This window comes from Aspergillus affinis, assembly GCF_023601865.1.
Source record: "Aspergillus affinis strain CMG 70 chromosome Unknown NODE_40_length_256409_cov_85_802654, whole genome shotgun sequence".
Classification (NCBI taxonomy): Eukaryota; Fungi; Ascomycota; class Eurotiomycetes; order Eurotiales; family Aspergillaceae; genus Aspergillus; species Aspergillus affinis.
The window spans coordinates 1-256,409 of record NW_026515821.1 but is presented as its reverse complement, the minus strand read 5'-3'; the positions used below and the strand labels follow the sequence as shown (position 1 = coordinate 256,409).

Here is a 256,409-nt window from a genome sequence, read left to right as displayed (position 1 = left end):
TATATCTCCTACTTAGTTGGGTTTTTTTTTTTTTTATAAAATGTTTTTCCGGGTTCAGTTCGTTTTATCTTTTAACTATCGTTTTTTTATCTCCCCCCCCCCCCCCCCCCCCCCCCCCGCCATTCTCTATTGCTCATTTTTGCTTCTCTGCGATCAATTTTTATTTATTATTATTCTTCTGGAATTTTGCTTAAGAGGCATCCCTTGCCGGCAGACATTCAGCCCTCCATAATTCATCTGTCACAGGTTCCCCGCTGTCCACGCTGTCCAACCACTCCACCCTATCCCTTGCGGTTTCGCCCCTGAAATCGTGTCGTGAGTCGTGTTCAAGGGGATTTTTGGGTGTCTGTATATATTTCGATCTACGCAACCCACCAGATCTTCTGCGCGATCCTCTTATCCTCGCCTCTTGGCTCTGTCGTGATTAATTTTCGTTTCTCCCCTTATCTTTCGCGCCATGACTCAACGAGACCCTATCGCTTCTTCCTCCCGCCGCCGTCCCTCTCTTTCGCTCAGATCTCGACCACGTACCTCCGCCTCGTCGACCGTTCAGTCTTCCGGACTTGAAAATGAGGCCTGGAACAGATTGTCCGTGTTAGACGCATCGGACGACGGTGAAGGACAGGTTGTGGAAGAAATGAACCACTTCCCGGAACCGGTCCTGAGGCGTCGTGGAGCTAAGAGTTTCTCCAGCCTCCGTCATCCCGTGGACGGTCTCCGCGCTCTCGGCCGTCGTCTGTCTGTCAACATTCGGAACAAATCGTCCAGGCATGCCTCTCACTCCCATTCTGAGGGCCACGCTCTGTGTCAGGATGATGAACATACCCCAAACAGAGATGCCATCTTGTCGAGGCATAGTTGGTGCAGAGGCTCCAACATCAACCGTCGTGCATCGCTGAACGGCGTTCCCGGTCTGCACGGGTTTTACGCTCCTACTGCCGGCGCCAATGGTCCGATTCCTGGAAATGGCCTGGAGCCACCATTTCTTCCAAACGATATCTACGCGGGATCAGCTGCCCGAGCTGCGGCTGCAGCTCAAAATGAGATGGCTCGAGTCGAGCGCGACTGTGCCAAACTGTCCGATGCGAGGTTGCCGCAGGATTCGGAAAGCGGCATCGGAATTGACCTGCGTGATCATTCGGATGAGCTCTCCGACGTTGATCTCGAGGATATCGTGCGCCTCGACCCGGTTGATTATCTCCCAACGGAGATCATGTCCCAGGTCTTTAGTTATCTTGACCCCAAGTCGTTGATGCAATCTGAATCGGTTTCTCACGCTTGGAATGGGCAGGCTTCCTCTCGGCATATCTGGAGACAGGTATTCCGTCGTGTCTACGGACATAGTCGACCTCATGCTGTTTCGTCTAAGAAGAAACAGTCCGCAGGTTTGGGAAAGACCATTCCCAATCAAGACTGGAAGAGAATGTTCTTCGTTCGACGCGCTCTAGACAGTCGTTGGAAGGAAGGCAAGGCCGCCGCCATCTATCTTCACGGACACACGGACAGTGTATACTGTGCGCAGTTTGATGAGTATGTATTACCTTGAATTCTGTTTCCGGCCAATTTATCATACTGACAATAGCTCGCAGGGACAAAATCATCACCGGTTCTCGTGACCGGACCGTTCGCATCTGGGATGCTCATTATCCTTGGCCGTGTCGGAAAATCATCGGACCTCCCCCGGGAGATGTTCCGAGGATTGGGCCGGTGAACAACCCAAGCCAGCAGTCTTCAGGCAAACCTCCTTTCCTGACCATCTGCCCCCCTCCCACCGTCGCTGACGGGATTGTGACACCGGTGGACCAGTCTTCGGACTACCACAGCGCTTCGATCCTGTGTCTTCAGTTCGACGAGAGGATCATGGTCACTGGCTCTTCGGATTTCTCGTGCATTGTGTGGGATATTCACAATGACTACAAACCGATCCGTCGCCTTGAAGGCCACCGAGCCGGTGTGCTGGACGTTTGCTTTGACGAGCGGTACATTGTCTCGTGCTCCAAGGATACTACCATTTGTGTTTGGGATCGCCAGACCGGAGCGCTCGTGAAGAGGCTCGTTGGACACCGCGGACCGGTCAATGCCGTCCAGCTGCGGGGCGATCTGATCGTTTCTGCCAGTGGAGACGGGGTGGCCAAGCTGTGGAATATCACGTCGGGCCTCTGCATCAAGGAGTTCCCCAGCAAGGACCGTGGTTTGGCGTGCGTCGAATTCAGCGACGATGCGCGGACCATCCTCACGGGCGGAAATGATCAGGTGATCTATCAGTTTGATGCCAACACTGGCGAGCTCGTGAATGAGCTCAAAGGCCACGTGGGCCTGGTCCGGTCTCTGCATCTCGATAGCATGAGTCAGCGGATTGTCAGCGGAAGCTACGACGTCAGCGTCAAGGTCTTTGACGCGCAGACGGGAGAATTGTCGATTGACCTCCCGGGATGGACCACTAGCTGGATGCTGAGTGTGAAATCCGACTACCGGCGTATCGTGGCCACCAGCCAAGACTCTCGTGCCGTCATCATGGACTTCGGATATGGTCTTGACGGCATTGAGCTGCTGGAAGAATAATTATATGAAGAGGGCATTTGGTTAGCCATATATTGAAATTTGCTGGACATTTTTAACAAGGAAAAAGCCTTTGGTCACGGAGTTCTTCAGGGTATTTCACGGAGGAGTTTTCTTGCTTATCTTGCATATCTTGCTTTTTTTTCTTATCTTCTTGGGATACACAGTTTTGGCAAGCGATAGATGTTTTTTTCTTCTTCTGTCTCCCTTTTTGTTGTGGTGATTTTCACCTGTGACTGATTCATCTAGACTTGCTAGAAGGTAACTACATAGATGGCCGTCAGAAATCCACCCGTTGCTTCTCATGCATTGCATCATTGTAGTGTTTGCCTGGTTTGCCTGGTTTGCCCGGTTTGCCGGGAAATCTCCCCCCGTTGGCAGCCTGAGGCAGGTGTACCTTAAAAGCCGACCGACCGCCCGGCTCTGATTGGCTGAAGAGGCCCCCTAGCGGCCAGCGGATCCCGTGGGTTTTGTCGACAGCAACAAAACAATCCTCTTCTTTTGGGTCTTTCCCTCTTCCTCGTCATAAACAAATCCCCCAACGCTGCCTGGAAAAGGGGTCGTCTCTTCTATTCCTCCCGCTCCATTTCCCCTATCTCTCCATTGCATCCCCGCCGTATCGGTACCGTCAAATCTCCCTCTCCTCGATTCTAAACTCTACCACCGATTTACGCCATCTACCCCACCATGGGCGAATCCAGGTTCGTCGGGCATCCCCTCCCCTTCAGGGACCTGAAAACCTCCATACGTGCAGAATGCGAACAATTAACCATGTGTAATCGACCAGACAAGAGCTGTTGGGATGGCTCAACAACCTGCTGCAGCTGAACCTAACCAAGATTGAGCAGTGCGGAACTGGGTATGAACAACGCTCCTATTCCTCCGCATGCAGTGCAATTCCTCCCGCTTCCGCGATGGATTTGCCATCCCGGATACCTTGAGACGACGGGTGGCAGAGCCATTTGCAATGAAGGATTTCCCCCAATACTCGAGTATGAACAGGACACGCTGATGTGGTGAATCTTGCACAGTGCTGCCTTGTGTCAGGTTTTCGATTCGATATTCAGTGAGTGCAAAACCCGGGGGTTTATTCGTGCGTTTCCATTATAAGATCAGCCTGCTAATGTGTCATCTCTCTAGTGGATGTTCCCATGTCTCGCGTGAAGTTTAACGTCAACACCGAATACGCCTACCTCCAGAACTTCAAGGTCCTCCAGAGTATGTCTCCCTGTTCTGCTTATCATTGCAAATCGCCTCTTGTGAAAGAAATGAAGAATTCTTCTCTCTCTCTCTCTCTCTCTCTCTCTCTCTCTCTCTTTATTTCATGCGCTGACATGATCCCATGGCAGACGTTTTCGCGCGCCACCATGTCGACAAGCCCGTCCCCGTCGAGCATCTCACGAAATGCCGTATGCAGGATAACCTGGAGTTCCTCCAGTGGGTGAAGAGATACTGGGACCAGCACTACCCGGGAGGTGACTATGATGCCGTCAGCCGTCGGAAGGCGTCCGGCGGTGCTCCCACCTCGGCCGGCAGCTCTCGTGCGGGCGCCAGCTCCGCCGGAGCCACGCGACGCGGCACCACGCCCACCGTCGGAGGAAGTCGCGCTCGGGCTGCCCCCGGTGCTGGCTCGGCCAACGTGTCCGCGCTGCAACAGGAGATCGCTACCCAGAAAGAGGCTATTGGCGGACTGGAGAAGGAGCGAGACTTTTACTTCGCCAAGCTCCGCGATATCGAGCTGCTGCTGCAGAGCGCTATCGAGGCGGACCCTGAGTTGGACAAGGAGGAGGACTCGTTAGTCAAGCACATTCAAGGCATTTTGTACTCGACGGAGGTATGTCTCCCCTACCCCCCACTCTCCCTTTCCGGAGAAGTGTCGCATCACCCTTTATTTTATCTATTTTTTAATTTTTCTTCTACTAACGATAGGGACAGGAAGGATTCGAGATCCCCGCAGAGGCCGAGGGTGCCGCCGATGAACTGGAGACCTTTTAGATCCATGGCTAGGAACGTCTGTTCGTTATTAATACCCCCTCGTCGTAGTGTCGCTAGCGTTGAGTACGTGGTCTTCCGACCCGTGTATTTGAATTGCTTTTAATACGTTGAATTGGACCTTGGAGATGGTGAGAGAAGAGAGCAGAGAAAGAGTGTGTGTGAGAAAAGAAACCAAGGGGGTGTGTCGTTGAATTCCTTACTTGACTTTTGTGTGTATACTTTGGAGAGTCAGAAATCTGGTTGTCTTTTCCCGAGCCCGGGGAAGAAAAATCATAATAGATTTCTTTGCATTATCTTTCTTACGTTTCTTTTATCCTCTTTTTTCTTCTGTGCTTGTTGAATCTCAATTCAATCCCGTTCAGGTATCAACCGGTCCAGCCCGGTCAATAACTATGAACAAAAACAAGACCTATGCCGCAAGTATCACCCATGTCTTCCCCTCTTACACCTCAATCACAGGCCCATGATAATACTTTCTCGCCCAACCCAGATAATACACCACCGCTAGGATAGTAACCCCGCCGAAGATAACGATACTATAATTCATATCCGCCGGCTTGGGATTTGTCATGGGCGGCCAGCACCCGAAGAACATCATTATGACCGTGAAGATAATGGCAAAGATATTGTTTGCGACTCCGATCCAGCCGTCTACTCGGAAGGGTCCCCATAAGAAAGGTTTCGGGCTGGGACGGCTGCTGTCGCCGCCGGCGTCGTCGCGCGGCAAGGCGATGTCGTTCCGTAGTCGGCGGTATAGGAGCAGGGAGAGGGAGATGAGGTAGGAGGCGAAGAAGCCCTCCAGGACGAGGGAGAGGATGATGTTGAGGACGATAGAGGAGCCGATGTTGATCAGGCTAAGGAGGCCGACGGCGATGACGATGATGCAGGTGCTGTGGAAGGGGACGGAGGTTCGGGAGTTGACCTATTTCGTTTTACGTATTTGCACTTGCGTGTTAGCTGGGATTTGGGCAGCTTTCCTGGAGAAGAGGAACCATGAAGATATGAGGTGATGATCTACTGACTTGACGGATCCATCGCCAGCCTGGAATGGCGCGCTCGCGCGAGAAAGACCACAGCATGCGACTACCGGACGAGATGGCGCCGACTCCTGCGCAAGCCTGGAGGATGGCCATCATGCTGGAGAGAACGATTGCAGCGCCTTTGCTTTTGGTCGAGTTGGCTAGGATGTCCATGAATGGGTACGCGGCGTTGGATTGGATGAGCGCGGATAGATCTCCCGCGGTGAAGAGAAATGCGATCAGAATGCCGAACCCGAGGAGGCCGTTGATCAAGATCGATAGGACCATGGATTGTGGTACGACCATACTGCTGTTCGCGACTTCTTCGGCCATCTAATACCATATGGAGGTTAGGGATAGTGTGGTGCATGGCGGGTCTTAATGATCACTCACATGAACGGCGCCGTCCGTGCCTAGAAACAGAATGATGTCAGGTACGAATTCAGATGGGGTGTAGCAGGTGAGAATGTCTTACCTAGGAAGGCAGCAACTGTTCCCTTGAGACCGATGAACGTTGCGAGAGTAATGTCATGCCAACCACCATAATTGAATGACAGGGTGAAGACAGAGCGTGGATCAGCCCGCGGACCGAGATAGACGAGCGGGATCAAGACGGCGAAGAAACCAAGCACATGAACGATGAGAATGAACACTTCAATGACCGGCAAGATCATGCCCAACCATGTATTCAAAACCGTGCAGATGAGCAAGACCCCCCACATTATGAATGTGACATGCCAGCCTTTAGGGTCATACTCGGGGATATTCATTGCGACAGCGTTTTGCAGAACACTGCCCGCCAGAAAGATAGTTGCTGTTGGACCTGCAGTCCATGCTAGTATACAGATGGAGCCTTTTGTCTTCTCGTTAGCATCTTAAAGGGCATGGGAAAAGACAGGCAAATTGCAGTGCAAATACCGGTAACGTGACTTAAGAATCGCCGGGATGACCTGGGAGCAAGAAGAAATGCCCAATGATATTGTCCTCCGGCCTGGACGCGAGATCAGGTACATGACCAACATGACGGTTCTTGTGGACACCTACCGAAGGGAACATGCTTGCCAATTCTCCCATTGCGACGAAAATGCTCACAAAGCCAATCCAGACACCAATATATCCATATACCAGTCCGGCAGGGCCGCCGCTAAGAGTGAAGTCAACATCGGGGGTCTATGGCTGAAGATCTTTCAATTGGGTATGTCATACTTCATTAGGCCCAATTGGATGTTCCTGGGCCCGAGTCAGAGGATTCCATTGCGGAAATGGGATGAGGGCGAATAACTAACATGATCATTGCTTCCCATGTCAACATGAGACTACAAGCGAACCCAACGGTGCTTGTCAAGCCAAATCTTCGCTTGTGAATGCGAACAATATTTGTGAGCCGAGAAAAGCAAACCTTCGGGGGATCCTGGAAAGACTTCTCTACCGACCTTTAAAACCTCTTTTTTTCCGATTCTGGCAAGTTCAATGGCATCTTTGTTGGATGAAGATACGTTGCTCTTGTCACAAACGGTGTGTTCCTTAGCAATTGCCGAGCTCAACTCGAAGTGACTGTCTGACGCATGATATCGAGCCATGGTGAATGACATTCAATGCAGTGATTGGATGTATGTGCAGAAGGAGGACTGAGGGTCTGATAGACAGTGTTGGAAGTGTGAAAGTTGATCGCTCAGGCCGGAACAGGCAGGCAACTCGTGACATCCAGTGACTTTCTACTCACCCAGCTGAAACTTGCTCCTCCCTCCCTCGACAAAGAACTTCGGCACCCCCAAATACGACCTCACCTGCAACACTGTTACACAGGGGATGACGTGAGCATTAATAATGTGATTATAATGTGACGCAACGATGAATTATGCAGAGTTCGGAGTAATGCAACTGTTTTCACCGAATCACACGGACAGTATGTATGTCGGAGACTGGACTCCAGGATGTGTGCGAGTGTCGGCTAATATGGAACCCGGACTGGATAGAGAATTCTGGAGACCGGACAGATTTGAAAGGCATCTGTCGACCTCCAGGTTTCTGGCCAACGAGAGTCGACGCGTTTAGTGGCACGGCGTCGATCAATCCGTCTTTTCCCATAATCGCGTGTGGTGATAAACCATGCTATAAGGGTCGTACAGAGATGGGCATGTATCGACGGACCACCTCTTTCCACATTTTTTTGGGTTAAGGCTAGATATGATCGAGCCTAGAAGTGTCCGTGCAGAAGCCAATATACTGTGGCATAATCCTGATTTTTCATGATTGATGACCGGCCTCTTAGACTCGACGCTGGCATCTTGATCGTTTAGGATCATCTTATTGTCTTTGACTTATTCAAACATGGACCATAGCGCGGCAATCAAGATTATCAGCTGCTTTTTGCTGATTACATCGTCTGGCGTTGTGGCAGCCTGTCTCATCGCAAGTTGGCAGGCACTTAGGAGAAAGCTCCTCATCGTGACTCTTCTCATCGCAACTTTGGTAAATATTCGTTTGTTTTGTTGAAGAGCGTGCCTTGGAAAGTTGAAAGACTAACAAGCCACCGTACCCCTAGATTTCGTCTATACTTGCTGGAGTAGCTGCATCTATAGCCGCAGAGAATGGCCTGGGGAGGTCTCCTGGCGAGTACTCTGATGCGCAATTTAAGGCCATACAAAAGGCCATCTATGTCACCGAGATTTTCCATGTCTTGACTGTAGGCCTTGGAAAGCTATCTTTTACCGCTCTCTTCTACGTTCTTCTATCGTCGACCCGTTGGTCCAGGGCCGTTGTTGCGGCTGCTGTCTTTTTGGTCCTTTGGACGGTGACGATGATCATTTCAGCCTCGCTGGAATGCGATCCTCCTGAGGTCTGGAATCTAGCAGAAGGCAACTGCCGCAATCCGGTGAGCTTCTCAACATGTTTTTGAATGAGTACACCTTGTGTTAACACAGAGAAAGACTGCGCTGTGGATATATTTCGGAGTTTCCAATATTCTTATTGAGGTTTTGCTTATTGCACTACCATCACTGCTGGTTTACAGCATACAGATGAGCCTGCACAAGCGTGTCATAGTTATTGGCTGCTTTAGCATCAGAATTTTGTAAGTTATACCCGCACATCTAGAGAGCTATCCGAACTGACAGAATCTTCTCTGCTAGGGACATTGTGGTAACGGCTGTTCAAATCCGCTATACCTACGCATTCGGAGCTCGGTCTTCCATCTCTCTTGAACTCTGGCCATGGGTCATGTGTAGCCAGGTCCTGCAGACAGTGACTATCATCTCAGCCTGCGTGCCATATCTTCGCGAATTTCTCCGGTCTTTCCCAAGTGGAATGTTTCAGCCCATCGAAAACCAAAGTACGGGACTACGGTACGCATACGGATCAACAGGCAATACGGGCAGTGATGCAACACTCAAGCAAAATTATGCATTACATAATTTCAGTCATATATCTTGAGATCCCGAGAGGCAGAATATATCATGTAATCCAAGCGCAAATCCACATCCCCAGGCCTGTCGTTGTCATCATTTAGCAATCGAAGCGACCTCGAATTCATCCGGGCTCGTCTCAGGATTGGCGGACTTCTTCTCGATTGAAAAGTCGCCGCCATCGAGATCTCGGATCGGGCGGCCCATGATGGCCGTAGCCAAGGCAAGACTGAGAAGAACGGAAAGCCGCATGTCTGGTCGGTCAATGATGCTCGTCTCGTTATATATCCGCGGAGGCAAGAGTTCGTTCTGCGAAATTTAGCCCATCTTCTAGATTTTGGAGGTCACGGTGGTGTCAATACCTTTCAAGCGTCTGTGGTATTGATCATAGACTGAAGATAGAAAGGCGAATGTCCAGAGAATGGGATCGGGACCAGACGGTGAATTTGTATGGATCGTATCTCAATGTGACCTTACCTCACAAGGCCAAAAGATTGCGTTTATAGCCTTTTCGGAACGTATATGATTCGTCCTGTGTTACGATACAGATGCTACCGTATTACGAAAAATCACATTCTTTGGCTACGAGGGACTTGAAGAGCTCACATGCCTGTTCTTGGTACATCATGCAGTGCGACCGGACAGCAAGCAACGAAGGACCCAAGCTCGGAGAAGTCCGATCGAATGAGGCTGAAAGAGGATTGTCATCGCCCATTCTCGAAAAACTCAACATCTTGTCAACCCCATACTCTGCAAGCTGTGTATAATGTATGCAAACGAGAGTGGTAAACGGGTCGATGAGGCCGACCAGCCCTTGATCCAGGGGTCGGAAGGCATGGTAAGTCTTGACCGTGGGACCTCGTCGCTCTCCAGATTACAACCATGGAAGACAACCTTCCTAGCCATGGCACTTATATTCTCATTACTGTTGAACGCATGGTGGCTTTTGCTTGAGCGGAAAGGTGATGGCTCACACGAAAAATCGATGCCATCCAAGATACTTTCGGCCCAGCACTCTCCCTACAGTATGTCTTCAGAAATCTTAATAAAACAGATGAGACGATCTCAAAATGGCTGCTGATAGATACATGTTACCAGCTGGACTCGGTTTTGATATGCAAATTCCTTACGCTCATGATACTGAGTACACAAGCTCCAACGAAACCCATGCAGACTATATGTGGGAAAACTTGAACATCGACCCAATGATTATTGCACCTACTCTGGAATGGGCTGAAAGTATGAATCTCCCGGGCTCTTGGGCATTCCCATGGGACTCGAACCGACGGATCTATTTTGTGAAGGTGTTCCATCAGCTGCACTGTCTGGTATGTACTCAAACGACCGCCCGCTCATTGTTGTAGATAAGATTACTCACACTAGGCGCTGCATTTATAGAAAGTCATGCGTAAATCATTCCATGACCTCCGGGCCGATGGAGAGAGTCCGATTCCAGCGGGTCATGTCGAGCACTGTCTCGACAGCCTACGTCAAGACTTGATGTGCGCCGCGGACGACACCCCCATGCCGTCTCTGGAACTTTTGAACGGCAGTGGCGAAGGTCAGATGATGCAATGCAAAGACTTTGACAAACTCGTTGCCTGGACGCAAGCCCCAGAGCGCAATGCTTGCTATAAACGATTGGTCACCAGTGACTACAGGCCGATCGTGCATAGTATCGAGCGATATGCCTTTTGTCCAGCTGACAGCCAGCCTTTTGCCGCCATGAGCCGGTATTTCGAAGAGCATGGGCACTATGCAGATCCATTTGCGGAATAGTTAGCTTGATAGTCGTAGTATAGTCTGGTTTGTTGGTAAATCCATGGATGATCACATCTTTGTTTGTCCCTCGATGTTTGGGTCCTTGTGTAACCTCAGCTTCCCCCAAATGAGGGGGTCAATGCAACCTGATCAGGCTGTGACTCTCTTGCTCGTCACATCTCATCGTTTGGAATGACTGAATTGATGGAGATGGAGCAGAATACCAAGCAGGGGAAAGACACAGAAATCGCCGTCAATCCAACAACGCACATTGTGGAATTTACCGAGGACGATGTAGCGAACCCGCGGAACTGGCGCCCACCGTACAAATGGTCGATCGTGGTTCTCGTGGCCAGCTTTTCTGCGGTGGTGTACGTGCATGTTCAATGATGCGATGGCATTATAATTATAAGACCAGATTCTGACTCTGAATCAAACGCAGGCAATTATCGACCATCATCGCCGCGCCCGTCTCTCCTGCCATCCTGGTCGGCTTCCACTCCAACAACGTCCTCTACCGCACTCTCATCGTGTCCATCTGGGAACTGGGCGAAATCGTGGCCCCTCTCATCTGGGGGCCTCTTTCCGAGCTCTACGGACGACGGTGGGTGCTCAACATCGCCAATGTTCTCTTCATCGCCTTCCATGCCGGCACCGCTCTCAGCACCAACATCCACATGCTCATCGCCTTTCGGTTTCTCAGCGGCGCCGCCACGGCCTCCTTACCAATTGGCCCGGGGGTCGTGAGGGATCTGTTCGAAAAAGAGCGCCGCGGTCGCGCCATGTCCATTATGTCTCTGACGACCACGTTAGGGGTCGTGGCGGGTCCCATCGTGGGATCTTATCTGGGCGAAAGGGAGGGATGGCGGTGGGCGTTTTGGCTGCCGACCATCGTGGCCGGGGTCCTCGCGCTGCTGCTGTTAGCAGTCTATCGTGAAACGTACCAGGTTACCATCCTGATGCGAAAGGCGAAACAACGGCGTCGTGAAACGGGCAACTTAGATCTGCGGTCGAAGTACGAAACAGGAGAGACGGATGCCAGCGCAGCATCCAAGCTCTTCGATGCCTTCATTCGGCCGTTGCGTCTGCTAATTCGATCCCCTATCCTCATCCTGATCACGGTGTACATCAGCGTCGTCTACGGATACGTCTACCTCATGATGACCACCATCGCGCCCGTCTTCCAGGAGATCTACAGCTTTTCGACGGGAGCGTCGGGCCTCTGCTTCCTGGGACTCTGTCTGGGACTTGCCCTGGGCGCTTTCATCTGCAGTTTCCTGCTCGATCGGTACATCCGCATGGCGAAAGCCAGAGCTAGCGCAGCGGCAGCGGCAGCGGCACAGCAGATCGGGTCCGACGACCCATCTCCTATCACCCCCGAGCACCGTCTCCCGCCCGTCCTCTTCTCCTGCATCTTCATGTCCAGCGGCTTCTTTCTCTTCGGCTGGACGGTGCACGTACACGTGCACTTCATCGTGCCCATCATTGGTACCGCCATCATCGGCCTCGGTCTCGTCGCCACCACCATCTCCCTGCAGACCTACATCGTCGACGTCTTCGGTATCTACGCTGTCAGCGCTACCAGCGCGATGCTGGTACCGCGGAACGCCAGCGCCGCGTTCCTGCCACTGGCCGGGCCGCCGCTCTTCCAGAGACTAGGGTATCATTGGGGCGGGACGTTGTTGGGGTTAGTAGTGTTGGCGTTCGCGGTCATGCCGATGGGGTTTATGCGATGGGGAGGAAAATTGAGAGGCAGATATGGCAGTGGCTATTCGGAGGATTGAATTTTCTGTCTCTAGTTGGATTTGGATCGGATTGGATACCTAGTAATCCTCTCGTACTCCGTAAGTTGGGGGGGATTGCACCACTGTTATCATCAAATCTAGTTACGGAGTACTCCGTCGATAGGATTGATCGGCGGACACGGCAGGCAGAATACTAGTGCAAGGTCAGAAATGATCTCAGGCCGAGACCAACTGGAAAAGGTCCAGAAGCCAAGAACGGCCGAAAAAAAAAAAACAACAACAACAAAATAACAAGGATGGAAGCGGGCAGAGGCAACGTCAACATTATATTCCGTATTCTGTAATCTGTAACCTGTTACACCGGACGAACTGATGCCGTATATAAATAGTACGGAGGGTGGTGGGGATGTGAAACTAACACGCACTTATTAGGACGTTGTTGCTTATTGGACGTTGCTGCAGTCTGCACGCCGTAGAATCTTCTTGGTGTAATCTACGGAGTTGAAGATATGAAGATGTTCAGCGCATGAAGCGATCATTTTAGCCGAATACACCCAGCAAAGAGAGAGAGAGAGAGAGAGAGAGATTTGATTAATTTCGTTGGTGTCGTACCTTGCAGAAAGAAAGCAGTCTGACCGGGCGGAGAAAGTAAGCGAGAAAATAACGGTGGTCCCCCTTGCGCCATCGGAATGCCGTTGGGCCCCGCTGATAATCTATTATTATTATTATTCGCATATTAGAAATTTAGAATAAGCAACAACAATAAAAATCCGAATAAATAATATCCCAAGACGGGAAATCGACGGTACCTGCAGCTTCGGCCTCGTCGCTGTCAGTCCTGATTGGATACTTGTCCACGCCAGGTGGGTCTGGGATCCCGACTCGGTTAGTTGAGATTACATCTGTACGGAGTATACACTGTGTCCTGTGTGTTCAGTCTTTGTACAGATTAATCTCGATGGAATAGATGACTATTGCTATAGTTCTGAAGGGAGATACTCAGACCGAGTCCTTCATTCTCTGTTCAATCAAGCGGATCAAATATAAATCCATTGTATGCCCAGTCCCTACTGAGTAAGTACTGCAGAGGATCACATTAGTCTGGGATGGTGAAACTTTGCAGCGGCGTTTCATTAAACTCAGTCTTGGCTTCCCCTTTCAGGCCAATGACACCCCGCTGCCGGCGTCATCTGCCGCCCGAAGTGGCATGGCGGTATCTTATGTCTTGATGCTCTTATTGCAATGTCTTACATCCCGTGACCGCTAGTGGCCACTGCAGGTCGAACAGTCCGCCCGTCGTGGTTATTCTTAGGCCTGGCCTGATCGATCGCTCGTCTCTCGTCTCCTCTCCTCTTCTCCCTCATCTCATCTCTCTCTCCTCTCTCTCTCTCTCTCTCTATCTTCCCTCCTCGTCCGTTCATCCTCCCCTCCTTCTCCTCCTCTTCCTCCCCTACTCTTCCTCCCCTCCTCTCCCCCTCCCCCTCCGTCTACCCTCTCGACCTGGTCAATTCTCTCCCGTCTCTCATTTTCAATTCCATTGTTTGAATTCTTCTCCGGAGATCTAAGGGCGATAAGATAGACGACTATCGACGGGTACTCCCCTCTGAATCGACTACCACGACACGGCCTTCGACCGAGCAACACAGTCCAAACCCCAAATCAATTAATTAACAAACCGTCCAAACGTCTCGGGTCCAGACTCCAGAACCTACTCCGTAGGTGTCAGCGTGGATCCTTGGTCCGTCGGGAAGAAGTTGTCGGATCGGAAATAATCTCGACGATCACCTCGCTACGGAGTCCCTCGTCCGTTCGGAGCTTCGAGCTGTCCGCACCTCGACTCCCCTGCACCTTTCTCTCTCTGACGAGAATGGATTAAATCAGGGTTTCAATTGTTCAAAATTCCAGTGATTAATAGGAGGATACAGGGAAGGTTTTCGGGACCACTTTCTTTTACTCGTGTTTCTTTTTCTTTCCGGTTGGAATTAATTAAAAAAGAAAAGAGAGAAGTGGAACTGATCTATTTCCTCGTCCTCTACTCCGTACGGGTAGGTCCAGACAATCTTCCCTTCGCAATGGATCCCGAGTGGACTGGTTTCAATGTCTCACCTCACCCGATGCTAATGACTCGCTCCCACTGCCAGTTGTCCATGCCTCTCGATCATTGATTTTCGTTTTTCCTATCTCGATCTTTCAATTGTCGGCTGCTCTCAGTTGACGTCCGCTCCTTGCTTTTTCACTTTATTATCTATTCATTACATTATCGACTTTTCTAGTGTTTAATCGCTCCTTTGACAACCTCGAATATCGATATCTCCTTCTTTTGCATACTCTTTGTCTTCATTCTTTCGACATCGAATTCTATCGTTTAATTCTCTACGTTCCTTCGACTTCTGGCCTTTTGAGCTTCCGATTGCTCCGAACTGCTCTCGACAGACTGGACTGCCTACTCTTTCTCGTCCTCGTTTTCGTGCTTCCGAACTGGAATTGAAACCGCTATCGCTAGTCGGCTCGCCTGATTGATACTAGTGGAGACTTGTTACGGATCGATCTTTTGTGAAACGGACCATTTCCCGATTCGGTCAATTATTGAGTGACGGTAGCTGGGAAGGAATTGCTTTTTGTACGACGGACACGTGGGGCACGTCAGGATGTCCCATCATGGCAGCTCCAGACACACCCGGTATACCAGACTGATGAGGAGGAGAACTCGTTCGACTGACGGTCAGGAACAAGGCGTGGACCAAGATTTCGATCGGAATGGCGATTCTTCGACGCAATCAAACATGCTCCGCGACGTGGAAGATGGAACGGACGGCACGCCTGGTCGTAGTGACGGGGGTTCGACCCCGGAGAAACGTCGCCAGACCGCTGACTCGGAGGACCAAACCACGGTACTAGCGAGGGTGATTAGCACGGTCGATCAAGATCCCCAAACGTCGCTTTCAGACACCACCGCCACGGCTCGACCGACCAAAACTTCAGACGTCGAATCGGATCGCTCCACAACATCGCACACTTCCTCCGACCCGACGTCTGTCACGCATTCCCATCGTTCCACCGCAGACAATACTTCTTCATCTGAGACAAGTACAGTAACAAATGCGTCCTCGTCCTCGTCCTCGTCTTCGTCGGACGAAGGTCTTCCCACCGCCTCGCCAGCCTACTCATCCCCCACTGCGGACACCCCGACGATGACAACCGGCCATGACGCCTCCACCACCGGAACGTCTGTCACTTCCGGAAATTCCACCGTCCAGCTTTCTACCCAGACCTCGCATCACATTATCAGTCCGACTACGATTAGCGCTTCTTCGAGTCACCGGGTGTCGTCAAGTTCGGCGGTTTCCACGGGCTCGATGTCGACGTCCAGTACCTCCTCGAATTCCACTATTACGACATCGTCAACGACAAACTCCGTCGCAATCGTGTGGACAACTTCGGAGAGCGCCCCGACGTCTTGGTCATCCACGGGTGACGGCTGGGGAGGCGGCGAATCCTCGGCGACTAGCACCACGACAAGCGCAGCTCCTACGGCTACCGATGTGGCTTCCGGGGGCTCCGGCTCGCTCGACAGCCAGACCAAGGGAAAGATTGCTGGCGGTGTCGTCGGCGGCGTGGCGGGAGCGCTCATCCTGCTTCTTGTCGCCTTCCTGCTGTTCCGACGACGAAAGGCGGCGGCGCGCAACCCGGTTCAAGAAGCCCTTCCTGCCGGACCAGAGACCGGCACGGCGCTCGGGGCCGAATCGGTGTCGCGGTCTGCCGAAATGACTTCGCGGCGGTCGAGTCACGATCCCCTGTTCACCGCCTCGTACTTTGCACCGGCATTCATGAAACGCTGGAGACAGTCCAACCAGACTACTCGGACCGATAGCACGATAACCTCCAGCACCAGCGAGCGAGGATTCCAGAAGATCTCGGGAAGGAAAATCCCTTCGGTACTGCAGTCTGGTGGAGACGGTTATGGGGGTGGCTTCGAGGCCGGTTCCCCGACGACGTCCGAGCCGAGTACGATCATTCAGCCGCCGTCACCGGTGTACCCGCGGTCGCCCACCCAGCCGCCTCCGTCGGTGCCGTACGGTATGCCCCTGGATACCAGCTATACGCGGGAGGCGGAGGAGTCGGACGCCAGAGTCATCTTCCGACCGTCCCCAGCGCGGACACCCGTCGCGGGCTCGGCGAGTGCCAGTCTCTCCAACGAACCCACGGGCTCGCGGGCTGTTCCTCAACTATCGGGGGCTCTTTCCCCTACAATTCCCAAACGACCCGACGTGTTGGGTCGGAGTCACCCGAGCTTCGATGGGAGTCGAGGCAGCCGATTTTCCGAGAACCTATGAGCCTTTGTCTTGCACTTTCCACGGTGGTTTTTATTTCGATTTCCCGTTGTGGATCGTGTGCACATACTATAAAAACCCTCCCCCTTCCCCCCTTCCATATTCTCAGGGTATATAAGTTTAGAGCTTTTGCTCTGTACATACGCTGACGGTTGGCGCGCTCGCGACCGGCATCTCCAAGGGGAAGATGAGAGAGGACTTTCTCTCTCTCATCCTCCCGACGAAGACCGCTTCGATGGTAACTCGTTGAGGCCGAGCCGCTTGGCCGCTGCCATTGCGCGCACCTCCTTCGGCGCGCCATGTCGATGACGTCTTGATATTCAGTACTAGCCTTCTCTGCCTATTTCTTCTATGGATACCCCGAATTGTATTCGATGTTTTCCTGTCGGCCTGTGATTCTTGTATTTTCCTTGTTTGTCTGTATGTACATTCCTTTGCATGGTGGTTTGCTTGGAGATTGGATCTGAGTGGAACCATCAGGACTCGTATAGCCTTGTTCTCTATCTAATCATGCATGAAGTTTCGAACGATAAAGACCGAATCCAGCATCAACTCTTCACTCCTGGACTGTAGAGACCGCTGACATAACACGGGCCAACCAGCCAACCAGCATCACGGGATTGGCATTAGTCAGGGTTGCATTATCTACTTCTGCCTCGTTTCTGCTCCTCTCTTCCCCTTCTCCAGTCCTGTTTCTTTCGCAAGAGTGGCAGCCGGCCCTCATCTCGTATTTGACGGCTTCATTCGTACTCTCTTGCTCTAGTTTCTCACCGCATCTTAATATTTGGCCCAGGATAGTATCTCCATCATGAAGGAAGCTCAACCTCCCGTGGCCAACATCAACAACAAGCCCTCTCCCTTAAACACCACCAAACCCCTTCGGTTTCTTGTCATCGGGGCCGGATCGCGGGGAACGGCCTATGCCCGTGCCGTGACGACCACCACCGTCGGGGTGATCCACGCCATCGCCGAGCCCCACGCTTTCAAACGCCAGGAGTTCGGCCGCAACTTCATCTGGGGCGATAAAGGTGGCAGCAGCCCGCACGAGGGCCAGGAATTCACCGACTGGCAGGAATGGCTGCAGTGGGAGCTGAAGCGTCGTCAACAGACTCCACACGCTACCCAACCCCCAGGCGTGGACGGCGTCTTCATCTGTACCCTCGATGAGACCCATATCGAGATTCTTCGCGCCATTGCCTCGCTCCAACTACATATCCTCTGCGAGAAGCCGCTGGCCCTGTCGCTGGCCGACTGTCTCACGGCCTATCGCGTGCTGGGCGGCCAGTCGCCATCGACGATCTTCTCCATCGGTCATGTCCTGCGATATAGTCCGCATAATATCCTGCTAAGGAAACTCCTGCTCGTCGACCGCGTCATCGGCGATATCGTCTCCCTCGAGCACTGCGAGCCCGTGGGATGGTGGCATTTCTCTCACAGCTACGTCCGCGGCAATTGGCGCCGTCAGACCCCCGCCGGAGACGGCTCTCTTCTCACTAAATCGTGTCATGATATCGATTTTATCCTCTGGTTGCTGTGCTCTCCGCCACCGGTCCCTTCCTCGGACGCCAACGCAGACGTAGATGCCACGACGGAAGATTCTCAACCACCCCATCTCCCCCGCTCTATCTCCTCCACCGGCACTCTCACTCAATTCCGACCCGCCCGGAAACCACTCGCCGCTGGCTCCGCCACAAACTGTCTCTCCTGTCCAGCCGAGCCGGAATGCAATTACAGCGCGCTGAAAATCTACCGTGACATGCACGTGAAGCAGTCGATCTTCGACTGGCCCGTGAATATCGTCTGCCCGGACATTGAAGACGTAATTCGTCCTTGCACATCCTCCTCCACCGAGAACTCCTCCCCAACGGAGAACCCATCATCCCCCGCCGCCATCGCGGCAGCAGAAATCCACCTCCTCAAACGCCTAGGAGAAGATTACTCCCGAGAGAGCATGACCGATACCGAAATCGCCTCGCGGCCATGGTACGGCCGGTGCGTGTACGACGGCGACAATACCGTCTGCGACGACCAAATCGTCACCATCACCTGGGACGACGAACAGCTTTCCCCTCCCCTCGCTTCTTCTTCAAAAACACCCCTCCGCCTCGCCAAAACAGCAACCTTCCATATGATCGCCCCCACGGAAAAACAATGCGAACGACGGGGTCGTGTCTACGGCACAAGGGGCGAAATCAGCTACGACTCGCGCAATATCAGCATATACTCGTTCGCGACGCGGTCGACCACCCACATCGCCGTGCCTAAGCAAGCGCCCGAGGAAGAGAAGTCCCACGGCGGTGGGGACTATGGATTGGCGCGCAGTTTCGTGAAGGCGGTTGATGCGGTGGTGAGTCGGGGGATGGGGGTTGAGGAGGCGCAGAGACGGTTTGTGGGGTGTACGTTGGAGGAAGCGGTTAGGAGTCATGCGGTGGTGTTTGCGGCAGAAGAGGCGAGGAGGGAGGAGAAGGTTGTGAAGTGGGGAGAATGGTGGGGGGAGAAAGTCTCTGGACTTGAGGGTTGAGCTATACAGCTCTTCTTCATGTCTGATGGGTGATGTACTAATGGGTAGTCGAGATCTGGAGTGAGGGAGGTTAGAGGATATGGGCGACGGACTCATGGATTTACGAAATAATGACTTTCTTTCCTTACATATACTAGTTTTTGACTATCAAGGTATGATATGATATGATATAATTAAAATATTTACTGATCAACGCTACGATGCTGCTGCTGCTGCTCACTCTATCTGTCCATGAGGGAGGGCTGGAGAAAAAACACTGTACGAATTGCTCACGTAACCTCGTTAACACGGACGAAAACGAATCTGGGCGTTTTTAAGTCCGCACGTCAGGCTCCTCCCGGCCGATGTACTCCTTGAACTTGAGCAGCGACAGGGCCAGCGAGACGTTGTCCTGCAAGTACTCCTGCGCGCTAAGGCCGAACTTGCTGGCGTCCTTCTCGAACTTCTCGATGTACAGACGGATGGTGGCGCCGCTGCTGCCCGTGCCGGACAGACGGACCACGATGCGGCTGCCGTCGTCGAAGGTGGCGTACAGGCCCTGGTTCTTGGACACGCTGCCGTCCAGGTCAGTGTAGGCGAAGTTGCCGATGTCGGTGACACGGCGACCGGAGACGCTGGAGCCGACAAAGGTGTCGCGCTCGGCCAGCTTCTCCGACAGGGTGGCAATCACCTTGTTGGCGCCGTCGCTGTCGACGTTCTCGTAGTCGTAGCGCGTAAAGAAGGTGCGGCCGTAGGTCTGCCAGAAATCGTTCTGGATCGAGGCGATGCTGGGCGTCTCGGAGCCCTTCTGCTTGGCCACGCCGGCGATGACGTTCAACCAGGCCACGATGGCCCACAGACCGTCCTTCTCCCGGATGTGGTTGCTACCCGTGCCGAAGCTCTCCTCACCGCAGATGGAGATCTTCTTGTTATCGAACAGGTTGCAGAAGAACTTCCAGCCCGTGGGCACCTCGTAGCTCTGCAGACCCTGGGCCTCGGCCACACGGTCCACAGCCCCGGAGGTGGGCATGGAACGAGCCAGACCGTAAACGCCCTGGTCGCGGAAGTAAGGGATCAGCTTGGCGTGGTGGGCGATGATGGCCAGACTGTCTCCGGGGGAGACGAAAGTGTTAGCGCCGTAGATCATGTTACGGTCGCCGTCACCGTCACTGGCGGCACCGAAGTGGATTCCGTTCTTGTCGACGGCCTCGACCAGTTCGTGCGCATAGACCAGGTTGGGGTCAGGGTGGCCACCGCCGAAATCGGGGCTGGGCTGGCAGTTCATGGTGCTGCTGCTGGGCAGGCCCAGCTCCTTGACGAAGATGTCGACACCGTAGGGGCCGGTAACACCGTGCATGCCGTCGAACAGCACCTTGAAGTCCTTGTGCGTGTTCAGGAACTCACGGATGAGGTCGAAGTCGAAGATCTGCTTCATCATGGTAACGTAGTCGGCGGTCGAGTGGACCACCTCGACCTCCAAGGGGCCGTACGTCTGGGTGCCGACAGCGGAGATGTCCACCTGAGGAATCTCGGCGATTTTGTAGGAAGTAAGGGACTTGGAGGTTTCGTAGATCTTGTTGGTGACGGTTTCGGGGGCAGGAGCACCGTTGGCCAGGTTGTACTTAATACCAAAGTCGGCATTGGGACCTAATCGTGGCACGCATGACGGTCAGTTGTCATGATCATCACGAACGAGGAAAAGAGAAGAACTTACCACCAGGGTTGTGGCTAGCGGTTAACAAGATGCCACCGGTGGCCTTGCGCACGCGGATCAGGTTGCTGGCGGCGGGGGTACTGAGAATGCCATTCTGACCGACCAGCAGCTTCTTGACTCCGTAGGCAGCGCTGATCTGGGCAATCTTCTGGACGACTTCGGGATTGTAGTAGCGGCCATCGCCACCGATGACCAGGAAGGCACCGTCGGCACCTTCAGGGATGGAGAGGAGGATGGATGTGATGAAGGACTCGGAGTAGTTGGGCTGCTGGAAGACCTTGACTTTTTTCCGCAGACCGGAGCTGGACGCAAGCTGTTAGTCATTTATCCGAGACCACTCCAATCGAGTGATAAGGTGCAACATACGTTCCGGGCTTCTGGTCGGTAAAGGGCTGCAGCGAGACGGTCTGGACAGACATGGTGGATCGAGTGGGGTGGGGAGGGAGGGAAGAAAGGGAGTGTGTTGTTGGCAACGGGGGGATGGAGAGGAAGGAAAGGAAGGAGGGGGGGCAGCAAGGGATGATATATAAAAAGACGGTCCAATCTGTCCGGCTCACCGACACTTGAAATGCAGGCTAGACGTAAGGCGAGAGGAAGCCGAAGATGAAGGGAGCAGGAGAAAGCAGACGAAGTGGGGGAGGGAAAGAAAGGAAGGAAAGAAACAAAACAACGGAGGGGCAGCACGGGATCGTCATGTGCGCGTCACCTCCTTTTCCTTTACAGATTGTTACTGTCGTTATGTACTCCGTACATCTCACTCTGTCGTTCTCGAGGTCAATTCCCCCTTAATTTGTGCCAATTCCATAGGATATCACATCACCACCTCACGCAGTTTTCCCCCCTCATCCACTCCGTCCGGCCCCACTAAACAGCTGTTGCCGGTAGAATCGCATCTCCTCGATGCTTTCCAAAATATCGTCCTTTGCCAGATGCACCTCACGCTTCGGAGGTACCGATTCCAGTAGATCGTCCGATCCCCATCGTCGGGCTGCCTCTTTGATGGTACTCACGTCCACAATGCGATAGTGTAACCACTCCAGGACCGCCGCGTACGGGCCCCGCGCTAAGAAGGCCTTGTCTGCATGGACGCTGTTGCCCGCCAACAAACCGGTTCGAGGCCTGGGCACAAATCGTTGGATGTACGCCAGCAGTTCGGCCGCCGCCGTCTCCGCCGTCACCGACGAGGCCAGCACGGCCGCCGTGAGCCCGGTGCGACCGTGGGTGTCGATGCACCAGGCGTTCATCTGGTCCATAGTCGACTTCGGCTGGTGGATCACCGTCTCAAACCCCGTAGAGTCCAGTAGCTGTAGGTCGGCGTCGGTGATAAAGCAGCAGATTTGCAGGATGTGGTCACTCTCGGCATCCAGTCCGGTCATCTATGGAAGATCATGAGCTTTTGAGGATGGTGGATCGCGGGGGAAAAGACGAAGGATTCCCTACCTCGCAGTCGATCCACACCAGGGGATCGGATGAGCGTGCTAACGGCATGGCGGGAACTATTCTGTGCCTGTTGAGATTTCGTCTTGAATCTCGGAAGTGGCAACGAAGCTGACGAGGGGAGATCGATGGAGGTTGGTAAGTTTGGGTGCCTGGCGGAGAAAAAGAACTAAAAGAAGTGGATCTGGAGGTAACATGGCAACTTGCGTAACTTCATTGATTCTATACCAATTAATTCTCTCGCTGTATTCCGGGACACACTGGAGATAGATAGAATAAGAATGCTCGAAAAGAAAAGGAGAAGAAAATAAATAAATCTCTAGGTAAATGCCTCCAACAGATCTTGCCATCCACAGACCAACTGGAGTGAGATCCAGTAAAATCCTCCCCAAAAAAGATTCAAGAGAAAGATTAAAGTCGACTGTTCCAAATACGCCAGCCCATCGCAGTCGTCACAAGGGAATTTTTGAAAGAGATCCCCACATAGAAAAGGAGAAGAAGAAAAGAGGAGATTCCATGGGGCTTCCAAGGAAAGACGAGGGCTGATTTACAGCTCTTCCTCGTCCTGCTGCTTCGTTGGTTGAGGTTGAGGTTGCTGGAGACTCTCTCCGAAAGCTTTAGCATCTGTTCCAGGGGCAGGCGGATTTTCGGTTCCGGCACTGTTGAGGACGCCGCTGACCTGTTGAGAGAGCCCGGACTCGATACGCCGACGTATGGCATGCTCGTCCGCTTGCGAGACGCTGGCTCGCTGCTTCTTCAAGGGGCTTCCGACGAATCCGCCTTCCAACGTGTTGACCGTGGGCTTAGGAGCTTCAAGGGTCGCACTGGGGGCTGCTGCAGTAGTCGTCGGGGGCGTTGTCGAGACGTTAGACGGTGTCTCTCCGGAGGGCTGGGGACTGGCCGCGTCGCTCTTCGGGGTGTTGACCCCGAGCGACGCCGACGAATGTTGGCGTTTCAACTGGACCATATTGTTAGCCGCTGGCACTCGGTGATATCGTTGAGCCGGGCTTGGGTCAACACGTACCTTGATTTGGCGAAGCCCCTCGGCGAGTTCACCCTGGCGCCTCAGGTCGTCAGGGGACAGCGGTCGGTCCTGATCCTTGGCCTCTTCGTCGTCGGCTTTACCCAGAATCGAATCGTCATCGTCATCGTCACTGTCCATCTCGTCGTCGGCAGCTCCCTTCTTGTCTTTTCTGCCTTTGTTCTCTGCACTATCCCGGAAGTTTAGGAAACCGACTGTTCCGCCGGGTTTCAAAGGCCCAAGGTTGGCAAAGTCAGGCTGTAGGGATCTGCGCTTCGTTGGGCCGGGTGTCTCTTGGGCTTTGGGGTCCTTCATGATCTTCATCTTCTGTAGTTGTCCTACGAAAGAGTTAAAAGTCAGTAAAAGATCTATCCAATTCGAACCGAAGAAGCCAGGTCTGTAGAAACTCACGTTCGCCTCGATACATAAAGGTAAAGATCGCGTAGGGCTTGTCCGAAGGATCAATCCCCGTCACCGTCTGCGTGCTGATCGATTTGGGATCAAGCGACTTTGGTTTAGCAAAGCTCGTAGTATGGTCGATGTCCGCGTCGGCCCCGCCATTACTGTTTTGTCCGTTCTGGCCTTCGTCGTCGTCGTCATGGGCGTCAAATTGCGGCGAGTACTCCCCGCGCTTAATCTCGCCCGAGGCCAATACGCGAAACAAGGCCACTTTAATCTGGCCTGCCGATTCGGGAATCGGGTCGTCGTCGGAATCGGAGAAGGACATGTCCTCGTCGGAGATGTCCTCCAGCGGGGATTTATCGTCGTTGCCATACCGCATGATCCCCTTGTCACGTTTGGAATCCATTTCCAGATCACCGTTCTGCTCTGCCAGTCGCTTTAAGCGGCGCTTCTCGATCTTCTGTCGTCGCCTTTCGATTTTGGCGGCCGCATCTTTGCCCTCCAGGTCTAGTCCGTTGAGCCATCGCTCTAGTCCGACTTCACGGAAGAGAAATTCCCGCTCGGCCAGACCCCCTCCCTCCGAATCGGGAACACTGACCCATCGAGAGTTGACCCAGGTCTCCTCTCCTCTTCGGAGGAGCGTGGCCACCTCCTCCTTTTGTCGTCCGTCAAAGTATATGTAAGCAGCGACCGTCTCGTTGGGTGAGTTGGTCAGCGCCTGATACGGAGCAACCATGCTTGAGTATTGTCCCCGCTCTTCCGTTTGGCCCGGTAACCCTCCGACAATCTTGGGTTTCGGCATCGGGTTATCGAGAGTCGACTTCGGGGCGGAGTAGGGTACATCTTGGCCGGGGTTCAGTAGTGTGATCGAAATGGCAAAGGTCGATTGCTCGGGCTTGCTAGTAGCGGTGTCGGGGAGTTTGGGAGGCGGTACGGGAATGAAGCAAGCTATGCGAGAGGCCCGAGACTGGCGTTGGATCGAATACTCGGAAATCGGGCCATCCGGAGTGTGTATACTCACGGCGAGACCCTTGAAGCATGGCATGACGCGTGGAGGCAAGGAGAGAACGAAAGTCCCTTTATGTGATGACAGTCCAAACAGACGTAAGAGCAGTCGGACGAGGGGCAGGGAGGGGGACCGTCGAGGAAGGTGAAAATGGTCGTGGGGAGAGGAGCGTAGTCAAGCGTTGTGGAGGCGGTCAGGATAGTGTGTTGAGATTGCTACCGACGATCCCCAAGACTAGGAACTACTCGATGCGAGAGCGCGGGTCGGTCGTAGCCACGGCGGCTGCAGGCCGCGGGGGGGGGAATGGAAACGAGAATCGTGGGAGATGCGATGCGCCTTCGGGTTGAATACACGCAGCCGAAGCGAGGAGGGGATGTGGGAGAGGGAAAAATTGGTTCAGATTCTGGGAAGGCCCCGCGAAATGTTAGCCAATTTACTAGCGGTGCGGAGGGGTGAAAGGAGGGAGCGAGAGGGAGTGATGGGTTGTTAGTGTTGGCGTTAGTTTAGTGTCAGTAGTAGGCGGGACAACCGACCAGGAGTGAATAATAATAACAAGCGGATAGAGATTAGGGATCGATGACGAAACCGAGAAAGGGGATGAAGAGATTCTGTAAGGCTAGAAGATCTGACACTGATGATGATTGACGTAGGAGACGACGTGGGATAAGAATAGCAGTCATGAATGAATGAATGACTGAATGGGGAATGGCAAGGAAGGGGGGGAAGAAGAGGAAGATCGACGGGCCTCCGCCTGATTGCGATCCCTGGGTCCTGAGCCTTGGTGCCTTGGAACTGGGGAGGTCCGCTGCCAAGCTTCTTTCTCTCTCTTTCTCTCTCTTTCTCTCTCTTTCTCTCTCCGTCGCTATTTATTCTCCCAACTTCATATACGGACAGGTGTAATTGGGTTCCCAAAGATGATAGATAGATTCCATATCAGATTCCCCCGTCCGCTAAACAAAAATACAAGATTATTCAGACTGGATCCCCCGTCGTCGCGCCTCCTCGCGAGCCAGATCGGCTAAATGAGGGAAATCTCGACTGAGATTGTTGAACAACACTTCCGCCTTTGCGCGCTTCCGTTGTTTGATTTCACTTTCCAACTGGCGAATGGTCTCCATGACCTCTGCGTGAGAATCTGTCAGAGTCAAATCCATGAGGACATCGGCCGACTGCCGGAGATTGTCTAGCTTCCTTTCGAGCGCTGCGATACTTTCTCCACTCCCTGACGACGGGAATTCCGAGTGACGGCGATCATTCCGGGGTCCGCTGGGGTCGCGAGATGTACCATTCTGCGGCACCGAGGATGCCGATGACATCGGCTGATGCATTATACCGCTGCGAGGGGTCGACGTGGCTTCGACGGGTGAATTTTGATCTTCGACAAGGTCGCTAATGCGCAGCTGTCCCTTTGGCCCAAGAGATCCGTTGCAACTTGGGGCGTTAAAAGATGTCCCATTAGACGGAGTAATGTCGACAACCTCTGGTCTTGCACTTGGAAGGTGCGCATGACCATTTTGCAGCCATACTTTGACCTGTTCGTCTTCGCTTGACCCCCGGGACCGTTTCTGCCCACGGGGGGTTATGTCGCCATGTGGAGAGACGCCGTGTAAGGGCAAGTTGGCCTTTTTACCTCTCTTTTGGTCAAAAACGTTATCCACAAAACCATAAATGCGCCCTCGGGGGTCAACGGGTTTGATGCGCGCCCGGACTGGTTTATCTCTGCTTTGGTATGGGTGGGCAGAATGGCAACATCGGCAATTACATATGCGCACGCATTTAGGGCAACTCCATGCTTCATCCTTGCGGAGAAACGTGAGAAGATCAACATCGAAATGCCTGTAAAGACCACGGAAGCAGAAAAAGGCGTCACATATAGGGCACGTAATACCCTTCCACACAGGGTGGCTATCTCGACACAAGTGGCACAGCCGCTCCTAGATAGAGTTAATTTTTTTTTGTCCTCGCTGGTCACGTAGAGAGCTTTTTCAAGCTCGAACACCTTACCACTTGTTGCCTCCGTGCGTCCGCCGCCGCCATAGCGAGCGTACCCAACGACCTTTTCCTAGTGGGCATGTTAGCTAACGAGTCTCGAGAAATCTGTTCCGACCGAAGAGAACAGGCCGAAGGTCTCAAAAGCCCCTTGGTGACCATACCTGGAATCTCTTATCTTCGAAAGCGAATTATCTTGCAATACCTCTGTGGATGCTCTTATGATTTCCTGACAATGCCGACTGGGCAATAATTCCGCCCAAGCATAGCTAGCGGTATGCTTGCAACTGCGGCCGGAAACGAAGCATGTTAGGCAAAGGTCAAAATCTCCGCACTGTTCACAGTGCAAGTGCCGATTCCAGATCGTTAGTCCACAAAAGTTACACTCCACAACTGCTCCTTGCGTATCAACAAGCTTGACCGAAACATTTGGATCGTTTCCGATATCTTCGTCATCGACCAGTCGCTGGAAGATCTCCAAAAGAAGTCGAGTCTCTGGCACTCTAAGGCTACTGTTCAGAGCATGAAATGGTATCAGAGGGACTCGTCCCGTGTCTGCATGACACTGCATTTGATAAACTGGCTGCACGTAGTCGAAGAAAGACTCGAGTGAAGAAGCGTGCATGATGTTCCATACTACCTTCGTGACCAGAGAGCTGGTGTTCCATATTTGATGGGAAGTCGCCGACGGGAACACCACCAAGTCCCCAGGTTCCTGATACGTTATGTATATGGGAAATTTGGCTAATTTGAGCTTTTCGATAGGAACATTGGCCCAGTCGGTGTGAGATGACTTTCCGAGTTCCTCCATGAATGCGTCGTATTGAGTTCGTGAGCTCGTGTCTGTACCAAAGCATAATGTTCCCGGACCTTGACCTTCAGCAAATATTAGTAGATGCCAAAAGAATTTGTAGTTTGCCCCCAGAGTGTTATGGTAAAATCCGCCCCAGACAAGTCCGACGCACCTTCCGATCCAATTAGAAGATTAAGAGCAACAGTTGCACTGAAGCATCTGTGAAATCCGGAGCTAGACGTTGAAGGTACGATTTAACAAATGGATGTAACGACAGTTTTCGGGGCTCTCGTTGTACTCACAATGACTTTCGTGTCCCAACATAAGCCATCAAAACTTCCGGGACAATCTCCTTCGGCAGCACTCGGAACAAGTCGAGCGAACCTAGATGCCTCAGTGACGATGGTAAGACGGTTTCCAACGCACGAATCCACTCAGAAGGGCATTGAAGGTCTTTCGCATATAATCTAGCAAGACGGTTAGTCAAGCAGAGCAAGGTTTATGTACAGAAACCTGGGTTACTGCATACAATTCTTTGATGATATTGGTGCGATCATATCCTGCTGTCGACAACAGATCCCGCAGTCGCATTCTTACATCTCGGCCTGATTGACAGTTCCTAATGGGAATAGCTACCCAACGGTATCGAGTGTATCGTCAGCCCGGTCCATCGAACTATTCTTATGTTTCACACGATCCGGCGTACCTTCCGAGGACGATAAAACAGCCAAGCTATCCTTATTGAAGATAGACGCATTCCAGCTCTCCAGGCGGTTGAATCCGCGAAGGACGAAGGGACGGCCTTCTTTTAGCCTGTCCTGCACCCAGTTACTGCCATCTCTGCTCAGCAAGTCGCGGGAGGTCTCAATCGAGAACTCGGAAAAAGGGACAAACGGGTCCCCGGACTGGAGAAGGCTATGGAATGACGGAACGTTTGCATCAGAGAAGTCCATAGCAGGCGGAGTAATTTGATGCTAAATATAATCAAATATCACGAACCAGCGGTGGTATGTTGTGTTTGTAGGGGTCTTGCAATGTCATGCGATATCAGAGCGCATCTCGGAAACGATGATCACTCGATGATGATGCCTCGGGCATCTGCACGTGACACTGATATCGCCTAACTGGATTTGGCAAGTCATTTCACGGTACTGATTTACTCCATCAATATGCATCTGAATTGGTTGATGCATAACTCAACTTCGATGTGAGTGTTCTCTTTATCTTACTATACAGGCAAAGACTGACTTCATATGTTGCTATCAAATTACACGCCGTGAATGGAGTCACAGGCTCACAGCATCCACGAGCCAAACAAGTCCCGGTCCCACCCTGAGATCTTTCCGTCGATCGGACAAACACTAAACAGACAGATTGAAATGATCACAACTCGCTTCGTCAAACCCAATCTCTGGCGAGGAAGCCTGTACAATACTACACCCAGATATCTTCACATATCCAGGTCAACCATGTCGCCAATAATTCATTTTGTGCGCCATGCTCAAGTATGTTGCTAGCATCACAAACCCCGCAGCTCACATCTCAAGCAAGCACGGTACTTATCAAAGCCACGGTGCCCTCTGCAGGGCAAGCACAATATCTCTCTCGAGTACAGCCACATCCCAGATCCAACTATCACTGAGAAAGGCATCGAACAATGCCAGGAGCTCCAGAGAGACTTCCCCCGCCACGCGCACATCGATCTTGTGGTGTCGTCTCCTTTCCGACGGACTCTCTACACTGCGCTGAAGGGCTTCGAACCTGTGTTTACTGCACACCCGGATAAAACGATCCTCTTGCATCCTGATCTTCAGGAGGTTTCTGATTTTCCTTGCGACGTTGGGAGTGAGCGCGGCGCTCTTGAGTCCGAGATCCGGAACAACAAGGTCCCTGCCGACATGAGCTTGGTTTCTGACGGTTGGCAACTCAAGGTAAGAAGGTCACTAGACGATCTATTTAGAGCTCTAAACTCGGCGAGCCCGTTATATCGCCTTCGCACTTTCTCCCCTTCAAACTGACATCAAACAGCGTGGGAAACATGCCCCAAACCGCGAAGCCATCACCCTGCGTGCTCGCGACATGCGCTGCTGGCTAAGAGATAGACCCGAAAAAGAGATAGTGGTCGTCACACATGGAGGACTTCTTCATTACATGACCGAGGACTGGGAAGACAACTGTAGAAACACAGGTCAGTGCAATTTCCTTCATCGGTTATCCAACCCCGGATGGGCCTACTAAGATCCTCCCAGGCACTGGCTGGATGAACACTGAATATAGAACCTACCGATTTACCGATGAGGTCTTTGATGATCTGGGCGGCATAGATCTTCAAGGACGCAATGCTAATTTGGTCGAGACGGAAGAGTCTCGCGTTCGTCGTGGAAAGCCTCGAAATCCTCCCACGCGAGACGATCAACGGACGCTTTATAAACTGGGGCTCGAGGGCTGGGCTGCGCAGGGGCTCGTTATGAATGTAGCCGAACTGGAGGAGCGGGAAAGGAATCGCGCGGCTATAGATGAAGACAAGATCTAGAAGGATAGAGTGGGCTCGATGATTAAGATGGTCTTTACAATCTATTGTTGGTTATCTTTAGCACCTAGTTAAACGTTGTTGCCGGCTGACTTGCTTTGTATATATGACCCCATTTTTTTATATTGCTCATAACTATACACAGCTTTAGGCATAAGTGTTAGCTTAGGCACCGCTCGTCATCGCCAGCGAGAAAGATAAAAATAAAAATAAAAACAGCCTCTACAAGAAAGACGGTACAATGTCACACCAGATGCTAGGCACTGGTATTAGAGCCCCTCGCCGGAAATTTCTTTGGTTGAGGACTACTAGTCTGGTCGTACCGGGATTTTGAATCAATCGTGTGTTACGCAACACATAGACGCGGGTCACCTCACCAGAGGCTGTGTCAGGAAAATTCGCAACAGGTCACTTCACTTGTTACTGTAACTGCGATTCTGATGAACAGGGGTCTATGGACGCGTTGGATACTATGTATAGAGCTACATAAATATACTGTGAAGATTTGGTGGCACCACCAAGCGAATGGCGATCAGCACAATAAATTAACTCAACTACATGTTCAAGCTCACATGCGGCGCGAATACGAGCGGAAAAAGAAAATAGATAATATAGTGTCGGGCAATGGCGACCGGAACTGAAAAGTGTTTTGCGCCGCCACCTGTTCTAATTAAAATGCGTCGAACCATTTCAACCAAAACAAGCGTGGAGATAGTTACAGAGTACAGTACATATGGTTTCGAAGCGGACGAATGTTAGACAGGAGTTGGAATTGTACATAGGTCTGCATGTACTGGGGCTAGAACCCAAGAAGACCCTGTTAGTATTTTGCTGCGGGATTATCCTGGCGATGGCGAAACCGACCGGGTTCACTTAGTATACCTGTTGCTATACACAGTTACGGTGTGAATCGAATAATCTTCAGGCAGACTAACCCGGGCCAGTTAAGCTCAGCCCCGGCCAGACCGAGAAAATTCCCCACTCGGCGTTGCAACCCCGGACGCTCGAGCCGTCATTGGCGTGGAGAGGACGGCGCCATCCCCCGTTGGTCAGGAGGGCAAGATGCGCGGTTTGTTCGACGGGCGCTTTTCGCTCAGCCCATCGTGACTTTTCTCTTTTTTCTTTTTTCTTCTTATTCTCTCGCTCTTTGAGGTCATGGTTTTTGCCTCCTCAACCGTTCAGCCTAGAATATTTTTGAGCAATCATAATACCGCCTTTGTTGAACTCTATTCATCTTTCTTGTGTGCATCACGTCAGGTTGGTTTTCTTTGTTGCGGCGGAAGGGGGTGGTAAGGCATGTTCGAGCGTTGCTGATATCCGACCTAGAAGAACGCGGTCAGTCCGACAGACGACGCACAATCAGAAACATATTGCATTTACGACTTACCTAAGATAGATCCCTGAGGTTACCCTGAATGGTTACACCAAAATCCAATATGACAGCCACGGCTTGAGCCCCCCTAGCTAGTAGTCAATCGTTTCAGTCCGGAGTCTCTGGCTGTAGTTTAGTGGGTATTGGAAACCAGCGTTGACGTTCCTTCGTGTTTATGGGTTTCAGCCATGTGAGCACCAGCCAAGACCCAAAGGACAGCCTCCCACGACGAAAACGTCCAGGGAAGCAGAACGCCGTCTCACTCAGCCACCGCGCGAAGAGGTGGACGCTATACACCGTGGTATCTGAGTAGTAGAGGCCGATTCCCGCGCTCAGTCGCCGCTTCGGGCTTAGTGGCGCCGAGCTAATCATCTTCCCAGCCAAGAGTAGCCAATGATTTCTTGACTCTTCGTGGCATCGCAATGGGAGCGTGGCGTTTTTAGTATCACCTTCGCTTCGATGGTCTGGGCGCAAGCGAATCATCACTAGGAGCAAAGAATCCTCAAAAGAAAACGAAGGGGAAAGAAAAATAGAGAAGGAACGATGTCACTTAGGAGTGGATTCTGGTTGGAAAAAGGGGCCAAATAACCCTAAAACGATTAGACTTCGATTCCCTGAGCTGGTCTATCGCCGTTTCACTGTCTAAGGCAGCCTTTTCTACAACATTAGCAAATGCCCCGTTCTGTTCGTGGCGTATGGGATGATCATGACCTGCAAGCCTGTCAACAGCCTTCGGTTTCGAGAAGCAAAATTCTGACCACACACAAAGGAACGCGGCAAAGTTCATTGCCCGACACGTGTGTGCGTTGACCCTGATGCCTTGACCAACTTCAACAAAGAGAGTTTTCTTCAGTGTCAGCGGACCCAGAGGAACCGCACTACCCCGTAAGAAACTGCCAAGCATCCTGGACTGGCGCGAGGAACAAGTATCACACAGAATATTCCTAGCGGCATTGTTAGTATTGGTCTGTTCCCCCCTAAGTTGCTCAGAAGGTCGGTCGGAGAGGGAACAAAGAAATAAAAGAAATCCAGAAGAGGTCGAGAAGAAAACAACACGGGGGGCGGACTGGAACCCACCGGTGGAACGAGTAGAAAGAGTCAAAGAAGCCAATTCCCGTTCCAGGAGAACAGAAGCGGGAGGTATAGTCTGCCTGAGGAACACATCACGCTACTTCACCCATGGGTTGTGTCCTCCACATAAAGGAGAACTCCGCATTAGTTACCAGAAAAAGGCTCCGTCAAAGGTCATACATGCGTAAACTGTGGTAAAAGGAACCAATCGACGCCACTCAAATCGGAGGTAACAAGAGGAGTTGGGCCCCAATCCACAGTCGAAAATCCCGGAGTTCCCCAGAAAGTGACAGCAGGTACGAGGGAAGTCACCTGCTATTTTATCAGCCCTATTGCCCTTTTTACTCTCCTTCACTTCCCTCTTTCTTTTTCTTCCTCTGCTCACCCCCGCACTTCCTCTCTCTCTCTCTTGTTTCCCCGCGTCGCGTCTTATTCACTGTGTCTTCACTCTGTCCTATCGCGTCTCACCTTCCTTCCTTGCCTTGATTCATTTCATCGTTTGTCATCGTTCTTCATCGTTCTCCATCGTTCACTCTCTTTATTCATCAACACCCTGCAGTCGCCATGGCTGCAAATATGGGGAAGGCTGAAATCGATGATTCCCAGATCGTAGCTCCCAATGTCACTGTCCAGAAGCGGTTGGTTGCATCTCCAATCTTCCTTTGAGTTCCCGTGGCTGACGTCTGTGTAGCGTCAGTGACGACCAGGAGACCGCCGAAAAGGGTCACTTTGAGCATATCAATCTCAACCAGAATACCTCTGCAAAGTAAGCTTGCCCACCTTTTTCATCACCCTATAGATGTTTGTTCTCGGTTGCTAATTCTTTCCTAGGATTAAGAACCCTCTCGCTGACTTGAGTATTGAAGAGGTTCTTCACGATGTTGAGGACTTCGCTCATGAGCATCAACTGAACGACATTCTTCCTGATCTGAAGAAGGGTGCTCTTGTCGCTCGTGATCCCAACAACTATGAGTCAGTCCCTGACATGTCGGCGGCTGACATTGCCGCAATTGAAAACGAGGTCACTCATAAGTGGCGCCAGCCCGTGGCCTTGTATTTTACCATCATCCTTTGTTCCATCGGGGCTGCAGTCCAGTAAGTGTTCCTTGGTATTCCTGGTGGAATCTGCAACTGTGAATGTGGACTAATCCCCGTGATAGAGGATGGGATCAGACTGGAAGTAACGGTAAATAACACAATTGGCCCTTGTGAAAAGATGATGGATTACTCATGGTTTTTTTTAGGAGCCAACCTTTCCTTTCCTGATGCGCTTGGAATTCCCGAGAAGGATAATCCTAATGCCGAGAGAAACCAGTGGCTTGTTGGTGTTGTGAATGCGTGAGTCGCGCCTGTCACATGCTCTATTGAATGGATATAGTAGCTAACCCATACCATAGAGGACCATACATGGCCAGCGCTGTCATTGGTTGCTGGCTGTCGGACCCCCTCAACAAAATCATGGGCCGCCGAGGTGTTATTTTCATTTCCGCTATTTTCTGCTTGCTGACTCCCATCGGCTCTGCCGTCTGTCAGACCTGGCCTCAGTTGCTTGTCACCCGTCTTCTTCTTGGCCTTGGAATGGGATTGAAAGCGTCTACCATCCCTGTCTTCTGTGCAGAGAATTGCCCAGCCATAATCCGTGGAGGTTTGGTGATGAGCTGGCAACTGTGGACAGCTTTCGGCATCTTCCTCGGTACCAGCGCAAATTTGGCTGTCAAAGATACTGGAGACATTTCGTGGCGCCTTCAGCTTGGCTCAGCCTTCATTCCCGCCGTTCCTCTTCTCATTGGCGTGTACTTCTGTCCCGAATCGCCCCGTTGGTTTATCAAGAATGGTAAGATGAGGCAGGCGTATCAGTCTCTCTGCCGCTTGCGCAACACGAAGTTGCAGGCTGCACGCGACCTGTATTACATCAACGCCCAGATCAAGATTGAGCAAGAGATTGCAGGCCAGGGTACTTATATCAAACGTTTCATCGAACTGTTTACTATTCCCCGGGTCCGACGTGCCACTCTTGCCTCATTCGTGGTAATGATTGCGCAACAGATGTGTGGTATTAACATTGTGGCGTTTTATTCTTCCACCATCTTTCAAGAGGCTGGTGCTAGCGTCACGGGGGCTCTCTTTGCTTCGTGGGGGTTTGGGTTGGTCAACTTCCTATTTGCCTTCCCGGCCATATTCACCATCGACACGTATGGTCGCAGAACCTTGCTACTGTTTACCTTCCCGCAGATGGCCTGGACTCTGTTGGCTGCCGGCTTCTGCTTCTACATTCCGAGGGACTCTACAGCACACATTGCCTGCATTGCTCTGTTCGTCTTTTTGTTCGCTGCATTCTACTCGCCCGGTGAAGGTCCCGTGCCTTACGCCTATTCCGCAGAGGTTTTCCCTTTGTCTCATCGCGGTAGGTTACTTCTCTCCTGACTCGGGGTATCTATAGTTACTGACATATCATGCAGAGGTTGGAATGTCTTGGGCTGTTGCAGTTTGCCTCAGCTGGGCTGCAGTGCTTTCTATTACCTTCCCTCGTATGTTGCATGCTATGACGCCAACTGGAGCATTTGGCTTCTACGCGTGAGTTTTGATCTTTGGTTTCCTCTGTCCACCTGCGATCTTGAATCTAACTTAACCAGTGCATTGAATATGACCGCCTTGGTCATGATCTTCCTTTGGGTGCCTGAGACCAAGCAGCGTACTCTCGAGGAGTTAGACTACATCTTTGCGGTCCCAACCCGCGTTCATATTCACTATCAGGTCTTCAAGGTTCTTCCCTGGTGGATCCAGCGATTCATCTTCCGTCGCAAAGTCGAGCTGGAGCCCCTTTACAAGTTCGACCACATTGCCACTCGCACCACTTAGACGGCGGACTCTGGTGAAAACTTCATCGTCATCCATGTTGCATGGTTGGTGGTTACAGCGAACCAGGTGATCTTTTCCTTTTCCCAACTTCAATTGATAATGATATCTTCGGTCCCTTGGATGTCTTCACGTCGGTTTATTAGTTCGCGAGATGAGGGATATCTTCGGAGGTCTGTTTTCCATATCCTCGTAATATCTAATCAGGAAATAACATGTATTACTAGTTGCGTGTGATATACTCGGGGACTGAATAATAATACATTTTCGAATGCATCGATTCTTGTTTAGCGCGTATTCTGTAGATTCGTGTAGATTCCGAGAGTGGAGCGGCTCCACGTGCCTCTCGGAGATCATGTGGAGGCATCCTGATCCGGCATAGCCTGTCCTCCCTTTTAATAGCTTCGCTTCAAGGGGGCCACAGTTGCGCAGTCTTTCTCATCCAACGTTTTCATCATGACTTCTCGATACCCCGCGCGCACTTGCTCATCTTCTCGGCCTTGCCACGTCAAACTATGCCGCAGCCAGCCCGCGTCGTTTCTTTCCGGGAAATCCTCTCGAGCGTGGCTCCCACGACTTTCCGTCCTCTGCACAGCTGCATGCGCGGTCTGCGCCGCACAGGTCAGCAAATTGCGCAACTCAAGCGTCTCTACAAGGTCCGAGTTCCATATTAAGCTACGATCCCTCGTAGCCAATCGCGTCGAGAAATCGTGCTGCACTTGTTGTACTTTAGACGTGCCTTCGATGAGAGACGACTCGGTCCGAAATACAGCAATGTCTGACTGCATAGCTCGCTGGAGCTGCTCCCGAATATGTGCCGTCAACATATCGCCATCCGCGGTCCGGACGCGGTGCATGTCTCGGATCGAGTCCAGCCCAATGGTTGCGTTCCCCGAGCAAGACGAGTATAGCGGCATGTTAGGCTCGTTGTTCTCGGCGATATCAATGGCACATGCACGTCCAAATACCACGATATCCAGTAGAGAGTTGGCGCCAAGCCGATTGGCCCCATGGACGCTAACGCAGGCCGCTTCACCCGCAGCATAGAGTCCAGGGGCGGGAGACTCGGCGCCCTCCGTGGAAACCCTTAGGACCTGACCCTTGAAGTTTGTGGGGATCCCACCCATACAGTAATGGACCGTTGGCACCACGGGGATAGGGTCTCGGGTGACATCGATGCCGGCGAATATAGACGCCGTCTCCAGGATGCCAGGTAGCCGATTATGAATAAGATCGCGCGGTAGATGCGACAGTTGCAGATGAATGTGGTCACGGTGTGGTCCGCATCCACGGCCCTCCCGAATTTCCAGATTCATGGCGCGGGCTACCACATCCCGACTCGCAAGATCCTTGGCGGTAGGAGCATATCGTTCCATGAACCGCTCGCCCTGGGAATTAAGCAGGTATCCTCCCTCGCCGCGTGCTCCTTCAGTGATCAGCACTCCAGCGCCATATATGCCGGATGGATGAAACTGAATAAACTCCATGTCCTGATTTGGAAGGCCGGCACGCGCGACCATAGCACTGCCATCACCAGTGGAGGTATGAGCAGATGTGCAGGAGAAGTAAGCCCTGCCATAGCCCCCCGTGGCGAGCACTGTATTACGAGCGAAAAATCGATGAAGACTGCCATCTTCTAGAGACAAGCAGATGACCCCAACACAGGCTCCGTCCACCATAAGCAGGTCGAGCGCGAAAAATTCGACAAAGAATTCAGTGTCGTGCTACATCGATTAGCGCGTGTTCAGCCTCCCAAGACGAATGAGTTTCGACCTGCTAGTCTCCCAACTTACCTTTAATGCCTGTCCATATAACGCATGCAGCATGGCATGTCCCGTCCGGTCCGCGGCGCAGGCCGTCCGATATGCCTGCCCTCCGCGTCCATACTCCAAACTCTGTCCACCCAGAGCCCGCTGATAGATTCTGCCGTCCTTGGTTCGTGAGAAAGCCATCCCATATCCTTCCAGCTCATAAATCGCTTGCGGAGCTTCTCGCGTCATGTAATGGATAGCATCCTGATCCCCAAGCCAGTCGGATCCTTTGACTGTATCAAACATGTGCCACCGATAGTCGTCCCGGGTCATATTGCCCAGGGCAGCATTGATACCGCCCTGTGCGGCGACCGTATGAGATCGCGTCGGAAACTAAGTTGGCTATTAGCAACAGATTTGGCCTATTTATCTCACGATTGTATACGCACGAGTTTCGTGATACAGGCTGTTTTGAGTCCGGACTCGGTCAGCCCGACGGCGGCGCGAAGACCGGCTCCTCCGGCTCCCACGACGAGGGCACTACAGTGGCCTTAGATTCAGTCTCTGACCAAATGTTCAATTATAATTGTCTGACGATATCTGGGGTACCTACTCGTAATGATGGTCGAACAGAGGGGTGTCTGAGTGAGGTAACGGCTGTGTGGAAACCGATGACAGCCGTCGATTGGTCGGTCCCAGCACCTTGTTATGGCACCGGGCCAGACGAGAGATACGAGGTAGACGATACATTGGAGGATCCTAATGAGCACAGTGGGTTTGAAGACTAAATGGCCAGCTGCGTTCGAACAACGGCGACGTCTCGGAAAGCAGATTACGAGAGAGATAACCGAGGTTCTCCACACCGTCTCGGAACCTTCGGCCAAGAAATAAGACAAATCAGACGGTTTTCATTCGCCGGCGATGGAGAAGGCGTCTCGTCTAATATACCACTAGAACAGTGCACAATCCACTCTGATCTACAGGAGCATCCGACCTGGTCGATAACTGCGCCACACCTCGAACCCGAGCTGTTCATACCAGCCATCCAAAGCCACCCAGTCCACGAAAACCCCCTCAATGCCTCTCTGCTTCATGTTTTCGATCGCATGGCTGACAAGAGCGAGACCGACTCCACCGTTGCGATGGTCTTTGTCCACGCCTACGCAGCCGATCAGCCCCGTTTTGGGGCCACAGATGGGAGGGAAGGCCCAATTCTCCCGGAGGATGTCGCATTCCGGCCCCAGCATGAGCGCCCAGCCAACCTGGTTGCCTTTATCATCCCACGCAGTCATGATGCTGGAGGGGTACACAGTTGGATCAAGGTCCATGAATTTTTGAACCCAGGCCTGCCGAGGACAATTAGTTCTGAGCATTTACAAAGGCTCTACGCCTCTCACCTCGTTATCAGAGAAGTTTCTCTTCTGTCCTACCAAGCCTTTCAGAAAGCCTTCTGGTTTTAAAGGTTCAAACTTATAGCCTCGGTCCCGAGCTCTAGCGACGTATTTTTCCGGGGCCTGGAAGTCCCGGATGTCCTGGTACAGGTCAACAGACCGGGCCGACGCGGGATTGAGCTGGAAGCCCCGATGGACGAAAAATTGTAGGACTTCGGAAGGCAGATCAGTGGGAACTCCGGGCCAGAATCGAGGAAATGAGCTTCCCAGCTCCAAACGAGCGTTCTTAAACTCTTTCTTGAGCCACGACCGGCATGCTGCAACTAGAGCGGTTCCCAAGCCCAGCCCCTGCTTGCTCGGATCAACCGCCAACGCCGCCAGATGACCGCAAGTAACGTTCTGTCGTTCCTCGGTGAACAAAAGGCAGAACCCAATGAGATTTTTTCCATGTCCCACGACAAAATGGTGTCCATTTTTTGGTTCCATTAGCGGTGATGTTTCAAGTAGCGGGTAAGTGGGCAGGGCTTTTCTCCAAAGCGCCAGCACAGGGTAAAAGTCTCTCGCCGCCTGGTAGTTATCTACCTTGATCCATTGTGGTGTTGGCTTTAGTGATCCAACTGGCAGTTGACCCTTCTGAAGATCTCCTTCACCTTTCATGCGCTTAACGGCTGCTGAAAAAGCTTCGATCGTTGGTTCATATGTAGTGACGTATGTTCTAATGCTCACATCATCTAGGAAGTCGTAAGGGCTGCAAGCGGCAATAGCAACGAGATTCCGAGCACGCTGTGGCAGTTCAAGGCCTAGGTTTCTTTGATATTGCGATTCTCGCGCATTGATGGATGTGAATACAACGACATCGGCGGCCTCGACGCGACTCCACTCCTCCGATGAAAGACCTGGTTCCCCATAGCGAATCTCGGTAGCATTTGCTGATTCCCTTTTGAGTATTTCAAGATACTCAGTGGCGTTGTAAGATCCCTTTCTTCCCAGTCCTTCCCCGTCTACTGCACCACCAGCAGGGGTCTTCTCGCCGGGGAAAAGGAATACCACGGTAGAGGATTCGTCGAAGAGCTTGGAAAAGACACCTGGCTTCTCGCGAACAATAGTAGCGGACTTCGAATAGACCTTGGTAGCCAGTTCAAGCGCCTTGTCATTGATGGAGACAAGGCCATCGAGGCCCTGGGGTTTCAACGCTGCGTCCCAACTTAAGAAATCTTGCTTCACCTTGGTGACCCGGCGATGGGCTTCCTTCAAGCGCGCCATTGGGATTTTCCCGGACTCGACAGCCTCTATAACTTGATCGATAGACGCCACCTGCACACTATAGGTATGGCAGATCATGATGCTGTCGCTGCCAGCCCCAAGAGCAAGGACTGCCCCTTGCTCAGTACCGTAGGTTGCACGGATTCCGTCCATCTCCAGGCAGTCTGTAACCACCATGCCATCATACTGCATGTCCTCGCGCAGGATGTTCAAGGCATCGGTAGAAAGCGTGGCGGGGAGGGTAGAACCCCTAAGAGCAGGCAGGGAGATATGTGCGGTCATCACGGCCTCTATGCCTTCGGCGACTGCTCGGCGAAAGGGTCTCAATTCACATTGCTCTAGTTGATCCCTCGTCTTCTGTATCACCGGGAGTCCGTAATGCGAGTCCACCGCAGTATCTCCGTGACCGGGGAAATGCTTGACGGTAGGGACAACTTTCTGCTCTCTGAGACCTCGCGCAGTAGCACCCGCAAACCGCCCCACGAAACCGGGGTCATCCCCGAAACTACGTACACCAATGACGGGGTTCAGGGGCTCCGAGTTAATATCACAGACGGGTGCATAGTTCATATTGATCCCAAACAGTCTCAACGTTTCCCCAGTGGCAGTTCCCACTTTGTAGGCAAGCTCGGGGTCATATGTAGCCCCTAGAGCCATCGCGCCTGGAAGTTGAGGGGCGATTGGCGGCGATATCCTTGTGACAAATCCATTCTCTTGGTCGATTCCAATGAACAGCGGATGCTCATGTCCAGCAGCCTTCGCTTCCTCTTGAAGGGCCAATATTAAAGCCTAGCCGCACAAGTCAGTCATCCTGGCCTGTTCGGTCGGGGAGGGTATCTTTGTCCTACCTGCAATTGGGCGGCGTCCTGAACATTTCGTTTAAAGAGAACAATCCCGCCAAGGCCGTGATCATGGATCAAGGTTTTAATTTCTGGACTCGGAGTGAGGCCATGAAAGCCAACTGCAAAAAGCTATGTCCAGCCGATCAGATTTTTATTCGCCAGGAATTCCTGGGCTGCTTTGAAGGAGCTCATACCTGACCAACTTCTTTCCTTAGCTCCGAGGGCTGCATTTTGATGGTCCCGCTCGATGAATTTTAGGCTTGTGCTGTGCTAAATTGTAAATTCACCGGAACACAAGGACGGTCGGGGCTAGCCAGACACTTCCGGGGTAGTAAGTAGATCACTGGGAACCACAGCAGACTACTGACAGGTGGGATCGGATTCAGGGGGAGGCAAATGGAAAAACGAGAGGGTGATAAACGGAAATGTGAAGAAACAAAGATGTGGGGAAAAAGCGGAGCGGAGACAAGAGCGAAAGTCCGCACTAAGTGAACTAGGGTGAACACCTGAATGCCTGAGGTTGCAACCTCCCAATCAACTGATATTGAAATCAATATAATTACATGTACGGTAAGTCAGAGGAAGCCAAGAGGAAGATCTCCCCGGGGGATGGTCGCCTGCCACAAATGGAAGTCACGGTCACATGCGGGGTAACCTTCCGCCGTCCTTCTTATCAGTAGTGCCTTCCTCTTTGCTCTTCCACGCCTTCTCTCTCCATCTCTTTTGGCACCATTGTTGTTGATTTTCGCACGTTTCTTTGTTTTAGTGTCTGATTAAAAACAGTTCTAGAGAAACATCGCATGAGTGAGCGACATTCCTACTTCTAACAAGGGGTGTCCCGTACTACACTCCTTTCTGATAGACCCTCGCCATGTCGGACGATCATTTTAAACAAGTCCAGGAGACCACATTGGCGGACACGAGCAAGCCGATCGACAACCCCAATGAAAAAGTTGATTCTAATCCAGCAGCTACAACCGCTATGAATCAAAGAAAATCGCATCAGACAGCTCCCAGTCAATTGGCCTATACAGACTTTGAGCGTTTGTTCCGGGCAGAGGAGGCGTACGAGCAGCCGACAACCTCTCGGAGAGAGCTCTGGTCCTACTACCTCTATTACAACGGTATTATCTCGCGTCGGCTCTTTGCTCCAGAGGTCAGGCTGACTTGAATGTCGGTCACATCTAGGCGACAACGGGGTTGGTCCGGGTTCCTACACACAGGCACTGTAGGTCTACCTAGGACTTGCAGACTTTCTAGAGCGTTGGGTTGACTTTGTCCATTCCTCCAGTTTTCAGTGGGCCCTGAATGGAGCAGGATGGCAACCCGGAACCAATCCTCCCAAACCGTGCAGCGATTCGTCTCCATGCGTCGTCCCCTGGGCCGGCGGGACACGATCGGTCTCTTCTGTTGTTCTGATAGCCAATGGTCTATGCTTCGCTTTCATGACTGTAATATTTGTCTGGCTGGGAAGTGCCGCAGACTATGGCTCTTTCGGAAGCTGGTTACTCCTTGTCCTGACAGTGGTCTGCTGGTGTTTGCAGTACGGTATGATGGCCATTAGACATCCTAGTCAATGGCCGGCTGCGATGGGCATGTACATAGTCGCATATGTGGCCTACGGTGCGACGTTGGTGTTTTATGCGGCCGTTTTCCCTCGACTGGCTCGCTATATGCCGCACGTCCGTAAGGCTCGCGAGGAGGATCTGAGAGAGGGCAAAATAAGCCAGGAAGAGTACGACGCCATCGAGTCATTGGAGAGAAACCACATCAGGTATACGTTCTATCTCATCTTACATATGGCTTTCAACTAATGAAGGGATCTCACGCTGTCAGCAACATCTCCACCGCACACAGTAACATAGGCTACTTTCTGACGCTACTCATCAATCTGAGTGTGTTGATACCACTTCAGAACAACAATTACTCCAACAATCTCGCGCTTTGTTTGACAAACTCATGTATGTATCCCCCAATATTCTAATTGACACGATTCTCTAATGCTGGATTCGCAGACTGGGTTGTCCTAGGAGTATGGTGGTTCATGTTCCAGCAGAAACGACCGGGGCCCAAGGTTCCCAAAGGGTCAAACTACGCTACGATTGGGCTCAAGCAACTCTGGCTCGCACTGAAAGAAGTCCGGTCTCTACCACAAACCTTCTTATACTTTGTAGCCTACTTCTTGCTAGCGGATGGGCTGAACACCACAGGTAAGCAGTGAATAAACTTCATCCATCTGCAAAGGGGTAAGAAGAGCTAACAGAAGTTTTTCCTCTTTTCCCCTAGGAACGCTGGTGTCTATCATCCAGAATGACTATGTGTCTTTTTCATTTTTACAAATAACATACCTAGGAATCACACAGGCTCTGTGTTCGATAGCCTCGACCTTTGGGTTCTGGTATATCCAGAATTACTTCAAAATCCGCACCAAGCGAATGTTCCTTGTCACGAATTTCTTCAGTGTACTGATCCCATTATGGGGCATGCTAGGCTTGTGGACAAATCGCATTGGCTATCATCATCGGGCGAGTTCTCAAATAGGTATACAGCCCTAGGAGCTTTGCTGACTTGAAGATAGTGGGAGTTTTACTTCTATAACGCCATCTTCGGACTGTTCCAGGCTCCTTACTATGCCGTGCGTCAGAGTCCAAAACCAATCCACCTGACATTTTTACTAATTATTTCTAAATTAGTATGCGCAAACAATGATCAGTGAACTCATGCCACAGGGCTATGATAACATGTTCTTCGCCCTTTTCGGAATCACTAATCGTGCTGTGAGTTCAACCTTGTTAGGAAACGTCCATGTTCCCTACATCTGACAACTCCTCTACAGTCGTCGATCATCGGTCCCAACGTTATCCAAGCGATTATCAACAATACACAAAACAACTGGATGGGGTTCCCTTTCCTTTTCGCTATCTGCGCTGCCGCCATGATAGCGATTGGGTTTGTGGATGTGGAAAAGGGCCGCGAGGACAGTCGAAAATTCGTCCTAGCGCGCACCATCGTTCAACCTGCGGACGAGCCTCGTGTAGATCTTGGGAAAGATGGCGTGCGGACGACAGTCGGAGAAGGAAACTTGTCTGGCGTAGGTGGAGAAAGTAGTGGAAGATCTCACCAACACTAAAAGAAGGGGGTGGGAGGGCGGTTTAGCTGCGTGTTCATGCCCAAAGGGCAAAGACCCAAAGACAGTGGAGCATCTTCATTCTCAGGGGCTGGTCATCAGGCCCAATAAGATCCGAGATTAATGTCATGTGTCCCTATAGTGCGCTTGAGTAACTAAATTTCTTTTACTCAGTAGACGCTACGAGTCCGAATTAAGTCCGGAAGCATATCCACAATGTGCAACACCAATAGGTTCCAAAAGTACTTTTAGGATTTTTTTCTAGCCACTTTTAAGCCACCCTTTTTCTTTTTGTGGATCCTCGTGTTCCTCCCAGTGGTATCTATCTAGCTAATTACAATATGAGATGTACATATATACAGTAGACATAACGAATGATGTGACAGAGCAATAAAACAACGAAATGGAAACCGAACGTATGAAGAAAGACAGGAAACAAAAACGGAGCAAAAGGAATAGAAACACAGAGTGTGTAAGGTAGAGAGAGAGAGAGAGAGAAGACTCAAGCCAGACCCTTCCGTCTGGCCACCTTCTCCTCACATTTCAAATCGACATTTTCTCGCCAGCGCGGTCCAAACTCCGCCGTCAACCAGACCATCGCACCGGCCAGCACCAAAAACAACCCGGAGAGGGTATTGAACCAACCGACGCCCATCTCCTGGATAGCAGGGAGGGCTACACCCGTGCCCAACGCCGCGAACACGTATCGGAAGAGGTAGCTCCCCGCAACGACCTCAGCACCACGTCCCTTCAAGACTTCGAGACAGTAGGTGTTCAGACTAGGTTGACAGAAGAGTTGAAAGACGCCCTGCAGGAACATGAAGGCGACAGGGACCGGGATGCCGCCGACATCCTGATCCAGACTCCATCCGTAGATGAGGATAGAGCCGGGAGTCAGGACACAGATGAAGATGAGACACGAGCGGAGGCGGTCTTCGGGGATACGCAGGCCGTTACGTCGCGCGATGTATTTCTGCACGACGTAGTCGGCCCAGCGACCGCCGACGAAGGTTCCTGCTAAGAAACCCGCGCCGGGAGCGAGGTAGAATAGACCCGCTTGCACGGGGCTGGTGAGGTTGAATCGAGGGTTGAGGACAGGTCGGATGGGTGTGAGCAGGGCGTATTGGTTCCAGACTAGGGCGCCGGCGGCAAGTCCGGTCCAGAAGAGGTTGGGGTAGGAGGCGTAGAGGGAGAAGACGCGGATAGGGTTGATTCGGTGCCAGAGGAGTTTGGCTTGTCGAGGGACGGATTGGCCGGCGAAGTCAGTGTTGGACTTGGAGGGAATGGTCTCGGGGAAGAAGAGGATGATGACGGCGGCGGCGAGGCCGTTCATTGCCGTGAGAAGCCAGAAGATGGCGGTCCAGGGTCGAAAGGTAATCACAGCACCCTGAAGTTGACATATGTGTTAGTGGTGATGATGCTGGAGAGCTAGAAGATGGGATGTTTAACTTACGCCGAGGAAGGGGCCTACGGCAGGGCCTACCAAACTGCCAGACGTGACCCATCCTAGAGCCGTTGCTCGGGATTTAGGCTCGTAGATATCGCCCACTGCAGAGCTGCCGACGACCAGAAATGATGTTCCTTGGAAGGCAGTAAGGACACGAAGGATGAAATAAGAGGTTAGGTTGGGAGAGAGCGTGGTGCCAATAGTGAAAAGGAAAAAAAGAACGCTGCTGGCAATAAGAATCTAAGGCACGTCATTAGAGAAGGATCGAGTATGCGGAATGTTCTTCAGGAACTTACTGGACGACGACCGCAGACCTGACTTAAGGGTCCCCAGAACAAAGCCGAGAGGCCCATGAAAGCTAAATAAAGAGCCGTACTGGCATTTATGATCTCTTCGGTGGTCTGGTATGTCTTGGCTATCTCCGGCACGGCAGACAGCATGGCCGTGGAGGAGATGGGAGCGAGGAAAGCACAATACGACAGGATACAAAGAATGAGGACTTTGCGCGCGGGTGAGAACTGTTCATACTGCTTGGCCTCGGACTCCTCGTAGTGGTCGTCTGCTACGTCGAATCCACGACGCGAGGAATGACTTTGGACTGGAACCAGTGTGTTTGGTGTACCAGGGGGTGAGCCAAAGTCTGATTTTGACTCCTGACCATACTCTGAAGCAACATGTGTTGCTGAGGAATTGACAGATGACCCGCCTGACATGGGGTACACCTTAGAAGGAGCCTTCAACAACATGGTTCACGTCAATTGAGAGGACGGTGTCATAAAGTTCTAGATTGAAAAAGAATGGTCTGCTTTCGGGCTCTAAGAGAAAGGAACTATTTCGACCGATGCTCATGCGACAGGGCCAACAGTTTTTTAAGAAAATGAATGGACGAAAAAAAAAAAGACCCGAAAGAAAAGCTTGCGCAATGGGTCAAGTTCGGAAGAAAAGAACGGATAGAAGTGAAAGCTAACAAGAGCACATGCGGGAAAAGAGAGTGACGAAGAGGACGCAAAGAAATCCGGTTTGGGTAAGACGACGCAATATTATAAAGATACTTTGCACGCACATCCATCTTAAATGAGCAGGGCCCCAAGAAAGGAGAGCTGACCCTGGTGGCCAGCATTGCGCGTTGCGCAGAATAGCCCCCCCAGTTTTTCCACGCCTATCATCACATCATCTGTCCGCGGAGACCAGTAGGTTGCCGTGGTTGGTGCCGCCCAAAGCTCTCAAGGCTTAAATTGGAAACATCGTAAGAGCATTTTTTGCGCGCACATGGTCTAGATCTTCGTAAGCAGAAGTTAGAGGGGTGTAGAGCCAATGAGATTCTCGAACGGTGGACACACCCTTGGCAACTATAAGCTCGGGGGAGGAACCGGGTCCTATAGCTTGGTTGAGGTGTGGGAACATGATCGACAAGGCCGAGCATATGGGCCCCTGACGACTAACGGCGGGTTCTACTAAACCTTGAGAGAACGCATCATCCGATGGTGTAATGGCTGTCTTTTCCTCACATTCCGAGGCGTGGCGCGCGGTGACAAGCTCCTTTTCCATCCGGTAGCTCCCGTTGCCCAACCAGCTCTTGGCTCAGGGACGACCCGCAGCCAGGTGCAAGCTCCAGGCCAGGAGGATCTTCACGGAGACCTGCACATGATGCCCAGACTGGGTCTGGTTTCACATTCTGTGAGAATCATCGATCCTAGCCTTTTCTTTGAGAGGAAATATTTGTACGCCTAGAGGACCCATTGATCATCGTTGCCCTGATCGATCCCATGTGTTCGCGCCAAAGCACTGTTGGAAGTGCATTCCCCTTATGTAAAGGCCATGAGCGAAGGACCCTTTTCTTCGAGCCGGTGCCTTGTAGTGTTATGCCTGACAGTGATCGGTCATTCTGAAATGATCTCCTGAGCAGCAGCCCCGTGTAATTTCGCGAGGAAAAGTGGTTCAGTCCGTTATTCCACGTTCTGGCTGCAGAGACACATTTCCTTCCGTCACTCATCGAATGTTCAGCCAAAATTCCTCCCTGGCGTTCTATTTTTGATCATTCTTGGCGTCATCATCTTGCCGTCGATGATGAAGAAGTTATGCAATGATGGAGCCGGCGATGAAATTGACTGGCGGAGGGCGTGCGACAAAGTTGAGAGATCCGACCGGAGAACAAGCCTGGAAAGGGGTGGAATGTTGTTGGGAACGATGAAGGACCAAAATTTGGGAGCCGAGAGAGTTCCGAAGGTGAAGGTGAAGGGCAGAGGGCAGACAGAAAGGAAGCGAAGATAATCCGAGGACCGAGTCATCTGATAAGGTACTTGCAATTAAGCTGGCGTCGAGGTACCCTTGTACCAGTAACTTCGCTCACGGCATTTCCTGGGCAGATGGCCTAAGTCAAGGGTACAAGTGCCAAGAGGCGGGGACCATGACGTCGGCGGTGACGAGAGCCGCCTGGCACTTACGCACTTTCTGCCTGAGGTCCCGCCGTTCTCGTCTCTCTCTCCCTTTCTTCCTTCTCTCCCTCTCCATGACATCTTCCCCCCTCCCCTCGCTTCTCCTTCACTCCTCACCCTTTCTTCTCTGACAACCACCCCTTTCCTCGGTTTCCCATTATTGGGTCTTCCTCTGTTCATACCCACCCTTATAACATTCCATCTTTAATCGAGAATTTTCTAAAAGTACACCTGTAATCTTATCCCCGGGGAAAATGAGTTCCAGCAAGGATCCACAATCTCAAATCCCCGCCAACAGCAAAGGCTCTTGGTCGAGTTTCCTCAAGGTAAGCCCGCACTACTCAATTGGCGTCCGTTAGTTTAGTCAGAAATCTGGTCTGACATCAAATGGTTCTTCCTTAGTCTATTGCATCTTTCAACGGCGACCTGTCCTCCTTGACCGCTCCACCCTTCATCCTCTCCTCTACCTCCCTGGTCGAATATTCCGCCTACTGGGCTGAACATCCGAGTCTGTTCGTGGCCCCGGCCCAGGAAACGGACCCGGAGAAGAGAGCTCTGGCTGTTTTGAAATGGTTCCTCAGCACCCTGCACCAACAGTACTGCAGCCGCAGTGAAAAGCTCGGCAGCGAGAAGAAGCCCCTGAACCCTTTCCTGGGTGAGCTCTTCATCGGAAAGTGGAACGGCGACGAGAACGTCGGCGATACCTCGTTGATTAGTGAGCAAGTCAGGTAGGTTGTTGATTCACGTGCTCGCCGGGGGAGATCATGACAAGCTGACCGGAATGCCAGCCACCACCCTCCCGCCACCGCCTATGCGATTACGAACGATAAGCATGGTGTCGAGGTGAGTGCCGAATTACCATCCAATGATCAGGCAATCGTACGTCGAATTCTAACTCTATTGTAGCTGCAAGGATACAACGCCCAGAAGGCGTCGTTCTCTAGCACCATCCAAATCAAGCAGATCGGCCACGCACTCCTGACTATCACTCCGCCCGGCGCGGACAAGAACGACCCTGCCCAGCAAGAACAGTATCTCATCACCCTCCCGCATCTGCACATTGAATCCCTGATCTACGGCACGCCCTTTGTCGAACTGGAGAAGACGACGAAGATTGTCAGCAGCACAGGCTACGTGGCCAAGATCGACTATTCCGGCAAGGGCTGGCTGAGCGGGAAGAAGAACACGTTCACCGCGAGCTTGTTCAAGGAAAGTGAGGGCGAGAAGAAGCCCCTTTACACTGCCGAAGGCCAATGGTCGGAGAAATTCACCATTCGCAATGCCCGCACCAAGGAGGAGGTCGACAAGCATGTGGTGAAGGAAGCCCAGACCACTCCCCTACAGCTGGCCCCTCTTGAGCAACAGGACCTCTTCGAAAGTCGACGCGCCTGGAGCGATGTGGCCTCGTCGATTGAGCGCGGTGACATGGACTCCGTGTCCGCACACAAGGGCCGCATCGAAAATGCTCAGCGAGAGCTGCGCAAGATTGAGAAGTCTGAGGGTCGGGAATGGCCTCGACGATTCTTCAAGCGCCTCGAAGAGGGTGAGGATGATGACCGGTTCAAGAGCCTCGCCCAGACTATCGGCCTGACAACCCTGGAAGCCGACAAGACCGGTGGAGTCTGGCGCTTCGACCGCGAGCGCGCCACCGGTGCCCAGCCGCCTTACCACCCCGTCGGCCCCGAAGGTCTCGGCCTTAGCAGCAACTAAATAGAATACATATGGGTATCTCCCTAATACACAGTGGAGAAAGGGAGGTTTTATATAGGTTTCATTAATCCACAGGGTGACTTGTCATTGGGTAGAGCGTCCGCAGTCCAACTAGCTGCGGCTATAGAGGGAAAGTCTCGTGATCAGGAATGGGACGGGATGGGTGATTTAGGATCTTGTTTTTTTCTCGTCGCAAATCTTGCTTCCTGTATATAGAATCTTTCAAAATAGTGTCTCCGAATTGGATATTTCTAGTGTTCCAGTGTCCACCAGCCGATCATCTCCTGCCGTCTTTGACTAGTTCGTAGAGCGGGACCATGATCGACTTCCGGACGACTTTTCTGAACCATCCAGCATGTCGCACCCTCGATGGTCAGGGGATGTGAAAATGGTGATTACGAACGCGTCAGTAGTTCGGGTCCACCTTTGTTCTAGTTGTTTTCTATTTTATAGTTCTTGGGTGTCCTTCGATCTTGAAAAGCTTGAGTCGAGACTCGTGAGTTCAGACAGGCATGTGACATTGTCGTCTGGACTATTGCATCCTAGTTCAATAACTTGTAGCTATGAGGTGCTTTGATCTTCTGTTGCCCTTCTTCTTTGCTAGTACTTTTGTTCGTATTAATTATTTAAGAGGCACTCCATAATCTCTTTTCTTCTGTCCTCATTCTACAAGGAACAGCATTTCACTTTCTCTATTTGTTTTCAAATCATTGTACAAGTGTACATTCCTTCAGCTCGCTTTTGATTTGCATCACTGCATATAAATCATCTATAATCAAACAGCCAGCTAGCTCCAGTTATTGAAACATTCATCCCAGGAGATAAGGATCATCAAGGGCCATAATAACCATCGCTACTTCTTTTTGAGAGAACGGTGCTCAAACAGGGTGCCCAATATCCACATCCATCCAGCCCTGTCTATCTAATGAGCGAACCGGAAGTCCAAGCGCTTGTTCCCCTGATCCTTCGTCGTTCGGAGGTAGGTGTCTTTCTGCTCCAGGCTCATGGCGTTCCAGGTACGTTCACGGGCCTGGTTGCGCCGGATGTAGTAGACTTTGATGAAGACGGTCATGACCACGTTCCAGGCCACGATGGCCAGGAGGACCTTGTTACCTCGTCGATAGTAGGGGGAGTCGTCGGCACGGTAGATCTAGGTGTCGATCGAGGGTTGATTAGAAAAGAGAAACATGTGAAAGTGAAACCGCTTGCATAGGAGCAGATTATGTGAGAAATGGGGGTGCGGATAGCTTACATTAGAGGAAATAATCGAGCTTGCTTGGCAGATCATATTGTATAGTGCGCTACCCACTGTCCTCGTTCGCACGGTGCCGGCGTTTCGAGAAGTAAGGCTAACTATTGTAGGGTAGTGTGGTTAGACGGTTCTGTGTGTATACGTAGGTCTAGACTTAGGGTGGAGATATAAGGATCGTCGTACCATTAATGGAATGGATGTATGGGAATCCAATCAGCATGATTGTCACAGTGTACCAGCTCCACGGACTAGCGGTTGACGGCAACAGCTCCAAGGCAAGCAGGAGTGGAAGACACCAGACTGAGTAGAACATGACAATCGCCATTCGGTTGTTGATCTTCTCCGAGAGCCAGGACCAGAAAACCAACTGGATCAGAAACAAGACATATGCAGGGATAGTCAGAAGGTTCGTCTCGAATGTGTCGAACCCAAGCGCCTTCAAATTTAGTGTGAGATATGCCGAGACAGGGTTGGTGGGAATAAGCATCGTAAAGCTGATTGCGTATAACGGCCACAGGTCATAGTCCATGAGTGAAGCCCAGAGCAGCTTCAGAGTCAGACCTTGACGGTTGTGCATACCACCCTGAGTGTCCACGTCAGCATTGTCCGTTAGCTTTTGTTCAGATAACCGCGCATTCACCTTGCCTGGGTCGTCTCGTAACACTCGGTTGACCATGATAACCTCCTCCCTCTCCGAGAACCAACCATCCCGCCCACGAAACCAGCTTGCGGTTTGCGTCGGACTTGGAGGCAAGTAGAACCAGGAAAGTATGCCAATGATGGCCGTCAAAGCGCCCTCCAGGGCAAACAACCACCGCCAGCCTTCCCAGCCTCCAATAACTCTCATGTGCAGAATTCCATAGGCCAGGAAAGCGGCAATGATAAAGGTAAAGTGCGAAGCGCAGTAAAAATAGCCCACCCGGATCGGGAGCTCTTTATTAGTGTAGAAGTATGAGAGGTATAAAAGAGCATCTGGAATGAACCCACCCTCTACTAGGCCAAGAAGAGCACGGGTGGCATAGAAGCTTTTCTCGCCAACTATCAAAGCTTGACAGATGCCAATAACGCTCCAAGTGACCATTTGAATCGGGATCCAAACATCGGGGCCTAGCTTCTTTGAGATCATCTGCGACGGCACTTCGGCGCATAAGAAGCAGAGATAGAAGATCATCATGCCATAATTGTATTGGTTTGTTGATAGCCCAAGATCGTTCAACAACCCGTCACTAAGGGCCTGGGATATATTTCCGCGATCGAGTTGTAGGGCGAAAAACATTAGACAAACCCAGGAACAGATCCGATAATCGAGCTGAATACAGTAGAGTAGACGTCAGCGACATCATAACACATTTGATAGACGGTTGTTGACATACCTTTCGCACCAGCTTTTTCTCCTCTTTCTCCGACCAATCAGCCGTCGGATCATATCGATGTCTGCCCTCGTACTCTGGAATTGGTTCGTACAGCTCGGTGGCCCCGCCATCAGCGAACGCGTTGCCATTTCCTTGGTACCTTTTAGTTGCTCCTTCTTCCACAATCAACTCCTGGGGCGCAAATTTCGTATCTTCCCATTTCTTAGGTTCTGAGTTGCCCGACATCTTCGATAGACGCTAAGCCCGGTGATAGGACATTCTGACAGCGATGATCGAAACCATTTCGCCATCTTATGTACTTCCTAACGTGCAATACGTGCACAGGGTCGAGTATGGTGCAATATCAATCTTGGACTCTGAAGTATGTCTCTTGAGTGAAAACTTGATGATACTCAGTGGCGCGCGTTGGGCTAAAATTGTGCCATATGGATGTTCTGCATATCTCCGCGGAGCGAGGGAGGGAAAACTGGGGAAAGCCCAGAATCAACAACACAGCTTCCACTGTGTGCGTCTTCACCGTGACAAGCCAAGAAGTTTAGTCGTGCTGTTGGTGCTTTTGTCATTGCAATAATCCTTATACCAAAGTCTTTGTCGAGGCAGAAGGGCTATGCTGCCATGGGCTATAATAAGACCGTGCCTCTAGAAAGCACAAGCGGAGAAGGTAAAGCGTCGTCGCCTTGTTGATTCACGAAGAGATGGTCTTTCCAGAAAAATTTCCAGGGTCTTGCACGCCATGTGTAGCACGACGTCAGACAAGAACAATAGGTGGATTTTCTTACTCCGTATGAAAAGATATTCATCTTAGAAGATGGCACCATTGGCATGCTTCCGAGCTTTTCGCTCAGGGTTTCCAAGGGAGTGATTTGAGGGGAACAACATTAGCTTCTATGCACGATTCAAGTCCCGTTATGAGTCAAATAGGCCAGAATGTTGTACCATATCGTGCCAATGACCGCGCTCGATCGTGATTGAACCGCAAGTTTCCCGCGGCATAATGCCGAGATTTGCTCCGCTTCACGGCTGCTAACCGAGCTAACTAAGGATCTTGGCGACGCTATTAGCACTCTTTAACAAGTGAGCTCGCTTATTTCTAGGTCCAAGTAGCCTGTAGCAGCTAATACTAAGGAAACGAGACTGGTCAGCGAGTGGTCTTTGAGCGAAGGGGCGAAGATCAATACAACTTTGGGGAAGAGAGACCGGCCGAGGGAATTTATTATCGAGAATAGATAAAAAAGCCAAGTCCAGTTGACATTGACATGTTTCTAGGTGGTTCACTGGCAGAGGAGACGGGCGAGTCGGTTGCAAGAAAGATTACTTACTGGTAGTCCAACGAACGATAGCGCGTGGTCAGGCTGTAATCCCAGTTGGTCGCTTCGTAGAGAGTATGGAAACCTAGATGATCAGCATTTAGAAAATGCTCTAGATTCACGAGAAGACTTTGGGGGTCATAGGTGGTAAATAGAACGATGATTTACTCGGATGAAAAACATGCTCGGAAGGAGGAGACAGAGTACTCTGCTGGCACTGGGTCGAATCCGGAGTATGTGGAGAAGGTCCGGTTCGGGTGGACCCACCCGGTATAAATATATAAAGCTATACTTCTCGGGAACAACACGATGTCCCCGAGATCCATGTCGGCTTGCTAGCCCCCCTCCCCCCAACGCGTCGATTCGAACAGAAAGAACTTAAAGTCATGCCTTGAAGCGCCTCAGGCATCCTCTGCGCTCTGCGGGCGGCAACTCGTGGCAGAGCCCCAGCCACCTTCCTAATTGGGAACGCACTGGTAGCCATATGGGCCATCGTTAGGAAGGTCCAACAACGAACCCGGGGCGACTTTGGCGCAGTGGTTAACCGCTGCAGAGGTTACCACTGTAGCGAGGACAGAGAGAACCCGGGTTCGAGCCTGGACCACCTCGCTGTCCGGGATGTCTGAAAACATGCCTGCTTCCCATGGGGATGGGATGAAGTGGCGGTTTCGTAGCCTGGTGGATTGGTCCAGACCCATCAAGGATCAGTCCGTAGGTGAGCTTTTTTTTGTATCTACACAGTCGAATTGAGGATCTATCCACTTGATCCACTTTCTGCATAGTCCAGCTATCCGCGTCCTCTTCTCGCAGTCACCTTCTATCGGTACCTACCTAGTAGAACCTCTCCAGCCCTTATTACCCTACAAGCTGAAACAGTTACGAGACAGTCCAGCCATATGAGAAAATCATGCATTGCACTAAGACTTAATATACCTAAATTAACTTCTGTCTCAGCAGAACCCCAACCACCTTCCTAATTGGGACGACACTCGTAACATTTAGGCCGTCGTTAGGAAAGACCAGTACCGATCCCGAGGTGACTTTGGCGCAACGGTTAATCGCACCGCTGCAGCGAGGTCCTTCAAAATACCGGGTTCGAGACCGGACCACCTCGCTGACCCGATTTCTCTGAAAACCTACCCCCGGGGAGATGAGATGAACGACGTCGCACCCTGATGGATCTGGTCCCCTGAGACCGGGAATCGCAGGAGGGCCTTTTTTTTGCACTTCTCATTATTCTCTTGGTCTTCCTTCCCACACGCTCCTTTTGTCTCACAAGGAGCACCTGAAGATTTAATGTCCCATCCAAACGACACACTATTCATTCATCATGGCTCTGTCTATACTTTATTTAGGATCTCATCTACACAGAATATACTATCAAGTTGAGTACCTATCCACATTGTGGAGCTAGCCATCATCCTTTTCCTCCCCGCGCGGTCGCCTTGTCCAGTACCTAGTAAAACTTCTCTAGCTCTCATTACCCTACGAATTGAAATACGACACAGTCCAGCTATACGATAAAGTCACCCATGGATGCATTGCACTCAGGTACCTAAGATGACTAAAGGAACTTCCGTCTCATTGGGAGGCCTCCCGATCTTGACGTGACCTAACTTCTTCCCTTTGTTTCCCTGGCGTTGTGTTCTTCGCTCTCTGTCTATCATTTACTCTTTGTTTCTCCAAGGTATAGACAATGAAGCGAAGCTTTTGTTGGCTCATCAGCTAAACAGCTGGGTCGCCTCACTGCTTTTTAAAGCTTGCCTACCTTAATGCTCCTTCCCGATAATGGTACGGCTAATAGTTACTAGCCGTAGACGCCGTGATCTCCTGTTACCTTAATTACCCTATCCGGAAGAAGGGGGACGGAAGGAACAAGAGACTTGGAGCATCTCACCGTCGAAACAATCAATTTGAAGAGGATCCCCTTATAATAACCTAAAAACATCACCCGTCAGCCCTATCTACAGAAAGCAACCCTGTTACTGCATTTTGCATACCCAATCAAGGCACCCGAACAACCCTAACGCCAACTCCACTCCCCGCGCAAATGCAGAGATTCAAGACGCAACAACAACGATCGGTCCAAGAGCACACCCAGCCCTCTCTATAAGACAAGAGGATTAAACAGGAGTCGACACAGGAACAGGTCGGATCGAAAAGACCACTGATGACGCTAACCGGATCAGATCTAGCGAGGCTCATTGGTCTCGTGCTCCACCTCCACTGGACCAGATCCGATCCGATCAAATGAGATCCGATCAGATAACAACTGGCAGGGTTGCGAAACGTACTGTACGGATTGACCCAGGTAAGGTAGGTACTTACTTCTAATGTATTGTACTCGGGACTACAAGCGAGACGGGTCGATGAACAAAAACGCCACCCAAGTAGGGTCGTTGCATTCTTTATGCCCTTCTTCCTCCGATCCTAATCCAGTCAAATTGCATAGATGAAATCCCAATTGACCCCAGATATGTAGTACAGGCAGCGGAAAATATGCGACGTAAAGAGCAAGGAGATGGTTTTTGTAGAACATTAATCAAGGAAATCATGAGTGGAAAACAAGACTCGTTGGTCGATGTCATAAACCCGTATAAAGTAATAAAGCAACAACAGAAAAGAAAAAGGAGTAACATTTTTTTCAGTTCCATACAACAAGGGAAACGCAAACCGGCGGAGAAAAGAAAATGCCCAACGGAAACCCAGCCAAGCTCCCCTTGAGAGTAGAGATTACACATTTCAAAGCGTCAAGGTAGAAATAGAAAACAGAAAGGAAAAGAGCAAATATAGAACGGTTTTTGATCCAGGCTCACCGGCCCTGAGCAAGAGAAGTCCGCAATCCATCGCCCATAAAACACACACACAAAAAAAAAAAAAAAAAAAAAAAAAAAAGAGGAAAGAAAAGGTAATTAGAGCAGCTTGAGATGGAGAGATGATGTGTCATGATCATTTAGTGACCGTAGTTGCCGCCCCAGCCTCCACGACCAGTGTTGCCGTAGTAGTTGGTGAATCCTGCACCGCCGTAGTTACCGTAGCCGGTCGCCTGATGGTGGCTCTGGGTAGCGGCTGCTTGGTGGCCACCAAGTCCACCCAAGCCTCCATACTGGGGGTTCAGGTGGGGATAAGCACCAAATCCCTGCTGGCCCTGCTGGCCCTGCAAAGGAGGAAGTCCGGTTTGAGCTTGAGACTGGCCGGGAACGCTGTTGGTCGCAGATCCGGGACGGTTGGCCTGTGCCAACGAAGGGCTGGGACCGCCGGCCTTGGGTGTGTCGAAAGCCTTCGTTTCCTCCGAGGTCACCGGGGGTTGCTGGGAGATGGGCTGGCTCTGGCCAAAGCCCGCCTGGGAACGTCCAAAAACATCAGACATGCCCGTGCCGAACGCATTGGCCCCGGCCGCAGTCTGCTGGCTCTCCGAGGGCTGGGCGGAGCCGGTACGTCCGTAAACGGATTCCCGGCCTGGCATAGCTTGGTTGAAGGTGCCGGCCGCCGCAGGCGACGAAGAGTGGTCATAGGAAAAGCCGTGGGGCTGTCCGTACATTCCAGTCTTGCCGTACGGTCCGTACTGATTGCCGTAGGCATATTGGGCGGCGCTGTGGGGCATGTAGTGATCATCATAGCGGCGAGCGTCATCATACATCGGACGGTTTCGGCTGTATTGGTTCATCTGGCTCATGTACGTCGCATAGTGGGGGTTGGAGAAGTAGGGGTACTGGTATTGGTAGGCGGCATGACCAGGCATGTGCGCCGCAGTCGGGGTTTGAGCAGTCGCGGGAAGAGTGGGATTAGGCGTGTTGTGACCACTGTTGGGGGCATCGACGTGACCGTAACGGCTGGGGGGCTGGGTGGTGGGAATGTGCGGCTGTACTTCGGCACCGGAAACACCGAATCCAGCACCCGCTCTCTGGGCAGCGGTGGCATCCTGAGACTGGCCGTAGGTGCCGTAATAGTTGTAGGGGAGCCGCTGGTCGACAGCGTAGAAAGGCGAGTACTCGCTGCTGCTGGTGACGGCGGGTTGAACGGGAGCCTGGTTAGCGAATGGCTCCTGGATTTGAGGCTGAGGCTGCGAAACCTGCTGGCTGAATGGGTCGTAGGGCTTCTGGGCGTCAGTGTAGCGAGAGAAGTCGGTGAAGGAAGATTCGCCGGCGGAGACCTGAGGAACAGGAGGAAGTCCAGGGGCTGGGCGCGAGACAGCGGGGCTGCCGGTCGAAGCATGCGGCTGGGTAGAAGGAGGCAAGGAGGCACGGGGGGCTACCGGGGAGTGTTGAGGGGGCTGAGCCCGGGTCTCAGCGTCCTCGCGGTTCTCGTCGATGTCGACGTCGGCAGAGTCGCCGTTCAGACCCATGCTGCCGAACTGCACGGCGGCCCGGTCAACAGCGTGGTTTCCAGGCATAACCACTGCTTCCTGCTGTTCCATAACGCGACGCTGGGCGCCCGGGCCCCGAACGCTGTGTCTCAATGAGCTGCCAGGGTAGGCACCAGGGGCGCCACGGCCAGGAGTTCCGGTAGAGCCGACATTGTGGACATCAAAGGCGCTACCAACAGTGCTGGCTGCAGTGGCGGTAGGAGCAGGGAGAGAAACATCGGGAATCTGCGCGAGGTTCGTCCTGGTCAAATCATCCTTGGGAGGAGTGACCTCGGTCGAAGGAGGGGCTGCAGCTGGCGCCTCAGGCTGTTTGGGAATGACCGGTTCGGGTGCCTTTTCGACGGGGACGGGAACTGGTGCAGGGACCGGGGCAGGAATAGGTGCAGGTTCGGGAGCTTTTTGCTCTGCTACTGGTTCAGCAGCGGCAGGTTTTTCGGGAGCGGATGTAGGGGCAGGTTCGGGAGCAGGAGCGGCCGGAGCAGCAGGAGCAGGAGCGGAAGCGGGGGCGGGAGCTGGAGCAGCAGGTTTCTTCTGGGTGGGAGGAGTAGCAGCAGTGGTAGCGGTAGGAGGAGCGGGTTTGGCAAATAAACTGGCCCAGCCTTTCTTGGTGCCTTCGGGGATGACGCTGCTCTTGGGCGTGTCCTTGACATCCTCCTTCGAAGTGTCGGTCGATTCAACAGTTGTAAATTCAGCGTCCGCCACCTTGTCGGTTTTCTGCGCCTCGGGAATAGTTGTCGCGGCCGACTCAGCAGTGGATGCAATAGGAGCGGCAATAGCTGGCTTCTCCAATCGGCTTCCATTGGTATGAGCACCTGCACGGCCACCCCGACCGCCCCGACCGCGATCTCCGCGAGCGCGACCACGGCCTTCGAATCCACCACGTCCACGGGCTGCTCGGACAGAAACAGGAGTTGTCTCGGTCGGGGTGCTCTGTACCTCCTTTGGCTTGGGTCGACTCCGATCTGTGGTCTTCTTCTTTACCTCACCCCACTGGGAGACGTTGCCTGATGAGACCGGAAGACACAATGTTAGCCAGGCCGTAATAATGACGGAAGTGAATAAGCTAGTGAGGAGGATGTGGTAAGGGTCGCACCTTCGGTTATGCGATCAATTGCAGCCTCGAGGTCACCATCAGCATCCTCCAAGGCGAAGACTAGGTCCTCGTTCGTCCAGTCGGGGAACAGCTCATTCAGCATAGGCAGAGTGTCGGAATATTTCTTCTTCATCTGACCGATTTCGCCCTCATCTTCGAATGCGGACAGCGTATCCTCTGAGCTGTCTGCCTTTGCAGATCTGCTGCTGCCACCTCGACCACCTCTGGAGCTATAGCCGCCTCGACCACCGCGAGTAGACACCCTGCCACGAGAAGCAGCGGGTCGTGATTGAACGTCAGACATATCGTTCTAATGGGAATTTGTGTGGATTCTCCCAGGACAGCAGAGGAGAGAAAGAGGGGAGGAAGGGAAAAAGGGAAAGGAAAGGAGGAAAGAGGACGACGGGAGAAAACAAGGTGTGGCTAGTGGAAAAGAAAAAGCGGGTAAAACGAGGTTTAGTTGGTTCAAGAGGTAGAAAGATTTGGTGTGAATTTCAAGAAGAAGGGAAGGGAGAGGTGGAAAGGTTTGGTTGGTTTGGTTTAGGTTTAGGTCAGCTTTTTGGCGCCTGAGGCTGCAGGCTGCTTCGGGGCGGTACCGTCACTTACGGAGTATGTATGTTGGATGTATGTATGTACCTGCCACTTCGTAGGAGTACATACACTAGGTCGAGGTGAGGTGAGATTGATTCTATGACTGTCATCAATTCCTCATGTGAGATATCAACTCTCAATCAACCCAATAATTATGAATTCCTCCCCATCCACCGATCATCGTCGTGTTCACCCGCCACCTATTAGGTACTGTGTATGCAAAAATACCCACACCCCCGTCCGTAACGAACCCGTTCAGCGTTGCCTCACGCTGGAGGCGGAGTACCCGTAGCTAAAGGGCACCCTGAATATTCAGGCAGGTCTTTTAGCGAGTAACGCTAAAGTCCGAGAGAGTTGGCCCATTCGTCATCCATTGACGATGATCATGGATTCAATACTTACGGAGTAGACAATAGTATATCCCTTGATATACTCCCCCTTCCTTCTCAGCTCCTTTCATACCTCAGACCATTTTCACCTCGAACAGAGAAATATTTACGCCGTAGTTTGTCAATGAGCAGTTAATTAACCACCTACAAATAGTCATCGTCGTTGACTATTCGCATTAACTACTCCTCCGTGTAGATAACTAGTTACGTAGTTAACCAAGTCTGGGGAAGTGACTAAGCCCGATTTCTCACCGCCTTCCCGTCCTCAGGCCGAAGTCGAAGTTTGCCGGGTCAGTCAACCCGTCAAAAATCACCCCATGATTATCTTCCGCGGTGACTAACCACCCTTTTGACATCCCTTCTCGTCTTCCCCTCCTAATTGATCGGTACTCAACCCTGTCAGCACCATGAAGGGCACGTCGGTCTTGCGCTTTGCGTCTTGGCCGAAAATCCACCAGCCATTACCCCGTACCCCTCGCCAATCTCAGCAGCTGCTCAACGCCCTTACATCCTCCTTTCGTCGTCAGTTGGACCAGGAACACCCATCTTCCATTTCACCGTCAGAGCAGCCTCACAATGGTGATAGCCCGCCGGAAAACCCGAACTCGTCCATACTTGCGACCGACAAGCATGTGCAGAGAATTCTGAGAAACCCCCTCTTCCGCAAGACACCTAACAACTCTCCTGTTCAGCTCGACGAACACAAGTTGCGCACGGAACCAATGGCGCTCTTTGATGATCTAGTCGCATCTGGCTCGGTTACCACCTCGACTCTTCGGCGTTGTCTGCAATCGCAGCTATGGCTTGCAAGCCGTCATACGGGAGATGGTTACCTCAAAGCCATGAGAGAGTCGCGGGCCGGGTCGAGGTTCGTGGACTGGTGGTTTGCGTCCGGCACCCGTGCGTTACGAATTCTCTTCAAGTCCCAAGCATCGACTCGGACTCTAGTGAAGTTCATGATGGCCGAGGGACTACGACCTACCGCCATGGGTTGGCTGGACCTACTGGCGAAAAAAGACCTCGGAGAACGCGAACGGCTTCCGAGGGACGCTGCTATTGAGCTTTACCGTGTATTTCTACTTGAAATGGTTATGTGGGAGCTTTTTGATGGTGGGGGCGGTTGTGGAGGCGTGCTCGCTGCCTTACAATGTTTTGTACAGTCTGCCGGGAGCTTGCTTGCAATTGCCAAAAAAGACCGGGAATTTCACTCCGCCGCGCTTCTTGATGCGGCTGTCAAACTGCACATGGCTTTAAAGACAGTGTCCCCTGAAATCCCCGTTGCTTCATTCGAAGATCTTGTCAAGATTCAAGAACAAGTGTGGCCCGTGGCGCGCAGGACTGCCGTGCTGCATCTCTACCACCCTACACAAGCAAACCCTACCCCATTTCTCCAATACGCGGGGCGACAGTCTCCTGATCATGTTGAATCATGGACCCGAAGGGATCAAGCGTCCTTTATGCGGGGTGGATTCAAGGCACTTCAGGTTATGCTGGACCAGGGCCGGTCTGAGGATGCCTCTGATCTGGCACAGATTATGCAACGGTCGTTGCCTGCTCTAAAAGACCAAAAAGCGGTGCAGAATGGATTCGGGTGGCATGTGGAGGAGAACTTTCTCGCCCGCGTGAACCTTGCGACCACGTGACCTTGAGCAAGGCGTACACCATAGATGCCTTCGTTTTCTCCCGACCATCGCCTCCCAGACTCAGACTCCCAGACCGTCAACGTCATGGATCTTCCCCGACCGGAGAATGGGACTGATTCGTCAGTGCGATCCGCGAATGGCGGACCGGCCATTGTCTCATACGATCACGCCAACCCACGCTACTCCGCATCCTGCTCCACCCAGCCAGCCACACAAATGGGGCGATTCTCCTCTCCTTGGCATGCTTACTACTCCGTTACTCTAGTACACACTCATCCCCCCTTCCCATGAGCCCCGTCTAGCGCAGCTTATGTACTCCGCTACTGACTGTACCTCGCGAGCTGAGCTTCGGAGCATTAGTTTCTGAAGCTTCTGGTCGCTAATTTGCCCTCCGCCCCGAAATGATTTCCAGACTGAGTTCCGCATAAATCGGGTTTAGCGCCCTACGACGTCCTTAGTAAACGTCACCGCGCAACCTCACCTCTCCTTCTGCTCTGACCTACTCTCATCAACTGAACACTCTTCCTCTGGATTTTAGTATTAGTAGGCATCAATTCTAGCCAATTCGCGGTCGCTACCTATCAGCGACGCTTCTTCACTTAAAATTATTCCAACCTAAGCACCCAAAATCGTTTGGGACTACTCCTACCTTGCCACCATGTCTACGGAGCCTACCGTCAACACCAGCACAACTGCAGTTCTGGGTACGTTCAGCCATCCTGCGCCTTTTTCCCATGCGCCCTGTCTAAGAGATCCCGGGCGATTCATCAACCGATACTAACGTTCCGCATCTTAGAACCTCCCAACACCACTGGCGCTGACGTCACCAAGACGGTCCCGGACGATGCACCAAAACAGACCAATGGTAACAACCATTCGGCCAAATCAGACGGGGCTGGCCATGCGCCTGTAGAAAGCAACTCTAAAGATGCAGTTGGACTGGCGGATACAGCCAAACCGGCGGAGGAGCCACTATCCGGCGGTCCGGCTCTCGCTCCGGGCGTCGATTCTCAGAAGCCTGCTGGGGAGGCCAAGCTCGACGCGCCCAGCACAGGCGACAAACGGGAACTTGAGTCGACCTCTGTCCCCACGGATACAGATAAACCTGCCACTGAGTCCGACTCGCCCACCGTCGCGCCAACCGCCAAAAAACAAAAGACTGACGAGAAGGCTACTACCGCAAATGGCACGCAAGCAAATGGAGAGAACAAGAAGGCAGGTCGCTCGAAGAAGGTGAAAGAAGCTGTGAAGAAGGTGATACCTACGGATGGTATTGGTAGTCGGACTCGCAGCCGGACCAAGGCCGTGTCTTGAGGTGGTGGCATTGTCAACGGATACTCATATATGCATCGATGAGCTGGACGACATTTCCGTTGTTTCTTCTATGGGTGCCATGCAGTATGGTCGCAATAGGAGGTAGGCTCAACGCATGTCAGCGTATTGTTTTGTTCGTGGAGCCGTAGTTCGGACATGTCATCTCTTCAGATAGTGGTTTACGAATAATCAAGGACTATGAGCCATCGTGTTCTGTTACTGCTCGTGATGAGGAGACCCAATTATTTCGCTGCGTACGGTAGTCGTAATCAATATGCAATTGCGTTAATTTGCCGATATCGGCCGGGATCTGGCTGAGTCATGGCTCCGGAACGGAACAACTCCGAATTCCCCCCACTATTACCAGAAGGGCAAGTCTGTGTCATAGAGGGGAACCGACCTAAAGTATTAATCGCTGGGTGATTATCGTCGGTCTTCGAAATTTCTCTTTTGACCCTACTCCGTTAGAATCACCAATTGTCTCTCACTCGCGGAAATCATGTCTTCTCATATCTGGCTTCGCGCAGAAACAAAGCCCGCCGAGGCGCGGTCTGCTCGTGAGTATTTCCTTCGTCAATGCCATTGCTAACCCAGCCAATGGTTGTCATTCCATTCCATTCCATCCCATTTCTACGTTCACAGTTGGATCTATAGCAAGATCATGAAGAGCTCAGAAAAAGTTAATTGGATGTCCAGTGACCCCGACTACTACTAAGGCGCTCCTTGATGCTGGTTACAAGGTGACAGTCGAACGCTCTACCCAGCGTATCTTTGACGGTATGTTGGAATTCGAACCCCCCTCCGGTCCTTTATGTCGAACAATTGCTGACCCTGGCTTCCAATAATAGATGAGGAATTCGCTAAGGTTTGCCTACCGTTTGCCCGCTTCCCAACACAATGGAATACTCATTATCCGACTGAATAGGTTGGGGCTCCCTTGGTCGAAGAAGGTTCCTGGGTGAAGGATGCTCCTAAGGATGCCTACGTTCTGGGCCTCAAGGAGCTCCCTGAAGAGGACTTCCCTCTTAAACATGTTCACATCTCGTTCGCGCATTGCTACAAACAACAGGGTGGCTGGGAGAAGGTCCTCAGCCGATGGCCCCGTGGAGGCGGTACCCTCTTGGATCTGGAGTTCCTCACGGATGATGTCGGACGCAGAGTGGCTGGTAAGCAGGCTATACTCTGAAATACTTTGAGTCTCGGTACCTAACCATGTAATTTTTTTCTCTTCCGCAGCTTTCGGCTACTCGGCTGGCTATGCAGGTATGCAATGCTTTCGAGGTCATATATCTTTGAAATTGTAACTTACACATAATAGGCTCGGCTTTGGCCGTGAAGAACTGGGCTTGGCAATTGACGCACCAAGGCGAGCCTCTGCCGGGCGAGGTCCCTTACGCCAACCAGCAGCTTTTGATTGAGTCGGTGAAGGAGTCCGTAGAGGCCGGCAAGAAGCAATCTAGCCGGTCTCCCAAGGTCCTGGTGATTGGAGCTGTGAGTACAATTTCTATTGAGATTAGAGAGGCTCATTACTAACTTCTACTAGCTTGGACGCTGCGGTAAGGGTGCCGTACAGCTCGCCAAGGATGTCGGTATTCCGGAATCCGACATCTTGCAGTGGGATATTGAAGAGACCAAGAAGGGTATGGAATCTTATGCTGTCCATTGACTTTCGTTTTCCATGCTAACATACGCTGTAGGCGGGCCCTTCAAGGAGATCGTTGAGGACGTCGACATTTTTGTCAACTGCATTTACCTTTCTGCTAAGATTCCTCCGTTCGTGAACGTGGAATCTCTTGCTTCGCCTAACCGCCGTCTGTCTGTCATCTGCGACGTTAGCGCTGACACGTAAGTCCCAATCAGCTCTTCTCCATGTGCTTGAATATGCACCGCTGACTCTTTCGCTCCTTACAGCACCAACCCTCACAACCCCATCCCCGTGTATGATATCACCACCACATTCGACAAGCCCACCGTGCCCGTCACTTTGCCGGCAGACACCCAGGGCCCTCCCCTGAGCGTCATCAGTATCGACCACCTGCCCTCGCTTCTTCCCCGCGAAAGTTCCGAGATGTTCAGCGAAGCCCTGCTTCCCAGTCTTTTGCAACTGAAGGACCGATCTAATGCCCGTGTCTGGCAGCAGGCGGAGGATCTGTTTAAGGAGAAGGTTGCCACTTTGCCATGATTGATATCCCATAGATTCTGTTGTCTCTTGGCCTGAAAATTGTGCATATAAAATTCAGTTTATTTCGACATTTGTTCCCTGATAAGCTACTAGAAGAATTCAGGAACTAGGAAGCATTTCTTGATGATATCTCCCTCCTATTTAATATCTGTATTACTTCCTCTGCCTACCATAAAATATCAACGTGGGACTTGATCGTGGAAGCCGGTGATTGAAAATGTTGACAACCACCACGGGAATAGTTTTTGGAAGTAATGCGTTTCTCAATGAATTCCCGTCCAGCCATACGCCACCACCAGATACAGTCTAATTAATAGTGATACATCCATCATTCATGATAAGCGCCGTCAGATAAGCTCTGCGCTCCATTTTCCTCGCTTCCCGTTGAAAGAAAAATTCGTCAAGTCGTATCGCATCATATCCATAGCTGAACAATCCCATCATCTGCGGAACACACCAATAACTTCTCATCGTCCATGAACTTGACTGCCTTGACCCAGCCAGAATGTCCCCTCAGAATCTTGCGTACGGAACCAGTACTCACATCCCACAGCCTAACCGTCATATCATCCGAAGCAGAGGCAAGTCGTGTCCCATCCGGAGAAAAGGTCACGGCTCTGACCCAGGACGAATGCCCAGTGATAACTCTCTGCAAGGAGGCCGTGGCCGTATTCCAAACCCGAATTGTCGTATCTTTGGAAGCCGACGCGATAAGGCTGCTGTCTGGAGAGAAAGCCACAGCCCTCGTAAACCCCGTATGGCCCTCCAGCGTTCTGCATAGGGCTCCGGTATTTGCATCCCATACTTTAACAGTCATGTCATCTGACGCCGACGCAATCACCCGATTATCTGGCGAGAAGGCAACGGCTCTGACCCAGCCTGCGTGTCCACGAAGAATTCTGTGCGCGTAACCAGAGCTGATATCCCACAGGCGAACCGTCATGTCATCCGACGCGGAAGCGATTACCTTGCTGTCAGGCGAGAAGGCGACGCTCCTGACGCAGCCCGAATGGCCCGTAAAAGATCGTTCAGCGCGTCCTGAAACCACATTCCACAGTCGAACCGTCGTATCGTCGGACCCCGAGGCAACCCGTCGGCTGTCCGATGAAACGGCCACGGCCCGGACCCATCCAGTATGACCTTGGAAGCTCCTCGCCTGATAACCGGACGCTGTGTTCCAGACCTTCACGGTGGTGTCGTTCGAGACGGATGCGATCTTATCTCCGTCAGGGAATGGAGTCGCGGCCCAAACCCAGCCGGAGTGGCCATCTAGTTTCCGTAAGGATGTCAAATGGTCGTTTGCGGGGCTGGTAGTGTGGGAGGTCTGTGTATGTGGCGGCATTGGTTTCTCTCCCTCTGTATGTGTGTGGCTCTCTCTCTATTGTCACTTCTTTTTGAAATAATATTGATGATGATGAAGCTATGGTCAAGAAAGTAAGTGGTAATGCAAGAGGAGAAAGTGGCAGCCTGGGCGTTTGGATGCACGTGCGGCCGTTGGTTCTTTGTTCCTTCTGTTTTTGCATCCTTTTTGCATCGTCTCCCTGTCACTCCCACTCCCACTCTGACTGCCTCAGATACGACATAACACCGCCTCGGTCTCATGCACATTCATTAAATTCGTCTTCGGCCTAGGGTTCAATAATTCTAAAGATAAGGTTTGCAGACTACCTAAAAGTCCAGTAAGCTAATTGACCCAGTCGGATACATCATTCACTGCAACGTCCAATTCTAAGAAACGGCCTTGGACTCCGGAACTTCATTCTGTCCCTCCACTCCCCATTGCACATGATATCCTTTTATCGCCAGATAGTCTTTCCATTCCTGGTCTCCATTATCTAGCTCCTTATCCGGATCCACGAGGACAAACCACGCCACCAGTGCTCCCAACACTGCGAATCCCGACCCGATCAAGAAGACCGCCTGCGTACCGTGAAATTCATCCTCGCCCCAACTGGCGAGGATTGGCTTGAAGACTTGCGTGCCAACCGCAGCGCCGGCCTTGCTCCATGCGGCGGCCAGGCCCACTCCGTGGCCGCGTAAGGCCGTGGGAAAGCTTTCACTAGCAGTGAGAACGATCGTGGATCCCGGTCCGATCTCTCCCAGAGTGAGGAAAACGCCGTATAGAACGATGAAGAGCGCCAGGTGTTTCTCGATATGTTTCAAAGCGCCACCAAGGACAAATCCCAGTATCGCTTGAAGGATGAATCCGAGGGCCATGGTACGGCGACGACCGATGCGATCTGAGAGGAGACCGCCGATGAAGGCTCCCGGAATATAAAAGCAGTTTATCAGGGTACCCCACGCCATAGTCAGAGCGAGAGAGGAATTCGGGTTGACGCGGCCGACGATCGCAGACGAGAAAAGTCCAAAAGGGTAGGAAATGTAGTTGTAAATGAACCATGAGCCGCAGACCCCGAGAAGCGGTCGCCAATATTTCTTTAACGCCAGCCAATATGGTACTCGCTGATTCCTCATGGAGCTCTTGCGGTAGGCCGAGCTGACAGCCATGCGGTATCGAAACCAGAAGATTGACAGCGGTGGTATGGCGCCCATGGCCAGCGCAACGCGCCAGACCTTGTCGTAATTGCTCACTCGCTGATGGAAGCACAGAAGCAGGAGCAATGGGACTAACGCCCCGAAGGCAAAACCGAGTGATGCAGATAGGTCGGCAATCATAGCGAAGATAAATCCTCGCTTGTTACGAACAGCGGACTGTTCGTCGGTCGCTTCGGCTGCTCCGGCGCCTGCAACGGGGTATTCTCTGTTCATGCTACGATCAGCTCGATGAAACACTGGAGCGTACCAGCTGCAACTCATGGCGGTAGACTCACCCACCAGCGCCGACACCCGCAATGCCGCGAGCAATTATCAGCATCCAGAACATGCCGTCCTGCGTCACACCACTGGCCCCAGCACTGAGCGCGATGCCGAGAACCAAAATCGTAGTAGTGAGAACGGCGCCAGTCTTGCGACCAAGCCTGTCCGACACATACCCAAATGAGAGCATACCAATTATCATGCCAACCATGAAGGCGGTAGACAGACGAGACTGCACGTCAGTGGTGAGCGAATCGGGGTAGATCACCGCCATGATAAGCTCGATATTGCCTATAATGGCAGCGTTGAAGCCATCTGATCCGATAGCTAACCCGGAGAAGACGATCATCAACAAGACGGAGAGCTTGGAGTATTTCCCTGAGGAACCCTCCGCCTGTTCCTGTTCCTGTTCCTCTTGCTCTCCTACGTCATGAATGGTCTGTATTTGAGCATTTTCCTTGGACAGGGGGCTTCCATCGCTCGCGGGACTTGAGGTTATTTCGACAGTCATTCTGATCTGATGCAGCCCTTGCTGACTGCATGAGAAATGCACCTCCCATGGTCGGCTGTATTTATACGCTCTTCGCCTATTTTGATCGGCCAATTCCGGTTATCTCTATGGTTTGAGCGAGCGGCACAATGCCTTGACCAGGCCTGGTATTCATCGCTTATCAGGCAACTGGAGGCCGATCCCGACCGACTAATGTCCCTGGGCCAACCATCGTGATGCATGAGAAGGCCGGCGTGCTGCGAGGGATGCTAAGGGTGCCGTAGCGTGGCGACCGGCGTCTGGGGCTGGGCGAGTTAGGGCTACGGTAGAGCGCGGGGAAAACGTCGTATCGACTGTCCTCTTCGGCCATAGTCGCTTTCTGCATGATCCACACGGCAGTTATCTCTTGTTCTTGGCTCTTTGCTCGTTTGTTGGCTTGCTCGTCTACTTTTATCTCTCGGACAGTGTTAGGTCTCGTCAACCTCTATGGTCCATTAGCTTTGCACTGTGTTCGCCATGTCGGAAAAGCAGCTTCGTTTACCTCTCTTCCAAGAGGCAAAGCAGACACCAGGGAGCGACGTGATCAGGCGCTCCAACAAAGCTTTCTTGCCTATCTTGTTCATATTTTTGATTTCGGGTGTCGGAATTTTCACAAAAGGGAAAGATTGTTTTACGAAATGTTTTCAGCACTTCAGCCATGATGCCAGTCCGAAGACTCTCGCTCCAGCCTCTCGTTTCGAGGAGTTCCAACAATGTTCCATCAAGAATTTTCACGACACGGGACTTGAATTCCTGGAAACTGCAGTCCCAATTGCTTTGGAAGACTTTGAGGAACGACGCAATCGACTTGCTCGGGCTCTGGTAGCGGATGGAGCGGACGCCTTCGTTGTTGAGCCTGGCTACACGTTCAAATATTTTGCAAACGTCAGCCAGCCCGAATGGGAAGTCTGGGAGGTATGTCACTATTCATCGTCTTGTCCTTCGTCGGATTCTCACCATATCTCTAGCCAGAAGAACGGCCTTTCCTCATGATAGTGCAGCCGTATCGCCATTCGTCTGGCCAAGTCACTGCAAAGACGTCTTTTCTCTGTCCGTCATTCGAGGCAGAGCGTGCTCGCCTTTTAGACATGCCCTTTTCAGAGTCGTTGGATATTGTTCCGTGGGAAGAGCATTGGAATCCGTACGAGACTCTAAAGCGATCCAGCGTCTTTTCTGGCCTTGAAAGAGTCCCGCGGCTTATGGTAGATGAGGAAATGCGTGATTTCATTCAGCGTGGCCTGGGAGACAATGGGTTCCAGGTCATCGGCTTGCAAGGCGAGATAGAGCGAGTAAGGCAGATCAAGTCCGACAGGGAAGTAGGAATCCTTCAGGCCGTGAATACCGGGACAGTAGAAGCTGTGCGGCAGATGAGGAAATGTGAGAGCCTTGAATATTCATTTGACTTCGCGCCGCAGCTGAGACTTTGACCCTCTAGGTCTTTATCCCGGATTGACCGAAAACGAAATCTCAGAAGTGTTGGACAATACCCTTCGTTCCGCTGGTTTGGAACCGTTCTTTGATATTGTGTTGTTTGGTAAGTCGGCTGTTGATCATACTTTATATACTAACTCGTTCCACAGATGAGAATGCCTCAAATCCTCATGGAGGAACTAATGGCTCTAAGGTTCTTGAGGCGGAAACCTTCGTCTTGATTGACGTTGGGTGTGTCTCGTTTCTATGCCCACCGTATGAGGGTCACAACTGACCTGCCCAGGGCGCATCTTCTTGGCTACTCATCAGATATTTGTCGTACTTTCTTCCCTCCATTTCTTGAAAAGCCGTCCAAAAATAATCTGGTGCCACCAATTCTGGAAGAGAAACTGAAGGTACTACTATACAAAGATCAATCGGATCTTCCCTGCGTGGTCTGCTGACAGAGGCAGGTGTGGGACATCGTTCTTGAAGCTCAGGTGCAGTCTAGCCACCACTTTCGAGAGAACTCAACTGCCGCTAGCGTCGATATTGCAGCTCGCAGTGTCATCAGTGATGCAGGCTACGGTGATGCGTTCACCCACCGAGTTGGTCATGGTATTGGAATCAAAGGTAAACCTCCCGCGTGCTTATTTCATTGTTCAAACTATGATGTAGGGCTAAGATCTTATCAGCCCATGAGAGCCCATACTTGAACAAAGGCAATAATGAAACCTTCCTCAAAGCGGGCATGACATTCACCTCGGAGCCCGGGATTTACTTAGTGGGCAAGTTTGGGGTCCGTCATGAGGACATTTTCCTGGTGCAGGAGAATGGCGAGCCAATTCTATTGACAGGCACGCAAGCACAGGGACCTTGGGATCCTTGAATCACCTTATCACTAGAAAAAGCATGTCAGTGATAGTTCAGTGCCAGCATTCCTTAGTAGGTAGATAATACCTACAACTCTACTCGGGGCAATGCAGCGTTTGTACATAACACAGAATAGATAGACAAGACAGGGGTAAAGAAATTGGGATGCGCATTTGTTGCCTGATTATTTCAAAAGCAACCAATGATTTTCTATAACATTGCACTACTGCCCAACAATCACACCAAATCATACCAAAGCCATCCAAACAGCCCTTAATAAGCAGTCACCTGATCCTGTCGTTCATTCTGCCCGCTGCCGTCTTGATTCTTTTTTTCGTCTTCTTTCATTTGGGCTGCCTAAATTATCCTCCAATGAAGACTCATGACATTCCAACCATCTTGGGGACAGCGGTTTATGGATTGACAATCACCCATCACAGATCGCCTGCAGAGATCTTCGGCCTCTATTGAAGACAATCCCTCTTTCCGTTCACTCCTTGTCGATCATCCATGTCGATCCACCGATTGTCCGGTTATCGCTGACTCCTTGGTCTTGCGAGGTGTCTCATTTGCGAGGCTTCCAGGATCCCGAAATAGTGCCGGACGAGCACTGTGAGAAAAATGTGGAGATAGCCGGAGGACGGACGCTCGGCGCTGATGAACCTCCGGACAGGCAGCCAAAAGAGCCGGCTCTCCCCTCTCCTCCTGTCTGCGAACCCTTCTCCCTGCATGGAAATTATCGTGCTACCATGATTACACGCATCGGTCGGAGATTTGATACTACTATTTGCCTTGGAACATTGCTAGATTGTACGCCATTCATTTACTTGCACTGGAGTGGCCCTTTCTGTCTGTCTTCGTCAGTGATTTTACCCCATTCTCCACACCGCCGGCTTTTTATGGGGAAAAATACGGCTGACAAGATCGCAGGCATCCTGTCATAACCGGCAACTCGACGCCGAAATCTCCACCGCGTACATAACATCCCTTAGTGAGCCTACATCAGATGTAAATACGACTTGCCGCTTGAATATTACCCCTCCGAACCCTCCGACGTTCCCCGCCCGATTCTCGCAACACGGCCAATGGAGCTGCGATAGGACATCGACTCAGCTCTGCGTCAACACCATACATACACAATCACTCCCAGTCTTCCCTCCCGGACGGATTGATGCAAGAAAAGCCAGGCACGGTCGCCGCGTATGCGGCCGGTGCATCCCTCGCTGCGGTCGCATTATTCTACGTCTTCGGGCCGAACTACACGATCGATGGCGATGACTCGTTTGACAGCAACCGCAAAAAGAGCATCGTCGGGTTGTCCAATCCCGCCAATGACTGCTTCATCAACTCGGTGCTCCAGGCCCTTGCTGGTCTCGGCGATCTACGCGTATACCTGATCAGAGAACTTCACCGTCGTGAGCTGGATGGACCTGAGATGTACAACCTTCTTCCAGATTTGGATGACTTTCCCCGTGGACAACGACCGGATAAGCTGCGAGAACTCCAACAAGGGACCATTACAAGGGCGCTGAAGGAAATTCTGGATCGGCTCAACGAGCGCCCAATATACAAAAAGACGATCTCGGCTCGAGCCTTTATTCAATCGCTTGAATATGCGTATCGGACCCGGATCAGCCGCAACCAACAGGATGCACAGGAATTCTTGCAGATTGTGGCTGAAAGATTGAGCGATGAATACCACGCCGGTGTCAAGGCGCGACAGCGGGTAAAGGGCACTATCGAGATGCCTGAGGGGTCGGGCACCTCTGAGCAGGAGAACACGGTCGAGTCAGAAAAGAGCCCGACTGAAGTCGAGGTGCGCATTGATGATGGCTCGCCTAGCGGGCTGCCTGCGATCATCGACACAAAACTCAAGGAAATCGATAACGACTATGGTTTTCCATTCGAAGGCAAGATGGAGTCACAGATCGAATGCCAGTTCTGCCATTATCAATACAAACCAAACCAAACCTCGTTCGTGAACTTGACGCTTCAGGTGCCCCAGAAAAGCTCCACTACACTCAACGCATGCTTTGACGGTCTTCTCAAAACCGAGTACATTGAGGATTTCAAGTGCGATAAATGTCGACTACAGCACGCACTAGAAACGAAGACTCAAGAACTAGCGCGAACTCGTGCAGGCAAAGACCAGGAACACCTGGAGAGGGAAATTGAAACGATCCAAGCGGCTCTGGCCAAAGACCCCGAAGGTCCTCTAGAAGGGGTCACCCTGCCCGCTGCTGAATTTGCTCCCAAGCGAAAGATTGCACGTCACATGAGAATCACAGTTTTCCCTAAAATCATTGCAATCCATCTTTCAAGGTCAATCTTTGACCGAAGCAGCTCTACGAAGAACGCAGCCAAGGTATCATTCCCTGAGCGACTACCTTTGGGAGGCATCCTGAACCAAACATGGTTCAAGCTGCTAGCGATTGTCTGCCACAAAGGCAGTCACCACAGCGGGCACTACGAATCTTTCCGACGCAACAATCTCTATCCGCCTTTCGCAACCCCTGGGGCCTTCAGCTCCTACGCCCAGAGTCGAGCAGTCAGCGCCACTCAGTCGCGGGCCCCAAGCCCTCGTCCGGAGGCCCGCAACGTTCCGGATCAAGAGTCTTCCAACCCTAACATGTCGGCGTCGACATCCTCGCCGTCTCTCTCGTCGCTATCCTCCTCAGAGCCATCGCAGTCCGCATCAACCAAGAAGTCCTCCAAAGCGTCATCCCAGCTAAACGCACCTTCATCACCCGCTCGCCCCAGCACCTCAAGCTCCCGCATTTCTTTCCAGAGCCATCGCTCAAAATCCAAGCAACGGTTATCCCCGGAATCGGCTCCCCAGAGCCCTGCCGCCACCGAAGGTAGCCGCTTCAGCAAGTCCGGATCAAGAGCATCATTCATGAGCGAGCGCATATCACCGAGTCCCTCATTCGACACCTCTTCAGGATCCACCTCGCGCCTTCGTCGGCGCCGCAAAGCAAACGACCGCTGGTGGCGTATCTCCGATGAAAAAATCAAGGAATGCAAGACCTCCGACGTGCTGGGCATGCAAAAGGAAGTCTACCTTCTCTTCTACGAAATGGAGAAGCCTGCACATGGTCCGCAAACCCCTACTGCCATTTGATGCCTGTCTATTCTCTAGTGATTGTCCCACTCACTCACTTCCCCTTTCCCCTAGGGCCGTGAACATAGAATATTGAATGAACGATATATAGATGGAGGACTCGACATAAACTGCACATATCACCGACATTTACGTCTATATAACTAGTTAGGAGTTTGGGTTTCGCGCATGTATATGAAATATATGCATATATTGAACAAGTGTTACCTACGGGATGACATTTAAGGTCTTTTATCAAAGCTAGATTCTCTTTGTACTTAGGTCAATCGTGGAGATGTCATTTGTTACATGAATAGATTATCTTGAAGTTTCTGTTACTCTGCATACGTCCCATTCCATAGGTCTGAGGATCTAGACGTTGGTTTAGGATGTGTTCTCCAGACATGGGAATGGAATTATCCAGGCTTAACATATAGTTTACAATGACCAACCACTAAGAATAGCCCTTCTCTGATTTAAATCCTGGCCCCTATCCATTCCTGGAGCACATCCCGTTGTTTCGACTTCGACTCTCGAATCATAAACTCCGTGAACAATTGGATGTGAGCTTCCCCGGAGGCCGAGAAATGAGAGACGGTTGGATGAACGGCCTAAAAAAAAGGAGAGTCAGTGGTTTCACATTCCGCTTGCATTGATTTGAAGGAATGATAGTGGGAGATCAGCTCTGCCATACCGATAATTTTCTTGCAAACACATCAATGTCATCAATAAAGATCTCGTCCGCGCCGGAGACAATGAGAATATCACGAATTGGAAGACCAATCCACCATTCTGGCGGCGCTCTGAGAGGATCGAGATAATTGTCTCGGGGGGCGGTGCCGGTGAACTTGGCAGACCAATCTTCGAGAGCTGGGATGTGCAGGACGTCTTTGGTTCGATTACGTCTCATGGACTCAGAGGACTCGGTGTCAAAGGTAACCCATGGAGAGAAGAGAGCTGCACCGAGAAAAGTGGCTCCTGGAGGAAGAACTATCGGAGAAACCTCCGGATGAGGATGGATGATGTGAGAGAGTAGGGATAACAATAGGTGGCCGCCCGCGGAGTCCCCAGTGAGTATGACCTGGAATAGTGGGTGAGCATCGTTCTCATGGTTTGTGCACCGCTGTTGGTTTGGTGATCAACAGGAAAAGAAATGGAATTGACCATGCATACTTTAGATGAGGCGATTCCCTTGGTTTGAATGAGATAGGAAAGGAGGCTACATGCTTGCTCTAGCTGTCTTGGATAATGCGCCGTACTGCTTACATCTATTCCAATGTCTGTTAGTCGGCAGTTGTGTGGTATTAGACGTATAGTCGTACCGTATGATAGCAGTAACACAGCTAGGTTTTTGCCGGTGCGACGAAGCTCTTGCACGATGCTCCAAAGGCCTTCGAAGTGTGCACCGGTGGCGTATATGGCGTATCCGCCCCCTAATCAACTCGAGTTAGATATCAACGGCAAATCCAAGATAGAACTACGCCCATGATTACCATGACAGTGGAACAGCACATGTTCAGCGGAACTATCACCAATCCAGTGGCCCCGAGTACCATCCCCTAGATCCACCGTGTGGGCTGGACTATCTATTGACTTCACAAAGGCGGTATACGCTTGGTCCGTAGTCGGCGAAAGACCTCTGGAGGATTTGTCAGAAATCTGCGCGAGGGGATAATGCTTCCTAGGATCTGGTGATGACCATACACAATTGTCCGCGTGGGAAGATTGTGGACCACTTCTCGCATAGCTGTGTACGTAACATGGCGATAGTATGTCGAGGCTCGCTCCGAGCCCTGTAAAGGCCAAGCAAATGCAGCCGAGACAATGCTTGGAACTGATTGGCCAAGACGTCAATATTAGCCGGGTGCATGAAGGCAAAAAGACATGTCAGATGGCCAAGATATACTTGTTTTCAAGATTCCCCATCCAGCTGCCAGTCTGTCTCCAACCGACAGAGTTGGTTTTGTACCCATATCGCAACAGCTTTAAACCGTCAACGATAGGCTGGCTGTAGACTGAATTCCCCGTAGAGCACGATCAACTGGATAGTTTCTTCGATAGGTTGGATGGAGCTTGTAGGTTATGAACGAGATACTCGTCAGGTGTGGTCAACGGTAAGCACTATATCAATGCAAATCTCCGCCAATAATCTTCTGCATGGTGCAGTAAAAGATCAGCCAGTGGTCTGTGAATGATGGCAAAGAGGTCCAGAATCAGCCGAGCGTCGAGCAATACCTATCGGTCTCCACGAGGATTCGAAGCCTCCATTAGCTCACCCGAGCATTTGGAGCCATGGTTTGTCATGACGTACCGGTCCCAGACCCACCATGGTCGTTGAGGAGGAATATGAGTCTTTTGGAATCGCTGCTGACAAACTAACTCTTTATTTTATCCGCCTGAGCTGACCGGGAGCAATTGAGCCGTGTATATAACGGGACAAGGATGCCTGGTAACGCAAAGGAAGGAACGGCTGGAAAGAAGACTCCCTCCACATGTGATCTCGAGACCGATCGGGATTAGCCTGGTCAGCAGCGACGGAGATACCAGTATACTCCCCGGAGTTAACTCGAACTGTATACAATTCCTTCATGGGGTTGGGTTTCTGATCCGGAATATATATCTCGCAACACATCTCGAAAGGAGCACTTTTCAGAACGGCACTCGACCCAGGTATGAAATTTCCCCCGTTTTGCTCTCAATGCTCTTGATTTCCTATTACCCATGAGATAGTTCGCTAAGCAGTTTCATAAACATCTTCATTGGCGTCGTGGGCTACGGGTCTCTAGTATGCCGGGAACATCAACGGAAGCTGATTTTGCTTTTTGAGAGCATGGGGCAATTCTTTTCTCATTACCTTTTGCAGTCTTAGTTGAGGACTTTCTAATATGGTCAATATACACCCATGTACATACAGCGTCTGGTGACATTTGGAGGTGTTTTTTGCCTCATCTACTGTACCTCCCCGCGGAGACAAGGATTGCCGTTTTGCAGTGTATGATTGACCCTCAGGTGTGTACAGTCTTTTCATCTTCATGATTTTGTTCTTCTTGCCCATTTCTGAAGTATTATAGATGAGCATAAGCAGCTTAGTACATCATTGGCACATTCGAGGAACCGTATGACCAAGTGTCACTCAAGTCTTTAGTATCTATCGAGCCTGTCTTGATACAGGGGATGTAGATCTAGATCTCGCCTGCGGGATCTGCGACCGGGCTCAAAACCTGTGGGAGGGGCTCCAGTTACTTCAAGTAAGAGGATTTTCCGTTAGATCTCGAAGCAAATGCTATCATCTCAAGTGATTGTAAACATGTTCGAAGAATTCCACATTGTTATTCAGAGCAACTAAGTGCGGTCGGTGCATTGAACGTCTAGGAATGATGGAGGAAGCGGTCTCGGTGACAACGCCGTTGGATAAATTCGCCATTCCTTCAATGGATGGCATCGACATGATGGAATTCAGAGGCCCGAACCCACTCCAAACAAGCATGTAAATGGGGAAAACTGGTTTGCGCAGCAAGCCAGCAACCGACTGTGGAGGCCAGCTTAATGCCGTGGCAGGCGGGCCTGCAAGCGTGCCTCCGCTACGACGCTAGACAGCCGGTGTCTGGGCATGTCGAGCAGCGATCAGCGCTGTGCGACAATCGGAACTACTACTCAGGAGGGTCGAGAACTTGATGCAGTGCCAGCTGGCAGCAGAATGCCAGAAATACCTCATCTGACTACTGTATATTCCTATTCCTAGGATGGCCCGGTCCCCGGACATATCACAGGACTTCCAACGGATGCGTTCAACGACCCCACCGACAGACCCCTCCGAGCAACGCTATTAGATAAGAAGAATGCAATTGATGCTTCACCATTCATGGCATTGCTATCAACTTATCTCTTTTCGTACTTCCAAGATCAGCTGGACGTCAAAAGAGGCATCTAGACCGTGGAAAAGAAAGAGACGGAAATGGGTAGAAGGGGAACAGCAACAAAGCCACGGCTACGGAGATAGATTCCCCGCCAATTTCCCCGAAGTTGGAATGAAGCACGAAAGAAATACGGAGGCAGATGGGTCAATGTTTTCGCAACGACGAGCACCAGGAGCCAGCACCCGAACCAGGAACACCACGCCCGGATTGTGCCAGGATGGGACGGGGAGGAAACCTGATGGATAGACCAGACATTGTCAACAACAATAGTTGCCAGAGAGCAGGATATAGATGATGTTATATTGATATCGGTCAACCGTTGCTGTCTGGTTCATCCGGATTTCCCTCCAGCTCGGGGCCATGGAAGCCGGCTGGCGATGATGTCATGTGACGGGCCGCGGGGATTCCCGGGACGGACGGTGCACGACGAGCCGGCGGCCTAAGGAGTCAGGCCAAAGCATCGTCGTCGTCATGGAGGACTGAAGACTGTACGGAGTAGACCTGGATTCCCTCGGCCACCGGCAAGTCAATTCCTATTAATTCTAGCTGGCTGCCCATTTTTGCTCCCTTTTTTTTTTTCCTTTCTCCTTCTCTCTCTCTTCCCACAATATCGTCATCGTCATCGTTCACCCCCCAACCGGTCACTGAAATCATACTGATCGCATCCGTCCCCACTACCCGGTGAGTTCTTTCGAGTGCTGCTGCCCCTCCATTAGCGGCTCGCTGCCCCTCCTCTGCTGCCCCTTCTAAATACCTGGCTCCGTATTCGTCGTCCGGTAAACCATTTAGCTGGAACTCTGCTGCAGAATTTATTAATTGCTCTTCTCCCTCTTCTCTTTCCTCTTTCTTCATCATATCTCTCTACTTCTCCTTACCCTCAAGCTAATTCCTCCGTCTCTCCTAAGACTTCTACCTACTATCTATCACAATGGGTGTCCTCGAACAGCTCTCTCGCAAGTCCGGTGTCATCGTCGGTGACGACGTGCTCCGTCTCTTCGAATATGCCCAGAAGAACAAGTTCGCCATCCCCGCTATCGTAAGTCAACCGCTCACCCGAGAATTCTGCTCTTAGCTCCTTAGCTCCATACCCTTCCCTCGAATCCGAAGAAGCTCTGAACTAACTTATTCTGCAGAACGTGACCTCCTCGTCCACTGTCATCGCTTCTCTCGAGGCTGCTCGTGACAAGAACTGCCCCATCATCCTCCAGCTCTCTCAGGGTGGTGCCGCTTACTTCGCCGGAAAGGTACGTTGAACATCTTGTGAAGCTATTGCATCTAGGACACCGTGTTAACCTCATTGCTCTTACAGGGTGTCAGCAACGACGGCCAGGCCGCTTCCATTGCCGGTGGTATTGCCGGTGCTCACTTCATCCGTAGCGTTGCCCCCGCCTACGGCATCCCCGTCGTTCTTCACACCGACCACTGCGCCAAGAAGCTCCTCCCCTGGTTGGACGGTCTCCTCGACGAGGATGAGCGCTACTTCAAGCTCCACGGCGAGCCCCTCTACTCCTCCCACATGATCGATCTGTCTGAGGAGCCCGTCGACTACAACATCAACACCACCGCCGCTTACCTCAAGCGTGCCGCTCCCATGAAGCAGTGGCTCGAGATGGTAAGCTTTCCCATTGTGTATGAGTGAAGATCGTGGAGATAGCTAACGCCTAATATAGGAAATCGGAATCACCGGTGGTGAGGAGGACGGTGTCAACAACGAGGACGTTGACAACAACTCCCTCTACACCCAGCCCGAGGACATCCTCGCCATCCACAACGCTCTCTCCGCCATCAGCCCCTACTTCTCCATTGCCGCTGGTTTCGGTAATGTGCACGGTGTCTACAAGCCCGGCAACGTCCGCCTGCACCCCGAGCTCCTCTCCAAGCACCAGGCCTACGTCCAGGAGAAGACCGGCTCCCCCAAGGACAAGCCCGTCTTCTTCGTCTTCCACGGTGGCTCCGGTTCCTCCAAGGCCGAGTACAAGGAGGCCATCAGCTACGGTGTTGTCAAGGTCAACGTCGACACCGATATGCAGTACGCCTACCTGACCGGTATCCGTGACTACGTCCTCAACAAGAAGGACTACCTCATGAGCACCGTCGGCAACCCCGAGGGTGAGGACAAGCCCAACAAGAAGTTCTTCGACCCCCGCGTCTGGGTTCGCGAGGGTGAGAAGACCATGAGCAAGCGTGTCCAGGAGGCCCTGGAGGACTTCAACACTGCTGGCCAGCTGTAAATGTCTTTCCAAAAATAGTTTCTTTTTCCTTTTACGTTCGATTTGACGTCTGCCGATATGACAAATTCAGATACCAGTACATAAATTGATAAATTCGAAGGACACCAAAACAAAAAAATTGATGGTCATATGTAAAACTTTGGATACTGGGGTCGGAGTTGAAAGTTGGTGGTTGATTTGACGATGATGACGATGTATGTAGTATGGAGACGAATTTACACTAATGAGCTCTTTCTTGTCCTAAACGGTTCAAATCCCAACATGCACAACCACCGCTGTTTCAAATGCTTCACCGTATGTCTGATTGTCCGAGTAACCGTCGGGTGTCGAGGGAAGGAGGGGCTGCCCCTCCTTGGGATCCACCACCCACTGGCTGCCTCAGGCAAGCATCGGTGGCCCCCCGAGCCGCCACATCGTGGCGATCATCGTGGCAGTGCATGGTGTGGTGGTGTGGCTAGTGAATTGAGGCGGTGCTACCAACTTTTGGTCTGATGATTTTGTCGGTTGTTAATCAGCAGAATTGCTGTATTGAGTAGTGTGGACGGAGTATGGGGCTGGGAACTAAATTGTCCTTCCTTTACTTGATCAGAGTATGACGGTATGACCTGTGTTATTTTCCGATTCAAATTGCGTTACCCACCCTCGACAAGAACAGGTGGTCCTGTTCATTTCGGCTCTGGGTAGAATGCATACGGAGTATACCGTGCCCAGTAGATAGTAGATACGGATACGTAGCAAGAAACTACTGTAGAGAGCCAGGAGCAATGAGTCTTGACACTCCACTGATCCATCCATTGCTCGTACACACGACTCCGTACACAGTAGAGCGAGTCTCTACTCCATACCTAGTCATACTCCATCACAACCTCACGGTTCCTCACATAAGAAGTAAATACCCCGTCCGGGGCGCTTAAAGCCAAGACATCCTAAGAGCCCCTCGTCCGATCTACTGCCCCGTCGGCAATTTCCCTGGTTAAATGTTCACTAACTAATACCTATGATGTGTTCAGGGTCCTCCGGGGACAGAAAATTTCCCGGGAGCGGCGGACAACGTAGAGCTTGAGTGAGCTATTTAAAGATTGTTGCGGCTAGCGTTGGACACTATTTCATGGCCATCGCGGCACTAACGGGTTGGAGTTGCTGGGGATGTCTGACTATTGGGGATCTAGTTATGGCACGGACGACCAACGTTGGGTGGTTACTGTGTGGACGGAGGACTCCGGTGGTTGGGGGTGTTGACTGGAGGAGAATTCTATGTACTGAGGAGAGTCCTACCAGATATTACCTAGGTAAGGAAATAGTTGGGAGGATGGTAGAGAAGACACTAACAGTCGAGTGTCAGATTCTTAATCGCGTGGGCAGAAAATGACAATGGCTGCCTGAGGATGCCGTCGACACCTGACGCGATAGGACCCCTGGGCCAATCAGGCCGAGATCCACCCGCCCGTGTCTCAGAAGGTTCCAGACCGTGACAGACGCGGATTGGTTGGCCAAAATAGTAGCCGGATTGTGTCCAATGAAGGACACTCGCGTGGGCCCCAACTGTTTCTTGTGGTTGCTCAAGTTTTTGCAGTCCCTTTGTTGACCTTGACAGTCCCTCTTCAGTGTAGTCGGAGTCTGTTGGAGGGTAATGGTATACAACACCTCGTGCGGTCTTCAATAGTAGTAAACCCCCCTTCCAGAGATCTCGTCCGTAGTGCCCGAGGACCAGGATCCAAAAAGGTCCCCACTGACCACGAATCACCCAGACTCCCACGTCTTGCGATTGCGAATCTCTCCAAATCCTGAGGTTGGAATGCGGTACTGGTAGATATGATAATGTTCCAGACCCGCCTCCACCGCGCTCCACCGGCGCTAACTGCCTCAGCGCCTCTTCTCTTGCTCTCTTTTGTCCTGTTCTTCCTGTCGTTTCTCCAGTCCCGCATCGTCATTACTGTCTTTTCTCCGCGGTCTGTTCATTTTTTTTTCTTTTTTCTTTTCTGTTCTTTTCTTCTTCTTCGCTTGTTCTGTTCATTCGTCGTTCTTGTCCATTCATAAACCCTTTTTCCTGGCGAGAAACTTCTTCGTCCTCAACGCACTTCCACCTCCAATTCGCCCCCTAACGGGTCCCATCCATGCCGTCTCGACTCTCTGGTCATGGATTCTAATCCTCTCGAACGCCGTGAGGGCGGTGCGGATCAATTCCTCGACCTCATTCAGGATCCGTTCAAATCGGCTGTATGTTTACCTTTTCCTTTGTTGACTCGTGGACGCAACGCGATTACCTCCCCGATTCTGTTTCCATCTCTTGCGACGCTAACTAACCCGATCCCCAGTTTCAAGTGAAAGCCGTCTGGGCCTCCTTGGCTACCTCCGCGGGTCTCGCCATCATCCTCGCCTTGCTCTTCTCGCTCTTTCGCCCGCGACACTCGGTGGTCTATGCCCCCAAAGTCAAGCATGCCGACCGCAAACACACTCCGCCTCCCGTGGGGAAGGGTCTTTTCGCCTGGGTGAAACCGGTCTTGAAAACCAGAGAGCAGGAGTTGATTGACATTGTCGGTCTCGATGCCGCCATCTTCCTGCGCTTCACCAAGATGTGCCGGAACATTTTCATCCTGCTCAGCATCATCGGCTGCGGCATCATGATTCCCGTCAATATCACCCAGAGTGACAGCAACGGCAATGACCTCACCGTCTTCTCCACCATGACCCCGTTGAATGTCAAAGCGAATGCCATTTGGAGTCAAGTCGTTTGCGCCTGGACGTTCGATATCATCATCGCCTACTTTCTCTGGAGTAACTACAAGGCAGTCCGAGCACTCCGCAGGGCGTATTTCGAAAGCTCGGAGTACCAGCGCAGTCTGCACGCCCGGACTCTGATGGTATGTCGTGCATCCTTGGTCAACCCCAGCTTTCCCCCGGTAACTCACCGATTGAATGTCTAGATCACCGATGTTCCTCCCTCGGCCCGATCCGACGAGGGTGTGATGCGCCTGGTCGACGAAGTCAACCCTACCGCCGCCGTACCCCGAGCTTCTGTTGGCCGTAATGTCAAGGGTCTCCCTGCTTTGATCAAGGAACACGAAGAAGCGGTGCGGGAGCTCGAGTCGGTATTGGCCAAATACTTCAAAAACCCCGACAAATTGCCCGTCAATCGCCCGACTATGCGGCCCCCGCGCAAATACAGAGGCGACGGCGTCAAAGGCAAAGTGGATGCCATCGACTTCTTGACCGACCAAATTCAACGGCTAGAGGAAGAAATTCGGCACGTGCGCGGGTCCATTGACAAGCGTAATGCCCTCTCCTTCGGCTTCGTCAGCTGGGAAATGATCGAGCATGCGCATGCGGTGGCCTACACTGCGCGCAACAAGCATTCTCAAGGCACGACCATCCGTCTGGCTCCCCGACCGAGCGACCTGATCTGGGAAAACCTGCCGTTGTCGAAAGGGGCTCGCAAATGGAAGCGGTTCATGAACTGGATCTACTCGGCCATCTTGACGGTGATCTGGATCGTTCCCAACGCCCTCATCGCCGTCTTCTTGTCGAACCTGAACAACCTGGGTCTGGTCTGGCCGGCTTTTCAGACCTCGCTGAACGGCCATTCCGAGGTCTGGGCCGCTGTGCAAGGTATTCTGTCACCCGCCATCACCTCTCTCGTCTACATCCTTCTGCCCATTATCTTCCGTCGGATGGCCATTCTAGCCGGCGACGTGACGAAAACCTCGAGAGAACGGCACGTGCTGCACAACCTGTACGCCTTCTTTGTCTTCAACAACCTGGTCGTCTTCTCCCTCTTCTCGGCCGCATGGACTTTCGTCGCAACGCTCGTCAAGTCGAACAGTGGCGAGGATGCCTGGAACACCATCAAAGGCGGGGCGCTCTACGGGAAGGTGATGGGCGCCCTCTGTCAAGTCTCGCCGTTCTGGGTGACCTACCTCTTGCAGCGAAACCTCGGAGCGGCCATCGACCTCGTCCAGCTGGTGAACGTGTTCTGGGTCTGGTTCTCCAAGACCTTCCTGTCTCCCACGCCCCGACAGGCTATCGAGTGGACGGCGCCGCCACAGTTCCAATTCGCCAGCTACTACAACTACTTCTTGTACTATGCGACGGTCGCTCTCTGCTTCGCTACGTTGCAGCCCGTCGTTCTTCCGGTTACCGCGCTGTACTTTGGCATGGATGCGATCATGAAGAAATACATGCTGCTCTACGTATTCATAACAAAGAACGAATCCGGCGGACGTTTCTGGCGGGTCGTATTCAACCGATTTGTCTTTGCGACGATCCTCGCCAACGTGGTGATCGCCCTGGTGGCTAAGACGCGCGGCACCTGGAACATGGTCTTCTGCGTGATTCCACTTCCCTTCTTGATGATAGCCTTCAAGATCTACTGCATGAAGACCTTCGACAGCGACATCAAGTATTACAACCGGGCCAATCTCAGCGACGCCGAAGCTCTGGCGGTGGGCAAACCCAGCAAGAAGGCCGGCGACCGACTCAACTCGCGGTTCGGCCATCCCGCCCTCTACAAGCCCCTGATCACTCCCATGGTGCATGCGAGAGCAGCCGATGCGCTGAGTCGCATCTACCGGGGTCGTTTGGGCTCAGTGGGTCCGGAGGGCGAGTACTCAGATATCGCCATGAATCCCATGTCCACGTCGCACCCGGGCAAGAAGATGGACGCTCCCCCGAACGCCCCCTTCGAGGTTGTTCCGGAAAACCACCTCGACTTCTCCTACTACAAGGACCGAGCCGACTTCCGCGACGAATTTGGCGGCGGCATCTACGGGCGCCCCGACGACCTCATTACCGAACGCTCTCACACTCCGCGCAGCCATCTGGGCGGCGAGTGGTCGCCCACCTCCTCGCGCGCATCTTCTCCGACGCCGTCGCTCCCGTCTATCCGGCCGTACGATCTAAATGGTAACGACCAGATTCACCCGGCGTTCCGCACGCCCTTGAACCGGATGGACAGCGGCCCGGTGGGCCAAGGGCTCTACCAGCATGAAGACGATAGTCATGCCGGGCTCCTCAGCCAGGCTCAAGGGCCAGCGATCAGCGAGACGACGACGCCGCTGGGTCGATGGCGAACCGGAGGATACGGGCCTGTGGATCAGGACGAACCCAATCCCACCTCATATGAGCATTTTCGTGCGCCACGATAGATTTTGAATGATGACCTTTTCTTTTTGTATTTTGTTGGGGACTGTGGACTTTTGGTTTATCTTGTTTATTTTTGTTTGATTGTTGATTGTATAGAGCGTGGGTCATGACGATTGTATTTTGGGACTACCTCGGAGTCAACAGGACATATGGTGCTGTACACAAGCATATCTGGACATTTGCTGTATTGTATTGCGCAGGAATTGGGTTGTACATAATATATAGAATTCTCTCCATTAAAATTTCTTGACATTGACACCAATTAGTGAAGATGAATGCCCTACGTGAATGTGGGCGGAAGTCCACGTTTTCTCCGGTCCGCCCTGATTCCCCCCTTTCGTTTCCACTTTATTTCCAGGGGTTGTCAACACTCCAACAACTACCTTTCTTTTGCTCCCCTTCACCTCCGTCAAGTCGGTTAGGTCAATTCCTACCTTAGAAGAGCTCCCTTAATCTCAAATCTTCCCAAATACTTCTCTCCGCCGACTTCTCACCAAAATACCTCGGCTCCCGCCCGGGCCGCATTTCCGAGGCCAACCGCTCCGACCAGCAATCAACACATCAACACATCAATAATCCCCGACCAGTGTGCGCAGGAGACGAACGGCGTTCGGCCCGGATCCTAAACCCAGTACCGTCGAATCACACGTATGCGGTCTGCTGAGCGCTAGGAACAACCGACTAGTGCCCAGCCTTCTGCCTAGCGACCTCGCGACGTGGTGCTCTGCCCGGATGTTTGCTCGTCTGGGAAACAGAAACAGACCATCGGACCCTTAAGACAACAGCAACGACACTATTGGTAGCAGCACGATTTATACCAAATATACTATATAGGAGAATGGCGTGGTATTCTATCCTCCCACAAGACTTGATCTACGTCGAGAGCTGGGCTGCTCGGTTCTTCGTAAGTTTGTTCATCCGCTCTGGCTGCCCCTCGTCGACATTGCAAGCAGACCGGGGTCAGTATGGACTTCTTGCTAACCTGCAACTCTACGATAGGTCATCCTCGGTATAATCACCATCTTCCCCTGGGCAGTACTTCTCATATTCGACGTGAGCCTGTATCTGTGGCGGACGTTGGGGTATGAACTCCCCGTGGTTGGAGGTCGCGCGAGAGGAATGCAACGACCGCGCGCGCCTAGCTTGAACGAGAGACCGGACGGGCAACGAAGAGCTTTCGGGCTAGCGGGTTATGAGGATATCAGTACGGCGACGAAGCTGGATGCTTCAAAGGCAGAGGGGTCGGTGAAACGGAGGACGCCGACCGATTCTAAGATGGAGGGTTAAGCAGTTTTGCTCTGCTTTATACTGTGTTCCGGTGTTTGGGTACTAGGTATTGGACAGTTCAGCCACCGAACCAAACTGAACTAAGAAGCTGATTGGGGAAACGAGCGTGGTCTATCTATGCTCTGGTGAGCAATGCGATATCCTTTTCTCTCCTCAGCTGCTGGATTCGGTTTAGTGGCTGAGCAGCGGGGAGGGTCGGTCTGCCAGCCAGAATCCTTCATGTCTCTCCCTTGTCTTGTCCTGCATGCAGATCGCTCGAGGTTCAGGTCCGCTCGGTGCTTGGTGCAATCGGCGGTGGGCGGCCTTGCCGGCAAATCATAACAGGCACTGATATTTAAGATCCGCGGTTGCTGGTCCGAAGGTTTGGGGTTGACTTTCCTCTATCAACATCCCCACTTGAACAGCATCGAGGCACGGCCACAATGCAGCTGGACAGCCTGGACGACTGGATTCTCTACGCCGAGAGGAATCCTTTGGTTGTCCTCTTCTTGGTCGTAGCAATCTGGCTGTTCAGTCTATGGAACCGAGTACGATGCACCCCTCTGCCAAATGGTCAAGATAAGACTAACCAACCAACCCACGCAGAGGCAGCTCGATATCCACGGCCATGATTTCTCGTCAGGATCAACGGGCTATCCGCCCATTGAACCGCTGCCCGATTTCAACTGGGAAACCGCCGAACCGCTATGCTTCCGGCCCTTCAAGCCCAAATACCATCTGACAATGGGCAAGTTGGTCGTTGCGACTCCACCAAGGAGCTTTTGCATTCTAACACCATGACAACGCAGCGCTGTCCTCTCTCGACCCTTCTGCCCTCATCCCTATGGATAAGACATATAAGGACCGACTGGCTCTTCGCGCTGATCTGCTGCGCCAATACCCCGACGTCGTCATCGCCATCAACGACCCCGAGGATCCTCACGTCCTCGCCGCGATCAATGAACTCTACACGTTCGTCGTGGGCTCTTACCTTCCCACCCGATACCCTCGGATGTTCCAAGTGATCCGGACCGCGGAAAAACGCACCGTCCTGCAAAGCCTCGTTACCGGCCATGAGGCACCACTGAACTGGACCGCAACCCCCCAAAACGGCCGCCAACAGCTCGAAATCCTCGGCTCCCTCGTAGACGAGGATTTTCTCATCCTCCTACCGGAATCCTCTCCCTCTTCGTCCAGCCAGGACCCGGACCCAACTCCAACACCCACCGACCCAGAAGAAAAAGAAAAAGGTGAAGATGAACCAGAACCCAAATACGTCCTCCGCGCCTACACCGCCTATTTCCCATCGGGCTTCAACCCAGCTGAGAAGATCGGTCTGAGGCTGACGAACATCCACGCCCCGGTGCCAGGGTACAAGGAGAAGCTGGAACGCAGTATGGACCGGTTCTTTACGCGTATTGAAGTCGGGAAGTTCGTACAACGGGTCAATTGGAGCGTTCTGACAAAGACGGAATTGTTTGCGGCATTCGGGGGTGTCCATGGTACTGAGGGTGAGGGTAGGGGTGAGAATGAGGTGATCGAGGACGGGGGGTTGGATGTTGATTCGGTGGGTGTCCCCTCCTCTTTTCTTTCTCACATCATTTCGGTTGCTCGATGGACTCTGAACTCAGACTCAGACTATATATGATGGGTTCTGAAACTCGAACTAACCAAGTTAAATGATGATATAGACCGTCCTCCGCTGTGAACGCCAAACACTTCATCGCCTCCCTCACACCAAAGCCCTCGTCTTTGCTTTCCACACATACACGTATCCGATCCAATCCGTCAAGGATGAAGGACTCGGCGAGGATATGGCCGTCGCGATTGACGGTCTCAAGGAGGGGAATGTCCCTGAGATGCATTGGTATAAGAGAGCGCCGGTTTGGGGCGATGCGGTGAAGAGATTCTTACGGTCTTAGATTTTGGTGTTCCTAAATCTAATGTCATGCTTTTTGTTCGGTTCGGTTCATGTTCAGATTCAACTACGTTCATTCATCTTCATCGTCTATGCCATTTTTTATTTTTATTTTTTCTAACTCATAGTTCCAACCCTAGACTAAGAGAAAGAAAGTCTAACGCAATCGCTGAACCACCTTAATCAGATCAGCAGAAACACCCATAGCAGTGACATCACCACCGGCACCGGCACCCTGCACAATCAAGGGGTTTCCACCGTAACGCTTCGTATAGAAGTTAATGATGTTATCGCTGCCCTTGAGACCCGCGATGGCGCTATCGCGATCGAACTGCTGCAGACCCACGCGGACCTCCTTCTTGCCGACATCCACGCTTCCCACGTACCGCACCACCTTGCCCGCCTTCTCGGCGTTCTCCTTGATCGCCGCCATCTGGGCATCGAACTCCGGCAGACGCGTCATGAACTGCGTGATGCCGTCCGCCGTGGAAGGCAGGGAGGCCAGCTCATCAGGGATGAGCGACTCGATGGGGAACGAGTCCGGCGCCTGGACGTCCAGACCCGCGATCCGTGCCAGGATCGTCAGCTTCCGCGCCACGTCCATGCCGTTCAGGTCGTCGCGGGGATCGGGCTCCGTGTAGCCGAGCTCTTTAGCCTGGGCGACCACGTCGCTCCATTTCGCGGACGAGGAGGAGCCGCTGGGCGCGAAGGTGTTGAACAGGAAGGAGAGCGTGCCCGAGAAGACACCCTCGATGCGGGTGACCTCATCGCCGGTGGCGACGAGGTCGCGCAAGGACGAGATGACGGGGAGGCCGGCGCCGACGGTGGATTCGTGGTAGACGAGGGCGTTACCCTGGGCGGCGGAGGCGAATATGTCTTTCCAGAGGGCGAGGTCGGACGAGAAGCCCTTCTTGTTTGGGGTGACGATGGAGATACCGCGGCGGAGGAAGGTCGGGTAGGAGGCGGCGAGGGCGGGGTCGCTGGTGTTGTCGACGAGGATGGACCGGCCAGGCGCGGCGGAGAGGTAGGCGGCGATTTCGTCGGCGGAGAGCGCGCCCGATTTGGTGAGCGAGGGGGTCGAGACGGCGGCTTGCCAGTCCGACGTGGCGGGGATAGAGGGCGAGTAGGCCGGTGTCGGCGAGAGGAGGGTCTGCGTGGAACGCGCGAGGAGGACGAGTTGGGGGGCGTTGGGGAGACGGGCGAGTTGGTTCAGGAAGGCAGAGCCGACGCCGCCGACGCCTGGATGGAAGGATGGGGTTAGTATAGTGTTGTAGGTTTGATTGAGTTGAATTGATGCGTCGAGTCATAGCCATCCTGAACTTATACTGAGTGGAGTTGAGAAAGACATACCAATGACACCGAGGTAGATAGGGCTGGCCATGATGATTGAAGGATGAAAACTAAAGACTGTAATTGATTAGATCCGCAAGGCCACAAAAATCAATCAGAATCCCTGACTAACCTTCGAATTGAAACGGGGAGAGAAGATGAAGATGGAGAGCAGAAGACGAGCCAACTGAAATGGATGGAGGGGTTCCGTCGCGGGGGTCCTCTGCTGAGTCATTATTCCCCCGAAAGCGGTGACCGCCTTGCTCCGATTGCGTCTTCGTTCTCGCTCATGCGAGCCTCGATATCAAAACATCAACCCAATCAGCAATCCACTCTCCCTTAATATCATAATGTCCGACTCCCTCTACGGAATCCCGCGTCCCAAAACAAGTTCAACCTCGAAATCCTCCGCCCCCTCAGCCTCCAACCTCGCTTTCACCACCACCCTCTCCTCGCTCATCTCCCAAGACTCAAAAGACGCATCCACCACCTCGTCATCAACACGCAGCGGACGCCCCCGACCGTCGAAATCAAACAAATCAGACATCTTCGCGCGACACAACAAAGGCGCCCAAAAACGTGCCGCCGCTGATCTCCGCGACGACGAGAATGGCGTGTTCCAGACACACCAGCGCACGGAGGACATTGGTGGCGCGGACACCGCAGCGCTACATCGTTCAAAGCGGCGCATGCAGGAGAAGGCAAGGGTGTATGAAGAGTTGAAGGGCGGGGCGTATTTGGCGGCGGATAGTGATGATGAGGAGGATGGTTACGGACGAGGAGGAGAGACGGGCAGTACAGATCAATATTTCGCTCGATTGCGACGGAAAGAGCGCGAGGGGCTGGTGGATTTTGATCGGAAATGGGCAGACGCGGAGCGCGAGAAGGGATCCGGATCGGAAGAGGAAAGCGATGCGGAGGATGATGACAACGCCTCCGTCGTGTCCTATGAAGATGAGCTGGGTCGGACACGTCGCGGGACCAGGGCCGAAGCGGCGCGGGCGGCGCGAGCAAAGGCGGATGAAGAGTCGGGCCAGCGGTCGAATATGCAGGAGCGTTGGCGTCCGTCGCGCCCGGAGAACTTGATCTACGGGGAGACAGTGCAGGCGGAGGCGTTCAATCCGTCGGCCACGGCTGCGTCGCAGATGTCATATCTGGCTACGCGAAGGGATCGGTCGCCTACGCCGCCGGGAGAAACGCATTACGATGCTGACGCCGAGGTCCGCAACCGGGGAACTGGGTTCTATGCGTTCTCGAAAGACGAGACGGTGCGACGGCAGCAAATGGAAGAGCTCGTTAGCGCGCGTGATGAAACTCAGAGGGCGCGGGAAGCTCGGCAGAAGAGGAAGGCCGAGAGGGAGCAGGTCAAAGACGAACGAAGAAAGGCAATCGGCGAACTGCGGTCGAAGAGGCGTGCGGAGATGTTCTTGGCTGGGTTAGGCGACGTGGGAGATTGGACTGGATCCGCCCCGGTGGAAACAGATGCCTAATGATCTGTATACTGTTGCATTTGATATTTATGATACCCCCCTAGATTAATGAATTGATCCTTGTTTCTGAACTTATAAGACATAGACATTGTTGACGCGCAAGAGAGCAATGAAAAGGGTATAAAAGTTCACATCGATGGACCATATAGAATCAATCGCTGCCCACCCAGTTAAAGAGTTCCTAAATACAAAAAATAGAAAAGTCAGGCACAAGATCAAGTGAGAAAGCAATGGTACCGAGTCATCAGCGTCAACGTCGATTCATCATATCGTATGGCCATAGCTCGTGAGTCGTTATGGTTATATACTATCCAATATTAGAGTGCGGTTCTGTATACCAGCATCATAAAGCGTCCTGTTTTTGTGTTCTTTTTTTCTTTCTTTCAGTTTTGTGAGAAAACGATCGGTTGTGAAATTGACAATACTTGAAACCTCATCTGTCAAAGCGGTTGCAAGGTCAACTTTTTCATGAGTGTGCAAGTTCCGTCATGGTTTCCATGAACCCCTGGGCGTCTAATCCTCTCGTTAGTCAACTTCCACGTGTATAACTGATGTTGAGCATGTCCAAACTTACCAGCTTTATTTGTGAATTTTAAAATGTGCTCCCCTTTAGATGTTCGAGGGGCATTATAATCGGAAATTGTAAGAACGGTGGGGTGAAGTTCACGCAATACCACAACTTTGCTGTCCATCCGCCGAATCCAACCTCGACTGCGGATGTTGTGCGTGATAAAGGCAGTCCATACTGGCGCTCTGAATAAATATAATAGTTAGCCAGAAGATCATGACCCACCACATGGCTGTTTCTTACCGTTTCATTTCCCCCTTATGTACGGACGCCTGGAGTCTGACGGCCCCAGAAATGTTGTCCCGGTAGACGCGCAGGGCATGGAGAAAATTATCATCGACGATTTGCCTAGCACATGTATTAGCATAATGGATTTTCTCTCTGCTGGTTACGTGGCTCTCTTACCCTCCAAACAACTCCTCTTCGTCGTCTAACTCGTAGTCACGAATGCGTTCCACGGTTTTGTGGCAATCCTGAGCGCGAAGGGCCAAGAAGGTGCAAAAGAAAAGCACCATATCTACTCAATCCATCAGCAATGTCCCTAAAGTAAGCAGAGCACTGTACATACGTTCAATAGTGCTGAACTTGAGGTTGGCCCACAACTCAAGGTCATACTTTCCACGGCGGCGCCGGCACAGCTGCAAACAAGAGCCAACCCGAAAGACCTCCAGCATATTCAAGGGAAGACAGGAATATTCATTCGACCTCGAACCCCGTGGAGTCTTGCACATAATGCGCGCTCGATGGTCCTCTTCACGTTGGTAGAAGTAGACGTGAAGCTCGGAGTCCCCATTGAAAGCCCTGTAGGATGTCAGCCCGGTTCATGCAAAGTGAAATCTCCACGACGAACATACAGTTGAACTAGTTCTTCAAATCCTTCCTCGTGCAGCCATCGCCTAGCTCCAGGCTTTATATCCCCCAGACATTTAGAGCTAGGGTTATATCAGCACCCGGTCTTATAGAGATCGTGTTGTCAAAAGTTTCCTCACCTTTCGCCTACGTATGGGATAGTAGTCTTTGGATGGTCATCTAGAAACACCCTTCGGGCCCAATGATCGCTAGGGAAAGTGGAACCGAAAGAGTTGCTTGTGACTGAGCTTGTGAGAGGGGAGCCCGGTATATCGGGAACGGATGGAGGAATGTCCGAGGAGGTCCCTGATGATGGAGAGAGAGGCGTTTGTGGAGACGACCGAGAAGGTCTCTGCCGTTCATATGACCTTCGGTTGCGAGGTTTGCGATCGCTGACAGGGCTACCCGGATCGGCACTGTTGCTGCTCACAGTGGACGGCGTGCTCAGCGAGATGGAGCCCAGCTGGGGTATAAGGCGATTGCTCTGTTGTATATATAGCGCTTTGATGTTGCTGCGGAGATTGGACATAAGAATTACATCGGGATGTTTGCTAGATCCAGCCGGTAAGGTTAATGCTACTCCTGATGCGGACGGGGAAAAAGCAAAGATTCAAGACGACCTACTCTTTCATAAAATCATCCAATTCATTCAGGAAGGTCTTATACTTGGCCAAGCGCGTGGACAAAGAATCTTGCGATTCTTCCCGGAAGTAAGTGCATAGATGCAACCATGTACGCTTGTAGGTATCTCGACTAGAAGCCGGTCGCTCTTCTAGATCCCCAAAGAAGTCGACGATGTCCTCCAGTGTGTACTTTAAACTAGTACGGACTAGTTCAAAGTCGGCATGGGCAGCGGCATAGTTGTGACGATAGGATCGGTGTTTCGTCAGGTCCTCCAGCTTCTTCAGAGACGTGCTAATGGAATATAGATCGGCAATAAGACCGGTGATTTCGGTAGAGTGTTCGGGCAGAGGATCGCGAAACATGGTGAAGCCCGCGGCCACGTCTTCGGCATTATCGGCAGAAGTGCGCAGGGCCATAGTGGATGAGCCTCTAGTGTTGACCATGCATATATAAAGATTTGGCCCTTGCCTTTAGACCGCAAAAGAAACAAATAGGAGGTTTTCGTAGGGCCGAACTCGTGGAGAGGGATGTGTAAAAAAGAAGACGGTGAAAGGCAGCCCGCCCACAAGATATACGCCGATCACAATCACAAGTGGGATGTTTAAATATAAAGGACGGAACTAAGATAGGGCAAACGTCTTTTAATGCGGCCAGGCCGGAGACACAAAAAAAAATAATAAATAAAAAAAAGCTTCACACAGTGGGACTACAAAGTAATCAGAAAATCGACCGGGGAGGGGGGCAGCCGAACGACAACTCAGTCACAAACGGACAATGAAAGGAGTCAGAAAGCGACGTTCTATCGGCAAAGACACCCCTCCGATGCATGTCGATTGGCGTCTTCCGGAAGAAGACCGCAAGTAGGACCCAAAAGGGATCCGCCAAAGCACAGGGTCCAGCAGAAGCAAAGTGGACGGTAGGAAAAATAGAGTCAATCTAGTAGTCAAGCAGGGAAGCATCAATCATCCGTCCAGGCAAGAATGCGGGCACAAGAATCCTTTGAAGTGGGGCAGGATCTCGTCAATGGACCGTGTCCGAGACCCTCAACCATGCAATGCTTACTTGCGGCTCTCAGACAGACAAATGGAGCACAATGGGGTGAAACCAGAAGGCCTCCGAGGGCTGGCTAACTGTCTTTGGGATTGGGAGCGTTGACGTGTTCATGCGGCTTTGGAGAGAAGAAGCCAATAATGGGCGGCGGAAGTGGATGGGCGGAATTGAGCGGTGATGGGAGAGATGAAGAGAAGAGAAGCGGGATGGTGTGCAACCCCGCGAGTCTGGTCATTCGTCCATGCTTTGGCATGTCATTGCAGAAATGGACTCGGATGATTGGGAAGCATTAAGTTATCATCGCCATTCTCATTAGAGCATGAGCATCCGTATCAAATTGGTTGCAGATGTGTGGGGACAACCGTCTGTACAACCGGAGTGAGCGAGGGATCATCAACGGAAGAAGTAAAGAAGTTGTACTACGAGGAGATGAAGCCTCAAGTCACGGGGATTCCGGTTGGTCACGAGACTCGACATGAAGGAGACTCGGAGTACAACGCATTGTTATGAGTTTCTGATTAAACTTCCTTCCCCTGGCATCTTCATCGACTGAGTTCAAAACAAACACTCCGAAGAACTCGATCGCTACCGAGGAGTACGGTGCTTACACTGTCTATTTGCAGTATAGCTCTCGATCCAGCCATGCAGCTTGGGACGCGTTCCCTTTCCTGGCAGTTTTTGCGAGCCCTAAATGAAACCGCCAGGTTCAAGCTAATTTCTCCTACTAGGTGCGAACCCGAAGACTTCATGATGGGGCAAGAGTATAAAAGAACCAGTCCAGCATCGTGTCCGGAGTACCGTCCCTGGTTTTGCGTGGCTAGTTTGACAACCGCCATGCAGATCTCCCCAAGTCATCTAGATTCAGTTCGAGTCATCCAGACATATGCACTTCAGTGGTCTGGCCGTGATCTTCGGGCAGACACGCAGTGGATGAATAAACAGGGGACGAGTTTTGCGCCAGATATCGAGTGTTGACGTGCAGAGATGGACGCTGTCGTCGCATGACAGGCTTCTCCACCTCAGGCGCGGTCCAACTTGTGTACCTGGTACGGAGGACTGGTGGTGATACTTGGTAGTGTCTCGTAGGAGAGAATACGGAATAGATAAAGCCGGCGCTTCCCTTATCTGCATTCTGACGGGCTGCACCGGAAGGAATCCTTCACGGCCTGAACAACTTGACGGCCAGCTGTTCTGGCCTCAGGCATCAATGCCGAGGTCGGAACCACGACGCGTCGGACACGTAAACAAGCAACCCCCGCGTCAGTCTTTCTCGGTCATGACGCCGCCAACACAAGGACTCTCGCCCACGCGGACAACGCCTATTCCCAAAGAAAGGTCCAACAACAGGAGCATGCGGCGCTGGCATCCACCATGAAGGGAAAAAAAAAAAAAAAAAATAACAGACAAGAAATGAAAGAAGGATGCGGTCAATTAGGCTAGTATACAACAAAGCTTGCGTTGCGTTACAACACTCTCTGCAGCTTCCATTCTTATTGCACCATAGATACTCGAAAACGAGGTAATCCCGTCGCTCGTAATCATCGGCGCCGGGCTCCTCGATTCGTCCCAAAAGCCGCCATGTCGTACAGTAAACATTTCCCATCGAAGATCCTTCATAAACAGAAAAAAGCAAGGAAATACCACCGTCATCCCATACCAGAAGCCATTGAGGAAAAAGGAAATATAAGAAGCGACGAAACACAGAGGCCAGTAATCAGCGAAAACAAACGACACAGAAACGCCAACCGGTCAAGCTAAACGAGACCTGCTAAGGGGAAGAGGTAAACATTTAGGATGATTCCTCGTCCGAAGCGGCGGCTCCGGCCTATCGCATTGTTAGCAGGGCTCTCCTTCAGGTTTCAGGACGCTGCTGTGGGGGAACTCACGGCGTAGCTGGCCTTCTCATCTTCATAACGCTTCTTGTCGGTAGCGGCCTTCTCCTCATAGGGACGACGGTCGGTGTCGTTCAGAGCCTTCCACTTCTCACCGAGCATCTTGCCAACCTGACCTGCAAAGCAGTTAGCATTGGCCGAGACGCAAATTTCGGGCGCAAGACTTACCGAAGGTGATGCCGGGGTTCTCCTCGCGAACCTTCTCACGGTTGTCGTTGGCGAAGAACATGTAGGCGGAAAGACCACGCTTGGGAGCGTTGGGGTCTGGAATCGTGGTCAGCGGTGCCTCAAAGGATGGCAATGGGGAGACACATACCCTTCTTCTTCCGCTCAACACGGGCCTTAGGCTTGCGGGTGGTCTTCTCCTTAGGCATATTGAGTGATTAAGTCTATTGATGCTTCGTTAGAGAGGATCGGATGAAACGCTTGAGTGAGGTGCAATGACAGAAGAACAGGTCCTAACAAAATGCAAGGTAACGACAAAATAAAATTCAATCAAAGGGAATCTGAGCGACGACGCGATGGTGTGCGCGCAATCGAGAGTGTGGGCGCTGCGCGGTGTTGCGCGCAGCCCAAACAAGAGTAGAGTGATCGCGGGCGCAGGTCAAACACGCAAAGGAAAAGCGCGCAAAAACAACTGCCTAGCAATTGACTTCGAAGACGACATGTCTCAGAATAAGAAATCGCAGGGAGTCAAATTTGCCAGTGGGAAGCAATAGGCGCGAACATGATGCTTGATCAGGGATGTATATAGTTGCCGGCGCAGATGCGCGACAGCAGGACGGTGCGGACGTGAAGAAAAACTTCAGGGAAATGACATTTTGACCAAGCAAATAAGATGGAAACAAGACGTTTTGAAGGGAAAAAGAAAAAAGAAATTGCGTGGTAGAAGCATTGCGAAGAAAGGGAGGTTGTGTTAGGGTACTCACCGACGCGGATATGCGTACTTTTTTGTATGGGGGAGAGAATTGTATGGGAGAAGGGAAGCGTAGTGAGAGAGTAGTAGTAGAGAGAGTGAGTGAGAGAGAGGGAGAGGGAGAGGGGAGAGTAGTAGTAGTAGGAGGGAGAGAGCGAGCGAGGGAGACGGGAAGGCGGGCCACCGTGACTGAAGGACTGAAGGGGGGTGAAGTGGGCAGCACAGCAAGGGAATTCCTGCTCACTGGCTGGTCGCTCGCTCTGGGAGGGGGGGAATCCAAATGACCGGTATCGTACCATACGTCTCGTACCCAGCTTGCCCAGCTAAGTCCGGTGCACACCTCAGGTACCCCAGGATGCCTCAGCGAGGGAATTTCTTTTTGAGAGCATTTAGTTCTCCGTCTACTACTATTTTTTTTTTCTTCGTTAAAATCGATCTTTCTTTCAAGTTCGACTAAAATTGACAACTTGTTCTTTTTTTTTTCTTTCTACCTCTACAGGTGGACTCCGTGGTTTTTATGGCGTACACCGTACTCGCTCGCAATGTCGTCAAACAGAGCTCTCTCTCTCTCTCTCTTCTGCGTGTGTGTGGGTGCGTTGCTGAGCAATCGACCTGGAGCTCCACTGTTGTCTGACTGTACTGTATATTACAATACCCTCCTCATACCTTGAGGGTTTCCGTGGAGGTGTAAGGTAGGCAGGTAATCTATGGTACGCCACTAAGAGTCAGTAGCAGTACCTAGGTAGCAACAGACTAGACGGGAAAGTGAGTCGGAGCATTTGTTGGTAACAGGTAAGTTACCTCTGCGCGTAGGATTTTCCGTAGGCGAAAGGCGGTGCTAGTACGGATCATACTACTGAGTGTACACCGTAGAAGCGAGCAGCGGGCGGTGTGCACCAAGCATCCCGGTGCGTACTGCTAAGAAGTAGCTGAGCCCTCTGCTCCGAGTCACATGACTGCCTCCGATCTGCGCAGCGCGATTTCCCAGATCAATCAGAAACGGTACATCCATTCATTATTGCATTCACACAGAGCCTACAGACGTTGGGAGGAAAACGCTACCAGCAAATCATTGCTCCCTTTATTCTAAGTTAGATGAACAAGAAGATTTCCCCCACATTACTATTCTTGAGGGGAAGCGAGATTTTTGTAGTCTCGACCCGCGGATCAAACGCGGGGGCCTCTTGCAGACGGAGATGCGATACCCTCCGAGAATTAGTAGTGACTGGAATGAGGAGATTTAATTCAGATTGAAAGCGAAAGCCTGCAATAAAGAGCCCTAGGTACATACCAGTATTGGAGGACATACTCAGTCGCAGAGCTACAATATGTCACCTACACCATATCGACTAAATGGAGGGGAAACTCGCCATTGCAGGACGCTCTGATTCCAGCTATTCATTGGGATAGAGAATAATAATTTTAGAATGAGAACCAACTGTCCGATTCAATGTGAAGTACGGAGTACACCGTATGCCACGCTCCGAACCTACTCTGTAGGTGTACTGCTTACGCCCGCACTCGGTCCTCCTTTCCAGTCAGGTGTGCGTGCCGATAGATACCCTGTTGTTTAACATAACTATGGCACGAGGCTTAGTGACCTAGCTATGCCCGCACTTGAGATGTTGTACGGAGTACTCCATACATGCTTCGTCTTGCTGTGGACAGACCCTGCAGGCTCGACACTAGGCCCTGATCAAATGAAATAGCATACGGCATACGCGGCTTCCCTTGCACCGGGGATAGGTATTTCTGTCCCTTGCCCGGCTGGGTAGTATTTGCCTAGTGGCATTCGTAGTCCAGATGACCAGTGGCTTGCTGCTTTAGAGCCGTTTGTCTGTGTACACTCTACAGTACATACTTACATGCCTGCCGGAGGGTCCTTGTGGCAGCAGAAGGCTGAAAGAGGACCAGCGTACTTCATGCTGTGTAAAATTTGAAAAAGAAGAAGAGACATACATATAACTAAGTGTCGAGATAATTGTTTTTCCCGAGTAACCATATTCGTCACCGCGATCCCTGGTGCTCGGATCGACTATTGTAATTGTCGGTTATTATTATTATTGATTGTCCAATGCTGCAGAGGCCGACTGGAAATGGAAATTAAATGCCACCGTAGACCGGGCTAAACAGCACCCGTCAAAGATACCGGCAAAATAACCGGGCATGTAAGCGCTCTGCCACTCCGTTAGTTAATGGTAACAATAATAGTAATAATAATAATAATACCAATAATGAGGGGGTCATGGAGTCCTCCTGGGCTGGTTCCAAGTGGAAACGCCGGCTCCCCTTGGACCTTTCCCAAAAATTGCCTCCCAAAATCCATCATGCTCGTTTGGCGCTGATGGTTCCCTGAATTTTAAATTCCTTCTTGCTATGGCGTATGTGACTTTTGGGCAATTAAATGGCGCCTTTATTATTTTTTACCTCTGTTTTTACAGGGTCATGTGGTATTGACTATTTAGAAAGAATAACTAATACATAAGGTATGTAATCCGTACTGAGTAACTTAGGTAGACAGTCCTGGAGCTCTTTCAGTTTCCGCACAGCATGACGAACGCCTTCCATCACCGGGGATACCATGATGTCACGTGGGTCCCCGTCCTTTCTTGCGGCTTCCATGTTGGTCATTGAATTCCATCGACGAGGAGGCAGTGTTTACATATGGATTTACCATGGATTTACACCTTACATAGTACGCAGGTACTTCGACTGTGGTAGTAAAGTTATTTCAAATTCCAGTCAATAGGGTATAGTCCCAATCCAACACCTGCCTTGTCTAGGTACCAGCATAATAAGCATCAAAAGACCCAGCAACATGCATATCAGTTCATCAAGTGCATCACTCATCAGATTCATCCAGAACAAGGGCCGTGAGGGCCTCGTCATCCGCCCAATTTATTCCACTTCCAACGACCATGGCGCTTGCTATATTTTTCATGATATCCCACTTGGCTTTGCTTTTCTTGTGATCTTCCTTTGCTTGGTCCAATTGCGATACCAGTTCCTCATCCTCGAGGCGTTCTTTCCATGATGCATCATCCTTGGTGAGTTCTAGTAGTTCACGTACAAGCTCCTGGTTCTTTTTATGAAGCTTTCGATTTTCAACCTCCACGGATGATAGGTTCTTCATCGTCGTATTGTGCGCCGAGTTGAGGTTCTCATGCGCTAGGGAAAGTGCATCCCGGCGGTTAATCAGGCGAAGAAGATCACTATGTTTCCTTAGGGATTGTCTTTAAAGATTTTGGCAATGTATGGGCCAACAGCGGGCAAACTCACTGTTCAGCTGGGGACGTCGCTTTCAGGTGAACAGCTTTGAGAGTAGGGTCAGTCATCAGGATGTTTGCGACAGCTTTCCTCCTGACCGTGTAAGTAGCTCTCGCCTCGAGAAGCTCGCGTTCAGCGATGGCCAGCTGCTCTTCGACATTGTCTCCAGAGAGCAACTGAGAGTCTGTCGCTATGTTAGTGTTTGATGTTACAAAGGCACCGAGTCCACTTGTAGAAATTGGTTTAAGGGTTACCTTGTTGAAGTAGCGCCTTTTCTAATTGTTGTTCCTGGATCTGGCGATGGAGCTGCAGGATCGACGCCTCTTTGTCGGAGAAAGACACGGTATCTCGAGAGTCATTGGCGGCAATTTCTACTAAGACGGCCTCACCCGGGTCAAGGTGAGGCAGAGAACGAGTCTTTGACGAAGCCATCGAGCTAGGCCCCGTGGCAGAGCGGAGAAACAAGCATCGTGTGATGGCGAGCGGATTTCTATTTTGGCTGGTGGCAGGCGGTGGAGAAGCCGCTCGATGAATGCTTCCGGGGCAGCGCGTCATTCACCCAACATGGTCTAGGCCGGGGAGCTCTCGGGGCCTCGGGGCCTGGGTGCCTTGCGTCTATTTCATATGCCTTCGGCTTCTCTTATCTTCCTCCTTTCCCACATTCTTCACTCAGATCTCTAGGTCCGCTCTGACCGGCTGGTGAGGAGGGGATGTCTTTGCACATCTATATCGCCCACTCGGGTGAGCATTTACTTGCCGACCCGGTGTCGTTTGCCTCGTACGTTGCGTTCCTCTACCTGCGTCTTCCGCCCTTGTGTGCCCGGGCCCTCTCCTGTGCTCTTAAACCTGCCCAAACCCTCCCTCGGCTCTCCGGTGCGTGAGTGGAAATACTGGCTAACCTTTGAATCCTTGACTCTTAGTCCGGATGCACTCCGGTCATGGATCGCTCGCAATACGTCAGTTCCATCTCAGAGGCAGATCTTGATGACTGCTGGAGGGAAAAACGTCAAGATCCAAACACTCGCCACAGAGGTATGGTCTTGCCGGGAGCTGGTCATGAGCTAGCTTAGTTCCCTCCCCTGTTAATCGCTTGCCTTCAGGACGAAATATTTGTATACGATCGGCGATACGTGAATGAACAGAACAGCGCCGAGCTGCCAGAGCTTCCTCCTCCGCAACCGTTCGACCTCGACAACCCGCCCGATATCCTCAAAGACCAGAACGACCTACAGTCATGGAGGAATCTTTATGAGGCTAGAAAGACATGGGCGTTAACTCTGCTAGAGCGGTGTGAATCGGTCGACAAGAACATTCAGGATTGCAATGAGCGGACCAACGTTATCCATCGTGCCGTTGGCGTAGCTCTAGAGAACCTGAAAACACACGTGGGAACACTGGAGCACCGCTTCCAGGAAGCACAGACCTGGGCGAATGACTTATTGAAGGAGCAACAAACGGCGCTCGACGGGTGGAAACGAGCCTTGGCGACTTTAGAGACCATTCCTGCCCGCAAGGACTTCCCATTTCTAGGTCGTCCGTCTACGCCGAAGAAAGAGAAAGAGACAGCGACTGGATCGCTACGTGAATATGTGGATGCGGAAGAAGTACAAAAAGCCGGGTCAGAAGCAGCGGTCGCATTTTCCCAATTCGCTCTTCGGGTTCAAGATGTCGAGAAAGCTGTGGGTGAGATTGCGTCAGATACACAACACCTGGTCGATGGGACTGCGTCCTCGGGTGTTGATGGCATGGAGGGTCTTTTACAAGAAGTTGAGACGATATCTAAGAAAATACAATCCGACTATGAGCATGTCTTGGCTCTGCCAAATAATCAAAAAACGCTGGCAAACGTTTCAAGACTTGCCTTGAGTCACACCAAAGATCTTCTGCCGGGGCTCCAAGATATCAGTGCTGAAGTCCAAGCTGCCCAGGAGGAAGCGGTCAGACGGTATAATGACGCGGTCAAGGCTACCCCTAGTCACATGCGACACATTTCCACTTTGGAATCTCGTCTGTCCGACGTGCAAACCCACATAAACAACCTCAACCTCCATAGTGATGCCTTTGACATCATATACTCCGTTTTCCATATGCCCATGGTCTATGGGTCCATTCTCATCGAGTCTGTGCGACGCCACGAATTCAGTGAGAAGATGAAAACCGACTCTCTCACTCTGGCGGAAGAAATGTCTGTTTTCCGTGATGAGGAGCAACGTCGAAGAAAGAAATGGGTCAAGAACATGGGCGAGTTCATTTCCATTTCCGACACGACGACGCCGGGTATTGAAGTAAACCTCCGAGGCCACGAGATTCAATGGCCCACGGTCAACAGGAAGGAAGTTGAATCATACATCAATGATCTTAAATCCAAACCGAGTATGGCCAGCATAGCTCAAGACCTGTCCCAGGACTTTAAAGATTTGGATACCCCTACCCGCCTACAGCGACGTAGGGCAAAGGCTTTCAAGCAGGGCAGCATCTTTGATTTGAGTCGCAGCTCTCTGTTAGTTCGTGGTGACGACATGGTCCGCAGTTTACGAGATGAGAAATCCAAGCTAGAAGATAAGCTCAAAGGCTCTGAGAGCCGTATTCGGAAGCTGGAGGATCTTTTGCATCGACAGAGTCATCTGGGCCGCCCGGCAAGCGGTAACTTCACTCTGGACTTTCCGAGCTCTCCAGCATCCCCTCATCCCGACCAGCTCTCGAGAAGGTCTTCTGTTTCATCAAGACGAATGTCTGCCAATCAATCCTCGGAAGAAAAGGCACTTGTGCAGCGCATTGTCCACCTCGAGACCGAACTCGCAACCGAGCGCGAGATGGTGCAAAAGCTCCAGAAAGAAGCCCACGCTGAGCGCCAATCGAACACCGATAAGATACAGGAGGCTCACTCAACGAAGAAGGACTTGATCGGTAATCTCGAGGCACGGCAGCGAGAGTTCGACGACGAACGGAGGTTTCTGGAAGGAGAAAAGAAGAAAATCAAGATCCGGGCCGAGGAGCTTGAGGAAGAGTTGGATCGGATCCTGGATTCGCGTGAACACGAAAAGCAAGATGCAGACGAGCGGATACACCATCTTGAAACTGAACTTCAAGATGCTCATAGCCGTGCAGAGAATGAGATTCGAAAGGCAGCCCTTCTTAGTGAGCAGATGCAAAGCTTCACGGAGAAAGAGGAGAGTCTCCAAGCACGCATTGATGACCTGGAACAGCAAGCAGCCGTCAGAGAAGAAAGGGACCAAGAGAATTATCATGCGCTGCAGACTACATTCATGAATCTATCTCCTGGAGGGGTTGTTCCTGACCAACTCCCTGGTATTATCAAGACTATAGAGGTGCTTTCAGAGGGGCTGGCTATTCATGCTAAGAATGCCGAAGAGAATGCCACGAAAGCAAATTCGGAAAGTAAGGAACTTGAGGAACGTTTGGGCCAAATGGAATCCGAGGCTCATGAGTTGAGGACGAGTGCCGAGACGCATGAGACCGAGATCTCGAGGGTTGGCGAACAACTTGCACAAAAAGAATCGGAGCTAGCTGCTCTTACATCCGAGCTAAATAATGAGCGTGCAAAGCTGAAGGCACTGCAGTCACAATTTGACGCAGGTGAGACGGGCTCCGATGCCCTTCGCGAAAGGGCAGTGGAAGACGAGCGCAAATTAGCAAGACTGTCACAAAAGGTGGCCGAGTTGGAGACCCAGACGCGTCAATCGGATGGCGAAGTCCTGGAATGGAAACGGAAATTTGAAGCGCTTTCCGAGTCCGAACAACAGGCTACAGCCCGGGCGGAAGTGTCTGGATTACGGTCTAAAGATCTCTCGAAGCAGCTGTTCGACCAAGTGGAGAAGCTGGAGTCTATGTTGGAGCATTTGGGATTTACCGTCATCCGGCAGGATGGAAACATAGTTGTCCAGAGGTCCTCGAAAGTCAACGCTCTTTCGGCCACGGCGGACACACTTGCTCAATCTGGGATCGTGTCTGTCAGACCAGACCCGAATCTTCTCACCTGGATGGAGGCAGAAAGTGCTGAGGAAGAGACCGACAGGTTTATGGCATTTACGGAGTGCCTTGCCCAGTTCGGTGTTGACATATTTGGGGACGCGGTCGTTAAACGGGTCAAGGATATCGAGCTACTCGCTCGCAAATGGCAGAAAGAGGCCAGAGGATACCGTGATAAGTACCATCGCATGCAAAGCGAAGCTCAGGAAAAGATTGCCTTTCGATCTTTCAAGGATGGAGATCTGGCTCTCTTCCTGCCGACTAGAAACCAGGCCATTCGATCCTGGGCTGCGTTCAACGTCGGGGCGCCGCACTATTTCCTGCGCGAACAGGATGCCCATAAACTCCAGGCCCGAGACTGGCTTCTTGCTCGGATTACCAAGATTGAGGAGAGAGTTGTAGATCTTTCCAAGTCAATGAACGGTGCCAATCCCGACCGTCGATCAATTGGAGAGGCCAGCGACGGTACTTCTTTCGACGACGAGAATCCATTCGAATTATCCGATGGTCTCCGATGGTATCTCTTAGATGCCACAGAAGAAAAGCCCGGCGCCCCGGCCACCCCAGGGCTAGGCAAAAGCACTGTTGCACCCGCCCACGTCGACGCCAGAGGCAGCATTCGATTGAAACGTACCACGGCTGGGGGTAACATCGCGAAAACACTCTCGAAGAGTCTGGACAGCCGGCGGAACAGTTCGAACTCCAAGAAAGGGCCACCGGGAACGCCATCCCAGCGGCCCAACAATGACTCCACGACGGATTTGACTCGAGCCCCTGAGCCGGATACAACTACAGCCACGGCTGCTGGCTCGCAGGCCGCTCCTGAATTCGACGAGGTTCGCCGCGAACTGCGTCAGGGCCCGTGAGATCCACGGCCCCTGACTTCGTTGTCTGTTGAACGGAGCTGACGGACCTTCACAGGGCTTGGAACGAAGAACTCGTGGGGTTTCCTCGCATCAGCGATCCCAGCGACAACCAGGGGGCACTCAGTCTCTCACTGCCTCCCGCTTCGAGGAACCCAGCACTGCTCCGTCGCGATCGATCTCCAGCCCGCGCCCAACTTCTCGGTATCGCCCCTGGGAGAAGCTCTGGTCTGTAGATTACCGCCTGGAAAGCAGGAATAATCAGTGAAGGGTACCCTAGGCTGGGTGGCTTTGCCTTGGTTGGATACTGGGGTTAACAGGTCTCCGAAACCAAAACTTTCAAATTATACTTCCGATATCTCAAATTGGAAAAGCTCCAACTATAACAGAAAGACACTGTAAATTGGAGCTTTCTTAGCGTCACGAAATTGCCATGATTGAATGATACCCATCTATATGGAACATTGGCTAAGATTTTATTTTATTGGGGTCTTTTTTCTGCTTTCTATACATCAGTTCGCTTGCAGCATTTGATACTTTCCTCCTCTTGATCTGGGGACTAGACTTGCGTGTTACTTAGCTGGTTATGGTTGATTACAATGGTGATATTGTTTACTTATATACGTATCAACAAAGATATCATGGATTGGTAGTATCGAATTCCGCTGAGATCCCCCGATGACACCGCGGCAAATGATTGCAGTAAAAAAAAAAAAAAAAAAAAAAAAAAAACAAAACCTGATGAAAAGGAAAAGTACAAAGAAACCGAGAAAGAAAGCCGAGCCGAAATGACAGCAAGCAAAGAAGAATTTATGTATACAATTCAATTCAATATTCCAAATGTAATTCAGTCCAGCTCTTCGATGAAACCTTCCAGACCCCCAACTTCCTGCCAGAAGCGCTGAAAGTCCACCCCCTCGTTTTCAAACAGTTGCTTTGCCTGCACCATGGCGGACTTTTGTCTTTCCGGCGTGAAGCCCTCGGGCCGGGTGCTCTCGTACTGGATCAGCTCGACCCATCGGAAGAAAAGGTCCTCTTTGCCCATGGCCGTCAGCTTATCCTTGAAAGCCAGGATCTGGTCCCGTTGGGCCGACCGTGCCCGTCCTTCCGCGGTATCCTCGTCTCCAACGTGCCACATCAACCAACCATCGGCGTCGGTGTTGACGACCACCGCAGTGCGGAACTCGTCCAAGGGAATGCCGTTGCCTGTCCGGCTGCGGTCGACGAGCTCGTGCGCGCGGACCATGGCGTCGTAATCGAGATCCCAGTCGGCGTCCACGAGCAGGTAGCCGGTTTTCTTGATCCGGTCCGGCGTGACGGCCGCCACGATCTTATCCCGTGTCGCCTCGTCTTCGCGGATCCAGCGATTGCGCTCCAGTTTCTCGCTCAGGCTCCGCCGGCTGCGTCGGATAATAATCTCGCGGTCCCGGAAACCAACGTTCCGACGCCACATGACGGGACCCTCGATGAATCGGATGGGCCAGGATAGGAAAATCGTCACCAGGAAATAGTCCAGCATCACGTTGGCGGTACGGATCAGGACCGTCACTGCCAGTTCCTCCCAGGGCGTCGAGGAAGTGTCCACCGTCGGGGGGCTGACGAAACCAAATACCGTCGCTAACATGGCCGGGTACAGATTCCGGACCATGTAGACCCGGGCGGCTAGCACCACTGTGATCACCACATTGATTATGACGGGCACGTTGAATGCCTGTTTCTTGATGTCTTGCGGGGTGCGGTCGATATGGATCAGGTAGACTTCTTCGGGGGCGAAGGTTTGGAGAAAGGGTTGCAGTGTCTCGGGGGCTTTGGCGAACGGAGGAAGAGGGCCCGCCTGGGAGCTAGGCGTCGAGGTTCCAGATGAAGAGGAAGGCGTTGTCGAGCCCTTGGCCTTTCCAGATCGCTTTGCGGACTTGGCCATGTTGTAAGGTGTGGGTGTCGTGTGAGGTGGAATGGGGGTTTGTTTTCAACACATGCAGGCACTAGATGTGACGAGGAGAGATTGTGTAGGGTGTAAATCTGCCCGCAGCAGGAAAATGCACACGCAGGTATCCCCCTCCAACACAATTGACCACAAGGATGCGGAGGAGCAGGCGGGGAGATCAATGAGGGCTACGACAGCTGATCGGGTCACATGTCAGTGCACAAAGCGCGAAAGGAGGCACTGCAGACGATGATCGGCCAACAGAGGGAGGGAGTGATTGGATCTGCTTCGTACCGGACGGGGGAGATCGGCTGGGGGTCGGCAGTGACAGGCGCAGGCCGTTGTCAGTCGCGAGAGTTGGAGAAGTGTAGGGTGGAGGGAACCAGAAATCCCGAATTATTCAGATGATGCCCGCCGCTAACCCGATCGGGCGGATATTCACTCTTCTCTCCTTCTCCGGGGGGGAGGAAAGGCCATAAGTCAATCACACATCGATCACCCCTCGCCCCCCTTCCCAACATGCCTACTCCTGAGCGCAAGTCCGGGTGGTCGCGTCGCGCTTTCGAACCGCCGCAGGTTCACCGCTCCCCCTTTCGCCGAGCGCATCTCGAATCTCGCGCCACCGACCGAGTCGACGCGTCGCGAATTCCAAACCCTTCCAACGCCTCGACCGCTCGACGTCGGAGAAATTACAGCCAAACTGGAACTTTGCGAGGAGCTTTTGAAGCCCTCTCTCGCTACCCAACCATGACCGACAACGAGGACTTCTCAACCGACCCTTACGCTCTGGGGACTCCCAACCGGAGGCGACAGACCTTCAACCATACATCCCCAGATTCAAACCCCCCGAATGAATTGGCGGAGACGTACCGACAGATTGACGATGCCGGGAGCTTGGTTGACTTTGACGTGCCGGACGACGACGATGTTTACATCCCCCGCACGCAATTCCGCGGAACCCGCAGCAGGGGCTCTTCGTTAGGCTCGACAATACGGGATCATGGCCTGTTTACCCACACGGACGCGAATTACGCGGAGGACGCAACGGATAACGCATACCGTCGGACTTCAAGAGACCCTGTTCGGGACGAGCAACGATTGAGACGAGCAACCTCGAGCCGTTCTCCAGTGCTAAACAGAACCGGTACCGCCAATGCTCTGACGTCGGAGAACTTACAGCGACGGGAGGAAGAGGAGGCGCAGGCGCAAATGCCGGAAGATGACGAAGGGTTCAAGCCCGCGCTGAACCTTCCGACAAACTGGGGCAGTCGCGGTACCCATCGCCGAGACTGGCTGAGGGATATTACGCGACGTAAAGAACCCGAGTCGAAGGAGCCTTTCGAGGAGCCCACCGCCACCTCTCCTCCGAAGTTCAAGCTTGACTTAGCCTCGCGCAGCAGTCAAGTCGAACAGACCACCGATACAAATCGAGCCACTACGGATAACCGATACAGCAGAGTCCCCCTTGCAGATGCACAGAACAAGCTCTCCGAACAAACGACAGACAAATTGACTGGCGGTGACCAAATCCCCAATACCCCCATCATGGTCTATAAAAACTCCACCTTCAACAAACGCAGTCCCACCAAACGAGACTCGCATGACCTGCTTCGCAAACTTGCTAGAACTGAAAGTCCTAACCAGTCCCAGCGGCTAAGTGAGCTGAGGACTCCGGAGGGACCAAAAATGCCGGAAAATCGCATTCACGACAAGACTCCGGTGGTGACGGGCGCCTGGATCGACACCCCCATGACTGAGCGGGCTGACCGCTTCCCAGCACATCTCTCAAAAGATATCGTACCATCGCCTATCATGGAGGATCAGCCCACGAACGAGCCACAGGTCGCTGGAAAGCCTGACTCTTTCGAGTTACAGACCCAGAGAGAACAGGAGCGTGAAACAGAAATGAGGAGAGAGAGAGAGAAGAGGAAGGAAGAGAGAGAGAAAGCCGAAAGTGAGAGGAAAGAAAGGGAGAAGGAAGAATTGAAAATAAAGTCTCGGCAAAAGAAATCAGAGCAGGGTAAAGATGAGAAGAAAGATAACCCAACAAACAAGCCCAAAGACGCCCAGAAACCGCCGTTGATCAAACCAGACCTACCCAAAAGTGCCCTCGAGACGGTCATGCAAGACTTCAAAGCCGACAAAGACTGCCTTGACGTTGGTGATGACACTATCGAGTCTCTTCAGCTTATTCTCGACGAACAGCCAAATGAGATGAAAACCGAGGCCGAGGAAGACGCTGCATACGAGAAGTCAGTGATGGAAAAACTCGAGCTCGCCGGATCCAAGGGTCGTGATGTCGTTGATCTCGACGGGCTTAACGAGAAATTACGCGCGTTCTCGGAAAACATCAATCGGGTGAAGAAGGGTTTGGATGGCCTCGAAAAACAGGTTGATTTGATCCCAACGTCGAAGAAGGATCTCAAGTCGATGCGTAACCGAGGAAGCGACAGCTGCGAGGCATGCAGAGCTCACTCCCACGACCACACGTCGAGTGCAATTCCCCTTCCACATCTATGGAAACACGATGCTATTACGGGACGGGACCGGCCAACTCGTCTGACCTGGTTCATCATTCTCCTGTTTGCCTGGTCTTACGCGGAATCGACCATGTGCGACTACTATTGCCATCCGCTCGCTGCCAACGTTTGCGAGGGCAATTGCTTACTCCGCGATGCACCTCAATTCCCTTTTGTGATTCCAACCATGCTCTGGCGCTGGTCACACCTCTCCGGTACCCTCGCACCCGTCTGGGCTCTCATGCTTGCTTTATCCAGACTCGCCGGGCAACTACTGGGATTCTGGGACGGATACGTGGACGAAGCTCCTCGCGCCTACAACCTGTCCGGTGAGATCCGAATTCGGGGCAGCCAAACGCGCGACTTCGCAGTCACTGCAACCCCGACGCGAGGGCTCTTCGGCTTCACCGGTCTGAAACCACAAGATGACACCCGTCAACCTAGCATCCCAGAGCCCGTTCCAGATCTTGATCTCAATCCAAATCAAAACCTGCACGGAGCGAGCCACGACGATGGATCCATGGACGACGACGAATTCATCTAACAATGCGATGAAGCATGTATCGTGGGGTGGCTTGCTCTGGGAGACTCTTCTCATCTTTCTTTCTACCCTTTCCCCTTTCTCTCTTCCCGCTCATCTTGGATCTAATCTCTATTTTATGTGCGCTTAACTTGACTATCCTTTTCGATTATTCCTTCGATGCATTTTAACGACCGGAGTTGATTACGGCAGAGCAGAGGGCGCGGATGGGAGTAAATTTGGTCTTATGGCCACGGTGTTTTTCATGTTCTCCATGGGTCTGGAGTTTTTCTCTATATATCAGCTATTCTACATTTGCTGCTTTCAATTCAAATGCTCTTTTATTCCTGTTCGAGACATTACTTAACTACATACATGCATGCATGCAAGTCCATAGAACCACCTGGCAGGCGGTGGCAGAATCTTCTAACTAGTTACAGTGGGAGGTAATTGAAATTTGGAACACCCGATTAAGGTTTAGTGGCCTATTTAGGGACCGCCTACTAAACTAGGACTATTTTGCCCGGCAGAAACCTCATGAATTCCTATCCTAGTATTTAGTATACCAGCCCTGGGACTCGATGACAGCCTTTACACGGTGAGGCATGGTTTGGGATAGGCGTACTAGAATCCTCTGTTCTATAGCCTGCCAAGCCTCCTTAGCTGCCTGTATAAGGAGCTGACGTGTTAACTCAGTATCATTGGCGTGTTCTAGCTCAGGATAAAGCTTATATATCTCCTCTTTCATCAAGGCCCATAGATTCTCGATAGGGTTCAGATCAGGCGAATAAGGCGGCCATACCATAACTTGAATGCCCATATCTCTTAATATATCACGTAGAATATGAGATGTGTGGACAGAGGCATTATCATGCATAAAGATATCCCCAGGATGAACAATCTCTGGTAGAAAGGCTCGATATAAATCAGCGATAATTTTGCCTGTGACCCCCCCTCCAGCTGAATAGGGATCACCATCTAGAGGAATAAGACCAGTTCTAGTCTGCTCCCCAAAAGCAGCCCAAAACATCCGTTTAACCCCTTTACCACAGCGTACAAGGTGAAGATCATGTTGCTGAAGCTGTTCCTGAGGCCTAAGCCATGTCCAGATTGGGCGTTTACCAACACCTCGTTCAACTGTGCATTCATCGCTCCATTTAACACAAGCCCAGTCCTCGGGTGTCATAAATTCATATTCTCGGGCCCAGGCAAGGCGCTTAACTGCGTGTTCTGGCTTGATCTCTGGCCTGCGTTTTTGTCTCCATTTGCGCTTGCCCCATTCTCGTGTGAGGTTCTGAATAGAACGCTTTAATACAGCTTCATCGATTTCATTGATAAGAGTGTCGTACGTAACGTGATGATCTGTATGAATTCGATCATATATATGATCCCGGTATTCCTCAGTAAGCTTGCGCTTTTGGCCAGGGCGTTGAAGGCTTTTATTATCGTCTCGAACACGCTCCATTTTCAGGGTATAAGATATAGTAGAAATAGGGATTTCAGGGTGCTTTTTATTAATTCTGCGTGCCCCCCAGCCAATAGAGTGAAGCTCACATATTCGAGACCTCATCTGGGGGGTTAACTCCTTACAGCCTCTGCGTTTAGGCATATTGTATGGAGCTGAAAAGCTTCAAAATATTTATGTGACCCTATTCAACTACGCGTGTCCGGTTGCCCTAGTCCCGCTTACCATAGTAAAAATGGTAGGCGGTAGGACGGGCGCACGGCCCCATCCTCAGGGTGTTCTAAATTTCAAATACCAGTGACTGTATCTTATCTTGTTATCTTATCTGGTTGGATCCAAGTAGGAAAAGAGGCACAAGATGGATTGCAGGTATGACGTAGCCGGATCTACTTTCACCCCTACACCGCGGAGTATGCTAGTGTTAGCATTGTAATAATTAGGCATGGGTATATATATTGAGGTCTATCAAAAATTACATCCAATCATATACACAGTGAATGTCGCTAGAACTGAATCCAAACACGGAAAAATGAATGAAAATAAATGAAAATAACACAAGGGGAATCTACACCAACGCCCGCAAGTAGTCACAGAAGAAGCCATGTATGGAAAGATGGAAAAAACCCCAGATATCCACAATCACTCGACACAATGAGAAGCAGAATAAATCTCTCACAGCTTCGCTTCCCCAGACCACTCTTCCATAAGCAGCCTCTCCCCTTCCACGCGCCAGGTACTGCATTTACGCAATCGCTCGTCGACCTCCTCGTCGGAGAGAGGCACGGCATCGTTCAGGGAGAGGTTCTGGGTCGAACGCAGTTTATATGTGATGTAGTTGATATTTCCGGTCGATTTGACCGAGCCTGCGACCACGTCGGTACAGAAGTTGGCCATTCCGTCGAAGAACCGTCGTCCCGCCGGGGTCTCGATCATCATCATTCCGAAACAATGCGGCATGCCCTCGAACTGATCGACCACGACTGGAACGCCGACCTGGTGCATCCTGCGGGCGACTACTAAGCCTTCGTCTGTGAGACCCTCCTCGCCGACGGAGATGAAGACGGGGGGCGCATCCCTCCAGAGCTCTTTGTGTGCTGCCAGGGGGCTGACAAGCGGATGAATAAGAGCGTTTGCATTCGCGAAGAGGTCGACACGTGGGGGGTTGACGGGCCAAGATTCGTCCACGGGGACTGGCGGGGGTCGATAGGCTACGTCGTGGTCTTGAGGCGGAGGTGCTAGAAAGTCGTAAGGTGCATTGTGAACGACGGAGGGCATGGACCGTGTAATGTCGCACCAGGGAGAGCTGAGAGCCAAACCGGCGGGAATCTCAATGGGGATTTCTTGCCCGTGGAAGCGGATCGTAGGAGAGACGCGCCGAAGAGTAAGGAGGTTTTGAAGTAGAACTAAGCACAGGTTGCCTCCTGCCGAATCGCCGGAGAAGACAATCTTGTTGGCCGGTACAGCTTCGTGCAATGAACCGGGTGGCGGCGCGAGGAGCGAGAGGTAGGCGACTAAGGCGTCAAGAAGCGCCGACGGGAAGGGATGCTGAGGAGCAAGACGGTAGCGCACCGATAGAACACGAGCACCTGTTAGTTTGGAAAGACGGGCCACCGCAGGACGGTGCGTACACGGATCCATCAAACTGTAAATGAAGTAACCCGTCAGCATCCCCATAAGATAAAGTCGCCACGGCAAGTATACTTACAAGTATGCGCCTCCGTGGAAATACAAAATCACCATGTCCGACTGCGACTCCTCTTGTAACTTTTTGTATTTCTCTTCCTCCGATATCTCCGGCTGCGGTTCGTTGTTGCCCACTCCATTGCGATATCCCGTCCACTCGGCCTCGACAGGATTGACATCTGGGATATCGAAAGTTTCGCCACCTGTTTTGAGATGCTCAATCGCTTTCAAAACTGCGTCTTGCACCGCATCTTCGGGCGCAGGAAATGTGACTTTAGACACCCACATGGGCCCCTTGATGCCGGGGTCGCCCATGCTGTGCTTTTGCTGGACGCCGACAGGCAGGAGGAAATTCATGAGGGAGCGAATCATAACAACCGTTAGTTCCGTGCGAAGATCTTGTTTGCCCGAGACAGGAGACAGGCGCATTCCATGAAGAAGAACTGTCTTTAAAATGAGGGGGACACGGGCTATCATGGCCTTCAGGAGGCCAGGGGACATGTTAAGATTGCTCATTATAGGCAACTCAGGCACGGTAAAGGGAAACGATCGACGCGCTTGAGATACAAGGAATGGAGGAGAGCGGAAATAGGGGAAACGGTTGAAGCCGTCGTAGAGGGATGTGGGAAGCAAATAAAAAAGAAAAAAAAGAAAAAGAAAAGAAGGCGAGAAGAACCGCGGAAGTCGCAAAACTGGGAACTCGAAATGCCTCGGTTGACGTCGATTCGATGCAGCGCCAGCACACGAATAGAATTGTTCTGCAGGGAAAGTGGATCGACCGTTTTGTGGGGCCAGATTCCTTGTAATTTGTATGATCCCCTTGCTTCTAGTCTGTAGGCATCAGTCAAACCTCCGTTCTGTGCATTTGTAGGTATGTACAGCACCCATTTCAGGTGATTAAATTCTCGAATTTTACTGTGTGTGTGCCGCTTCCTTCTCCCGCGTGGGTTCATGTGCAGGCGACAAAGATCCAATCTTAGACTTATCGTCCTGTTGTTTTCGATTTGGCTTCCCCTGGCCTTTGGCCGTTATGGCCTCGACTTCGGCCTCAGAATCGGAGGTTCGAGGGTTTAACAAAGTCTGATAAACCGGCTGCTCTTCCCCCTTCAACCCATAACCGGACGGGTCCCTGCGGATGAGAAAGTGCTGGACTTTAGCCTCATTCGATGCCATTTGGTTGACAGTATTCTCCCGTCGCCCCGTCAAGAACCGCGTAGACTCGCTATTGAGCTCCTGAAGCCGAGACTCATAGCCCGTGCTAACCCGAGTGATCCAGGAAGCCTGCATCGCACCTCCGAAGAGCGTGAGCAGGATGATGAAGATGGTGAAAGTGCGATTGTCCACCATGTGTTGCTGCTTTCCCTGATGACGGTTGCGCCATCGCTCCCAGTCCTCCCAGGTGGCATTTGTATGGATGGGGCCATAGTCACTGGATCCCGATCGGGCCCAGGAAGGCGCCGGGCCCTCGCTGCGACGGGGGTGAAGGCCCCATCCTTCGCCGGAGAAATCGTACGCGGCTCGTCTGGCCGGGTCGGAAAGGATCTCATGGGCCGTAACGACTAAGCGATACCGCTGCAGTCTCACCTCTGGCGGAATGTCTTTGCACAATGGGTGGTCATGACACGGGCGATCCGGGTGGTAGATCTTGACTAGCTCGTAGAACCGAGACTTCGAGTACGGAGCCTTCTTGTCTTGTTTGAACACATCATAGGGAGTGAACGAGGAGGAAGATGGCCAGGACAGGTCTTGTTCGGGGAAGCCATGAGCCGTGGCGTAAAGTCTATATCTATGGAGGAGATGCTGTACGGAATGAAGCCGCGAGATGAGTGGCGATGAGCACGACGGAATCAGCAATTGCAGTCCATGGCGATAAATATCATTGGATTTCTTGAGCATGACCGCATGGTTTTCCACGGAGGAGACGTGGTTTACTCCCCCGATAATATTCAGGAACCATGAGAGGTGAAAGGTGAGGAATGGAGAGGAGAAGCAAGCAGCGAGTCTAGTTAGTTACTGATGTGACGAAATCCCGACCATCACGTGCCGGCATTATCTCCGAGTCTCGCGACCAAAGAAAAAAAAAGCCATCTTCCCAGCCTTCTTTCTCTTTCAACCAAACCTACTCCGTTCTATTCATACCACAAAACCAATAATGGCCGAATCGCCCGATGGCTACCGTGACCGAAAGCGGCATCGCTCGCCGCGCGACTCCCCAGGCCCTTCGCATGACCGCGACCGACGGAGGCGTGGTGACGACGATCACGAGAGCAGCTCACGACGCCGCGATGACCACCGAAGCTCGCGCCGGGACAGTCCGCGAAGAAAGTCCTCTCGCAGTCCATCCGGTCGAAGCAGCCACCACAGAGACTCCGACCGCCGTCGTCGAGAGTGTCGAGACCGCGACCGGAGTCCAGACGACGACCGAAGAAGACGCCGGCACCGCTCTCCCGACGAACGGCGATCTCATCGACGCCACCGGGACCGAGATGGAGACGACGATAGGAAAAGAGATAGGGAAAGGGAAAGGCCCTCTCGAAGGCATCGAAGCACCTCCCATTCCCGCTCGCCGGCCCGACGCTCGCGAAGCCCACCATCGCGCGAGGTGAAACGGTCGCGAGGACCTCTTCCTTCGCAGAACGACGCATACAAATCGGAGGTGCCGCAAGGAGGGGATTCCGTGGCTCCGCCGGTTGAGAAAGAGAAGCCGAACTTTGGCAACACGGGCCGCTTGGCGGCGGAGAGCAACACCGTCGCGGTCAACGGGGAGTCGGTCGTTCTCAAGTATCACGAGCCTCCGGAAGCGCGCAAACCACCCGGCAAAGAGCCCTGGCGGCTCTACGTGTTCAAAGGTGAGGACTTGCTGGAAGTGGTCCAGCTGAACGAACGCAGCTGCTGGCTCATCGGACGAGAGCGGTTGGTGGTGGATTTCCCGTTGGATCACCCGAGTTGCTCGAAGCAGCACGCCGCCTTGCAGTTTCGGTTCGTCGACAAGCGCAACGAATTCGGCGATCGCATCGGAAAAGTCAAGCCTTATCTCATTGACTTGGAGAGTGCCAACGGGTCGAGCGTGAATGGAGAACCTGTCCCAGGCGGAAGGTATGTGGAAGTGAGAGACAAGGATGTGCTCAAGTTCGGTCTAAGCAGTCGAGAATATGTCCTTATGCTACCTCCGCCGGAATAAGAGCTTACTATTACACCTACTGGAATCTATCTAAACATCGAATCTCTATGCGAGACAACCCTGGATATACGCAATGATAAGTCTACAACAAACAATCAACAAGAAGCTTCAGTCATATCGATCATATAACTATATCATTACACAAGGACCCAAGAAAATAAACAATCCTCAACTATACGAAATTCATTACACATGCGACGACAGAAAACAAAAAAGAACCCAACGATGCTACCATAGCGCCTGATTTTCACAACACCTCAATGGGAATGAGGAGAGAAATTTACGATGAACCCAAGCTCTCAACCCAAGGTCTCCTTGGCCTTGCCTTTGGCTTCACCCAAGGTTTCCTCCGCCTTACCCTTCGCCTGGCCCAGGGTCTCCTCAGCCTTGCCCTTGCCCTTGCCGGCGGCATCTTGCGCCTCACCCTTCAGCTCCTGGGACTTGGATTGGGCCGTCCCGGTCGTCTGTTTGAGCTTTTCGGTAGCTTCCTCTGTTTGTTCGTTAGCATCTATATGCAGCACAGAACAAAAATAGAACACCGGGCACCAATCCAAGTGAAGGTTTGAATTTAAAGAAAGAAGGGGGAAAGGGAATAGATCGTCACATACGGCCTTTCTCGATACCCTTGACCGCAGCACCGGAGATAGCACTGTCGGCTTTCTTAAGTGTATCCTTGGTAGCTTCGACGGGACCCTTTTCCATCCGTGCAGTTGAGGAAATCGATCGGTTCAGACCAACCGCCAGAGAAGGCGTGGTCGTGGAGCGGACGGAACTGCGAGCTGCCAGGCGGGCAGCCATGGGAGTGATGCGCATGATAGACGAAGACATTGTATGTGTGTATTGGAACGTATATGGAGATTTAGTTTAATTCAATTCAATTGAATGGTGAGATCAAAGATCAGAATATTCAGTGTAGATAGATCAAATCGATGGAAGATACGGAGTACCCAAGTCCCCTTCCTCGCCTCTATATAAGACCGGCCATGATGCAGTGACGTCATCGGCCAACAGAGCTCTTACGTCGATAAACGGTCAGTGGCCAGCCCGATGAGGTATAGCGCCGATCCAGGTCGACCATGGCATGTTCCGGGGATTGCCTCGTTGAACGGTTGGATGTACCAGGAAGACATGATGATTATGAGTTACTGGGACAAGCCGATGATGTCGTTGTCTTTTCTTCTAGCTTGTCAGAGAGTTCCTACTATTTGGAAGTGCACGTGATGCGACTGCACGCGTTGTATAGAGCTCCCTACGGTTGCGCATAAAAGCCTTTATAGCATAGAACAGAACAGTAAACAACTGAGAAAACGAATTCCTCTTCATGAATTCAGTCATTCGTTAGCAATATGAGTAGTCTCTTGTTTCTGGACCCCCTTTCCTCCACCTGAAGTGCTGGAATTTGCACACAAACGACAAATCCCCACGAACCAGAACCCGACCGTCATACTTCCTTAGGATCCAATACAATCACATATGTTGCAAAGATCAAAACAATCCATCCACCTGTGCAACCTCTTCCTGCCTAAGAAAAAAAAAAAAAAAAAAATCAAACCCGTTGATGCAAATGAATGTGAAAATGTCAATGTTCAGCCCAGGAGACGCCACCTTATATGCCCGTTATCCATTTCATCTCTGTGTCTATCAACAATTCAATATGGTTTATGTCCGCCTTCTGTGAGAACGCCTGCAAGGGGGAAAGACAAAGAGAGAGAAACCAAATCACAACTCCAACTCCATTTCTTATATGCATTTCCCTTTCTTGTATCCTTTAATGCTCTTTTGTTCTTTTTTTTCTTTTTTTTTTCCTTTTCTTGCATGATTTATGATCTTCCATGTTTTTGAAGCGCTCTTTATTCTTATGCGGACGCATGGTCTTCGAAGAACTCACACTCGTCAACCAAATCGATCGAATGCAGGATGGGCAGGGGAGCTGCCACTCCGTCCTCGCACAGTCGGCGGCAGTTCCTGAGGCTGCATCTGCAACTCATGTGGAATGAGCGGTCCTGACAAGTTCGGATGGTACATGCTCAACGGTGCAAGGTGTCCTGGCATCGCTGGGGCCCCGTAGGCTGGGAATGCTCCTATTCTTTGACGAGCCTCACGAACGCCGACTTTATGGGTGCCAAAGAACAGAGGTTGAGGCTCCCGGTATTCCCAACCACGGTCCATGCCTACCATGGGGTGACTCAGGGGGTTGATTGCTCGCAGTTGGTGTTGTGCGGCGTAGCCCGGTTCCGGCTGGAATGAGGGCGCCAGTGGCGGCGGAGACTGATATGACGGCATGTCCCCAATCCAACTTCCGGTCCCCGAAACGGCGTGCGGATGCGGCATAACTTGGTTGATATTGGTAGGCATCGGCGAGAATCGCGGAAGGCGAATTGGGTCTGTCGCCCACGACTGATGCGACTGTGCAGACGGACCTCGTGTCATTGGCTCCAGGGCTGGATCAGAGGCATAACCCCCAACAGATATCTCGGTGACCTTGGTAGATGGTGGCGGCGAAACACCGGGCATAAACGCAGACGGATGGGACAATGGACTCACGTTGGTCGCCGGCTGGCCAGCGGATGGTGGTCTTGCTACCGCACTCTGGCGACGCGCGTGGGTAACCTCAATATTACTTTCATACGGCAGCGCTGGGACATAAGTGACAATGGAAGGCGTGCTTGCGGACATGTCTCCGGTAGGACCAACCGCTCTGACTGTTGATAAATGCCGGGCCTGGTATCGCGACCCTTGGGCCATGTTCAAGTCCAAAGCGTGCAGCTGCTGTGTGAGATGTCCCTGTTCCGGCTCACTGTATGTGGATTGGTTCATGTGGTCGGTTTTGAACTCGGAGGCAAAAGCTGAAACTTGAATGGCGCTGGCAAATGAATCCTCGGAGGATTTGCTCTGAAGTCCGAGAAACGTCGGACGAGTTTTCCCGCCAGGACTAGAAGAGGATCGCTGTTTTGCGGAGGTGCTCAACTCATGTGCACGCATGGCTGCCACGGTAGCATAGGTCGGTGCATTCTCGTCATTGATCAACGGCCGCTCATCTACCAGCCTTGGGACTTCTTGCTGAGAATATGGAGGGCTCGCGTGATGCACGGCGGAGAGGGATTCGGAAGCAGATACCAGCGAACTAGTTCGGGTTCTTTCCACGATGCCGGTCGATGCACTCCTCCCTTCGACAGAAAACAACTCGAGAACGGGCGCTGCCAGCTTTGGACCACGGATATTCCGGGGGAACCGAGGTCTTTTGGGGAATTTCCCCTTGCTTGGCTTGGGCTTGGGTGTCTTTTCCACTACATGCCAACCGTGGTCGTCGAATTGCTGCGGAGGACTTGATGCCTGCTCCGATCTTGGTTTTGCCGTCGAATGACTCAACTGCGATAGTGCCGGCGATCCACGAGTCATTGGCTTCGTGCCTTCTGCATCCATTTCATACCCGATGTCCTTAGCCGCGTTTGTTTCTCGGTAGATATGCGGGACGAAAGGATCCAAGTTGAAGTGAGTGGAAGGCGGGCTCATCTCCTTCGGCGATTCCACCGGCGGCGGTGTCATTTCATTCAGATCCCATGTGAAGTGGCGGCTCAGTCCACCCTCTCCTACGGAGTCGGGGATAGAGGAAGAGGAACTACTGGAGTGGTCAAAGACGGAGCGATACTTGCGAATGGACTCTTGCGAGGAGCTTGGAGAGACCCGTTCAATCTCCTTGCTGATACTTCTCATGACATGCTTGAGATCTCGTCGGGCCTCTTGCACGATGCCCGGTTCGTTCACCAGCCTTCGTGGGAAATTGTTGGCCAACACGGAAGCATGGGTCTCATATTCTCGATAATCCTTAGCCAGGCCATAATCGTCAGTTTGATTCATTCGCTTTTGTGCGTTCTCATAGGAGAGGATGAAAACGCGGATCGCAACCACCAGCCACGAGTTGTAGTAGCCGGCCGCCGGCCTTCCTGTATCGGCGGATGGGTTTATCATATTCCTCATCTCCTTGTCCCTGATCTTCAACTCGTCTCGACAAAATCCTTGGACCACGCTATGGATTTTGAGCATATCGATGGATCCGGAGTTCTGGTAGATGGAAAAGAAGGCTTCCTGGCTACTCTCCGTCTGCGATTCCGACAACTCTGGAGCCACTGCCTTGATGTCGAGGATGTCATCCTTCTCGGAACGGGGAGACAAGGCTTTTGCTTGCAAGGCATAGGCGTCCGATGTTCGTTCTATCAGCCCATAACGAATCAGGGTCCCCAGCGTTGTGTCAATGTCCCCAGAGTCCCCAGGTCTACTCGAGCCGTATATGTCAACGTGCCAGAGTTCTAGGGCCTGTTTTCCCAGGTTGATCATGCCGATAGGAACCTGATGGCCAAAAAATGACAGAAGGTTGATGAGATTCAAAGCTTCGAAGTGATTCGTGCGGTAAAGGTCATGCATGATGCCGAGGAACGGCTCCGCCAACTTCTCATCGGTCAGGTGGGAATCGAGATGATAGCGCTCAATGGGCTTTGAGGTTGCACTGAGGCGGTGGCTAATGGCATGAATCGCCAAAGGAAGACACTCATAGTGGTTGACGATTTCGATGGCTTTGCGGGCCTGTTCGGGAGACGGCCTCTTGATCCCGAGATCTTTGAATAGAAGCTTACAGGCATCCTCAACCTGAAATGGGTTCATCTGCAGACAATATGGCTCGAACAGTCGCTGTTTCTTGCGCAATGTCCTATCAACTGAGGTGTATATGATGCTACACTGCTTGTTGAATGGCATGAACTGCTTGAAGTGGTTGAGGTCGTTCTCATGATCAAATGAGAGCCCATCGAAGATCAGCAGCCAGCCCTCACGGCCTTGAAACCATGTGCGAACCAACTCCACGTATTTCTGAGTGATCTTATCGTCTAATTCCGGGAAGTCTTCGCTGTCTGTCAGTGCCGCGGCCACCGCAATGTCCCAGAAGCATTTATAGATGGACTGGAGGGATTTGGCGTCGACCCAGAAGATACCGCCAGGATAGTCCTCTCGGTAACGCCACACATACTCCCGTGTTATGTGAGTCTTTCCGGAGCCGGGCACCCCAGAGACCAGAACGGACGACAGACCACTTGATCGCTTCTTGGCCTTGAACAATCGCGTGTGGAGGATTTCCAGCTCTTTCAGCATTCCTATAAAGGTCGAGTTTGGATGAAATCCCGGGGGCACCACGAAGAGAGGCTCCTTCTTCATTAACTTGGACAAGGACAGATCCGTACTGCCAGCGAGCTCGGACACTGGAGACTGTCGGCCTTCTGCTGGAGGCAAGTGTTTGTCGTGGGATACAACAGAGTTACCTAAGGGACAAATAGTCAGCATCTTCTGACTGCTGCTTCGTTGTGTTCTAAAGATACAATAGCGCGGTAGGATACACGAAGGAAAACAGAAAAAAAAAAAAAAAAAAAAAAAAAAAAAGTTAAAACAAAAAATCAGATAAAAAGAAATAAAATATCAAAGGCATGATTTGCAGCATTTCAAAGAGACAGTGTTTTGTTTGCTTTTCCAGGTTTTCCCTCTTTTTTTTTTTTTTTTTTTTTTTTGCCATGCTGACATTCAAACAAAACCAGATTATACATGCTTACTGGCATAGGATGCCTCTGAGGGCTCCTCGATCTCATAATCTCGCAAAGTCACAGAAGGTGAAGACGCAGGAAGGAAATCAGTCCTACCGATTGCACGAAGATCCGGTTCACTTCCTCCCATTGGTGGCGAGTCCATCCTTTCTAAGCGACCTGTCAGCAATATAAAATTTTAGGGGCTTGGGTCCTCACTTACCTTGACTGAAGAGTTCCCTGACCTTGGTCCGTTTCATCACTCGGCGAGTTTCCTCCTCCTCAGACCATCGATCAATGATCGTGTGAGGGGCGTCACGCGAATACCGCAGGAGAGCTTCTGCCACCGCCTCGTATCCTGGGGCGCCGTCATCCTCGAACTTACACATATGTCGATGGTCCGACTCGATGCCCATGCGTTCCACCCCTTCCATCTGGGGGGCAGCTGAGCTTTCATCTACAATCACCTCCCGAGTTCCCTTGACATCCGTCGGCAGGGTCTCATGGAAGAAGTAGATATGGAAGCGACTCATGATCTCCACGAAAAGACTGTTGATGTTTTGCAAAGTCTCGTTATTCGAACGCAGGGTTTTAACCATATGAGGCGACGAATCGAAGAACTTCCTGGGTAGGACAGCGCTGCAAATGTTCTGCAGCAGGAGGCCCCATTTGGCAACGTCCGATCCGTTGTGAGGGGTCCCCAGGAACAGGATACCGTACGTGGATACGAAGATCGACCGAAGGTGCTCGATCTTCTCATTTGACACGTTGCGGCAATAGATTAGCGCGCGCTTGACGACCAAACCCCCGAGGGAATGGCAGACGAAGATAATGGGGCGATCTGAACATGCTCGAAGCTAGAAGGGAGAGCAAGAGAGTGTCAGCGTTAGGGCTAGCGACCAGAGATATCCCGAGTCCGACAGACGGCCCGTGGAGTTGAGTCACTTACATTTCGGTTAGCTGCCAGGCCCGAAGCCAGGGTTTCGGCATGGTTCAAGATGCGATCTTTGGAGGCGCCATCCGTGAAGGCGGTTACGTTTGCGTTGTATCCGTACGTCAGGATCCTCACTCGGCTGGTCTCCAGCACCTCAGGCAGCAGGTCCGCTGGCCAGAAGACGCCCGAGTCGGTAGCCCAGGACTTGTACGGATGACCGTTCAGACCGTGGACCAAGACGATGTCGACCTGGGGCTTCTCGGGGGAGCAGTAAACCTGGGTCAAGCCATACTGCTTGACCCGGGCTGCGAGGGAGGTCATTGAAAGAGCGACGACGGGGTGAGGCTCAGCAGGGTTGTGATCATGCGAAAAGCGAGTGAAATGGAAAACGACTTGAGGCAGCTCCGATCAGAAAGAGGGGAGAAGACTAGCTGTCGATCTCGATGGAAGAAGCGTGTGGGGAATGATGAAAGATAGCGAAGGTATGGATTGCGGGGGAGGGAGAAGGGGAACAGGAAGATCTGGGAGATCGAGGGATATTTATGGAAGAGCGAGAGGAGGAGGGGAGGATGAAAGGGCCAGATGACGCCGACGAGGGCGAGTAGAGGGTGCCTGGTGCCTGCGGAGTGGCAGCGCCTGCATTAGCGGTGATTAGTGAAATCGACTGAAATATTATTATTCTTTAGTATCCCGTGGACACTAAATCGGGTCGGGGCTGACCAAGGCAAAGTCATCTGTTCGTTGCATGCAATCTGAAGATCAGCTTGAATTACGACCTTGATTCACTCGAGGCTCGATACCTCTAAGTATAACAGTGACAAGTAAAACACCATCCCTACACCTACCGTCATACACCTCGCAGAGTATATACGCCGTACGGAGTGCATACGGAGTACAGATCGGGATTTATTAAAGGCTTAGCGCTGCAGATCGCGGGGTGAATTCCGGCTGCACTAACAAAAACGCCAGTAACCCGACCAGTTAATTAATTCTCCTGCCAGCTAGGAGTCTCCTATTCAGCGAGAACAATCGATCTGAACCTGTCAATACGAGCGAGTGAGCTCGACCTTCCATACACCGTAGACTGAGGCAAGTATACGAGCACCGACATGAGGCTGTAACGCCTGGCTCGGGCGCTAATTTGCCCGACTTTTCTTCACTTTTGGCCCCCTCCTTTTTAGTTTGTTAGTAAGTAAGGACTTGCCTGTTCATGACTGAGAAACATGATGTGGGATCAACTGAAGAGCGGAACTTGAAAAATCACTCCATGTTTCTTTCTTTAGGGCAGTCCTCAGAGTGACAGTGACATGCACCAGAAGGCTGTGTTGTTGTTTACACCAGTTCCAGGCAGAACGTTAATCGCAAGGCTGCCCCGTGGATCCGTTACATCCTGTACATAGTTACAGTACATCATTTAGATCCATGGATAGGTAGTAGGTAAGGTGTTAGGGGTACCTGCATAGAATCCAATCAACATCATTATAATTATCTCTAAATAGTCTGGTTTGTGATTCTGTATAATCCGATCCAACCCTATCCAATCAACCCAGCTCGGTGGCTGCTCGTGGAACGGCGGCCCGTCAAGCGGTTCCAGGGTACGTTGGAACTCGACCAAAGACCCAAATTTAGTTTACCTAATTCCTCCAGGGCTTTACGGACCCTACGGATCATCTCATATTGTAATTCTGGCGGCATGCGGCTGTAGTATGTCACATCGGTCTCTGGCACTAAGCCATGTGTGACTAACTAACTCTGGAACATGGCCTGGATGCAACGATGTGAATCATTCCGAGGGTGGGTTCGTGGGTAAGGAATGAGAGAGACATGGAAAGTCGTGTTGTTACGGTAGCCATTTCCAAGGGGCTGTAATCAGTGACTAACTGCATGTGCCTAGGCATTCATGTCTGCACCAGTTTATTTCCAGTTTCGTGACCTCTCGAGTATACTGTAGTTGGAACGAGACTGAGGCCACGAACAAGAACAAGGGTGATACAATTATCAATATTGGTATACACATTTGCCCATCAGAGCCTCATCTCATCGCCCGCGGAAAGCCGGCTTCCTCTTCTCCGCAAACGCCCGCAGAGCCTCGAAGCGGTCCTCCGTCTCGATGACACCCGCGTAGGCCTCGTTCTCCGCCTCCTGGCCGCGCTGGTATCCGTTGACGGCCTGCAGCGCCTGCTTGATAGCGATGGGCCCGCCCTCGCAGATATCCATGGCCAACTTGATGCTCTCGCGCAGCACCTTCTCGCGCGCCACGCCCTCCTTCTGCTCCTCCTCGGGCAGGATCTCGACCAGCCGATCGCAAAGCCCCATGAAGTAGGATTCGGCGCCCGATACGCGTCGCCCCGTCAGAATGAGGTCCCGGGCGCGGTTCACCCCGATCACGCTGGGGAGGCGGTAAGTGCCCCCGGCCCCGGGGATGATGGCTAGCCGGGTCTCTGGGAGTCCGACGACGCAGGAGGAGCCGAAGACGCGTAGGTGCGTGCACAGCGCGAGCTCTAATCCGCCGCCGAGCGCTGTCGACGAGATGCCGGAGATTGTGGGGATGGGGAGGTTGGCGAGGTCTTGGAACGTGCCGCGCAGTTTCGAAAGGAATTCGTTTGTTCTGGAAAAATGATACAGATTCAGCAAGATACTCCCTCGCAGTCGAGAATATTATACAGGGTTGAAAGTCAAGGACACAGAAACCAGAACGTACTCTTGTTTCGTCATATCCACTCGCTCCTTCAAATCGGCACCCGCACAGAAAGCCGCGTCGGCATTGCTGGCAATGACCAAGGCTCGTGTGGGACCGACGCCCCCTTCGGCGGAGATGGACTGCACGTGTTTGGCCAGACTGTCCAGGAGGCTTCGTGAAAGTGCATTCCGAGCCTTCGGTCGGTTCAACAGCAAGACCCGAATGTTGCCAGAGCCGGGCGCGGGGACTTGGTGGGTTTTGATCACGGCGTCATCAGGCGTGGTGCTGTACCGGGCGATTGTAACGCGAACGGAAAAGACGGGAGGACGGCGAAGGGCTGGTAGTGCGAGTCGTGGGGGCATCTTGGGGAGGGTATGAGATAGAAGAGGAATTAGGTGATGGTGATCTGAGGGTTTGCGTAGTGTGAAGGGGAGAGAAGAGTAAAGCAGCTGATGAAAACCCGAAGGTGATGACGCCGGGGCTGTGGGGAAAGCTTTTTAGTTCGACTCGGCCGGGTTCGTGCGGGGGAGAATGTCCGCCCGTCTCCAATTCTTGCCGCGGATAAGCGCCTGCAATGTATTGCTCTATATAACTAGTTGTCTCTATGGTATATTGTACAAAGGGGTATAATATATACATGAATGTGAATGAAGAATAGTGTACACCTCCCGTCCTCACAGCACCCGCTGCTCCTCCCAATGAGTTTGACAATACGCCTGGATTTCTTCATGGTTCGGCCATGGACCCAGGACCTCCGACGCCGTCACCATGTCATATGCTTTCTCCAAGATGAGGTCCGCAGATGGCCTTCCATCAGAGTGATCCGACGAGGCTCCCTCCAATGAGTGTGTTTCGTTCGGCTCATGTGCCGACTGCATCTTGGTCGAGTGCCGCTGAGACCGTATGTCCAAATGTCCTTCGAGATACACGCTGATTGCCACCACGACATTTCGCAACATCCTCGGACCATTCATATACTCTTCCGACGCTGCCTGGATGTTGGATTCATAGCGACACATCCATCCAAGGACTTGTATTAAACTATCGTAATCTTCGGCAAATCCAAGCGATCGCACCAATGCGTGGAAGATGGCCGGAGAGGGAATGTAAGATAACCGAGGCAACGAGTCGGCGCCTTCCACTCTGGATTGAGGTTCGTTTTCCTTCGCAAACACTGGGTGTGTCATTGAGCCCTGGGTAACCAGTCGGTCGAATTGGCCTCGGAGGATATCAAGACCACTCGCAGTCATATCCTGCGATTGCAGACAGTCTAAATCAACATGAGTCAAGGCTCCATACCGTGCCACTTCTGCTACAAGCTGCATGCCTTCTTCTGTGGCGCCGGGCTGTGCTTTCTCGGCCATCATGAACTTGGAGAAATTGTTGCAAAGAAGCCGGAATGCCTCCGGACGAAGTTCAATTCGAAGTTTTTTCATGCGGCCAAGTAACTCCAAGCTCTCATACCAGGTGAGTACAACTTGCGTGTTTTTGTTCACCATGCGGTTGGCATGAGAGAGGCGGTTCCTGCTAATAGCCGACAAGGCATGAGTCCATGCCTCGGGAGGCTTGGACTTCCGTACCATCAGCAAATTGATCGCATGTTGTAAATTGGTTGGACTGCCGGGGGCGTAAGAAAAGAGGGTCGCAGGTTTCATATGAGCCTTGGACCGGTACCCCATAATCAAGGGGAAAGCATCCATGGCGCGCACAGAGTGTCGAAACATAAGGTCCTTGGGTGTCGGAAACTTGCACAAGAGGTATATAAAGGCAGTGAAAAGAAAGTCAGATATTTCGTTTAAGACCCGTCCACTTCTTTCACGATAGTCGGTTTCACTGCCCCAAGTAGTACACAAGGCCATGACCTGATCGTTGGATAGACGGCTGCAGCAAAGATAATCCAGACCACACCGGATGTTAGGCGCGGAGGGCAGAAGTGAAGCCAACATCTTGCTGCGCGGTCGGATACCCTGAGACAACATCTGATGGAGAAATTCACCTAAAGTAGGTGGCTCGGTATGTACATAGATCAAATCTCGGGCGGAGGAAGGCTCGGGAAAAACTTCCAACCCATCGCCTGGCAGCGCATGGCTTGAGTGACCAAAGTTATTCTTCTCTGGCTTATCTCCGTGGACTAATTTGTCAACCATCGCACCATAGACTCTATCCTGTGGGCCCAAGCCTTGATCTTGGTATGAGAGGAAGCATGCCCAGGCTTCACGCACAGTTCTGGTGGAACGCAGACGGGCCTCCCAGATTGCTGCACTGGAGGTACTCCCTACTGAATTGCGCAGAAGCCGGGGCTGGGGCATTGAAGCCCTAGTTTGGATGGTTGGGCTTTTGTCGGTGTCCCAGCCGGCATAGATTCCAGCAACCTCTTCCCAGCGGCTATGGCCATATCCTGCTTCCTTCATTTGGGTCATCACGCGCATTGCTCGACTACTCATACCTTCGGATCCGCGCTGGAAATCGATGCCTGATTTCTCTTCTTTCCAGGGTGGCCATGATGGTGCCTTCAACTCTGCAAATTGACGTTCTGCCGATGTTTTTTTGTGTGCAAGTTGGACGACAGCGATAGCTTGATAGCTCTGTCGGGTCACAGGCATAACGGGTTGATTCCCCGCCATCGCTCTGAGTAGTGTGAACTGTGCTTCCTGCTGTATTGCAGCCGACCTGAATGAACCCTGTCTGCAGCGCAGTGCGAGTAGCCGAAGGACCAAGTTGAATTTAGCCGTCATGAACTTCATGTTCTGTGGCGTCGCGCGTGAGACGCCGTGCGCCTTGTCTGACTTCAAGAGAGTCAGGTAGGTTGCGAGCGCGCGCACGATGGGAACCTGAGCCTGCGGCAGCAATTGACGGGCATGGTGGAGGAGTCGCACGACAAATGTAATACACATGTTGGGGTCAATTAAGGGTGCCGCGTCTTCTGCCCGGGCGTTTTCGAGCCACACGTCTTCTGACATCACTCTCGCGTATGCTTTATATCTGGGCAACGGCTGACCGCTTATGAGGCTGAGTGAGTATAGCAGAAGCAGGCGAAATGTATCCAAATCAAGATTTTGCCGTAACAGAAACAGCGGAATGAACGGAGGGGTTGTACGAAAATAGGGACCGTTCCTTGGCCTGCTCTTATCCTCGATTGCTAGCAGACGGAGAGCAGCCTGGTAAGGGGTGCCAGCCGAAAATATCCAGGCCCACACTGTCAGATCAGTGATGCAGTACCCACGTTGATGAAGATACTTTTCAAATTTCCTGCGACTGAACCTTTGTAGCCCAGCATCAAGATCTAATTTCTCGTCGGGTGGGCTCTTGATCTTGAGCTCTCCGGGCCTATTCTCCGGGCCTCTATGGCGCTCCACATCGTATAGGTATTCAGCAAGAGCCTCCTGAAGTGAACTCCTGTGGTTTATTTTGTACGAGATCCTTTGCGACTTGGTTAAGGGTGTCATGAGAGGGTCGTTGGGGTTTCTCGCTGCCAGCACCCAATTGCCGCCTCCGTCGTTATCAGGGTATTCGAAGACATTTTGTAGCGTGTCCATCATAAACTCCGTGGGAGTCGGCGTGATTGTTGAAGAATCCAATTTTGACCTTCTGCGAGGATTGCTTCGGCCCGTGTCTGGCCTCTCTTGCGGCCGTTTCCCTTCCGCATCTCGTTTCTTCACCGATTTGTTACTATGCGATAGTGGCGTAGAGTTGGGAACAGGGTGTGATTGTAACGGTTCCGAGATAGCTGATTGCGCAACGAATGGTTTGAAAGACGCTAGGTTGGAGCTGAATTCCGTACGCTGCCGCCGCTTGTCATTTGGACCCGGGGGGTTATAAGATTGGCTTAGGATAGTCTGAAGCCGTATCCCACACCAGTATTCACAAGTCGCTAGCTGCTCATTTTGATCGATTCCACTGATCTGCCCTCCTTGAGCTGCCACAAGTCTGCGCGGGGTTGAACTGATCGATCGGGATGGAATTAAAGGCGTGAGGGCATTGGGAGGGAGTGTCGAGAGCGGAGTCAAGTTCAGTGGGTGGAAGAGGCTACTTGAAAAGCATTCCTACGGAGAACACGGTAGTCAGTCTCTGCAGAAGGACGGAGCTAATCAAAATAAAAAAACAACAGGTACAAACCTTTGGCCATGAACGACTACTGAGCATGTGCGCTGCTCTCAGAGAGGAAACCCTCGAGCGGCTCGGAGCATGACTGAATGCCGATGACATCCATGAAGGAGATGGGGGAAGGGGCCTTTGCAAGGAAGAGCGGCGCGCAGAAGGCAACTTGACACACGGTCGGCGGGGGGTGTTGGTCTCCAGAAGAAAGAAAAAAACAGATTGATGCTGTCAAGGCCGGCTCGAAAAAGGGCCCCGGTCACGTGCGGGATCGTCACGAGTTGCGCCAGAGGGAGATCTTGTTCCTCCTCGCCCTCTCCCGCCTGCCATCCGATCCGCCGTCTCGACCCTGATTTTCTCCGGCTCTATTGTTTTCCTTTTCTCCCCCTCGAGTTCCTCTCCCGCGTGAACGACAGCCGATCTCGTCGCCATTTTGCCATTGTGGTGTCGCATCTTCGCCCGTCTTTCTCCCTCTCGTCCTGACCGCGCGCCCGTCAAACTGGCCCTCGTAACTTATTGGCGCAACCGCTTCGGAGATCCACGAGTGTTGCTCTTTGCGATATCCTCTTTTTTTTCTGCTTTATGCCCCTTCCTCCTTGAAGGTGAAACCCTTAGTTTAAAATTAATTTCAAAGGCTCTGAGTCTCGAGTTATCTTCTTGTAAAAACTCGCCTGCAAAAACCGTGTTCGACTAGGACGGATTGTCCTTTGTTCTCGTTTCGAAGAAACACTGCAGGAACGGCGCGACTCCGGAGCCATGAGCGCAGACGAAGGCGGAAGCACGGCACCCATGTCGGCCACAAATGGAGAACTGCATACTTCCACACCCGATCCGCCTACTATGGCGACGCCGGGCAAACGAAAGCGTGTCTCGAGTCACGATGATAAGGCTGCTCAGGACGTTAGTGCGTCCTCTTCGAAGGGTTCTCAGGACAAAGTCAAGCTGCAAGAAACCCTTCGGAATCTCGTCGAAATCCTGAGCAAGTAAGCTCTCCCTATTGTGACCATTTGTCGCGCATTTGATGGTTAACCCGCGCTAGGACTGACGGAGAACTTCACCTTCTATCGTGTCCACTGTCGACGTCTCCGTCCAAACCTCGCTCGAAACGCGCCAAAGTATCCGGTGACAAAGACGAAGGGGCCAGCATACAAGCACGCGTAGCTTCGGATCGCTACAACACGCTCTCGGAATTCTTAAGCGACATCGAGAGGGCATCTGCTGCCGTGATTGAAAGAAACAAGGCTCAAGCTAGTGCGACCCCGGCGGATGGAACACCTTTGACTGAAACGGTTAATCGCATCGCCGCTTTCAAAAAACACTTGAATAGTCTTGTTCGCCAGGCCCAGACAACCCCAGCTAATGTCAAGACGGAGGCATCGGAGGATGATGCGGAGGCGCCGACGAAATCTGCCCCGTCAAATGTGGAAACGCGTAATGACAGCTTGGTGTTGACCTTGTTCGGTAACCCAGCCAACCCAAAACAGCTATACTCGAGTCTACAAAAATCGGTCAAGGTTTCATTGCCTTCGGACGACCCGCAAACCGAGAAGTTTGTCGAGGTGCAGGCGCCGTTGCATGAGGAAGGCCTACCGAATGGAATAACCATTACAAAGGTCGAACCTCAGAATCTTGAGGCCAAACCCAAGGAATCCACAAGGACCTTTGGCGAGGTCTTCGCCCCCCGACAGACTCTACCCCAATTGGAACCGCCTCGTCGGGCCAGATCTTCATCTCGAGGGGCATTCAGCAGCTGGGTTGATCCGTTCGAAGCAGTCACGAACTTCAAGTCCTTCCTCGGCGATCGTAACAATTACTGTCTTGCGCCTCTTCCTTCCGGTCAGTGGCTTCAGTATGGTGGCGTCACCTCTTCGCCATCGTACTGGAATCGTCGGCAGAAACAGCAGTCGTCTCAACAACATGTTGACGAAAGGTTCCATGAGGATCCCGCCATGTGGGCAGATGACGACGCATCAATCTGGCAGGGGGTGTACTCCTCGTTCGCCCCATCTTTCGATAGTTCAGGAGCCATCGTGCAGGCCGACTCCAAAGACATGGTGTGGTGGAAGAAGCGGGGGGCGAAGCGCCTGCACATGCTGCTTTCTGTACCAGATCAACAGGAACACGAGGAAACGAAATCGGAACGGCCAGGGAATATCGGAGAGCTTGATGAGAGCACTCTAGAGGAGATGGTCAAAACGTTCAACCCGGAAGACTTTGCAGACAATGTTTCTCATATTGACGCTCCAAAGAACAAAGATGCCGAAGAGAATCAGGGGGACAAGGAAGAAGAAAACGATGACGAAGGACCACAAGACTCGGAGGATGTGCTGCGAGACATTTCGGATCTTCTGGAGACCCTGAGCTCATATCAGCGGATTCGCAATCTCGAGGCCCCGGGAAGTCAGGGCGCTGACACCAAAGAGATCGTTCCCGATATGGGTACCCCCGACGTCCCTTCGACAGCAGAGCAAACCGTATATGAGACTCTGAAGTCAAGCCTTGCAGCGCTTGTATCAACGCTTCCCCCACATGCGGTTGCTAAGCTAAATGGAGACCAACTGGATGAGCTGAATATCAGCCGGAAGGTTGTGATCGAGAACCCGGACTACCACGGCACTATGGAGAAAGATGAGTTCACCATTCAGCAAGAGCGATCTGCAGCCATAGCCCCAATGGCCGGGAGTGTAAATAGGACATCCACGCCGTCACGCTCGTCCAACTATCCAGCAGGGTACAACCAGCGCGCCTACGCCACCAATGCTCGTGCTCAGCAGCCACAAGGCAGTTTCCAGACTCCACAACCATACTATGGTGGGCGACAACCCTCCGCGTCGGCACCATACACCCCTGGTCCCCAACAGCAGCATTACGCGGGAGCTCGTGGACCAGCAACGCCATCGCAGCGCCCCGGCTACCTTCAGGGGTACTCACAGCCCACTCCTCAATATAACCAAGGAAATGCCGCTCCTCAATTCCAGAGACCCGCCCAGAACGGCTATGCTCCTTACCCGCCCCAACAAGGCATGCCTCCTGCTCAAACTTCTCCGCAGCAGCCATACACTCCCCGGCCAGGACAGCCAGCACCGTACAATGTTCCTCACGGCCCAGGGCGCAGTGCCTCTCCTCAGAAACCGCAAGCTTATGCAGCACCACGAACGCCATATATGACGCCCGGTCCGAACCCACAGAATCCTCAGCGATACGCTTCTCAACAACAGCAGCCTCCTCCATACGGGAATTATCCCACTAATCAAGTACCACCGACCTCGGGTAACTACTCCAATTCGGCTGCCGCCATGACCTATGCTCGGAGTGCTGCCGAGCAGGCGGCCCTGATGGATCGCAATAAAGTCCAGCTTGCTTCTCACCAAAACCGACAGAGCCCCTCTACGCCACAGCCTTCTATTGAACAGGGTAGCTCTCAAGATCGGAGCGTAACGCCAGGAGGCAAGCAAAATGGTACCCCGGCAGCTTCATAAGATGAATCGTATTTCATACATTGGAAATTGGCTTGTCTCCCTCCACCGTGTTCTTTTATTCTATCTATTTTTTTATTTGTTTTCCTCTCATAAGTATTCTTATACTCTTGTCTCTTTTCTAGAACGGCAAAAAGGGGAGGGTTGGTTAATGGGTTTAACATGTTATAATCGGAACTTATTTCTTTGCCTTACTGTTTGCTTCAATGTCTTTTTCTTATCCCCTTATTTCAATTCTTACCCTCGACTTCGAGAAGAATGGTTTACTACTAGATTTGATTCGAGAGAAGGAAGGGGTATCTTGATGAGCAACACATTCCTCCTTTGATTCATGTGTTGGTGGTACTCTGGGAAACTTGTCTCTTTTGATTGTTCTTGCTTTTCTTGAACCAAGATTTTTCCCGTCCCTCTCTATTTCCTCTCTCTCTCTCTCTCTTCGTCTCTCTCGCTTTCCCTTCTAATGTCTGGACTTTCCCCTTTTTTTCTCCTTTCTTTATTCTAAATTACACTACGCAGGAGGGGATGATATTCAGCGAACGGCGCGGACTTTGAAGATTTCCGGACGGGTCTGGTTTATTATATTTATCTGGTTTGGTTTGGTGGGTTAGAAGAGGATCCCTCAGTTTGATCCCTTCTTTTGTGCTTTTTTCCCATCGATCCTCTATTCAATAAGTAGGCGTGGATATGCGCGTTTGTTTTGACTTGAAGTCTTTTGATTTTTCTTTACCCTATGTATGAGCTTAATCCCGTGTATTCTTTCACTTTGTTCACAATGTATCCTTTACTACTTACCTGAGTTAGTCTAACCTTCGATCATGTTCGTACCGTGGTTTGAGTTTGTGTCAGAAGGTCCCATGACCTATAGATTCAATCGTGAACACGCAATAACCAAAATCAACAGATGGAGTTCAAAGTCATGAATTGAACAAATAATCTCAGAGCAAGTTCTGTAGTATACATAAAGGCTTTCGTGGTACAGTACACAATTTCCAGTTCCAGTTCCAAATCGAGGGTTCAGACGGGCTTCAAAAGAAGATAACAGTCAGGTTTTTTCAAGTTTCTTTTTTTTTTTTTCTTTTTTCCCGTGTCTTTCCCCTCTTCTAGTCTCGTCTGCGTGACTAGAATCTTTTCCTTAACGCCTTTTTTGTTATCAGTCTATCCCATCCTTCTTTCTTTCCGGGTGCTAGCATGCAGGCAATTTAAACGAAATGAAAAGCCAACGAATAAAGATGCGCAATGCAAAGAATCAAGGTTGACAACGACTAGTTAGTTAGTAAATTCCTTCAAGAAGATTCGTCATTCGTAAGTTCAAATTATCGATCATGGATCGTGGGTTGGTTGGTTGGTAAATGGAAAGGGTTAAGGAATGAACATCGCGGCTATGGCCATGAAACCGAAGTATCTAAAAAGGGTATTTAGTTTGTTTCACGCATTGCAGGGGCATAGAAGCATGAGCTTGAGAGGGGGAAAGTTGACATACAGTGAGGCACATCTCCAGCCGTCCTGGGATGCCACTAGTTGTTCTGCACCGGTCGATGAGTTGGACGCAATGGCAGCCGCAGCACCTCCCACGACGGCGACAACTAACAGACGACCGGAGAATTCAGCGATCATGGCAAACGAAAGTAGTGGGAGGAGAATGGAAGCTGAGGCAATGATGATGGCAGAGTAGACCGAAGAGTTGGAGGAGCTGGGGACGGCGCGCGGTGCGAGAGAGATGAGGTCCTGGGCGTGGTCAAGGAACCGCGTTTCCGCCACTGCGATAGGATTGTGTTCTTTCATCCAGGTACGGTATGTCTCGGTATCTTGTTCCGAGGCGCGAGGCAACGTTTTCAAGACTTGATTATATGCGCTGAGGGCAGTGTCTTGCTTCATGTCAGCATAATATTCTTGCTAGGCTTTCTTGTTTTCGAGGGAGTCGAGGACTCACTGTATTGTTGGGTCTTGTGGACCAATACCCCCATCACCTCTTCCCTTCGATAATGGAGGGACGAGTACACCTGCGCCTGAACATCCATGCGTCGCGAAGCAGGCAAGACCTTAGTCCCCTCTTGGTCGGCGGTAGCAATACGGTGCATTTCTTCGTACTCATCCAGCATGTGCAATTCTTCTTCGAGGTGTGCAATTTCATCCTGCAGGTGTAACAGCACACGGTGGTTCACACTTTCAAACCGGCGATACAGCGGAGGTAGCGAGGTTTCTTTACCCTCTGCGGATGAATCCAGCTGCCAGGAAAGAAGTCCATAGCCAGACGGTGTGTGAGAAGTCTTGGTATTTCTTCGAGATCTCCGGCTAACTCGGTGGTGATCCTCACCGGGGCTTCGAGGAGGAGAAGGCGGAAGTGGAGGCCGGGGGAATGGGGCGGGATTTCGCGATGGATAATATGCCTCCGGCGACGTAACTATATCAAGGTTGCGTCTAGCCGGGTGATTCGAGCCATCGGGCAAAGGACCCGAGGCGTAGGACCCATCTGTGGAATGCTTTCGATGGATAGGGTTGTGCCTAGCCAACTGTAGGGGCACCGTGGTTGGTGAAATATTATAGGGGCCGGTGGAAATGTGGGAATCCATGGAGGCTTTTGACTTCATCGAGGACGTTCGACTGCGTCCGTTTGCTGCTGGAATTGTGGAGCTAGGCTGGCGTCCGGCAGGTGCGGCATATGCAACTTTGGGTTGCGCAGGGGGTGGTGCCTTAACGGACGATTTCGACGACTGCAAGCTGTCGTCATCGTCCTCCGACGAGGAAGATATTTCCGATTCCGAGTCATCCTCGAGGTATTCAAACACGTTGGGAGGCTTTTTCTCCGACTCGGTCGGCTTGGGTTTAGCATCCTGCGTTTTTGGCGCCTCGGTCGAAGCTGGTGCAGCGTGCTTTAAGGCCGCAGACTGCGTAGGAGAACTTTCTTTCTTGGATTTTTCCACAGAGGACCGAGAGCCCTTGGAAGTAGCATGAGAGCCCGTGGAGACCACGGACGCCGTCGAGGTTCTGTTAGAACCATCTTTGCGTGTCTTCTTGGAGCGACTGGACCCCGAGTAGAACGGCATTGTGATTAGGATTAGTCCGGCGCGAATCAAGGGGGTGAGAAATGAATTGCGTCAGAACTATGAAAAACGCTGAATATCTTTAGCTATTGAGCCATACCCCATCCAACATGGGGAAAGTCGAGACATGAACGAGTGAAGAAGAGATGGTTCAAGGCAGTGTGGAATGGATTGTTTGGAGGGGGGCCAGCAATCGAGGCATATCAAGGGAGGGACGGCCAAACAGTTGCACCAAAGGAATGTAGGACAGAAGGTATGCGTTCAGTCCCTGTCTTTTGTATTTGATTCCCTTCTCTCTCGCCCCCTCCCTTTCTTTTCTCCTATTTGATACTGACAGACGCCCCCGATCCGTGATCCCTGTTCTAGAACAAGGAATGGCTATCGAGATCTCGACCGACCAAGAAAAAGAATGGAGAAGGGACAATAGTCAAACCATGCGTTCAGCCCCAAACACGGGGAAGCAAGCTGAGACAGGGCGGCAATGCTCGCAGCGATTTGAAACCAAATCCCAATAATACGACAAGAACAAGCGGAAGCCGATCAGAATGGACAAGTCTCATTCGTTGCTGGAGGGTGTTAGAAGCGCCAAGGGCTACAGATCACCAGATGATCACCGGATGACGGTCAGATGCAGATTGTTTTGGGAAGGTCTTTGGTTCCGGTCTTATCGCCGGCCGCCCGTCAGACTGGACAAGGAAAGGGAAGAGAGGATGAAAGAGGGAAAAACAGCGATAGAAGCTGGTGGGATGTCCATGGAGGGGAAGAGTTCGTGGATATATATATCGAAAGGAAGGATGGCATGCAGCACACAGATGTATCCACAGTGGGCCCTTGCCTCGGAACCGTGAGGAATTATATCATCAGCAATGTTCCATCCCCAGAGGGATCTAAACCACCAGTTGATGCGTTGGCTGGCGGTGACTCGCTGCCGATCCTGCAGGCGTGGAGTGCGATGATTGTCCCGGGCAAAGAATGGTGGGATAAGAGCAATCTATAGTTAGGGACAATTGTAGGGCGAGAGGGGCACGCATCGAGGCACAAACATGTTCTGAATGCAGCAACAGGGCCCTACTTGCAGAGTATGCAGGTATCTCTCTCAGCTATTTTGTTCTTTTTCATTGTGCGAGATGATGATCGAGAGAGGGTGGAAAGAAGTAGAAAGTAGACAGGAAAAGGCGATGCGGTGAGCGTAAAGTAACCCGTACGGTATTGTCACTGTTTCTTCTGCCTGAGGTTCTTCGGCGATAACTGAAGGACTTCTTGAACTGTGATCACCTCCAATCCATCCTTTCTCCCCCTGCATATCTCTCGTGCTTCCTGTTATTTGTTCTTTCCCCTCCCCCACCCTCCCTCACCCTCCCTCTGCTATCAACCACTACGTTTTTCTACCACTCACACGCCTCCACACATGCTTCGACCATGGCTACGCCAATACCCCAGAGCTGCCCGCTCTCTCGCTCGTCCCCGTTGTCGCCAGTCCTATATCCCTCGGCCACGTTTGCTCCCCTCTGATGCCATCTCATCTTCTTTATCGCAGTCTCGAGTTAGGCATCTACAGACCTCCACCGCAGAGCCCGAGGACCGCGTTCCCCTACGAAAGCAGCTCAAACAAGGTGCCAAGGCCTTGAAGGCTCACAAGCGCCAGAGGAGGGAGAGCGAGGAAGCATCCCGGCAGAAATGGGAATTGACCGTGGGCATTGAGATCCACGCGCAACTTAACACCCAGTCCAAACTGTTCTCCAGTATGTGGATCCGTTTTGGGGGGTGGAGGGAACAAAGCCCACTCTGACCATCATCGCAAACCAGGTGCCTCGACGTCATCTACCGATCTTCCCAATTCCAATGTCGCTCTCTTTGACCTGGCCTTTCCGGGCAGTCAACCCGTTCGTTTACGAAGCCCTCATGAGACCAGAAGACCTCCGACGCTGAGTTGTTTTAGAAATTTCAAATCCCAACCCTCCTTCCTGCCCTGCGCGCTGCCCTGGCGCTGAACTGTGATATCCAGCCGGTCAGTCGGTTTGACCGGAAACATTATTTCTACCAGGATCAACCGGCTGGCTACCAGATCACCCAATACTATGGTATTATTCTGCCCTCCCGTTGTCCTCTCCCATTAATGGGGCCGCTCGGCTAACGCTTGGGCAGAACCCTTTGCACGAGCCGGCTACGTCGACCTCTTCAGCCACGACGGTATCGCGCCGGAAGATGGAGACCAGGTTCGCATTGGCATTAAGCAGGTCCAGCTCGAACAGGATACGGCCAAATCCCAAGAATACCCTCCCTCGACGCAACTACTAGATTTCAACCGTGTCTCCCATCCGCTTATCGAGATCATCACCATGCCCCAAATCCATACGCCCGCTACGGCTGCGGCTTGCGTTCGGAAGATCCAGTCCATTCTCCAGTCGTGTAGTGCCGTTACAACGGGTATGGAACTGGGAGGTCTCCGAGCCGACGTCAACGTATCCATCCGCCAGCGGGGGGAAGTCGAAGGCACCCATCAATACGGAGGAATCGGCGGTCTCGGCCAACGCACCGAGATCAAAAACTTGAGCAGTTTCAAGGCAGTAGAGGATGCCATCATCGCCGAAAAGAACCGTCAGATCGCCGTCCTCGAGAGCGGGGGAAGGGTGGAAGGGGAGACCCGCGGATGGACGATTGGAAGCACGGAGACGCGGAAGCTCCGAGGCAAAGAAGGCGAGGTAGACTATCGATATATGCCCGACCCCGACATTCCGCCGCTCTTTATTGGCGACGACCTCGTGGCCGAACTACGGGACACGTTGCCGGCGGCCTCGGACGAGCTGATCGGAGTGTTGAAGGATCCTGCATACGGTCTCCCCATCGAGGATGCCAAACCGCTAGTTGAGCTAGAAGACGGAGCACGGCTGGAATACTACCAGGACGTGGTGGATATCTTGCGCGATCTGCAGCAGGATCAGGATCCTAAAACTCGGGCAACTCTAGGGCGCGTAGCGGGTAACTGGGTTCTTCACGAGCTTGGAGGGTTGCTGACCAAAGCAGACCTGGCCTGGGATCTGGAGCGCGTTCCCGCACAGTCTCTCGCCGATATTATCGACCAGCTGCAGCGGAAACGAATCACCGGTCCTACGGCCAAGCAGGTATTGGCCATGGTGTTTGACGGTGACTCGCGGGCGGTCCCCCAGCTTCTGGAGGAGGAGAATCTACTCCTTCGTCCTCTTTCGCGGGAGGAGTACGTGGCTCTAGCCGAAGACGCGATTGCTCAGAACCCCCAGATGGTCGAGCAGATTCGCAGCAAGAACCAAGTGGGTAAGCTGGGGTGGTTTGTAGGACAGATGATGCGCACGGGGGAGAAAGGTCGCGTGGAAGCACCCAAGGCCGACGCGATTCTGCGGGAGCTTATCCTAGGGGACGGTCAAGGGCCATGAAGTGAGCCCGGTTCATGTATAGTAGTATAACTAGCTGGTGTCAGTGTTGTAGGATATATGGCATAGAAATGATACCCATTGGAACCCATGACACCCTTTGAAATCCACCGAATATTAAACCAAGGCGGGAAATAACCCGACGGATCATCGCCAGTTCAGCCGATAGTTATCATTCCCGCCGAAAACGATTGCTAATGGAAAATGGGGGGTGGAGTTGGAATTGTGACGCTATGGCGGGCGTCTCTCCTGGACCTGTACTTAGGGGAAGCCCGCGATCCCTAAAAGCAGGTCTTAGCGATCGTCCAAGAGAAAGGCGGACAGAGGGACCCACGGTCAGCCAGGCATTTAAAGCTGCCTTTCTTCACGAGTTCCCGTGGGTTTTCTTTCATTCTTTCTCTTCATTCTCTTCATTCATCCTTGATCTGTCGTGTCTTCGGTCTTCTCAGCTCATCTTCTCTTCGTTCCGGCGCATTCCCCCATCGCATTCGGACGGTATTTCTTCCTGAAACCTGAGGCAAACGGAAGGTCCACCGCCGCGGATCTTATCGCATCTCTCGCTAGTCCCCTTTGGGTTCCCCTTCTAGAAGCTTTTTCTCTTCTTTCTCTTCCCTTTCTCTTCTCTCCCCCTCCCCCCTCAATTCTCCATTCAATCTCCCCTCCATCTTTCTCTTCATCATGACTCAACCTTCCACTATCACCCAGCGCTTCCTCTCCAAGCCCAACAACCTGGGCGTTGTGGCCGTTGGTTTCAATGGAGGCCAGGTACGTTGTTCTGTGACTTTTCCTTGGCAGTGCCGATCATTCCGGCCGGCGTGCAATTTCTCAATGCAAAGCTCACCAATGATTTTGTGTCTTTCAGTGTCAATCCGGTGTCGAAGCGGCCCCTCAGGCCCTGATCGAGTCCGGTCTCCTCGATCAATTGCACGATGATCTGGGCTACGAGCTTGACTACGACCAGACGGTACACTACTACGAGAACCAGATCCCCGCCTCCGACCCCGACCACCGAGGCATGAAGAAGCCCCGGGCCGTGAGTGCCGTGACCGAGACCCTGAGCTCGCAGGTCTACGAGCATGCCAAGGAGGGCAAGCTCGTCCTGACGCTGGGAGGTGACCACTCGATCGCCATCGGTACCATCTCCGGAACCGCCAAGGCTGTCCGCGAACGTTTGGGCCGCGAAATGGCCGTGATCTGGGTCGACGCCCATGCCGACATTAACGTTCCCGAGATGAGTCCCAGCGGAAACATCCACGGCATGCCCATGGCCTTCCTGACTCGGTTGGCCCGCGAGGAGCAGAAGGATATCTTCGGCTGGTTGAAGGACGAGCATATCGTGAGCACGCGCAAGCTGGTCTACATTGGTCTGCGAGACGTGGACCGCGGCGAGAAGCAGTTGCTTCGGGAGCACGGAATCAAGGCCTTCAGCATGCACGACGTTGATCGGTAAGACTTTCCGCCCTCTCACTGGCCCTTCTAGCTCTCCCGGGATCGAATGACTACAACATGCATTCGACCGGGGGATAGGGTTGCATGCATACTCGCATGCATGCAGGATAGAGTCGCTAACCGCGAGACAGGTACGGCATTGGCCGCGTTGTCGAGATGGCTTTGGCACACGTCGGCAACGACACGCCGATCCATTTGTCATTCGACGTCGACGCGCTTGATCCGCAGTGGGCGCCTAGCACCGGCACCCCGGTGCGTGGTGGACTGACCCTGCGCGAGGGTGACTTCATCTGCGAATGCGTGCATGAGACGGGTAACCTGGTGGCCATGGACCTGGTCGAGGTCAACCCCAGCCTCGAATCGGTGGGTGCGTCCGAAACCATCCGCACCGGATGCTCGTTGGTTCGCAGTGCCCTGGGTGATACCCTCCTGTAAAGCGGCGTTGGGCGTATAAAACAGGGCTAGATGATTTCCTTTTTGTTATATGTTTGTAATATTCCCCACGGATATGAATTGAAACGAATGATAAAGTAGACTTTTTGGTACCTTAAAACGGTCGGACGTCTTGCCTGTCATCGATGTTGACACCCAATGCTCGTACCCAAGGCTGAAGTCAGGGGCTTGAGCTCTACTGCGTAGAATGGCCATACTGCATAGTCATTAACACTGGGTATTTTGAGAATGGGTGGATGCAAAATCGCTCATGCCTGCTCGCTGACACCACTAGATTGCGATAGATAGCTATAATAGTCATTGCTGTCGCATCAGACATAAGCTCATGGAACCAGCGAAAGTGATATCATTGTATCGATTGCTTGCAAAGAATCAAGGAATATCGGATTTCTGCACTTATGAACCAGAGATCCGTGCGGTCATTTTCACCTGGAAGTGGGTCTTTTAACGTTCTTACTTCTTAGTCTGGGACCTGATCTCATCGACAAAATAGTCGCTTCGTTGGTAATTGCAGCGATCGATCCGTCCCGGACGAGATCAAAGTCAAGTGGTCGTGGAATATGATCAATACTGGCCCTCGCCATGGTCGGATCTTAAATGAGAACAGCCAGATCAGAGGATAAAAAGGGCCTGCAGAACCCAGCTTAGACAGGTTAGACCCTCAAGAATAGATTGCGTTGACGATACTAAGCCATCGTCCGTCGCTTTAGCAGCCGTCGATCTTCCCCGCCACCGCAATTTCGCGCCTGCCACCTCATTTATGGCTTATGATGGATCAAAGAGCGGTTTCCATTCGGTCTGATTCTTTTCTCAATCGTGCATTTGTTTTCTTTGCTTTCTTTGTGCCTAGAATTGGACTCCCGAGCTTGCATGTTAGTTTGTTTAGATCGAGGAGAATTGTTTGCGAAAAAGAGCCGGACCCAGCTGGAAGCAAGACGGGGGAGACCCGCTGACATAAGGTCGACCAACGCATCAAAGCATCTCACGAGAATCAAGGGCAATTCTATTGATCTTCCCGACGAGGCCCAACGGGATCTCGATTTCCCCCCACTGGCTGGAGGTCGCCAGGGGATTACGGCGCCGATGCGCTGTTCTCTTCCATTCTTTTCTCCGCCTTTCACGCTGCTCGTGCCCGACAGCATCATCTTGATCGGTCTTGCTCTCCACGTCGCTATACCGCATTGACGTCCGGCATTCATATAATACTCGACACGCCAACCCTATATGCCAACAATCCAATATCGGAGACTACTTCTCATGCTGTCCGCAATCAATTCACCTGAATAGCCACTCAACTACAAACACACGCAAACCCGGCATTGTTTACCTCTTGCCACGTCCCCGAACTACATACTACAAGCAATCACTTCCACCTAGAGTGACGAACTATACACACCCACCATGGCCGTGCGACCCTATCGTCGCAGACGCTACCACTGGCCCGAACTCCAACTCAACATATGGATCATCATCGTCCTCGCCGCCTCCGCCATCTGTCTCGGCATCTTTTCCTGGTTCATGGTCGTGCAATCTGAACTAGAGCTCGGGATACCATGGTACGTTCTCCATCCAACCCAATGAATATCTATCTCTCTATACTATACTCTACTCTACTATACCCCTCCCCTTGCCGTCAAAATACTAACCAGCTGGACTCCAACAGGCTCTTCCCCTACATGACCGTCTCCGGCGCCCTTGGCGTCTTCTTCATCATCCTGATCCTGATCCTCGCCGCGCAACGCTTCCTCCTTCCCGGCATCATCATCGTCGGCAGCTTCATCCTCTTCGTGCTCTGGTTGACGGGTCTCATCGAGACCTCGCTCCAACTGTACGGCGTCGTCGGTAACGTCAACGATAATTGTAAAATCTACGTCGATGATAATCATTTCGGGGGCAATAATCTGCAGACTATGGCGTGGTTGACGCAGAGTACCATTTGTATGTTCTTCCCCTCTTTCATTCTCCCTTCGTCCCATATTGGCTTTAGGATTTTTGTTTTTAAACAAAAATTCGCCGACATATAACCCCCCCCCCCCCCCCCCCTATCTTCCACTCTTATATACCTGCGGCTACAGCGCAGCTGCATAAATTTCCGAAACAAGACTAATCAGAAATGGCCCACCTGATAGGTAATTGCTGGAAAACGGCATTTGCGTTCGAACTCGTCAACACGATCTTCTTTCTATGGATGATGATCATGTCGTGGCAGGTCAATCGCGATGTTTACCATTGATTGATCGTTTCCCTCCCCTGTCTCATCCTTGATTATTTCTTTCTTATGATTTACTTGATTTATTATCCTTTCTGGTTTGCTGGACTTGTAGTCCATCTAGACCACCCCTGCCTCCTTTTTTTTGGTCTCTTTTGGTCTCTTTTGGTCTCACTTCTCTGGGTATATGTCTGTATGTTTTCATGTTTTCATGTTAAATGAATTTACGAGGGTTATGTTGCCCGTTATTTACGTGATTTTTGCAAGCATGGCGTTTCTTGTTCTTATTCTTGTTCATCATTTTCATTTTCAAAAGAGCTTTTATTCAATGTACTTATAATGACCATGTGGTTGGCTTTATTTCCTGTTTCATTTCTCTGTGCTCATATGTTGATTCAAATTCAATTGAGATATATCCGAATTTAAATCACTAAGGTAGCTAGGTAGCTATTCATTCAAGATAAATACGATCACTCCTAAATACATCCCTGCCTAAAACTGAATCCCCTTCTGAATCTTTCACGTCACGTCAAAAGAAACTTGTAACCTAATAATAGCCAGGTAGAATCGACGAAGAGAAAGGAATCGAGGTGATCGATTATGTAGGACCTAACGCCATCGCTATGCGAGCATTGCATCGCAACTCATGTGCAACGAAACGAGCAAGCACGGAAGAAAAATCAAAACACGAAAAAGGTATGGACGTCGCTGGGCTTGTCTTTGTCTGTCTACTACTTGTCGGCGGAAGATGGCAGCTCCGCCGTAATAGGGGGGTCATAGTCCGGGTCGCTTTCCTCCCCAAAAGCCGCCATCATCTCCCGCTCCAGCTCGTCGTCGTCGTCCGCTGGGTCTTCTGGGAATCTGGCTGACGACTCTTTGGGTTCGGGCCGAGGCGTCTCGTCGTCGTCGTCGTCGTCACGCACGGTCAAGTCCTGAGACGACTCTGCGCTGGCCACGGCCCGTAGGCCGGTGCTTCGTTCATACGACCGTTTGATCCGCTGCGATAAGCGCGAGCCTTTCACGTCACCCCCGTCTTCGCCCTGACTGTCTTGATCTTCCGTGTCATCATCGTTATCACCTGGTCCTTCGCCGTGTTTTCGCTTCTTGCCCGGAGCCGCGGCTGTGGTGTCGTCCGCCAAGAAAGAGGATTCATTGTCGCTTTCGCTATCGTCGTCGCTTCCAAGGAAATCCTTCAGCTCCTCATGGATGGCGGCTTGCTCGTCGACATCATACCCAATTTGCGAGGTCTCGTCAAGCCCTGAGGATTTGAGGATGTCCTCCGTAGATTCCGATGCGCCGCCCTCTTCATCTGTCCAGAGCGTACCCGTTCCCTCGTCAGAAGATGACGGCCACGACGAGCCAGGGTCGATCGGCTCGCCTTGATCATCAGGGTGTACGGGAAGCAGGTACGGTGCCTCGTCCAACCGTTTCCACTGTGTCAGGCAATCCAGCAGCCATTGGGTCGTGACGATCTTGATTTTCGGATATCGCGTGGCTTCTCGGACCTTCTGGGTGCGATTTCGGCCAGCCACCAGGTGGGTGGTCCGGAGGTTGATGTTTTGGGAAATGGCGGCCCCGAAACTCTTCGTCCACAGAGAGATGTCCGCATTCTGGGTATCTGTCCCGAGAGGAAGAACTCCCGAGAACACCAGGACTACTCCACCAAGGATTCGGCGTTTGATTTGTGGCATGATATCCTTCACATCGGGAACCAACTTCAAATCCACACCCCTGTCCTTCGACGGCGTCTTCTCACCTCTCAGAGCCGCCACCCTTCCACCCAATGCCCCCAGGCGCTTCTTTTCATACTCCTCGAAGAACTGCTTATGTACTTGCTCAAGTCGTCCTTCTAGCTCGAAAAGCTCCCGGTCATGGTCCTCCAGTAAATGATGCCGCTGCTTGCTAGGATCTTGCGACTCATCCACGCTCGTAGACGAATCGCTGCTCTCGGCCGCATCGTCCTCGGCATCCAACTCCTTTTGCTTTTGCAGCAACGGGCGATCCTCGACCTGGTGCATGATCGTTTCCTCCTGCGCATCACTCTGCTCTTGCAACAACCTCGGGTTGTCTCCTCCGCCCATAGTCACTAATTGTTCCAATGTCGACACCTGCTCATTCGGCCCCGCCTTTGTCGAGGTCCCATTGACATGATATTGTTCCAATGGGGCCGGTTTGGGAGCCGGAGGGGCCGGCTTTGGCGCTTGGTTTTTGGCTTCTAGCTCTTGCTTCTTCGGAAGAAAACTTGAATTTATGTCTCCGATGCCAACAAAGAAATCGTAGGGAGACACCTTGATGAGGTTAGGACTCCAGCGCCAAACATCCCCACGGTCATCAATAATGACCACCATCTTGGTGTCCACGGGAAACAGGCGATGAAGGTTCTTTGCGGTCAAGCTGCCACTCTCGTCGCGACTGAGGATGCGATCCCCAAACAAATTCCGATCAGGGTCAATGATACTTGCGATGTGCTGTGCATACGCTCTAGTGCCCATAGTGTAGATATGCAGCTCGTAGAGCTCCGCGACATTCTGCAAAAATGACTCTAGTCCTGGTCGTAACTTGACATAGTACCAGCATCCGCGCATTCCCGGGCCATCGTCCACTAGCTGAAACGCTCGAACATCGCTCAGGGCCTGATGGTTTGGGTTGTCTTTGTCTTCCATCCATTCTCCAACGGTCGGATCAACAGTAGCATGGATAATTGTTTGGTCAAGATCCACCACGAGCGAGAGCTTCCGATTCGACAGAAGACGGCGCTTGGCGTCTTCCTCCACCCGAGTAGCTTCCCTCTCACTCACAGTGAGTGCCGTATTATCGTGGGCCATCTGAATGGGGGCGCGCATCGAATCCGTGACTTCCGTGTTATACGTCGATCTAGAAGTCGAACAAGTTAGATCATCTAAACCAGATAACCAAGCATTGTATCATCACAATATCCCTCTTGCACTTACTCGGTCATATCTTTTCCACATTCTGCGCAGAGTCCTCCAAACTGGACCTCGTGAGCGCATGGCTCATCGACCTCGACGACGTCGAAACTAACCCCACATGTCAGCGAGCATGATCACGTCCGCTCTGTCCCGCCGAGCAGAGCGAGCCACGAGTCCAAGACTTACGGTCCGTTGATAACATCACCCTTCTGAACCTTCCACTGGACGATTTCTCCATCGACGGTTGACTCGAATTTGGCCGGAAACTTGCGCAGAACTTGATGCTTGTTGCCCAATATATCACCCTCCGTCACAGTCGTTTGGTAGGAATACCAGAATATCGCCTCGTCCCTCTCCACCGCATCGCCGGGCTCTTTGAGCAACGACGTTACGGTGATCGGGTAATGAAGGCTAGACGGTAGACGCAGAAGCATGCTCCTGGGCCAGCCTGGCTCGTTTCGTTCCTAGTTCTCTTCCCCCAATTTCCTCCAAAGTAGCTGGAAGATCCCCCACGGTCGGCCAATATGGGATTTAGTAAAGAAAAGAATTGAGTTGTGAGGTTGGTAGCAAGCTGAGATGTGTCGGGGTCGACGGCTATGGAGCCATACCCGAGGCGTGCCAATCACGGATTAAAGACGGAAGCTGGCGAAACTCAATCCGACCTATCCGAAAGGAAAAGTTCAGTAGACTAAGATTGTGGTGTGACGCCTATCGGTAAACAAAAGGATCCGACGAGGTCTGACGTGACTGGGGTGAAAGCGTAGCTCAGATTAAAAAAGGTAGGAAATTTGCCACAGGACGCGACAAGAGCACGAGACAAGGGAAGAAAGAAAACAGAAGAGAAAATTGGAATGGGAGAGCAACCAAAGCGCCACCGATAGATAATGGGGTCACAGATATATCTGAAGAGTCAGGATGGAGGGGTGAGCCAAAGAAAGAAGGTGGTGGTGATGATGATGGAAAAGGCCGCGTGAGGAGCCGTGAAAGAAGGTCGGCTGCCAAGCAAGGCAGCAAGAGAGTTCCAGTTGGGCGGTCGGCTGCCCGTGCGGGGCCAGACAAAAGAACCCCGACTTGGCCCAGACCCGTCCAAGGGTCTGTCTTTCATGGCTCCCTTTGTTTGCCTGGATGAAGAGCGTCGCTCCACTCTTGACAGGGCCAGGGTCCTCTACATAGTAGGCACTGTATGCTATAGGTACTAGGTACTCAATGTGCGGCGGCCCCCTTAACAAGCCTCGGTTATCTCGCGGGTCAGAGCCCATGCTGGTATTCATAGCCCCCATCAAAAGAGGTCGCTTCGATTGGAAGAATAAAGAGTCATCAACATTTAGTTACTCGGTGACAAGGAAGCTAAGACTAACGAACTAAGGGTATGCCACACGAGGATTACCGTTTCGAAATAGCAGAATGCACATCACTCGCAACATAACTCTCTTCCCCTACCCCGAATCCTCCAGAGGGAAATCCAGGCACTAAGACAACGCAAAACAAGAAAATAGGCCAGCTACAAAGGGGACATATGCATACTCAAGAACCACGCGATGCGGAACCAAAGCATGTCATCGTCGGCATAACATTTATTTGGCCTTGGCGAGACCAACGGCACCGTTGTCAAGGTCATACACGCTGTACCATTTCCTCAGGAACGCATCACCAAGGATGGCCAAGGGACCAACGGGCTCGGGGAAATCCATGCCGATGAAAGCGCTGATGCAGGAGCCCTGGACCTCCAGGGTATAGTCGTAAGGAGTGATCGTGAAGTCGTGGCCACTCAGAGTGAAGGTGAGGTCGGGCAAGGACGAACGCTTGTCACACTCGATCGAGTACTGACCAGAGAAGCCCTTCTTAGCGCCGATTTCCTTGTTGCTAGGTGGATGTTAGCAGACGAATTACACATGAGAACAAGAATCAAGTCAACACTCACAGGAGCTCAGCAAGCGTGGAAGGCAGAGCAATGAGGGAGGTACCCGTGTCCAGGATGACACCGGTGTTCTCGAGCTCAGCCTTGTTGTCACCGAGAGCAACAGCATCAAACTCAACCTCCCAGTACGCCTTGCGGCGAAGAGGGATCTTGGTCAGTTCACCGGTGTAGTGGTCCTTGTCAACACCACCAAAGGTGACCTCGGAGCGGTCACCTTCCTTGTTGGCGTCTCCCAGATAGAAAGCAAAGACGCCCTCGTCAAGGAGATCCTGGTCCAGCAGGTTGTAGAAAGGAGGGACAATGTGGTTGACGGAGATGGTGTCAAATCCCAGTCCAAGGATGCCGTCGAAGCGACCGAAGGCAAAAGCAAGGCCGGGCTCGCTGGTTGCCTCGGCAAACAGCTGATCCTCGATCTTCAGATCGCCGATTTTGACGGTGTCCTGAGAGACGTATCCACTCAGGCTGCCGGATCCATATCTGATCTCGAACTCGCTGCCATTCTTCTTGTGCGAGGACGACGCAGACGAGTCATACTTGTTGTGCAGATAGCAGGCGATGGAACCACACTCCGAAGAAGGGACCCAGAGGTTGGAGCTACCGGTGTCCAGGATGACCTTGAATTTCTGAGGGGGCGTGCCAATCTCGATCTCAGAGAAGTCTGGAGTTGGTCAGTATCTCCTGACAAGCCGGAGCGGGCAGATGGCCTTACATTGAGCATTCAAGAAGTTATCGACGAGCACGTCGTGGCGACCCATATCATTCACGGGGCTGTTCTGGAACATCTGCTCATGAACAGTGGGACGGATACCCATGTACTTCTGACCCAGCGCCTGCACATGGGCGTCGATGTTGTGGGTGTACTGTTAAAACCATCGATGAGCAAATCATCAAACCAATCTGGACAGATTACGAGAATTTGGTCGTGATGGAAATCCCCGACAGTGCTGGACTCACCAATTGTTCCGATAGGGGGACTTTGTTGAGCTTCAGCTTATGAACCTCGGCGGAAGCATAGCTCAACAGCGCGGAGGCCGTGAGCAAAGAGGCCGACTTCATGGTGGGCAACAGAGACGGTAGTTTAGTGAACGACGGGAACTGGAATAAAGATCGTCTCTATGGATAGGAAGGACGATGGGTAAGGTAACGATGAGATGAAGAGAGGATGGAAAGGGAAGAGAGAACGCGGAGGGAGCGAGGTCGGGGCAGGGAGAGAGAGGTGAGATGAGTCGGTTGCGGAGCGACCTTGCCTAGCTGCGGAGCCGGCCAATCATGGTGCCCCAGGCTGCGTCATTCGACTCGGGGGATCATCACGGGTGCATCACTTGACTGCTGACTGTTCGGCCAAGTCCACGACTCCAGGCACGGCCAACAAGGTAGCAAGCGCCCGACTGACCAGCTCACAGTAGGTACAGAGTACATACACCGCAGTATGTTAAAGGAGCGAGGATCTTCGGCGTGGCCATACCTGAGTAGTTACTCTACATTCTCTTCCCCGTCTTGGGCTCATTATCACGCGATTGAGCTGTTATCTTAGCCCATTATCAACTAGTCATTTTTATCTATCGAACTACCCGGCAGAAGCCGCTGCCGATGATGTAAGACCTTCCTAAGGTCCCCGACTTACTAAGCCACTAGCCTGGCGCTTGTCTGAGGATGCCGGGCGAGACACCTAAATCTTTACGGTCTACTCCGTTTTCCGCAGTGAGTCTACGGATACATCTCACGGAAAGACATGCAATACACCGGCCATATTCCTATATAAGTGGAAGCCTAGACCTTGATGATACAACTGATAACCCCCCATTCGCCATGCACATGTCCCATTTCCTTTCAACGCGTTAATTACCGACCGTTTCCGGTTTAGCGGTAGAACTCCAGCCTGTAGGGTAAATATTAGTCTCATCAAAAGTACATAACGAGATCGAAGGGGAGTCACGTACCTGTCTGCTTCCTGGCCCGTCTTGACCTGGGCGGAATAGGCGTCCTCGAGATCGGATTGGATGATGTTGTACCGGTTCTTTCGCACAGCCCGGAGGCCGGCCTCTTGCATAATAGCAGCAATAACGGCACCCGACAGGGGCTCGTTGCGCACGATCAGGGAGTCCAAGTCAACTTCCGGGGAAAGAGACATCTTGGAAGCAATGGTCGAGAAGATCAAGCGACGTTCCCGTCTGTCACGCAGCGACGGAAATTCGATCTTACGATCCAGACGACCCGGACGCAGCAAGGCGGGATCCAGGGTATCTGCTCGGTTGGTGGCCATGATGACCTTGACGTTGCTCGACTGTTCGAAACCATCCATCTGGTTCAGCAACTCCAGCAGAATTCGCTGAACTTCACGGTCGGCACCTGTCTGGGCATCGAAACGCTTGGTGGCGATGGCATCGATTTCGTCGATGAAGATAATCGCGGGAGAGTTCTCCCGGGCCATTCTGAATACGTCACGGACCATACGAGGTCCTTCTCCCAAATACTTCTGGACGAACTCGGAACCGTTGACGCGAATAAAGCTGGCGGTCGTGCTGTTGGCCACTGCCTTGACCAGCATGGTCTTACCGGTACCGGGGGGGCCGTATAACAGGACACCACGAGGGGGGTCAATACCTGCGACAGGGTCAGCCACAACGATGCTTTTCCATCCCTACCCATCCAACTCACCAATTTGTTTATAGAGGTCGAAGTGCGTCAAAGGCAGTTCGACCGCCTCCCTGATCTCCTGCTTTTGCATGTCAAGACCACCAACATCCGCGTACGACACATCCGGCTTCTCGTTTTCGCCAAGCATGGCAATAGAAGAGTCTGCCTCCGGGGGGAGGATATCAACGAGGGCATTGGAGTGGCGATGGAGGGCGACCGAGGATGACGGCTTGAGCTTTTCGCGATCGAGCGTGGACAAGATACGGACGACATAATTCGAACCGGTCGACGACTGCACAATCCCAGTACTATAACAGAAAATTCGGGGTTAGTCTGTAAATTAAGAGCCGGCTCGTTTGGAAACAAACTTCTGATCAATAGCTTCCATGAACTGGCCAATGACCAAGGGAACACTCTGTATCCGCTTGATTTCCTCCTGTGCGCGAACAAGCTCTCTCTTCAAGCTCCTATTTATTAGACGTATTGATTAGTCGGTGTTCTTAAAGCGATGGGGGCGTAAAGATAGCTTGTACCGTTGCTCATCCTTGATGTACTCCTCCTGTAGTTGAATGTACCTAGCGGCAGCTGTCAGTATGGACTGTGAGAAGATGGCAGGTGTCCAGCATACTCTAGGTGTCTTTGGAGTTTCTTAAGCGTGGCGTATTCATCACCTCCATCATTTGCCGTGCCCTCGATGGATTCTATGTTGGGAATAGTGTCCAATGGAGCTGACTTGGTATAAGGCGTGACGTTGTTCGCCGGGCTCTCCACGGCGACGTCTCCCATGATGAAATTTGAATAAGACAGAGAGAAGAAACGTATCAGGCGCTTTGACTTGCGTACAGAGTGGGCGAACGGGTTGGGATAAGGTGGCGAGGATAGGTAGCTGGAGTGCGTTGTTGAACGAGCTGGAGGCTTCCAGGATGACTTGCCGGGCTCACGTAGCTTACCAAGTTCGGTCACGTGATGTATCACCGCTGCCGCGAGGCATCATCTTCTGCCCGAGTACTCGGTTTCAATCCACTGCATAGCAAAATTCTTTAGATCCCTACGGAGTATGTCAGATGGCAGCTGCAGCCAACTTTTTGGGAGTCTACCAACAAAATTTATGCCTAAATTCTTTTGCTAACAGAGTATGAAAACTTCAAAATCACAATTACTAGCTCTACTACAGGCGCCGAATGTTATTTATTATTCTAGGATATCCGACAGGAGTAATCTCTTGGTTTGGGAGAATAATTATCCACTTGAAGCTGTCTAGACACTGTACGTGGTCTGGTGTGTATAATAATTTCAGGGGTGCTCTGTAACATCAATTTCGTGGCGCAATTAAATATATAGTTGCAGGAAATTATGATTCACGTCGGACAATGACGGCAGCGAGGTGTTCTAACTCACGACTCGGTCTAGACTGGTAAAAACAGTATTAAACAGGATCCGGTGGAATCAGAATCATCCTCTTTACCACAACCCTTGGAAATCCCTACAGCAGCTACCCCATACCGTGTTCCATTCTTAATTTTACACTGATGCTCCACGGAACCGATCCGGGTCTCCACGAAGTGGCCAATCACCCAGTCATTTAGTGCGTCGTCAGGACGTGGCAGGTGGGACAATGGGATGTCCATAAAGATGGGAAGAAAAGGGGAAAGAAAGAGGGGTTTAAATTCAAATTCAAATCAAACTCAATACAACAATTAATAGGTAGACCTCCCCCCTCAGCGACAGAAAGGGAAGCGGAAAAAGAAAAGAAAAAATCACAATCCACCGAAAGGGATCTGTGCAAGGGTGGAAAGATATCTAGCGAGTGTCAATGGATCTAGCGGGCGACAAATAATGCTCATCCATACCGTACCTACTCAGATTGGGCGATTCATTCGGTGGGCTTTACCTCAGCAGTTTATAAGAGCAGCAGACGCCCTTTTCCCCCCAGTCACCGGGGCGATTTTTCTTTTCTCTTTTGCTCTTATTTCTGTTATCTTTGATTTCCCACGAGTTGGCTCCTCCCATCCCAGGGAGTCATCTTGGATTTGCTCCTCTTGATTTCTATCGCATGATGCTTCTTTTCGTTTCTGATCGAGGCCCCTCATGTATACAAGATAAACTAATCTACCAGCCGCGTTAACCTAGCCGAATATCTGTTCGGTTTGGCGAGAGAAATAATTCTCTCGAGTGTTGCATAAGATGAATCAATCGCATTTGCAAGATGTTTAGCAACTGCAACCTGATCAACACAAAGCCAGAAGGACATGCTAATTTCTAACAATTGCTATCACTCCAACCCCAACCCCAAACCACTAACTACCTAACTAACTAGTAGTTAACCGGCGCCCACCACTGACTCCAATAAACCACCCGTTTTCCCGCAACTAATGAGAAAGCTCCAGGGTCGTTGACTGCATATCGGAATTCAGCTCTCAGTCTGTGAGAAATAATATTTCTTTTCACAATGCGAGCTGCGACGAGAACCTGCCGGTCCCAGGCCGGAGGGACGAAGAGAAGCAGGATTATTCTCCCGGCCGTGTAACTTAGCACCAACCGTGTTTAGGCGCTTAGCTAATCGCCGGTCAGCTGCCGCCCGATTCCGCCTGCCGAATTCCTCCTGACCTGAGTTGACCTGACTTGCTTCCTCCCCTTCGCTCTGCGACTACTGGTAAAATAACCCTACTAGGGAAGGTTTTGTACGTACCTTTTCCCTTAGAAGTTCCGCTTTGCTCCTCAGTTTTTCTTGTCCTTACTTTCCTCCCTCTTCCTGAGGTGTCTCGACTCTCGACTCTCATTCCCTCTCTTGCTACTCTCCACGCCGGTCTCCATTCCTCCCCTTCCCACCTTTCCGTGCCTCCACTTTCTTTTGCTTTCAAAGCGATCTCCTTCGCTCACCAAAGTACGGAGTGGAAAAAAAAGGCCATTAAAAAAAAATTAGAAACCCAAGAATTTAATACCAACCTCCGGCGCTTCCTATTCCAACCCGGTGCGGTTTTACTAGGTACGTATGCCTTTTCCTCCCCGCCTCTGCTCCAATGATTGGATTTTGCCTGCTTTCTCCTTCCCACGCCTCTCCCGTTATGGCCACGCACCACGACCGGCCACGCACTCATGCTGCGAACCGCGATCTCTCTTTTTGGGCTTATCCTTTATCTTTTTTTTTTTTTCTGTAATTTTATTTCTGTTTTATGCCTTGACTTCTTCATTCTTTGCATTGTAACCTACAGCCGTTTATACTACTGTTTTCCATGACTCCCTTCCCCGCGAGTCGTTGCTTTCCCCCCTCTGCACCAATGCTGATGGGACAGTACTTTAGTACTTCCACTCATTTTCGGCCAACGGCGCGTAAGGTCCCGTGACCTCTCCCTCCTCGCACTCTTTCTTGCGCCCTCCAACCGCTGCTATTTCGGGACCGGCTTTCATCCGCTTGTGAGTCGGCACATAGTTATCCAGCCTTGTCGGTATGTACATTATATTTGTCCCATTACTATGTTGCAAACACTTCCCCCTTCCTGCTTTGTCCCTGGATGCACCTCTCGCATTATCCCTCCCCTCCCCGCCTTGAGGTCGCGCTGCCTTGGTGCGCTCGTTGTTTGCCTCGCCTCACTCGTGTCGCAGACTCCGAGCGCGACCTAGGCCCGCCCCCATAGTCGACGCGTTCATATCCCATCCCCTAATTGCATTCCATCCATTCTCAGCGTGCTCTCTTGTTGCTTCTGGGATAATGGGTTTTATGCATCGATTTGTGTCGATCGTATATTGACCGTTCAACCCTGGTGTGTGTCACAATTTCTGACAGCTCTCCTAAACCTGCAGATGGGTTGGTAAAACCACACGACATGAATGCCTGGCTAGCCGACGGCTCGAATCTTCCCAGCCATGATAATGGTGCTTTTCATCAGGCGACCATTGATCCTTCAACAGCATTTCTCCATGCATCCCCCACTCCCGACCCTAACCAATTCCAACGCATGTTCAACGGCGTGCCGCGAAATGCCTCTCCCGGCTTCCACAACCCTAATCAGGTGATTCCGTCCAAAAGGCCTCGGCCGGAGGATGGCATCTCCATGTCTCCCAGACAGGCACCGGGCGGGATTGCTGCGTCGCGATCGCAAACACCTCACCAAGTCCCTTTCCCAGGATACCAAGGACCGGCGAACGGGACTCCGCAGTTTGCTCCGCACCCGGCCCAGTATCAACATCTGCCGCAAGGAGCCACCCCAAATGTCACCCAGTCTCCGATTATGCAGGACTTCGACCAACATGGCGTGCAAAGGATGGGAACGGCTTCTCCTAGCCCATTTTCGCCCGCGGGTCCCCATATTGGCCAGCAGATGTCGCCGTCGCAACCGGATCACCCGAGCAGGGTGAACACGCCACAGAACAATTCGTTCATGCCCGGTCAGCCATTTCCTCAGGGCATGGGGCCGCAGTTTTCGCCGGCCGGCGCCATGTCGTCCGCGGCGGTCCAAGCCCCAATGCAAGCGCATTTCGGTGGCATGCCACAGGGATACCAGCAGGCAATGGCCGCTCAACAGCAACAGCAGCGAATACATGCTATGCAAATGCAAAATCAAGGCCGGCCGATGAACATGAACCCAGCGATGGCTGGGCGCCCTGTTGCCGCGGGGATGAACGCAATGGCAAACCCCCAACAGATGGCGGCCATCCGACAGATGCAGCAAACCATGTCAAAACCTCCCAATCCTGAAGGGTTCATGAGGTCCTTGCAGAAGTTCATGATGTCGCGGAATATGCCTCTTGACCTAAACCCGATTGTATGCGGTCGTCCAATCCATTTGGTACAGCTTTACGCCACTGTCATGAAATTAGGCGGGTCTAAGAAGATATCGGCCACGAACATGTGGTCCGTTATCGCCCAACAACTCCAGTTCCCACCGATGCAATTTCCAATGGCCGTGCAAGAAATTCGTGACCACTACCAGCGAAATCTCGCTGCTTACGAGCAGGCGTTTCTCAATACACAGCAGAAACAATTCGCAGATCAGATGCAGCAGCAGACGTCACTACCTCGTCAGCCCACCGATCAACCCGGGATGCAATTCCAGTCGCCCGCTGTCAAACCCCCACAGGCGTTTGAGACTCCGCAGCAGATGGGCCACCCCTCTCCTAGTACCGCCTCGGTATCCAGCAGTGTACAGAACAGCGCCTCAAACGGTTTCGCAACCCCGACGCCGGTCAAAGGTCCGAACAAACAACAGCCTCAACATCGACTCAGCGTTCCCCGCCAGTCTCAACCGCCAGCCACGCCACATGACCCTACCGGACAAGTACCGGCGCAGTCTCCTGCGCAATCCGGGAAGGGCTCTGTACCCGTGCCGGGAAAACCCGGCGAACAATTTGAGCAATCTTCCAATATGCCTTTGAAGCAACCCATCGAGGATCCTTTCAAGCCTATGGTCCTACCGGAAAACAATCTGCATGGACCGATTGCCGTGGATGAAATGTATCAGCTTGGGGAAGATATCTCAAGGCTAAAACCCAACGTTCCTTCGTTTGCGGAACTTGGTGTCATTGATATCCATGCACTCACAATGAGTATTAAATCTGGAATGCATGCGGAGATGCGCATGGCACTAGATACTCTGGCATCTATCTCTTGCGAACCGGCGATTCAGATTTCGTTGGACAACTGCGATGACCTAGTCGAAAGCTTGATCGAATGTGCAGAAGATCAGACCGAGTTTCTTGCTGAACATGCTGCCGAGGTCTCAGATATGATGCTGCTTCCCTCCTATGAAGAGATCACCCGAGGGTGCCAATCAGAGTGGACATCCCTGGCGGATACTCCTGAATTTGGAAGTCTTGAATATGAGCTAGATCGAGCTGTGGATAGACTCATTTGCATTACAACCATTCTGCGCAACTTTTCATTCACCGAGTCCAACTTTGGAATTCTCTCAACACCTCCCGTTATACAGTTTATTTCTACCATCATCCGCTATCTGGGAACCCGAAACATGCTCCTGCGAACTCACCAAAATACGTTGGACTTTATGAAGGACACAGTGATTTATCTAAGTAACTTGGCCCATACGGTTCAGTTACCGAGCAAGGAAGAGGCACTTTGCCTTCTACATTTCCTCTTATCCTTTGCGCCATTTCCAGGTCCGACATTGGGACCGGAGGGTGTCATGTTCACGGCATACAACCCATCCATTCACAAATACACTCCCGCGGCAGTGGATAGCTTAGCAAAGCTACTGGCCCGAGATGAACCCAACCGAACGTTTTTCAGAACGATATTTGTTGGTGATGGTGGAGGAAGCCCTCAGATGGAGCTACTCACACGGTCATTTGCGCTTGCCATTTGTCCAGTTCCCGATCAGCCTCGGAAGCCTCTTGCTATAGCTGATGCTCGCAAAGTATTCCTCATGCAAGGGCTATTGGCTGCGGATATCCTCAGTGGGTTCGCTGACGGGACCATTGCCAAAGCATGGCTTGAATCTATCGATGGGTTTGCTATACATCTGCTTCGACTGTCTTGCCTATTAAGTACGGAACGTGTTCCTCCCACCCAGACCAATACCCGCCAGTCCCATGCCGCAAGGGGACAAGCCGAAGCCGAAGCTTCCGCCTATGGCTCGATTATCAACCGGGGCTTAGGTATTCTACGGCGACTGGCCGAGAAGTCAATACATGTTGATACGAACTGTGCCCTGCGATTTCCTTCCGGAATCATCCCCAAGAAAGAAAGCTTACTCGGGGCCCTGCTGATGCCGAATGTGGATCCCGGCGTTGTTCGGCAGTTAATAACATATGCGCGGTTGGCGGAGTGATCTGGAATGGTTTGGTTATAGTTGGTTCATCTTTTTACAAACTCTTTCTCATTTTGGTTACTTCTAGCGAAGGCGAAGATCTTACACCTCTCCCAAGATGCCTTGTTGATGTTTGCTTCTGTCATGTCTTCTATTCACATTGATTAAACTATTTATTTACAATTTTCCTTTCAGTTTATTTCTTGGTTTACGTCCTTTTTTTTTTCGTGGCCGGCGCCGGTGGGAAGATTACGAGAGGCGTGAACATTGTGTATCATCGTGGTTATCACTCCTTGTACAATGCTCAATACCCTCGGGCGCAAGATCATGCATGATGTCTAAATGGGTAAATTTCATATCCTGATACATATCTCTGATTTTCTTGGACTCTTTCGCTATCTTGCGACTTCTTCATCCGCAGTTCTCATGCATCCATTTGGAGACTGCTGATATGGTGCTCCTTTGGGTCCGACTCATGGAGTATCCCTTCCAGCGGTTTAATGGATAGACTTGATATGAATATATCAAATTGAATTCTGGAGAATTAAGACTAGAGCATAACAGTAGCGACGGACGGGAATGTCTAGCAGATACGATTGGTTGGAAACCTTGATTACACGCCTGGCATAGTTTCTTCGCCCATTAAAACCAGATCAATTGTCGATATTAGCCACAGAATTAGCACAAAAGCAACCGTAAAGTCATTGGACATGTACAGGATACAGAGAGTCGCGCGACAAGAGCAGCAGAGATGAGATCAGAGAAATGAGAAAGAAAAAGGAGGAAATGCCAGAGTGCAGAAAGCCAGTCAACACCTCCCCGACAACACGAATGAGACTGAAGAAAAGCAGCAGAACACCGACACAAGAGAAAAAATAATACACAATAAATGAGAATGGTAGAGAAGAGAAAAAGAATTATCGATGGAGTTCTCAATAGCTGGCCCAATAGCTTCAACTTTGCGGCTTATCCCCTCTTAGTTTCTCGTCCTTGGTTCTTCTTTTCCTGCCGTCCTTTTTAACCTTGGTGAGAGTCTTTGGCCCATCGCTGGTGTGTGATGTTTTGGTATGACTAAGACATTATGCCTCTCGTTCGTTGCCTTTGTTTGTTTTTTAGGGAGATGGAAAATCGACGTTTTGAAGGTAGTTGCGAAAGATCGATGGAATTATGAGGTCAAATGGTCATAGATGGAGCCGTTCCTTCGATTATGGTGTTTAGAAGTTGCGCTGCAACAGGAACTGCTGGATTTCAGGTTTCCGCCAGCCCTGTCATACGATCCGTTAGCCGCACGGAACGGGTTTGAGAATAAGCGCTCAGGGGTGGGGAAGGATGGCCGCATACCTTGACCAGAATGTGCCCAGTCAGACGGTTGATGGTAACATCGGGGCTCTGGGGAGCATTAGGGTCGCCAGACTCAAGTCCCAAAAACTGTGCCAGGTCACTCCTCAACGCATCCAGGTCGCCTTCAGTTTTCTGGAGCTTCGTCTGCTGCTTGGTACCGCCGGCCTTGGTGACCAAGTACACAGGGAGTTGGTTGGAGGGTGTGCGACGGATGAAGTAGGGGAGGTTGGTGAGTTGCAAATCGGCCGGAGATTTCGAAGGGAAGTTCTCTTTCAGGGACTGGGCTTGACGTCTGAATTGTACCAAGAAGGTTCGGGATTGTTGTGTGGGGATGGCAGAAGGGAGGCTTCGACGAGGATTTTCTGTAGATGGGTCAGTATGGGATTTCTGTCATGTTCTCATCCAGTTTTTCGCGTTGTTTCCGTGTCTTCCGTTGGTTCCTGAAACACGGAATAGCAGGACGTGATACGGGATTCGCGATGGAGAATTCGAGGCAAACGAATAGCTTCTACTTACGGGAGTTGATCAAACTCGGCGAGGAAGATAGTGAAGAGAAGGAGCTACATGTCCCTGAACGCAAAAGCATGGACTGTGAAGAGCTTTGTAGATAGAGCGGCACAGCTGTCGACTGCTTGCGAACAGCCGACAGGACCGGACGGCACTGTAGGAAAGACGCCATGGATATTAAAAGGGTCGACTAAGGACGAGAACCCGGACCAGGCAAGGGAAGGGAAGAGACGGCGCGGGGGAGGAGAGGAGGGGAGGGGGAAGAGCGATGAGGAGAGGCCGGGCGAGAAAAAGCGACATGGACTGACTGACTTTGAGGCTTTCCGGATCTTCTTTGCGCGGAGACCTGCCCCTAGTCCCGGTCGGGTCTAGCGCCTCGACCAGCCCTCCCGCCCACATTTTCGCATCGCCGCACACTGAGAAAGACTCTGGTTTGCGTATCCACGTCCTTCTTGTTTTTGACGCCCTTTGATCTCCCCTCCCTCCTCTTTTCCCCCTCCTCTCCATAGAAGCTGTTCATTATGGCAGCCAACGCCCCCCCTTCCGCTGAGTCTTTGCTCACCGCTCACCCCCCCAAGACTGCGGAAGAAATCGCCGACCAATATGACCTCCTGCCCAAGTTGATCCCCTATCTCGACCGCCATCTGGTTTTCCCCCTCCTCGAATTTAGCTCCGGCCAGGATGACGACAAGGAGGTCGTTCGGGCGAAATATGAACTGCTCAAGCACACCAACATGACCGACTACGTCGCCAACCTGTGGCAGCAAATCAACGACTCCGACACGATCCCCGACGAGTTTGTGAAGAAGAGAGAGGAGGTTCTCGCCAAGTTGCAACACTACCAGGACGAAAGCGCCAAGATCACCGATCTGCTGCAGGACGAGAGCGTCGTGAGCAACCTGCGCAGCGACAAGGCTGCCAACTTGAAGTTCCTCGAGGAACAGCACGGCGTCACGACCGAGATGGTCAACAGCCTGTACGACTACGGCCGGTTCCAGTACAGCTGCGGTAGCTACGGTAACGCGGCGGAGCTACTCTATCAGTTCCGAGTTCTCTCCACCGACAACGACAAAGTTGCGTCGGCCACATGGGGTAAGCTAGCCTCGGAGATCCTGACCACCAGCTGGGACGGTGCGATGGAGGAGGTCCAGAAGGTCAAGGAATCCATTGAAACCCGACTATTCAGCAACCCCCTGGCTCAGCTGCAGAACCGCTCTTGGCTCATCCACTGGTCTCTCTTCCCCTACTTCAACCATGATCCCGCCCGCGATGTCCTGACCGACCTTTTCTTCTCTCCCGCCTACATCAACACCATCCAGACCAGCTGCCCTTGGATTCTGCGATACCTGGCCGCCGGCGTCATCACCAACCGTACCCGTGTCCACAAGAACAGCAACATGTACCAGAAGCAGCTGAAGGATCTCATCCGGATTGTCCGCCAGGAGGGCTACGAATACACCGACCCCATCACCGACTTCGTCAAGGCGCTGTACGTCGACTTCGACTTCGAGGAGGCTCAGAAGAAGCTGGGTGAGGCCGAGGATGTGCTGCGCAGCGATTTCTTCCTGGTGTCCGCCGCCGATGCCTTTGTGGAGGCTGCCCGCCACCTGATCTCTGAGAGCTACTGCAAGATCCACCAACGGATCGACATCAAGTATGTTCCTTGAACTATGCGGATACTGTTTGATTGTATGAGCCAAGCTAATGTTTTGTTCTTTCAGGGACCTTTCTACCCGGTTGGGTCTGAACCAGGACGAGGGCGAGAAGTGGATCGTCAACCTGATCCGCGACACCCGCGTGGATGCTAAGATCGACTACAAGCAGGGCACAGTGATTATGAACCACCCTCCTCAGTCAGTGTACCAGCAGGTCATTGAGAAGACGAAGGGTGCCTTCTTCCGGACGCAGGTTCTCAGGTTCGTTCAAATCCAGTCAATACGAATGATTTTCCGGTTGAGTTTAACTAATTCGGTTTTCTTCTGCAGTGCCGCCGTTGCCAAATAAAAAAATCATGAAAATACAAACAAGATTCCATATCCCATTGGGTTTCCGAATTCAAAAGATGCGTCTTTTTCCGTTCTCCTGTCGGTTCTGTTCCTATTAGTATTCCCCGTGGATTTGCAATTGCGGGCTTTGCTTGATGAGAAAGTGATGGGACCAAGCAGAGTGGCATCAGGCTGGCGTTTTTAGGTGGTTCCACAATTTATTTATGCTTTATTCGACTTATCCTATTTCTTTTTTTTTTCATATTTTATTTTATTTTCCCCCTTCCATTTTCTCCTTTTACCTACCCCCTTTTCTGTTTCTCTCAATTTTATCTGTCTTGATGCCACACACGGTTTGGTCGACGTCTTCTAAACCAAACCTTGTGAGATGATGAAAATACGTATGTTTTTGGGAAAGAAAAAAAAGGAAAAGGAGGGAAAGATAATGGAAAGAATTTCTCCGAAGAGGGAAGAGAAAGGCGAGCGATCATATTGGATCCAATGATTGTTTCTTTGGCTGTTCTCCTTTCTCCGCCTTCGATGGTTCTCTGCCTATGATATAAAAGCTTTCTTTCTTTTTCCCACGTGGTTGATTGATTGATTGATTGATTGATTGTTGATTAGTCTATGCTGTTACGAATGATCTATAGAGACGAGTGGAAATTTATCTGAAACCTGAGGCTTTCTCTTTGCTTTTTATCTTCTGGCTTTATTGTTATGTTCTTGATCCTTTGGTCGAGATAGTCTATAAGATTGTTTCTACATATTAGAGTATTTGAAAAATACAGTTCTGGTCTAATTTTTCTTCCTTTTCCTTCCGTCTTTGTTTAATTGTTGTATTTCTTTTCCTCGTACTTCGATGGTGGTTTATATCGACAATCAAGTACCTCGCTATGTGCCGGTCCAGTCTATGCAGTATACATAATGATGATGATGAATCGGACATAATTTACTTGCTCTCTTTCTTTGCGTCTAAAAAACAGCGCTGATAACGATGGGTTGTGAAGACAGAGACATATAGACCATGAACCAGCAGAACCGAGGTGTGATCAAAACAAACTAAATCAATCAAATCAAAACCGGAACCGAATGAATCAGATTCTACTTTTTCAAACTTTAAGATTCCATTCCTCTTTCGGAATCGGGAATTGTATGTAGTACTATAGTATCGAATCTGCTGTTGAAACAGGACACTCTGAGTAAAGGTATGGGGGGAGGGAATGACAAATGAGAAAGAAGTAAAGCAAAGAAAAAGGAATAATGTAGCTAGCTTAGCTTATTGGGATATATTCACTGACATTGACAAAGGGAATATGAACGGGGAAAAAATGAGAGCCAACTTATTTCTCCTAGCAGCTCCCTTGGAGGAGGAATCACATATACGAGAACGCTCAACGTGAACATGGGGATATCGTTGGTTTGGAGAGAAGAGCAAAGAAAAGGAGAAAGGGAGAAAAGAGAAGGATAGAAGCAGACGAAAGGGAGAAGGGAAAAAATGAGAAATAGAGAGAGGAGAAATGGTAGGTATATCATCGCCCTCGTCGAGATTCGTTTTCAACAGCACATCGTCGACCTGGGTTTCGAACCGGCACGATCTCATTGATGTATGGCTCTGATTGCCTGCTGGAGCGATCGACGATAGAATCACCGGCCATGCGAAGAGATTCCTGTCGTTCGTATTCTCGGGACATCACTGCGAGGTCATCGATTTGTTCCTATACCATGATGGGTCAGCGATGTTGGTCCACAATGATGTCCATAGATCAGATATCTATCTGGCTATTGCCATGGGATGATGGGAAAGGGGCAGAGACCCGAGTAAGAGGTACGCCCACGATGAGGTAACCTTCACGTCCCTTCAAATAGGGAAAATCGATTGTTAGGGACTTTTTCCTTCTCCATGCCCTACGTGGAGCCGACTTGGTGGATTGTATGTACCTGGTAAGTATAGGGTCTGACCGAGGCAGATGGGCCTAGAAAATACTGTATGTGTCCAAGCACAATGTGTCGAGAGAGACCGTATCCTGGCAGCCAGTATTGCTGAACTTGGGACATCTTCATTGACGCGATAAGGCTTGGGTTGATTGATTGGCCTAACAGGTGTATTATCTATATAGATGTATTGAGACGTGATAGGAAGAAGGGTGCCACAACGATGATAGCCCTAGCTGTAAACGAGCATCTACGAGAGACTAAGAAGTATAAATATCCATCCTGGTACTGTTCACGCAAGGAGACCACTAACGAACCTGAAATAACGACAATAAGGTTGTCACTGTATGTGGATGTGCCGTTATGAAGATCTGGAAGCCTATATGCTGGTCCACTAATTAGCTGGAGACGGCCGACGCTTCAGGATGAGTAAACCCCCATAGAACAAGCCAGGAAGAAAGTTTCCTGACTCGACCACACCTCAGAGAACCAAATATGCCATGGAAGACCCCGTTAAGGAGGAGAAGGAACCGGCTGGAAGACCATTTTGGCTGCTGTTTATGTCGGATCCCGGCGAAACCGCCTCACTCTTTCATCCAACCCTTTCGCACGGGGAAAAGTGAGGCTTGACCTCGACAGAGACTAGTAGCGTCCACAAATCGACGCTGCCGAAAGGAAATGCCAATACGTCCGACTCTGATGCGCCCGGAATTATCGTTCCTGTCCTCCTGTCCTCTTCCCAGTCTTGGCTGATGCTGCGGTGAACATGCAGCCCGCGAGGATTGGCCTGATGATGGCGTGGCTCCATGGGCTGAACGTCGAAGGAACCTCTCTTCGTAATCACCTGCATGTCCTCAATCTCCTAGATTAAATGTGTTTTCCTTGAGTCCAGATTTCATGCATCTCGAGATCCTAAAAGATCCCCGGACATACGTCTGCATGGAGCCGGAGCGATAGCGAAGACACACAGGGGTTTCTCTTTCTGTTCTCTTTTCTTTTTTTGGCCCCTCCAGTATTGATTGTGTGAGTGTCTGACGAACGCTAAGTATATTCGGTCGGAATCCTGTCAGCGTCGCAACGACTTTCTTTTCCTTTTTCCTTTTCCTTTTTCCTTTTCCTATTTCCTCTTGTCTTTTCCATTCATGTAATTTTTTACCGACTGTCATTGCCTCTCGGGGGGGTAAATAAATCGCTCCGGACACCCACAACGACTCGCGAATTTGCATGTCTATTCTTAGATAGACACGCACGGTATAAGGACTACCAGATTTTTCCATAGATGCGTTAGCTACGACACAGTTGTCTTTGGAATCCAGACACCTGTACTTTGTGTCCTGCCGCGGGGGTGCAAGTCCCTTTGGTCTTGTTTTAAATTGCGCAGCCAATGGACGGTGACGCTTACTCTCAAACCAGACCAGAAAAGCTTTTTTTGCTTCAGAATGGACCGCTGGCTGCAAGAACTTACGATATCTGCCTCGAGTCCCGTAACCAAGGCTGACCATAGGTGCGTTTGCGAAAAATAACTTTGCATCCACCATGCTCGACTTTGTGATGTCCCCTCCGCAGGCTCGAGCAAGCCTTGCTACCGGCGCTGCATAATGTCCATCTAAAGAGCGAGGTGTCGATGGGATTTGGGAAGGACGATGGCACGTCCGTGATGTAGCGGGAAATTCGCTGGCGTGGGACGGTCTAGACTGATTCAGCCGTTATAGTAGATCTGCATGTCTGCGTGGAATGTAATAGAATGACCGATTGTCGGCGCTTTCCCCTTCTAGGGGCTCGAATGTGAGGCGACTGTTCGGTGACCTTGAGCGCTCGTGGGAATTATGTCGAAGCACTTAGATGAGTCTGGAGGATAGTTACCATCTTGGTTCAATTGCAAGTGATCCCACTCCCCTATTTGGGAGGATACGCCACGCCTTTCGAGCGTAACTGTACTCCATAGTAGAAGACGAAAGAACCCCTAAGCGGAGCCCGAGAGAAGCAAACTTCTCCTGACTCGCAATAAAGCAGGTTAATCGACCTCGAAGCTTGGTTGATCGGCCATGGTGGCTGTTGGACCGCAGGTATGCCTAGTGACCCAGCGTGTCCGAGTCAGGAAGCAAACAGAGGACTACCAAAAAGATACCACTGTCAGGCATTTTTCGTTGCATTGGAGCAGGATCGCCGCGTATGGAGAACCTGCTGCATGTGAGAGGTCAAATTCGCAACATATTGATCTGATCGACGGGAAGAAATATTCAGATAGAGTGCGAGACGGATTGTTTCCTTAGGCGGGACCCACTGGAGTCGGAAAGCAGCCCTGATGGATAAAGTTTCAGCTGACTAGCTTCGTTCATACGAATGTCAAAAGCCTCGAGGAGGCGAGAGTGAGGCGCGGGGGCAAAGTCGAAGATAACAAGGAGTGCATGAGACGTGGAAAGGACGAAGAAGCAGGGCGAAAGACGGAAGAAAAGGCTAAGGCAATCTAGCAGCCTGAAACCTGAGGCCGGAAAAGAAAGAATAGCCAAAAAAATAAACAAGATTAAAGCTCCCAAGGATCGACATAACCAAATGGAGGATCAAAAAAAATGCTCCGTGTATTATTGTCTATTTCTTTTTCATAATTCATCCCAATAGCATTCACCGAACACCCCTTAACGATACTATTATTTCACAGAGCCACCACCGCCTTACTGGGGAGGAACATACGGATGTACAAGCATGTCGCTGAATCTGTGGAAGAGGTTAGCAATCAAAATCATCTCGGCAATTATGGATGGATGGCTGACTTTTCCAATTTCTCCTTTCCTCGGACTTCCTCGACAAGCAAAGGCATCCTGACGACGTTGAAATCTTCGTAAAGCTCCTCGATCTGCTCGAGGTATTTCTTCTGCATCTTCCTTCGGGCATTGCACTGGTCACATTCACTTCCTTGCTTGGGGAACAGGAGCTGGTTGACCACAATAGAGTGTGTATCGATGTTGTAGCTCGTCAATTCCTGGATCATACGCTCGGTCTCGTAGAGGGACAGGAACTCGGCAATGCAAACACACACGAAGGTAGTGAGGTCGGGGTTCTTAAACTGCGTGTTGACTTCGCTGATTGTCTCCCGCAGAGATTCCATCTTCTGCAAAATCTCGTCAATGTTCTGACCACCCGGGAGGCCACCCCGAGATCCAAGGATAGAGTTCAACATCGGTCCAAACTGAGTGGACAGTTGAGAGAGCTTCGCAAGAGCTTTCTCGAGCACTGTGGGGAATTGGAGGAAGCGAAGCGTGTGACCAGTCGGGGCAGTATCGAAGACAATAACCTCGTAAGACAAGGACTTGACTTGTTTCAAGACCTCAGCGAAAGACATGGCCTCGTCGACACCGGGGATCTAACGCCTGTTAGCCAAGTTGGTCGTAATTGGTGACCGCAGGAATGGCCGGCTTCCTTGTCACCGGTCAGGGGACACCGTACACTGAACGCTAGATCCTGCATCATGTTTCCAACACCCAATCCAGCCAGAGGGTCGTCGCCTTGCCCTTCACCGCTGGCCAGCAGATCCTGGATGCTGCCATTCGGGTCGATCTCCATAGCACTGAGGTTCGTGTATCCATCCACCAGCCGGGCTTCCTTTCCAAACTTCTGGCCGAACGCATCGCTCAGGTTGTGCGCGGGATCGGTCGAGATAAGCAAAACCGACTTGCGGGCCTTGGCGAGTTGAATAGCGAGAGAGCACGACGTTGTCGTCTTGCCCACACCTCCCTTACCACCAACAAAAATCCAGCGGAGGGTGTCTTGGTTGACAATCGTCTGGAGCGACGGCTCCATGAGATCGTCGCTCTGCACGACGGCGGTAGAGGACATTTTCAAAGGTCGGATCAACTGTTGCGTTGCGGGAAAAGTCAGCTTTCTCTGAGCTTCAATGAAAGAAAGAGATTCCCCGGAGTTAGTCTCAGAGGGTGATAGATTTACCACGTATTTATTCCCCGCAAGTCCCAAAGTTTTAGAAGCTTCCGGAAGATCGACCGTTTGTCGCTTGGAAGTCACCAGCAAATAGATTTGGTAGATTCACCACCGCCTTGTACAAATGACAGAAGGTTTCAGAGTATGTCGTCGGTCAAACGCGATGCGACAATCGGGCTGAAGCCAGATCCCCCCGACGCTTGTGTGGGAAGGCCGCCGTTCCCTAGAGGCACGTGCGGGGCTGACTGCCTGAGGCGACCACGCGATGTCATCCCTCTATCATCGCTGGCGATCTCATCCTTCATCATTCCGATTGCAAGGTCGAGAAGATGATCCTATGAGGGTCCGAATACCTTCATCTAAACTCTGACACATTTCCACAACACCTACAGTCCCGGATCCAGCAACGTAAGGGACACAGACACCGGTTATCAGAACTGCTGCCCCACCGCAGGTATACTCCGGAGTGATTGAGCAGCTCATCGGGGTCCTCCGATGCATCAGGAGCGGAGATAGAAAAAGGGCCCACGGACCTACATTCCAGAGGTCAATTTTTCCCACAGCTAATTCAATCTTCTTCCATTTCTTGAATTTCTTTCTTGAACCCTCTCCCACTGTCCCTTACCCTTCTCCGTTCTACTTACTCCTTGATGGACTTTGGGTCAAGAAGCCCGTCGAGCGAGCAATTGGGAAGAATCACAGACCGACTAGGCCTCTACCAGAACCAGCTTCTTTCATCATCTAGCTCCTCGTCATCATCTACACCAACGAGCGTGTCCTCCACCACCACGACTTCCTTGTCTCCAATGTCTCGCGATCCGATCACCTGCCATGTCCTGAACACGCTGACGGGCACGCCCGCGGCAAATCTCCCGGTGACGTTGACTCAACTACCCGGTGCGTCGACCGGCCAGGCCAGCCCGGCCAGTTTCCGCGCCACCACCGACGCAGATGGACGGGTGAAGAACTGGACGCCTGAAGCGGCGACCTCGACGACCGTTCCCGCCATTCTGTCCGCCCTGCCGGCCGCGGACAGCAAGACGAATTGGTCCGTTCGGTTCGACGTCGGCCCGTGGTATGAGGCACAGGGGGTCGAGAGCTTCTGGCCTGAGGTGGAGGTGAAATTCACCGTGAAAGGCAGGGGTCGCGAAGGGGAGGAGGGCTGGCGGCATTATCATGTTCCGGTGCTCTTGGGACCGTGGAACTATTCGACTTATCGGGGATCGTGATGGCTGTTAACCAGGAGGATTGGAGGGAGGCTCATTGCGGTGACTTTGCGAGTCTTCCTTTTCTAACTTTTGGATGTCGCATGAACTTCGCTATTGCTACAGTCTAGGCATTATATAGAATACGAACTGATGTGAGGTTTACATTAAGACTGAAAGAATCGAAATGTATGATGAGTTTACTGACTGGTATTTTGAATTAAGTATAAAGAGATGGAGACTAGCGCCTTGTTCATTGGATTATCTTCTTGATCTGATCAGTTTCTTCATCTTCAGATGATTCTTGATCCGATTCGTTCTCGTCGCTATGCGGTTCCGCTTGATCTTCGTCTGTCTTGGTATCTACTTCCTCTGACTCATGCACGTCTTCAAGACCCTGCTGCTCCTTCTCGTCTAGCGTCTTACGTACCCATGCCTCAACATTCGCAACAGCGTCCTCCGGAGAGCTCTTATGCCGAAGCAGAAAGCCCTGGATCTCAGCCGGAGAGAACGTGTGTTCTGGTATCTTCTCGCTGAAAGCTATGGCAAGGTCCTCGATGTCTGTAGCTGAAGAACTTGAAGAGTCCCAGACAATAAATTCCTTTGACTCGGTAGCCGCGACAATCTCAATCCGACTGTCCTCGTAGTCCATGTCGATGTTTGTTTGTGGCTCATTAAAGATATTTTGGAACATCTCCCTTGCGAGATGACGACTGGCAAGCTTGAACTCGAGCTGATAGTCGACGCGACCGGGTCGGACAAGGGCCGGATCGAGATGTTCGTGGTGGTTCGTGGTCATGATCAGCGCGCGGCCTTCTTGGGCGGCCACGCCGTCGATGATGTTCAGCAAGGCCGATAGCGATATACTGCTCTTCCCCTTTCGCTTCTTTGAAGTCTCCGCGGTGCGACGATTCGTGACTTCGTTAGAGTCGATGTCTTCAAGAAGCACGAGGCATCGTCGCGGCAGGTCCTGGAACAGCTGGGCGAGCGCGTCTTCGGTGAGCTGCTGCGAGTTCAAGTTCAGGATGTACACATTCAATCCGAGAAAGCCAGCCGCCGCAAACGCGAGACTCGATTTACCGGTGCCCGGCGGGCCATAGAACAAGTAACCTCGCCGATACGGAATGCCGCGATCGCTGTACCATCTCATCGTCGCCGGGTGCAAATACTGCTGCACATCCTGCAGAAAGGCATGCTTTTCCCCCCCCTCCAGCAAGACCGTGGACAGCGGTCTCGCGGGACGGGAGATCGATCGTATCCAGGTGAATTCATTATCGTACGCTCTCTTCGAACCGCGGTAGATGACGGTCTTGCCTTTTTCCTTTTGCGAGAACTCCACCCGGGCCTCCAGCATCAACTGCTTCAAGGCCGAGGCGTCCCATCCCAGACACGAGATCCGCAATTTCTCGGTGCGCGTGTACATCATGGCGTTGTGTTCCTCCACTTCGCGAGTCAGCGCCAGATGCCGACCCATGAATTTGAACCAATGCGTGCCGGTCGACGGCATCCATAACAGCGGACGAGTATTGGCAAATGACGCCCTCCATTTGGCGTCGTCGATGGTATCGTCCGGATCAAAGTCGTCCACGCCCCCTTCCTCGTTGGCTTTTTCGTTGTACCAATCTGGCTGACCGCTCGTGAGGGATGTGCTGGCAATCAGGTGGCGCTTCTTTTCGTTGAATCGCTGCTTCGTCAGCCAGTACATGAGGTAGTTGTATGCCTCGTCGTAGGAATGAACTTCAATGCTGGAGTAGAAGAGGTGCAGCGGAAGAGTGCCGTATTGATCGAAGAGGGCCTTCGCGATGAACGATCCCACGGCAAATGAGGAAAGGTAGAAGAACTTCCCAAAGGAAGAGTCCATGCTGGATGCCATTATGCGACCTCTACCGCTGTTCCCAGCCGGTTATGATGATGTGTGTAAAAGATGAGGCTCATTATTCACCCTGGAAAGTATTTAATAGGCAGTCTATTTAGGCATCAACGTAAGCTAACGGTGAGGTAACAGTGACACAGGGTCAGCCTTGCATGGTGCGCGCCACATGACTCTGGTGCGGGCTCCCTTTTGGGCTGGTGTGGTTTCAATGTATGTTGTTGCTTTTTAGCACTGGTAGTAGTCTGCGACCGAAGGATTGTTTGGGCGATTAAGCTAAAATAAACGGCGATGTCAGGGCAGGGATGACAGGAATATATATAGTTTTGGATGGACTGCATTATGCACGGTGGTATCATTCTACATTAAGGGTCTTTTAGGGGATTATTTAAAGTTTGACTTGAGATTATTCCAGCCAGCCAGCTATTTATAGCTTCTGTGGTGCCTGAAGCAAGTGGGAGATTTGATCTGTCTCGGCTCGAATCTATATCCTCATACAGCGAAGATCCTAGGAATTCTCATGAAGGGTCTCAAGAGACGTACATTTAGGACTATTTGGTTGTTATAACAAATTGACATAACGTCTGGTGCATACAGTGTTTGAAGGGTCATTCACAGTGGGGTTCAAAAGCGAAGCTAAATATACCCCATAGGGCATAGATAATAAAACTATTATACTCCGTGAAGTTACCCGCAACAAATTTGATGATACTAGATAATTGTGGCCAAGAAAGTCCAGCTAGTGATCCGATGTCTTGGAGATAGGCCACTCGTTGGATCTGGGGTGGGATCATGGTCAGTCGTACCGTCCTCACGTAAGCCTACTCCGTATGCACACTTCTATCTATATCCGGGATATATTGCCGGGATATGTATTTGCCTCTACGAATGAAAGGGATGACAGTACGACAACTTCGTGCAAGACCTTTGGGGACATGTCCACAGTGTGTGTGGAGTACGGTGTATGCAGACTATGGAGAGAAATTGCCATGTTAGGATTAGCATTGATGCTCCTGGTTGCTCTTGGCAGGATGGTCTGGCGCAGAATTAGAGATTAGGCGTCCCTTCAAGATTGGTCTAGATTGAATAATGTTATCCTGTAAGCTATTTGATCAAGGCAATGGCCCGACACCTGTTCGACAGCAGAAGGTAAGGAGGAAGCAGAGATTACAGTGTATGTACAGAGTTGATAGAAAAGGTATAGTAGATATATGAGGTAGAATTAAACGACGCGGGAGGGCTGAATTGAAGCATGACCGGAGTAGGCTGTCGGGCCCTACACCGTGCTGAGCACGGAGTATATCGCACGGAGTAAGAGACAGCCAGCATCTATCTCAAACTACTCCGTACACCGATAGGGAGTACACCGCGGTTATCAGAAGTGCGGAGTAGGACTAAGACTACTCCTGAGTCTAGCCACATGTCCTCGGGTGATTAGGAAGAGCATCACGCTACTGCCTGTTCGGGAGGGTTCAGCGTCCAGATTGTGGCCGATCTCCGGTGGCAATCCCCAAAGGGCCAACATCCCTGTCCTTCGCTGCCAACGAGAGTTCGCCCGATGCCATCACGTGATGCCGGACCACGGGACGAACGTCCCGGCAGCATTGCGTCATCACCGCCGGATCCAATCAGCATCGGGTCGAAATGTATCAGTCAATTGTCCGAGAACCAACCAACCCCCCTGAGAGATGGAACCAGTCACCCCCTTAAAAACCTGCTGGATGATCATGGACCATATGATAGATAAAACCAATGAACTGCAACGGGACTTGCTCGCAGTCACCGAATTGGGGATATTCTCCTACTTACCAAGTAACCAGGAACTACTCCGTACTATGTACCGTGTATCGTGTACTACCAGACATCTTGACCGCCCTGATTCGTGTCGACTGCTTCTAGCCTTCGACGGCAGATCCAGGCGGGGGGCCGGAAGGATGCCCGTGAGTGGCTGGTTGCAGTGGAGCCGGCAACCTGTTGCGAGTGGCCACCCGGCTGGTCCGACAGCCCAGGGAAAAGTTCCTGTCGTCGTCACCGTGATCTCATCCATCGGCCCTTCCACGGGGGGTCGCGTTTTCTTCCGTCGCACAGTCCAGATGGGGTAGAAGCCATCGTTTTTCTTCTTCTTCTTTTCCTGATGACAATAATGAGGGACATCCTGGATTGAATTTAATATCTTCTACTGAGTACACAGTCTGTCTCTTTTTGTTAGTTTATTTTTGCTGCGTAGGGGAAAGTGCATTAGTCATAGATACCATGGCCTTATTGTTCGACCATCAGGTTATTTTTCCAATTTTTTTTTTTTTTTTTTTTTTTTTTTTTTTCATTTTGGCGAGTGGTTGGCCGCAGATCCACCCTCCATCTTCCAATCTAACGATCGCATGCGTCATTGGCATTGGCCCAAAAGTAATACCAGGAACCCACCGTCCCCAAAGTTTCTGGCTACTTTTGCAAGTAAGGACCTGTCTCTGCCTGCATAATTCGTTCCATCCTTGATTTTTATCCCCCTTTGTTACCATTTTATTTCCTCCTACTTCGTACAATTGGTCCTGTTTCCCTTTCGCTCTCATCCTAAGTTCCTGGGGTCGATTAGAAATCAGGACGGCACACACAGAAATCAAAAACAATTGTCCAAAAATTAAATAAGGGCCGTTTTGAAGGTCGAGAAAAACGTCGAGACACTACCAGACGGTGCATTCCAGAAAAGAATAAGAAGAAGAGAAAAAGAAAAAAAGAACACACCATAGTAAAAAAAAAAGGGGGGAAAATAAGAACCAAAAAGGAAAGAAACAGAAACAGAATCCAAGGAGTGGGAAAGTATCAGGATTTTTTCCCTTTCCACCGTCGAGGTTGCACTCTGGGAGCCGTGGGAATTTGTACTCACCCAGGGTTGCATAGTTTTGGCGTGACAGGAGTCGAGTTCTTCGCCCGTCGGAAACGCTTAGCTCACGACACTCGACCGCCTCCCCTCTTCCCCCCCCCCTAAAATCTCCTTGTTAAACCCGACTACGTCACAACTTCTCATCTCCCTTCCCTTCACAGTTACTCTCTCTGATACCGTGCAGAGTGTGAGAGCTACGAGTCGATTTCGTGAAGTCTCGCCCCCAAGATCGATGCTTCTGGCTTCATTTCTATATTGTTTCTGTATCCCTTAATTTTGTTCGCCAGCATCTGTTTGATTTGTTCGTCTTTGCCACATTTCCTCTCGCTCGCTGCTATTTTTTCCAAATTTTTTTTTTCCCTTTCTCTCGCTACCTCGCCCTCTTTTCTACCGCGCTCCTCGCTCCAGGTCACCTGCGACTTCGTCCTTCCTCTAATACCACCGCCCTCGTCCGGCTCAATTATTATGTCGGCCGCTGTTGCTTCCTCAGTTCCAAGCAACTTAACAAATCATACTCGTAAATCATCCCCAATGGACTCGAAAAAGAACGCGTTGGAGGCCGAAGGTTAGTAGAATCCCCTTGTGCTGGTGTTTTCTTCGCAGTATTTCGATACTTTTTTTATACTTTGAACCTTTTTTATATTTTTTCCTGTGTGCGTTCGTCATGATTATCCTTCGGTGTGCTCTTGTCATTTTTATAGTGTTGATGTTGTTTCTGGGTTGGTCGCACGCGCCACTGCTTCCCAGATGTTTATGTTGTCTGTTCTGCCGTCGGGATGACCTCACAATTGGCGTCATCGATGGGGCTCTGCTGTCTGATCCCTGACCGCGCGGTCGGAACACCATCGCAACGCTGTCATCGTCACATACATCCGCACAGTCTATCTCGCTGTCGCGCTTTGAACCTCATCGTCCCGACCTTTACCTTAATACTTGGTTCGCTGACTCAGACTTGTGTGCCGTCTTGCAGACATCAAGCCCCCTTCTGACTCCAAGGAGCAAAAGGCCGATGAAACGCAAACCTCATTGGCGCCGCCTCCTCGACCTGCCATAACGTCCGCTACTGACACTCCTGACTACTTCAACTCCATCCACAACCCGTTCTCGTTGGAACCAAACCCCTTCGAGCAGTCCTTTGGCGGCAACGGTAGTAACGGTGGTACTGGCGAGACCCCCGGGAAGTCGATCCTTCCTCCTGTCGCCGCGCTCACGTCTCCTGCCCTGCCTGGCAGCAACTCCGCCGCCGGGGGCTACAACTGGTCTAACTCGTTGCGCTCGGGGCCCTTGAGTCCTGCCATGCTAGCTGGGCCAACCGGCTCTAATGATTACTTCGATAGTATTGGCAGAGGCTTCCCTACTCCCAACGAATCTTCGCTTCGTACGGGACTAACGCCTGGTGGTGGCGGGTCTATGTTCCCGGCGCCCAGCCCGAATTCTCAGGCGCTTCTGCAGCAGCTTCAAAGTGGCGGCGCAACTCCGTCGACCATCGAATTCCATCGCACCGCACTCGCTGCTAAGAAAAACGGGGCGAATGGTCCTACATCCAACCCTACTACTGAGCCAGAACAAAGCGCGCAAACCGCAGCTATGGATATAAACCACCCTGACGCCACAGACGCGGCCAATGGCCTTTTTATGTTGGCCAAAGGCGGACAGGCAAACCCGAACCAGTTTTCCGTGCCAAACCAGTCATCAATCGCTTCGCACAACAACCAAGGTCAAGAACAGGCCCGCGATCCCGGCGCTGACAAGCGAGGATCTCACGCTGCCAACGGCGCCCCGAACGCCGGCAGGGAGCCTAGCGGAGACGCTTCGGATCTACAAGCAGAACAAAGCAAGCCCGCCTTGAAAGGGAAATCTAAGAAGAACGCTGCCACGAAAACGGGCGGTCCCGTCAACAACCGGCGCAAAGCTGAGGATACCCCTGTTAAAGGACCGAATAAGAAGTCTAAGATTAGCCAGGGCTCTGGTAGCCCTGAGCCTCCTTCTGATATCGCAGACTCGGACGATGAGGATGATGAAAAACGGAGAGGAGGTGATTCAAAGAAGATGACTGACGAAGAGAAGAGAAAGAACTTCCTGGAGCGGAACCGGTAAGTGCTGGATCTTGTCCTAGATACTGGTGTAACTCGTGCTCACATGAGCAATAACAGGGTCGCTGCGCTCAAATGTCGCCAGCGCAAGAAGCAGTGGCTAGCCAATCTTCAGGCCAAGGTTGAACTGTTCACCTCCGAAAATGATGCTCTCACTGCTACGGTGACTCAGCTTCGCGAAGAAATCGTCAACCTGAAAACCCTGCTCCTCGCTCACAAGGATTGCCCAGTCTCTCAAGCGCAGGGACTCGGTCCGTTGATGATGAATGGAATGTCAACTGGATTCGAGCCCAACCCATACAACATCCCCAACAACATGGGCATGCAACCAGGCGCACCCATGCCACAAGGAGTTCGACGATAATGCACACACTTCCAATAGACCGCGATCCTAATATTGCCATGATCTTGGTCCTTTTTAGTCAGTATAAGCTACAGCCTTGGTCGGTCATTGTCTCGCAGCACGGAGCTGCCACTGCCCTGGGCTTGAGCTTTACTGACTGGATACCTGTCACCACGTTATGATCGTCTTCAGCTTCGGCTTTTCTCATAGGGCGCCCTGGCATGGGTTGGTGTTAATGATGTATACGATTTTCAAAAACGCACGGGCTGGATCTGATGGTGTGACATGAGATATCACCGGAAGGTGCACATTCGGCGCAAAAGCTTATCGGCTGCTTTTCTTTTCTCCCTTGTCTTTTATCTTTCATCTTCTTTTCGTTCGAGTCTTGTGCCGGTCTGGAGGTCTTTTATGTCCGGCCCCCCTTCAAGAGGCTCGGATTTCTGGAGGACTATACACTTGTCCTTTTCTCCCTTCCTGTGTGACCGTCTTTTCTCTCTCTATAATTTGGTAGGTTCTATTGGCTGCGACAACTTCACTTCGTTTGTTTGATATTCGCGGAACAGTTTGCTTTTCCTCCTTTCCCGTTTCCCCTGTATCTTTTTTTTTTCTGCGGTCCTTTCAATCGGGGTGGCGTAATGGTGGCTTTTTGCTTTTTACAACAGTCTTTTTTATACTTCGCACAAGTCAACATGTCTCTAGGCGTCTAGGAATGGAGCATGCAGGGGCTTTCCATCGAATTACGTTTTCAATTTTCTACTTTCCCAACCGTAGCAATTCCAATGTATTCAATGCGTACGAATGAGATCAATAATGTGCATAGTGTGGGTTGAGATAGACATGAGACTGCCTCGTACTCGAGTAGTTCCAGAGTTCCTTCCGGCAGATTCCAGTGACGTTGACGGTGGAAAGTCTTGGCACGACGCGGGTGGCTTCAAACAGCCCAAACCAGGCAAACAGAAAACATCCACGCGCGGTCGAGGGACGGACTCGTGAGTCTATGCGATCACTTATATTTCCGGGTTGCAAAGGCCGCAGGGCGCCATGCGCTGTTCCATTTGTTCTTTGTGAATCCCAGATCCTCTTTAATGAGACACCACCCTCCTAACAATCCTACAACACAAGCTCCACATTCCGACCTTTTTGCTTTACCTAACCTAACCAACGACCTCGAGGGAATTTACAAGCTATTCACTTGAGCTTAGTGAAGCCCGAATCGGGGCAGCCAAGAAACGACGATGTCTGCCCGACACCCCTCACGTCCACGTCGCGTCGATGAGGCCCTTTACCAGCTGGTCGAATTACTCTCCCCTCCGCTGCCGCTGTCGGCCATTGGCCACGACGGCGACGATACCGAGACCTTCGCCGCGCTCGAAACCCAGCGGAATCGCGAGAGCCACGAGCGCTCATGGCGCATTATCGATGCCTACGCAAACTCGTCCAATGATTCGGCGTCGCCCTCCGGTGCGGCGGGCTTGGGAATAAACCGCAGAGGAAGCTTGGCCGGCGGAGAGAACATCAACAATGCGCCGGATCTCATCAAGCGGAAGCTATTGCGGGAAAACGCCAGCCCCGATAAGGCGGTGCGGTTCTCGAATATGTACTCGCGTCTGTTGACCCAGCCGGTGCTGTCGCAGAAATGGGCCATCCTCTACCTACTGTATCGGCTGTCGAATCGGGATGACAATGAGAAATTTGTGGATGATGGGGAAAGGAGCCGGAGTCCCCAGATGGAGCCTGATAATTTGCAAAATATGCTCTGGAAAGGTCAGCGGCCGAGGCGAGGGACCGGGCCTCGCATGGCTGATAATTGGGACGAGGAAGGCCCGGCCATCAGCTCGTCTGCGTCGCAATTGCCGGCACGGAAGGCATCCTTGCGACGACCGGAACGAGCTGAACGGCTTGAACGACTTGAGAACGACGCGGACCTGGAGCCCGAGAGATTCCCAGAGCAAATGGTTCCCCGTGACCAGGCGGATGACACCCCCCGAGGTTCCTTTACTGCGGAGGAGCAGGGAGCCGCTCAGCGCCCGTCAACTGCAGACGCGCAGAAGAATTTGACTCGACCTGCTGAACATGGCTTGCTGCGCGATCTTCCGTTCAATCTGCAAGGCCTGTCTTCTTCGAGTCTCGAGTTCACCTCCGCTTCTGTCATCAAATTGCCACCGTCGCTTCCTATCCCGATGATCTCACTCCTAAATACCATCGCCGAGCCATGTCTACTGTATCGGAAGCTGTCTGCTTTTGTCGAAGATGACAGTGGTGGTCTTCTTAACCAGAGTCTACGTGCAGCTCTCTCGAATGAGCTTCGGTCTTACCTAGGCCTCATTGCAACCTTGGAAGGAGAGATTCGGCGGGCATTGGCTGCCTCGGAGGACCCCAACAATTCCAACAGCGCGTCTAAAAGTGGTGTTACGCTGAAGCGGTGCGCCGTATGGACAAGAGATGCGACAATGGCGCTACGTTTGATGAGTCTCATTGTTGAGGAGGCACAGAGTAAGCATCCTTGAATCCCTCTGTCTCTATCTGTCTCTACCACTCACGGAGGAAGAATTGAATCTGACAATGATTTAGACAAGAAAGGTGGCCAACTCATATCTTTGATCCATGGGTTCTCGACTTCTCATGGTGACCCTTTCGTCTGCGCCTTCGCAGAAAAACTTCTTGCACATATCACAAGGCCGTTCTACGATATGCTTCGCTTGTGGATCTACGATGGAGAGCTTTCTGATCCTTTCAAGGAGTTTTTCGTTGTCGAGCCCGAGTTTAGACCCGCCACGGATCCGCGACGCATTGCGACGAGTGTGTGGGAAGATAAATACAAGTTGGACGACGAGATGGTGCCTTCCATCATTACACAAGATTTTGCCAAGAAGGTGTTTCTTATTGGAAAATCTCTCAACTTCATACGGTATGGCTGCGGGGATTCTGGCTGGGTAGAGGCCTACTCCAAACAAGCCTCGAAAGAATTGCGATATGGCGATACGGCCAGTCTTGAGACGTCGATCGACGAGGCGTATAAGACTACGATGGCGCAACTCATTCACCTCATGAATGACAAATTCAAGTTGTTCGATCACCTGAAGGCCTTGAAGAAGTATTTGCTGCTTGGGCAGGGAGATTTCATTGCCTTGCTAATGGAATCGCTGGCCTCAAACCTCGACCGGCCTGCCACTTCGCAGTACAGGCACACTTTGACCGCTCAACTGGAACACGCTATCCGTGCATCGAACGCACAATACGATTCGCCAGATGTCCTTCGGCGCTTGGATGCTCGCATGTTAGAGCTCAGTCACGGTGATATTGGTTGGGATTGTTTCACGCTCGAATACAAGATCGATGCTCCGGTGGATGTCGTCATTACATCCTGGGCCTCCACACAGTACCTCAAGATGTTCAACTTTCTTTGGCGGGTGAAACGAGTCGAGTTTGCTCTAGGCAGTACGTGGCGGCGATGCATGACTGGCGCCCGGGGTGTCCTGGGCAGCGTCGACGATAAGGTTGGGCCGGATTGGAAGCGGGCAAGATGCGTTATCGCTGAAATGATCCACTTCGTCTGTCAGCTACAGTGGTACATCCTTTTCGAGGTCATTGAGTCCAGCTGGAACGATCTGCAAGCCCAAGTTTCCAAGCCAGGATGCACATTAGATGACCTCATTGAGGCGCATACCGCCTACCTCAATTCCATCACGCGCAAGGGTCTCCTCGGCTCCACGTCAGCGGCGAACAAGCATCAGGAAGAGACGTTTTTGACGCAGCTCCACCAGATCTTGAAGATCATGCTTGCTTATAAAGACGCCGTCGACGGGCTGTACTCCTTCTCGGTCGCAGAGTTCACACGAGGGCAGGAACTGAGCGCGCGGATCGAGACTCGCACGGCGCAAGGCCGCTGGGGTGTCACGGAGCGCGATCTTCTGGGACAGACGCAGGGACATAAGAATTCCATGTCCTCGGTATCTGGGACGCCGACCGTCGGAAACGCCGGCGACGGTACCAACACGCCCTCGTCTCTCATGAACCATGATCTTTCCGTGGACGACCACATGCTTTCCTCGCTGCGGACTCGCCTCCGTGAGCTCTCTGCCGAGTTCCGATCACGACTGAACATTTTCCTCGGTGACATTGCCTACCATTCCGAGACGGACATGCGGTTCCTTGGTGTGGCCATGAACTTCAACGACGTTTACGAACCGGCTCGCAGGAGGCGCACCACAGGAGTGAGCTCTCGGGATCGCGAGCGGGCACGACGCAAGGCGGCCGCCTCCAATGGAGAAAGCAGCTCGCAACGAGAGGCGAAGCGTGAGAAGGAGAAAGAGAGACGGGAAGTTGATGGTAGCGGCAATGCGAGTGGAAGTGGAACCTAACCTTAACACCCTATGTTCTGCTTGATTTGTTTATTCTATGCTTGCAAAAGAGTATATTCTAGGGTGATGGGCAGGCTGAGATTCTTTTCAATGGAGTCAAGGATGGGAGCAAAAGCTGGGCAACTTAAACACATACATTCATACTACGGAGTAAAGATCACGGCACTATGGCTGGCTAGCATGGCATGATAATGCAAATGATGAATTTATGGTTCTACGAGTATTTGTAGCGTAGCATGGTATCGTACATTCAAACACATCTGAGAGTTTCTACCAATCCGATCAATCCAATACCCTACAGCTTTCCTCTATACTTCTTCCAAGTCTGCGCTGACAGTCAGGTATAGCGTGCCTCTACAGTAGACTTACAGCTCTTGGGAATAGGTCACGACCCTACCCTACATTATGTATACATCTTAATCTGAAGCAAAACAACTTACTTGTACGGATTATCCCCTCGTCCGGTGCCAAGACCACACTTGGGACAAAAATAGCGTGTTTTTCGTGTAAGAAATCTGCATAGCTTTAATTGGCTAATTAAGTTACCGCCTACTTTAATAACTATCACTTCCTAATTAGTAAGTGGATTATAAAATACTACTAGGTTTGTATGAGAGACGTCAAAAAAAATTATACTATTTATTCTTAATTAAGAAACCACTTTATATCTATATTGATACAAACTTATAAAATTGAATAATTACTGTATTTACCGGATATACTATTGTTCCACGGAAAAGCTCTTTTTCCGGTATAAACAAGTGTTGTCTTGGCACCGGCCGAGGGGATAGTTATATATGTTCTTTTACTATGGCTTCTATTTTCACCTGCTAAGAAAGTAACTAAACTAGAGATGGTAAGGTGGGATGAATCACCTCAGGCAGACTCACCAATAACAAGCGGAAACACCCCTGTTCCCCACTATGTAAGCTAGCCCGCTTGGTGTAATGGTAGCATGCCTTACTATCCTTAACTGTATCGTTACGGAGATCCAGGTTCGAATCCTGGAGCGGGTGGTTCTTTTTTTCTTTTTCTTTTCTGCGTTCACCCGTTCCTTTTTTTTTTTTTCCCTTGATGAAGGAAACAAATAGATGTTACCTTGCTGAATACAGCTATTGCTCCTAACTCTACCTATGTGTTATAACTGGGTCGCCATAACCAGGTTCAGAAAATGACGAGGTCTTTATTTGCAATGAGACTAGTATGTACGGAGTACGTGCAGTGTAGATGTATTCCAGACTTTACAGTCAAATAGGTAGCATGTTGCAGTTGCAGTGTCCATCTATCTAGTTGTACACTATGATTGCGACCCTTTGGCGGAATGGCTTATGCCGTTTCTACTGCATCTAATCCGTTCTCCAGAGTAACTAGTAACACGGAACCAGTCAGAGAATAGGTAACGTACGGAGTAGTCAAGTCGACTCTCTCTCTCTTCTTCAGACACCCCAATAAAGTGGACCCGAATGGAGTTTAGTATCCGGAGTACTAGTTCCCTCTTAAAAAAATAAAAAAAAAGCGCTCCGCCGTCACCGCCGCAACTCACGTGGAAATTTTCTCCGGACAAAAAAAAAAAAAAAAAAGAGAAAACCTCCCTCTCTCTCTCTCTTTTCGCTGAGCGGGATCAATTGAAACAAATCCACTTAATAATACCTATTACCTACCCCCTTGACTCAACCCGGCCTTTCTTTACTTCCTCCGATCTACGCGACCGATTGGGTCCGATCGAATCGAATCATTTCCTCTCCGCGCCGCACGAACCGGCATCGACATTTACGGCACGATACAACGGAAGATACACAATGGCCGGCGAAGAAGGAGACTCTGCCGCCGGGGGGAACATCCCCGCGTGGAAGAAGCTTGGATTGAAGCTGAAATACGCGAAGGATCCGATCCAGGACGAGATTGAGGCGAAGGAGAGCAAGAAAAGACGGCATGAGGATGATGAAGAAGATGAGGGAAAGGAGAAGAAGGAGGTGAAGAAGAGTAAGAAGAAGAGCAAAAGTAAGAGCAAGGGCGACTCTGGTGAGAAAGAGGAGAAGGAGAAGGAGAAGGAGAAGGAGAAGGAGAAAAAGAACAAGAAGAGAGTCTCGTTCTCGGTGGACGCAAAGGTTCACGATGGCGAGGATAGCGACCAAGACCACGACGACGGTGCGGCATCGGATGCTAATGCTGATGCTGATGACGAGGATTCTTCGAAGACAAATGCGGCTAGTGAGAAGAATGGAGGCGAAGATAGCGGCAAGAAGAAAAAGAAGGAGAAGAATAAGAAGAAGAGCAAGGATGGGAAGTCGACGACTGGGAGCGATGGGTCACCGAGAATCCATGAGACTCCGATCCTGTCGTATCTCAGCCTTTATTACAAGCACCGGTCGGCTTGGAAGTTCCAGAAGAACCGCGAGACGCATCTCTTCAAGCACATTCTCTCGCTGGAACACGTTCCTACCCAGTACAACGCTGCGCTGCTGGCATATCTGCAAGGACTGAAGAGCGAGGGCGCGAAGCAGCGACTACGTGAAATCGCCGAGGAGGTGGTGAAAGCTGAGATCGAGGCGACATCTACAGAGGCTGATGCCAACGGCACGGAAGAAACACAAGAGAGTTCTAAGCAGGACACGACCGGCTACAACAAGGCAGTTGACGCTTTCAAAGCGCACCTGTCCGAGGACAAGAAAGACGAATTGGACCGCGTCCATAGCACTGACGAGCTGGACGGGGAGACCGTGAAGAAAGTCGAGAAGAGACAGCGAGCAGAGCTTTTGCTGTTTGCGGTCAATGGCGCTATATACACCTTCCAGAAACCCAAACCTGCACAGAAGGGTAAGGGCGCGAAGAAAGCCAATCAGAACCTTGGCAAGAAGAAGAAGAAGAACCGCACGGCTTTCGTTGAAATCTCGAGTAGCAGTTCCAGCGACAGTTCCAGTGACAGTGACAGTGACGATGACACGGCCAAGAAACCTCAATCCAAGAAGACCTCGCGCAAAGATTCCAGCGACTCGTCTTCTATCGACTCCGACAGCACGAGCTCGAGTGATTCCTCGTCTTCCTAGTTCTACCCCAAGAACTGAAATTCTTACTATTTCTACTGCAATCCCTTTCTCCAGCAGGAACGCTGTCACTGGCGGACTGTATCTTCTTGTCTTATTTTTTTTTTGTTCTCCCAGAGAATATACCCAAAAGTTCATGGCGAAAAGTTTGATACCTGGGCTAGGCATATGAAGGAGTTTTTTTGTTCAACCGGAAGTCATAGCCATCACTACTTTAGCATGTATTCATAGAATACCAATATTCATAGTGTCAAACAGTACGGAGTACGGAGTAGAATAGTAAAATATTCAGTAATTCCCAGTTGAACTGGAAAGAAGCGATATATTGCCATGTGATGCGCTGTCCAGAAGGCGGTGACGGCCTTCAGGGAGCTTACTCAATCCAAGCTTAGAGCTTCGCCCAGGCACCCTCTGGCACGCGTCCTCTGGAAATCCCCGCCGTCTTCCATCTCCCCAATTATCTCTTTCGAGTCCTTTTTAATACCTCATCTCTTGACCTCAATCTCGCACATCTTGTCCCGCTTCTTTCGCCTGGGTATCACCGTTTGACCGCCATCATGTCTGGTAGGGCCGTTGACTTCCCTGATGTCCATGACTTCATTGATGAACTGACAATCCTCCGTGAGCAGGAAGCGCAGGTTACGACAGACACATTACCATCTTTTCGGACAACGGACGTTTGTACCAAGTCGGTATGTTCTACACTCTGGCAATGATGCCCCCTCTGGCGATGCTCGATCCTTTCCGCGCATGACCTCCGTGGTCTGGCATGACGACTTGGCTGACCCGTGATGTCCTCTGACATCTAGAATATGCATTCAAGGCCATTACTTCGGCCAACATCACCTCGCTCGGTGTGAGAGGAAAGGACTGTGCCGTGGTGCTGTCGCAGAAGAAAGTCGCTGTAAGACCCCAACGCTCGTCCTTAGCGCCTAGGCCCGACCACGTCTGATGCAAGAAAAATGACAGGATAAACTGATCGACCCCTCCTCCGTTTCGCATGTCTTCCGCCTGTCTCCCTCGGTCGGTTGCGTCATGACCGGTTCCATAGCCGATGCCAGAGCCAGCGTCGACCGTGCTCGCGGAGAAGCGGCCGAGTTCCGATACAAGTATGGCTACGAGATGCCTTGCGACGTTCTTACCAAGCGACTGGCCAACATCAACCAGGTCTACACACAGAGGGTGCGCTGATTTCTCTCTTTGCACCAATTTCGATGGAGAATAGAAGACGTACTGACTGACTGATTGTCTACAGGCTTACATGCGGCCGCTAGGAGTTGCCATGACCCTGATCTCGGTGGATTCGGAGAAGGGCCCCCAGCTCTACAAGTCTGACCCCGCAGGATACTATGCCGGATATAAGGCTACCGCGTCCGGACCCAAGCAGCAGGAGGCGCTCAACCACTTGGAGAAGAAGTTGAAGAACAAGGACTACGCCGAGGGCAACTGGGAGGAGGTCGTTGAGCTGGGAATCACGGCTCTGAGTAACGTGCTCAGCGTCGACTTCAAGAAGCACGAACTGGAAATCGGTATCGTCGGCGGTCCCCGGACAGACGGCAAGGAGGGCACAGACACCGCGTTCCGAGCTCTGACGGAAGACGAGATCGACGAGCGACTGCAGGCCATAGCCGAGAAGGATTAAACGAATTGATGTTGTGATTGTTGAGAGCATGCATACTGCTAGACGCCAGAGTATATGAATATCAAGTTCTTGCGAGTTATTGGATGTCGTCATATTTCTTTTTTATTTAATTCTCTTTCCCCCCTCGACCTTGCAGCGTCCAGCTTGCCCAAGCACTATCGAAATGGGTAACTCCTCCGTAGCTGCCGTGAAGATCATCGTAGCTTTCTCCAGACCGGTGGCAAGATTCAAAAATAGGACCTCGGACTGGATAAACATAGTAGCATGAGGGATGGATTGACCCGATGGGCTCGTCACACACAAGTCACACACAGTCTGCATGTTTTCTCCCAGCTCTCAATGCGTGGAGGCGGGAGAGGTGCGTGCAAGGAAAAGGGGATGGATGCAATGCGAAGCGACCGGAGTCAAGGAAGATGCCAGGTCTGCCAGGTCGATGCTGCGAAAAGACTACATATTCTTACTGCGAAGCCAGGACTAGGAGATAAGCGATGGAAGGCGAGTGGATGGACGGGCTCGGAGTGGATTCGACGGCAGGAAAATCGCCACCCGTCGGACTGGCTGCCTGAGGCTGCTATAGCGGTTCAGCCGCTGTGGCTGAGCTGGGAAGTGTGGCTTTCGCGTCAAGAATAGTAAATCTGACTGTTGTTGAGGCTGGAGAGGGAGTCCGTCAGTGTCAGACTCAGACTGTCCGTGACTATTGACTATTGACGAACTAACGAGATCCTCCGGTTACAGTTCAGTTCATGCCTCCATGCCTCATGCCTACTGTCTCGGCCTGAACTGCATCGTTAGAGTGTGGCGTCAACGAGTCCAAACAGCCCAGCTGGCCCTTTTAGTCCTGCTTTAGTTCGCCGAACGGGCAATCAATCAGCCCATTCATTCGACCATTCCGACCCATTCCTTCGCCCTCGCTTTGTGTCTTTCGCTCTCCCTCCCCACTCTCTCACCTGCGAGATGCACCTACCGTCTTCCGAGATCCAGTCCGTTCCAGGAAGTCCACGGTGGATGAGAAATCCCGCCGGTCTGGCTCTCTCGACAGGAGGGGATGAAAGGATGTATCATCCTGCAACCTGCTGCTGTTGCGTTCAGTCCTTGTGGGGTTTTAGTCCGCTTGGATTTTTGATTTTTGATTTTTAATTTTGATTTAATTCTATCTTTATTTTATATTTTTTCTTTCTTTTTTTTTAATTGTCACTGCCCACAGCCTAACACTTGGCCCTCCCTCTCGTATTGTACATTCTCTTGTTTTGCCTTTAATTCTTATGCACATGTAGACCCGACATGGTTTCATATTCTTATTCATTCCAGCTGCGTCGTTCACGCTTGGAATGTCAGCAATTATATCATTTGTGCCGGTCGAAAAAAAAATATAATAATTTTAGTCCTCAAAAAGGAACCCCGTAAATGGTCCGGAGACTAATCGCCTTTGTTTTGCTATAGATCCACCACGGATACTATGACCCAGCTGCAGTCTCTAGCTGTGATGTCCTGGTTCTCCATTATCAGCCTCCATTGGTGCAGCCAGCCACGAACAATGATGATCCTCTTTTTGCAGAGCTGTCCGAAAGGCCTGCTTATGGAAACATGCGCTCGAGGCCCGTCAATTCCCATCGTGGCCGTGGATACCGAAATAACCTTAAAAGGCATATCTCACCCTCGAACCATGGATCCAACTTTTCAGAGATGAAACATTCATTCCACTTTCTTCTTGTGTCGTGATTATTATCTGATTTATATTTTCTATCTCTGTACTAGACTTGTTTCTATTTGCATACCTGTTGGTCGCCTCGTTGGCTCTCAATTGCTTTCTTTTTTCTTCGCCGATTCCCTCTCGTTATAGAGTCTTTGGGTCCTTTTCTGGTAAAACGACCTGACTACCAAGACTCGCGATCACCATCATGTCAGACGGACGTGAGTAATTGCCTTCTGGACTGGATCTTTAATCTACCTGGGAAGCAATGGCCGACTAATGAATCTAACTTGGTATAGTCAACCAAGCCCGAGCCCTAAGACTGGCAGAGATTATCAACGACTACCGCACACTCCTTTTGCACATCCCTCAGCAAAACGTCCAAGTTCCGGCCGATGACTACTACGAAGAAGGATTCGTCGTGATCCGGGAGTCCCTGGCCGCCGCCCAGAACCTGATGTCATCCAGCTACAGCCCCAGCATGCCGGCCAACCACGGCAGCACTGCCGAAACCGAGAAAGCAGAGCTAAGAAGGTATGCATGCGACTACGGATAATCAAGTCTTCCAAGACAAAACAGTTACTGATCTGACTATGATCACAGGGTCATCCTTGACGGAAGTGCTCGACGATTCCAAGCTCATCGCATTTACCTGCGAGCGGCAGCCGCAAAGCGATGGGCGATGCATCGCGCCAACCTCCTCCGAGGCCAGAGACCGGGTCCTCAACATGCGTCGCAACTTAAGGCCATCAGCAATACATTCCGACAGGTAATGACATACATGCATCCGATTCAATCTATCTCAAACAAGCCCGGTGGACTGACGAGTGACAACCCTTGGCAGGAACTAGCTCAGGTAACGAACCAACACGTTGTTGCCGATCTTCGAGCCGCTGATGTGCGCGCTGGCCATTGGCTTGACGATGATCCGTCCCTGGAGATGATCCTGAACTGGATCCGTTCGAATCCATGAACTAAAGAAAAAGACTGAAACAAAAGAATAAATAAAAAACTAAACAAGACGGCACCCAATAAGGAGAAAGATTGGATGCCTGACATTTCTTGGCACAATCAGGGCCAAAGGAGAGGATGTGACGATGTTTATTGATTGATTGATTGGGGGTCCTCAACGGTTTCGGGCCACGGCATTGACGGATTGATGGATCTTTTCGTTTCTACGCTTAATATCGGGGGTGGCATGGTAAGATTCTTAAGCGCAGGTCGCTTAACTCTTGCCCGGCAGAAAAAGCGTTTTTTCTTTTCTATTTTTGTTGTGTGATACACAGTGATGATATCCCCTACGAGTGATTGATTGGTTTGATTTACGTTAGATGATGGATGGCACTCTCTGCGAGAGGTTTAAACTTTCTTCTGGTTATCTTTTTGTTTTCTTTGGATGTATGTACTCTGGATCTGTACCAGTCAGATGAGAATGAGATGAAACCTTTACATACGTACATGGTTCAACCGGTTCAATTTCGGCATTATTTGAGACTTGTGAATAAGGATAGGACTCGCTCTGGCTAGCTCAATAAGATAGCTCTGCTATTTCGTTTGATTTCTCTTTCTTGCAACTCATACTACTACTATTTACGTGGTTGCGCTTTCGGAGGCGTTGCCTGTCAAACCCTACTTTTTCCCACGGTGGATCCCCACGGGTAGAAATTGTGGAGCGAGATAAAAAAAAAATTAGAATGAAATAGTAATAATTCCGTCGAATGGTCGAATCTCATACGATGTGATAATAGTCCCAGAATGGCAGGTAGATAATAATAATCATCATCACCGTTGTCGTCAAGCGACGAATCCGCGTCGGCGATACCGACTGCTGTGGTGGATCTGCCTCGAACACATCCCAGCTGAAAGACGCTCCCGCGGATGCATGGCAGTTGAACCTGAAACTTGGACTCCTCCGGGGCGTTTCCCATGCTCCGTCCGTCGCCAGTGACTGGTTGCTAGTGCAGCGCTAAGTTCGTGACCCACGCCTTTCGGTTCGATTAGAGTCGGGCGCGTGCGGTGGGATCTCAGACGGTTAGACGGTGGCCGTGCAGAAGAGCCCTGCAGTAGTTGCCCCGATGGAATGCCAATCAGCGACCCGGAGGCCATCGTCGTGAGGGGCGGCCAGGAAGACCTCAGCTGAACCGGAGTTAATCCAGTCTATCCTCTTCTTATCGTCGTGGGTTCTCGACCCTTTCCGGCTTTAGAGTCATCTGCCACGTTGCCCGGCGTCAGGGACCCATTCAGCGACCATGAGGGAATTGAGGGGCCGATGAACAAGATTGTTCCTGATGGACCTAATCACATCTTTTTTCACTTCTCTGTCGCTTTAGAACATGTCTTTTTTCTTGGTTGGATTTTTGGATTTTGTTGTTCCGTGGACTTCTCTGCTTTTCTTTCCTTCCCTTCCGCCGGGACCCTCGACCGGGGTCGCTTTCCTCATCACCCGCCCTGTTACACAGTCGGGGGTATCTGCGTCATGCGATGTAGCCCTTTGACAATCTTCCAGCCCGTCTTTTGAGTCAGGGGGCTCTACCGAAACCCAGCATCTTCCCTCCTGGGGATAGGATATATTGCGCTGCTCGTCCCGTCGCCTCGGTTGTTCAGTTAGGATGTTACACCAAGTCACCCCGACGGCTGCCAACTGCAACCCCAGTTCCCATGATGGCCTTAAGAGCTCATTTAGCTCCGATCATGAATATCATGCGCGTCCCTAACACAGCTTATCGTTCGAGATCGTTACGATGGTTAAGATACGACTCTTGGGTTTTCTAGACCCTGTCGATCTTAGTATCTCGACCATTAGTCTGGCCTCGATGTTCTGACCATCTCTCAACATGGTCAATCCTTTGTTCGTCGGATTTAAGATGCTCTTGTGACAGATTGATGGGCGCTCATCAGATGAGGAGGATCTGACAGATTCTCTGTGTGATTGAACTCTCGTCTACACAGTCCGACTTTGGCTCTTCATCGAAGCGACGTTGCTGTAGTCATCCGGAATGTAAAGGTCAGACTGAGGAATGAATGACTACGCCACTAAATAGTTCCCCAGGATGTTTCAAACAACAAGACAATGTGGAAGAGACAGTTCTGTGTCTCCAAACTTCTCAGATTAGAGTTATAAAAAGGCGACCTCCGTCCATCTGTAGATCTGGTTCCTGTCACATCAGCCACAGACAACACTCACCAGCCACCGTTCCCCACGCCGTGCCTTGCACCGCCACCTGTTTCTATTTCTGTTTTGGGACTAGTTCATCCCGACGTCATACCATACCACTCCCGGTAAGCCTGAGGCAGCATCGGAGCTACTGCTGCAGCTTCCTGTGAGAATCGATTCTGAATCTGTCAAGCCAAAGTAGAGTAAGTGCAACTCACGTCGCTGGCACTCATGGCTTTCCCTCCTTTTTTAAACTACCTCGTCGTGCTCGGCGTGGTGATCTTTTTCTCTTGCCGTTACTTTGGATCTAATCCAACTCTGATCCCCCTGCATCCTAGCAGCCCTACGAATACTTCCGTAGCCACTCCCGAGAACTCATCGGAGCCCACCATGTCTTCCATGAAGTCTGTCGCTTACTTTGTCAATTGGGTAAGTTGAATGTCGTCGTCTATATGCCTGGTCTCTCTCATGCGTTTGTCACTTTGAGGATTGGCATCTAACCAACTCAATGTTGAAAAGGCGATCTACGGACGCAACCATAATCCCCAGGATGTCCCTGCTGACAAATTGACCCACGTTCTGTATGCCTTCGCCAACGTGCGCCCGGAATCCGGGGAAGTGTAAGCATTGACATTGACGTATTCTCCCACCAGTATTTTGATACACGAACTAATCCCGCCACAGGTACTTGTCCGACACTTGGTCCGACATCGAGAAACACTATCCCACGGACTCCTGGAACGACGTTGGCACCAACGTCTATGGCTGCATTAAGCAGTTCTATCTGCTGAAGAAGCAGAACCGCAAGCTGAAGATCTTGCTCTCCATCGGAGGATGGACCTACTCCTCCAATTTTGCTCAGCCGGCAAACTCCGACGCTGGACGGACTAAATTTGCCGAGAGTGCTACCAAGTTGGTGTTGGATTTGGGCCTGGATGGTAAGATTTACCTTGTGCCTTGTAGAATAACTCGTTGATGGCTGACACGTTCGTCAAAGGCTTCGATGTTGATTGGGAATATCCTCAAGGTAATTCGAGGTTAACTTGGTCACGTTCTGAGTCTGTCGTGCTGACGAGAATATAGATGAAACCCAGGCGCAGAACTTTGTCTTGCTTCTGAAGAAGTGCCGCGAGGTATGTCTGCGTTGATCCGCGTCTAGGGACAATATTTGATACTGACCTGGCATAGACTCTTGACAAGGCTGCCGGTAGCAACCGGAAATTCTATCTCACGATTGCTTGCCCGGCTGGTAAGTGAACTGCAGACTGATATATTGACCATGCGATTAACTTCCATACAGGCCCCGAGAATTACACCAAGCTCAAGCTGCCTCAGATGACTCCTTATTTGGATTTCTACAATCTGATGGCCTACGACTACGCCGGAAGCTGGGACTCCAAGGCTGGCCACCAGGCCAACATCAACTTCTCCAACAGCAATGCTGCGTCCACTCCGTTCTCGACCGTGCAGGCCCTGAACTACTACACCAATGTCGGCCAAGTCCCGTCGGCGAAGATCGTGCTGGGAATGCCCCTCTACGGACGTGCTTTTACCAACACCGACGGACCGGGCACCCCCTTCTCCGGAGTCGGGCAGGGAAGCTGGGAGAATGGTATTTGGGATTACAAGGCCTTGCCCAGAAGTGGTGCAACGGAGCAGTATGACTCCCAGACCGGCGCATCTTGGACCTATGACTCGTCTGCCCGCGTTATGGTGTCCTACGACAATGTCCGCATGGCGGAGCAGAAAGTGAACTTCATCAAACAGAACAAGCTCGGCGGTGGCATGTGGTGGGAAACCAGCGGCGATCGGGGTGGAAAGACTGGTAACAAAGGCGACGGTAGCCTGATCGGAACCTTTGTGGAAGGCGTTGGCGGATCGGGGGCCCTGGAACAGTCGGCCAACGCTCTGGACTACCCCGAGAGCAAGTACGACAACTTGAAAGCCAAGATGCAGTAGACTGCTCTACTTCGGTTGCAGTTGAAATCAGTTACTTCCGTTTGGTTTTTGATTGTGTCCCTCTTTTGGTTGAATTTTTACTCGGGCCGCTTGCTGCTCTTAGTACATTCGTTGCGTTGCCTAAGTGTACATACTGGCTTACAGGGTGCATCCGGTGATTCCCAGCTGCAGTAGGCAGGTATCAGTTACGTTGTTCTCATGTTTATTCATTTGTCATATTGCAGGCTACTATGATTTGATCTTGTAAACCATCATAAATACTCCTCAACCTGACTCCACCTAACTTCCACCGAAGATGACCGGATATAAAGAGAGGCGGGGCGACTCGCGCTTAGTCCGCTTATTTGGACTCGTCGAAGACGTAGGTGAGGTGGCACTTGCCGCAGTACTGGCGGTTGTGCATAGCGGCCATGAAGACACCAGCGCCACACTAGAAGGGAACAAGTTAGCCATCTACAGGATCCCTTGTGAATGAAAAGGAGGGAAAGAACGTACCTCGGGGGCGGGGCACTCGCGGCGGAGACGCTCGATCTTGCCGTCACCGTCGACCTTGTAGTACTTAAGGACGGCGAGCTTGGTCTTCTTGCGCTTGTGCTTGATCTTCTTGGGGGTGGTGTACACCTTCTTCTTTCTCTTCTTACCACCACCACGCAGGCGCAGCACCAGGTGGAGGGTCGACTCCTTCTGGATGTTGTAGTCCGAAAGAGTACGGCCGTCCTCCAGCTGCTTACCAGCGAAGATCAGACGCTGCTGGTCAGGGGGGATTCCCTCCTTGTCTATGGTGACATTTGAATCAGTCTCGTGATTTTCTCACTGAGATGTTGCGGCGCAAAGAGAACTTACCCTGGATCTTGGACTTGACATTGTCGATGGTATCCGACGACTCCACCTCAAGGGTGATAGTCTTACCCGTGAGGGTCTTGACGAAGATCTGCATCTTGATGAAGGCCTGGTTAAATTGCGACTGTTAGTTTGCTATTCCGGAATGTGCGACTTGATTCGAATATCGTGAGGTGCTGAGAAGTGTCTTTCGTCGATGTCGATCCATTTCAGTCTCTTTCCCTCATTCTCGGTGCGACAGTCGCTGAAATTTTTCCATCACGCTGCACGAGGCAGAGGCTGAAAAGATCAAGAGACTCAAGACAGCTTCCCAGTTCTATTCCTCGTGAAACCCTCGGGGTACGGGTATTCCAACTCACCTCGACAAGATGTCTTCCTCAACCTTCGAGATGGTGCGAAAATATGCAGCGGCGGAGAGGCTTAGTGCGTTAAAATCGGTTGTGTGGTCACGTGCCGATCCCTGTCCTGATCGGTCTTAGCGCCACCCGATCAGCGGACTTTGGATTCTTCCGAGGTTCCTGGTCATGTGACTCTGTCTGAAATCACGGGACGCGGTCTGGGCGATTACATCACCGGATGGCCGGATGGCAGCCTGGGCCCTCAGGCACTCACGCCGTGTTGGCCCAAAATACCAAAATAACATCATCATCGCCTTTTTACTTCGTCTCTTGCCGCCTTCGCAACCGCCCTTTATTGACCAATGATGGCCAGATTGGCGTCCAATTATTTCCTCAACTATTGCGGCGAAAGGGAGCACCATGTGTAATAGTGTCTCAAACCCTCACAGGCCACAGATTCGCCCCTTCAATCCCAGGGACGCGATGGTAATAGATAATTGAAGAGAGGCTGCGTTGTCTGGACCGCGAGGGGCGAGATGCGGAAAACCAGCTCCTTGCAGGGCACGACCAGTGACTAACGCTGCCTTAATTGCGTTCGGACCACTTGAGAGGAGTAATCCGCTGGAACCAGGGAGCCCGACGATCCACTACGCTGCACCAGTGGCCGGGGCGATGCCAAGGGAGCGCTGGTTTCCCAGACGCCTCAGCCGGGCGATGTTGTCCTAGCAACGCCGCCATTGTTGATCTGAACCGTGGGCGATAGATCGGGATAGCCTCATCATCCCCATCCACCTTTCCTCTGGTTTCCACCTCTAAATACCTTAACTTCCTTTGTCTCGCTGTTTCCCATCTGTCACTCAGAACCGAGTTTCAGTCTCTCCGCAGGAAGCTTCGACAACTGTTACTGGTTTTGTTGCTGGGAGCTTTTGAACCAGAAAAGCGTCGTTTTTTTATCTTCCTTTTTCGTTTTTAGATAGATCTAACGCATAGCGCGATCTAGTCTAGTCTACTGACGCTTTTGCTCTCTTCCTTTATTTCCTAACCTTCTCGGTTTGTGCTCTTGCTTGTACGGTTCACCGACTGACACAGCTACAGGGCGGTCCTATCTACCATCTCCCTTGGCCCAGCCAAAAACCGGGTCGCGCGTTTCGAGGTATGCACCTGAAGTCCCGGATCTGTTGCGTCCTGCATGAGACCTGGCCGGACACTTACATACGTCGCATTAGATCTATCAATTACGTCGGCAGCCCATCCGTGACGCTTGCTCCGAGATCTTGCCCACCATGCTTGCCAATCCACAGAGAAATCTGCATGAGCGGCATCGACAACATCGCAGGCAGATCTCCACGCCATCCGTGCTCGAAGCCGCCAAAGCTCCTTCCCTCCCTGCACAGGCACTGCACCGCTATCATGCCCATCGCCGAGGACAAAGCTTTGATCAACGATCTCTGCCCATGCAACGACCGCAGGCCATGCGAGATGGCACCTTTTCTACTAACCCTAGCGTAACAGGACCCCAACAACCCCCGCATATGATCGGGGAACAGCAACACCAAATTTACATGCGCGCCGCTCAGTCGTCATTTCCCCAGCTGCCAATGACTATGCCGATGGTGCCCGAGTGCCAGGATCTATGCGAGGAAGACCTGCGCGCTCTCACTAACCGCGATGTTCGGGACAGTCAATCAGGTATGGCTTATGCCACCGCGAACATGATCAAACTGGAAGGCCAAAACCTCGACAGCCGGCCGATGAGCACCGATTTCAATTTGATCCAACAGCACTCGAAAGTCTCGTGTAACAACCCACTCGACAGCCAACTGCTGGAAAATGGCACTTGGAACCTCTATTCAAACAACAACCTTGCTTCTGCATTTACAAACCAGACGAACGCCGTCCCTGCGGATATGAGACGGCTCTCGATGCAGTCCGACGTACAGATCCCTCAACAACCTCGCACGCCGAAGCATCCCACTAACACACGTAAGTCACGCAGGACCTCTGTCTCGCATCTCAATCCGTTCATTCGCTGACTGCAAGAGCAGATTACGTTCCGATTACCCCAGCAACGACGCCATTCAAGAGATCGGTGGATCTCGCTCAGTACGACATGCAACCAACGCCCACCAAGGGGCAGAATTGTTCGATGCCGGCCTCAGCCCAGTCGTCGTATATGCAACGTGCCAAGTCACTCCAAGGAGTGGCTGGGACAACATTCACGCAGCCGAAGATTGAAATGCCCTCCCCTCCCCATACAGCGTCATTTGAAATGGATAACTTTGATACTTTTGATTGTCAGCAAGGATCTAGTTTTGAAATCCCTAAGTCCGAGAACTTCGCACAGAGCCAGTATGCTTCGTCATCAGCCTCGTCCTCGTTTCATTCCTCTCCGGTGCTTGCCGCCATGCCGTGCCCTGGAGATGAGAATGAACGTCCCGATAAGCTTCCGATATTCCCTGCCACGCCCAGCCGTCCGAGCCTGAGGATGTCCCCTAGCGAGCGCTCTAGCACTAGCTCCACCTCGAAGGCCAGACTTTCTCCCAAGAACGCTTCGATCGAGAACCTCAATCTAGATGACCGTGTTCATGCATCCATCAAAGAGACCGGTGTCACCATGGACGAGATCGCATCCTTCATCCACGGCCCCGATGCCGACGACGGGAAGTGGGTGTGCCTCCATCCCGGTTGCGAACGGCGCTTTGGCAGAAAAGAGAACATCAAGTCCCACGTTCAGACCCACTTGGGCGATCGCCAGTACAAGTGCGACCACTGCAATAAATGCTTTGTCCGTGGCCACGATCTCAAGCGCCATGCCAAAATCCACACCGGGGACAAGCCATACGAGTGCCTCTGTGGAAACGTCTTCGCCCGCCATGATGCCTTGACCCGACACCGACAGAGGGGCATGTGCATCGGCGGCTACAAGGGCATCGTCCGCAAGACGACGAAGCGAGGCCGTCCCAAGAAGCATCGTCCCGAGACCGAGGAGCAACAGCAGAAGACCTCGAAGACTCGCCAAAAACTCGCCGAAAAGTTCCTTGCCTCCCTCGAGTCGGATTCGTCGCGCAACTCGCCGCCGTCAGAGGTGTTTGAGAATATGAGCCTACGCGCTCCTAGTCCTGCCACAGATATGCCAGTCTTCAACAACCCCAACTACTCGCTGCCGCCGGAGGTCTTCACTTTCACGCCTCCTGCATCTCCTGGTGGTAGTCATGATCACGGAACATCTCCAACCTACAGCGAGCGATCGGTTACTCCCAGCACGGAGGATGAGATGCTCCCATTGTCACCCTCCAAAGGCCCTCTGGACGAGATCATCGAGGAACACGGCATGCCGTCTTTGACGAACAGTGACGCCTGTCCCTACACGGACGTTGCCTGTTCAACCACCCATGCATTGTCCTCCCCTCATACCGCACCAACCCTGACCCACTCGTCTCATGGTTCCGATCTCGATATCTTCATCAGCCAGGCTCCTTCAACGGGCTTCGGCAAGCATGAATTCCCCGACCTGGCAGACCCTGACATGGCTACGTTTCCGGACTACGTGAACTCCTCTTTCGAACCCGGAATGGATTTGTTTTCTGGCAAAGGCTTCTCTGCCGGTCCCCCTATGAGTGACGATTTCTTCTCTTTCCAATTTCAGGTCGATGAGCAACCATCCGATGTCATGACCCGAGAATTCCTCATGGATTAAAGGCGACCATGCCAACCGACGAACATCAACCCTTTGGCGGGGGACACAGCTACAAAATAAACAGAAACAAAATTGGGACTGACGAGCTAACGACGGACGACTTCTTCTGGCTTTACTGGCCAACGTGCAACAAGATACACCTTCTCATGACTTAAGGATTTCAACGACTCGAAACAGCGAAACCCAATTTTATGACAACTCTTTTCAAAAGTGATAACGACACCAAGATTTTATGTACAATTTTTCCAACGACAAATGATTTCAACGACACAAGCTTATCCATTGTGAATGACATCTGTGACAAGAACTTTCGGGCCATTTTCCAATTCTTCTTTCTTTTTTTGAATGTTGTTTCCATCTGGTGCATTTCATTGCGATCGATATTTTCATCTTCATCTCAAAGCGATTTTACGTGTACGACAACAAATTCTGGGACTTGCGGGAAACTTTTTTCATTGCCAAAACATTGGAGTTCTGCAGGTCATCCGTTCTTTTTACTTGCTTGACGAATTTCTTGTCTGTTTTTGATTTTTATTGTTCTTTACGTTCGTTTTCTTCTAACTCGATGCATCGAGTTCTACGTTGATGATGCTTTGACTTTACGCGCTGTTACGTTTTGCGATGATTTTAAGACTGTACTAAATGAATTTTGCTTTTGATTTTTACCTTGACCTGATATGTTATTTCATATTTTTGTGACCTTGGCGGCATGCGAACTCTTCTGTTAGATACTTAATCTCCCCTTGGTAGTTTCCATGGCCTGTACTTTAACTTAGCAATAGAATCCACCGATTATGACGGACTCATCGTGCTCATACATACTTATTTATAGATCTCCTGGTAAGTCTATTTAATATCTGTATACTAATATCCATGATCACAATACAAGAGTATAAGCACCACCCATCCATTTAATGCAACGCAGGTTCTATCCGAGACAATTTCTACATTTCCAGAACCATGCACATAACTGAAAAACAAACAGAATGAGACCAGCGTCATAGCCGAGCGGGGCAAAAAGAATCAGTCACTAAGATACAGTAAATACCCAGTGGTTAGTTAGAAGTTGGTTAGTTAATAATCCCCCTTCCAGCTAATCTCCAGCTGGATCGGATGATCTGCTTCGGATGCGAATACTTCGCTCTTCACGGGTCCTTTGGGTGTCTTGTCTGCGAAGAATGTTGTGTTTCCGCCGTATGAGAGTTTTGCGTCTTGGGCCTGAGATTGGGTGTTAGTATGTTATATGTTAGTGGATTTTAGGGTTGGGGGTTGTATATTTTCGTTTCTCTCTCTCTCTCTCTCTCTCTCTCTCTCTCTCTCTCTCTCTCTCTCTATGTATTTATGGGTATATGGAGAGAGAAAGACAGGGAGTAGGATGCAAGGTAAGGTAAGAAGGTAAAGTGGGCGCTACTTACACTGAACTCAGTCGCCGATGTCACGTGGGGACCACAGCTGAAGACATCGTCTTCGAATGCGCACGCCCCTTTGCTAGATTGTAATGTGAACGATTTGTTTTCGTCTATACGGTTGTAAGTCGGTTAGTGAAACGGGTGCATATGTATATTGGGAAACCGGGTATGAATGGGTTTGTGTCAAAGGGAAGAAAGAGGTGGAAGAAGAGAAAGGAAGAGCAAGAAGAGGGTTAGAAAGAGGAGGGATCAACAAACCAGAGGTCTTCTTAACTCTGAACGTCGCGCAGGTCCCAGACGTGAACCACGTCCCGCGACTGATTATACAGCCTCTCCGTTGCCCGGGCGTCGAGACGACCAGGTTGCCGCGTCCTGTGAAGGGCGTGCTAGGGGCCGTGGGTTCGGACGGACCTTTGGTTGGGGTTCCCTTGCGGGGTGTTTTGGGCTGGTAGCGGATGCCGCTGGCTGGGCAGTTGGATTTCTGGCCGTCTGGGGTCACGTAAATCGGGTTAGATTTTAGTTCTCGTAACCAGGTGGGATGGGTCTGACATTTTCTATCATGCTGGGAGTGGAAAGTAAAGAGAAAGGGAGCATACCCGGCTCAGAAGGCACGAATTTGCCCATTTGCAAGGACCCGGCGATGTTGAAGTAATACCAGGCTTCGTTTAGGGCGTTGTGTCGACACCGGATGGACACTTCGGCTCCGTGCGCTTTGGTCAGAGCATCTTGGATTTCATGCCGGGTGTATGTCTTCTCGTACGACGGGTAGATTCCGGCGTCGGCAAGGGTCTGTCCTGGTTAGATATACATATGTTTCTAGTGTCTGGAGCGTTGGGAGCAAGAAGCAAGACGAAAAGAAAGTAGTGAGACGCGAACCTTGTACGTTGGAAGATCGTTAAAAACCTCGACGGTTTTATCAAAGTAATCAACCACCTCTTGCTGCGGGTAGTAGTCGCTATCGTAGCAGTGGGGTTCCAGCGTGCTAATGCAAGTGCCGTGTTTGTTCCACTCATGCTCCCAGAGATTCGCGTCGTCGCCGTGCCAGTCTTTCCAAAGGCGTCGCATGTCATCCAGCAGGTCGCCTCGGCCGGAGTCGACGAGGATTAAGGAGATGTTGCTGTATCTCCGACCATTGTCACAGTATTGCTCGAATCCGCCGTCACAGTAGTCCGGCCTAGAGGAGGAAGAGCCGAGGGTCAGTGTCTCCGAACACACACATATATATACTAGAGATTCCATAGCCTTCCAGCACAACGGTGTGTACAAAAGCTCACCAGAGTCCATGAATGGTCCACGAATCCTCCGGTCCGATTGCTGGGTCGGCATCCCAGAATTGACTCTGGAGGAATTGTCCACTCGGGTAGTTGAAGCAGCAAGTGTCTTGGCCGTGATATTTGGTTTGACAGCTCAGCTCCGGCTGCGAGCAATGCTGGAAAATGTTCTGTGAGGTGTCAATGTCCGACCCGGAGAGCGAGGATATGCTCAATGAGCCTGTCAAGGCCTTCAGGACCTGCTGGGGTCCTGGGAGTGATTGGAGTAGGCGATGCCTTATCGAGGATGCGGTGGAGTCATTGATATCACCGATAGGGAGGACCATGGCGTTGTTGCAATGGCGCCTTGGTCGGGAGGAATGAATTATTTATTTGAAACCAGGAGAATCAGGGTCGATGTAGGAATTCAGGAACGAGCAACGAAACTACAGCTATCGGTCCCTCTAAGTTTAAGAAGGTCAGCTCCAAGTGAGGCGACGCCCCATGACGCAGCACGTGAAGCAATGATAGGCGGATGACTCAGCCGGAGCCGTCACATGCAGACGGTCAGCTGATAAGATACGTGACCAGCTCCTTTCCCGATTTGGACAGACAACTAAAAGGGTATCATATTGAGGAGAGACGCGATGTGCTGTACAGATAATTCTAGGCCACTCATTCCGCAGTCTCTCCCTCGCCCTGCAGCTCCTTCTCATGGACCCGTTCCTTCCACAGCCTCAACACCTCGAAACCTACCTCCACGGCAATGAGCAGGATGATGATCCACTCAAGTCGGAGGCCATGCGTCTCGCTCAGTCTCTCACGCAAAACACTGGCGATCTCCTGCGCATAGTCCATCTTCTCGTTCAAAAGCTTGATGCGGATTCCCACATCCAAGGCCCTTCCTACCTGCTCGTAGTATCCCTCTAATCCGAGCTCATGTCGGCTGTCCCAGAAGATATCGGGTAGGGAGTCTGTAAGTTCCGAGTACAGATTCAGCTGTGCACGAACGCTCAGCAGCTGGCCCGTCTTGCGAAGAATGAAATCCCTTGTAAAGGGAAGACGGGAGCCTTGAGACAGCATCGTTGGGATAGGTCTGGTGGACTCGAAGTAGTTCGATAGCAATGCCTCCAAGACCGCCAGCTTTGTACTCCGAGCGAGTCCCGAGGAGAATGCAACCTTGCTGAGGACCGTTTCTACGGATTGTCGATTCCCCGGCTGCTGCGGCTCGGCTTCATTCGTACTGGGCTTGGTCCCGAGAATGATGGTGTCACCCTTAATGCTACTGAGTTCCCGAGATGGGTCCTCAACGAATTCGAGATCCTCCGTTTCCAGATCGTCGACATGAGCCCCCTCGGCCGCTGGAAGTAAAGTCCTCGTTGCCAAGAAGGATGTGAACCCTTCGGGAAGCCCCCATGCCACGACCGTACCAGACGGGAAAACAAAGATATCACCGATTTCATCCGGGGGGAGGTCGGCCGCACTCGGATTGCTCACACGTCGAATAGAGTCTAGGGGAACCTGAATATGAATGACTTGGGGGTATAGGCCGGTTTCGAACGGATCTGGCTCGTAGCCTCTGTCTTGCAGAATAGTTCTGACTTTCCGCATGTCAAACTGTTCTGATACGGCGTAGGCTGTTACGGTCTATTGTCGTAGTCATAATGAGAATTCTGTTCATTTAATGTAGATATGTAAGTGTCCGTACCTTAGTCTGATAAAGCCCCTGTTCTCGGAGCTGGGCCCGGGATACAAAGCCATCCTTCGACCTTTGTGCCTCGACTGCGACCCGTCGCAGGGAGGTCGAAGCGGCCGGTAACCTACTACTTCTCCTCCGTTGCTTCTGTGGTTCCGAGAGCGATTCAGAGCTCACATCCCCGAATTTGGACTGCTTCTGATTTAGGTAGGCATTGGAGGAGAAAAAGTCCTTCCGGCGGGGCAGATTGAATGGTGAGGACGCATGAAGGTACTGACTTCGGGGCTGCTGTACAAGCCTCAACACCGCAGGCTTCTTGCAAGCCGAGCAGACGGACGGTCTTGCGAACATTGACGCCGAAAGAAAGAAAACAGAAGAGGGACGGACGATTGAAGTTCTCCAAAGTTGGCCGGGCGGAGACTGTGAAGGTGCCGCGGCTTAGTCATCGCATTAGGTCACCACCTGCCTTGAAGGTCCGCCGGAACAGCTGCAGCAGCTCGCTGGTAGTTTGGGAGCCCGACTATCCCAACCCAGTCCCAGGCACGGAACAAGGCTCTCGCCATGGACGCGCCTGGCGCGACGGAGGCATCGGAGGATGCCCTTCGGATAAGCCCAACGATGGAGGCATCTGCCGAGCAGATTGTCCATTCACCTACCGCCCATCGCAAACACCGAACCGAGGATAAGAGTGACAAAGAGGACACGAATGACGATGACGACGAAACGGAGGGTGCCGCGACCGAGGAGGAGACCGAAGAGGACGAGGACAATGATGAGGAGGAGGAAGAGCCCCGGCTGAAGTACACATACATGACGAAGCATTTGGGGGCGGTGTATCGCAACGGAGATGCAACGAGCTCCTTTCTCGCCGCGGGTGATAAGATGGTATGCTATGTTTGAGTATTTCTTGGGTATTTGCAGATGCTGAGAATTTCTCTAGATAATTGGAACCCATAATGGCAATACTGTAAGTGGCATCCTCATTGACGTGGGGTGCTTTGTGTAGCTAACATCCCTCCTAGCATGTACTGTCACTCCCCCTGTTTCAGTCGCTGCGTGTGTACCATGCACACTCGGCGAGCGTGACGTCTATCTCGGTGTCACCCTTCCCTCCACCTCTACCGAGCATCAAATCAGACACCCTTACGAGAGTACACGAAGATCTCGGTCACCCGACCAAACCATTGTCCAGCGGCGGCAGTATTCGCGGCCAATCAAGGTCAAGCCATCAATCGGTCATCCCTTCCACACCTTCGAATGCGATCTACATTGCTACGTCTTCGCTGGATGGAAACGTATGCGTTGCGTCTCTTGTAGACCCCAAAGATGTCCTCTTGCGGAACTTCGGCAGGCCCGTTCAAGCGGTGGCACTTTCTCCAGATTACAAAACCGACCGAACATTCTTGTCGGGAGGGCGCGCTGGCGATCTTATACTCACCACAGGTGGCCGAGTGGGTACGAGTACAAATTCGACTACAATGGGGGGAGCTGCAGCCACTGCCACCAGCTGGCTTGGGTCCCTGGGCCTAGGAGGCAGCACAGGAAAGGACAGCATTCTGCATAGCGGAGAGGGTGCGATTAGCACAATAAAGTGGTCTTTGTCAGGGAAATACGTCGTCTGGGTCAATGAGGAAGGGATCAAGATCATGCGATCTAACCTCCATCTGGACTCGGCGGATGCGGAACTTGCCTGGAGGCGTGTCAGTCACATCGATCGCCCCAACCGTACAGGATGGGAGGAGATGGCTAGTGTCTGGAAAGCGCGTGCAGAATGGGTTGATGAACGAGCCTGGGGAAGTGAAGATTCCAAGACGCGGGAAGGATCCCAGGACCATTCCACCCCGGCCCAGGCGATCCCCACCCAAGAAAGGGTTGAAAAGCTGGTGGTAGGATGGGGCGGCACTGTTTGGGTGATTGACGTTTACCCTGATCGGCCAAGCAAATCCAACAAGGATCGAAGAATTGGATCTGTCGAAGTCGCGACGATGTAAGTCTGGCGTACACTCCCAAAATGTAGATCAGTGGCTAATATCATGCTAGATTACGAACCGACTGTGTTATCTCCGGCATATCGCTTTATACACCGACGTTGCTGGTGGTTCTTGCATACATCGAGGCGGAGAAAGACGTTTCGGAAGAAGAGCGGACCAAGCACGGTAGTCTTCGTGGAGGTCGTCGACGTCCAAGAGGCCTGGAGCCTGAGCTTCGCATCATCGATATTCAAAGTAAAGAAGAGCTCAGCGCCGACACCCTTTCGGTTAGCCGTTATGAGACACTCACGTCCTCGGACTACCACCTATGTGCCATACCTCCCTGGAAGACCGGTGTCTCCGTCTCTCAGCGTGGAACACTTGAAGCTCTGGGGACTGGGTTATGGGATGCAACCATGTATCCTGCGCGACTGTTCAGCTCGGGCGCGAGTATTCGCAGTACGACAAGCAGCGGCGACAAAGGCTCCAGTCGGGCGCCAAGCACATTTACCTCGCGGCGGATTTCGGTGGAGGAGCCTGCGTCGAAGGAGGTACAATCGATTGCAGGCAACTCAGGACCGAAGATTTTCATACACAGCCCGTATGACTCGGTAGTTGCACTCAAGCGGGAACTGACCGATCGCCTGGCATGGCTCAAGGCCCACGAAAGATACGAAGAAGCCTGGAACCTCCTCGACGAGCATCCTGAGGCAGCAGGTGCAGGGACCGTCATTCCGCCTATTGACAGCGTACCCGGCACTCCCGTACGGTCGCAAACCAGTTTTGGGGAGTTCTTCGCCGACGACAGATCCTCAATCACGACGACCGGCCGGGCGGTTGGTTCTCCCGCCGAGCAAGAGAAGAGTCTGGTTGGCGAGCTGTGGATAGAGCAGCTTGTTGACGCGAACAATTGGACTGCTGCCGCCGAAGTGTGCGTGAAGGCAATTCATTCCACGCCAAGGTGGGATCACTGGGTCTGGACATTCATCAAACACCACAAGGTCGACGAAATTTCTTCAGTCATTCCGACTGATCTGCGCCCGCCGCTACCTCCAGCTACCTACCAGGCCATTCTTGGTCATTATGTCACTAAAAATCGACAGAGGCTCAGTGAGCTGGTGGATTCGTGGTCCTTTGATTTGTTTGACGTCAACAGCATTGCGACCATAATCGAAGAGGAACTGCAGCCTGGTGTGGTTGCGGCGCAAACAGAGGACTGGCGTATTTTGATGGCGTGTCTTGCCAAATTGTATCTCGCCGGCGGCCACTACGGCGAAGCATTGCGCTGTTATATTCGACTTCAAGATGCCGACACGGCTATGGCTCTTATTAAAGAGCATCGCTTACTGGACGAGCTCACTAACGACATCCCGGCATTTATAATGATCCGTGTGTCTAAAGCGCAGATGAAATCCGCGCCCGTCTCAGAGCTCGACGAAGTGACATCTGAGCCCATCAAGCTCCTCGTCAGCGAAGCGTACACGGGCATTGTACGTCCGGAAATCGTCGTCGATCAACTGAAAGCAACCAATCGCCTATTGTTCTTATACTTCTACCTGCGAGCCCTGTGGCGAGGCGAATCGCTCCCTCACGGGGCCGGTAAGCCCCGACGAGGACATGGTGCTCACATCCGGGACGCTGCCAGCAAGCTCGCGGCGGATGAAGGGAAAGCGCTGGTCGACAACTTCGCAGACACGGCCGCGGAGCTCTTCGCGGACTACGATCGTCCATTACTGATGGAGTTCCTGCAGATCAGCACTTCGTACTCCTTCGACCTGGCCGTCACCGTCTGCGAGACCCGCCACTTCACCCCGGAGCTCATCTATCTCCTCTCCAAGACCGGGCAGACCAAACGTGCCTTGAACCTCATTCTCTCCGATCTTAAAGATGTCTCGCAGGCCATCTCCTTCGCTAAGTCCCAAAACGAGCCGGACCTCTGGGAGGACCTCCTAGACTACTCGATGGACAAGCCACGGTTCATCCACGGCCTGCTCGTCGAAGCCGGAACCTCCATCGACCCCATCAAGCTGGTCCGGCGCATCCCTAGCGGTCTCGAGATCGAAGGTCTCCGCGAGGGACTTTCCCGACTGATTCGCGAACACGACCTACAGGCCAGTATCAGCCAGGGCGCTGCCAAGGTGCTCCAGAGCGAGGTCGCCGTCGGCATGGACACCCTGCGTCGGGGCCAGCGACGCGGCATCAAATTCAACATCATCGAAAACGACAAGACCAAAGATCCGCCCGCCGGTCCCCCTTCGTTCGACCCCGCAGGCAAAGACGAGGTGAAAAGTGACGCCGACACAGAGCGTACTTCTATTCCTTTCGCCTCCGCTGCCTCGTCCTTTACCTCGCAAGTGGGTCGGTGTGCAGGCTGTCAGCAGCCTTTCATTGCTAATGGTAAGTTCCGAATCAGCCCTCCACACAATCTCTCTTCCTTCCCTCATCCAATTCCGTACCATTCCACCTACCCCAACCATAACTCCTAACCCACAACTAAAAATCCAAACTAACATCTTTCTCCTCCACCCACAGAAAAAGAAATCCTCATCGGTTTCGCCTGCGGCCACGTCTTCCACCTATCGCACGTCCACCCCACCTCATCATCACCCACCTCCTCACCAGACAGCCGATCGGCGACACAAACGCCCCGACCGTGGGCGCCGTCTCGAACCCAAACTCAAATGATCGACGAACCGTCACTTTCCGCTGCTGCATCCCGGACCGTCGGGCCGAAGGTCACGACTGCGCGTTTGCTGAGGGATCGGGTCGGAGATGGATGTCGGATTTGTGCCCTGGCGAGGGAGATGGAGAATCTTGGGGAGAGTCATATCGAGGCGTAATGGTAGATAGATTGAGGAGGGGGGTTCAATGGATACGGGGTATTGACCGCAGACGATCGAAACAGAGGAAGGCGTTCTACTTGATCTGAACCTCGTGAGTTTCCGTCGTGTCTTCGTGAGATTCATTGACTTACAAGCTCCGGGTGCAGGTGCATATACGAGAGATACCGGCTTTGACTACCATCTCGACTTTGCGATAAGTCCAGCCTCTGCAGGCGATATTTGTTTGTTTCTTAGGAGATACCCATGGTAGTGTAACATCTACAATGTAAGCAATGTTCAACCTTTTGAGAATTTGATTCGAAGGGGACTCTGGCCCATCATGAAGATGCGAACAACGCCTCAGTATTACAGGAAGCAAAGTGTGTAGTCAGTAGTGCGACCCACTAAGAGTAATAACATAACTGAATCATGTAAACATCTCCGACGTAAGATCATCAAAGCGGTAAATAAAAAAAATAACCAGCCAGACCAGATGTTGCTCAAGTCCGCCATTCAAGATCGCTGGGATGTGGAACAGACAGTCTTTAAACCGCCAGGAACCCAACGAATGTCAAGGCAAGGGCCACCAGCGCACCTTGCATTCCTCCCTGGGCAAATGCATCGTTTGAGAGGGGAGGTGCAGTGGAAGAATGGGAGCTACTGGGTGCCGTGCCAGAGCTAGCCGATCCCGTGGTCTGGGTGCTAGCAGAGTGACTGCCTGGGTGTCCGGCCGAAGTCGCAGGCGAGCTCGATGGAAGAGTAGGGCCGGTGGTCTGAGAGCCCACATGAGTACTCGGGTGCGCACCCGAGGACACAACTGTGCTCGTCGAGATGACAGGGACAGAAATACCGGTGAGGTGCTCGGGAATCGACATAGACGAAGGCTCAGGACGAGCAGTTGCAGTGGTATGGTCACCCTTAGACTCCGGGGGACAGGGGGTAGTCAAGGCAGGCGGATTCACCGAAGTGAGAGTCGCAGTCGGGGCATGTGGAGCGGTAATCAAAGTGGTAGGAACTCCAGTATCCCGAGTGGCACAAACAGTATCGGTGACGGTGACGGTGAGAGATCCTAGACGAAGGTCAGTTATCATGAAGATGATGGTACATTGAGCCAACATATATCCTGGACAAGCTACGTACCGTCACGAGGAAGAAGTCCAGATTCAAGATCTGCGGAGTCAGCACAAAGACAATACAGAGGACAATCAGCAAAGCACTCACAAACAGCACGCTCCAGAACATCTCTGTCATTGTCAAGCTCCTTCATAGAATCTAGGAGACCGATTGCAATCATTAGTATCCGAGTCCATCCCATAAGTCATCAAGATGGAGATACTTACCACCAACGACAGTTCCCACTATCAAGAACCAAATAGCCAGCAGGGCAAGGAACTTGTTCATGGTGAATGCCATTATTTCTGCTCACTTAGAAATTAGAGAGATAAACAGAGAGGGAAAAGTAACAGACTGAGCGTACAAAGACACAGAATCAAAGATCAATCAAGCAATGAAACGCTGGTGATGAAAACCGGATGGGTTGAGATGGATCGAGATAGAACGAGTGTGTGGGTGGATAGAGAGGAGAGAGAAGGAGAAGAGAGGAAGAAAGAAAAGAAAGCGAGTGAAGTAAGTACAAGAGGAAGGAGCAAGTCAGGTGTCACGACGACCAAAATGGGAGGTTCCCTTTGTTTTGGCAGGTGCGACTAGCAACTCCCAATGCGGAAGGCACGACCTGCTGCCACCCGTGCATGTACACCTTAGTACCTAGGCAACTATGGCAGTAGCCATGATAATAGGCGAGTTTACTGGGAACTTCCATATCCTCTCTGACGTCCGTATGACAAACTGCCCAAGTAGCATTTTCACGACAAGCGCACATGTGCGACCAATGGATATAAGAGGGACCACTCGGGGGGGACACTCCAGTGCTTATCGCCTGTCAGTACAGCGCGCATTGATCGTCCTCACTACAATCTCTCTGCAGAAACCGCCGCTTTTTCCACGCAGGATTCTAGAAACACTGGGCAGTGGGGACCAATTACTAGTAAACAAAGCGGGCTGGCTGGCTGGCTGATCGCTATCGGGCGTTCTCCGCAGCTGTCAAGCTAATCTGGGTGGCAAATTCTGGGATCTTGCGCCAGATCGGACGCCGATGCGCCCCAGTCAGATCCTGTTTATTTTTATTTCTTCACGGCAGTCCAGTGGCTTAATACACTCGAACCCTGCCAGGGGGAGGAACCAGCCTTATCCTGATTAAAGTGGATGGCGGTTTAACGTGTGTTTCTGTCCCTGCGCAAGGCCGGTATCTACCTTGGCCATACATGGATATACGGGCATAGATCCAGATCTATATTCCTGGCAGCATGAGCAGCAGCAGAATTAGCATAATCTGATATTTTGAGCCAAATGAAATAGTCCACACTCATCCTGGTCACCTAAGCTCCCCATCTATCATCATACAAACCGCCATTTGAACATAGACAGCCCATAATCCGGACGCCAACCCTCACGAGCCATGACCACCCCCAACGAAGCCCTCCATCCATACCACCCTCCGTCCCAAAACCATACGGACGGTAAAAAGACCGGTACGTAAAGAAAACCCGGCGGGAACGAGGCTAAAATAGTAAGATACCAAGCCATATGGCCAGAGCCACATCGGCACGTCCCGTGTGGGGCAAGCCATCGTTTAGTCTGCTTTTTTTTTTCATGCGCGATGATGTCATTCTAGTTTATCTGTCCCAACGGGCAGTCTAGAACCAAGTTTTGGACGGATTATGATGTCATAAGCATTGTTTCCCCCCCCCCCGGGGCCCGTCTCGGCGCGTATCGCTCGACCATCGTCTTCCACCTACCTACCTACGATAGTTTAGTTCACTCTTCCTTCCACTCTTCCTCCCCGCGGGTCAGGTCCATAGGGGAGAAAAAAACTTTCTCTCGACCTGCCGCGCGAGTCCATCGAAATTTGACACGGAGCAACTACCATCTGCAGATTCTATCGGTGTGTTAACACGTAGTAGCCTAGTTGCCTAGTCGCCTGTTGGCGGCGACCCCGAAACGCTAGCGCGGAGGGGTCGATTAAGCCAGTGGAGGTGGTGCCTAACAGTCTAGCAGTGGCTCGAGTCGAGTCGAGCAAGAGACGGGGAAAAGAACGGAGCAGATTTTTCCAGTACGGAGAAGCCGGGAGACGCGTCTCAGGCCCATTCAAATCACACGTACAGATATTGGGCATAATTGGAAACGCCTGCAGATCTTAGCTACACTTGCCCTACTGTTAGTAAATACTGCGATATACGACCAGATGGGTGGTTGAAGGGCTGAGTGAGACAACGATACCTATATTGATACCGTACCATGACAGGCCGGCAGGTTCACTCGGTACTTGTGTATTGGAAACAGTCCGTCTGGGACAGCGTTCCGAACCGACTGTCTCAGGAAAGATAAACCGGAAACGGTAAATTTGGTTTTTTTTCGGTCCCGGGCCCAGCCAATAGGAAGAGTAGAGAAAAGATGGAATTATGGTCCGGGGGTATTTCGATTTCAGGGTGTCTGGGTGTGGAATTTTTGTAATTACGCCGAGTGAAACCGTACGTATGTACGTACGCCGCCCCATACAAACCTGGCTAGCTCGGCTGCGCTGCTTTGTGTTGACACGGAAACATTCTCCTCTCCACTTACTCCATCCGCGAATGGAAAGGGGCGGGGGGCAGTCTGACCGAGTACCTCCGAAATGCCTTGATCCTTCACTTCGCGTGGAATGCAGCCTCCGTTCATGCGTGTTACACTCAAGAACCTATCCCAAATTTACGTGTAGCGAAAGATCATCCCAAGATTTGTGTGGTAAATTGAATGAACGATTGAATCGATTCTGGAGGTAGGCTCATATATAATCTAAACCTCTTCTGACCCAAAAATACCCTGAACAATAGGTCGCCTGTGGCCAGGAGATTCACATCTATGTCATTCATTCTGGTGCGCAAGACAGGCTGTGAAGAAAGCAGCAGGAGACATTAAATCATAGCAACGACCGCCCTGTACGAGGGGGCAAATCTGTTGCTGGGACAGTGTAACCACGGCACAACACGTGGAAACCGAATCAAGTCAATATTAAATTGATTAGCATTGAACAAGAGATAGCCAGAGATAGAAAGAAATGCAAATCCGAGGAAAATGTAACAGGGTATCTTTTTCGTGTGCATCGTCCCTGAGGAAAGTTCTCGAAAGTACAGAATCGAGATTGAATAACGCGCCCCTGGTCGTGTATTCCCAAACATAAAACAGAGAAAGAATAAATAGAGATAATGAAAAAAAAAAAGATGATCAAGAATAAAAACAATGCGGACATGAATAAACAATATTGGAGGTATTTGTTATGAAACAAGAATGAACGAAACGAAATGAGATGAGAACACGCGACAAAGGGTATCATTGTTAGGAGACACGTTTATAATCCCCGGTCCAACGCCCCGAAAAACATTGATATAAGGCCGAACGCCAAACAGACAAAGGAAAAAAACAAAAAAATTTAATTTCGGGAGACATCGAGGTCGATTGTAGCATACCGACCCGTTTTCTGCGCACCTGGCGCCGGTCGAAAGAAAAATCCCAGAACGCTGTATGCCCTGGGGTATCGAGGCGTGAAAATCAGGATTATCGAAGCAGACGTGAACGTGAGACGTAGAAACAGGCTCCGTGGCGTAAACGGCATTAATATCTCAATTTGACCTCCACACCCGCGTTAGGGGATTCTTCTTGACTGGTGGCTGATGGGGCGTTAAGGGCTGATGTGTCGGAGATCTCGGCAATCATATCCTGACCGTCGGGAAGTTCGCGGACCACATCATCATCTACCATGATTCTCAACCCGTTCTGTTTGACGAGGAGAATGCGGACAATTCGTCGAGGGTCGATATGTTGTTTCATCGAGATCTTTTCCATCAAATCCCGAACCGTCAGTTCTGTGAGGTAGACCGCTCTGTAGTAGTCGTCTTGATGTTTGTCGTTTCGCGGGAAGCGGACATAGAAACATGCGACTAAGATAATTGTTAGCAAAGGTCACTCCCAATTATCGGAATATTGTTGGGAACTTACTGGGCTTGGGTGGAGACTCAGTAGGAGGCCGATATGCGGGATCGATATCTACTGCCTCAATGAAGCCTAAGGACACATTGGAATCCGAAGTGTTGGCTCGTTGTATCTTCACCGGATGCTTCAAGACCGACTTATCGTCGGAACTCTCAGAAGATTCCTGGAAGGCACCCACAGACGAGCGACTCCCCGATTCAAAGGTGAACTGTTGCAGATTGGTCGAGGTAAACGGGGAGTTCAACGAGATGGAGCTGCTAAGAGGAGATAGATTCTGAGAGCTTAACCCGTCTGCGCTGCCGAACTGAGACCCCATCTTCTCTTTCTTGCTAGGACCGCGCGCGTCGGAGAGTTGAACCGGGAACAGATCGGGGTCATCTTGCTCGTCGCCACGCAGTGACAAAATGCTCACGGGCCGCGTTGATGTGAACATTTCCTGCATCAACGCTAGTTTCACATGGAGATCATCTTCCATGGACATCCTATCGGAGCCATCCTGGGAGCCCATTGACCAGGCCCGTCGGTGCTTGGTGATCTTCGAAGGGCGCGCGTCTGACATCGATCCATTGACACGCTTCCGTTTGCCATAGTTGCCAGCACCCATTTCAGCCTGCGCAATCTGTTGCCTAAGCTTCTCTATCGACTTCTTCACGTGGGCAATGTCATTCGAAAGCTTCCGTTCAGCACCATGGTCCCGGAATAGCTTGACTTTGCAGAAACAGACTTCGGATTCTTTGTTCTCTGTCTCTTCTGGGGAAACCAATTCCGTCTTGGTGCAAAGTCGAACTGGAATACCCTTAACACCCTTGGAGTGACTGAAGTCGGTTGACAAAAAATTGAATCGAACAGAAATTGCGCAGTCCGGAGTGCCAGTAGCCGGGTTGGCGGTCCAGGTGACACAGAATCCATCAAAGGACGAGCTCTCAAGTTGAATTTGTCGGTTCTTTTGGTCTTCCAAGCCGCCTTGAATCGGATCCACATACTCCACTGCCTGAAGTTTGCCACCGCGTTGATGGGCTTCGTTAGACCCTCGTCCTTCCTTCCAGAGCTGCCAACAGGAGGCGGGCTTCGATCGCTGCTCCTTGTCCTGGAAAGAAACACGGACGAAGGTTCGGTATTTGACGGGCTGTGCAGTTCGCGGAGGTGGCGTTGTATCGGCAACGGATAACGAGTAGGCCTGTCCCTTGTTGAGATATGAGACGGGAATTTCGTTGAGGTCCTTGACCATGGCGGTCGGTGCCCGTAATGTGGTGTGATAGCGGAACCTGTTGAAAACACACGGTAAGTAATCGAGCTAATCGAGCGAAGAAGGCTCTTGAGGGATAAAAAACACCCACTTCTCGCCAGGGGCCTCAGCGTCCAGCTGTCCCGAGGACGGTACAGTCGGATCGACAAGTTGTGAAGATGCATTCGCCTGCAATTCCATATCATTTAGAGACAGTCCATCCACAGATTCGTCTATGGCATCATAACCTGAATCACGATGGACCAATGCGCCGGGCGCAAAGGTTGCTTGCTGCGCATATGCTTGCGGATTTTGATAATGGGGCATAAATTGCTGGCTGAATGGATCTAGTCCCATGGATGAACCGTCGGCCGAGAGATTCGCGCCACTCACTTGATGCCCAAGTGAGAGTGGGCTCATCAAGTTGATGCCTAGGTTTGGTGTATGTAGGTCGCCCGCCTGGTTGTGAAACACCGTTCCCAATCCACCAGAGTTCGGCGTGTAGTAGCCAGTCTGCTGGCTCATGGAGTTCATAAACGAGAGGGAGGTCGGGTCGACGAACGTTGGTCCGAATCTCATGTCGTGGCCGCCGTGGTAAGTGCCGTCATTTTCTAAACCGACCCTATGATATTTCACAGAAAGATTAGACACTGTTTCGTTTCTCAAAAGTATGAAGTTGCCAGGGAAAGAGTAAATTAGACAGCAAAAAAGCGCAGCCAGCAGGGGAAGGAGAGAAAAAGACAAACCTATTCGGAGTGATGGGCGCCCCAGGGGCCTGGTTGAGGGAAGCCACATTGCGGTGAGATTGTTGTTCTGAGGGGATGATGTCGGGGAAGGTCTTCTGGAATCTTTCGATCAAATCGCCACCGGGTTTCTGGGTGTTTTTTCTGTAGTCACAGTAATCAGCTAACATGGTCGTATGCATGGACCCCGAGGGGCCCGGCGTCACCCGCGCCACTGCCGACTTACCTGTTGTTGAACATTATGAACAGGAAGCTCTGTTAACCCGGGTAGGTCGCGGATTTATCGGTTTGTTTGGATTGCGCGGTTGAACCGCCGAGCGCTGGATTGCGAACACGATACCCAGGGTGTCGCTACTCAAGATAAAGAAACAGGAGTGATTCGGATAATATCGCAGTCGCGCGGTTTGAAAAGTTCAAGATCAGAGCACGATAAGGCGCTTTGAGTATTGTGCGATCGATGGAGATACAGCGGTATTTGGTATACAACAAAAGCGCCCCTTGCTGAAGAATCATAGAAATCACGAACCAAGTCGAACAAGGGAAGAATACTTTAGAACCCGAGACTATATATAGTACATATAAGGCGGGATAGAATTTATGTACTCCATATATGGAATCGAGGCGAAAAAAGAGATAAGTGGGGGAGAATCTCTTAGAGGTCGATGGTGACGAAGGGGAGAGAAAGAGCGAGAGGGGGGAGAGACCGGGAGAGTGACTGGTGATGAATGTTGGGGGAGGTTTTATTTTTTATTTTTTCCCAGGCAGAGAAAACTGGGGCTCTAGGAATCGGACGGTAGCAGAGCCCCCAATAATATTGATACTCGTTCTTAAGGGAACCTCGAGTCGACCGAAGAAAGTGGAAATCCCAAAGGGTTCAGGAAACGATTTGCTGGTCGGAAGATTGTGGAAAGAATGTGATACTTGGGTTATTAATAAAAGCAGCAGAAAGGGGCCACATGGAAATGTGTGGTGACGTGCAATGACCGTTGATGATGACAAAAAATCAAATGGGGTATGAGAAGAATTCGAGAAACTCTTTTGATTTGGTTCCAAACGAATTTAAGAATTTGAATGAAAAAAGTAAGAGCCTTCAGGTTCATTTTTTTTTTTTTTTTTTTTTTTTTTTGTGAGGGGGAAAAAAGACAAGAGGTGGAGGGGGGAAAAGGTGCCTTTTTTTTTATGAATTTTCTTTTAATGGAGTTTGATTTTCTGGGTCAAGCCCAGGATCGGTGGGGAGCAGAGAGGGGTGTGGAGCGGACCCAAATACGTTTGGTCGGCACCGCAAATACCTCCATGTATTTCACCCACCCCAAGGTACCGTACCTATCTGTGTACATACATACATACCACACACATACAACCTGAATTTGTAGTTGAGTGTACTGTAGGTACTACCACCTCCAGATAGAGCCCATGGACCTACCCTTTAAGGTAGGTGTACTTACCTACAGATACATCCCTACACCGCAAGTACCTCTCTCTTTTACCTTACAAGAAAGAGGCACCGTGTGTACCCTGGCCATTACTTATTAGCTAACTAACTACGACTACATTTCTAAGTAAGCTGGCTCTTCCATCTCCCAATCGGCGCGGCTTCAGCGCCTCCCCCCCGCATTGGATTTGATCGAAATGCCGTCCTGCCGCACTCGCACTTGACCTCGAACGGTTGCGTTGCACGGAGCTGCTCATGCACATGCTTGAAACACGGAGTGTCATTGTACTTCTTCATCAAGCATTACGGTTCTCACGGCTGAACCCTATACTCAAAAGTATGGTTGTGATTTCCTCCGAGAAAGAAGGACATTATCCCTGGTAGGGAACGAAGGAGAAAGAGGGGGGAGAGGATTCATTAGAAAAAGAAAAAGAAAAAGAAAAAGAAAAAGAAAAAGAAAAAGAAAAAGAAAAAGAATACAAAGGAAGTCAAATTAAAATAATAAAAAAAGATAGGAAAAGGAAGGTCCCCACAGGCACACAGACACCGAGGTTAAAGTCTGTACCTCGCTAAGCTAGGTAGACAGGTAGGTAGACGGGTTACGGTATCAGGGAGTATTACGACTGGTTCTCCATGACCTCCATTAGAATTGCTGGTAGACTCAGCCACATCTGTAATAGGTGGCGTCATGGCATCCCAACGGAATGGTAGCTCGGGAGTCAGAGCAACTGACATGGCTAGAAGGGGGAGGGGAAAGGGGCCGAGGGAGGAATGCTGTCGGATGCTACTCGAATGCGATGTCTAGAAGCGGCACTACCTACGCCATTGTGCAACCTTGAGCAATTCCCGTACAACCGCAAAGTGCGGGAAAAGAGTCATCGTAGAGCTTGGATTCCTTTTCCGATAATAGGGCTCTCATGAACATTTGTCGAGCCTCGGGCGATGGACACCTATCTATAGACGAAGGCAATAGTCTGGCCGAGAAGGACAGGAGCTGGTAATACACACAGGGCAAACAGTACTTCAATATGCTTTGGGCTCGTGCATGTCAACTGCATGGCTGACTGGGGTGACTAGGAAATGGCCATTCCTACTCCGTACATGTGAGTAGGACTATGCCTGGATAGGCGATTGATATGTGCCATTCAAAGGTTTAGAGGTTTGCAGTTGACGGTTGGTGGGTAGTACTAATGGAGCAGTGGAAGCTGATTCGAAGAGTTCATTGTCCAAGTTAGGATATGATGTATTCCTACATACATAGCTACCTACCTAAGGTTTGGATTGAATGGCACCTACCACTGACCGCATTTTAAACGCATTTATATCTCCTCGGGGAGGTAGGTAGGTAGACATCCAACGGAAATGAATTGAGGAAGACATGATTCGTCGAGTTTAGCTAGCCATCTCCTACCAGATCAGGCATTGAATCAAGGGGAAGGAGCCATGTAATGGAAGCCAAAACCTTACCAGAAGCTCCCAACAACAATCACCCATGGAAAGGGCCCAATATGATAGAATGCTGACACAGGGCACAAAGCTATTGTCTGGAACCACCGTTCTAGGTAACAAGGGACGGTCCCTGGTATCGGGTTGCTTTCTGAAGGAATGATTTTGAGCCCTGAAGGCAACACCTGCAACGGCGAAGGCAGATATAGAAGCCGCGCTCTGGCTTATTGTATACGGTATTGTACGCAGAGCGTATATGTATGGTGATATGCACTAAGACCAACTGGGAAAGCACCAGCGCTGATTATCGGGTTTTCATCCCAGCCAATCAGAGAGGCGGAATAGCGATTCTCAGAGCAGCTGTCACACGGCGCCCTCCGAAAGCCAATTTCGAGCCGTGGTTTGCTCGTATTGTAACGAAGGGTGCTCCGCAATCTAGAAGCAGGGCGTCGCTTATCTAAGGCATATCCACCTCCAGGTCTGGAAACGGCCGGGTCTGGTGGCTGATATTGCAGCAAATAGTCGACTGTCAGGAACTTCCTGCTCGAGAGATGTCGACTAGGTGGGCTCTTTCCCATTTACCTTACTATGCAGAATGGAGGGGCAGGCTTCACGCACATGCAACCAAAAAAAAAAGAATAAAAGTAAAAGAAAAAGACAAACACGCATAAGTATCACCGCCGATTTATGCATCACGCAAGGAATCGGGGCAACCGTTCATAACTACCGATCGTCGATGTGTCGATGGACATATGATGCGATCGGACGCAACGATCGCGGGCTGTGATTTGCTGGAAGAAGCTCCGATCCAGGGGGTGACTGGCTGACAACGGAGAAGACCCCGGAAGACGTGCAGCCTACCACAGTGGAATGTCTGGAGGAGGCAGGCAGCTCACCTCCAGCTAATTAGCCATGGCGAAGCTCCACGTGAAAATAATTGGCTCTGCCGCTCTGGAGATTTGTCACCCTTTCAACGAGTCAGTTCATCCATCCATTCCATTCCTATAGAAGGAGAGCTCCGACTTCTCAGCCCTATCTGCGCCGAGTCGAAGTGGCTCCCCTTGGCGTAATCACGACCCTTGTTGCCTTCGGAAGAGTGGCCGCCCTATAGCCAACACGTAAGACAACCTGGTGGATAGCTTCAACCGACGAACTTATGGGGCGGAGACCCTCGACGGGCCTTTAACCTTGAAATTAACATGAGAACATTTCCCAATAATGGCGGATGAAACCGCTGCTATAGTTCAAACCGATTTTAGGCTTCGAGCATCGGTGTGGGTGACGTCACAATCAACAGCAGCGAGCTTGGCTTCCGAAAGTGGGTTCCGCCTTAGAAATGGGTCAAAGATACCTAGTTAACTCACTAAATTAGATTACAAGAAGGATCATGGTACGGAGCAGATTAGACTGACAGTCCATGAGTTTGGCATACGAGAGCCCTCCGCAGAGAAAGTGTTGCCCGAACGAGTTTCAAGTCGCATTCTGACCAATCTAGTTCGAAGGGGGTCCCGAAAACGACTCGTCCTTTCACCCGACATGGATTGCTCTTCCTGGAAACGTTTTACGAAAAGTGATAAGTGTTACCCCGTGGGTAGTGCACCCTAAGGAGACCGGTGGAGTATTTCGTACGAAGTAGTCCGTACAGAGCGACCCAGCACACTGGTAAGCGCACGTACTCCTGTAGGTATCTACACCGTTAGGTAGGTGGTGTTCCGTCGATAAAAGCCACACGCTACAGACGGGAGTACATACCTACGGTGTACCTTAGGGGACGGAGTGCACCATACACCATACATACCACGGTATAGATACATCCGGATAGGTATGTATGTACTCAGAGCGGAGGCCGGTCAACCATTACCGCAGCGAAAAATACAAGTATGTATCGTCCAGTCGTACGATACTTCAGGTATAAGCAATATGCATACCTTATGTTACATTCCTGCCTGAGCGCTGAGTCATTCAGAAAGAGCTCAACTAACTAGTCAGATGGGACAGAGGTAAGGGGAAACCATGATGCCTCATCAATCAATATTATCTACGCCACACGAAGTATTAACCTCTCTCCTTCCCAGCTGGGTATGGCGCCAGCTACCACGTCTAAATCACACACGGATGGACGGTTGCTTGCCATGTGCCGCGCATGCTCCCAGTTGACCCGTGGAACGAGAGCAGACGTCTTCGGGATACCCATGGTCGCCCAAGCTGATCGTCACCGTGTCCCGCCCCTCCTTCGGTGCGAGGTGGTTGTATAGGAAGGAGTCCTTCCTGGCCAATAGATTATACGGTGTGTGGTGTGTGTCGTAATAAAGATAGAAAACCAAAATCAAATAAAATGGGAACCCCTTTCGGTACCTTTCCGGAAGCAGTAAGGTGGACAGATCCCGTCGTCGCCACCTCTGCGTGAGGGAAAGATGTGGCTTGACTTGGAGGTCCGGGATGCCGAGCAGGCAGTATGATTTCCTTAGCGGTTGGGGACCCCAAGCAGTCCAGTCTGATGGTGTCTGAGTAGTGTCTCCGCATCTCAACTCCGATGCAATCATCATTATCCCAAATGACAAAAAAGAAGACGGCGAAAAAAGGGGGTGGGATGGTTATCTAATATGACATACTCGCCACCGGTCGCACTCCGCGGATCCCTAGTTAATAACCCGCCGCTGTGTACTCCGGACGGTGCAGGAAGTCCGCCGAGATGGGCGGCAAACAACCGTCATTTGTCCATCTAAGGACTCAGTAGAAGGCTGTGTTGATCTTGATGACTGGTGCTGAGGAGGAGTTACCCAAGGGTCAGGTAGTGCTCAAGTGATGTCTATCGTCAGACCTACGATAGTGGAGTGCTCTTATTGCTCGCACGGAACTCTTTGTGCTCCTTTCATCATCTCACCTCCACGGTCTGGTAGTTACCTACTACATCCAGATAGAGACAAACAACCGAAGTCAATTAGGTACTAGCTACGAGTCTCCTCCCTACTCCTTCCAAAGACCGCGCGCATGATCAATGACAGCGCACCGGCGAAGATCCCCAGGAAGCGTTCATGTAATCAGGTAACTCTAATGCCTGTGATTGCAGGAGATCCCTGCAGAACGATGTGATATTGACCGGGGGGAGAAGGGTACATAGTATGTATAATAATGTAGTACATACTGTGTACTACTTACTGTGTACAGAGTATCAGAAAGTACTCCGTACGCGGGACAGACTTTTGTGGCGGAGGGGTGTGGCGGCGCATCGGGGAATAAAAGCTGACCAACCTGCCCGCTCGGTCACCTGACCAGACCAGACACTCCGCTTACCAAATCATCGGGATCTGGCGTGCACCCGCCAGGGGGCCTAAGGCACCTACCTACTTCAGGCATACATATGCCCCGGAATTTTACACGTATTCCTCCCGGGTCATGATTGTTTGGGTGGCATGTTAATGGTCTGACCGAGAATCCGACCAAAGCCTGTTTCGAAAGCGCTCGCTTCTTCCTCTTTTCGCCTCTTTCCCCTTTCTGTCCTTTCATATGAATAGATTTGGGTTGGGCCGTGGCGGACGCCGAGGAGCGGGCTTGGACTGCATGCCTCCGCGGGGCTTGCATTGCATGTAATACTGATGATGGAAGTGGACGGATTCCTTGCAGAGTAATTGCTATGTTTGTGCATAGAGCTGCCCAGCTCCCTTGATCTGACACATCATGATAGATGTCGTAGAATTACTGGACAAAGTGCTGCAATGCACTCACAACCCTCCTAATCTAGAAGGTTCCTTGAACGAATGTACACTGTAGTTTGCCTCTGTAGAAATCATACCTGGCGCCGAAGAATTCCCTGGCCATTTCGGTGCTATGTTTACGTTTAGTACCACCTACGACAGCTCAGCACTGCAGAAAGATGGATCCATGTGGCGCTGTATGCATACAATGTTATTAGCTAAACAAGCCGTCGACCGGCTATCAATTATGTTCCTTTTACAACTATTTCTAGAATTAACTGCCAGTGATCATAAGTCCCGCTTATTTAGAGGCGCACATTACTTCAATGACCGGCCCATGTATCTCCCGTGGGGAACGCATAGCCTGGACCGCCAAGACAAAAGAAAAATGAGAAAACAAGAGAAGGAAAAACGCGGGAGATGTCACCGCGCCTCCTATGTATTGCCAGGATGGACAGAGAGCGTAAGGCATATAACAAATAGTACTCCGATGCCGACGAGGCAGGTACTGGAGGGGGCAGCCGGGCCGTTGACGGTTCAAAGAGGCATATCAACCCGACGTATGCGCTGTAGAGTCGGTGCTGCTCTCAATCAAACGGTCAAATAGGTCTCTGCCTAGGAGACTAAACATCCGAGTCAATCAAAATGCCCGCTGCAGCGGAGTTGGCAACGGTTCCTTCTGACGCACCAGCGTCGACTCGAAGGAAAGACATGTATAGAGGTATAGAGGCGGAAAAGGAGGGTAATCGGGTCAGTCATTTCAATTTCCTGCCCAGGGCCGGGATCCAAAGCAAGAATCACACATTAACGTCAGATGCATCAAATCAGTGCATGATTATCAACGAGAAGCCATCGATCCAAGACCCGCAGGACCCGGAAATTCCGGCAATTTTGTAACCCAGAGGCGGGATCAAGGTGTGTCTGTGAAAATCTCCTTGTCAGCGAAGGTGTACTGCAGAAACAACGTAGTATAAGCCATACCCTGAGCCCCCTTGAGCGTTACCGTAAACGCCAGATTTCCTGCCCAGACTTGTCAAGAACTCGATGCCATCAATCCAGGCACCAGCTCGGACATAAAAGCCAAGCAGTATTTCTCCACGTCGAGTCTCTAGGAAGGGAATTAGTTCTCATGTTCGAGCAGAAGAACGAGGGACGTCGATGATTCTTCGACTCCGGCGGCCAAAAAAAACTTACCAAGCACAAAATCATCGCCCCCAGGTTTGCCTCCTCTGTTGCCGAAGAGCTGGCTGGTGGCATCTTCATAGAAGAACTCAAGACCGTCCAACGCGGCTCCATGATAAACCTTGATGGAGGTCAAGAGTTTAGTTGAGAAAGAGCAATCCAGCAAAATCTGCTGGGGTTCACTTCCTTCCATCTGAGAGAATCCCAAGGCACTACTCTTGTAGCCAGTGTGACCCTTGGGCAGTTTCACCAAAGATAGTTTGGATTTCAAACTGCTGATGGAATCTACTGTGTGGCAGCCTAGCGCACCGGAGATGATCGACAACTTGACCTTCTTTTTCTTTTCTTTCTCGGTGCCAAACACGCGTTGCCGCAACTCACTCTCCGTCACCGTGATCTGCTTGGGAAGTCCATTGCTGCTCGACTCAGTGTTGATATACTCGATGAAGTTGCGGCAAACTTGATCGTCTTCTGCATAGAGTTCCAAAAACGCAATTCCAGATGAGGCAGTGATCATGATTTTGCCGTTCTCGACAGGCCAGACCAGAACACTATCGTCGGAGCTCACGGGAGCGTCCCCGGGAAGGCGGAAACAAGGGTGGAAACGGAAGCGCAGCGCATCCAGTCGGTGCCAACCACATTCGTCCTGAGGCAAGCATAGCTTGAGACCCTGTTGCTTTGTCCGGGTCGAGAATGGCTCGCGCGTAGTGAAGGATCGATTGAAGCGGACATAGTCTCGCAACATTATACCGGACTCTTGGTGGGGGCTCCCGAAGAGATGGCCGACTTCGTGTAGGTGAGCCCCAATCCCGATATTGGCCGACTCCCAGCTGGACCCAGCTTCGCCGCAGTCGTTCGCCACATAGTCCGTGTTGGTCCTGGTGCAGTCGGAGAAAGCATCTACGACTTCTTCTAGGCTGCTGGGGTAACTCTGCAGGCTGTGAGAGCCGAAAATGGCCATTTTAATATCGTCCCCGCTGGAGCCTAACGCGGCGTGACCGGTGATCGTCTGGGCGCCCGTATCCCAGTGGGAATCCAAAAGCAGAACGGAGACGTACTGCTTCTGGCTTTGCTGGGGCTGGAAGTGATTCCTGACAGCGTCTTTGGCAATACGGAACAATTCATCCTTCTTGGTAGCCGGGCCATACTGCTGGGCAATGTTCAGGTCCCTCAGCTCCGCGACGGTTTTATCGGTGCGCACAACGTGAACCTTAGCCTCGTTTCGCATTTGTCCATTGGCGACATCCCGCCGACTCAAGGTGCCGGTCTGCCATTCTTCCTCGAAACGGAAACAACGCCTGCCAAAATTGTTGCGGAACATCTGTTCGCCGGTGAAAGATTGCCACAGGTAGGCTGCCATGCGATACTTTTTGATCGCCGTTTCGAGACCATTCCCCTCTCGTTGTTTTCTCTCCGGCGTGGCATCGAAGGTCCCGTCGGAGTCCTTGCCCAGCAGGACGACCAGATGTAGAGGCGGGGCGTTAACCAGGGGGAGGTAGTTGACGCAGAGCCACGACGAATGAATCGCGGGGTGGGTGCTACCAGACGAGAGTTTAGTGGATACAAAGTCGAAGCGTAACCGATTGGGACCGGGAACGAGATGCACGAGAGCTTTGAAGTGGGAGGACCGGACGGGCCAGCTGACCGAGGGGAAAGCGTCCTGGTGGTGATAGACCATGATATTTCCGTCCAGCGGATGTTGTCTGGGGTCTCCGATTTGGCCGTAAATCAGCAGGACTTTTTGATGAACCTAGACAAGAAAGGAGCGAGAAAAGGTAAGCTCTTCTGTGACTAATGTCCGTTGAACCTTATTTGACCCGTTTGGTTTTTTTTCTATTCTTTCTTGGGGTGGGGTCGATGGCGCAAACAATATGATGAATCAGAATGGTCGAGCACCTACCCACGAGTTGTCGGAAATAGAAACGATTCTGGGTGCATAGGGGGAGGAGGGGGTCGGCGACCGAACCGCACCGTTGACAGACATTGCGCTGCCACTCTAGAGGACAGTCAGTTTTTGTTATAAGAGCGGTTCCAGTCCCACAAGCGATAACATACCATCACGGTACTATTGCGCTGGCCTTGGAGAGTATGGGGACCAGGTCTTTGTGGAGGCACTTGTAGCTGTGTGCCATTAACACTACCATTGTCTTCGCTCAACGAGGGCAGGTTTGGGGACGAAGCGGTAGGTTTGATGGAAGACGGCGGGGTGACCGAGCTATAGGAGGCCGTCTCAAGCGTTGAGGAAGATTTACCGGATGTCATCTCTCCATTGGACTGCGACTCGTTGGATTTCGACTCGGCGGATCTGTTGGTGCGGAAGCTGGCTCGGGAGCGACGACGAAGCTGCTCGAAGAACGGCATGATGAAGGAGGTGGTCGCGGCGACCGAAGAAGGAAGTGATCCAAGTCGCGGTGGACGTGGAAAAGGAAGGAGAGCAGCACGACGTCAGGAACCGCGGAGTACTTCGTCCAGGTCCGTTGGCAGGATGATCGACTGTACTTCTCCTCTCAAACGAGCGACAAACCAGACCAGCAGATTGCTGGGGGGGAAATCCGAGAAGAGAGCGAAACAGAAACCAGATTGCGTGTTTTCTTGTGTAATCGGGAGGAGAGGCAAACGAGGGCGACCGTTTGCGGATGCGACAGGAACGAACGAAGGGTACAACCACCCCGCAGAATGCTCAGGGGAAGGCGGTCGTGGAGCTGGTATGCTGCAATTGATTGGGAATGATCTAGTTCATTAGTGGGGATTACTTCGAAACAAGTGAAATGAGAACCTGAAAGGAACCAGGAAGAACGAAACAAAGATAAAATAAAAGAGAAGGGGGGGGGGGGAGAATGAAGAGAAGGGAGGGGAGAGAAAAAAACAAGGCTGATAGATAGAAGGAGAGGAGAATTAATGTTGTTACTGCAACAAACAGGGAACTAAGTCAAAAATAAAAACAAAAAATTGATAATAAAAAATTGGAAGCTTGCTCCGTTATCAAGTCTTTTTTTTTTTTCTGTCTCCCTTTACGTGGTTTGTGTCTGATGAGCACCAACTGGGTGGAGAGGGATGTTCCAGATATGAATGAGGATGGATATCTCCTTTTCTTTCTTCCTGTTTTCTTTCTTGCTTTCTCCTCCCTTCATCTTCTCTCGGTCTTTCTCTCGCCATTCCACTGTCCACTTGACCTTGACCATCAGCATCAACAGCCACTCCCTGCTTGTTTAAGCCAACAACAGCAACTTCGATGCAAGAAGTGGGTCGACAGAAGTTGCACTGCCTGTTGCGAATAGACAAGGGCGCGTTACGTAGGCCAACGGTGACTGGCCAACCGCAGGGTTGAGATAGCGCCTAGTTTCACACCGTGTGGAGGCTTGCCTGGCTAATTTGGTCGCGCTTCGATAAGGTCTATTCTCACGTTCGATGTGCAATCGCCAATCACGATGTACACCGTGTTGATGCTTGGCCAGTAGGATTGTGGTCGCTCTTGACAATGGCCATAGCTACGGAGTATACAACGTCTGTGCTGGTCTTGTTGTCCACAGGGCAGAACTTTCCTTGACACTCCGAAGTACTGAGCGATTGCGAGCGCGAGTCTTCACCGGACATTTCTGGACCCTCATTTCTTCATCCCTTTTCCTTGGTTGCTCTCGGTCGTACTAAAGAGCTACTATCGGACTAGAACAGGAACTGCCCAGTTCCCAAGCCTTTTCAGACCGGGCTAAAATAGACGGTCGACTAGCGATCTCGACTCTCACAAACCAGTGCGGCTGTTATTTTATTTTATTCTTTTTTTTTCTCCCCGTGAATTTAATTTCATTGTCTGTCGAAGCTGGCAGTTGATTATCGCTGGCACGCTGCCCTACGGCCCTGTGGTGTCAAGATTTCCTCTGATCGGCGGTCCAGATCAAAGATGCGATTAAAGTAAAAGACAACGCGCCCAAGAGTCGTCGTGCAGTTAACTTGCAACCATTATTCGCTCTCTCCTGGGCTTCCCCTCTTGGTCCACGTCACCCATTTCCAGTTCCTTGTTTCTACTCACTAAACTTCCTTGGGGATGGACTTGATCATTGCAGGGGAATTCGACTCCACCGCGAAGGTACTTGATCGTTCTTAGCGTCGTATTCAGGCAGCATCCAAACCGCAAGACCAAGAAAAGTTGACAAGTTGGTGCTGCACTGCTGTCAAATCTCGGGATCTTACATGAGAACTTTGAAAAAGAATCGCTCTGAATCAATCGCGGTGTTGATCGTCCGTTGGTTCATGGCTGACGCCTAGGGAGCGACCTGTGCGTCGACCGTCCTTTCCTCATACTCTTAGTCGCCGCTCTCGGGAAAGGGATAAAAACCTCCTGCTTAAAAAGAGGAGATGGGAAGTATTAGTTTTGTTTACTTGGGTCGGTCCGTAGGGTGGGCTTAAGCTTCATTGTGGCGACCACTGGGGGTCATCAATTCTGAAACCGGACGACGAGATCTCAGACTCGATCGGACTCTCCACGTCCCTGAAACTGAAATCATCTACGGCTCTACGCCCGTCTCCGAGGCTGGTCGGAATCCGGAAAGGCAGAGTGGATATGCCAGGTATCGATGTGGCTACGGGCCAGAACGGCGATGGAGACGAGCTAAAGTATGAAATTCTCGACTGGCATAGCAACAGTCCCGGGTCGGAATTTTCCTCGATGCACGGAGGTATTATGGAGATACTTATTGATTGATGGATCGATTGATCCCTTCAGGGGGGATGAGGAATGACCGGGGGAATCTACAGTACCTGAACCGGCGTCGGCTCTCTCCACATACGAGGTAGATAAACATCTCTTGAGCATTCCAAGTTTATTATCACCGAAATGAGGAAGTAAAACAGCAAAATCTGTCTGGTTTGCTGATAACCAATACGAAGGACGGGTCGCACAATTGACAGATTCAATGAAGGGGGAGGTGCATGGGGATATTTAGAGGATAGAATGAGGACTCAGGATAATCCATCCAGACGAGAATAATGGCAGAATGGATTCATCGGAATCATAATGTAATGATCAAGAAAAGAACCCCTAGATCCGTCGTTTCCCCGGAGTTCGTGACTGGGAGAATTAAGTTGGGAAGGTGAAAGAGTGCCGAAACTTCTCCCTTCGCCAGCCCCGACGGCCAAACTAAACCCAACGCAGTCTTTCGTTCTCTTCCCTCTTTGACCCGCCCTTACCTTGAACCTTCAACCTTCAACCTTCGACTTCCCTCGCTCTCAAGCTCCCTTCCCTCCCTGCAGCCCGGCTCTTGCATTTACCCTCACACACCCCCCAACTCCCTTCCCACCGCTGGTTTATGATCTCGACCCTCGTCCATTCTGCTGCTTAGTCCTGCTGCCGTTTTTCAGCCCTCAGCTGGCAATGGCCTTACCTCAGCCGACCAATTCGGAGAAGACAATCCGTAAAATTGACATTGCTCAGGTAAGTGTCTTTTTTTATAGTTCCTCCCCTCCCCCTTCTTTTGTACATTGTTGGAACCAGAATTTCTTGGAAGAGTCTAATGCGGTGGTTCCCTCGTGATGAATCTAGGTGTCCCTCAGTCTTCAAGATCGCCTGGGTCTCGCCAAAGTCAAATACCAGAACGGCCGTCTGCACGCCCTAGACCAGAATGGTAGCCGACATATCTCTCTAGGGAGTGACAAGCCTTCGGATTCGTCGTCGGAAATCTCGCAGAGTCGCTGCGAGACCCCCATAACCTCGCCTCCCTTGCGAACCTCCACCTATTCCAAGGAACTGCCTAGGTCGTCCCGCAACCGACATGCAGCCACCTTCAACTCCAAAGTGATGCAGCCCATGCTGTCCGCCAGTCGAAAACGTCTTCGGTCGGATTCCATAACAGACCGTACCGTGAAGGCTCCACGGGTGTCGTGGAAGAGCTCGTGTCATCTGCCCGAGTCCTCTCCGGGGATGAACCGTCATCTTGCCAGCCGACACCATCCGTTACCCTTTATTTCGGAGACGGCGACCATTCCCGAATTCTCTTCGCCTGCATATCATCATCTGTCCGATGACGACAACGATCCGGATCTCCCGGTACACAGCTTCCAGAATGTCAGCTCCATGGTGGGCTCGTCGCCGCCTCAGACTCCGCCGCCGAAGCATGCTCGCCTGTCACGCAATGACCGAAATCTCCGGCACGAAGACGGGGCAGATCTGCTGCTGTACTTGGCGAACTCTCCAACGCCCGCCACCGTCTCTGCCAAACCTCAACCCCGGGATTTCCCTCCGTCGACCCCTCCCAGCCAGCACGCCGTTCTGCCGGGACTCACTCCGACTCCCGGAGGAGTCTTCGCCAATTTCGGCACCCCCAATCAGCAGTTCAACTTTGCTGATTTTGTCAACGTGACTCCAAGCCCGGCACAGCCTGCGTTTGGGGGTCGTACGCCCGGAGGGCCTTCCAGAACACCTCTGACCGCCAAAGACAGAAGGAGGTCCAACCTGGACAACCTGTTGCCGCCCGGGGCGGACAGCCCCAAGAACCGCGTTAAGGATGCCAGCAAAATCTTGCAGCTTGGCGGAGAGCTGCGACCGTAACCATCACGGTTCTTCAAAATGACCATGTCTCTCTGCCCATGGATCTTGTCACGACCTACTAATGATTTATGTATACACTGTCGGATACTGCCACACGTCTTACTCCTTTCTCTTTCCCGATGCCCTGGTCATTGGACTGATCTTTCACATTTTACTTGATTTTACTTACCTATCGCGGCACGTTTTCTCCGACCATCAGTCCTCAAGTAGGCTGATGCTCTGAATAATGCATTTCTTTGTGCATACATACCCTGTGTCCTATGTCATGTTTAATTTGCCGCATATTGTTTCATTTGTGCACACTCATTTCCCACCACACTCTTTACCAATCACCCGGTTATTCTCTTTTTCTTTTGGAATCGCACGTTACGTGCACGGGCTACTGTATGTCCAAAATGTCCACAGTGCATGCAGTGGCATCTATTCGGTTGTATATACCTATGAACATCAATGTGAATGTCATATTTTATGAATAACCCAATACCCCAAACCCACCACTAAATATGACCTAGTATTTGCGAAAAAGGAAATGGAAAAACATTGCGTCATTCCTGAAGAAAATTCACCGACTAGTCGTCGTCCCCACTTGATGGAGACTTTTTTTTTTCTTCACGGGCTTCTTGAACAATTTTTCTTCACTTTTTACCTAATTGATTTTCCCACTTCGTTCGGAGCGTATCCATAAAGCATGCTAGCCAGTCCGTAAGCAAATTCCCCTGCCGCTCAGTGGTGCACGCCACAGAACCGGGACTCGGGAGTGGAAAGCCAGAGAAAAAAAAAAGAGGGGAAAACAACGCGCAAAACAACACTAGACGCGTCGAACTTAATACCGTGTCCATTTCGCGTTGGGTCTATGATATAAATGGTCTAGCGTGATGCAGCTTGTGATGCGCTATTCCGAATGTGGTTAGATCGAATACACTAGTTTTCTGTTTTTGTGGGCGGGTTCTTTTTTCTCCGATGGAGTCTCCGCGTTGGGAGGTGATTTCATGAGGTGAGGGCACGTGATGTTGGTTGGTTAGTTATGGGTTTTGAGTGATGAGTAATGCATACCTACTGTGTACGGTGTGTTTGCTGAATGGGAATTCTTAAGTGGTTCGTTGACAACGGTTTTGGAGTAGTTATTAGGATGCGCATGGGTTACTGGCTTTGTGTGACTTGGTTTGAGGGCTGTGACATCTCCATATGCGGTGACATTTAAGCATGGGATATTGTCTCTTAGTATATGTTGCTCACTAGGTATATTATATATTAATTGAGGTTACATCAATTTTATTGTATGTGGCCGGGTTCTAACAATTATGTATAGTAGTAGGGTTGCATCTAGACCTATGATAAATAGAGCCAAACAAACCAGCTATCCAATAGCCACAATTGATCTATTCGATCTGCCCTTAAGATAGGGACACTTCAATCCTCCAGGTTCTCCTCCTGCGCTGGCTGCTCTGCTTCTTCCAGTCGCGCCTTCTCGGACTGTTTTCTCCAAAGAAGAGCCAGATAGTCCGACGTGGTCGCTTCGTCAATGGATTTGTCTTCGCGGACTTTGAGGAACCGCGGAAACCGGAGACTGAGGCCTCGCTCGTCGCTCACCAGCCCTATAGCAGCCGTGTACGTCGGGCTCAGCGTGATATCCGCAAACGCCATCTCCCAGACCTCCTGCGGCTCGAACCAGATGTCCGGCTCGCCGGCATACTCGACATAGCTGGGCCGTGAGATCACGTTGGCGCTGCCCTCGGTGTACTTGTCCTTGTTGGCCTGGTAGAATTTATCCGTGAAGCCCGACATGCATTTAGTGACTGCTTCCAGAGTCCCCGTTTCCGGGTTCCGGACGGCGAGTAGGATGGGTGACCACCATTTGGCCTTTCGGCCTGAGCCGTGCCACCCGGCGACGGGGATGAGATCGAGGGTTTCGGACGACGTGCTGTAGTCTTTTTTGACCTTGAGCCAGGAATCAAGACGTTTGTCGGGTTCGTAGGTGGACAGAAGGGCTTTGCGTCGGGTCCCTTTGGCGGGCTTTTTGTTTTCCGTGGTAGATGAAGGCTGTGGTTGTTGCTCGGATTCTTTGGTGCCGTCCACAGAAGCCTCGGCGTTCCCATTTGTGGGAAGGTTGTCAAGCACTTTGACCATGATGCCCTCACATTTGGTATCCGTGGCATTCTTGAAAAAGTCCAAAACTGTCTCGGAGTCCCCAGACGTCGCATCGATACTTTTCACCCATGTGAATCGGTTCGGGATCTCTACGAAAAGACTCCGTAGAAGCTCTCTGCGTTCGCGGAAGGATCGGTCAAGGAGGGGCTCCCCGTTCATGTACATAAGATCGAATGCGAAGAGGCACACGTTGACTTTGATGGTCCCGATGTCGACACTTTTCTTCGCTCGATTGGTAAGGACTTGAAAGGCCTGGAGGTCACCGGTACCCTGGTCCACCGCAACAACCTCACCTTCCAGGATGAAACTGGACACGCTCTCTCCTCTGATCTGAGGGACCAAAGATACAAGATCGGGATACTTCTCGGTCATGTTTTCTAGGTGGCGAGAGAAGATCGACACTTTCCCGCTTTCATCGCAATGAACTTGGGCGCGCTGTCCGTCGTACTTGAACTCGCAGCTAAAATCCCGCCCTTGTAGCTTCGTCAACATATCCGAAAGATCCCGCGTGATGCTACCCAGCATCGGTCGCAGTGGCACATGGAGTTGTAGCCCGCATCGCAGCAGGAGTTCTTCCGTGACCCCTATCTCGAGGAGACAGGGGACAAGGTCATTGTAGTTGGGGTGTCTGGCATACGAAGCCTTGACAATTTCTTCCGCACTACTGTAGGTTTCCGCGAGGTCTTCTTTCTTGAGACGAGCAAGCTCTTGTTGGGAGGGTATAGAGAAGTCCGCACCGTCGGGCTTGGAGTACAGGAATGCTCGCGCAAGAGCGATGAGCATAGTGGTTTTGACAGCTCCAATTCGCAGGTTCTGTACCAAAGTCCTGACGATGTATCGACTTTCTTCCGCACCCCGAGCATCCTGCAATAACTTCTCGACAATCCTCTGCTTCGTTTCCTGACTGCCACTGCCTTTGCTGGCGGCAATCTTTACGAGCGACTGGTATGCACCCTTAATCTTGAGCGGCTTCGGTTTAATCAACGTGAAGCTCTGTTTTTTCTTGGCTTCGAAGGCGACATCGCCTGCATCCCCGTACTTGTCGTAAAGCGACTTCAATCCTTGACTGTGGAGCCCGTAGATCTTCTTAAGCGCTTTTGAGATAGAAGACCCGCCAAGTCCCAGCTCCAACTCATCGTATGGCGGAGAGATGGAGTTCGTCGCAAGCCAGACCGCGGGGAGAACACTCGAAGGATCTCCTTCGATTAGAACCCGCAGAAAGTTAACCAAAGTATCCACGATGCGTATACGACTCGTGGTCGCATTGGCAAGAACGAAAGCCCGAGTCAACAGGGCGTAAGAGGCATCGCCACCTTCCGCCGCCCAGTGCGATTTCAACTCCTCCGCATATTTCCTCGAATCAAACGTCAGGGGACTCTGGTCGAAAGGAACCGCGAGAGACACCGTATCTTCCGTACCAGTAGACGACTGTAGGGATAGTGTGCTATTGTTCTTTGGTTCTGGGTTGCTTGATCCCGAAATGTCGGCATCGGGAATCGCAGGAGGAGCGGTCGCGGTCGCGGTCACGTTGCTTGGGGTATCGGTCTCCAGGCTCGGAGCTGTATCCTCCTCTTGATTCCATTCTGCTTGAAGCTTACGGGCGAGAGCTTCATCGGAGAGGGTCTGCTCGGTATCTTCGGGGGGTGGCAATGAGGGCTGTTCTGCTTTGGCCGCAGCTTGACTTTGGAAGAATGACGCTATGCTCCGATTGCGCTGCGGTGAGGACTCCGGCACCTCTCTTTTTCGCTTTTTGGTGGGAGTTGACATTGTGGAACATCATCTATCAATATAACTGGTGCCAATGGAGTTCATGGCTGAAGTAGGTGCCATGATGCCTGGACGGAGGAAGAGATGACGGAATGGAAGTTGGCGGTTGGTTTGCGATGGTCGGCAATTCGTTCCGAGGCGGTGATGGGCGACACCTTGCGGCTTGCAACTTGGCTCTACCACCACCCTCAAACAATGGCCTCTTCGACGTCTAACCTGTCGCCGCACGAGCAGACGAGAGTCGAGGACTACCTGAATGATAAGATCCAGGTCTCGGCGGATTTCGGAAGTCTAGACTCGTTACTCTCGAGTCTCCGTGCCCAACATGAGTTACAGCGGAAACAGGTACTGTCTTTCCCCGCGATCGCAACGTTTATCAACTAACGCATCTTTGATAGCTAGCGGAAGCCCAAGAAGTCCTGTCAAATGCCACGAAGGCTTCGAACGATCATGCAGAAGTCACCCGAAAGCGAGCTGAGGCGTTCAAGGAACAGCAGGCTGACATCGACCGGCGCCTGAAAGCCATCACGAAATCGGATGCGAGCGACGACGCTGCGAAGCGGTTCGAGGAGGGAATCGAGAAACTACGGCGACTTGAGATCTCTAGAGGCTATGTGACGCTGCTCAAGGAAGCAGAGGAGTTGAGGTACCCACCATCCAAACATTCCATAATCTCCCGGCTCTAATCCGGTATACAGCAAGGAAGCCCTGAAGAACATCCAATCCGCCCCCCAGCTGGCAATCCCACCCTACACCCGACTCCGAAATATCGTTCAGTCATTAGTCGAAGCTCAGCCTGCAGCAGAAGGCGCCGCACCCCATCTCGTCGACTACGTTGGAAAGCTGGCGTCAGCCCTCAGGGAACAATTGAAGGGCGACTTTACCAGACGACTCCAAGGAACGTTGGAGCAGATGAAATGGCCATCGAAGGATTTGCATTTCCCTGAGGATCTGAAGTCGCAGTGGAAAACAAATGTTGAGTTGCTACTCGACCTTCAGACTCCGTAGGTGGACTCCATCCACTTTCGTATCTTACTCTTGTGTCTGACTTTCTACTAGGGAGTTGAAGAGTCGCAACGTCACCTCCAACTACCAGAATGTTGAACCACCTATCTTGCTTCCGTTGGAGGTCATGGTTCACCCTCTGGAGCTTCGCTTTAAATACCACTTTAGTGGTAACAAACCGACTAACCGGCTCGATAAGGTATGTAATACCCTGAGCACACTCGACCATCAATCGTCTAACACGTTCTACAGCCGGAATATTTCCTATCCCACGTACTGGACTTGATCAATAATTTCGGCGGCTTCTTCATCTCATCCCTCCAGCCAGTCTTCGATGAAAAGGCCCAGGCTGTTGGATCCAATTTAGAGTGGAATTTCAACGACACCTCGCACGCGTATATCACGGCTCTCCTGCCTATGCTCAGGCAGAAGATCACCAGCTTTCTTCCCCAGATCTCCGAGCACCCCCAGCTTTTAAGCCACTTGATTCATGAGTTGATGACTTTCGACAACGACATCCGCGAGAGTTGGAACTACCTGCCAGACCCCTATAGCGACGATAACTGGAAGGGAATCACATGGGATGTTTTGACCAAGGAAGGCTGGTTCGACCGTTGGCTACAAGTCGAGAAGGACTTTGCTCTGGCTCGCTACAAGGACATTGTGGATACCCCTGACAGTGGTCATATTGACTACGATGGCGTTGAGCTTTCAGCGACTAAGCCCACAAAGGCAGCTATTCGCGTGAATGACCTGCTTGAGACCATCACCGATCGTTACCAGCCGTTAACCTCATTCAGCCAGAAGCTGCGTTTTCTTATCGATATTCAAATCACGATCTTCGATCAATTCCACGAACGCCTGCACTCCGCTCTAGAAGCCTACCTTGCGATGACCTCCACCATCGGCCGAACGGTGCAAGGGACAGACGGTGCCAGCGTTGAAGGTGTTGCAGGGCTGGAACGACTGTGCAGGGTCTTCGGAAACGCCGAATATCTCGAGAAGAAGATGGAGGACTGGAGCAACGAGGTATTCTTCGTCGAGCTCTGGTCAGAGCTCCAAGAGCGGGTTCGGCAGAACCGCGACGGAGGCAAAAACGTTGCCGGCTCCATGTCAGTAGCGGACGTCGCCTCCAGAACCTCACCGGCTGTCAACAACGGTTCTGAGGACAGTGAGAACAACGGCGCGACTTCTGACGGAGCCCTCTTCGACGAAACCGCTTCCGCATACCGTCGTCTCCGACTGCGGTCCGAATCTATCATCACGTCCACTCTTACCTCCAACGTGCGATCTGCCTTGAAGCCATATTCTCGCGTGTCAACCTGGACAACCATCTCGGTCCCCTCAACATCCTCCACCGGCCCCGTGCCCCCGTCTTCCGATCTCACTCCTGCCATGCGCACCTTGTCCACCGAGATCTCGTTCTTGTCCCGCACGTTAGGCATTGCCCCCTTGCGCCGTATCATCCGACAGGTCCTCCTCGCCATTCAAACCTACCTCTGGGGCACGATTCTCATGAAAAACACCTTCTCGGCAGCAGGCGCAGCGCAACTTATCAGCGACGTCGATCACCTCTGCAACGTCGTCGACGTGGCTCTCGGCCCTGCCACCCCAACTGGCGGCTCGGCGAAGGTGCTACAGAAATTAACCGAAGGCTTGCTTCTTCTGGGACTCAGTGCCCACGCATCGCAGCCCGAAGATGAACCCGGCTCTTCCAATGTCGCTGATCCTCTCGGTGGAGGTACTGACCCTACACTCGGTCTATGGGCAGTAGAGAAAAGGCTCTTCAAAGACAATGAAAGCGCGCGGGAGGTTCTGACCGAGCTGGGGGTGGAAACTCTGGCGGAGTCAGAGGCTAGAAGTGTGCTTGAGCGGCGCGTCGAGATCGGTAACTAGTTAGTTCGTAAGGGACTGTTTTTGTTGCTGGCCTGATGACTTTACGAGTGGAGGTGTGATGTGATATCAATCAGATGGTTTATTTCCCCTATTCTTTTTAAGCTTCACTCCTACAGCCCTGCGGGTTTGACCTGTGTTCGTAATATCATTTATACATATATATACTCTATAGAAGATCTTTTCTAACATCCATACCGAAAAAAACACAACAAAAAATTGTACCCGAAATAGGTCACCCGAAAACAAATCTATTCGCATCTCTGACGATTCGAATATAAGATCAATAGATCATGCATGGTGGACCACAGGTCCGTGGCCCCTCTCACCCGGTCTCCTCGACGGCACCGAACCGTTCTCGGCCTTCTTCAGTTGATCGACGATGCCAGGACCAACGTCTTGGATAGCCTGCACCAGCGCCTCGACAGTCTCCTTGGTCGTCTGCACGTTCACCACGCAGCGGAAGAACTTCCCGCTGCCGACGGCATCCTCGTCGCCGCTGGGCGGCGCAAAGTCCACCATGAATCCCCGGCTGACGATGGCGTGCGTCACCTGCTCTGTGACCTTGCTGTTGGCCTTGCCGCGCTCGGTCTCGTTCGAGACGATCCCGCGCGGATGCACGAACTCTCGGCCGGGTGCGTAGTAGAAACAAACCTGCAGGCAAGGGGGTGGGTTCTCGCTGACGAGGATGAAGTCGGGATGCTCGGCGACCAGGGTCGCGAGGTAACCGGCGATGTCGCAGGCCGTGTCAATCTGCTTTTCGTAGCCCGCGGTGCCGTAGTAGGTCCAGCCGAGGAAGAGCTTGAGGGAGTCGGCGCGTCGGCCGCACTGCAGGGTCAGGTCCGCCAGGTCCCACACCTCGGGGGAGTCGACAGCCAACTCGGATTCCGGTTCACCTGCTTGGTCCTCGTCGGACGGTTCGGTGTCTTCGTTGTGAAACAGGTATCCGGCGGGGAGGGTATTGGCGCGATGGAATCGTCGCAGGTCGGCGGCGAGCAGGAAGGAACAGGTGACGGGGACACCGAGCATCTTGTGCGGGTTGATGGCAATGCTGTCGGCCTTTTCGGCGCCAGCGAGCTTCTCCCTCTGCCGCTGGGAGAAGGCAAATGAGCCGCCCCAGGAGCCATCGACGTGGAACCAGAGGTTGTATCGCTTACAGATGGCGGCGATCTCGTTAAAGGGGTCGAAGGACCCCATGACGGTCGATCCGGCAGTCGCGTTGACGTAGAACGGGGTCCGGTTCTCCTTCAGCGCCTTCTGGACCAGTTTTTCCAGCTCGGCCGCAATCATCCGGCCCTGCTTGTCCACGGGTACCGACCAGACCGAGCTGCTTCCAAGACCCAACATCTGCGCCGCCTTCTCGATACTATAGTGACCGTGGGCGCTGGTAAACAGCACGAATCGGTAATCACTATTTCCATCCTTTTTCGTGCTGGGGAATAGATTGTTGCGCGCAATGACGATTGACGTCGTGTTGGACGCGGAACCACCCTGCACCGAAATACCACCGGCTCGAGGGCCGTTCAGCCCGAAGAGCTCGGCTAGCTGCCGTCCGGTATACTTCTCGATCACCGTCAAAGCCGGGGAAACCTGGTACACGTGGACATTTGTGTTCAGAGCCGCCAGGATCAGCTCCGAGGCGACGCCCGGGGCATTGGTTGAGGCATATAGCTTGTCGAGAAAACCCTGGTGCCAGGTGTTGACGGAGTAGCGCAGGACCTTCTGGAGAACTTCGATCAAGCCATTCTGCCCCGTGCCTTGCTCTGGAATCCGCAATTGGAGAATATTCTGCAACTCGTCGGGCTTCTTGTAGTCGACCAACGAGGTACTCGGGTGCTGGAGGTCTCCATTCGAGCCATTGGATCCGTTAACGCCATTTTTCAATTGCTGCACTTGGTTCAAGGAGTCATCGTCTGCGGAGCGAATGAAAGGAATTAGAAGGTCTTCGACGGCGCTCAGAAGCTAGTCCAGGATTAAACGATTAGCAGCATGTCCAATTTCCACCAATGGGTGCAGGGAGTAATTGGCTCTGGTAGAGTCTGACTCACATTTCGCACTTCGTATGCGCGACTAGACGCTGCCGGCACGGCCATAAATGCTGTTCAAGTCACAAGTTGAGAAGAGGAATTTGACTAACAGATCAGCGGTATGTGAGTGTTTATAAGGGTCGAGTTACGGTGAATCAATTGCGCATTTTATGAGACTTCAGAAAGCCGGAGAATTCCTCTACCTATGGCCGAACCCGAGGATATGCCCCTCCCGATCTCGGTGGAGACAAGATGGCGAGAGGGCGAGCGGGTCTGACATCATGTCGAATGGACGGCACTGCATGGCTGACAAGCACGTGGAGCTGGCGATCGTCTCTATGTAGGGGCTTCTCGATGTTGAATGTGGATTGGTGATTGTAATTCGTTTAGAACTTTTGGGGGAATTTTTTTTATTTGTTTGACCCCGCGGTTAATCACCTGACCCATGCAGGCCTCAGGATCGAAGAAATTCTAGCTTGCAAGTAAATACATTCATTCATCCATCCTTCAGACATCCTTCGATTATCTCTTCTTCACAGCCACCATATTCGGGTTATATTTTGCCTTGTTTTCCTCCGCCTTCGCGGCATATCTCTCCCGTGCCAGCTCGATCTTCGACTTCGGTCGTTCTCCAGAACCGTCCTGACTATCAAGGCCCTTCGCCTTAGCCGCCCATTCTCCTCGTCGTCGTTTGTACAGATCCATGGACCAGTTTCTCCAGACGGCGCGGCCGACGAAGGAATCTCGGAGCGCAAACTCATGTTGCGATAATTCCTGCGCCATTCGCTCCTTGACGAAATAAAGATCTTGGGTGGCTGTCCATAGGGAATCGACAACGTGGGATCCACTGCTGTCGAGCGCAAGGTCCTTCAGATGACTCGTGAATCGCGTGGTGAACTGTCGGCGGAATTGAGTGGTGGAGGTCGGGAGAGTAAGAGCATGCTGGAGGACCCGGGAGGCAGTGGGGTCCTTGGCCAGCTGCAGGAGGGTCTCAGACGACTGGGCCAGCAGGCTCGAGAAGATCAGTCCGCTCATCGGCCCGGGGGCCGTCAACATCGTTTGGGCAAGCAGCGAGCCGTGCAGCTTCTCTGCGTTAGATGCCTGACCAGAGCCAGGCTCCTTCGATTGCGATTCCGGTCCTTCGTTGTCCCGAGAGGTTTCCTCGAGGCGTAGAATCTGATTCAGCCTTTTGGCGGGGTCTTGGTCGTAGGCAGCTTCCATAGATCGAGCAAGCGGCGCCGTGTTGACGCCTCGGACCACACATCGCTCGATCAGCACTTTAGGCACATTTGTCCGAGACCGCTCAAGAAGATTGGGAATTTGCTTAACGATGGACTCCATAGCACTCTGAAGATCGTCCTTTCCGAGTCTTTCTAGCACCCGGAGGACAACGTATCCGGCGGTGGTGTTGCGAGCGAACGAAGCGATCTGATCGCGCATGAAGTTCTTGTAGAGGCTTTTGAAGAGTTTTCCAGGCATGCAGCGCACAATGGTTTCGAGGAGACGAGATCCCACGGGGTCGTACAGTAGACCCCGGATGAAATTCGAGGTCTCGGAGCCCTCTTCGAAGTTCTCGTCAGGAATGAGTCTTCTTGTGATTGATTTCGGATCCTTCGCACTCGACTTTCCGAAATGGGACAGTTCCAAAGAAACCAGCACCTGGAGAACGGGGTTACCCACAGGGTGGGTGGCCAATGCTCGCAGATAAGTATCGTCCAACACAGACACCATATCACCCATGACCTTCTTCAGGGTGGTTTCAAAGTTCTCCGGCACTCCCTTTTTCTGCGGAACAGCATCTTCATCCTTTGTCGGTTCTGTGCCCACAGCGCCCACTCTCTCACTCTTTCGACTCGCGACAACCGAGTCGCTTGTTGAGAGATCGACCGGCTCACCAGCAAGAACCAACAGAAGAACTCGGATTGTATGCGATGCGAACCGTTCCGTCAACAAGTATCCCCAGTTTCCTTCCAGTTCCTGGACGACCTGCATGAACATCTCCGCAAGCGACAGCTCGGGTTCGGGCTCGTCCTCCTCATCACCGTAGTCTTTGATTTCCTTGGTCTTTGACGGCTTTTGCGTCACACCAGGCGCCGCATTGATGAACAGTGTTTCGCAGCAATGGCTCGCGAACCGATGCTGAACGAGGTGCAAGAAATGGCCCAGGAACTTATTGAACAGCCTCCGGATCTGGCGAATGTCGGACATCAACATGAGTTTCTCCATAAGCCGAGAGCAAGATTGACTGCATGAGATCTTCAACTCCTTGCCATTGGCCTCCCTGTACACACTATCGATAAATAGTCGCCGCTCCTCCGCATCCTGGAACTGGTTCAATTCCAGCATCTCGCCCGCGCGGGAGAAATACTCCTGCTCTTCGGGATCGAGAAGACCGTAGAAAGGTATGTCACTCGACGGCGCGCCATCCTGTCCTTGGTCCTGGACTTGGTCTTGAGGTTCTTCGAGGGGAATGTAGTCGGCGCCTTCGTTGAACTCGGGGGTCTCGATCTCCATCTCGTCCGTCGAGGGCTTCAATCGCTTGGGGGCGGCATCTTCGGGCGCTTCGTCGCGCTTTCGCTTCGCTGCATCTTTGTCGGCCTTTTCGGCGGCACGACGGCCTCGTTTCTGATTTTCACGGGGCATGGTGCAATAATTCCTGCAGGGGAGGATGTGAGAGAATTGTTGATCGGACTGGATTCTTTTTTGCGCAGGGAATTTTTTTTTTTGGGATAAGCGGTGGTCCGAGCGTTACTTCCGCGGAATTGAGCGGTGTTTGCTCGGTTTGCACTCTACGGCCTCAACTAAGTATTCGAACGGGCGATGAAGTATGTTCAACACATGAGATCATTCATTTTGATGACGAAATACAAGACTCCTTAATACATTGGATAATACAAATATGACCCCAGTTTCAGACGATGATTATACAGAAGAGTAGATGGCAGAAATGTGCCTTCCACACACGACATGCTGTTCCATACTGACGTTGCGAGAGCCGACCTTGCCCTTATGGCGAGGCATGATCTGGAGTCGCGCATCTTCCTTTTTGTCTTCCTTGGAACCCTCATGAGGTGCGAGAATGTAGGTGGGTTTGGACATGTTGCTTCTCTTGCCGGTTCCAAGCTGATAGTGCTCGTTTCCTCCCCACCAGAGCGCATCAAAGCCCCAGTCGTTGTCGTTGTCCAAAGACGATGTCGGAGAAGCGTCCATATGAGTTTTGTTGTCCATTACCGCTGACACGTGCGTCGTTCCCACGGAGATCTCGTGTAACCGAATGGGCGAAAGTGTCTTCTTTCGCTCATCGTATTCAAACAGACCACTCAATGGCTTCACCTTGGTAGGAGAATCTTGCAGATGAATCCATTTTCCGTTCCCGAGAGCACCCCAAATGCCTCTTCCGCAGGTCCAAGTGTCGGCGGTGATGCGGTCTAGATCACGGATTGCTGAAGGGTTTTCTCCGGGGCCAACAATCCGTTTGGCATCCACGGTGAAGAAGCTGTTGGCGCCTCCAGCTGCGATCCTGGTGGCTTTGGGAAACCAGATGTGACCACGGTAAAGCCTTGCGATGGGGATCATGGCAGGGGTATCGCTGAATGGCAATGACGGATCAAATTGCATCCCCAGCTGACCAAATGAGTTGTCTCCAAAAGCAAATACGCTGCCATCCTTGCTAAGAGCCAGCGAATGATAGTCTCCGGTAGCTATCTGGGCAATTTTAAATCCCTTGAGCGCCGTGACCTCGTGGCAGGCATCAACTGGACCTTGAGGTCGCGTGGCCCAGGCCAGACCTGGCACACCTAATTGTCCGTGAGAAGGGTAACTCTCAGTGGATGAGGCAACGGAGAAAACTCTGCCACTGCTTGTAAGAAGAAGGGCATGTTCCAAACCGCCACTGATAGAAGTTATCCTTTCGCCCAATTTCAGGCCCGGCTGAAGCAGCCGATAGCTTACCCCGGCCGTTCCGGACCAGAAGGGGACCCAAGAGCCTTCCTTGAGCTTACGGCCAGACGTTTGATCCTCCCTCGCAATCGGCAAGGAATAAACGTTTCCGTCAGAGGACAGAGCAAGAATCCGATCGTTGGACATACATAATGAGGTCAAGTTTTTGCCAGTGAGAGTCTTGGTGGGCTTGAAGTCTGTCTCCGAAAAGCCTTTACCCCATTGAACTAAGTCACCTTTATCAGTGATAGCAGCACCAGACTTTTCTCCGAGTTTGAGATCTCTCAGCACCTGGTCGTCGAAATAAGAGATCCTCCGAGGGGTCTTGATCACAGTCTCTTTCGAGTCCGGATCAACAACACTGTGGGTATTCGTTCCCCACACATAGACACCCGGACTTTTCACACTCCTTTTCTTTTGAATGAGCTCGGGACCCAATTCCCCAGTAATCTTTGACAGAGTTTTGGCATTGGGGTCGATTGGGTTCTCGATCTGAATCCCCGGGTTCGTTAGATACGAGTAGGCCACGAACGCGGCAGTTGCTGTTCCTGCAAGCCCCAACGAATTGCGAAACCAATGCGACGAAGGGGCAGACTGGCGTTCTACCCTCGGACCATGGCTGGCATATCTCTTTTGCTCCCGTATGGCAGACCGGCCATTTCGAGCAAGACGGCGAGAGGTGGCAACGACCGTCGTCGCCGATTGTCGCGAGCGAGCTGTCCACATATTGCCCTGTGACCTGAGTCCTCAAAGGTGCATAGTGTTTACTCCGGGAGTGAGAGTGGATGACCTTGGGTCTCAGTAGTAATTAGCTTTCCCCGCAGAAACCGAAGGCAAAAGAGTCCAGCTCCGCGAGACTTGCGTCAGTCGGAGCGGAGGCGGAGGGCGGCGGCAGAATACCGCATTCAAGCGGCCAGCGGAGGACAAGTTTGACCATCAGAGACCCGCCATCTGTTGTGGCTGATGGGCGGACTGCGGGAAGTTTTCTTTTCTTTATAGGGTCCAAGATCGAAGAGCATAGACTCACGTTCGTCAAAAGACTGCACCGTCACGATGCGCCAGCAGACAAAGGGACCGCGATCCCGTCGACAGACAGTCCCGTCTCGCACGCCCCAGCAGTTCCAGGCTCAGGAGACGCAGGAAACCAAACTCGAGCCGGAGGGTCTGGATGCGATTGCGGACATCCATAATGAGTTAGACTTCATTGAATGGTACAATGAAGTTGAAGACAGCTTGCTGGAATCCAGCTACGATGAATACCAGTGAGTACTGTTGCGGGCGCACGCTAGGCAAAGGAGCCAGGCTGACCATTATGGGAATTAGAGCGTGCCTTCATGAGCTGCAGATGTCCAAATCCCACCTCGACTCCCTCTTGACCGACACCTCCTCTACCCTCAAAGTTCTCAGCAGTCTGTCCCAGGACTTTCAGGCGGTGGAATTGCAGACCTCTAAATTTCAGAAGCAATGCGAGGGGCTCTTATCTGCTCAGAAGCGGGACTCGGAATTGGTGTTAGACATTCAGGAGAATCTTCAGTATTACGAATTCCTAGATCCTGCGTCAAGAAGACTTAATGCGCCGGGTGCGGGCAACACTGTTCGCGGGCAGGACTTCTCGGATATGCTTAGACGGCTAGACGAGTGCTTGGACTATATGGAGACACATGTTCGTATCGTCTGGGTAAGCATTGTTCAAGGAAAGCTTACTGACTCTCCCACAGCCAGATCAAAAGGAATCCAGTGTATATCGGTCCAGGTACAGGCTACTTCTAACCCGTGCTCTTACTCTCATCCGAGGACACTTTGTCGCCGCCCTGCGTGACGTGTACTTAAGCGCTTCGAAGAAAATCGCGGACAAGCAACTGAATGACACAACGATGTCCGCCCTACTATATGCTAAGTTTAGGGTCGGCGCACCGGAACTAAAGCAGATTGGTCTTGAAATCCAAAAGAGAGCAGTCCCTCCTTTGGACCCTGACCAAGGGACGGAAGCTGAATACCAGAGTCTTCTCAACGAACTTCATGCTAACTATGCTGCCACACGTGGCAAGCTCATCATTCCGCTGGTGCATAAGAACCTCAATGATATTGCGCAGGCTCCGAGTACCTCGAAGGACCTTGTCGCCTTCGCCCGCGGAAGTATCAGCTACGTGCGCGGCGTGTGCTTGGACGAGTTTGATCTGTGGGAAGAATGGTTCCATGGCCAGGGCGGCTTATACGATTTCCTGGAAACGCTATGCGAACCTCTCTACGATCACCTTCGACCCAAGATCATTCACGAAGACAAGATCATCCGACTGTGCCAGCTTTGCACTCTACTCCAGACCCGCTATCTGTTCGATCAGGAGGAAGAAACAGAGCACACGGATGCCAACCAGCTCGATTTCTCCTCCCTGATTCAGCCGGCATTGGAGGATGTTCAGACTCGCCTCGTCTTCCGAGCGCAAGCTTTCCTCCGCGATGAAATCGAACGGTACAAGCCCCGTCCGGAAGATCTCGATTACCCAGCTCGCAACCGACCGGTCTCAATCACTGTCACTGAAGGCCAGATCTCCGGCCGAAAGGTTGCCCCTGCAGATGCCTTAGTGAATCTATCCACTCCAGCCAAGCAAGCCGAAGACAGTGCCGACGCGCCCACGGATCAAGATTCTAAGTGGGACTTTGAATCGCAAACCGCCTTAAGTGGCTGGTATCCAACCCTGCGCAAGGCCATATGGCTTCTAAGCCGGATATACCGACTAGTCAATGTAACCCTCTCTATCCTTCCCCTCTCCAGTAATATTATGCGCGCCCAAACTGACAAACATACCAGTCTACCGTTTTCGATGATCTAGCACACCAAATCGTCCACCAAACTATCCTATCCCTCCACCACGCGAGCTCCCTCATGTCCAGCAAATCTGCCACAGACAGCCAACTCTTCCTCATGAGCCACCTCCTCATCCTCAAACAGCAAATTGTCGCCTTCGACATCGAATACGTCGCCCCAGAGGTCTCCTTCGACTTCTCCGGCATGACCAACACCTTCTGGGAGTTGCGTGAACGCGGCGGTCTCTTCAACCCGCGCAACCTGATGCGACTCGTCGGACACGGCCTCCTCCCGCGGGTCGTCGAGAACATGCTCGACGCCAAGGTCGAGCTAGACGGACGTCTCCGCACTGTCATCAACGACTTCATCGACGACTTCGCCACCAAAATGACCGCCTCCCTTCCCGCCCAATTCATCGACACGCGAAACCTCCAGCGCGGCGAACTCATCTTCCCTACCTGCCGCACCATCGAGTCCGAGGTCCCCGCCCTCCGCAAGTGCCTGGTCGATTACCTCGACGACACGCGCATGCGGGAAACCCTCGTCGGCGCGGTCCAGGACCGCGTCATCCAGATCTACGAGGATTTCTTCGACAAGTACATCTCCGCCGAAAAGAGCAAGGGGAACGCGGTCAGCACGCGGAAGGGTAAAGGGCGCGAGGACGCCGTCTGGGACGTCGATACGTTTTCCGAGTGGTGTGAGGGTATCTTCCGGGTTGGCGTGGCGATGGCATCTCTGGAAGAAGATGGAGATGATGGCACAACGAGTCGGAGTCTCAGTGTGAGTGGCTCGGCTAGTCTGGCGTCTCATCGTCGGTCATAGACAGTTCCATGATCACCTTTGCAGATAAAGATATCAATACCCTTTTGTTATGAAGACTCGTACATTGTATATAGCAAGCGAAGCATATTGCATCAGATCATATTTTCACCGTTTCATTCAAACAAACCGAGGCAAAATAACAAAAGTAACTCTGACGGGCGCGAGACTAGACCAGGTTATTATGTACGGAGTAGACCATGCAAGACCAACCTGGCAAATAGTCCCTCCGCCCCCGCGCTCTTTCCCGGCAGAACCACCCCCCAAGAACCCCTCCCCTCATACAAAATCGCGTCCCACCACCTCAAAAAAGCTAATAGCTCAAATCTGAAACCAGAGCCCGATAGCTAGTAGTTTTGTGCACCAGATAAATAATTTATACAAAAGGCATCGTCTATCTGGTGACGCAAGCGCCTTGCAAACCGTAGAGCCCATACAAAATCTGTTATTTATCATCCTGACCACTCCCAAATGATCATCTGAGAGTTGTGGTTTTTTAGAGTTTGGGTCAGGTGATTTGGTTCCAATGAGGTTGCCTGACCCATCAGGCAGCGGTATGGTTGTGGTGCCTTACCCTTCAGGCAACAACATGGCTACTCGAGAAGGCAGGCAGTCGTGTGAACTCCCATCTACTCCATACACCCCACCAGGTACTCCGGAGAGGGTCCTTGGTATTATGGTGAGTTGTTCAAGAGAAGGATCGAGAGTCAAGGTCATTCATTGGATACAATCGGGTGGTTATTTGGTTGCTATTTACCCGGGGGAAGATTATTACTTCTATATTTGCGCTCTCTTGGCTTCGAGCTGAGTTTTATATCGGTAGGTATTTACTTCTCTCGTGTCATCTTTCTTTCTAGCGGCTGTCTACAGTGGATGGTTGTGGGTTGAAATCAAATGGGATATCATGTGGAAAGCAATAGTATAGAAAAGAAGCCTAAAAATGCAATGGACCCCCGTCCATCCCGATGATCAAGCGGCGCGTCAAGCAATTGCGGATAAGAAAGAAATACAGAAAGTAAACTGGAGAGAGAAAATATCAATATGTCCATGACAATAGAGTAGAGAGAAAACCATTCTTCGTCGTCGACCGAACAGACACAGTCTAGCTCGGTAGAATCAACATCAACATAATTGCTAAAAATCATGTACATGGTAAAGATAATCAAATGTATCCATAGGTAAAGTAAAGTAAGGTAGTCTTGTGAAAATGTTTTTGCTTTGTTTTGCTTTTTTGTGTTGCGGTTTTTTTGTTTCCTTTTTTTCTCTCTGTCTGTTTTAGGTCCAACAATTTTTTGTCTTCATTTTTCGGGATCCATCTTTCTTGTGTTTTTCCTTTTTCCGTAGTGAAACTCAAATCAATCAAATAAAATAACCATTCTTCTTCTTTCTTTTGTGGAATTGTTTTGCGTCGAACAAAATGACCAGCAGAAACAAATGGTATCAACCGCGTGCGCCGAGAAAATGCTCCGAAGTAATATAAGTATAAAACTTTTGTCTTCCGGTTCCATGACGAAAGATGCAAGATCAGGATGGAGGTAATCATGGGAGGAGGGGGGGGGGGGTGAGAAAAAGAAAAGAGAAAGAAATTATGATAATAAAGAACTTCCGACAGATACTGTCGATTTTGATATAAGATGATAACTCGGCGGGTCATGAGCGGATCGTGACGCAAAGAAAGGCAAACAGAATTAATGGCGGGTGCTATTTTGCTCGTAGCTGAAGGGGGTCTGGAAATGCATGCTGGCGCTGAGACCGAAGGGATCTGCATCTAACATGGGCTCGTAATTGCCGAGGAGTTGATTTGGATTGTTATATGCACCGTTGGATCCCTCCGCCGCGTGAGGATTGAAGTGTCCGAGACTCTGAGTTCCCATGGAATGCGATCCTGAGGGTACTGATGCTGCCGGGTTGAAGCCAGGCACATAAGGAGACGCTCCGACTGACGATTCGTGCTCCTCATCAATCAAATCCGCTTGGGCGTCATATTCTTGTTCTGGTCGATCTAGTCAGTCCGCCTGGCCCTAGGATATTGGCTCTGATGAGATGCGATCAACTTACCGAGTTGGTCATAATGCTTTTGGAATGGGGAAGGATAATATGCAGACGGAACGCGAGCAGCGCGAGGACCCGTTCCCGGCACGGCGGACTTGGGTTCGCTTGCTTCCGACGGCGCGACACTCATAGGCGGAGATGCCTGACTAATATTTCGAGAATGCGACAGCATCTGCGACCGAGATTGCTGCGCTTGTTGCGGATCGACGCCCACCGGCGACATGGCACCCTGGAAGCCAAAACCCGGGGATTTGGCGTGGGACGGGGACGACACGTGCGACGAGGGCGTGCCTTGATATTGAGGCGACGGGATGCCGTATGCTCCATCCCGGTTCTGTGACAGGCCAAACGGCTCTCCCTTGGGCGCGATGCCGGTCGGATGTCGCTGGGCCGTATTTCGATTGATTGCCGCCCGTTCTAACGACGGCGGCTTGGCCGCCATCGGGTTGGGTTTCCCGGGACCGCCGGGGGTGGCGGCCTTCAGGCGCAATTCGGCTTGTACATCGATGCCTGATGGAGGTTAGACCGCTGTAGAGGGAATAGGTGCTCAAGGTGATGGAATTGGAACGGGAAGTAAGAGAAGGGAAGAGAAAAAGGAAGATAAGGGACATAGAAAAGCCAAGGACTATGACGCACCTTTCTCAAGCAAGATACGCTCTAGGAGAGAGTTCTTATAGCGCAGCATCAGACACTCGTCAGCAGCCGTCCGGTGATTTTGTTGCAGGGTCTGCAGGGTGTCTTCATTGCGCTTGATGGTGGATTCGAGTTGGCGGATGTACTCAGTGCGACGTTCGCGAAACGCAGCCTGGGCCTGCCGATTGCGTTGCTTACGCTCTTCGGAGGTGGCATAGATCTAGGGAGCTGGGTCAATAAACCGAAAGATAAGAAATAAAAAGAAGAAAAAGGATCGGGGCCCCACGGAGATCAGAACAGAACAAGGAACAAATGATAGAAGTACAACTGGGGAACTAAAGGGACAAGGGGGTAAAGGAAGGGGGGGGGGATGAGGTGATAAGGGAGAGACAATCAATCAATCAGGACGAGATGTGATGCATAACGCCGCTGATAAATCGATGAAGGAACGATAGAACGATAGAGCGATAAAGCAAACAAGATAAAGTAAGATAAAAGGGCCGATAATCCAGGATAAAATGCGGGGCCCCGGATTTCATAAATAAAGGGGGAAGATGCTGCTTCTTTTTTTTCTCTTACGTACAGGTTTCCTTCCTCCCTTTCGCTTTTGCGTCTGGGCCACGTCCTGCGTCAGGATCTCGCCTTCAGCTTCGGGCGTCGACACGGCGGAACTGATTGATCCCTCGATGGGAGGTTCGGGCTTAGGTACGACCTCCATGTCATTTTGATTTGAATGCGACGTGTCCACCATAGAGACCATTGGAATTATATTGAGGGAGACACGATTATCACCCTCTTTGTCCTCTTTCCTTTCCTTTCTTTTCTTTTTTTTTTTTTTTTAATGACGTCGTTCTCCCCTTACGTGTGGTAAGTCACACCGGATCCGTGAGGAGAATGATCAAATAAAAAAATCAAAAAGAAGAGGGTAAAAAGGATAAGGGACCAAGATGGAATCGATCAATCCCCAGATACACCGACCCCCGATATGGCCGTGGACTGATTAACCAGCTCTAGGGTAGACAAGAACCACCACCGGAGAAAAAAAAATAAAATAAAGAAAAAAAAAATAAGTAGGACAGGAACCTTTTTCCCCGGCGGGGTGGGTTAAAGCGAACAATCAACGGGATAGACAAGAATCAGGCGCAAGAAACGCGCGGCTGGGCGGATGGAAGGGACGTGCGAGCAAAGCCAGAGATTAGCAAGAGGGCCAGTAAAAGGCGTGACATAAAGGAAATTGACGATGGATAAAGAGATAACCAACACGGTGAGATGGGCAAGTAGAGAGGGAGGAAGAAGGGGAGGCGGGTGTGGGAAAGATGTGAGGTAAAATTATTTACTAAAAAGAACCGGATTGTTATTAAGGAAAAAAGAACACGAGGGAAAAAAGAAAAGAAAAAAAAAAAGAAAAGTGCGGGAGGAACCAACGATGGAGAAAGGAAGGTCGCTCTGTCTGTTTGGGTCAGGCAGACGACGAACCGATGAGGGGTCTTCTTCTCTTGGTTATTATTATTATTCTTCTTCTTCTTGATTCCCTTTCCTGACCCGTCCCTCTCTGTTCATCTTCCCTCTTCCCTCTTCCAACTATCGAACTCCCAAGACAATAAATCCAAAGGGAAAAAAAAGAAGAAGAAAAAAAAAGACAGATTTCCTTCCTCAAACAGATGAGATCATTTCCCCTCCCCTCCCCCTCTCTTCCCTTCGCAGGTACTCCGTACAGTAAGAATCTTCTCTCCTCTCGGCGACGGCACGACGCGATCCACTTCTCAAGGTCAGACCCGGCCGAAGATCCGCTTAGTTCGAGGCACCAGACTCGTCACTGCCTCCGTTTCGCCTATTTGACCCCATGCAGGCAACGAGTGGAGAGAGTCGGTGACAGGCAATTGGCAACCAGCTGGAAGCCTGGAACGCTGGACAGCAACAGGCCGACTCTGACCGAACGAACAACCAACATTGGCCTTGACCACCACGGAATGTTGCAAAGCATGTATCTCCTGGCTGGCTTCCCTCGTTGGAGTCAAACCACCTTCAGACGACGAGAATTGGAGTAACTAGTTACAGGTGGTATTTGATGACCGATGGCTTGTTGGAGAGGCGTCGAATGGAGGCGCGTTTTGTCCGCGGAGAAGTTCCGCTTGGGACCGACCGTCACTCGCCCCGTCAGAGTTTTCCGTATGGCAGTTACGGCCCTTACGGTATTCTATTCGATGCCCATTCAATGCTATTATATAATATATATCCTAATAGCTGTCTCAGGTTTCGCGTGGAATGACATGTGACTTGGGGGAGGCATTTCCGGGGTGATTTGCTATGGACTCTGGAGTACGGAGCAGTAGATATTCTTGACTCTCGAGTCGCTTCAGATTGAGATCACAGCGTGTCCCCAGGGGTGCCCCCTGGACAGAGTATGGTACACCGTAGTAGGTACACTGTAGTAAGTACACCAATACAGGCACACCGGTACCGGTCGCGAGTTTCCGTGTTAGCGTCCGTTGCACTGCCAGTCTGAGTCTGTCTTCTCAGCTCTCACCGGAGAGAAGGACGAAAGACTGGAAATCGAAGCAACGTAGGCGAAAGGACATCACGAGGTCCAGCCACCGTGGGATGGAATGCGATCATCTGAGGCCAGGGCGATGGTCTGATCGAGCCGGTCGCTTGGCAGGGATCGACAGGACAGATTCCTCTAGTTGGGTAGTCCACGACCGACCAACGACCGATGTAACGAGCAGGATATGACTTCAGACTTGGCATTGGAATGAGAAGTACTCCAGAGTAGAATCTAGAAGCTCGTCGGACGCCTCGGACTACCGAGATTCTCGTATAATGAACGGGGCACCTAAACTTTGAGATGGCATGGCATGTTGGGAAACTTACCTTCGTTATCCCGAGCCGGTCACGATGGTCTTTTCCCTGGAACTCATTCTCTCCGCCCCCAACCCTGCAGTCAAATCATTCCAATTCTTTTATACCAGTAGCTATACTAGAACCGAGAACCCCCCAGGATGAAGTATACTGATCATGACCGAACAACCGCGGTGGTCGGCTCGTCGGCTTTCTCCTCCCTCTCGGCTTAGTCATGCCTTCCGCTCCTCCATTTCTCTCAATCTTCACATGCGATCCTCTTCCTCCGTAGAGTAGATTCATTCCATCCCGGCGCCATCTCTGACTCTCGTCCCCTTCCCTCCTGTCCACTCACTACATCCTCCTCCTTGCATCTGCAACCGGTACCTCGACCAGTCGGATAGCATGGCCTCCTCGTCGGCGCCCCCCGCGGTCGATCCTCGCGAGGAACACCCCGCCGAACAGACTACAGCAGCGGCGGCGGAGAAGGAGAAGAGCAGCTCAGACAACGCGAACACGAGTCCCCCCTCGACATCGACAGATTCAACGCAATCGCAAGCCCTAAAACAACCTAGCCAAACAGCCGCGCAAGATGATGACGATGATGACTCCGACTTCGACGAGCTAGATGGTAGGTTGATACCAAACCCACCCAACCCCGCCAAAATCTTCTCCGCGCACCAGCCCACATCCATACCAAGCATGATCGCTACAACTCAACTTCATCGCCTCATCAATCCATTTCTGTCCTTGTCCACGTGATGGGCCACAATAAATCAACCGAACTAATCAGTACTCTATCCCTCCCCAGACGTCCTCGATAACTTCAAACCCACCCCCGCAACGGCACCCAAAGATGCTGCCGCTTCGGCTACCACCTCTCCCGCCGCCGGCGCGTCAGGCGACGCTCCCCTCGATGCCGATGGCGAATTCGACGAAGCAGCCTTCATGAAGCAACTCGAAAAAGACATGGCGAACATGATGGGTCAGCAGTCCGGATCCGCCCCGGACAGCGCCCACCTCGCGGACATCGAGCAAGGCGCTGACGCCTTCACCAAGCAACTCGAGGAAAGCGGCATCCCGCCGGGCGATTTCATCAAGCAGCTGTTGGCCGACGTCATGGCCGAAGAGGGCGCGTCGCCTTCTGATCTGGGAGCTAGCGCCGCGGCGGCCACGGGCGCTGCTACCGCTGTGGGTGCGGGTGCCGCGGCGGCTGTGTCGGCTTCTGCTGGAGGAGGCGATAAGAAAGGAGGAGCGCCGGCGCCGGAATCGTTCAACGATGCGATTTCTAGAACGATTAACCGCATGAAAGAGTCGGGCGATAAGGCGACGGCGGCGGCGTCGGAGGACGACATCTCGGATGATCTGCTGGCGCAACTGATGAAGGCCGTGGAGGCGGGTGCGGGCGCCGGCGAGGGAGATGGAGAGGACGGGGATCTGGCGAAGATGTTCATGGGGATGATGGAGCAGCTGTCCAACAAGGAGATGCTGTACGAGCCCATGAAGGAACTGCATACGAAATTCGGACCGTGGATCGCGGAGAATAAGGGCAAGGGCAAGGTGTCCGATGAGGATATGAGTCGGTACGAGATGCAGGCCGGCATCGTCAGCGAGATTGTGACCAAGTTCGAGGAACCGGGATACACGGACGAGGACTCGAAATGTCGCGAGTACGTATGGGAGAAGATGCAAGCGGTGAGTTTCTCTGGCTATCGATGGTGAAACCCGATAATGATCAACTGACATGGACTTCTAGATGCAATCGGCCGGCAACCCTCCCGAGGAATTGGTTGCCAATCCCTGGGACGACTCGAAAGGAGGTGTTCCGGACTGCCCGCAGCAGTAAATTAACAAGACATACGGAGTAGTGTGAGACTGTCATCTTGCATGAGGCTCTCTTTTGGTTTACCAAGCTGCCATCTTTGTACTGTACATATATGTCGATACCCTTATTCACAGTCTTAAAATCCGGTCCGTCTGTACTATGTACATCAAACAAAAAACGCCATGACCAGTATCCCAGTGACATAGTAGGTAAAAGCCCAAAGCAACAAATACTCCGTATAATATGGAAGCAATCAAACGATCGCCTCTGACCTCTGAAATCACCCACTCATATCCATATCTTGACTAGGCGGCTGCGCCAAATCCATAAAGATGTCATCGTACTCCTCATCACTGAACGAGCCGGCATCTTTAGACCCATTATAGCCACCCCCCTGGCCAGGATTCATAGCTGCTGCATGATCAGATCCCCAAGGTCCCATGTGCGCCGCATCCTCCTGTCTCAGGTACTCTTCTAGAGCGATTTCATCTAGATCAGAGAAGACGAATGTTAGCGATAACCCACTAGGAAATGAAATGGGCGGGGACAGGGACACCGTACCTTCAACACTCAACTCCACCTCCTGCTCCTCATCCTGCGCAACATCACCTTCAAAGTCCAAATCCAAACCCCCCGCGGCCAGCCTTTCCGCTCTCCGTCGCATTGTCTCCCCCCACCTCTTCTCCTCCGCGACATGCTCCATCAGCGCTAGCTGCTCGCCGCGGTTCTCGAATCGTCCCGCATCGCGCTCCTGCTTGATGCGGTTCAGGAAGGCGTTGCGACGCGTCGAGCGCGCCGTTGGCGATGAGGACGCCGTGTAGGAGCGCGGTTGGTTGGATAGCGGGTTGGAGATCTTGGTGGCGTAGCGGTGCGCGTAGGTGGGTTGGGCTGTGCGAGGGGAGGGAGATGTGGGTGTTTGTTGAGGGGAGAATGCGAATGCGGTGGCGGTGGAGGGAGAGGGAGAGGGAGACCATTGCGTGTTTGTGTTTGTGATTGGGCATGGGCTTGGGTTCGCGGTTCCGGTTGAGGTCGTTGCGGATGGGTCTGTGGGTTGGAATTGGAATTGGAATTGCGGCTGGAAGGAGAATTGGGACGGCGAGGGCGACGTCGGGGAGGAAGCAGGAGCTGCGGCTGTTGTTGTCGTCATGGGGCGCGAAGGTGTGGTGTTTGCGCGGCGCGGCGAGAGAGGAGATGGGCGGACTGGGGTGAAGGGGACGAATTGTTGAGGCATGGGTGTAGCGAACATCATCTTGTCTGTAGGATTTTGTTCCGTCTCAAAGTAGGTAGGTAGGTGGGTATCTCGGAGATGATCGAGACCGTGGTTCGAGTGGCGGGATGGGGACGGGGACGGAAACGGGAACCGGACGCGTCGGATGGGGGTTTGTTCTCGGATTGGAAGGGGGAATTGGTCGATTTTGATGCGATGAGATTGAAGATGGTTAATTCGTAGAGGGAAGGAGAATAGATAGGGAATTGTCATGGGAGTACGGGGTAGGAGTAGATAAAGGTAGGGAGCGGAGTGGCCAGCCTCCGCCGCGACTTCGCGGCGCGTCGGGTCCGTCTGGCGCGCTAACCTGCTTGGGGTATATTGCATTCCTGAGGCTGCCATCGGGGCTGTCTACGTGCACAACACCCCTCGGTTCTGATTGCACGACATCCCTAATTAGGAAGCTGGCCCCCCGTGGCTCTTGTCAATTTCCTATGGGTTCCCTGGCAATGGAGAGATATTGTGACGTCTATCGTTGGGTTTGGATGGAATATCGTTCTTAGTTTTATGTCCAGATGAATATGGAGCTGGGGGAGGGACACAATCCACGGCTGTTGACCCTACCAGTTGGATATGTCAACCCGCTCAAAGGTCTCATCAACTAAAGCTATTTGTCTATGTCTCAATCATCGTAAATAGTATCTTGGCAAGAGAACTCAATTAGCAGTTTGTGGCTCGCGTTGACTCTTTTGATGATCGTTCCCCGCTTCCTGGGAGGTGGACCTCCGCTCGGTGATCCTTCCCCGTGGGGTGGAGCTTTGGGTCTCTCGGAATTTCAGCGCAAGTATGGAGCTTATGACGCGGATCTTGATCAATGGGCGATTCCTTTCTGACAAGACGTCCGTGGGAACTGGAACGGGCTCGGCTGGTATCATCCTTGGTTGTATCATGGCGCCAGTCATCACTTCACGATTTGGCCGCAAGATGGGTTTCATGGCCTTGTCATGTCTTATGACCGTCGGTGTCATCTTGGAGTCTAGTGCCCTTACGTCCTTCTGGCAGCTGGCCGTTGGGAGAATCGTCGTTTACTCGGGTATTGGATTGGCTTCGAATGTCGTTCCCACGTACTTATCGCAATGTTCGCTCCAGCGTGTTCGAGGTAAGTCTTTTATAACATTTGTTTGACGAGAGTGGGATCTAAGAGTATAGGCGCCTTTCTGTCGCTTTATTCATTCTTCACGTCGTTTGGCGTTTTCATCGCAACCCTTGTTGTCTACCTATGTCGCAACAGAAGCGATAGCTCTCAGTATCTGTATGGACGTGATCTAATTCTTTCTTCCTGTTTGATTTCAAAGCTGACCGCATCTTCAAGGATCGTGATCTGCTGCCAACTATTCGTCCCAGTTGGCTATCTACTCGCCTACCCGTCCCTCCCCGAGCCCCCCGATATCTTGTTTACCGGGGTAAATTTGCCGAAGCAGAAGCGGTCATGAAAAAGCTATCCAATCGCCCGGAGACGATTTCGCAAGAGATTGAAATGCTGCGGGTTCAAATCGACGAACAGCGAGAGCTCCATAAAGCGACGACGGTCCTGGACTGTTTCAAAGGCACCAATCTCCGACGAACGGTTGCGGCGATGGGTGTTCAAATCCTCCAACAAGCGCAAGGAGTGTCGTTCATTCAAAATTTCATCGTCACGTTTATGCAGCAGATGGGATTCCCAGACCCGCTCCAGACTAACGTCCTCGTCACCGGGTGTTCCTTTGTTTGCCATTTCATTACGTTCATCACGTTCGACAAGCTGGGCCGCCGCAACTCCCTCTTCCTTGGCTCTGTCGGCCTCGCTGCTACCATGCTGGGCACGGGAGGGGCTATTGAATCGAGTCCGATGGTCGCCGATCTTTCCTCGCAAGCAAAAGCGCCTGTGCCGCGTTGCTGATCCTGTGGTATTGTATCTACGGCTTCACGTGGGGTCCTGGGTGCTGGATTGTCACCGGAGAGATTGGAACCGGTCAGCTTCGCGAGCGTGCGGTGTTCCTGGCATCCATGGGTGGCTTTCTCCCGTCGGTTCCGATTAACTTCGTCAATCCCTATGTACAGGGTGCCATTGGTGGGCGAGTCACTTTCATCTACGGGGCGTTCTCGGTCGTCTCGTTATTCTTTGTGGGGTTCTGTATACCGGAGACCAGCCGACGATCGCTGGAAGAGTTGGATGAGATGTTCCAGGAAAGAGTTCATACCTGGAAATTCGATAAATGTGTTCCGGCGTTGGAGCTGAGATTGCGAAGTTGGACCACGCCGGGCTTTCTAAGCATGTGGAACTTTCCGAACGGAAAGACATCAAGGTGGATGTTTCGACACGAGAGTGAATTGGGGATACCACACGGTAACTGGCTAGGGCTGGATATGGTAAGTATGTTTTCCAGAAAGAGAGGACCTTCTTTCGACCCGGCGACATTAGAAGGCTGATGTAGTTGGATGGAGATTCTTCTTTGTATCACTATCACGGCTGTTATCATCTGATTAACCAAGGGTTTCATTCAATGCTCTCTCCTTTGACTATGGTACTGCTGCCACGTTACAAAAGCCCCAGCTTGATGTATATTCTTATGGGATTTCTTATGTATGTCTGAGTCTACCGTAAAAAAAGACCGGGTCCTCAAAGTGGAAGATAGTATGATTTCTTCTTCATACCGAGGAGGTTGTTCACCTACCGCTCTTGAAGACTAGGCTTGCTAGCAACTCTAAACTAATAGACGGTGACGGTTTTGTGCCAAGGTTCTGCCTGTTCATCAATATCGGGAAAACATAGAAGACGACAACCATGTATGTATGTTGGTAGAGTCGATAGTTTGCCAACCCATCTCACTCCATCGTTGTATGGACGTTTCAATTGGGTTGAGGTGGAAGGGGGAAAGAAGTGAGAGTCCCCTGACCAGGCTATCTAGCTGGATGGACTACAAGTATTTATGGATTTAATTAGGCTTGATCTAAATGTAAGTGAGTAAATAGAATTAAATTTAAAGGGAAGACCTGCTATGCATCAATCATAATTAAGCGTGATAATCAGGAGAACAAAAGAAGGCACTGAAAGACCAAGTACGTTCTTCTTTGGCCGCTCGAAATGCGTCACAAATGCTATGCAGGTTTGCAATTTTCTCGACGGGAATACGACTGTCTGGGTGGATTTGTAGAAGAAAAGACTTTAGGTTTTCAGCCGCTTCTTCCTGACTAAGAGATATTTTTCGCCCCTGGTATTCTGGATTCAGAGTGTAGTTCGCAATTGTGTTAAGGGTTTGAATCACGTATGTCACTCTGTCTGTCTGCAGACGCTCAGCAACATAAATTGGACATGCATAAATCATTTCGAACATTACGAGGCTCTCGAAGTCATTCCTCTTGCTGATTCTTCGAGCGTCTTTCACAATATCTGCTTCGAGGAAGTCGGGCTGCTGGCGCACAATAGGGGTAGGCTGTCCGGTGGCTTCTAATCGCTTAAGTGAGTGTCTGCAATCCATGGCCATCCGTCTTTTATGGTCTTCGATAAGTATGTCGTGGTCGCGGATTACTTCTTTGACCCCAGCGAGTTTCTGCTCTATATCGCTATTGTTCTGGTCGTATATTTGCTTCATGTTGTCTAACTATTTGCAGATACGCGTGAGCGGAGATTCGCATTCGAGTGACGGCAAAGTCTCCGAAGATTAATTTGCTTTGGTTGAATCCATGGAAGGTTGATTTCCCATCTTCTCGATCTTCTTATCTGTTATACTGGATAAAGCTGGTGGTGAGGTGCAACAGGTGGGTCGTAGGATCCTTATATAGACCTCTGTGGGCCGTGCCCTACCGGAGGCCTCCGCTAAGATAAGGGAAGGCCCGCGGATATCGCTTGAAGTGCTGCAAGGTACTTCAGGGCAGAAGGAAAAACCCTTGTGTGTACTGGACGATCGACCCGAGGCCTACGCGCTCCAGGTCTCCTACCTGAAGCCTCCCGGCACTCGTTCGGTGTCACTAGCCAGCAGGCTATCCTAGAATTGTAGAACGAGGATGAAGATGGCCAGTAAATCGATGGTATTCAAACCATCAACTAGCTCACTAACTAAGGAAGAAAACAGCAAAGAGGAAGATGCGCAGGGACGAGTAACTAGTTAACTACCTAGTTACGTGACACGGAGATGAGCAAAATGGAATGAAGGATGGTGTCAACCGTATGTGACCGCTAGTCACATAGGAGACCTTCCTATTCCGGACATCGGTATTGGTAACTACCGATCCCC

The 256,409-nt window shown here is 51.6% G+C and overlaps 85 protein-coding genes across 85 annotated transcripts; 42 read left to right on the top strand and 43 right to left on the bottom strand.

Annotated features, from left to right (window-relative positions):
- Positions 1-457: 457 nt before the first annotated feature.
- On the top strand, positions 458-2,562 carry KD926_007256 (F-box/WD repeat-containing protein; the record flags this gene model as incomplete). Its single annotated transcript, XM_053100093.1, has 2 exons — positions 458-1,530; positions 1,590-2,562. The coding sequence occupies 2 exons, from the start codon at positions 458-460 to the stop codon at positions 2,560-2,562; spliced, it is 2,046 nt and encodes a 681-aa protein (XP_052956283.1).
- An 883-nt stretch (positions 2,563-3,445) lies between these two features.
- On the top strand, positions 3,446-4,554 carry eb1 (microtubule-binding protein BIM1; the record flags this gene model as incomplete). The annotated part of the gene is made up of 4 exons (XM_053100092.1): positions 3,446-3,551; positions 3,700-3,777; positions 3,909-4,393; positions 4,489-4,554. 4 exons carry the CDS (start codon positions 3,446-3,448, stop codon positions 4,552-4,554), a joined length of 735 nt encoding a protein of 244 aa, XP_052956282.1.
- Positions 4,555-4,996: 442 nt separating this feature from the next.
- On the bottom strand, positions 4,997-7,165 carry KD926_007254 (amino acid transporter; the record flags this gene model as incomplete). Its single annotated transcript, XM_053100091.1, has 7 exons — positions 4,997-5,476; positions 5,577-5,906; positions 5,967-5,986; positions 6,049-6,426; positions 6,492-6,564; positions 6,618-6,743; positions 7,007-7,165. 7 exons carry the CDS (start codon positions 7,163-7,165, stop codon positions 4,997-4,999), a joined length of 1,566 nt encoding a protein of 521 aa, XP_052956281.1.
- A 739-nt stretch (positions 7,166-7,904) lies between these two features.
- On the top strand, positions 7,905-10,756 carry KD926_007253 (uncharacterized protein; the record flags this gene model as incomplete). Its single annotated transcript, XM_053100090.1, has 8 exons — positions 7,905-8,045; positions 8,119-8,448; positions 8,498-8,646; positions 8,705-8,904; positions 9,150-9,355; positions 9,735-10,002; positions 10,076-10,305; positions 10,376-10,756. The coding sequence occupies 8 exons, from the start codon at positions 7,905-7,907 to the stop codon at positions 10,754-10,756; spliced, it is 1,905 nt and encodes a 634-aa protein (XP_052956280.1).
- Positions 10,757-10,930: 174 nt separating this feature from the next.
- On the top strand, positions 10,931-12,522 carry KD926_007252 (MFS general substrate transporter; the record flags this gene model as incomplete). Its single annotated transcript, XM_053100089.1, has 2 exons — positions 10,931-11,109; positions 11,181-12,522. 2 exons carry the CDS (start codon positions 10,931-10,933, stop codon positions 12,520-12,522), a joined length of 1,521 nt encoding a protein of 506 aa, XP_052956279.1.
- A 2,654-nt stretch (positions 12,523-15,176) lies between these two features.
- Positions 15,177-16,817, top strand: KD926_007251 (uncharacterized protein; the record flags this gene model as incomplete). The annotated part of the gene is made up of 1 exon (XM_053100088.1): positions 15,177-16,817. One exon carries the CDS (start codon positions 15,177-15,179, stop codon positions 16,815-16,817), a length of 1,641 nt encoding a protein of 546 aa, XP_052956278.1.
- An 805-nt stretch (positions 16,818-17,622) lies between these two features.
- Positions 17,623-19,335, top strand: KD926_007250 (Gfo/Idh/MocA family oxidoreductase; the record flags this gene model as incomplete). The annotated part of the gene is made up of 1 exon (XM_053100087.1): positions 17,623-19,335. The coding sequence occupies one exon, from the start codon at positions 17,623-17,625 to the stop codon at positions 19,333-19,335; it is 1,713 nt and encodes a 570-aa protein (XP_052956277.1).
- A 313-nt stretch (positions 19,336-19,648) lies between these two features.
- Positions 19,649-21,447, bottom strand: pgmA (phosphoglucomutase PGM2; the record flags this gene model as incomplete). Its single annotated transcript, XM_053100085.1, has 3 exons — positions 19,649-20,961; positions 21,029-21,330; positions 21,395-21,447. 3 exons carry the CDS (start codon positions 21,445-21,447, stop codon positions 19,649-19,651), a joined length of 1,668 nt encoding a protein of 555 aa, XP_052956276.1.
- Positions 21,448-21,870: 423 nt separating this feature from the next.
- KD926_007248 (oligoribonuclease) lies at positions 21,871-24,933 on the bottom strand (the record flags this gene model as incomplete). The annotated part of the gene is made up of 5 exons (XM_053100084.1): positions 21,871-22,404; positions 22,469-22,529; positions 23,017-23,423; positions 23,490-23,824; positions 23,898-24,933. 5 exons carry the CDS (start codon positions 24,931-24,933, stop codon positions 21,871-21,873), a joined length of 2,373 nt encoding a protein of 790 aa, XP_052956275.1.
- Positions 24,934-25,862: 929 nt separating this feature from the next.
- On the bottom strand, positions 25,863-28,629 carry KD926_007247 (uncharacterized protein; the record flags this gene model as incomplete). The annotated part of the gene is made up of 7 exons (XM_053100083.1): positions 25,863-26,528; positions 26,899-26,956; positions 27,270-27,753; positions 27,849-27,895; positions 27,979-28,143; positions 28,206-28,308; positions 28,383-28,629. The coding sequence occupies 7 exons, from the start codon at positions 28,627-28,629 to the stop codon at positions 25,863-25,865; spliced, it is 1,770 nt and encodes a 589-aa protein (XP_052956274.1).
- Positions 28,630-28,956: 327 nt separating this feature from the next.
- KD926_007246 (histidine phosphatase family protein) lies at positions 28,957-30,209 on the top strand (the record flags this gene model as incomplete). The annotated part of the gene is made up of 4 exons (XM_053100082.1): positions 28,957-29,102; positions 29,211-29,607; positions 29,705-29,864; positions 29,926-30,209. The coding sequence occupies 4 exons, from the start codon at positions 28,957-28,959 to the stop codon at positions 30,207-30,209; spliced, it is 987 nt and encodes a 328-aa protein (XP_052956273.1).
- A 3,004-nt stretch (positions 30,210-33,213) lies between these two features.
- Positions 33,214-35,508, top strand: KD926_007245 (galactose-proton symport; the record flags this gene model as incomplete). Its single annotated transcript, XM_053100081.1, has 8 exons — positions 33,214-33,287; positions 33,341-33,415; positions 33,481-33,744; positions 33,810-33,835; positions 33,894-33,987; positions 34,047-35,053; positions 35,109-35,223; positions 35,283-35,508. 8 exons carry the CDS (start codon positions 33,214-33,216, stop codon positions 35,506-35,508), a joined length of 1,881 nt encoding a protein of 626 aa, XP_052956272.1.
- Positions 35,509-35,900: 392 nt separating this feature from the next.
- Positions 35,901-40,982, bottom strand: KD926_007244 (putative beta-N-acetylglucosaminidase; the record flags this gene model as incomplete). The annotated part of the gene is made up of 8 exons (XM_053100080.1): positions 35,901-37,229; positions 37,299-37,649; positions 37,706-37,796; positions 37,870-38,015; positions 38,273-38,602; positions 38,654-40,699; positions 40,759-40,881; positions 40,947-40,982. 8 exons carry the CDS (start codon positions 40,980-40,982, stop codon positions 35,901-35,903), a joined length of 4,452 nt encoding a protein of 1,483 aa, XP_052956271.1.
- Positions 40,983-41,623: 641 nt separating this feature from the next.
- On the top strand, positions 41,624-43,882 carry KD926_007243 (uncharacterized protein; the record flags this gene model as incomplete). Its single annotated transcript, XM_053100079.1, has 9 exons — positions 41,624-41,876; positions 41,941-41,980; positions 42,044-42,526; positions 42,589-42,713; positions 42,768-42,962; positions 43,116-43,150; positions 43,331-43,387; positions 43,446-43,529; positions 43,589-43,882. The coding sequence occupies 9 exons, from the start codon at positions 41,624-41,626 to the stop codon at positions 43,880-43,882; spliced, it is 1,566 nt and encodes a 521-aa protein (XP_052956270.1).
- Positions 43,883-44,381: 499 nt separating this feature from the next.
- KD926_007242 (putative MFS transporter) lies at positions 44,382-46,072 on the bottom strand (the record flags this gene model as incomplete). The annotated part of the gene is made up of 3 exons (XM_053100078.1): positions 44,382-45,266; positions 45,333-45,566; positions 45,623-46,072. 3 exons carry the CDS (start codon positions 46,070-46,072, stop codon positions 44,382-44,384), a joined length of 1,569 nt encoding a protein of 522 aa, XP_052956269.1.
- Positions 46,073-48,015: 1,943 nt separating this feature from the next.
- KD926_007241 (OSBP family protein) lies at positions 48,016-49,471 on the top strand (the record flags this gene model as incomplete). Its single annotated transcript, XM_053100077.1, has 4 exons — positions 48,016-48,087; positions 48,164-48,489; positions 48,550-48,604; positions 48,668-49,471. 4 exons carry the CDS (start codon positions 48,016-48,018, stop codon positions 49,469-49,471), a joined length of 1,257 nt encoding a protein of 418 aa, XP_052956268.1.
- A 922-nt stretch (positions 49,472-50,393) lies between these two features.
- KD926_007240 (MFS general substrate transporter) lies at positions 50,394-52,321 on the bottom strand (the record flags this gene model as incomplete). Its single annotated transcript, XM_053100076.1, has 4 exons — positions 50,394-50,621; positions 50,724-50,824; positions 50,907-52,032; positions 52,097-52,321. The coding sequence occupies 4 exons, from the start codon at positions 52,319-52,321 to the stop codon at positions 50,394-50,396; spliced, it is 1,680 nt and encodes a 559-aa protein (XP_052956267.1).
- A 4,035-nt stretch (positions 52,322-56,356) lies between these two features.
- KD926_007239 (putative RNAPII degradation factor Def1) lies at positions 56,357-59,166 on the bottom strand (the record flags this gene model as incomplete). Its single annotated transcript, XM_053100074.1, has 2 exons — positions 56,357-58,773; positions 58,863-59,166. The coding sequence occupies 2 exons, from the start codon at positions 59,164-59,166 to the stop codon at positions 56,357-56,359; spliced, it is 2,721 nt and encodes a 906-aa protein (XP_052956266.1).
- A 1,083-nt stretch (positions 59,167-60,249) lies between these two features.
- KD926_007238 (uncharacterized protein) lies at positions 60,250-61,485 on the top strand (the record flags this gene model as incomplete). The annotated part of the gene is made up of 1 exon (XM_053100073.1): positions 60,250-61,485. The coding sequence occupies one exon, from the start codon at positions 60,250-60,252 to the stop codon at positions 61,483-61,485; it is 1,236 nt and encodes a 411-aa protein (XP_052956265.1).
- Positions 61,486-62,143: 658 nt separating this feature from the next.
- Positions 62,144-62,799, top strand: KD926_007237 (uncharacterized protein; the record flags this gene model as incomplete). Its single annotated transcript, XM_053100072.1, has 2 exons — positions 62,144-62,189; positions 62,282-62,799. 2 exons carry the CDS (start codon positions 62,144-62,146, stop codon positions 62,797-62,799), a joined length of 564 nt encoding a protein of 187 aa, XP_052956264.1.
- Positions 62,800-63,298: 499 nt separating this feature from the next.
- lys1 (saccharopine dehydrogenase (NAD+, L-lysine-forming)) lies at positions 63,299-64,981 on the top strand (the record flags this gene model as incomplete). Its single annotated transcript, XM_053100071.1, has 9 exons — positions 63,299-63,356; positions 63,496-63,576; positions 63,648-63,664; positions 63,725-63,965; positions 64,036-64,062; positions 64,118-64,290; positions 64,343-64,439; positions 64,497-64,644; positions 64,711-64,981. 9 exons carry the CDS (start codon positions 63,299-63,301, stop codon positions 64,979-64,981), a joined length of 1,113 nt encoding a protein of 370 aa, XP_052956263.1.
- A 415-nt stretch (positions 64,982-65,396) lies between these two features.
- Positions 65,397-66,323, bottom strand: KD926_007235 (WD40 repeat domain-containing protein; the record flags this gene model as incomplete). The annotated part of the gene is made up of 1 exon (XM_053100070.1): positions 65,397-66,323. One exon carries the CDS (start codon positions 66,321-66,323, stop codon positions 65,397-65,399), a length of 927 nt encoding a protein of 308 aa, XP_052956262.1.
- A 386-nt stretch (positions 66,324-66,709) lies between these two features.
- On the bottom strand, positions 66,710-68,309 carry KD926_007234 (MFS general substrate transporter; the record flags this gene model as incomplete). The annotated part of the gene is made up of 2 exons (XM_053100069.1): positions 66,710-67,742; positions 67,813-68,309. 2 exons carry the CDS (start codon positions 68,307-68,309, stop codon positions 66,710-66,712), a joined length of 1,530 nt encoding a protein of 509 aa, XP_052956261.1.
- Positions 68,310-68,804: 495 nt separating this feature from the next.
- KD926_007233 (Creatinase/aminopeptidase) lies at positions 68,805-70,626 on the top strand (the record flags this gene model as incomplete). Its single annotated transcript, XM_053100068.1, has 7 exons — positions 68,805-69,242; positions 69,296-69,704; positions 69,763-69,861; positions 69,908-69,989; positions 70,042-70,153; positions 70,211-70,370; positions 70,433-70,626. The coding sequence occupies 7 exons, from the start codon at positions 68,805-68,807 to the stop codon at positions 70,624-70,626; spliced, it is 1,494 nt and encodes a 497-aa protein (XP_052956260.1).
- Positions 70,627-71,781: 1,155 nt separating this feature from the next.
- On the top strand, positions 71,782-73,731 carry KD926_007232 (putative ubiquitin C-terminal hydrolase; the record flags this gene model as incomplete). The annotated part of the gene is made up of 1 exon (XM_053100067.1): positions 71,782-73,731. One exon carries the CDS (start codon positions 71,782-71,784, stop codon positions 73,729-73,731), a length of 1,950 nt encoding a protein of 649 aa, XP_052956259.1.
- A 455-nt stretch (positions 73,732-74,186) lies between these two features.
- Positions 74,187-75,683, bottom strand: KD926_007231 (alpha/beta-hydrolase; the record flags this gene model as incomplete). The annotated part of the gene is made up of 7 exons (XM_053100066.1): positions 74,187-74,321; positions 74,405-74,791; positions 74,884-74,978; positions 75,033-75,143; positions 75,204-75,349; positions 75,415-75,544; positions 75,617-75,683. 7 exons carry the CDS (start codon positions 75,681-75,683, stop codon positions 74,187-74,189), a joined length of 1,071 nt encoding a protein of 356 aa, XP_052956258.1.
- A 2,872-nt stretch (positions 75,684-78,555) lies between these two features.
- KD926_007230 (fructose-bisphosphate aldolase FBA1) lies at positions 78,556-79,858 on the top strand (the record flags this gene model as incomplete). Its single annotated transcript, XM_053100065.1, has 4 exons — positions 78,556-78,663; positions 78,761-78,871; positions 78,937-79,239; positions 79,298-79,858. The coding sequence occupies 4 exons, from the start codon at positions 78,556-78,558 to the stop codon at positions 79,856-79,858; spliced, it is 1,083 nt and encodes a 360-aa protein (XP_052956257.1).
- A 2,136-nt stretch (positions 79,859-81,994) lies between these two features.
- Positions 81,995-84,999, top strand: KD926_007229 (putative DUF221 domain protein; the record flags this gene model as incomplete). Its single annotated transcript, XM_053100063.1, has 3 exons — positions 81,995-82,075; positions 82,174-82,719; positions 82,783-84,999. The coding sequence occupies 3 exons, from the start codon at positions 81,995-81,997 to the stop codon at positions 84,997-84,999; spliced, it is 2,844 nt and encodes a 947-aa protein (XP_052956256.1).
- An 836-nt stretch (positions 85,000-85,835) lies between these two features.
- Positions 85,836-88,185, top strand: KD926_007228 (heme-dependent oxidative N-demethylase family protein; the record flags this gene model as incomplete). The annotated part of the gene is made up of 4 exons (XM_053100062.1): positions 85,836-85,901; positions 85,997-86,279; positions 87,073-87,830; positions 87,955-88,185. 4 exons carry the CDS (start codon positions 85,836-85,838, stop codon positions 88,183-88,185), a joined length of 1,338 nt encoding a protein of 445 aa, XP_052956255.1.
- A 153-nt stretch (positions 88,186-88,338) lies between these two features.
- Positions 88,339-89,562, bottom strand: KD926_007227 (homoserine dehydrogenase; the record flags this gene model as incomplete). Its single annotated transcript, XM_053100061.1, has 2 exons — positions 88,339-89,420; positions 89,532-89,562. 2 exons carry the CDS (start codon positions 89,560-89,562, stop codon positions 88,339-88,341), a joined length of 1,113 nt encoding a protein of 370 aa, XP_052956254.1.
- Positions 89,563-89,860: 298 nt separating this feature from the next.
- Positions 89,861-91,000, top strand: KD926_007226 (CCDC174 family protein; the record flags this gene model as incomplete). Its single annotated transcript, XM_053100060.1, has 1 exon — positions 89,861-91,000. The coding sequence occupies one exon, from the start codon at positions 89,861-89,863 to the stop codon at positions 90,998-91,000; it is 1,140 nt and encodes a 379-aa protein (XP_052956253.1).
- A 466-nt stretch (positions 91,001-91,466) lies between these two features.
- KD926_007225 (uncharacterized protein) lies at positions 91,467-93,457 on the bottom strand (the record flags this gene model as incomplete). The annotated part of the gene is made up of 8 exons (XM_053100059.1): positions 91,467-91,513; positions 91,575-91,753; positions 91,812-91,916; positions 91,974-92,085; positions 92,137-92,369; positions 92,423-92,500; positions 92,558-92,968; positions 93,042-93,457. The coding sequence occupies 8 exons, from the start codon at positions 93,455-93,457 to the stop codon at positions 91,467-91,469; spliced, it is 1,581 nt and encodes a 526-aa protein (XP_052956252.1).
- Positions 93,458-95,880: 2,423 nt separating this feature from the next.
- On the bottom strand, positions 95,881-96,357 carry nhp6 (high-mobility group nucleosome-binding protein; the record flags this gene model as incomplete). The annotated part of the gene is made up of 4 exons (XM_053100058.1): positions 95,881-95,916; positions 95,978-96,099; positions 96,152-96,247; positions 96,300-96,357. The coding sequence occupies 4 exons, from the start codon at positions 96,355-96,357 to the stop codon at positions 95,881-95,883; spliced, it is 312 nt and encodes a 103-aa protein (XP_052956251.1).
- Positions 96,358-99,741: 3,384 nt separating this feature from the next.
- Positions 99,742-100,598, bottom strand: KD926_007223 (centromere protein H; the record flags this gene model as incomplete). The annotated part of the gene is made up of 3 exons (XM_053100057.1): positions 99,742-100,111; positions 100,179-100,350; positions 100,421-100,598. 3 exons carry the CDS (start codon positions 100,596-100,598, stop codon positions 99,742-99,744), a joined length of 720 nt encoding a protein of 239 aa, XP_052956250.1.
- A 278-nt stretch (positions 100,599-100,876) lies between these two features.
- atg11 (autophagy protein ATG11) lies at positions 100,877-105,255 on the top strand (the record flags this gene model as incomplete). Its single annotated transcript, XM_053100056.1, has 4 exons — positions 100,877-101,043; positions 101,087-101,198; positions 101,267-105,018; positions 105,078-105,255. 4 exons carry the CDS (start codon positions 100,877-100,879, stop codon positions 105,253-105,255), a joined length of 4,209 nt encoding a protein of 1,402 aa, XP_052956249.1.
- A 611-nt stretch (positions 105,256-105,866) lies between these two features.
- On the bottom strand, positions 105,867-106,940 carry KD926_007221 (uncharacterized protein; the record flags this gene model as incomplete). Its single annotated transcript, XM_053100055.1, has 1 exon — positions 105,867-106,940. One exon carries the CDS (start codon positions 106,938-106,940, stop codon positions 105,867-105,869), a length of 1,074 nt encoding a protein of 357 aa, XP_052956248.1.
- A 522-nt stretch (positions 106,941-107,462) lies between these two features.
- On the top strand, positions 107,463-110,006 carry KD926_007220 (uncharacterized protein; the record flags this gene model as incomplete). The annotated part of the gene is made up of 1 exon (XM_053100054.1): positions 107,463-110,006. One exon carries the CDS (start codon positions 107,463-107,465, stop codon positions 110,004-110,006), a length of 2,544 nt encoding a protein of 847 aa, XP_052956247.1.
- A 526-nt stretch (positions 110,007-110,532) lies between these two features.
- Positions 110,533-111,447, bottom strand: KD926_007219 (uncharacterized protein; the record flags this gene model as incomplete). The annotated part of the gene is made up of 1 exon (XM_053100052.1): positions 110,533-111,447. One exon carries the CDS (start codon positions 111,445-111,447, stop codon positions 110,533-110,535), a length of 915 nt encoding a protein of 304 aa, XP_052956246.1.
- Positions 111,448-112,119: 672 nt separating this feature from the next.
- KD926_007218 (alpha/beta hydrolase) lies at positions 112,120-113,646 on the bottom strand (the record flags this gene model as incomplete). Its single annotated transcript, XM_053100051.1, has 2 exons — positions 112,120-113,089; positions 113,153-113,646. The coding sequence occupies 2 exons, from the start codon at positions 113,644-113,646 to the stop codon at positions 112,120-112,122; spliced, it is 1,464 nt and encodes a 487-aa protein (XP_052956245.1).
- A 396-nt stretch (positions 113,647-114,042) lies between these two features.
- Positions 114,043-115,026, bottom strand: KD926_007217 (J domain-containing protein; the record flags this gene model as incomplete). The annotated part of the gene is made up of 1 exon (XM_053100050.1): positions 114,043-115,026. The coding sequence occupies one exon, from the start codon at positions 115,024-115,026 to the stop codon at positions 114,043-114,045; it is 984 nt and encodes a 327-aa protein (XP_052956244.1).
- Positions 115,027-115,282: 256 nt separating this feature from the next.
- On the top strand, positions 115,283-116,311 carry KD926_007216 (putative FHA domain protein SNIP1; the record flags this gene model as incomplete). The annotated part of the gene is made up of 1 exon (XM_053100049.1): positions 115,283-116,311. One exon carries the CDS (start codon positions 115,283-115,285, stop codon positions 116,309-116,311), a length of 1,029 nt encoding a protein of 342 aa, XP_052956243.1.
- Positions 116,312-116,610: 299 nt separating this feature from the next.
- KD926_007215 (uncharacterized protein) lies at positions 116,611-117,139 on the bottom strand (the record flags this gene model as incomplete). The annotated part of the gene is made up of 2 exons (XM_053100048.1): positions 116,611-116,801; positions 116,920-117,139. 2 exons carry the CDS (start codon positions 117,137-117,139, stop codon positions 116,611-116,613), a joined length of 411 nt encoding a protein of 136 aa, XP_052956242.1.
- A 1,065-nt stretch (positions 117,140-118,204) lies between these two features.
- KD926_007214 (LipA and NB-ARC domain protein) lies at positions 118,205-123,130 on the bottom strand (the record flags this gene model as incomplete). The annotated part of the gene is made up of 4 exons (XM_053100047.1): positions 118,205-121,620; positions 121,906-122,046; positions 122,099-122,732; positions 122,825-123,130. 4 exons carry the CDS (start codon positions 123,128-123,130, stop codon positions 118,205-118,207), a joined length of 4,497 nt encoding a protein of 1,498 aa, XP_052956241.1.
- Positions 123,131-124,846: 1,716 nt separating this feature from the next.
- Positions 124,847-125,851, bottom strand: KD926_007213 (putative mitochondrial methylglutaconyl-CoA hydratase (Auh); the record flags this gene model as incomplete). The annotated part of the gene is made up of 2 exons (XM_053100046.1): positions 124,847-125,417; positions 125,511-125,851. 2 exons carry the CDS (start codon positions 125,849-125,851, stop codon positions 124,847-124,849), a joined length of 912 nt encoding a protein of 303 aa, XP_052956240.1.
- Positions 125,852-126,163: 312 nt separating this feature from the next.
- On the bottom strand, positions 126,164-129,632 carry KD926_007212 (uncharacterized protein; the record flags this gene model as incomplete). Its single annotated transcript, XM_053100045.1, has 2 exons — positions 126,164-129,532; positions 129,606-129,632. The coding sequence occupies 2 exons, from the start codon at positions 129,630-129,632 to the stop codon at positions 126,164-126,166; spliced, it is 3,396 nt and encodes a 1,131-aa protein (XP_052956239.1).
- Positions 129,633-130,340: 708 nt separating this feature from the next.
- On the top strand, positions 130,341-133,063 carry KD926_007211 (uncharacterized protein; the record flags this gene model as incomplete). The annotated part of the gene is made up of 2 exons (XM_053100044.1): positions 130,341-130,567; positions 130,624-133,063. 2 exons carry the CDS (start codon positions 130,341-130,343, stop codon positions 133,061-133,063), a joined length of 2,667 nt encoding a protein of 888 aa, XP_052956238.1.
- Positions 133,064-134,419: 1,356 nt separating this feature from the next.
- On the bottom strand, positions 134,420-136,104 carry KD926_007210 (uncharacterized protein; the record flags this gene model as incomplete). Its single annotated transcript, XM_053100043.1, has 3 exons — positions 134,420-134,462; positions 134,541-134,925; positions 134,991-136,104. The coding sequence occupies 3 exons, from the start codon at positions 136,102-136,104 to the stop codon at positions 134,420-134,422; spliced, it is 1,542 nt and encodes a 513-aa protein (XP_052956237.1).
- A 1,405-nt stretch (positions 136,105-137,509) lies between these two features.
- Positions 137,510-139,511, top strand: KD926_007209 (glutamyl-tRNA(Gln) amidotransferase subunit PET112; the record flags this gene model as incomplete). The annotated part of the gene is made up of 4 exons (XM_053100041.1): positions 137,510-137,843; positions 137,908-137,984; positions 138,041-138,182; positions 138,247-139,511. 4 exons carry the CDS (start codon positions 137,510-137,512, stop codon positions 139,509-139,511), a joined length of 1,818 nt encoding a protein of 605 aa, XP_052956236.1.
- A 675-nt stretch (positions 139,512-140,186) lies between these two features.
- KD926_007208 (arginase) lies at positions 140,187-141,392 on the top strand (the record flags this gene model as incomplete). The annotated part of the gene is made up of 3 exons (XM_053100040.1): positions 140,187-140,273; positions 140,371-140,954; positions 141,089-141,392. The coding sequence occupies 3 exons, from the start codon at positions 140,187-140,189 to the stop codon at positions 141,390-141,392; spliced, it is 975 nt and encodes a 324-aa protein (XP_052956235.1).
- Positions 141,393-142,811: 1,419 nt separating this feature from the next.
- On the top strand, positions 142,812-143,643 carry KD926_007207 (uncharacterized protein; the record flags this gene model as incomplete). The annotated part of the gene is made up of 3 exons (XM_053100039.1): positions 142,812-142,966; positions 143,074-143,348; positions 143,540-143,643. 3 exons carry the CDS (start codon positions 142,812-142,814, stop codon positions 143,641-143,643), a joined length of 534 nt encoding a protein of 177 aa, XP_052956234.1.
- A 707-nt stretch (positions 143,644-144,350) lies between these two features.
- Positions 144,351-146,983, bottom strand: fcpA (protein-serine/threonine phosphatase; the record flags this gene model as incomplete). Its single annotated transcript, XM_053100038.1, has 3 exons — positions 144,351-146,493; positions 146,571-146,657; positions 146,736-146,983. 3 exons carry the CDS (start codon positions 146,981-146,983, stop codon positions 144,351-144,353), a joined length of 2,478 nt encoding a protein of 825 aa, XP_052956233.1.
- Positions 146,984-148,123: 1,140 nt separating this feature from the next.
- On the bottom strand, positions 148,124-149,523 carry KD926_007205 (aspartic endopeptidase Pep2; the record flags this gene model as incomplete). Its single annotated transcript, XM_053100037.1, has 4 exons — positions 148,124-148,412; positions 148,471-149,125; positions 149,177-149,327; positions 149,422-149,523. 4 exons carry the CDS (start codon positions 149,521-149,523, stop codon positions 148,124-148,126), a joined length of 1,197 nt encoding a protein of 398 aa, XP_052956232.1.
- Positions 149,524-150,327: 804 nt separating this feature from the next.
- rpt3 (proteasome regulatory particle base subunit RPT3) lies at positions 150,328-151,890 on the bottom strand (the record flags this gene model as incomplete). Its single annotated transcript, XM_053100036.1, has 6 exons — positions 150,328-150,346; positions 150,408-151,071; positions 151,126-151,412; positions 151,473-151,571; positions 151,638-151,679; positions 151,733-151,890. 6 exons carry the CDS (start codon positions 151,888-151,890, stop codon positions 150,328-150,330), a joined length of 1,269 nt encoding a protein of 422 aa, XP_052956231.1.
- Positions 151,891-154,928: 3,038 nt separating this feature from the next.
- KD926_007203 (putative ARID/BRIGHT domain protein (SWI1)) lies at positions 154,929-157,889 on the top strand (the record flags this gene model as incomplete). Its single annotated transcript, XM_053100035.1, has 1 exon — positions 154,929-157,889. The coding sequence occupies one exon, from the start codon at positions 154,929-154,931 to the stop codon at positions 157,887-157,889; it is 2,961 nt and encodes a 986-aa protein (XP_052956230.1).
- A 1,193-nt stretch (positions 157,890-159,082) lies between these two features.
- KD926_007202 (mitochondrial 54S ribosomal protein mL49) lies at positions 159,083-160,115 on the bottom strand (the record flags this gene model as incomplete). The annotated part of the gene is made up of 4 exons (XM_053100034.1): positions 159,083-159,133; positions 159,210-159,571; positions 159,726-159,870; positions 159,927-160,115. The coding sequence occupies 4 exons, from the start codon at positions 160,113-160,115 to the stop codon at positions 159,083-159,085; spliced, it is 747 nt and encodes a 248-aa protein (XP_052956229.1).
- A 122-nt stretch (positions 160,116-160,237) lies between these two features.
- On the top strand, positions 160,238-161,720 carry KD926_007201 (eukaryotic translation initiation factor 3 subunit E; the record flags this gene model as incomplete). Its single annotated transcript, XM_053100033.1, has 3 exons — positions 160,238-161,370; positions 161,438-161,632; positions 161,702-161,720. The coding sequence occupies 3 exons, from the start codon at positions 160,238-160,240 to the stop codon at positions 161,718-161,720; spliced, it is 1,347 nt and encodes a 448-aa protein (XP_052956228.1).
- Positions 161,721-166,385: 4,665 nt separating this feature from the next.
- KD926_007200 (ArsA family ATPase) lies at positions 166,386-167,467 on the bottom strand (the record flags this gene model as incomplete). Its single annotated transcript, XM_053100032.1, has 2 exons — positions 166,386-166,994; positions 167,078-167,467. The coding sequence occupies 2 exons, from the start codon at positions 167,465-167,467 to the stop codon at positions 166,386-166,388; spliced, it is 999 nt and encodes a 332-aa protein (XP_052956227.1).
- Positions 167,468-168,216: 749 nt separating this feature from the next.
- Positions 168,217-168,795, top strand: KD926_007199 (hydroxyisourate hydrolase; the record flags this gene model as incomplete). Its single annotated transcript, XM_053100030.1, has 1 exon — positions 168,217-168,795. One exon carries the CDS (start codon positions 168,217-168,219, stop codon positions 168,793-168,795), a length of 579 nt encoding a protein of 192 aa, XP_052956226.1.
- Positions 168,796-169,024: 229 nt separating this feature from the next.
- On the bottom strand, positions 169,025-170,644 carry KD926_007198 (BCS1 and AAA domain-containing protein; the record flags this gene model as incomplete). The annotated part of the gene is made up of 1 exon (XM_053100029.1): positions 169,025-170,644. One exon carries the CDS (start codon positions 170,642-170,644, stop codon positions 169,025-169,027), a length of 1,620 nt encoding a protein of 539 aa, XP_052956225.1.
- Positions 170,645-174,050: 3,406 nt separating this feature from the next.
- atfA (bZIP transcription factor atfA) lies at positions 174,051-175,976 on the top strand (the record flags this gene model as incomplete). The annotated part of the gene is made up of 3 exons (XM_053100028.1): positions 174,051-174,084; positions 174,490-175,612; positions 175,673-175,976. The coding sequence occupies 3 exons, from the start codon at positions 174,051-174,053 to the stop codon at positions 175,974-175,976; spliced, it is 1,461 nt and encodes a 486-aa protein (XP_052956224.1).
- A 1,214-nt stretch (positions 175,977-177,190) lies between these two features.
- On the top strand, positions 177,191-180,316 carry KD926_007196 (putative spindle pole body component; the record flags this gene model as incomplete). The annotated part of the gene is made up of 2 exons (XM_053100027.1): positions 177,191-178,448; positions 178,527-180,316. The coding sequence occupies 2 exons, from the start codon at positions 177,191-177,193 to the stop codon at positions 180,314-180,316; spliced, it is 3,048 nt and encodes a 1,015-aa protein (XP_052956223.1).
- Positions 180,317-182,115: 1,799 nt separating this feature from the next.
- KD926_007195 (WKF domain-containing protein) lies at positions 182,116-183,363 on the top strand (the record flags this gene model as incomplete). The annotated part of the gene is made up of 1 exon (XM_053100026.1): positions 182,116-183,363. One exon carries the CDS (start codon positions 182,116-182,118, stop codon positions 183,361-183,363), a length of 1,248 nt encoding a protein of 415 aa, XP_052956222.1.
- Positions 183,364-183,917: 554 nt separating this feature from the next.
- prs2 (proteasome core particle subunit alpha 1) lies at positions 183,918-185,002 on the top strand (the record flags this gene model as incomplete). Its single annotated transcript, XM_053100025.1, has 4 exons — positions 183,918-184,052; positions 184,184-184,264; positions 184,330-184,542; positions 184,616-185,002. 4 exons carry the CDS (start codon positions 183,918-183,920, stop codon positions 185,000-185,002), a joined length of 816 nt encoding a protein of 271 aa, XP_052956221.1.
- Positions 185,003-186,900: 1,898 nt separating this feature from the next.
- On the top strand, positions 186,901-187,665 carry KD926_007193 (uncharacterized protein; the record flags this gene model as incomplete). The annotated part of the gene is made up of 3 exons (XM_053100024.1): positions 186,901-186,913; positions 186,992-187,226; positions 187,296-187,665. The coding sequence occupies 3 exons, from the start codon at positions 186,901-186,903 to the stop codon at positions 187,663-187,665; spliced, it is 618 nt and encodes a 205-aa protein (XP_052956220.1).
- Positions 187,666-190,077: 2,412 nt separating this feature from the next.
- On the top strand, positions 190,078-191,805 carry KD926_007192 (glycoside hydrolase family 18 protein; the record flags this gene model as incomplete). Its single annotated transcript, XM_053100023.1, has 7 exons — positions 190,078-190,275; positions 190,366-190,466; positions 190,531-190,784; positions 190,844-190,873; positions 190,930-190,979; positions 191,035-191,095; positions 191,147-191,805. 7 exons carry the CDS (start codon positions 190,078-190,080, stop codon positions 191,803-191,805), a joined length of 1,353 nt encoding a protein of 450 aa, XP_052956219.1.
- Positions 191,806-192,145: 340 nt separating this feature from the next.
- KD926_007191 (ubiquitin-ribosomal 40S subunit protein eS31 fusion protein) lies at positions 192,146-192,742 on the bottom strand (the record flags this gene model as incomplete). The annotated part of the gene is made up of 3 exons (XM_053100022.1): positions 192,146-192,235; positions 192,301-192,581; positions 192,649-192,742. The coding sequence occupies 3 exons, from the start codon at positions 192,740-192,742 to the stop codon at positions 192,146-192,148; spliced, it is 465 nt and encodes a 154-aa protein (XP_052956218.1).
- A 271-nt stretch (positions 192,743-193,013) lies between these two features.
- Positions 193,014-196,680, top strand: ace2 (putative C2H2 transcription factor (Swi5); the record flags this gene model as incomplete). Its single annotated transcript, XM_053100021.1, has 5 exons — positions 193,014-193,068; positions 193,125-193,260; positions 194,079-194,136; positions 194,210-194,966; positions 195,029-196,680. 5 exons carry the CDS (start codon positions 193,014-193,016, stop codon positions 196,678-196,680), a joined length of 2,658 nt encoding a protein of 885 aa, XP_052956217.1.
- A 1,074-nt stretch (positions 196,681-197,754) lies between these two features.
- Positions 197,755-199,686, bottom strand: KD926_007189 (T2 family ribonuclease; the record flags this gene model as incomplete). The annotated part of the gene is made up of 6 exons (XM_053100019.1): positions 197,755-197,898; positions 198,096-198,199; positions 198,348-198,578; positions 198,686-198,878; positions 198,966-199,263; positions 199,364-199,686. 6 exons carry the CDS (start codon positions 199,684-199,686, stop codon positions 197,755-197,757), a joined length of 1,293 nt encoding a protein of 430 aa, XP_052956216.1.
- A 328-nt stretch (positions 199,687-200,014) lies between these two features.
- Positions 200,015-201,386, bottom strand: KD926_007188 (RMD1 family protein; the record flags this gene model as incomplete). Its single annotated transcript, XM_053100018.1, has 2 exons — positions 200,015-200,986; positions 201,048-201,386. The coding sequence occupies 2 exons, from the start codon at positions 201,384-201,386 to the stop codon at positions 200,015-200,017; spliced, it is 1,311 nt and encodes a 436-aa protein (XP_052956215.1).
- A 210-nt stretch (positions 201,387-201,596) lies between these two features.
- On the top strand, positions 201,597-205,845 carry KD926_007187 (CLH domain-containing protein; the record flags this gene model as incomplete). The annotated part of the gene is made up of 5 exons (XM_053100017.1): positions 201,597-201,920; positions 201,976-202,002; positions 202,058-203,022; positions 203,076-205,402; positions 205,538-205,845. The coding sequence occupies 5 exons, from the start codon at positions 201,597-201,599 to the stop codon at positions 205,843-205,845; spliced, it is 3,951 nt and encodes a 1,316-aa protein (XP_052956214.1).
- Positions 205,846-206,372: 527 nt separating this feature from the next.
- Positions 206,373-207,240, bottom strand: KD926_007186 (uncharacterized protein; the record flags this gene model as incomplete). The annotated part of the gene is made up of 4 exons (XM_053100016.1): positions 206,373-206,896; positions 206,968-206,997; positions 207,049-207,099; positions 207,168-207,240. The coding sequence occupies 4 exons, from the start codon at positions 207,238-207,240 to the stop codon at positions 206,373-206,375; spliced, it is 678 nt and encodes a 225-aa protein (XP_052956213.1).
- Positions 207,241-210,534: 3,294 nt separating this feature from the next.
- On the bottom strand, positions 210,535-213,120 carry KD926_007185 (grainyhead-like protein; the record flags this gene model as incomplete). The annotated part of the gene is made up of 5 exons (XM_053100015.1): positions 210,535-210,860; positions 210,919-212,177; positions 212,250-212,759; positions 212,884-213,024; positions 213,107-213,120. 5 exons carry the CDS (start codon positions 213,118-213,120, stop codon positions 210,535-210,537), a joined length of 2,250 nt encoding a protein of 749 aa, XP_052956212.1.
- A 7,157-nt stretch (positions 213,121-220,277) lies between these two features.
- Positions 220,278-222,996, bottom strand: KD926_007184 (zinc metalloproteinase family protein; the record flags this gene model as incomplete). Its single annotated transcript, XM_053100014.1, has 5 exons — positions 220,278-220,374; positions 220,435-220,561; positions 220,648-222,385; positions 222,536-222,631; positions 222,691-222,996. The coding sequence occupies 5 exons, from the start codon at positions 222,994-222,996 to the stop codon at positions 220,278-220,280; spliced, it is 2,364 nt and encodes a 787-aa protein (XP_052956211.1).
- Positions 222,997-226,003: 3,007 nt separating this feature from the next.
- KD926_007183 (uncharacterized protein) lies at positions 226,004-227,176 on the top strand (the record flags this gene model as incomplete). Its single annotated transcript, XM_053100013.1, has 2 exons — positions 226,004-226,063; positions 226,172-227,176. The coding sequence occupies 2 exons, from the start codon at positions 226,004-226,006 to the stop codon at positions 227,174-227,176; spliced, it is 1,065 nt and encodes a 354-aa protein (XP_052956210.1).
- A 1,410-nt stretch (positions 227,177-228,586) lies between these two features.
- KD926_007182 (putative DNA ligase I) lies at positions 228,587-231,091 on the bottom strand (the record flags this gene model as incomplete). The annotated part of the gene is made up of 1 exon (XM_053100012.1): positions 228,587-231,091. The coding sequence occupies one exon, from the start codon at positions 231,089-231,091 to the stop codon at positions 228,587-228,589; it is 2,505 nt and encodes an 834-aa protein (XP_052956209.1).
- A 195-nt stretch (positions 231,092-231,286) lies between these two features.
- Positions 231,287-233,992, top strand: KD926_007181 (RINT-1 family protein; the record flags this gene model as incomplete). Its single annotated transcript, XM_053100011.1, has 5 exons — positions 231,287-231,436; positions 231,490-231,737; positions 231,790-232,095; positions 232,151-232,295; positions 232,349-233,992. 5 exons carry the CDS (start codon positions 231,287-231,289, stop codon positions 233,990-233,992), a joined length of 2,493 nt encoding a protein of 830 aa, XP_052956208.1.
- A 288-nt stretch (positions 233,993-234,280) lies between these two features.
- On the bottom strand, positions 234,281-236,082 carry KD926_007180 (pyridoxal phosphate-dependent decarboxylase family protein; the record flags this gene model as incomplete). Its single annotated transcript, XM_053100010.1, has 2 exons — positions 234,281-235,951; positions 236,038-236,082. 2 exons carry the CDS (start codon positions 236,080-236,082, stop codon positions 234,281-234,283), a joined length of 1,716 nt encoding a protein of 571 aa, XP_052956207.1.
- Positions 236,083-236,538: 456 nt separating this feature from the next.
- nop9 (RNA-binding RNA processing protein NOP9) lies at positions 236,539-238,659 on the bottom strand (the record flags this gene model as incomplete). Its single annotated transcript, XM_053100008.1, has 1 exon — positions 236,539-238,659. One exon carries the CDS (start codon positions 238,657-238,659, stop codon positions 236,539-236,541), a length of 2,121 nt encoding a protein of 706 aa, XP_052956206.1.
- Positions 238,660-238,938: 279 nt separating this feature from the next.
- On the bottom strand, positions 238,939-240,681 carry KD926_007178 (RCC1 domain-containing protein; the record flags this gene model as incomplete). The annotated part of the gene is made up of 1 exon (XM_053100007.1): positions 238,939-240,681. The coding sequence occupies one exon, from the start codon at positions 240,679-240,681 to the stop codon at positions 238,939-238,941; it is 1,743 nt and encodes a 580-aa protein (XP_052956205.1).
- Positions 240,682-241,008: 327 nt separating this feature from the next.
- Positions 241,009-243,583, top strand: KD926_007177 (Golgi transport complex subunit COG3; the record flags this gene model as incomplete). The annotated part of the gene is made up of 4 exons (XM_053100006.1): positions 241,009-241,217; positions 241,279-241,618; positions 241,674-242,699; positions 242,765-243,583. 4 exons carry the CDS (start codon positions 241,009-241,011, stop codon positions 243,581-243,583), a joined length of 2,394 nt encoding a protein of 797 aa, XP_052956204.1.
- Positions 243,584-245,268: 1,685 nt separating this feature from the next.
- KD926_007176 (bZIP transcription factor) lies at positions 245,269-247,025 on the bottom strand (the record flags this gene model as incomplete). Its single annotated transcript, XM_053100005.1, has 4 exons — positions 245,269-245,573; positions 245,639-246,142; positions 246,269-246,485; positions 246,849-247,025. 4 exons carry the CDS (start codon positions 247,023-247,025, stop codon positions 245,269-245,271), a joined length of 1,203 nt encoding a protein of 400 aa, XP_052956203.1.
- A 2,483-nt stretch (positions 247,026-249,508) lies between these two features.
- pex19 (putative peroxisomal membrane protein receptor Pex19) lies at positions 249,509-250,949 on the top strand (the record flags this gene model as incomplete). The annotated part of the gene is made up of 3 exons (XM_053100004.1): positions 249,509-249,734; positions 249,915-250,798; positions 250,860-250,949. The coding sequence occupies 3 exons, from the start codon at positions 249,509-249,511 to the stop codon at positions 250,947-250,949; spliced, it is 1,200 nt and encodes a 399-aa protein (XP_052956202.1).
- Positions 250,950-251,208: 259 nt separating this feature from the next.
- KD926_007174 (uncharacterized protein) lies at positions 251,209-252,537 on the bottom strand (the record flags this gene model as incomplete). Its single annotated transcript, XM_053100003.1, has 1 exon — positions 251,209-252,537. The coding sequence occupies one exon, from the start codon at positions 252,535-252,537 to the stop codon at positions 251,209-251,211; it is 1,329 nt and encodes a 442-aa protein (XP_052956201.1).
- A 444-nt stretch (positions 252,538-252,981) lies between these two features.
- KD926_007173 (putative high-affinity glucose transporter) lies at positions 252,982-254,074 on the top strand (the record flags this gene model as incomplete). The annotated part of the gene is made up of 3 exons (XM_053100002.1): positions 252,982-253,294; positions 253,345-253,406; positions 253,508-254,074. 3 exons carry the CDS (start codon positions 252,982-252,984, stop codon positions 254,072-254,074), a joined length of 942 nt encoding a protein of 313 aa, XP_052956200.1.
- Positions 254,075-255,188: 1,114 nt separating this feature from the next.
- On the bottom strand, positions 255,189-255,767 carry KD926_007172 (uncharacterized protein; the record flags this gene model as incomplete). Its single annotated transcript, XM_053100001.1, has 1 exon — positions 255,189-255,767. One exon carries the CDS (start codon positions 255,765-255,767, stop codon positions 255,189-255,191), a length of 579 nt encoding a protein of 192 aa, XP_052956199.1.
- Between the last annotated feature and the right edge of the window lie 642 nt (positions 255,768-256,409).